This window comes from Ochotona curzoniae, unplaced genomic scaffold (assembly GCF_017591425.1).
Source record: "Ochotona curzoniae isolate NIBS_2020 unplaced genomic scaffold, NIBS_Ocur_1.0 contig_1014, whole genome shotgun sequence".
Lineage (NCBI taxonomy): Eukaryota > Metazoa > Chordata > Mammalia > Lagomorpha > Ochotonidae > Ochotona > Ochotona curzoniae.
In genome coordinates this window covers 50,855,450-51,138,977 of record NW_024464920.1, presented here as the reverse complement: position 1 = coordinate 51,138,977, position 283,528 = coordinate 50,855,450, and the positions used below count along the sequence as shown (strand labels likewise).

Genomic DNA, 283,528 nt, shown 5'->3' with positions numbered 1-283,528 from the left:
GCCCCGGCCTTGGGGTCTGCAGAGCACGAAGAGGAGGGATGCACATGAGATTAAGAGCCTCTTCTAGAACTGTGTGGCTGAACCTCACCCTGTCCCGGCCGGCAGGGGCCACGGCCCAACCACCCCACCTACCACAGGGGGCCGGGCTGCCAAGTGCACCTTGGGAGGGCTGGACAGGTGCACGGCCCTCAGCTCTGTGCAGCAGCCCACCAGGCCTGGGCTGCCGTGATCGGGAGGCCAGGGCTGGGACCGTGTGGCCTGTGCCCGACGCCTGGGTGTTCCCACATCGTGGGGGATTCAGGTGGCAGGGCCTACTCCTGCTGTGGTGACCAGAACTATACCATAGAAATCATGGCCACAAGGTCCCACTGAGGCCGTCCCAGCTGCATGTCCGGGCCAGGCGGCACCGTCCTGTCCCAGTGACATGGGAGGAGGGATCCTATAGCGCTCCTTAAAGCCCCAGCCTCTGAGGCTACCAGCCCCTGTTGGGCTTGAGGCCTTCCTGCCCACATCACATCACTCCACACCTGCCTGCCCATGTGTCCTCGGTTACGGTCTGTCTGGACAGACACCCACCTCCTTCCCACTGCCTGCAGAGCAGGCTCCCACACTCACACGACTTCAGAGGCAGAGGACTCAGGGCTGGGGTCTGCAGGGCTGTGGGGAGGGGCTGGGGTGTGAGGGGTCGAGCATGCACGTGTGGGCGGGCAGCCCACAGCAGCCAGGCCTGAGCCAGGAGCTCCAGACTGGTCTCCCACGGGGTGGCCCAGGCTGCGATTGTCATGTGGGACCCTGCTCAGCAGTGGCGGTTCACCCCACCGCACCACGATGGCCCTCCCTTCTACGAAGTTTCCTGCATTGTTCAACCATAATGGGGGGAGGGTAGAGTGGGGTGAGCAGGTTAGTCCACTTTATAGATGGGAAAGCTGAGGCCTCAGAAAGTTTCTCTGGAATCCAGACTGGGCAGGAGCGCTGGGCCCCTGGGCAGCTTTTCTTCTCTGGACAGGCCCCCGCCGCCCCAGCCCCGACCACATGGCCAACAGAGGCCCACTTGGGGCTGACCAGGGCAACAGTGGACTCACACTCAGGGCTCCTGTGTTCGGTGAAGGGAGCACAGGAGCTGGGGGGAGGGGTCAGGGTCCCAGCCCGCCACCCCCATTCCCCAGCCCACCTGGTGACCGGCTGGCCAGGGCAGTGCCACGATGCCTGCCCGGTCAGCCGAGCGCTGACCAGAGCCAGCTGGCGGCCAGGAGGGCCTTGGAAACCCTTCCCGCTCCCGCTCCCGCTCCCAGGGGCTCAGCCGCCCCTTTCCGGAATGGCTTCCCGATGAGGTAATGCAGCTTGCAGCGCGGGAGGAGGCCGCCGGGAAACGCTGCTGGCCGAGCCCCAGCTTGCAGAAGATGGCTGCCTGGAGCAGGCTCTGGAGCCCAAGCCAGACGCTTGGCAGCCTCCTGCGGGGACGGCCAGGAGGAGCCCTGCGCCAGGAGGAGACCCAGTGCTGCAGGGTTGCTGTCCACTCCGCATTTTTGGGACCCCCACCCCTTCCTGTCTTTGCCCGCTGCTCTTCAGGTGGGTGGGGCAGGCAGGGGTCCCCATGGACCCCACTTCCCTCTGGCCAGGCCCTGGGATGCAGCCCGACCCAGGACACGAGTCCTGGCAGGTGCCCTTGAACCACACTAGGCCGATGGCTAGGAAGGGGCTTTTAACTCAGAGCTAGGCCAAGCAGGAGACCCGGCCCGGGGTGGACCAGAGCAGCAGCAGCAGCGGCCCAAAGCAACTCCTCGCTGGCCCCGAGTGACCCCGCTGTGGCTCCCGTCTGCTGCCCCCTGGCGACTTCAGGGACACACAGCAGTCCGGGCGCCCGGCTGTGAGCGTGGTCACCCCCCAGGTGCACAGCTGGGGAACCTGGGCTTCAGGAGGGACCTGAGACTCTGTGTCCTGCACTGTCCCTCGGTGCCTGGAGGTGGCGATGGGGCTTCCCGCACCCCGGTCCGAGCTCCCTAACACGCAGGGAACACCTGCAAGAGTGCCAGGTGCCCCAGGGAACGCAAGGCTGGGCTGGCAAGGTGTCTCTCTCTGCACACTGTCCCCCAAATCCTTGTGCCTCTGTTCAGTCTCATGTGCTGGTGGCTCCCATGCCCTCTGTGATTTGCCAGTCTCATCCCAGCCTCCGCCACGTCCCCTGACCCCAGGCACAGGTCATCAGTGTAACTGCAAGCCAGCCCCGGGCCGAGATAAGGGGTCCAGACGTGCCCTCCCTGGAGCTGGGCATGGGGTAGAGGCTCCCGGGGACCCAGCAATAGGAGACAGGAAGCTGGGGTGGTGTCTGCCATTGACTCTGCCCGGGGAGGGGGCAGAACACGGCCCTGCTCTTGGCTTGAGTGGCCCCAGGCCCGTGGGGGAGCCAGGCTTTGGGTCCAGCCTCCCAGCCAGCTGCTGTTTGTATACAGCAACCCCGGGGCCTCTGGAGAGGGAACAGGCAGCTTTGTCCCCAAGCAAGCTCCCACACCACTTCCTTGCTGGAGTCGGAGCTGTGAGCCGTCCAGTGGCAGAGCGCTGTGCAGCAGCAGGACCAGGGCCGCGCAGCCTGAACGCCTGCACAGGGATCTTCCAGAAGGACAAGGCCACCACCAGGACTGTGGGACTAAGACCTGGAACCTTCTACCGCCAAGCTGACCCTGGGCTGTGCTGCTTTCTCCCCTCTCTGCCTTGGGCCCACGCTGTAAGCTCCCCTCCTTTCTTCACCCCGACTCCATGTCCTCTGGACAGCTGACCCCAATTACTCCTTTAGGCTCCTCTGTCCCTTCAGCCTTGTATGCATCCCCTCGAGAGAGCCCCCTGCAGTGCCCGGGACACCCTCAACCGGAGCCTGGACCCTGGACGAGGGACAGCGGTGTGGTGTGTGGCAGGCCTGGAGGGAGTGGCAGCTGTCACCTCTGGGCCACCCCTGCTCTGACTTGACAAGTGGGAGTGGACAGCTACGGGGGTCTGGGGCCAGGGCCTGGGAGCCATGGCGGACTGTGGGACCCCCACACCCAAAGCCTCATTGGTGACCTGCGGGGGGGACGGGGTACAGCCGGGGCAGAGGTGACCCTGGGAAGGACTGTGGAGACCATGAGCATGGCCACAGTGTGCGACAGGAAGACATCAGAGAAGATTCTAGAAACGGATCCTGGGCCCACAGCAGTCTACCCGGCAAGAGATGACAAGCCCGTGCCCTGGCGCAGGAAGGGCTTGGCACCACAGGCCGGCCGGGGCGGTGCCCAGGAGGCGGGGTAAGGGCAGGTCCAGGGGCCTGTCTCGCTAGGGGCCCTGACTCAGTTCACCCCACTGGGCAGGTTGACAGTGGACGTGTGTTTCCTGCACAACGCTTGGCTCCTTTCTCTCAAAGGTGTTCCTGCGGAAGTAGCAGCTCAAGGGTGTGGGGGCCCTCTGCCTCCTGGGGTGGGGCCAGAACCAGGGCCGGGGTCTAGGTCCCCCAGTGCCCCCAGAAAGACGCTTCCTCCTGACCCTGGGTTTCTCTGCCCAAGCCCGCGCAGGCAAGATGGCACAGTCTCGGGTCCCAGCAACATCAAGTGAGTGAGTCATGGCGGGGGGGTCCCCTACAACCGGGTCAGGGGGCCTGGCTGCCTCTGTGCCCCGCGGTGGCCCCTCCTGCCCGGGCAGCAGCTGCTTCCGGCCGGCTGGGCAGACAATGCGCTGGCGGGAGGGTGGCCCTGGGCCAGGAGCTTCCTCCCCTCGCTGCACAGGAAGACAGACGAACCCGGAAGAGCCGCGTGTCCCGAGGTGACCTCGCCGCCCAGCCGCTGTAATTTAGGGCTCTGGGCTCCCAGCGGAGGCGTGTCCAGTTTGTTGAACTGCTTCCTTTCTGCCTCAAAATGGCCACAGCCCTGGGCTCCCCCTGAGCGTCACGAGGCGTGACATGGGAACCCAGCAACCTTCTCTGTGTCCCTCAGGCTCAGTAAGAGACGCCACCTCCTCCAGGAAGCCCTCCCTGAGCCGCCTTTCATGGACCTTCCAGCACCTGTGCTGGGCCCTGAGAGTCAACCATTTCGTGCAAGTTCCTCAGATGAAGCCTAGCATGTGGTGGGCGCCGGTGGACAGCTGGCCGCCCCACAGGCTCCGCCCACCTCTGCAGCCCAGGGAGTTAATTCAGCCACGGAGAGCCATAAGCAGCCGTGGCCAGCCGGCCAGGGCGGCACCCGGGAGGTTCCTCCGAGGGTTAAGGCTAGAGCCCGCATGCAACCACACCTCCCAGACACACCCGGGGCATTGACTGCGCCCGTGTTTGGAGAAGCACACGGCACAAACCCCAGGAACTGGGGGTGCAGGTGTGGGGTGGCCTGTGGTCTTTCCGCTGTGTTCTCTGCCACTGTGGGGTCTCCTGAGGGTGAGCCAGCCCCTGCCGACTCCACAAAGCCCCACGGTCACCCAAGACAGAAATATGCACTGGATACGGGGACGGTGGGGCCCAAGTGCCACCTCTTCGGCTGGGTGCAGTGGGGGCACAGCCCTGCCCCTACAGGGCCCTCCTGGCATCAGGGAAGCATCCCCCAGCCCGGCCACCTGCGGCCAGCCCTGGAATCCCACAGCCCTGGCCGCGGTCACGGCCTTTCCGCTGCCTCGGAGCGCCCTCTCGTGGTGGGCGGGAGCTGGACCCGGTTGGGTGGTTTGGGAGGGTGGGTGGGAGCTGCCTGCCAGGGGCCAGTGGCTGAGGCCTGAGCCTGCAGCGGTCACGGTCACCAGGCCTCCCCACCAGCACTGCCCGTTCCGTCTCACACAGAGCTCAGTCCTTCCCCAGGGTACCCTGTGCACTTGCAGCCAGACCTGGCGCTACCTTGCTAAGCTGGGAGTGCAATGGAGCAGGCTCCTGTGCACAGACCCAAAGAGACTCCCCTCGCCTTCCCGTACCCCAGCAGCCTCAATACGGTCCCTCTACCATCGTCATCACCCTCAGTACCTCCGGCACCCTCCTACTGTGATGGCACTGCTGATGAGCCCACTGCAGCATGCTGGCTAGCCTGACAGTCTCTCAGCTTCCGTGGTTCCCTGAGTCTGCTCCCCCAGAAGTCCCCCCGGTCCAGGAATCCTCTCGCAGGTGGCCACTAGCCAGGCAGGTACCCTGTGGCTTCCATGTGGTGTTCCTGCCCCAGTCTGCCCTGGGGCTTCTCCTGAAGGCACAAAGACAGACAGTGCTGTGGCCCCCAGCTGCGGTGGGGGAGCCACAGGGGATAGCCAGGAGGGCTCCCTGGAGGAAGTGCCAGCTATCGCAGGCCTGTCTCTGGAATCTGTTGATGTAGAAGGATTGGGGGCCAGCGTCCTGGGCTCTGTGGTTGGAGCACAGCCCGAGGAGTCGCTGGCGGGTATGGGGGCTGCTCTGGCGGGGGGTGGGGGTGGCCAACAGTGCCCATGTTGCCTTAGCTTCCCAACCCTGGGTGCCCATCATCTGTTCAGGAGGGCAGAGCCAGCACTGTCGTCACCACAGCTGCGGGTCCCACGCTGCCGGAGTGCTGCCACCGGCCACAGTGGAGGGCAAGGCCCCTGAGCCTAGGCAGCTTTGCTCACACAGGGCAGTGCTGGGTTGCCTCTGTCCCAGCTGCCTCCACACCCAGAAGCCTGACCTGTGCCTCAAAGCCCGGGGGCAGCACAAGCCTTGGAGTTCCCTAAACTCTGAGCCCAATCCTATGGGCTCACAAACATTCAACCAGCCTTGGGGGCAGTGTGTGAAGCTGCCGCCTACAACACCGTCCGGTACTGGAGGGCAGTTCGAGTCCTGGCTGCTCCCCTTCTGACCCAGCTCCCTGCTAATGTGACTGCGAAAGCAGCAGAGATGGCCCGAGTCCCTGTGCCCACGTGAGACGTGGCAGAGCTCCTGGCTCCTGGCTTTGGAGCAGCGCAGCTCTAGCTGTTAGACCCATTTGGGGTGTGAGCCAGCAGATGGAAGACTTCTTTCTCTCTCTCTGATACTCCGACTTTCAAATAAAAAAGCAAGCATGATTTTTAAAAAAACTCGACATGAGCCAGCACCCCGGTGGCTGGATCCCAGAGTACGTGCTATAACCATCAAGGGTGGTGGGTCGAGCTTAGCCTACTGCTGGGCAGCTCCGTGGGCATCCTGCCAACTCCATGCCCTGCCAGCCTCACCTGAGGGCCCCGGGGCTTCTGAACATCCACCAGGTGGGAGGCTGCCAGCTTGGTCCCTGACCCGTGCTGGCCTGAGAGCCCGGAGTCCTCGGGGGTGGCCAGGAGGGCCCTCAGACCGCTGGGACGGGCTCCCGGTGGAGTCAGCCCGCCCCTTCCTGCCAGCCAGTCCCCCATGCCACATGGGTGCAGCTCTGCCCACTGCTGCCCCACCTTGGCCCAGGAACCCCTTGTCCTCACCAAATTAGTCAGCTCAGGTGTTGCTATGATGAGGAGTGCCCATCTCCCCCGCGAGGGCTGAAAGAGACCCCAGACTGATACAGGAGTGACATCAGCTGTGGGTGCGTTCAAGGTGGGGGCTGCAGCTCCTTGGAGCCTCACGGTGCTGGGGGGAAGGGGGCCCTGGCTGAGCCTGCCCCAGGCCTTGGTCTGCCCATCTCACTGCCCACTCCCACGGGCTGTGTTACCCACAAGGACCGGCAGTTCCTCTTCAGGGGCCTTGGCTGCCCCCGTGGGCAGGGGATGTGACCACCTGCTCCCTCGCCATAGGAAGCATCCCACCCCAGGTGAGGTTGTAGAACAGCAGCATGGGCACGCAGCGTGGGCACCTGACAGAGCCACAGAGCCTGGGGCCGTTCTGCTGTCCTCAGATTCTATCCATCCGTTCCCTGTGGTCTCAGGGTCAGCGCCACCGCTCCAGGAGGCCTCCAGCAGGGTGCCAGGTGCTGTGACCAACACCCACCTCCTTCAGTCTCCTGGCAGTCTGGCCAGGACTGTGCACCTGTGCCTGGAAGGCTGTGCGGGCTGGGGTCCCAGGCCGTGGGTCTGCTGCCCCCTGGTGGTCGGCCTTGCTGAAGGAGCCTTGGCTTGGTTCCCCAGCTCAGCACACTAGGTCCTGGCAGCCGCTCCCTTTCCGTAAAGCAAGAAGCCCTTCACGAGCCCTCAATGGTAAAGGAGAATTCAAATTCCCAGGTGCCTGTGAGGCACCCTGGCGCTGTGAGGCAACAAGAGGTAGGACAGGAGGCTGGGGGGGCCCAAGAAGGGCACGGGGATGGGGGCGACAGGGAGGAAAGGTAAGAGCAGGGGGCGCTGTCTCATATGGCCTGGGAGAAGTGGCTCATGTTGGGGGGCCCGTGGGAAGGTGAGAGTTTGGGGTAACAGTGCAGGCTTTGATGGAATCAGTGGAGGCAGTGGCTTCTCGGAATAGGACTGGGGTGTGAGGTGTCCTGGGGCTGTGCCCAGTGGACCAAGAACCCAGTGGGCATACACAGAACAGCCTGGGCACCCACAGGGCAGGGTGGGGCTAGGCTGCCAGGCGTCCTCTGAAATCCTTGTAGTGATGAGTGGGGCTGACTGGCTTCCCTTGCAGCTAGGAGCGGCCAGGCCTGAGCCAACAGCCGTGCTGAGACGCTGCTTAGCAGGCGTGTGCCAAGGGGGACGTCTTTCCTTCACACAGAGAGGCTCTCATGTGCACCTGTGACCCAGCACGAGCCTGACGGATCAGACCATGTCCTGCAGGTGTGCCCAGCCCCAAAGCAGATACAGCCGGAATCTGCCACGATTCACAAGCCCCATGTTTGGGTCCTAGGCCAGCAGCTCCCAGGCAGCTCCATTCAGCCTGACAGATCTGCGCAGTTCCTGGCGGTTTGTGGCTCCAGGCGTCCCCTCAGAGCCGGCGCTCTTGACCTCTGAAACTCAGTGGAAGGATCTCCTCCTTGTAGACTGCCCGGCATCCAGGGCTCTGTGACCACTCAGAGGACAGGCTGTCGGGGGCAGAGGTCACAGGTGTCGCCTGACGTGGACAAAGCAAGGATCAGAGGGCAGCCAAGGACACGTGTGGGGCTGAGTGCAGAGGTGGAAGCTGCGTGGGGCAGGGGCTCCCACTGGAAGTGGAGGAACAGGAACCAAAGGGATGAGGACTCGCACGGAACTGACCAGGCCGGGTGGCCATGAGTAAAGACTGATGGGGGATGTGGCTCCCCAACTGCCGGATAACTCCCGCAGGGAGCTGGCGCGAGTCGGCCCCACAAGACACTGCAGTGAGGGGCAGCTGGAGAACGCCAGAGCTGGAGCCACCCAGCCTGACAACTACAGCTCCACACAGGCCAGGCTGTGGCTACTGTGGGAGTCACGGCAGGGTGCTGCTCACAGCCGGTTGTGGGTAACCTTAGCTTCACACCCGACCTGAACTCCCACCCGCACACCTCAGCTCTCACACTCAGTTCCCACACCTCACACTCAGCTCCCACACCTTATACTAGCGTCCCATACCCCACACCTCGGATCCCAGTGCAAACCATTTGTCCCGTTTTCTGACTAGGAAAGGAGCCACCCAGCACATCTGCACCAGCTGGAATGCTGTTTGAAGGTCAGAGGTCTGCGGGCAGCCTGGCAATCGCTTGGTTTGCTCCCTGCCCTCCATCCCATGCACTGTCTCCACAGTGCACCCTGAAATCCTAGATTTGCCCTTTGGGGCTCCCACAGTCCCTGCACCACCCTCTGCTCTTGTCCAGCTCAGGGCTCCCTGGGGCTCTGTCTCCCAGGTCCTTTTCCCTGGGCTGGCATGGTGCCCTCTTCCCCCGGGGCTCGGGCAGCTGCACTGGCGGCCCCGGGACGGTGGTCTCAAAACTTCCCCCACTTGTCCACTTGTTCCCTGGTGTCACATTCTGAGATCCGTTTGTTTGCAGGACGACCTGGATGTTAATGTAATTGACAGAGGCCACACCCCTTCCCTGAGCAGGACTGGGAACACTGGCCTGCCCTCGGTGTGTCTCTCCCTTGAAACCTGCTGGGGACCCACAAAAAGCAAAGGCCCTGCTCCCCGGCCTGGCTGAGCTCTCTGGGTTTGGGTCCCAGTCGCTGTGGCTTCTCTGTCCTGGGCTCCAAGACTGGACAGTGTGGGCAGCGCTGGGCCAAGCCCAGGGCCTCTGCATGGCCAGCTGTTAGCAGCTCATGGCCAAGTTCCCAGGTGTGGTAGGCTCCTGGGGCCACGGCATTCCCATGCCAAGTGCCCATCTTGAGAGCTGCTGGCAATGAACCCCAGTGGCAGTTGCACTGGCTGCCTCAATGAACCCCCCCCCAGTTTCATTACCCACTTCCCTGTGCCCGGGGTGCCCAGAGCCTAGCACCTTCCTCTCGCCACACACAGTGCCCGCTCCCCTGCCCCTGGCCAGGGGGTTCCTGCTCTAATACCCCACCTTGAGGCATGGGGCCTAACCGCCCCAAGGTTGAGTTATGCCATGCCTAGAGCCCAAGCTCTGGGCCCACCCCCACCTAGAGGGCCCCCCACTCTCAGGGTAACCTGGGCAGTAGTGTCTGGGGCTCCCCAAATGCCTGACAGTCACCCCTGCTACAAACTGCAAGAAGACGATAGGGACAGACAGCAAAAGTGAGGTGTGGGCTCACTCACTGCAGGGAGGGTAGCGGGCTCAAACTCAGTCAAGGCCCCAACGCCCCCGTCTGCAGCGCCCGTCTCCAGCCCCCTTCTCCAGCCCCCATCTCCAGCCCCCGTCTCCAGCTCCCATCTCCAGCCCCATCTCCAGCGCCCGTCTCCAGCCCCTGTCTCCAGCGCCCATCTCCAGCCCCCATCTCCAGCCCCATCTCCAGCCCCCATCTCCAGCCCCGGTCTCCAGCCCCGGTCTCCAGCCCCCATCTCCAGCCCCCGTCTCCAGCCCCCATCTCCAGCCCCCGTCTCCAGCCCCGGTCTCCAGCCCCCATCTCCAGCCCCCGTCTCCAGCCCCCATCTCCAGCCCCCGTCTCCAGCGCCCATCTCCAGCCCCCGTCTCCAGCGCCCATCTCCAGCCCCCGTCTCCAGCCCCCGTCTCCAGCCCCAGTCTCCAGCCCCCGTCTCCAGCGCCCGTCTCCAGCCCCGGTCTCCAGCCCCCGTCTCCAGCGCCCATCTCCAGCCCCGGTCTCCAGCCCCGGTCTCCAGCCCCCGTCTCCAGCCCCCGTCTCCAGCGCCCATCTCCAGCCCTGGTCTCCAGCGCCCGTCTCCAGCCCCCGTCTCCAGCCCCCGGTCTCCAGCCCCCGGTCTCCAGCCCCCGTCTCCAGCGCCCATCTCCAGCCCCGGTCTCCAGCCCCGGTCTCCAGCCCCGGTCTCCAGCCCCCGTCTCCAGCCCCCGTCTCCAGCGCCCGTCTCCAGCCCCCGTCTCCAGCGCCCGTCTCCAGCCCCCGTCTCCAGCGCCCATCTCCAGCCCCCGTCTCCAGCCCCCGTCTCCAGCCCCCGTCTCCAGCGCCCATCTCCAGCCCCCGTCTCCAGCCCCCGTCTCCAGCCCCCGTCTCCAGCGCCCATCTCCAGCCCCCGTCTCCAGCCCCCATCTCCAGCCCCCATCTCCAGCCCCCGTCTCCAGCGCCCATCTCCAGCCCATCAGTCCATACATACACACTCTTCTTCACACACACTCCATCCTGCACACACACATTTATCCTACACACACTCCATCTGCACACATCTATCCATGCGCACACGTCTCCATCTTTCTCTGCATCCACCCTCCACTGTCACCAAGCTCTCCCTCAGTTCTGCTCTAAGACCTCGGGGACAAGAAGGCAAGTGACACAGGACACTGGCCTTGGGGATTTCCTGGCAGACCCTGGCCCAGGTCAATGTGGTGCCGAATTGGAGACCTCAGCCCGTTGTTCTCGGTACGACTCCTGTGGTCCTCAAGGCCATGCCCCAGATCCCCGGGAGGGCACACACAGCTGGGCTTCTCCTGCAGCCTCACAGAGCCACCCCTAAGGAATCATGCCCCATCCAGACCTCAGCGTCTCAAGGGTCACCTCCTCCAGGAAGACCTCCATCTTTAGAGAGACAGAACTGGAGAAGACAGCCCTGAGCTCCTGCGCCCAGAGAAGGGGAAGGTCAGCATGGGCTTGCTGTGAGCGGTGCAGCAGGCTTCGGCTGCCCCACTGGGCTCCGGCCCCCTTCCTCACTGGAGCTGGATGGTTTGGCGACAGCCCCTCCCCCATCCAATTAGAGACCCATCCCGCTTCTGGTCATGCCACTCTCAGCTCCCCTCACCCTCCTGGTCTCACAGTGGGGTGGGACCCTTGGCTGGGCCTGCTGGGCACCACACCCTAAGCTCAGCCCAGTCCAAGCCCACAGGATCAGAACTCAGCATGATCAGCATGGAGCGAGCGCCTCTGGGTGTTGGCACTCGCTGGGGTGCTGCCCAGCTGCCCTCCCAGGCTGAACAGAGTTGAGACCCAAAGAACACCCGAGATCCACTGGGGGCCTCCAGATGTCCAGCTCTGGAACTTGCTGTCCCCTGGGCATTGGCAGGTGATCACGTGGAGCAGGAACCGAGGGACCCCTCCTAGGCCATGCACGGCCACGTCCCCCTAACTCCATCACCGTGTCAGGCAGGGCAGGATCCTTGGCTCCAGCCACTGGCCATTATCTTTCAGGATGCTCATCGTGGGTGGCGGGGGAAAGGGGAGGGCCCTCAGCGACTTTCTGCGGTCTGGCACACCTCAAAGGCCTGGGAAGGCAAGCTGGGTGGGGGCATGTGACTTCTGCAGCCATTGTGCCTGGGTGTGTGCACGTGTGAGTGTGCGTAACCTTGGTGCCAGGCGAAGGCGTTCCAGGTAGCTCCTACCTGCAGGGCTGCACCCCAGCTCAGCCCAACACGGCCCCGGTCGGCAGAGGGCAGCACGACGCCGCAGTCCCGGGGTTTCACCCGGCGCGGCTCTGCCTGCCGCTCTCGGAGAGACGGAGAACGCGCCCTGGACTCGGCTGTCCTCGTTCTCCCTGCCCCACCACGCTCGGCCACTCGGAGCTGCAGACCCGGGTTCTCGGGCTGAGTGGGTCTGGGGTCAGGAACAGGAGCCAGGGTCCCCAAATCCCCGACAACTCCCGGGCAGGACGGGGGGTGGGACCTGGGACGCCAGCCTTGCCGCCCCAGGCCCGAGCTGACCCCGCCGCCAACGACCCAGTGTCCCGGTGTCCGTCGTGTCGCCGCCGGGTGGCAGCATCCGCCCGCCCTGCGCAGTCCATGATGGGGGTGACCTCCCGGGTGCGGAGCAGGGGAGGGGGCACGCCGCCGACATCCCCCTCCTTTCCTGGCCTCCGGGTCCCACCTGCGACCACCCCCAGGGCGTCCTTCAGACCCGTTGCGCGCAGCTGCACAGGCTCCAGGCGTCAGCGAAAGTTATAGGGACTGGGGGAGGGAGATGTGGGGAGGTGGATTCGGGGCTCGCACCGCTCACGTGTGGCCTCATGCTCGAGCTGGCCTCTCCTCCGAGGCTCCCGGTGCTGCTCCTGGAGCGCCGCGGAACAGGCGGTGACCCTGTCCCCCGGGACAGACTGGGTTAGGCATCCGCTGCTGCGGGGCTCGACCGTGCCACGACAGGTGTCGGTGTGCCGGGTGCGGGTTCCCGAAGCCGAACCCGCGCACATCACTTGACTCTGCGGAGGACTGAGCCTGAGACAGGACCGGGGTGCGGGGGAAGCAGGGGAGAGGCAGAAAGCGCTCCCAAAACGAAGCCACGTAGCCCCCCACACTCCCGTGTTGTTTTGCAAGACAACGGCTTCTGCACTTGGCCCCGCTGGCCGTCTGCCTCATCCCTACGCTGGGTCAGCGCCGCTGGCCTCGAGGCTGGGAGCGCCTCCAGACAGGTCTGCAGGAGGGGAACCCGGGGGACCCCATGCCGATCCCCAAGGGGAAGTGCGCGCGGAATGGCGAGGGGCTGGATGCTCTTCTCCTCCATCAGAAATGGAAGCCAAGTGGCCAGCTCGCCTTGCGCCCCCTGCTCTGTCCTCACCGCTGCAGGCTCGGGGAAGCGCAGGTGCCCTATGCTAGCCGCGCCCTCCCTCGCGTTCTCACGCACCCCCTTGCCGCCCCAACCCATGTTGTCACAGCCCACCCCAGTCCAGTCCCAGGAGGGGGACCGCAAGAGCGCGGGCCTGGGGAGGGGTCCTGAAGGCACCCGGTTTGTGTGTCACCGGGTAGGGAGGGGAAGAGGGAGGGGAGAGACCAGGAGCGAGGGAGAGAGCGCGCGCGGCGCGAGGAGGGCGGGCGGGAGGCGGGTCCTCCTACCTGGGGCGCGCTCGCTCGTTCTCGGCTGGCTCGCCCGGGCCGCGAGTCACCTGGGGAGGCAAGTGCGGACACATTGGCCGCCGCTGCGCTCGGCGAGGCGCACACGGCCCCAGGCAGCTGCGCCCAGTGGAGGCAGCGCCCGCCCGCCCGCCGGCCGCGCCCGGCCCTGGGCCCCCGGCCGAATTCGCGCAGACCCACGGTAGCTCAGCGGGGATCCCAGGTCGCGGCCCCCCGGCCCGCGTCACTCCCCCGGGGCTCACCATGGTGGCAGCGCGTGTCGAGTGCTCGCGCGTCGCCGGCCACCCGAGCCGCAGCGCCGGCTGAACACGGTGCACTCGGCCCCTGCCCGGCCCCTGCCCGGCCCGCGCGTCCCCTCCGGCCGCCGCCGCAGTCTATGGCGCAGCCCCCCTCCCTGGATCATGCACAAAAACTTTCGCAAGTGGATTTTCTACGTGTTTCTCTGCTTTGGCGTCCTCTACGTGAAACTCGGGTGAGTATTCCTGCGAGCAGGGCCGAGGCCGGCGGGAGGTGCTGCCTCCAGGGAGGGTCCCCTCGCCTGGAAGTGAGGACCCGCACGGAGACGGGGGAGGGGGACAGGGCAGCTCTCGGGCTCCGGGGCCGGCCTGCGGGTCGGTCCCTTGCCCCAGTCCTGCAGAGGCACAAGCGGGCCCCCCGGAATCGGGGATACTCCTGAGGGGGCGCCGAGACCAGCGCGGGAGGGAGAGCGGGTAGCGGCGAGCGTGCCCGGCGCGTACTTTCACCTGTTTGGGCTCAGGCCCCGGGGGTGGGACGCGCCTTTCCTCCCCCGGGCTGCGCCGGGCGCCGAGCCCGGGCCCGAGTGCTCACGCCCGGAGGGCGCGCCGGGGCGGCGGGTGGGGGGCGTCGGACAGCCGCGAGAGGCCGGGCCGGCGCGGGGTGGGTGAATGGGGGGGGGGACGCCCCCAGCCGCCGTGCGCTCAGGCCGGGCACCCGCCGCGGCCCACGGTCTCTATCCATCACCCCGACGTGTTGAAATTACCTTGACAACTCGCCGGGCTGGCTCGGGATGGGCCGCCTCGCGCTCGGGCCCCGGGCCCGCGCCCCCGCCCGAGGCCCTGGGTCGGCCCCCTCTCCCCGCGCTCCCCCTCGCGCGCCCGACGGGCCGCGCTCGCCGCTCGCTGCGGTAGCTGCTCCGAGTCGTATTTCCACATTCCTGAACCCAGCCGAGTCCTTACCTGTTGAGCCGCGATCTCCTTTAGACAGACTCTGTCTCGGCCTCGCGCTGAATGGGGGTGGAGGGACGCTGGGACCTGGGGGAGGCGCGCCGTCCCTCCCCAGCGGGGCCGACTCGCGCCCCTCGCACCTGCCGAGACCCGCGCCGCGTGCGCCTACTACGCGCAGCCTCGAAATGGCTCGCGGGCAAGGCTGGGAAACAGGGACGCGGGAGAGGCGGGAGCCCAAGCGGAAAGCACCCACCACCTGAGGACCCTCTCGCGCGTCGCCCACCCCATCCAACCCTTTCCCCTCCGCCATGTTACACTGGGGGATAGCGCGTCCCGGAGGGGGCAGGTCCGGGGCTTCGTGCGCGCAGGGGCCCAGCAGGTCTGGACCGGCGGGTCTGTGGTGGCCGCCGATGGCTCCGTTTATTGTGGGGCTGCGGGCAGGCTGTGTGCCTGGCTGTTTGTTTATGGAGGTGGGGGGCCCCCGCTTGGAGCCCGATGGGGTGGGGGCGGGGCGGCGGGTTCCCGGTTGCTCAGCCTGGGGCAATGGCTCCCTTGCTCCCCAGAGTGATGGACAACCCTTAATGCTGCCGGGGCCTCAGCGCCAAGCCGGTCCTCTGCCCTCCAGCCCTAGAATTAGGAGCTGTAAGGATTAAGAAACCACGCCGGAGCCAAGCCATGTCCGTAGGAATAAGTGGTTGGGGTGAAAAGAGGGGACGTGGGGTGGGGGGTGAAGGGCTGGCACCAGCCTGGTCACCGAGCACTGCTGTGGCCTCTATTTCACGCACAGCAGAGGAGCTGCTTTGGGGCCTTCTCAGGCCTGCTGTCCCCTCTTCCCCGGGGAGGAGGCAGCTCTGGCTATCCTAAATGGCAGCGAAGGGGCGAGCTCCCAGCACCCGCACTGGCTTGGCGGGGGAAGTGGTCAGAGAGCCAGGCACGAGGTGGCCCAAGGGGCCCTTTGGGTGATCGGCTTTGTCCTCCAGCCCCACCCAAGGAACCCCAAAATGAGGAACTCCTCTCTGTGGTATGTCCCCTAAAACACACACTCCCCCACTTCAGGGTTTCCAAAAGTCCCCAAGCACCCTGCGGGGTTACTGGGAGGAAGCCAGAGGCCCACTCTGCTGCATGCTCAGAGGAAAGGGGCGCCTACCTGACCCTGCCCTCTTTACACAAGCTGAGCAGGAGGCCAGACTGCAGGGGTTAAATGATCTGGGTTCCCGGTGAGCAGCTGTCCAGACCAGTGCCTTAAGGCTCCTAGCCTGTGTCTTCGGGTGAGTTCTTGAATTTCTTAACCTCTCTGATCTGATAAAAAAAAAAAAAAAAGCAGAGGGGGATGGTAGCCCTCCGTCACGGGAAGCGGGGGAGGGTATGTCCCTGGCTTTGCATGGGGAAAGGACTGGGTCCCCGTTGCCCCTCTCTGTGCAAATGCCCTGGGCTCCTCCCAGTAGCACACCCCAGGAGCTCAGATTGTGGGTTACCCAGAGTCAGTGTGAGTGTGTGGAGGGGAGAGGTGATGGCGGGTCCACCCACGGTGCCCTTCAGCCCCGGGGAGGCTGAGGTGGGCTCACCTACCAGCCCTTACACCCCCTTGGACAGGGTGGCTCCCCAAAGCCAGATGCAGCCTGGAGTGTGAGCACAGCGTGCTTAGGCAGACGGGACCCCTCACTCGGGGTCCCCTCTAGGCTGAGTACCTTTCTCCTCCCAATCTTGGAGGAGGAGAAGGAGAGAGGGCCACGCCCTGCCCCCTCCCCGAAAGCACCTGAAACCCCCGAGGGTTGAAACGGGGGAGGCCAGGCCTTCCGCCTGGATGCTGAAGCTGTCTCCGTCGCGGTGCGAGTCTGGGAGATTGAGCCGCTGGGGGTGACTGCCTAGTCCCCGCCATGCCTGCTTTCTGCCGACACCCCAGCCTGCCCTGGCAGACCCTAGCATGGAGAACCTTAAATCTATTTTTCGAGCTGAAAACTAAAACTTACTGGAAGAAGAGACTGTAGAGGAAACAGTCCTCAAAGGGACAGCAGCGGCAGGGGAAGCCAGAAGGGGCTTCTGCGCAGGGAGGGCAGCAGGTTCCCACTGCATCCCGAGGTGCGCCGCACGCTCCGGCTCGCGGCACCGGCCTGGCCGGCCTGGCTGTCTGCAGCGGGAGGGTGCGTGGGGCCGTCAGTCAGCAGTGCCCCGGGGGGCACACGCAGGCGGGGACGCAGCACACGCGGCGCATCTGTGCACGCACACCTGCGCCCTCGGCCCGCCCACGCACCCGCGGGCACACGCAGCAACAAGCGGGCACACGCAGCCCAGAAGCAGCAGGGACTTCCCCGCGGGTACCTCGCGGTGTCCACACCCAGGTGCACCCTTCAGAGCCAGGGCAGAGCCCTGTGGCTCGGGAAGATTGGGGTGGGGGTGTTAGGCCAAGAGCCTATTCGGGCGAGCCCTGGGGGCGGCTCCCGCCGCGCGCTCGGGTCAGCCTCCCCTTTAAAAAAACCCGCCCGCGGAGGAGGCGGATGTAGGGGCGGCCCGTCCAATGGCAGCTGCCCGCCTCGGGAGACTTGGAGACGTGAGCCGAGCGAGCTACAGAGCCGGTTCACACCGACTGACGGACAGAGGGCCAGAAGACCGCCAAGACGGGCGCGCTGACCCCGGCCGGGTCCCCGCCTTGCACTCCAGTCCCAGCGCCCGCCGCTGCCCCAGACCCAGCGCGATGCGCGGCCCTGGCGGCGGGACACGGGCGACCTCTGGGCCTGGGCCAGCGAATCCCGGCCCCTAGCCCCCGCGCCGCTGCCCAGCTACCGGGAGGGCTGTGAGGACCCCGGCCTCAGTGGACCCAGACACCCACCCCGCGGGGTCTGTGCAGCCCGGCCGGGCGTCCCTGCTCACCATGCTCCTGCTGTCGCCACGCTGCGCGCTCCTTTCCGTCTATTGCCCTCAAATCTTTCTCCTCCTGTCCAGCGGCAGCTACCTGTGAGTGCCGCGGGCGGCGCGCGGGTGGGCGGGTGGGGTTCCCGGGGCCTCCAGCGCTGGAGCGGGGCGGCGGGCTGGGAGGGGCTCTGGCCTGCCTCCCCGGCCTTCGCTGGCCAGGTAGGAGCACCTGGGAGACAGCCGGGTGGCGGGAAGTCCTGGCTTTGGGGTCGGAGGACAGTGTCGGGAGAGCGGCGGGATAGCAGGCGCGGACCCGGCTGTGCGTACCTGTGCGCTTTGGCTGCGTCTGGGACCATCGAGGGAACCCCTGCGCAGATTAACCCGCGCGGTGCGCACGACCGTGCTACACTTTGGTGATACGCACGCTCGCACCCGTTGTGCAGCACACACTGGGCACAGTTGTGCATGCTGCGCCCCACCAGGCAGCGCCCCGGAGCTGGACCCCGAAGTCGCTGCGACCTCTCGCCCTTGATCCATGTCCTGGGAGACTTCATACCTGGGGGCGAGGAGGGTGTGCCTAGCGCGCGGGCGGCTGCGGTGCGCCCAGGTGTCCAGGCCGAGGGAGCAGGCAGAGCGTGGGCGCGCGCGCGTCGGATAGGGCAGTACCCATCAGGTTCCGGGAAGCTCTAGGCCGGGCCCAGGGAGCTGAGGGGGCACGTCCGCGTAGCGGTGGCTTCCCCGGATTCCTAATGGGACGCATATGCTCTGGCCTCTGATTTAAAAAGAAGTCTGATTTATGGGACCGCCGTTTGGGGGAATTTAAGCTGGATGCTACTGATTAAACTTCAGAGCCAGCTCGCCCTCCCTTCCCCTCCTCTCTCCCCTCCCCCGCCCCCTCCTTTACACGCGGGCCACGTCCGGGGTCGCCTCACGCGGCCTCCCGGCTCCCCGCGCCGCCCCTCCCCCGCGCGGCCGCAGTCCTAATAGATCGCCGCTCCCCACCCCCTTTTAATAACGACGCCGCCAATTTCTCCTCCAACTCCTAGGAAATTACTATCCTACCAGTTTTCCTTCTATAAATAGTCGCGCATCTTGAAACAAAAGTTCGCAACCACAGCCAGATGCTGCGCGGCCCGCGGTTTCCCGGGCTGAGGGGCATAATTACAAGGTCCGGGCGCAGAGAGCGCTCCAGACCCGGCGGGCAGCCCCGGCTGCTGCGGAGGCATCGCCTGCGGGGCGGGAGGGGGAGCGGGCGCGCGGCCACGGGAGAGGAGGCTGAGACCCTGGAGGGCCGGAGGGTCCCCTCCCAGGCACCGGATCGGTTGGGAGGCCTTGGCCTCGAATCCTCTGCTGCCTCTTGGCGCCCGGCTTCCCTTTAGCGGGCCGGCAGCTCCCGGGCTGGGAAGGAGCTGTCTCCATGGCCCCGGTGCTCACAGGGACGACTCGGAGGTGGAACCAGGTGCTTTGCAGCAAGGTGTGCAGGGTGGGGTGCTGAGGGAGGGGGACTCTGCCCCTCTGGAGACCCGGAATTTTCCTTTGGAATAGCTCCCCATCCCTGTCTTTCCTTGCAGAGGCTTGCTCTAGGCTGCGCTCTTAAGAGCGGGGGTTTGCCACAGGCTCCTGGGCAGGTTCTGGGGTCCAGGGTGGGTGGGGGCCCCTGAGGCATACGTGGGGGGCCGCCTTACCCTCTGTGTCTGCTTCAAGCACCAGTCCTGCCTGCTGGGCTTTGTAAGGGGCAGGGTGGGCACTCGGAGACTGAGAGGCAAGGCTCCAGGAGTGAGAAAGAGGCAACCCAGAGGGGGGCTTCCCCTGACCTGCCTGAGGCTCAGAGGCCCCAGGTGGGTGAGGAGCCACAGGTGGGAGTGGCCAGGTCGTTCCAGTCTGGAACCCTGCTTCAGGTATGTCGGTTCCCAGGTTCCCACGGCAGGGAGACCACCGGGGGCTGGGAGCTGCTGGAGGTAGGATCCACGTGAGCCCACCCTCCGTCCAGCCTGTGGAATCTGAGGGCACCAGGGTGAGGAGGGGGCCCTGGGTGGAGGCATTTTTCTGCTCCAGGGAACTTTCTAGAAGGCATCCCTTTGCTGGGATCACAGACCCTGGCGAACAGTTGATCGGGCCCCTTTCATCTGGGCTGCTCTCCCAGCTCTCACTGCCCGGCTGTGGTCCACACGCGGCCAGTCCCAGACGCACGCCTGGGCGCCTTGCTGATGGGGTTGGACGGGTGTGCTGGCCTGGAAGGCATACTGAGCTGCACCGGGCAGCACTGGCTACCCTCACTGGAGCTCCGGGGCCTCAGGAGGTCAGTGAAGGTTCAAGGCAGGGCAGGTGGGGGCCACAGGCTGGGGCGGGGGTGGAGGAGGGGCTATGGTGCTGGGGTGGGAGGCAGGGAGGCCTGGCCTGGGGCTGGAGCCAGGACTTAGGCTCTGGGCCACTGTCCCAGGCAGGCCCTTCCAGTCTTGGCCTCTGTCTCCCAGATGTGGGGGTTGATGTGATGAGCCCCCCCCCCAGGTCTTCCGGTATAGCTCCTCATGGTGACCGCCCGCTCTTGGCGCCAAGTGACTCATGGTGACGGCCTGGTTACTCACCGACCACCTGGCTGGGGGGTAGGGGTGCTGGCGCTCACCACTGCCTTGCCGAGCCTTTTCTAAGCTGCTGCTGTGGCTTTGTTGGTGATGCCAGCGCACTCCCAGAAGCCCTTGTGGGCATGACCCCTGTGAAGGGGGCAGGAGGGTACATAGGTCAGTCTCAGGGAGGGTGTTTGTCTGTCCAGGGATGGGAGGGGCTCGGGAGGGCCATGTGCCTGCCTCCAGGACTCGGGACCCCCAAGCGCCCTCTGGTTAGACGCCCACCAAGGTAAAGCTCCGTAGACACATCCAGGGCGTGGACTGGCACCCTCAGGTGCAGGGGCCATGGGGCATCCTGGAGTGGGTCCTGACCCCTTCTGCTGAGACAGTGAGAGGGGGCCCACGCCTCCCTCCCCCCACGTGTGTCTGACTCATGCACAACCCTTTAGACCAGTCTCCCTGGAGTGCACAGAGGCCCAAGCACAGGCGGGTGAGCGTGTCTGAGCTCCCGACCTGGCTCCACCTCCCGCTGCCAGGTCCCCTGCTCACAGGTGGCAGCTCCACCTGTGAGAGAGCGCAGAAGGGCCGGGAGGGGCTCATTTTTCATCCTCAGGTGCTGGCCACACAGAGGGAGGAGGAGTGAACTCCCTACTCAGGAGGGCTTCCTGGAGGAGATGACCTTCCCACGGGGTTTTGAAGTGTGGGTAGGAGCTGACTCCTGGGAGACTCCTGCAGGGGCTTTTTCCTGCAGAGGTCAGCAGATGTGGGAGGGGCCTGGAGAGGAGGCAGCCCTGAGGCGTGGAGTCCAGGTTGCATTTCCCTGCATGAGCTGCCCGGTGGTGTCTGGGAGGTCTGGTGGCCATGCTGCTGGCTCGGATGCACTCCATCCCTTGCATTGGACACAGGTCCCTCTGCCCCTCACCCTGTGACTGCCTGTGGGGAACCCTGTGCGCTCTGTCCCTGGCTGGCTTGGGCACCATCAGATGGGAGGTGTCTGCTGGAGGGTCCAACGGCTAGTGCAGCCTGGGAGCTGTCCACTCCTCAGCGGGCTCCCCACCACCATCCCTGCCGACGCCGCCATTTTGCATGGCTCAGGTCCGGCTCCTCCAGGGGGGACAGGCGGCTGGGCGCCCTCCCTTGTCAGATGAAACCCGGGCCCAGGGCTCTCTCGGGCTGATGAAAGGGTCATTGTGTGGCTCGGGCCGACCGCTGGCCCAAGACAAAACCTCCGTTTGTCCTCCGTCTCCAGCACGGGGCTGGGGGCCTCCCCTCGGGCTGGGCCCAGCGGCGCGGTGGGGGTGGGGACAGGTGCGCCCTCCTTCCATCCCCTCCTTTCTTCCTGCTCAGCGGCAGGGCCCCTCCTCGCGCCCCCCACCTAAGGCGGCCTTGCCCCTGACAGTGGCATGCTTGGGGCAGACCCAGTGCCATGGGAGGGGCTCTATGGGGCTGGGCAAGCACGTGCCTAGGGGAGGGGGCTGCTGGGGGCCTGCATGAGACCCGGACTCCTGTCCCGTGCCTCCTGGTGTCCAGGAGAATGGGAGACACCCAAAATGCAGTCCCCCATGCACTGGGCAGCCCAGGGCACTGGCCATGCTTGAGGGGTACCCAAGTGAGCATCCGGTGTAAGTGCACCCCATTGCTGCCCTGGAGGAACAGGCCCTGAAGGCTGCAGGCCCAGGGAGCAGCTTCCCTGCAGGGAGCTAGGACGTGTCCTGTCGTGGGGGTCCCTTTCTGCTGAGGCGCCAGGTCTCGGAACCTCTGAACTCGGAAAGAAGACAAGCACCACCTGACTGAGGGCTCTGCTGGTCTGTGTGTGTGCGCGCATGGGCGCGTAGGGTGGGGCACGGCCGGTGATGGGTCTGTGTGTGTGCGCATGGGCGCGTAGGGTGGGGCACAGCCGGTGATGGGTCTGTGTGTGTGCGCATGGGCGCGTAGGGTGGGGCACGGCCGGTGATGGGTCTGTGTGTGTGCGCATGGGCGCGTAGGGTGGGGCACGGCCGGTGATGGGTCTGTGTGTGTGCATGGGCGCGTAGGGTGGGGCACGGCCGGTGATGGGTCTGTGTGTGTGCATGGGCGCGTAGGGTGGGGCACGGCCGGTGATGGGTCTGTGTGTGTGTGTGCGTGCATGGGCGCGTAGGGTGGGGCACGGCCGGTGATGGGTCTGTGTGTGTGCGCGCATGGGCGCGTAGGGTGGGTCACAGCCGGTGATGGGTCTGTGTGTGCGCATGGGCGCGTAGGGTGGGGCACGGCCGGTGATGGGTCTGTGTGTGTGCGCATGGGCACGTAGGGTGGGTCACAGCCAGTGATGGGTCTGTGTGTGTGCGCATGGGCGCGTAGGGTGGGGCACGGCCGGTGATGGGTCTGTGTGTGTGCGCGCATGGGCGCGTAGGGTGGGGCACGGCCGGTGATGGGTCTGTGTGTGCGCATGGGCGCGTAGGGTGGGGCACGGCCGGTGATGGGTCTGTGTGTGTGCGCATGGGCGCGTAGGGTGGGGCACGGCCGGTGATGGGTCTGTGACACCCTTGGAAGCGTCTTTTCCTTCCCTGGCCTTGGTGTCTTGCCTGGGTGGGGGTCCAAAGTGCTCCCTCAGACCCCTCCTGTCCCCTCTGCCATTCCCACTGCCTCGAACTCGCTCCTCACCAGGAACAACGGAGAAAGAGACCTGCCCCGGTGGTACCCTCAGCAGGAGCCCCCAGCCTTGGGCAGGGTGTGGTCCCTCAGGACTCTGAAGAAGGTGCTAGGGGAGGGAATTCCTGGGTGAAGACTTGGGGACCTGAAAAGGGCCAGGGGCCCTGGGCACAGCTTACCCCAGCCCAACGCCTCTCCAAGTATCCTGGCTGGAGCTGCTGTTTGTCAGTGGTGGCAAGTGTCTTTCTTGCTGGCTCCAGGCTGACCAGACAGGCTACCATGCAGGTGGCAGCTGTGGGGACACCCTGAACCCCTCTTTTCATGTCCCAGTGTCCTCTCCAGCATCTTTAGGCACAAGGCAGGCCATGTACCAAGACGTGCCCTTCTGTAGGGAAGTCCTCCTTGTGGTCTAGCCTGATCCAAGAGCCGAGTTTGAGGTCAGCGCTGCTCAGAGCCCAGAGCGACCCTGGCTTCTCCTCAAGACCATGTATGGTGGAGATTCCTGCCAGTGGGATGGAGGTGGGCACCACAGCTGGGGATGGCATGGGGCGCCAGCACAGGCAGAACTCAGAGTTGGGACTAGGGGAGGCCGAGTGACTAGCTGGCAAAGCGTTGGAGCCTTTGGCCTTGACACTGCCCTTCTCAGAGCTGAGCAGGTGGGGACCAGGGGCCCGGCACCCCAGACACCTCCATCACTTCCTGAAATTGGTGTTTGTATGACTCCAGCCGGAGGCTGCGTCCGGAGTTCACCCTGCCCTGCAGCCTGTGGGGAGATAGCCACTGGCTGCCCGCTACCCACGGGGCTTGGCTTCTAACCCGGCTGCTCACTGTCCAAGGCTGCCAGGAAGGCCAAGGAGCTGGCCCCAGCCTGGCTAAATGCCAGCGGCGCCTGCCAGCTCCCTCCCACCTGTTCCACCTGCTGTCCGCCCATCCACCTGTTCTGAGAGCTCAGGTCGGCATCCTGGTCAGCCAGGCCTGCATGGCACCCCCGCAGCCGATGGAGCTAAGGGCTTCGGCTGGCTGTATGGGCTGGGGGTATCATCACTGTCCCTATCTATGAAAGACGAGCGACAGGCCTAGGAAAGGGTGTTGCTGGTCCCCGCCCCCCCCCCCCGAGTCTGGTGCAGAAAGGACCATGCTGGGAGGTAAGGAAGAGGGGAGGACTGAAGAGAGACCTAGGAAGGCTTCCCAGAGGAGGAGGCAGCACCAAGCTGGGTCTGGAATCCAGCTTGGCTGCTGGAAGAAACAGGCAAGGTGCCCTGGAGGGGAAGATCCAGTCCAGCATGGCCAGAACCTGCCCCTGCTGTGATGGACCCTAACAGCCAGGGGAGGTCAGAGGTCGGTGTCCTGAGGCTGTGGGGTCACGAGGTTCTGAGGTCAGTGTCCTGAGGCTGAGAACACCCCAGGAGTGGCTCACCCACCTGCACGGCACCCTCAGCCCTGCCCGCCACCTGCTTTCTCTCCAGGGTGGGGTCCCAGGACGCCAGGCCAGGAATGCCAGCTATGTGTGAAGGGTGGGAGGGCAGCCGCAGAGGACGCTCCACTCTCCTCCCAGGGAACACGGCGGGCGGCTAGCGGAGCGAAGCAGTGGCCTGGAAAGCTCACGGCGGGCTGAACCCATGGAAGAGCAGCCCGCCCACGGGTGAGGACTGCCCCCACCACAGACAGGCATACTGAGGCTGCACACGGCCACGCAGAACTGAAGCACAGGACCCCGCCCCCTGGAGCACCCTTTAGGATGTAGCATCAGGTACCTGGACCAGGACTTGCCCTTTGCTCTGCAGGTGGACAGGGCCTGGCTGTCTGCCGCCTGCTCTCCCAGCCCCCTCCTGCCCCCAGCTCTCCTGGGGTGTGGGGGGAGGCGTTTGCTCAGCCTCAATGATCTTACCTGTAAGGTTCAGCCTGAGGGTGCCCCCTCCCCGCCCACCGTAGGGATGGGTGCGGCTGGGTGGGGGCAGGTGGAATGAGCACCTACTCCTCTCCCCCCAGGCTCACAGCCCCCTTCAGGCCACAGGTCCTGATCCTCTGTTCTGGGACAAGAAAACGGAGGCAGCCTCAGGGTGGGCTCATGCTCCCCGCCTGGCCCCCAGTCCCAGCAGAGGGGAGGTGGGTTGGAATGGCCTCAGCCCTGTGCACCTGCTGACACAACTCTGCCGAGTCCTCCCTCTTCTGTGCTGCTCCACTCCGGCCCTGGAAGAGTCGGGGGACCCTGGCCAGGGCAGTGGCTGCTGGTGGCCAGTGGCCAGTTGAACCTCAGGGGCCTCTAGTTCTGCATGCTTCTCTTCCCCATGTGGCCTTTGGAATCTTTCAGGCCACTCCCGGCCCCAGGACCCTACTCTGTGCCCCAATGCTGACCTGGGCTCCTGACCCAGAGAAGGGCTTCCTAGGGCCCACCTGCAGGGGAGGCTGGTACAAGCAGCCCTGGGTGGGCGTTGGGAGCCAGCGCCACCCTCCAGGGATTTGCGAGGTACTTCCTGGACGAATGGACCCGGCGCGCCTCCCTGGCTGATCACAGATAATTAGAACATTCTTCAAATATTTCGGCAGAAGATGCCCAAGAGGGAAGAATTGCAAAGTGCCCCGGGCCAGAAGTGTGGGCTGCAGGAGCTCAGGTGGCTGGGAGCCTGGCCGGGGCCGCAGCTAGGGGCCAGAGGGCCAGGGGTCTGGCTCTGGGTTTGGCCATCTGGTCCCCACCCTCCAGAGAGCTGGGGGAGGGGGTCCTGTGCTCACTCACCCGGTGTAAGGTCGGGGCAAAGGTGCTCATTTCCAAGGTCAGCATAGCACCTGGCCAGCGGCTGGACGTTGAGGGTCCTGACCCTGAGGAATCGCTACTCAGAATGGCCTGCACTGGGGGGCGTGGGTGGAGAGGCCAAGGAGACCTCCCCAGGGAGGGGTCTGTGCGGTGGCGGGATCCATTGCAGGGAGGAGGAGGAGTGGGGCTGGGATCATGGGACTTGGGGGGTGCACAAAGTGATGAAGGGTGTGCACTGGGCCCCTTGTGGCTAACTTTTGTGTCCCTGGCTGGAATGGTCACTAAGGATCAGCCAGAGCCGGGGCTGGACAGTGGCCCGGCCTGGCAAGGGATGGGGAGGGTGGGCTGGGAAGTGAATGTGCTGTCTGGGGGTCCCCGGTCTGGCTCCTCTGGCTAAGGGAATAGGAGTACAAGGACCCACCCAGGTACTCCGGGAAGGGGTAGGGGATCCCAGGCCTTCCATGTTCCAGAGTCCCAGCTACTGAGGCCAGCCTCCAGAAGGTGCCAGGATCCCATACCTGCCCGAAGGTGTGCTGGCCTGGACCTTGCATTGGGGACATCAGGAGTATTGGGGTTCCCAGGCAGGGTAGGCTGCTCCAACCTGAAACCCAGGGTTAAAGGCAGGCTGAAGCAGAAGCCTCAGGACCGTGTTGGGAACGGGTAGGTATTCAGTGCCAGGAGAAGGGGGTGGGACCAGCCCTGGGCTGACGCACCTGTGTCCAGGCTGCGGTCTATGTGGTTTTTGCTGGGGATTCTGGGACCCTCGAGTGGAGGCTCCAGGCCCCCGGGGCATCCTCAGGACGTGGCAGAAGCTCCCTGTGGCCAGTCGAGGCTGTCCCATCACGAGTACCGCTGGGCCTGGACTGTTCATGCCAGTTTTCCCTTCTCCACTTTTCCTTTCTTTGGGAGACAAAGCTTTTCCACCATCTCTTTACTTCCTTAGTAATGGCTTTCAAGGCTGGGACTGCACCAAGCTGACGACGCAGGGCCCGGAACTCAATCTGGATCCGTGCATGGGTGGTAGGGCCCCATGTGATCAGCCACCCTAGGGATTAAAAGGAGCAGTAGCTGGACAGACTGCGAGCGGACCCATGTGCAACCAGGGCACCCCCCATGGCATCTCAGCCCCTTTGCCCAATGCCTGCTCCCTCTCTGACTGCTTAGATAGGAAAACACATCCTGTCTTGTGGCCAGCTGAGAGCCGGGACAGTCACGAAGGGTGCTTGAGGCGGCCTCAGTGGCCTCCCATGGGGCGGCTGGCCAGGACGGGGCATTGCTCTCCATGGCCCCAGGGCACAGCCCAAGTGACACCTGGCGCCCCTTTGCCAGCCTGGCCTGTGTGCCTGGCTGCTGAGGCTGGCCAAACGTTCCACGCCAAGATCGCTGTCCCGGTGTGTGTGTCTGGGCCACCTTCGTGTGCCCATTGGACTGTTGTAGGTTCCACGTTGATACCTGAAGGTCTGTTCCAGGCACAGTACACAGTGGGGGTCAGGCTGGGATCCAGCAGAAGCCTGGGCCTGTTTGGTACAGCTGTGTGACTAACCCTCATCCCCTGAGACACCTCGCAGCTCCTTCTATGCCCGTGTAGGGCCCACCTCAAACACGGCTGCGCCCCGGTGCAGGCTCCTGGTACAAGGACACAAGTGACCAACCCCTACCCCAGGCGCCAGGGACAGAAGGAACTGGGTGACTGGTGTGTCACCAGGAAGTGTTGGTGACAAGGCCCTGCTGGCCCTGTCCTCTCCCTGCCTCTGCAGCTCCTGTGCTGGGGAAATATGCTGTCCTCACCACGCTGTCCCTGGTTGCCCCTAACTTGGGAGCAACGAAGGGCCCTGGAGCCCAGGCCAGCGTCCTGCGCGTGCTCACAGTGCCAGGGTGGCCAAGTACCGCCAACACGGGGAAGTGACCCGGTCTGGCAGCCTGGGCAGCCTTCCTACCCGAAGCATGGTGGGTGTGTCCCAGCGGGGGATCGCTAACCCAGGCTCCAGGTGGACTCTGCTGCCCCCAACCTCAGGGTCCCCGGCCTGGCTCCTCTGGCTAAGGGTACAGGAGCACAAGGTCCCGCCAGGTACCCCGGGAATGGGTAGGGGATCCCAGGCTCTCCATGTCCCAGCAGCTGGCTTGCTGCCTTCCAGGCAGAGGGCCCAGGAGGGCCGGGCTGTGTGATGGGCAGCCCCTGTCTCCCTGAGCACCTGTTCTTTGCCCCAGGCAGGCACAGATGTACCACCTGGGAGTGACTGTTGGCTGGCTTGCTGTGTCTTGTAGGGAAGCCTGGCAGCACCTCAGTTGCTGTACGGTCACCTAGTGCTGTGTGTCTGTGCACTGACACACATGTGCATCTGAGCACTGACCACGTGGCTCAGGAGCTGAGAACACTGCCCTGCCCCTGCCCTAGGTTCCCTCTCTCCCAAGGAGAAGTGCTTGTCCCAGACCTGCTAGGCTGACACCTGCCTGCCCTTCCTGTGCCTGCAAGTGTGTGCTTTTGTTATTGTTTCATTGTTGTGCTTCATTGTCCATTCTGTTGCTGACTGTTGGTCGCCAGGGACTGTCAGCCCCCAGTTGTGCAAAATCCTTTGGGGCCATCTGCACCTGTCCCACCTGGGTGCAGTCCCCAGGTGAAGTCGCAGGCAGGAAAGGGGCCTGCAGAGTCGAGACAGTCAGTATTGGCCACAGCAGCTGGTTTCGGAATGGTTAGTGTGGGCAGAGGCACCTGGCCTCCCTGTGTCCCATGGTGGCAGTCAGCAGTGGCACCACTCATACATGCCTCATGGTGCAGGGACACATGGGTGGCATCACCCTAGCCCGCTACCTGCTCCTCATCGTGGCCTGTGACTCCTGGCTGAGGCACAGTAAGAAAGGCACGCAGGAAGAGTGGGCTCTGGGTCCTGGCCGGCCACCTCTGGCCCAACCTGCTCCTCCAGGACTCCAGTGGCGCCGGCTAACGCTGCTTCCAAGGCCTCTCCTTGCCACTGCTGGGTGGCACGGCAGCGGTGTCTTCCCCAAGGCATCCGCGCTACAGGCACGTGTTCTTGGGGGGCCGCCCTGCCCTGCCCTGCCTGATCTGGGGTGGCCTTGGCTCAGGTGCTTGGCGCTGCCCAGCAAGTGTCCTTTCCAGTCCCTGCTTACCTCTGGCTTGAACACAGCGCCAAGGGGCAGACAGAGAAGCGGGTGTGACTGTGGGGTCAGACCCCTCTTCTCTTTTCTGAGACCCTCCAGGGGCCGGCCTGGGGCCATGGGCAAGGAAAGTTTCCAGTCGCACAACCTGGCCCACCCTCTGGCATGTCGCCCACGTCCAGAGGGCCCTGCGCAGTGGATGAGCCCCAGCAGAATTTTCCATGGAAAACATCAGACGGCTGAGTTGCAGACGACCCCAAGCTTGCTTCTCTGGCTGTCCTGGGGCACCTGCCATCTGCCCTCTAGGCTGGCTGGGCAGTGTGGCCATGGCTTGGTAGGGTCAGGCTCGACCAGGGTGTGCCCTGGGAGAACTTCCTGAGGGAGGCAGACTGCAGTGGCTGCTACAGTCGCTGTTCCCGTGAGTGAGTGGCAGGGAGGGTCTGACACAAGCTGTGTTCTGTGGGCAGACGGTGCACAATAAGCATATGAGTTCTCTGATGCCCAGAGCAGAGCTGGAATTGTGCTGGCCGGCCTCAGCAGGTGGCATGTGCCTTGGGGCTCTGCTCTGCACACCAACAGAGGCGCAGCGCCACACCCTACTTCCCTCTGCGTGCGTGGTGAGGATGGGGCGAGACCCAGCAGAGGCCCAGTGGACTCGGGGCTATCACTGGAAAGCCCCCACATTTAAAGGGAGGCAACTTTAGAAATTGTTTCTAAATTAGCCATTGTGTCTGAATGTCAGGCCCTCCGAGCAGGGCCCCTGACACCTGAGTGTTGCCTAAACCCTTACACTGGCTGCCCGGGTAGTTATTGGAAGTCTGGCCCCTCACCCCATCAGCCACACACCTCAAGGACAACAGAGCCAGGCCCTTGTCCCGTTCCACTGGCCTCTCCCCTACATCTGGCCCAACCTTGGTGTGTAGACCGGATCTTCGAAAATTGTGGCACCTGCCACTTGAACCCTGGTGACACAGGCACTCCAGGGCACGTGGCGTCCCCACAGATGAGTTCCTCAGCTGTTCCTGTGGCCGCTCTGGACCCACTCTGCTGTCCCTCTACCCCGGGCCCTGGCGGTCACCATTCTGCTCTCTGTCGTAAGGGTTTGCATTGGCTCCACGACATCTCATGAACCAAACCTTGGACCATTTTCACAGCCACACGTGATCCTGCCGTGGGATGGGTCACATCTGCTTGTCCATTTGCCACTGGTCGTTGCTTCTAGAGCATTCCACTGCCCCACCAAGCCTGACGTGCCCCGTCTCTGGTGCTTCTAGGTGTAGCCGGAGGTGCCGCTGCTGGACGCCTCTCTCCCTTCCCATGTGCACGGCTGCATCCTGTCGCGTTCTCCTCAGTGCACGGGGGTGCCTGGCTGTTATCGTAGCAAAGCCACCCCATGGGGTGCCCTGGCTTCCCTTTGCCTTTCCCAAAGTCTCAGTGAAATGTGACTCCACCCCTGTGCCCGTGGCCAGTGCGTGCATCTTCATGAGAAACTTGGCATTTTTCTGTTGAGTTGTACTTCTTTCAGATGCAATTCTTTTTTTTTTTTGAACAGTTTTTTTTTAAAAAAGATTTATTTATTTTTATTGCAAAGTCAGATATACAGAGAGGAGGATAGACAGAGAGGAAGATCTTCCATCCAATGATTCACTCCCCAAGTGGTCGCAACGGTCGGTGCTACGCTGATCCAAAGCCAGGAGCCAGGAGCTTCTTCCAGGTCTCCCACACGGGTGCAGGGTCCCAAGGCTTTGGGCCGTCCTCTGGTGCTTTCCCAGGCCACAAGCAGGGAGCTGGATGGGAAGTGGAGCTGCCGGGATTGGAACTGGCGCCCATATGGGATCCTGGTGCGTTCAGGGTGAGGCCTTTAGCCGCTAGGCCACGCCGCCAGGCCCTCAGATGCAATTCTCTCTTACTTATTTTAAAGTTGGAGTTACAAAGAGAAAAGATGAGACAGAGAGATTCTCTGATTTGCTCCCCAAATGGCTGTAAGAGCCAGAGTTGGGCCAGGCCAAAACCAGAAGCCAGGAGTTCCGTATGGGTCTCCCATGTGGGTGCAGGTGCCCAAGCACTCGGGCCATCCTCTGCTGCTTTCCCAGACACATTAGCAGGGAACTGAGTCAGAAATGGAACAGCCGGAACACAAACTGGTGCCCATATGGAATACTGGCACCCTTGACCACAGCTTAATCCGCTGCACCACAGCGCTGGCCCCAGATGGAATTCTTGAATCTGATTTATTCCGACACAGGGGGATGCCAGGATGCAGCCCTGTCCAGAAGTTGCCCCTGCCCGTTGCTCCCTCCCAGTTGTAGGCAGAGGAACTTGTAGGGTCTCCAGGGCAGGGAGAGCTATGGGTGGTCCTGAGCAGGGGCTATACGGTCAGACTGGGTACTGGTGGGGTGGGTGGGTGGGACAAGCTAGCCCGTAATCTGCTCCTGGCCTGGGCTCTGTCTTGAGCCCTGCTTCCAGCAGGGGCAGCGGGGGACTTGGTGGGCAGGGCCTGCAGCAGGCATCTGGGGTAGGCAGTGTGGTGGCATGGTGGCCAGCGGAGGCCGCCCGTCCCCCCAGTTCCCAGGCTCGGTTTCCAGGAGCTACAATTACTCGGTTCTGAATTCCCCAGATTCCAGCCCAGTCCCGGCCCCACCCTCACACACGGGCTTCCTTCACCCCAGCCCAGGGCTTTTCTGCCCATTGTGCCCGTGGGAGACCCAGGGGGGTCCCAGCCAGATTAGCGGGTGGGGCGGTGGGCGGGCTGGGGATTGAGTGTCGGGCAGGCGCCCTGGCTGCAGCACGTGCTGCGGGCTTGGCCGCGTGGGGACTTTCCAGCTGGCTTTGGGTGCTCAGCTGCCCTGGAAAAACACTGACCAGTTTCTCCCAAGTTGGGTTGGCAGGCTGAGAGCAAAGGAGGCAGAAGGGGAAGTGGGGGTGCCCGGAGCCAGGGTTCCCTGGTGGTCTCCCCACACTGAGTGTTATTTGGGAGTGGATGCAGGTCCCCAGGTGGGTGGGAGCCTGGCCACATCCTCCCTCCGGTTTGCTGCCCTCCCTGCATGCTCGCCAGCCACCGTGGGAAACAGATGGCCAGTGCCCAGAGAACCCAGAAGATTCCCATTGGACTTGGCAATTCCGTTCCTAGGTGTGTGCCTGAGATGGAAAACGGGAACTGAAGCAAAACGTGTCCCTGCATGTTCAGGTTGCACAAGAGCCAACAGGTGCACAGCATCCGGGTGTCTGCCAGCAGCGAGGAGATAAGCAAAGCCAGACATAGGCAGGTGCTGGGCTGTTGTCCAGCCTGAACCAGGATGGGGACCAACTCGGGACGCAAGACTGAAGCCACCTTCTGAGGGGTACTAGCCGCGAGTGGGGCAGGAAGCAGGGCTGGGGTGGGGACAGAAGTAGGGAAGCGGTGGGCTGCCTGTTGGTGTGTGGCTTCGTCTGTGGGCCTGCACGTGGGCCTGAACTCACAGGACTTGGCTGATGTTTGTGGGCAAATTTCAAACTTGACTGAAAAAGCAAAGCTGAAATCCTGGCCAGAGTGAATGTGACAGGTGCGGCCGCCTGCCGGGGGCTGGGGGTGTTACACGGGAGCACCTGCTGTCCAGCACCCGGCAGGGCAACCTGCTGCTGCCCAAGAGGCCCCTGGGGGACAGGAACCAAAAGCATTGTCCCCGTCAGCTGGCATGGTGACTTAACACACCAATCCTTTGTCTATAAGTGCCGGTATCCCATTTGGGCACTGGTTCGTGTCCTGGCTCTCCCACTTCCAGTCCAGCTCCCTGCTTGTGGCCTGGGAAAGCAGTAAAGGACGGCCCAGAGCCTTGGGACCCTGCACCCATGTGGGAGACCTAGAGGAAGCTTCTGGCTCCTGGTTTCTGATTGGATCAGCTCTAGCCATTGCATCCACGTGGGGAGTGAACCAGGGGATGGAAGATCGTCTGTTTCTCCTTCTCTCCATAAACCCAATCTGCCTTTCAAACAAAAATGAATCTTAAAAAAGAAAAGGAAGAAGGAGGGACTGACTCCAGCAGTGGCCGCTGTGGGCAGTCTTTCTCGTGGTGCTTGTCGGTGCCATGCAGTGGTGCTGGGGGGCAAGGCAGGTGCTTCCTGCATTCACTTCATGGAGAAGCGGAATACAGCCCGTGGGCCTGGCTCCCCACAGGCAGCTTGCTCCTGGGGCATCGGGGGGCCGTGGGAGGGGGCAGGCAGGAGGAGCCCTAGCCGCCCGGGACTCCTGGTCCCAAAGCTCTGTGTGTCTGCTTCCAAGGTCCCGGACAGGCAGGCATGGCTTCCCCAGCGGTTTGCTTGGTCCCTGAGAGGCTGGGGAGGGGTGCCCGCTGCCCGCTTGGCCTCATGCCACTGTCTCTGTCTCGCTTTGCAGAGCGCTGTCATCCGTGGTGGCCTTGGGAGCCAACATCATCTGCAACAAGATTCCTGGCTTGGCCCCGCGGCAGCGTGCCATCTGCCAGAGCAGGCCGGACGCCATCATCGTCATCGGGGAGGGGGCACAGATGGGCATCAACGAGTGCCAGTACCAGTTCCGCTTTGGGCGCTGGAACTGCTCGGCCCTGGGCGAGAAGACTGTCTTTGGGCAGGAGCTCCGAGTAGGTAAGGGTGCCTCCAGACCAGCGTGGCCTCCCGGCTGGCATGACCTCTGGACCAGCGTGGCCTCTCAGTCGACGTGGCCTCTACTAGGCTGGCATGGCCTCCCAGCTGATGTGGCTTCTGGGCTAGCATGGCCTGGCATCAGGGCGGGGGGCCTAGGGCCCAGGTCATCCACTGGTTGCCTGTGGTCATGCCTCATTGCTGAGCGGAGGCAGCCTGGGCTTTGGGGACATGAGGCCGCAGGCTGGCAGCCTGGCAGGTGGGTGTTCTGGTGGTCAGGGAGAGAGTGGGAGAGAGTCACTCAAGGCATGGGGACCTTGCTGGCTATGCTGTCCCAGGGACCCCTCCTCACTGCCCAGCTGAGGAGACTGAGGCCGTGTTGGGGGTCTGCTCTGGATTTGAGCCCTGCCAGACCACTGTGGGGTCAGGTCTCATCCCTGGCTGAGAGCAGGTCCCCATGATGTGTGAATGTGGTGTTGGGGCTCCTGAGCCTCTCCTGGTACGTCAGATAGTAGGTTCCCTATGAACATGCCTGGGGGCGCACAGTGGGCTTCCAGCCCTGCACCCCATTGTGAGGGACAGTGTGGGGCAGTGGTGCCCAGCAGCAAGCCTGCAGGATGTCCAGCCCCAGGCACGGCGTGTTCTCATCCCGGAGTACATATGAGCCTGGCCTGCTGAACAGCCCCACTGCTGGGGCCCAGGCTGGCCCAGGCTCTGCAGGGCCTGGAATGCTGGCATGGGGCTGGGGGTGGCACTGGGGAAGCCCTAGGGGCCGCTTTGCGGTAAGCAGCCGTGGGTGGCACCTGGCGCAGCCAGGAGGGTGGCACCGCCCTCTCCCTGAGGCCCTGCCACCCAAGTGCAGCTGCCACGATCCAGGTGCCCGTCGGGCAGGGCGGTGCGGACACTCCCGCCCGCCGCGGTGTGGGGTATGTCATCCCAGGTGCCCACCTGCCTACTTGGCCCCCAGCCCCGAGGCGTCAGGCTCTGAGGCAGCTGGGAGCTCCCCTCTCCGAGAGCCCAGGGCTAGTGCTGGAAGGTGGGGGGTGCAGAGGGTGACAGCCTGCTCGCAGACGGTTGAGTGCTGGAGACCACACGACACGTGGGGCAAGGGTCCCCGTGGCCACCCAGCATCTCCCTGCGGCCAGGCCCCAGGTGGAGGGAGCCCCATGGCCACCTGCCCACAATGGTCATTCTGTATTCTTCCTTAGTGTCTTTGCTGGGCTGCAGTGGGTGGGTCTGTGGTTCCACTCACAGGGGAGGGAGGACCGGGTGCGGGGGGGGGGGCGGGGGGAGGTGACTTTTTTCCTGGAGGATTAAGCCACAGCCAGGGCCCCTGGGGTCCAGTTTCTTCCCTGCCCCTCTGCCCTTTCTCTAGTCTGAGACCCCGCCTGCAGGAAGCCCACCTGGATAGCTCAACCCATTGGGATGAGCAGGCCGGAGGCAGAGGCTTGGGTCCAGCTGTCCACACTTGCTGGCTGCATCTCCTGGCTTTCCTCCCATCTGCCACTTCTTGTCCTCCCAGGAATGACTGCCCCTCCTCCGTTTGTGCTTCCAGGCCCTGTACATGTCCTTGGCCCCGCCTCCTCCATGGCATCACAGCTGCGGGGGTGGGGAGTTGTCCCGCACCGCTGCAGCTCGGTACTCTCTAGCTGCTTAATTCGGCTGTGCCTGCACCTCTCTCCCGGACCATGGTCAGGGCAGGAGCGTGGGATCCGTTCCCACCCTGTGGCCACCGCTAGGCCTGCTTCTCTGGTCCTTGCCTTCAGCCACGTCTCCTCCAGTGCCCTTTACTGACACGTCAGTCCCTCCCTCCCGAACCTGCAGTAGCTCCCTACTCCCCCAGTGTGGACACCTTCGCCTGGCTGCCCCCTCTCGCGTTCCCCTTCATTCTGCTAGAAAGCAGAGCTCTTGCCACACGTGGCCCCTCTGTGCCTCCAGCCTTGGCTCCTGGGAGCCCCTCCCTCCTGCAGCTCCTCTCCTGGGGCCATCTCTCTCTCTCTTCTCCCCCCAGCTACCCACACCCCAGCAGAGTGGGTCTCCTCCAGGCTCTCCCTGTACGCCATGCTGGCCTGGGGTGGTGGATCTGGCTGCCCCGACAAGGCCCAGCACCAGATTGGTACAGCTGGCTGCAGGCCTGGCAGGCTGAGCTCAGCTGGCAGTGTATGCGTCACAAGCGGTCTGTGTAGGCTCTTGGCTCTGCCCAGGGGTGGCTGCAGCAGGAAGTGGGACTGCGACCTAGGGGTCCCGCACACAGGACAGAAGCTGGGAGCAGCCATGAAAGCCGTGGCAGAGGCCAAGGGGCCCAAGAGGGGACTGCTCTGGGTGGTCCCTGCCAGCAACCTTGGCTACGTCTCAGGGTGTACTCTGAGGACACCCCTACCCTTGCCCCATGCCCAGCTCCTGCAGTACCCACTGTATTTGTTGCGTGCTCCCAGGCCTAGGCCACCCAATACCCCCTGTTGGGTAGTTGATCCATGCTGGCCTCGCCCCAGGGCCCGATGGGTGCCAGCTGCTCAGCTCCGTCTGAGGGGTGGGTCGGTGCCAGCTCTGGCCTCCCTCCTCCACTGCCGTGGCCTCCCTCCCCTCCCTGTGCCTGGCAGCCTCTGGAGTCCCCACCCAGCCCTGTTTCTGCAGCAATGGGGCAGGGCTAGTGGCCCAGGCCCCTCCTTTCTTCTGGTGACTGGCAGCAGGCTTGAGTGGGAGTGGGACCCCCAGGAGGGCTTGGGGGCTGGGGGAGGCAGCAGAGCCAGAGTAGGGGCCCCTGGTATCCAGGACAGTCTGTTGGAGACTTGGGCCCTGGGGAGCAAAACGGGGAGTGTGTCACCAGATTGGTGACCTGGGAGAGCCACGGCGACCCAGGCCAGCCTGCAGGTGCGGCCACAGCAGGCAGGCACCAGGCCCCGGGAGCTGGAAGCCACAGGGGTTTTTTAGGAGCGGGCTGAGGGGAGGGGGCAGAGATGGGGCCCTCCCCATGCACCCCCAGCCACTGTGCCCTGCCCCTGAGCCGAATCCTGTGTGCATGGGGGCCTCCCCGCCCCCATGCTTCCCTGCTAACACCCCCCAGCTGCCAGAGGACGCTGTGCCCCACCCATCATGTGCCAACCTCAGACATGACCAGGCATAAGGGCCTCCCCTAATCTGCTCATGTGAGTTGCCTGGGGGACAGTGGCGCCGAGCGTGGTTGTGAGCTTGGCACGGGGCTGGGTTTGTGGGAGCCCCTTGTCACATGCAGGGGGGCCATAGCAGATGCCACATGAGGCGCTGTGGTCTAAGGGGTGTGGGGAGGCAAGAGAGGGTGGCCCAGGTACTGCGGGTTGTCCACCCCACCCAGCTGGTAGAGCAAGCCCAGCTGAGGGCCGAGGGCCGTGAGGCCCACGCTGGTGGCCACAGGTGAGCTCTGGGCATGGAGCTGCCCATGCAAGGGGAGTGTGGTGCCCTGAGAGCCTGCTGCAGGCTGTGGAAAGCATGCAGACACGCTCACCCTGCCGAATCACCTTTCTTCCTGGCCTTCTGGAAACGTTGGCCGACCCCTATATTTACCAGGGCTCCTGGGTGCTGCAGCTCTCACAGGGGCTGGCAGGTGCACCACATGGCTGGGTCAGGGCAGAGGGCACCTCTGGACCCAGCTTCTCCTGTGTGGCATAGGGCAATCACCGATCCTCTGACCGAAGACAGACGTTACGTGTCAGCCCCTGTGGCCCTTTAAGCTGCCTGCGTTGAGCGCCCGCTGTATGCCAGGCCTGGGGCCCGGAACATATCGACTGGAGCCAAACTGGGAAACACCGCTTGTTGGGGGCTCCAGCCTCGTGCCAGCCGCACCCCTGGGGTCTGTCTGGTGTGATCACCTACCCCACCACTGTACATGCGCGTCCCAGGCTCCAGCAGCCAGGGCCCTAGGACAAGTACAGCCTTGAGGGCCAGAATCAGAAAGGCCTTCCACTCCAGGGTGGTCTGGGACTTGTCCGGAATGCTGATGGAAAAAGGACCTGTGTGTGGGGGAGGCCAGTGGCCCAGTTCCTGCTGTGTGACCCTGTGTATAGCCTCGTGTCCTTGGTGGCTCAGTGTACCCACCTGCACCAGAACTGGGGGGCAGGAGGGCCTCCCCTTAGGCCGTACCTAGCTGCCCACTCCAGCAAAGGGCACAGAGCACTAGGTAGGCGAGACCCAGGCTCCGGGGGCCAGGCCCAGTGCCAGGAAGGAGCCTGCTCGGGTTCCGAGGCCCACACCCCGGGAGGCCAGCCTGCCGAGAATGGTTGTTCCAACCCCCTCCGCACCCAAGGGGGCGCAGAGGCTCAGAGGCCCAGGGATGAGGCAGCTTGGCCACCACACACAGGCTGCAGTCCTGGTGCAAGAGTCCAGGAGGGAGGCCGTGGCTCAGGGCAGTAGCGGTGGCTCTGAAAGGACCTGGCACTGTTGCTGCCCAGTGGGGGCACGACCCCTGGGAGGGCCGCCCTGGGTGGGAACAAAGGCCTGGTTGCGCGGGCGGCTGGCGTGTTGGGACCTGGTGTGGCTGCTCCCCGTGTTCTGTTTACGACAACAGCAGGAGGAGCTTGGTGGGGAGACACTGACTCAGCCGGCAGGCGGGGCCGGGCGCTGCCAAGGGACCTGGGCACCAGGGCACCCAGGGAAGCCAGGAAGGCTGGGCAGATGCATGCCAGGCAGAGGGCAAGATGCATACACTGCACACCCACACGCACCCATAGTGCTCAGCTGCACCTTCACACAGACCTAAATCTCACACACTCAGACACACAGACTTGTAGCCGCACATACACACACACACCCCTACAACCTCACAGACACACCTACTTCACACACACACACCTACAACCTCACACACACACCTACAGCCGCACACACACCTACAGCCACACACACACACACCCCTACAACCTCACAGACACAGACCTACAACCTCACACACACACCTACAGCCTCACACACACACACCTACAGCCATACACACACACAACTACAGCCTCACACACACACACCTATAGCCTCACACACACACACACCTACAGCCTCACACACACACACACCTACAGCCTCACACACACACCCCTACAGCCACACACACACACCCCTACAACCTCACAGACACAGACCTACAACCTCACACACACACCTACAGCCTCACACACACACAACTACAGCCTCACACACACACCTACTTCACACACACACCTACTTCACACACACACACCTACAGCCACACACACACCTACAGCCACACACACCCCTATAGCCTCACACACACACACACCCCTACAGCCTCACACACACCTACAGCCACACACACATACAGCCTCACACACACACACCTACAGCCACACACACACAACTACAGCCACACACACACAACTACAGCCACACACACACCCCTACAGCCTCACACACACACACCTACAGCCACACACACACACCTACAGCCTCACACACACACACACACACCCCTACAGCCTCTCACACATGAGCCAGACCCAGGCTGGGGGGCTGAGTCCCAGATTCCTCGTGCCTGTCCTTGTCCATCTGGGCTCCTGCAGGTGCCTCAGTGAGCCACGTGGCACATGGCAGCAGAGTGCAGACCCCGGAGCTGGCAGGGTGCCCCCCAAAGCTGGGGCCAGTGCTTCCTGGTGCAGTGCAAGGTATAGGCCTCCAGAGGGGAGACTGGGCAAGGCCTGGCACTGCTGGGTGTTCGAAGGGGGCAGTTCTGAGCTGCCTCAGACCCTGGGATGTCCTATGCCTCCTCACCACTTCCCCAAGACAACTGCTGCCCCTCCTGTGACAACAGAGAGCTCCCCACAGCTCCTGGGCGCCCAAGGTGGGTGGCCTCAGCTGGTCCCTACCTGGGTGGGGCAGTGTTAGCTAAGAGGGACCCTGCTCTCACCTGCTCTTGTGCCCAGCACAGGGCTGCCCATGCGGTTGGTGCCCAGTGGCTGCCCCTGGGATAGGCCTGACTTGAACCTGTGTGTTATCCTCAGCCTCCAGCGGAGTGGACAGCAGCTGGGACCTCTGGCCAGGATGCGTGCTCGTTCTGCCAGGCTCCTGCTCCTCTGGGCAGTGTTGGCTGGCAATGCCCAGGGCCTGCACACTGTCAGGTGCCAGGGACATGGGGACAGCACAGGCCCAGCCATGGGCAAGCTGGGAGGCAGCCAAGAGGTAGGCATTAGGGTAGGGATGCACGTGGCTTCAGGAGATCCTGGCTTAAGGTGGACTGTGCAATGAGCTGGGATGGAGGCAGATGGATCAACTGGGTCCTCTCCTGGCTAGGAATCTGGGAAGGCTGCCTGGAGGAGGAGGCACTGGAGCCAAATTTTGTACAGTCTTTAGGACTGGGGCCAACCCCAAAGACCAGCAAGTCCACAGGGATGTGGGCTGCATCCAGAAGGCCCAAGTTTCAGTTCCGGGGCAGGAGAGGAGAGACAGGGCCGAGACTTGCTCTCCCAACTCCGTTCCGGGAGCCAGTGAGGGCGCAGGGTGGAGAGTGTGGCCTGGCTGGTGGCTCGGCGAAGGAAGTCTGGTGCCTGCATCCCGGGCAGTTCAGGGGTCCTGAGCCAGGCTGGGGCATCAGGGGAAGAGACAGGGCCTGGCAACCTGGAATGAGGGTCAGGGAGGTGGCCACCAGGGGCCTGGGTGAACTTGTGAGCTCCTCCCAGCACCCCGTACCTGCCTGGGCCCCTGTTCCCTCTGTAAGGCCGGCAGAGGGGAGGGAGACGTGGTGTGGACCCCTCCCCCGGCCTCTCCCAGCACCCAGCTCTCCTCCAGCTGAGGCTCTTGGGAACAAGGTGATGAGCCGGGTAGCTGCTGGTGGGAGGCTCACTGCGTACACCTGCCATGGGGCAGCCCTGCCAGGCGGGCTCCATCTGTGGGAAGCTCGGAGCTGCTGGGGCCCTCACTGCGCTCCCCTGCTCTCCCCGCAGGGAGTCGCGAGGCCGCCTTCACCTATGCCATCACAGCGGCTGGCGTGGCCCACGCCGTCACGGCCGCCTGCAGCCAGGGCAACCTGAGTAACTGCGGCTGCGACCGAGAGAAGCAGGGTTACTACAAGCAAGCCGAGGGCTGGAAGTGGGGCGGCTGCTCGGCCGACGTGCGCTATGGCATCGACTTCTCCCGGCGCTTCGTGGACGCCCGCGAGATCAAGAAGAACGCACGGCGCCTCATGAACCTACACAACAACGAGGCGGGCCGGAAGGTGAGGGGGCTCCGGGAGGTGTGTGCTACTGCCCCATTGCGGAGACGTGAGCCCTGAGGCTCTGGAGGGTGCAATGTCCGGGCTGGGCCAGGCCAGGCTGGGAACCCCTGTAGCAGGCAGCCTCGGTTCAGGGCCCCTGGAGGAACCCAGGGACGAGGCTGTCCTAGCAGGCAGAAACTGGGAGCCAGGGCCCCCTAGGAGTAGCTATCTTCACGCTTGAGTGGGGGAGAGGGGGTGGGCCAGGCAGGGCCACACTGGGGAAGAAGTCACAGCCAGCCCAGCCACCAGCCCCGTGGGGAGATAAGGCCTACATACTGGCTGCGAGGAGCCAGGCGGCAAGATGGCGTGAGATAGGGCGGCCGGTGGAGTGGAACGCCTCGCGGGCCTACCTCCCTGGCCCCTGGTGGCTGCAGCCAGGGCCTCAGGGGAAGAGGAGTTGAAGAAGAACCTCTGTTCCACAGGCCTTGGCAGAGTCCGGCTGCCCTTTCCTTGTGCCAGGTGCCAGGCTGGCCACAGGGCAGGAGTCGGCAGACAACATGGGCCCGGCGGGTGGCGCCTGCGTGAGGTCTTCGGGGCTGCCCACGGGGCAGTGGGAGCCTGGGGGCCACAGGAGGGAGCCCTGAAGGACGTACTGGAGCTAGGAAGAGCAGGGGCGAGTGGGAGCCAGCCTGAGAGGACCCCGGGGCAGCTGTCTCCAGGCCCCGGACTGTGTCTGAAAGGGGCCTGGTGCAGTGGGCAGGCCCATGCACCCAAGGACATCCAGATGGCTCCCTGGATCAGGAGGTGAGGCTGAGCCTCCCAGGAGGTGAGTTCTGAGCAGGCACCTTCGCACACCTCCCCTCAGCCTCAGTGGAAGGACCTGCTTCACCCATCGTACGGATGAGGAAAGCTGAGGCCTAGGGGGATGGCAGAGCTGCTCAGACAGCCCCGAGCTGCAGTCACCGCTCCAAGGAGGATGCCTAATGGTGGCCTGGTGTGGACGGACCATCCAGGCAGGAACCAGGCTAGGTTCCTGGTGCGCAGGGCAGTGAGGCAGCCAGGCTGAGCGGGCAGCATGGAAAAGCCCTAATGGCCAGGCTGACTTCAGGCTTCCAGGCCACAGTGACACTGACCCCTCTGCCTTGCCTCTGGGCTCCCACGTGCGCACAGTGGGGCTCCCACGTGCGCACAGTGGGGCTCCCACGGCGTTCTCCCCGCTGCCCGCAAGGCCCAGCCCCTCCCACCCCTGCAGGGCCTTGGGCTCCCCATCTGCACCTCTGGCGTCACCCCACATTCTCCAGCCTGCTTTGGGAGAGACCCCAGCCTGGTGGTGGTGGTGGTGGTCTTCCCTCAGCAGCACCAGGTCCTCACAGGGTCGGGGACTGAGTGGTTGTTGTGGCCAGGACGGTGCCCCATCCCTGAGGACCAAGCTGTCTGGTGAGGCGAGTCTGCCAGGGAGAACGCTGCTATTGCCGGGCAGTCCGCCCTGTGAGGGGTTTGGGGTACACCTGCTGGAGCCTCCTCCTTTGCCGGGCGCTGGCTGGGGGAGGGCCGGCAGTTCTGGCCTCTGCGGCTCCCAGGCTCTGGCCTGGCTCAGCCCGAGTCCTCCCACGGCCCCTTTCCCTGGTCTCTGCTGATGTCACTTGTGACCACAGATGTCTGACTATAAGCAGGTGCATGGAGCCTGTTCCTGATGTGGTTCCCGCTGGTGGGTGGACACAGCCATGGCCGTTTGGCTACCCTGGGACCTGCTCAGCTGCTGCCCCTATGCTTATGTCCCCCAGTGCACACACTCAGGCCTGCGCTCACACAGCGTCCGCTGAGGTAATGCAGGTGCAAGTGACCTGCTAGGGCCAGTGGCCACTCTGCTGTCCCATGGGGTGGGGAGGGAGGCGACGCCTGGCCAGATGGACAGGAGACAGTGGCTTGACCCTGCTGGGGGTATGGGGCAGCGGTGGGACCAGCCCTGCAGCAGTAGCTGTCTGGAGGAGCTCGGGAGAGAGGGGGCAGCAAGGCCAGGAGCTCGACGTTTGCTAGGATCTGGCATAACCTTGACCTGACTCCCCAGGGGCACTTGGTGCCCAGAGCATGGACCGGCATGGGCCCAGCCAGTTCTCAGGGGGACGGCACTGCCCCCTGTATACACAGGCGGAGCCCTCCCTCAGCCCCGATGGGTGATTTCAGGGTGGGCAGGGCTGGTCTTGTTGCCCTGAGGTTCTGCCTGGCGCCACAGGTACAGAGGTGGCCCCAGTGCAGAGTGCTGCACGCCCCGCACAGGCGCTGGCTCAGGGACCCAGCCAAGCGAGGATGTGGCCCCTCGTTCTGCCCCGGCTTGGCTGCGTGGGGTCGGCCAGGCCTTGATGCTGACGGAGAGATAGGGGCCAGCGGAGGCAGGCGCTCAGGAGGGCGTAGCAGAGCTGCGAGGAGGTGCCTGTGGCAGGGACGCCCCAGCCCGATTAGCAGTCTGGAGGGCAGGAGGTGAGCACTCGGTTGGGGACTCTACAGTGCCCGGGACAGTGCCCGGTAAGACAGGGCATTGGGCAGGCAGTGTGACCAATACAGAACTTCCAAGCTAGAAGGAGACAGCCTCTGGGGCCAGCAGGGCCACGCAAAGATGACCGTGTGCGGGGCGGAGAGGAGGTCCGTGGGAGCCTTTTCCTGGGGGCCACCCTGGCCCAGCCCCGCCCCCCCAGCCGGATGCCCCTCAGCCCAGACGCCCAGTCCTGCAATGCCTGCTGGGAATCCTCCTCTAGCCCGTTCCCGGGGTGGGGGTGGCACCGGCCTCCCCCTGCGCCCCTAGCTCCAGCCCAGCCAGCCCCACCTTGGGCCGACTTCCTGTCCTCCCGTGTGGCCCAGCTCCAGTGCCTGGCTCACACTCGGGCTCCCGTCATCTAGCCACGCCCAACACAGGCCCCACCTGCTCCAGGAAGTCCCCTGCAGGTGCCCCCAGCACCACCTTCTCCCTGCTTCCCTACTGGCCCGTGAGGCCAGGGCTCCCCTCTGAGACCCAGGGACTCCCGTGCCCATGGCAGGCACCAGGGCACCGGCTGTTTCCTCTTGTTCTTCCACACCTTCCCTCGCTCATTTGTTTGTGCATTTGCTGGGGGAGTTCTTGTCTGGGACAGAGCTGGGGCCCACAGCAGGTGCCCCACGGCCTGCCCACCCTCTGGGGGGCAGAGGGTGGCTCAGTCGCCCTAAGGCGAGGCTGGCGGCGCCCCGACAGCTGACAAATGGCCCCTGCTGGTGCCGTGGGGCCACAGCTAATGATTTCCTATCTTTAATCAGACCCGGCTGGCAGGCGCTTTCGATCCGGGTAAATGAGTACCTGGGGTCAGGGCTGGCTCTGGGAATCAGCCTTCCGGGGCTGCGGAGGGAGGCCCAAGGACAGCACACAGCTGCACCCATGGAGGGCCTCGGTGGAGCCTCCTAGGGGCGTCCCCGCCAGGCCTTGCTGAGCCATGTGTGCCCTCGCCCCCATCCCCGCCAAGCACCTGGCTCTAGTGCCCCAGCTGTCTGTGAGTCTCCCACTGCTTGCCGGGGCCCATGCCAGGCGGGGCAGCAGGAGCAGTGGGGGATGCAAGGCCTCCCTTCCTGCCCTGCCCGGGCCTCCGTGTCCCGCTGTGTGCACCTGCTGCGGAGGGCAAGGCAGACCCCCTCGACAAGCTCCGCTGAGTCCTGAGGACTGCAGGAGACACCCGTTCCAGCAGTCTGTGTCTTATTTCATGAACTGGTTTGAAAAGCAGGTGATGGAGACAGACTCACAGAAAGATTCCCCCACATCTCTCCGCCCAGTGCCAGGCCAGAGCCACCTCTGGATGGCCATGACCTGAGCCCGCATCGGTTGCCTCCTAGGGTGCCCACCAGCAGGCAGCTGGAGTAAGGAGCAGGGCTGGACCTCCACCCCTGCCTGACATGGGGGATGGGCACCCGGGGGGAGGGGCATGGGAGTTGCAATGCACCTGCCTCCTGTTGAGTGACCCTGGAACCTGGGGCTCAGAGTGGGGACAGAGGGCAAGGCCTGTGTGGCTAGGCCAGACGCAGAGGCCCTGCCCGCCGTGACCCGCTCAGGGCAGCTCTGTTGTTGCCCACAGGTGCTAGAAGACCGCATGAAGCTGGAGTGTAAGTGCCACGGTGTGTCGGGCTCATGCACCACCAAGACGTGCTGGACCACGCTGCCCAAGTTCCGCGAGGTGGGCCACCTGCTGAAGGAGAAGTACAACGCGGCCGTGCAGGTGGAGGTGGTGCGTGCCAGCCGCCTGCGGCAGCCCACCTTCCTGCGTGTGAAGCAGCTGCGCAGCTACCAGAAGCCCATGGAGACGGACCTGGTGTACATCGAGAAGTCTCCCAACTACTGCGAGGAGGATGTGGCCACTGGTAGCGTCGGCACGCAGGGCCGCCTGTGCAACCGTACCTCGCCTGGCGCCGACGGCTGTGACACCATGTGCTGCGGCCGCGGCTACAACACTCACCAGTACACCAGGGTCTGGCAGTGCAACTGCAAGTTCCACTGGTGCTGCTTCGTCAAGTGCAACACCTGCAGTGAGCGCACCGAGGTGTTCACCTGCAAGTGAGGGCGGCCACGAGGGTCTGGGGTAGACTGCGGGACGGGGGCAGCGGGGCCCCGGCCCGCGCCCACAGCCTCTTCCCCAACCTACTGGCACCCCTCTACCCCTTCCACCTCCTCTCCTGGGCACACATGAAGCCCAAGCAGGTTCCTTCCTGTGTCTTGGGGAGTGCGACCCTCATAGTTGCCCAAGGGTTCCCGAGAGTAGAATGAGAGGCAAGACTGTGAGGCCCCCTCACCCGCTGGACCCTGGCCACGCCGGCCCCTGGCCACACCGGCCCCTGGCCACACCAGGCTCTGGCCTCGCTGGCCCCTGGCCACGCTAGCCCCTGGCCACACCAGGCCCTGACCACGCCGGCCCCTGGCCACACCAGGCCCTGACCACGCTAGCCCCTGGCCACACCAGGCCTTGGCCACACCAGGCCCTGACCACGCCGGCCCCTGGCCACACCAGGCTCTGGCCACGCCGGCCCCTGGCCACGCCAGCCCTTGGACACACCAGGCCCTGGCCACACCGGGCCAAATCTGCAGTGTGGACAGATGACAGTGAGTTATTTATGTTTTCCGAGCATCCAAGCAGGATACGCAGCCTGGACCGGTGCTCCACAGCCCCACCCTGGGGGCCCTGCAAGTGAGCTGGGCAGGGGTCTGCATGGAAGCTGACCCCAGAGTCCCTTCCTTGGAAAGTCACATCTTATATGTCAAAATGGCCCCTGGTGAGGGTCCCAGCATGCTTCACCCCCTCCCTGACCCTGTCACACCACATTCCCCGCCTCCACTTCACCTGACTACCAGCAGGGGCTGGGGACAGTGGCCAGGGAGGGACCTGCATCCTGCTCCACGCCAGGACCTGGGCCCTTGGCGACCCCTGCACCTGCAGACACGACTCCAGAGCGCCCTGCCCCGCTGACTGGACAGGACTCCCAGGGCTAGGAAGCAGCCCAACAGCCCAGCCCTGCCCCACAGCCCTTCTCTGTGTCCCTGAGGCAACTCCCGGCCTGACTCTGCTTCCTCACCCAGAACCCCAAAGTTGAGAGGGCTTGGCTGCAGGGTGGAGCCTGGCCTGCTCCCCTGGCACTGCCTTCCTTGCCTTCCCTCCAAATCTCCAGACAGGGGTTCTAGGAGGGGTCTGCTAGCGGGGGGGCGGGGGGGAGACCTGGAAGCCTGGACTTAAGGCCCAGCGTGGCCCTCCCACCCCCTTCTCTCCCTGGAGGTGGGGCTGCTGCTCCCTGTCCCTCTGTGGGCACTCTCTCAGCAGAAGCCCCTGGAGACCTGCTGGAGGAGCGCCTCACAGCCTGGCTTCCGCCGACAGCCTTCCCCATGTGCCCACACGAGGCCAGGCTGGTGCTCCACCCCTGCCCAGGTCCCCTCACCTGGCCCTCCATGTCCAGGGACAGTCCTGGTGCACAGGCCCGGCAACCTGTGTCAGGGAGCTGGTTAACTTATATTGTTATATAGTGTCGAATGTCTATAGTCTTAAGTTATTGTGAGCTACACTGGGAACTGGAGGGGGCTGGGCTGCGGCCGACGGTTCTGACCCGGGCTCCTCCTCTGCTTCAAACGGACATAAGCACTGTCCCCGGGCCCCCAGGCACCTGCCGAGCCCACCGCCCCTCCCTCGGAACGGTCAGGCCACAGTAGGCTTGGCCCTGGATGGAGGGGAAGGGGAGAGGAATGTGTCCACCTTGCGATGGGGTGTCCTCGGAGCGCCCGTTTCTGACAGGCTGTGTTGCCGGCCTTCCCTGCAGGGGGGTGTTCGGCCCCAATAAACGCTGGAATTGAGAAATGTGTGTGAGTCCCCACGCTGTGCACCCCAACCCCACCCAGTCCTTGTCCTGGTGGTGGGAACGCCCCCTGTTGCCTCAAGCTCAAGCTGACAGGCAGGGCCTCTGCCTAGACACCGGGGTGGCCCCTGCCCACAGTGGACACAGACCCTGAAGCCTCTGGACAGCAGGGGCCTGGTACCCAGAGTTGCGCCTTGGGCAGGACAGGCGCAGCCCGAAGCTGGGGCACAAAGTCCCTGTGCCATGTCCATCCCCTTCTGAGCCTAGCTGAGCCAGGGTCTGACCGCAGGGCCTTCTGGCTCTCTGGCTGTATCTGGGGGGGTTGGGTCCCAGTGCCCCCGGGGGCTCTTCTTCTCAGAGGCCCGCCCCAGGGCTGCAGTAACCACACACAGGACGCAGGTGGCATTCCTACCGAGGGCCGGAAGGCATGCAGCGGGGCCGGTTTGGCCACTGCCCGCTGCCCGGCAGCCTGGCATAGGGCGGAACCACCGATCAAACAGCCCAGTCCTCCTCCTGGTGCCCCTTGCTGCACCCAGCCGAGCACCCATGGAGCCAGCCTCCAGGTGGGCTCTCCCAGGGCACAGCAGGGCTGTGTGCTGGGCTTGATGAGTCCGCTTTGCCCCTGTCCTGACAGCCCCAAGGGTGACCCTGCCACGGGGACCCCTGTGAGAGCAAGAGGTGGTCAGCAGGGCCCAGGCCGGGGTTGGGCCACTTGGCAGGAGGCCCCGGTTCCCCACGCGACGGTGAGACGAAGGGGCAGCAACGGCTGTGGAGGAACACCGGGCTCCGGCTACTCCCACGGGGCCAGGAATGAGGAAAGAGCTTGGAGGATGCCCGGCCCCCAGCGCCCAGACTGTACTCGCCTCTTGGCCGCGGTTCAACCCCCAGGCCTCCCAGCACTGCACTGCACATCCACCTCGGGGCCCCGCCTAGGCCCCCAGCCAGGGGCTGCTCATCCCCCACCTCTGGGCTCGTCTGCCTCCAGTGTGTCCTCGAGGGACCCTTCCCCCCAGACACCAACAAGTCGCAAGGCCTTACTGGGGATCCCACCCCGACCTTCCACCTGCCTCATTGAGCCCTGTCCCCAGGAGTGCCAGGCCCTTGGCTGGCTCTTCCCACCTCCCCCGCCCCCAAGTACTGGGCAGCCCCTGGGTGTGCACCTGCTGCCTGGAAAGCAGCACCAGCCCACATTCCCCATGGGGCTCACTCCGCCCATCCCTCCCATCGGCCCATGGCCCCTCTGGGCATGTTGTCTTACGGTATCTTCCAGAACCCTGCTGACCTTGCACCTCACCTCCCACGGCCCCCAGCCCTGTCCTTGGCTGCCCTACCCTCCTACCTGAAACTCCCTTCCCTCCTCTGGACTCTTCCTTCTCCCATGATGCCTGCCGTCTGCTGGGCGCTGGCCAGGGGTTGGGGGGTTCCCCAGCCCCACTCTGAGCACACCCCCAGGCTGGACCACCGGCACTGTGCCCTTCCCAGAACACGGGCCCTCACTGGCTCCGCTTGACAGATGGGAGAGTCTGAGACAGTTCGCTGAGATGACTGGTGCCCTTGTGGTAAGCAAGGGTGCCAGGAGAAAGGCTGGGTGCAGAAGCAGCAGGCAAGCTGTGGGGGAGACCTCGGGGAGAGGCGGTGAGGGTCGGAGGAAACCGTGTCAGTGGACTGCCTTCAGACAACGGAGGGTCAGGGGGTGTCCTGGGCCAGGACAGCCAGGTGGGGCAGGGCTGTGGCCTGGGAGGCCCAAAAGCCGGGAGGGAGGAACAAGAAGTGGCTTAGGTGACAGGAAGGGCCGAGTCCCCATCACTGCCCACCGGGAGCCAGCCTCCACTTTGCTGGGTCCCTTTCTGGCGTCCTGCCCCAGGAGAGACCCTGGGGTGGGCAGGTGGTTAACCAAAGGCACCAGGGAGGGGGCTCCAGCTCCAGAGCCACACTGCGGCCCACCCTGGGGCCACAGTCACTGAATGTCTCTAGCTGGTTCTCACTCAAGTTCCCCATCTGGGGTCCCCGGGACCCTGGGAAGCTGTGCCCCAGGAGGTTGGAATGTCTCTCCTCATGCGACCGGGCCCTGCTGCTCAGGTGGGTCTCTCCAAGGGGGAGAGCAGGCTGCAGGCCACACATCCCCCTACTTCACCATGGCTGGCAGGGCAAGCCTGGGGTGCCCTCCAGAAGCCAGACAGAGGGGTCTCTCCTGACGCCCCACTGGGGATCTCATCCGACCCCAAGGCGTAGCCTTGCCCTGCCAGGACCACCTGCAGGCTCTGCCCAGGGCCTTACCCAGCCCCACGGAAGGGAGAATAGGGAAGACAAAGGAACCAAAGGGAGGTGGGAGGCGGGGGTAGGGAGAACATCCAGGACCTGAGGGATTGTGGTTTGGGGTGAATGGAGCTGCCTAAATTAACAGGGTTCCAGAAGGTTCCAGAAAGTTCTTGCTCTTGAGCTGTATGATGGCTGACTTTGGGCAGGAGTTCTCACCACCTCCTGGCCAACATATTCCCAGCCAGCTTCCCTGTACCCAGCCTGCCCGCCAAGACCCTCAAGAGCCAACGGGGTGTGAGAAGAGATGGAGGAGCAAGGGCTGGCATGGGGGTCCTTCCCAATCTGATTCCTGCTAGTCCTCTGCCAGGATGGGGGGTGACTACCTGTGCTGGACGACCAGGCTGAACCAAGGGCCATTGCTGGCTCCAGGGCCAGGCCGGTGGGGGTACCAGGTAGGCTGTCCCCACAGCCCTCTGGGCTGTCAAGGCCGATGCCATGGCTTTGAGGGGCCTGGCAGGCAGGGAGCTCCTGCCTGGCCAGCTTCGCGATGGGCCCTGGCACGGACAAGATGACTAAGGCCGCCTCCTCCCGGGTTCCCAGGCCGCAGGGACCGATTACATCTCAACAGCAAACATACAGGGTTGGGGGAAGGCCGCCTGTGGGGACAGCAGTGAGTCAGAGGACTTGCTAGGGGCTCCCTGATGCAGGAAGGGGTACTGCGTGGTCTCCAGGGGTCACCTGGCGGCCCGTCAAAGGGAGTCCCTGCCACTTGATTGCCACGCAGGGGGCACGTGTGCAAAGCGCTCAGCCCTCACGGCTGTGTTCCCCATAGGGGCGCCAGGAGCCTCGTTTGAAGGTGGAAGGGCTTCTGGGGAGGCCCAGCTCCCCCAGGCTTTCACTGTCTTCTCCCAACCCTGGAGGTTCCCAGAGGTTCCGGCTTCACTCCTGCCTGCCCCACGGAGGGGCCTGAGGGCCAAGTTCTAGGCCAGGAGGGAGCCTGGCAGAGGACCAGGGTCGGGAGATGCCTGAGCCAACCCCAGGAGATGTCCCCCAGCACAGGTGGGACAGGACGCGGAGAGAGAAAGCTGTGAGCGCCACAGGGGTGGAGGAGAATGTCAGGGTCAAGGCTGGGCAGCACAGGTTCCGGCTCCTGGGAAGCCCCAGGCTGCTCACCTAAGGCTGCGGGTGGAGTGGGGTGGGGACCAGGAACAGTCCTGGGAGGACTTAGGGCTTGGGGCCAAGTCAGGAGATGGCTGGGAGTCCACTGTGGCAGCCCAGGTGGGGTGCACGCCCAGAATAAGCAATGGAATTTGGGGTGCACTTCCCCAGCCCTGGTTCGGTGGGAAGGCCAAGGCAGAGAAGCATGCCTGGTTCAGGCCAGGTACCCCGGGGGAGCCGGTGACTGCCAGGACACACAGCGGATGTCCTGAGGGCACTCAGTGTAAGTCACCCTTCACGGCCTCTGAGAGCAGCACCTGGATCAGGCTTGGGGCCCAGAAGCCCTGCATCCCAGGCTGTTCTTATTCTCGGGGACCCCTCAGCTGCTGTCCCTGCTCCCTCCCCAGGTGCCTCTCACCCTTTGCTGGCCGCTGGCTGAGCCCAAGGTCTGATCATCCCACACTATAACAGCCATCGAGATCATGACCTTGACCCCAGGCCTCTGTCTCCTTGGCCGGTGTGGCCAGCGACCTTCTGGATCCCCCAACATTCATGAGTGTACCCCATATCACTAGGCCAACTGTCTCCCCAACTGCCCTTCTCCTGTGGCCTCCCACCCTAAACCCTCATAGACCACCCCCACCAGGACTCCAGGTTCTCACTGAGCTGCAGGTCCTGTGTCCTGTCCCAGGGCAGGCAGCATGGGCATGGCCTGAAGTGGCCAGCATCATTCCCTGTGCCCACCTACTCGCCCCTCCTCCCCTCTCCAGCTGCTGGTTCTCCCCCCCCACCCCCCAGTCCCTGTCCTGAAACTGCCCCTATCGGCCTCTGCTGGCCCCTCCGGCTCAGCCAGCGCCCCTGAGGCCCCAACTGGGGGCTGCTTCCTCTGGGACAGCCCGGTCCTGGGCGCCTCTGGGACAGTCCGTGTCACAGTCACATTCTGGCAGCTTCCCTGCTCCTGTGCGGCTGCTGAATCAGAACAGAGGGCCAGACCAGGGCCTGAGACGTGTCTACTTTCAGTGCCCCAGTGGGGCACACGCTGTCAGGGGCTGGGACAGCTTAGCTCGTCACCATGTTGCCCCACCACCTCCTCTCTCCTTGTCGGCCCCTACCAACACCCAGCAGAGAAAATCCCAGAGTGGGTGAGTGAGTGAAGGAGGGAGGGCGCAGACTAGTGAGTGAGAGAGTAGCTGTGTGGTCACCCAAAAGAACTATGGGGGAATGAGAGTGCATCAATGGGCGAGTGAATGAGTGAGGCAGTGAGTAAATGAATGAATGAATCAATGAACAAATGAGTGAATGACTCAGCAAGCCAGTAGCTGCATTCTCAGAGGAGCAGACACGGCCACTCCCTCACCCACACCCCAGGGCCACCCTGGGGCACAGGCAGGGTCAACCCTGCCTGGCCTCTGGCCTCCACCCTGGCTACCGGGAGCCATAGAACCGCCAGGTGCCCTGAGGACAGGCCCTGCCCAAACCCACAGGAGTGCCGCCCTGGCAGAGCAGGTCCCTGCTGGGCCCTGGGCTCGTGGTCTCTCGCCCAAAGTGGCCCCAGTCTCCTGTACAAACTCACTCAGCTGAGCGTGGAGGAGTCAGGGCCGGGTGGCCTAAGAGACGCACTGGGCCTGCGAGAGCCTGTCGGGCGCCAGCTTTGTAGCGGTCCACGGAGGAGTTTGTACCCCTGAAGGCCCAGTGGGACGTCACACAGGGTGGGACTGGCATGGGGGACAGGATGCGACCCCCATGTTCCTCCAGGTCCATGTCCCCGGGGGGCTGCAGAGACTCTGACAGTGAAACCCTGCATGGATGTAGGGACCGAGCTGGTTCTGCCAGCTGTGACTGCTGACAGAAGGCTACTGCCTCCTCCTTGGGCAGGGGCAGCCCGGCAGGCAGGCGGGGGCTGGTGCCCATGCCGGGCAGGAGTGACCCTGGCTGAACCAGGCACTGTGTGCCGGGCGGCAGGGGCGGTGGATACTGGGGACCCTAGCTGCTGGAGCTAGTGTCTCAGTTTGATCTCTTGTAGGGTTTTGTGTCTTCTGCCTCAGAAATAGTGAGCCATCTCCTACCCTCCTGAGTCCTGGGTGCTGCTGGGCAACGGTGGGCACGGTGGGGAAGGGGCAGCGGGATGGTGGGAGCAGTTGGCAGGCTGGCTCAGGTCCTTGAGCCCCACATCACTTACTGAAATCTGCAGAGCCTGTCCACCACCAAGGGACCACAGGGCAAGAAGCACCTGCTGGCAGGGACCCCAGCAGATGGCGTGGTCCCTGGGCATCCGAGTGGCCAGATCTGGGGACCTCCCATCTGCTGTCAGGCCTTGGAGTGGACAACGTCCGAGCGCAGTGGGTGCCTCTGGTCGGGTGGAGAGGGAGACTCCTGTGTGAGTGGCAGTGGCGGGTGGGAGTGGCTGGGCTTCCCTGGCCTGCCCCCTCCCCCTTGCGCAAGGGAGACCCAGGCTTCCTTTTAATTGAAGTCCTGCCCAGCGCCCAGGAAAGCACAAGTGGGGATGCTGAGTAATTAGCCCGACAAAAGGCAGATCCCCTTGCTGGCTCCCGGGCTCAGCTGCAGGTTAATTGGCTGACACGCCGGCTTTCCCGCGCCTCCCACTGCTCGCTGACCCCGGGGCCACACCTGCCCGCTGTCTGGCGTGGGAACCCAGCAGGGCGCCTGTGAGCCAGCCCTCTCTGCTCAGTCCCCGGCTCCTCCCTCGTTTGCCTCCATAAGCATCCGTGCGGCCCTGTGTGCCAGCCTCCCAGCGTGGAAGACCTAGGGATGGGGGAGGGGGTGGCCTGGGTCATGAGTTTCCCTCCCACCCCCGGCCCTGGAGGCCACTTCCATCTAGGCCAAAATCAGCTGGATGCTTCTGCTCTCCTGCCCTGCTACAGGAGGGCCCGGGCACTGCCACGGTCACCATGCCTCCGTCATCCACAGCCACCAACGGGGCACGAGGCACAGGGGCAGACCGCTGAGGCCTCTGGGGCCGGGAGTGGTCAGGGCCTGGCGGGAGGTCACACAGTAGCCAGCGGAGCCTGGACTGGGTCTCCCCAGACCCTGGTGTGGTTCTCAGAGGTCACCACAGGGCTCACGGGGCAGTTCCTGCCCGATCGAGGAGTCAGCCCCCGGCCAGCCTGAGCTGCGGCTGTGGCCGCTTCCAGGCTCTCAGAGCCGGCCGGAGCAGCTGTTTATTTTTCTTGCAGTAAAGACCGGGTGGTGGGTGGAGAGGGGTAGCCAGGACCGAAGAGCTGACCTTCGTGGTTCTCACACTGGCCCAGCCTCCCTTGGAGCCCCTGGAGGGAAAGGGGGGCCTCTGGGCCCAGCTGTTTCTGTGAGAGGATGAGGGGTGATGGGCCCGGGGCCTCCCTGCCACACTCCCGGGGCACCCAGCCAAGGCAATGCGGCAGGCCAGTTCCTGGAGCGGGATGTTGGGGTTTCCGAGGTCGGGAAAGAACTGGCAAAGCTCGGTTCATGATGTCACCAGCCTGGTCTGGCCTGGCCCAGGCCCCGGCCCTGCCACCACGGAGTTGTGGGACAGGGCCTCAGGAAGGACTCAGGTGTCCATCCCGGCCTGGGGGGTGAGGGACGGACGGAGAGTTCCCGGCTGCCAGACAGAACCCTGGCCCCTAGTGTCCCACACGGGTGGGGGGGAGCAGGCCTCTCCCAGAGCCCCTCCCCCGGCCTGGATCCTTGTCACGGCCAGCTCTGCTCTCCACGGCCCTCGGTGGGGACGGGCACCCCAGCCCAGCCAGGCCCCGGGGTGTGGGGGCAGGTGCCAGCAACACCCTTCTCTGCAGTGGGCGTGCACATCTGGAAACACCGCCCGAGGGGTGGGCTCAGCAGAGTGGGGCAGCCTGAGAGGGTATCCAACCCCTGGAGCAGTTCTTAGGTACCCACGGGGTCCTGACCGGCTGCTGTGTTAGCCTGGCCTTACCCTGTCAGTCAAGGCCGCAGAAGGGAATGGCCCCTGCACCGGCTGCGGAATCCCAGCTGCGGCTCCCGTCTGCCGGCCTCTGCCTGGCCCCAGGTCGGCCTCTGCAGCCATCTGGGGAGTGAATCTGCACACAGATGCTCTCTCTCCTTCCTCCCATAGTTCTGACTTTCAAATAAATAATTTTGACTTTCAAAGTGTTTGTTCATTGATTTGAAAGGCAGTTACAGAGAGGGGAGAGACAGAGATCTCCCACCCGCTGGCTCACTCCCCAGATGGCCCTGGGGCAGGGCTGGGCCGCATGGACACCTGGAAGCCGTAGCTCATCCAGGTTTCCCACGTGGGCGCACAGAAGCACTGACTGTCATGGCTCCCTCCCCAGCACGTCAGCAGGGAGCTGGACTGAAAGTGGAGCAGCCAAGACTTGAACCGGAGCTTCCATTTTAAATTTGCAGCTTGTTCCACTGCTGCTACAGCACCAGGCCCTGGACAGACTTCATGTTTTAGAACAAATTCTGTTTCCAGAGCAACTCAAGGACCAGTGCAGAGCGTCCCTGCACCACAGCTTCCTTAGTCACCATCTCATGGGGGCGGGGACGCTCCCTAAGGTGAGTGGAAGGCACGACGGGAAGATGAGTTTACCGAGGAGCACACACGCAGGTCTTCCTACACATGTGCTTGCCGTGAGTGTGGTACAGCGCCCTCACCTGGCTGGATTTCCAAAAAAACTAACACCGGTGTTACAAGTTCACGCTCCTGGAGGCAGGGGACCCTGCTGGTGTGTCCCCACAGTGACACATGCCCACGTCCTCTGTCCCACCTGGTTCCAAGCGGGCTGAACGGCCATCTGCTGTCCGCACACAGCACCTCTGGGGGCCGGCGTCACTTCCCAAGGACTCAGAACTCTCCGAAAAATCAGAGAAGCGGCCAGTGCCAGCGTTGACACACAGGTTGGCACGGCTCTGCCCACATGGCTACTGCATGCCAGCGGCTCTCGTGCTTGCCACGTGGGTCTCAAAGCACCTGCTGAATCCCCGGTAGGCCTCCACTTGGTGGGCAGGGAGAGGGCAGGGACACGCAGCTCCTGGCCTGCGCCCTGTTCAAGTCCCAGCTCTGCCTCAAAGTCCAGGCTCCTGCTAACGTGCACCCTGACGGGGCGGCAGAGGACACCTCAACAAACTCCCCCAGTCCCACAGGGGTGGTATCAGTTAACCTTCTGTGGCCCGCAGCAAGCCCTGTTTCATGCCTCGGTTTTCCTGTCTGCAAAACAGAGCCAGCAAGAACTAGCTCCACCCAGACCCCAGTGCCCCCTGCCCTGGCCAAACAGCCCTGCCTGTGGTCCCAGAAAGACTTTCTAGAAAGGTGACAAGGAACAGAGGGGAGCTAGGGCATGGGGGTGGCTGGAGGAGGAGGCTCACAGTGTCACCTCATCTGGGCAGGACCTCAGCATTGCATGGGCCAGGGCCAGGTGTGGCTGGGGCAAGTGTGGCCAGGTGTGGCCAGGGTAGGTGTGGCTGGGGCAGGTGTGGCCAGGGAGGGTGTGGCCAGGGTGGGTGTGGCCAGGTGTGGCCAGGGTGGATGTGGCTGGGGCAGGTGTGGCCAGGGTGGGTGTGGCCAGGTGTGGCCAGGGAGGGTGTGGCCAGGGCAGGTGGCAGTGACTCCAGCCACAGGGAATGAAGAAGCAGTGAGCCGAGGATGAGTCCCCTGGCCCTTGGGCAGTGATTGTGGCACTGACACCCCATGGCCTGGGTACTGGCGAGCCAGGCCGGGGGCAGCCGGGAAGGCGAGATGGGCGCCTGGCACTGCTTCTGGCTTCATTTTCCCCTCCTCACTCAGATTCCAAATTGCAGAGAGGCCCGTGCTGCCTGGGCAGGAGGGGTGCTGGGGAGGGGTGGGGGTGAGGCAGAGGCCCCAGGGTGGGGATGCAGGCGGGATGGGGGTCCAGGCCTCAGAAGGAGCTCCCCAGCGGGCTGAGCCAGGGCAGGGCAGAGGAGCCGGGGGGAGGGACTGCTGGCCAGCAGGTGGGCCGGCACCTGGGCAGGCTGTGCCCCTCACGCAACATCTTAGGAGAACAAGGCAATCCAGAAGGTAGAGCCCAAAGAAAATTGAAGTCATAGATGTAACGTATTTATTGAGCAATAAATGTTTTATCAGTTTGGATGGATCTACCAAATGGTTTTACTCAAAACCTCTTGACAAAAACCCTCTTACTTCTGCAATAATTTAAATAAACAATGCAGCTCTCTGCTGCCTGCAAAAGCAACAGAGAATGGCCAAGTGCGTGGGTCCCTACCAGCCGCACGGGAGACCCGGATGAAGCTCCCAACTTTAGCCCAGACCTACACACATGTTGCAGTCACTTGGGGAGCGACCCGGAATAGATTCATCTCTCTCTTCCCGCCCGCTGCTGCGGCTGCACGGTCAGGCCCTGTGGCTGCCTGCCCTGTGGGCCACCCTCCTGCACCTCAGAGCCCTTCGAGTGACGTGGCTCAGCCCTGGGGTGCACCTGTGGCCACAAAGCTCGGTTTGGGAATCCTGGAGCACACAGGGCAGGGGACTGCGGCCTCCTCATGTGGCTGCTTGTTTCCTGGCTCGAACAATTAGGGGTCCCATGGGGTCCCCCTCCTTGTGCCTGCTGTCACTTGGCGGCTGCACGGCAACCGAGAAAGGTGACTGATCCGAGCTGGGTAGGCCGGAGGGAGAGAGGCCTGGGCCCGGCCTCCCCCAGCGCAGGGGGCACGTGACCTGGGGCTGGGCCGGCTCCCCGGGGCCAGGCCCTTGCGCCCCCACGCATAGGGACATTTTCTCTCCTGGAAAGCCCTGAGGGGCCCACGGCGGGGGCGGCCTGCCTGGCGCTTTCTGCGGCAGGATTATCCAAACAGCGTGCCCAGGCGGCCGCGGAGAGGCCGGCTTTGTCAGCCCCGAGAGCCGCAGCGGCCAGGCCCAGACAAAGCGGACGCTGAGGTGGCCGTTTCCAGGCTGGGCAGGCGGGGGGCCCACGTTAGTCACGGCTGCCCGCCTACCCCGAGGCCCCAGTCCCATGGGAACGGCTCGCAGCTGCACCCTGGCCCCCGTGCCGCCACCTGGCTTGCGTGTCAGCCACCACATACCTGGACGGCTGTGAGGGTGCCAGGTTGGCTGCTGTCACTGGGACCCCACCCCCGACAAGTGCAGCGGGGCAGCTGAACCTGGCTTTGAGGGACAGCAGTGGGCAGGGACACGAGCTGTCCCCAGGGGCTGCAGCCCGCAGGTTGAGGGTGTCAGGCGCCCGGGGCTGGGGAGCCCCTGACCTTGCCATGCTGATCCCAGGGGTGCTGCCTCCTGGGGCTGGCTGCTGGAGTGGCCACAGGTGCCCCCCAGGGCCCTGCCTGGCTTTGTCCTGGCCCGCTGAGCAGCCCCTGCAGTGGGACCATCAGGGGAAGGGCTCAGGGCGGGCTGTCCGAGGACCAGGCCTGTGCCTCCTGGCAGGAGGGGGCAGAAGGAGCCCTAGCCACATGGGGAGCCTGGACATGATGGAGCTGGAAGGCAGTCCCCTCAGTGCCCAGCTTGGTGCCAGCCCACGGGCCAGGACAACTGGCTCACTTCCGTGGTAGCAGCAGCCAAATGGGGGTGCCTGGGTCCTAACTAGGATGGACCCCCAGGGCCACTGCTGGATGGGGTCAGCCGTGGAAACCGAGACACAAGGACCTAGACCCCGGCTGTCCCCAGGACACTGGGAGCGTCCCGAGGGAAGCTCGCTGTCTCTGTCTCCAGGGAGGAGCACGTGGGGTGACGGCACGCCTTGGACGCTGGACCTGTCCCTGGGGAGGCTCCTGGCCTTCAGCCAGGGCTGGCTTCATCCCCTGCCAGGCAGAACGGGGCCCCCACAAACCAGAGGTGGAGCCCCCAGCCTCACCCAGCCCTCCACCCTGCAAGGCTGCCCCAGTTCCCATCTGGGACCCATCAGCTCTGCCCTTGGCCAAGAGTGTGTGGCATCCATGGCGCAGGAACAGCTGCCGCAGGCCTGGCCACTGCCCAGCGGGGAGGGGGTTCCGACGCAGAAGCAGCTCAGCCCAGCAGCCCGTCAGGTGGTGCACGGGGAGGCCTTCAGGAAGGCTCCAGCCGTGTTCTTCCGCCAGGATGTGACTAAGGGCCCAGCAAGGCTGCGGGCTGCGCAAGGGCCGGGAGTGTGTGGGTGTGTGTGGACATGTGGACCTACCGAGCAGTCGGGGACCAGGGGGCCTCCTCACAGGGCAATGCAGCTTCCTGGGAGCAGAACCACTAGGGACCTGCCTGCTGCTTCACAGGGACACACAGATGCCCTTCTGGGCTCCCCTAGTGCTTCCCCAGGTTCTGCAGAGGACCTTGGGGCCAGCTGGGGCCAGCTGGGGCCACAGACCACAAAGTGACCTGGGCCTGAAGTCCAACCCATCTCCATGCTCTGTCTTGCTGGACTGGGTACAGTCAGGGAGGGCTTCATGGGGGAGGAAGTTGAGCAAATTGTGGGGAAGGAACTCAGGTGAACCCAGCTTACAGCAAGGGAAGAGCCAGCGGGCGCAGGGCCAGAATGTGCAAAGGCCTGGAGTGGGGAGGTGTCCGGCCAGGAGCTGGCAGGGAGGCAAATGAGGGTGTGGCAGGCATGGCCGGGGACACACCTGGGCAGGTTCCAGGTCACCCAGACAGGTCCCTCTGTGTCCTCCCCCCCTGTAACTCCCGACATTGAAAGTGTGGGCGGCCCAAGGTCCCCAGGTCCCTGCCAGACGCACACGGCAGAGCCAGGATCCCAGTGCTGGGGACGTGCCTGGATCTTGAACCAGACCAGTGGGTATCCGAGCTGGACTGAAGTGTAGGGTGTGGTGTGCAAGGGGAAACGAAGGCCGCTTCGCGGCAGCCATCCCCACTCAGAGGACACGCCTCTGGATGAGCCGGCCAGGACAGGAGGATCTATCTATCCTGCCTACCACTCCCCTGCCCTGCTCACCCTGGGCTCCTATGGGCAGGGACAGGAACGGTCACTCCCTTGCGGCCTCTTAGGGAAAGACTTGTGCTGGGGACAGCTGGCCCGGGTTTCAGCCCCTCGCTCTGGCATCCACACCCCCCTGGCCCGCTGGCTGTTGTGCCCTCGCTGGCTTATGAGGGTTGAGCGCCAGCAGTACAGCGACCAGCGAGGCCACCAAAGGCCCCTGGCTGGCCTCCAGCCCTCTAGGTCCTCGTGGGCTCTTGTCCGAGGCGAAGGTTTGGATGGCCTTGTGTGTTGTAGAGAGGCATGTAGACAGCTTCCACTCCTCCTGGGGCACCTGCCCGGGGCCCTGCATTCCTGGGCCCAGGGGGCACGGTCCCCACAGCCCCACCAGTGCTGCTCCGAGCCTCCACGTGGCCGCCCGGGCTGTGTCTAGAGGCCTGAGGGCCTGCTCTGCCCGTGTGCAGTGCCTGTCCTGTGCCCTGCTCTCAGGCACATGGCAAGCTCAGCTCTTGGGGACAGTTAGGCACGGGGCCAGCTGGGCGTCCGTCTCAGGCGTCCGCTTGCGACTGGACATAGTGGCTGCTCTACCCAGGGCTTGGGGATGGACAAGGCCGGCGGTCAGGATGCCTCCAAGCTTGGAATTATGGTTCCCAAATATGTACTTAGTTGGGGTTGCCCTCGAAGAGGTTAGGATTTGAGTCTTGCCCGATAACATGCCCAGCTACACGTGAAATTACAGAGCAGCCTGTCCTGGGGTCTGGCCCATGCCCATGGCTCCGTAGGGAAATGTCCGGCGGGGCTGGGCCACTCTGGGCACTTGTCATGCCATCCCTGTCACTCATGGAGATGATGCCCTAGGCTCGGGGGCAGCCTCCTTGGCCTGGTCTTTCACTTGTTCTGTGGGGCTGGGGCTGTCACGGGGAGTGAAGAAAATAGGCACAGAGACCCACCCTCCTCTTGGGGCCCCTGGCAGCAGGTGCCACAAGGAGCTTTGGGGATGAGGAAGGCAGAAGTGGGGCAGACCGAGGCCGTGGGCATCTCTGCACAGGGACCGGTACATGACCTGGGGCTGGCAAGGGGCACAAAGGCCGGTATTAACATCATCATCATCACTATCACCAGGGAGTTTCCAGGGGGACTGGACTGGGGTGCTCCACCATATACCCAACTGGGGCTGCAGCTCCTCCATGCAACACTGTCAGGTGACTGAGCCCTGGCCAGCCTGCAGCTCAAGACACAGAGTTCACTGGTCTCTGGGCCTGGGTGAGTTTGGCATTCCGGGAACTGCAGCAGGCCCAGGGTGGGGCAGGTCTGTCTGCTGGGCTGTGTCTGCCACCTTGGCCGGCACTGCAGGCCAGATCTTCCACAGGCTCTGGCATGTGGGGTTTGACAGACGCCCACGAGAGCTGGCTCGGAAGTGGCAGGTGCAGAAGGGGGCTGTCCCACCCCATGAGGCCCCAGTCTGGGGTAGGCAGTGGCCGCCAGGCATGTGGGGCTGTGCGGGTGCCGGGCTTTCGCAGCCTCCTGCCCTCACCTGCCAGAGGGATGTGGGAAGAGCAGCCACTGAGGCCCGGGAGCCAGGCACATGGCCATCGCACGGGGCACTCAGGCTGGGTGGCCTGCTGGTGGCTGGGGAGCCCTCCAGCCTGCTGCAAGCTCTCTTGGGACGGACTGACCACGGCTGCTGGCAGCCACCAGGCGGTCAAGTTCAACCCCAGGCCTGTCTTGCTTCACTGACTTCGGCGTGAAAAACCCAAATCTGAACAAAGCACAGCAGCGTCCGCCCCCAGCGCCTTTGTGTGCTCGCACTTGGGGACGTTCATGGCCGCCCACTGCGGGAAGAAGGGCAAGCTCTGAATGGGATTCATGCCTAGCTTGCATTCGCTGGGGGTCCAGGGCCTGGGCGGGGAGGGGGGAAGAGGGGGAAGCAGGCGCTTCCTTCAGGCCCCACTGCCAGGAGTTGGTGGTCCTGGTGGTCCACAGCATTGTGGCCCCGGGGTGGTCCCCCGCCTGTCCCCCCTGGCTGCTGTCCAGAGGGCCTGGGGCATTGTCGTGGGGACAACTACCCTCCACAAGGTCACAGCCATTCTGGTGCATTCTCTGGGGACCAATAGGCATCCCCTCCACGCATCTGCACCCCCCACCCCCCAAACTGCATGGGAGGGGCCGGCCAGAGGCAAACAGTATTTTTTCTGTTCTCTCCTGCACAGATGAAGTTTGGTTAGGAAAAAGAAAACAAGAGCCCTTTCAGAAATTCCTGCTGGGGAGCAGCATCCCCCCCATGTCCTGCTGGGACAGGAGTGTCTTCCTCCCTCAGGCCCAAGCATATGAGGGCAACGGGTCGGCCTCCCCTGCACGGCCGGCTTCCCCTGCACGGCCGGCCTCTCCTGCACGGCCGGCCTCTCCTGCACCGCTGGCTTCTCCTGCACCGCTGGCTTCTCCTGCACGGCCGGCCTCCCCTGCACGGCCGGCCTCCCCTGCACGGCCGGCCTCCCCTGCACGGCCGGCCTCTCCTGCACGGCCGGCCTCTCCTGCACCGCTGGCTTCTCCTGCACGGCCGGCCTCCCCTGCACGGCCGGCCTCCCCTGCACGGCCGGCCTCCCCTGCACGGCCGGCAGGCTGAGCCAGGACTGGAAGGGCTGGGTAAGCAGAGGGGCTTCATCCTCCCAGTCCCATTCACACACACACACACACACACACACGCACACACGCACACACACACACACACACACACACACACACACACACGGGCTGGGAAAGCTGACCACCACAGAGCAGGCACAGACGGGCCCCGGTTAAGCGGTGATGCTGGGTGTCCCTGCCTCCACCTCCTTTGTGCCTCCCCAGCAGAGCTGCCAGGGCAAGGCGGTCATCACAGGTGGCTGGCTCAGGGCTGGGGGCAGCAAGGGACTGGCCGCCCCCATGGCCTCTGTCCCCAGCTCCCTCCAGAGAAGCTGTCACTGCAAAGCCATCTCTGAGGCGTCAGGCAAGAGGAGGAGCAGGGGGAGGAGGGGGGGAAGAGGAGGGGGAGGAGGCAGTGGCTGATCCCCATTGGGCTCCTCGGTGCTGCACGTGCGGCCTCCCAGCCGTGGCCCCAGCCCGGGGAAGTGACCCAGAGCCGGTCAGCCCAGCCTGCTCTTCCCTTTGTCACTGGGGTTGACAATTTGTCAAAACGTCCCGGCTCAGGGCAGAGAGCCATCTTGTCTGCAGGGACACAAGCATTCTACCTGCAGCTGGCTGCCTCAGGGAGCACCGCAGGGAGGGCAGGGGAGCTGGGCACGAGAGAGAGAGAGAGAGAGAGAGAGAGAGAGAGAGCGAGAGAGAGAGAGCAGAGAGAGGAAGCACAGCAGTGCATGGGGGGCAGAGAGCTTTGTGGCCTGAGCTGTAGGACACACAGCAAGGCTCCAGGCACCTGCTGGCTCCTGGGGATTCAGGCCAAGCTGAGGCTGAGGGTCCCCTCCAAGAAATGGGCTGGGTGGGCTGAGAACAGAGGCTGGCTCTAAAGAGTCTATTTGCCCGAGGCAGGCAGGGAGAGGAGCAAGGGGAGGAAGGCGGGTGTTAGCTGAGTGTGCTGGTCTTTGGCTGTGGTACCTGTGCCAGGGGGAGGCTGTGCAAGGCAGGGTGCAGCCGGCAGCCAGCGCCCTGGGCCAGAGCTGGTGGTGGCGGCTGGCAGGAGTGCCCTTGTCCCCGTGTGGGCCTTCTGTGTCCCGTGCAGCCCCTTTGATGTTGGGAGCATCTTGGCAGCAAGCGACTCCTCTCACTAATTGGTGCTAATTATAATCTGAGGCAATCTGTCCTGGAGGGGAGGGGAAGTAGCTTGGGGGTGGGGCACCAGGGCTGTGGGACCCCATCAACAGAGGAACAGGCATGGCTCTGCGGGCAGTGGCGGGACTTCAGCAGGAGGCCCCTGGGTTGCCAAGGGAACACCTGGCAGGGGGACATGACTTTCTAAGGGTGTGAAGGACAGAAGGTGGCACCCTGGTTCCTCCCGCCCTCCCCCTGCCCCACTTCCCATCCAGCTCCCTGCTTACGGCCTGGGAAAGCAGCAGAGGACGGCTCAAGGCCTTGGGACCCTGCGCCCGGACAGGAAACCCATCGGAAGCTCTTGGCTCCTGATCAGCTTTGCTCCAGCAGCTGTGGCCATTTGGGGCTAATGTCCAGCCTTCTGTCCAAGGAAAGTGAATGCATCACTTATGGTGCAGGCTCTTTAACTTTGTTCTTTTTCAATGTTTATTCATTCATTGAAAAAATTATATAAAAGGCAGGATGAGGGGGATGGGATAGAGAACGAGAGAAAGAGAGAATTTTCTCCTGCTGGTTCACCCTCAGCATGCCTGTGACAGGGCTGGGCCAGGCTGAAGCCAGGAGTCCAGAACTCCATCTGGGTCTCTGGCAGTGCAGCAACAGCCCAAGTACTTGAGCTGTCCCTGCGGCCTCCCAGGTCTCACATGAGGGTGGCAGGGACTCAAGTCCCACCTGGCCTGTGTCCTTCCCCCACTCTGTGTCTGCTCTGCCTCCTAGGGCTCTGTCTCACCCATCTGCTGTGCTGTTTGGCTCATTGGCTTCGACCTTCCCAGGGGTCATGTCGCTGCCCGCCGGAGCCCAGCCTCAGGGCACGGGCTGCAGGGCACACTGGTGAGGCCGAGGAGCTCTGGCCCTGGGGAATGTGAGAGAGTGTGCGTTCATGTGCAGTGACGGGCATGAGTGTGCATTTGTGCAAGCTTGTGTAGGCATGCATGGGGCACACGTGTGCACACATGCAGATGAGATGTGGGGACATGCGTGAGAATGCATTACACACACGTGTTTCTATGTGTGAGTGTGTGCACTCTGTGTGTGCCTATGGTGGAGGGCAGGGCCTCCAGGAGGGGCCTGGGCCACACCACTCTGCAGCCCCACACGGTCACTGAATATGGCAGCCGGGGTTAAGCTGGCGAGCTAATCCAGCTTTGATGCTGACCCCTGGCTGTCCAGGGCGTGGGGTCAGGACCACCTGCCTGGGCCTGGCTGAAGCCCCGGGCTGAGGCTGCAGCAGGTGGGCCCAACCAGCTCCCCCCATGCTGGCTGAGCCCCGGGCAAGGCCTGGCAGAAGGCAGATGGGGCTTGACTTGGGTTTAAACACGATGGTGGGCAGGAGTACTGCGGTGGCCTCACCAGAGGCAGGAGGATGGGACTGGGTGAGTAGGTCCCTTGGGTTTAGCCGAGGAGGGGCTGGGGCCAGCTAGGCTGAAGGATGTGGACCTGTGAGTGACTCAGGGTGCAATGCGAGCTGTGAGAATTGGAGCCGACGCTCATATGTTTGGCACCCTGTGGAGGGCACTGGGCACTGAGGTCCTGCTGTGGCCAGCCCAGGAAGCATCCTGAGCCCGTTGATGTGGAACACTGGGAACTTGGACAGAGTCCCAAGGAATGTATGCACACGCAAAAGACAGAAGACTGCTGGCCCGCTCCTGGGGCCCTGGAGCTTGGGGGCGTCCAGGGAGGGGAGCCCAGCAGCAGCCATTCCAAACCCTGCCTGGGGGAGGAGCTGCCGGGCTCCAGGGAGCTGGGGGAAGAGACAGGCAACGCTAGAGTGGTTCTCTGCAAACCCAGCTGAGGAATGAGATGGAGGGGAGGGGTGTTCATCTTTACTTAAAGGGCAGACAGAGCAAGAGAAAGAATCTTCCACCTGCTGGTTCACTCCCCAAATGCCGGTAACAGCCAGGGCTGGGCCTGGCAGAAGCCAGGAGCCTGGAGCACCATCTAGGTCACCCATGTGGACATGGGGACCCAAGCCCTCTGGCCATCATTCACTACCGCCTCCCAAGATGCAGCAAGAAGTAGGGTAGGCAGCGGAATACTGGGATTCAAACCAGATGCAGGAGACTCAAGTGGTGACTTGGTTTGCAATGCCAGGACACCTGCGCTGACAATGGGGAGGTTTAAGAAGGGAGAAGTGACAGCTCCGTGGGTGCAGGGAGGGGCTGGGGCCGATCAGGGGAAGGAGTGGGGGCAGGGAAGGGCTTGGCTGGCAGCCAGCTTGGCACAGCTGGAAAGGGGCCTCTGGGTGCTGTTGAGAAGGGAGGCCCTGGGCCAAGGGGCAGGGTAGGGAAGGGGCCAAGTCACCAGAGGTTGGGACTGTGCCAGGCCAGGATTGCTAGAGAAGATAGGCTGGGGGTTGGGGCGTGTGTGTATGTGTGGAAAGGCAAAGAGGTATGGGCAGAGGTGAGCAGACGAGGCCGCATTCAGGCCCCGGGGGTTGCTGGAGTCTCCCCTAACCCCACACGCACCTTGTACATTCACGGCCTCGGCCTCGTCTGTGCCATGGGAGCCATCGTGGCCTGAGCCGCCTCGTCCTGCCCCACCAAGGTTAACTGTGTGGTGCAGACAGGGGCTGGGCAGGGGCAGGGGCTGCACGCTCCTCCCTTGGCCAAGCCACCCCCCAGAAGGCACCACGAGTGGGAGCCCGTGGTGGCATGTGGAGGCCTGGCCCGGGGGGGCCCGCTGGGAGCCCTCATACATTGTACCTTGCAACCAAGGCCACCAGCCTGAGAGCACTGGCCCCGAAGCTGCCTGCTCATGGCCAGGGACCTCCACAGGACTTACAGGGATCCATGGGCTCTTCATCTGCTGGGGGAGGGGGGGCTCCCGGCTTCCTTGGGTTCTGCCCTTGCTGCCCAGCCCATGGTCACCTGTGGCAGACCCCCACACTCTGTGACTCCAGGTGGGACCCTGGGCCAGGCCTCCACATGCCCCCAGGACCCACCCTTGTGCTAGGCAGAGCCCAGTGCCCAACGCCTGCCGTCCTCAGCAGGGCCCTGGCCCATGGAGGAAAGACGGGGGGCGGGCAGGGTCCGAGGGTACCCTGCCTCTTAAGTAGCCTGGCTGGGAAGGGAACCCCACCTGTGTGCGTGTGCAAGTCCCTCCCGAGGCACGGGCACCCCAGCTGAGCGGTGGGACTGGAACGCCTGGTGCTGGTGGCACTCCAGCCCTCCCCAGCGAGCATGACTCATCACAGCAGCACCACACGCAGGGTACCCGAGTCACCCCAATTACAGCATTACCCATCCTCGCATTGCCCCGGGACCCAACCCAGTGAAACTGGGACCAAAGCCAGCTGGGTCGGGCCCCGAGCAGTCCAGCTCGTGGAGAGGGTGGCCTGCCTGGCCGAGCTCCCCCAGCCCCACTGCGGCCCCTGCCAAACCACAGGCCTGTGTAGTTGGGGTGCCTGGAGGTGTCGGCCCCGCCACAGGGACTAAGGCTCCCCTGCAGCTTGGGTCCACTGCCGGAAACCCACAGGGCAGCCACTGGAAAGGAGAGCCAGGGCTGAGGGGCTCGGTGGGCTGCACGCCATCACCTGCCCCTGGACTGTCCTGGGGAGGACCCACCCGACAAATGAAGGCATCTTCTCTTTAGAGGAACTCACCCCTGGCTCAAGGCAAAGCCCGCTGCTGTCCTGTCTCCTCGTGGTGGCCGGCTGCCCTCGATCCCCCTTCCCTGCCATGCACGTGCACCGGGCCCCTCAGCCAAGTCCGCCTGGGGCAGGGCGGGGCAGGAGCCGGCTGCAGCTGGCCCACCCACGAGCCGGTAGTGCTCCCTGAGTTTAATCAGTAAGATATGTTTCTGGAATAGAAACCGCATCAGCATTTTTATTTTCAAGTTCAGACAAGGTTTTTTTCTCCCCCTCTTCCAATTTTCCCTGTACTCGGGCGAGGCTAATCGTCCCGCCCTGATTGACGGCTGCTCACACTCAGAGCTGCCTCCTGCGCCCTCCCCCGGGCTGCGCGTGGGGCACAGAAAAGGGCCCCTAATTACCAGGGCTGCACAGCATGCGTGTCCTGGCACACCTGATGCCCACGGTGCTGCAGACTGCCCTTGCTCCCGTCCCGCACACGCCTCACCTTCCTTCTGGGGGGCCATGGGAGGGGCAGATGCCGGGGTCTGAGTGACCAAGGGTTACCAGGAGTGGGGTGGGGGTGGGAGCGGTGGGCAGCAGGGGGCAGGCAGGTGGGCAGTGGACAGTGGACAGCCGCTGCATGCCTGCCTGTCCAGGTGCGAGCTGGCAGCTCCAGAGGTGAGCAGGAAAGAGAGCCTGTCTCCGGAGCAGTGGAGGCTTCGTCATGGTTACACAGTAAATATTAGAGTTCCCTCCCCTCGCCCGTCTGTCTCAGGGTGCGTTCAAATTAAAAGTCTCTGCTCCTGACACTGAACTTGACTTGTGTGCCTTGACAGGTGGGGGCCGAGGGGCAGGGGAGGCTAACCCAGGGCTGTGGTCTGCTGGGCGTCGGCTGGGATGTTTTCACCAGCAGCGTCCGGGCAGAGGCAGGCGGAGGCTGACAAGGCGACAGCACCACAGCCCCCATCTTGCCAGGGACAAGACCCCGGGGAGTCTGCGTGTGCTGAGCAGGGTCTGCTGCAGGCAGGGTGCTGTGCTTGACCCCAGCCAGCAGCCCACTGGGTCTCAGGGACACCCCCCATCCTGACAGCTCCTGCTCCCACGCGTCCCCATGTGCCCCCTGGTGGGGGCAGGGAGTACTGCTGCTGGGGAACCTCCTGGGCAGGTAACGAGGTGTGCCAGCCTCACCCTGGGAGGGCAGGGAGGGAGGAGAGAGGGGCAGGAGGGCGGCTGGGCGGCTGGTCCTCGGGTCCTACTTTCCTTCAGGCATGCTCTTCTGTCTCTTCTCCACTTGCGCCTGAACTGACACCTTCGCTTCATTGCTTCATGCGGGGAGGGCCCTTTACTGGTTTCGCATCTCTCCTCACAGGGCATCGGAAAGCTCCAGCTTCTTCCCCAAGTACTGTTGCCACCTGTGACCTCGGCGCCCCACATCAGAGCGCTGGCTAGAGCCCTGGCCGTTCCACTTCCGAGCCAGCTCCCTGCTAATGTCCCTGGGAAAGCAGCAGATGGCCCAAGGGCCTGGGCCCCTCACCCATGTGGGAGACCCAGATGGCGCTGCCACTGCTGGTTTTGGCCTCAGTCGCAGCTGGCCGCTGCCATCACCTCCAGTGGATGGAGGATGTCCCCCATTAAACTCCTGTCACTTTGCCTTTCAAATAAAATTTTTACATGAAGAATTGAACTCTGTGAGACCATATGGATTCTTTATCATGGTTTCAATCCTAAGAACACGACACACAGGGTTGAGGCCGGCTGGCAAGACAACATGGGTAGGGAAGTGCCCCAGTTTCTACAGAGGCCCTGGCTTAAGGACAGCAGGGGACTTACTTCAGGAAAACTGGAGTGGAGTAGCCTTGTGGTCCAAGATGACCCTGGCCATCCTGGGCAGGCCCAGAAGGCATGCCTCCCGGCTGACTGGCAGACAGATATCTGGTGGGGGGGGGGGACCGACGGTCCTTTTAGCCTGCAGAGGCCAGACCTTGTCCCAGTGGGTATTGGGGTCAGTGACGGGAAACCTGAGCACAGGGGACACGGGGGCTGGGAGGCGGCAGGAAGTGTGGCCGCAGGAAGGGGGTCAGTGTTGGGCACACGGTCCTGCAATGCTGGCTGGCTGGCCATGGCGCTGAGGGCACCAGCCCTGAACGGCCTAAGCTGCACCGGGCCCACAGCAGTCACTGCCCAAGCCCCTCACCTGAGCCGGTGGGAGTGGGAGCTGCCTGCACGGAGCCGTGCGCTGGGCTGCTGCTGGGTTCAGGTCGGACTCCAGGAAACCCGACGTCTCTGTGGCCCCCGCGGGGAAGCGGCTCAGGGGCTTGGCCATGTCCTTGTGGAGGGGTGCACACGTGGACACAGCTCAGGCGTGGCTCCCTGAGGGTTGGTGGTTTCAGGACTTGGGGCTTCCACTTAATGACACACACCTCCTGTGCTGTTACCCAGCAGGCAGCTGTTACCCAGTGTGGGTAAGCACGAGGACAAGGACAGTCTGCCCAGAGCCCAGCAGTCCCCAGGCCAGCTCTCCCAGGCCCAGACACAGCTCATTCCGCAGGGTCGGAGGGTGCTTGCCAGGGCGCTGCTCTGGTACGCAGATGATCCCTGGCCAGGTGGACTGGTGAGCAGGTGCAGCGGCCATTCTGCCCTTCCCAAGTGATGGTCCTGTACGAGAGGGGAGGAAACTGCATGCCTGACACTCTGGGGCTTCGAGAGCCCAGGGATGTGGGGCAGGGCGCGGTCACGTCCCCAGGGAGGGGCAGGCCATCACGGACAGGCAGCCGTCACTGGTGTTGGAGACTTGGGCCCACGGGATCCTGTGCTGTAGGATGATTGTGCTCTCACTGGGCCACGGGATCCTGGGGGCCGACGAGCCTGAGGAGGCTGTTGCTGGCTGTGGCAGCCCAGGCCCTCAGAGCTCTGCCCTGCCACCCTCCACAGAAGTTTCCCCTCAAGACCTGCCTGGCTGCCCAGTTACCCCAAGCTGCCTCCATGAGGTCAGGACGCATGGCAGCAGCTCATCACGTGGGGGTGGCACAAGTGTGTGACGTGACTCAAGTTGACCCCAAGGGCACAAAGGACATGAAGAGCTGACTCAAAGGCCCATGGTGGGTCCCGGCATGATAGCCTAGTGGTTAACTCCTTGCCTTGTATGCACCAGGATCCCCTATGTGTCCTGCTTTGGGTCCCAGCTGCTCCACTTCCCATCCAGCTCCCTGCTTGTGGCCTGGGAAAGCAGTCGAGGACAGCCCAAAGCCTTGGGATCTTGCACCCATGTGAAACTTGGAAGAAGCTCCTGGCTCCAGATCGGCTCTGATCTGATTGGCTACTTTGGGAGTGAACCATTGGATGGAAGATCTTTCTCTCCCTCTTTCCTTCTCTCTGTAAATCTGATTTTCCAATGAAAATAAACAAACCAATGGGCCCATGATGCCCATTCTTGTTGCCTGACCTCCCTTTGCCCACATCTATGACTCCTGGACACTATGGAAGTATCACCCCCAAACCAACAGCTGGGGTACCACAGCTGCTTCCTGGGAGAGCCCTTGCACTAGGAAGGGAAGGGGTACCAGCTGCTCACTTGGCAGCAGAAATGGCCAGAAGAGCAGGCATGTGGCAGTTCAGAGGTGTGGCCACTCAAGACTCAGGAGGATGTATCCCAGCTGGGGACAAGGAAACGTGGTGAGGTGACTCGTGGCTCTCTGAGCCGGTGTCTGACAAGGACCCATTCTGTGGAATGGCCAAACTCTCTGAGCCCAGGCTGCTACGGAAGGGCACACCAACAAAGTGGCCATGGTGGTCAGCAGCTTGGCAATGCCAATGGCCGCTCACCAAGGCTGACTGCCAACACTGCACCCCCAGAAAAGTTCTAGCCTTGGGGTCATCAGTCGGCCTCTGGGGGCATGCCACCGCACACCTGCTTCTGCTGTGGTCCAGCCCCAGCCATCGCAGCCGTCTGGGGCAGGAGCTACGGGATGGAGCCTTTCTTTAGCACTCTGCCACCCGGGCACTGCGGCACGTGGAGCCTTTCTAACTTGTTTCTGTTACCAGTGTCTTTGATTTCCACACCAGCTTGCCTTGCTGCCTCCTAGTAGTCGCGACTACTAACCAGGTTGGCTTTCTTGAGTGGGTTGACACTGCGAAGTAGCTGGGACAGCCCTACTCCAGGACACTGAGGTCATTGGCTTCAGGGAGGTGGCCCGCAGTCCACCCCTGGGAGTGGCCAGGACTTGACAGTGACCCCAGTTTCCAGGAGGGACTCTGGCTTGCTTCTCCTCATGTGGCCCTTTGGGTCCCAGACGGAGGGCTGAAGGCTTACTGCTGTAGCCCCCAGGCCCTCGGCTGCTCAGGGCTGTGCCAAGGCAGCCCAGCAGGCACGTTGCTGGGCCTGTCTGCCCTGAGGCCTGGCCTGCCAACCCCTCCTTGCATCGTTGGCTTCCCTGTTCCTTCTGAGATCCCCCGGAGCGTGGTTGAGACGACCCCATCAAGCAGTGCAGGCTTCTGAGGGGCCCTTTGCAAGGCCCTTCTCCTGTCCCCTGAGCCCACGGAGTTAACAAGCTCAAGCCTCAGCTTTACACGCTCCAAGTTAATGGCAGCGAGCTGAGGGAACGGTGAGGGCTGTTACGGCACATTTGAGAAAGTTACTTTATTTGAAAGGCAGAGAGAGAATGAGAATATGAATGAATGAGTCTCCTATCTGCTGCTGGCTCCCATGCTGGGCCAGGTCACAAAGCAGACAGCCACGAACCCCACGTGTGTCTGCTCTCCGCAGGGGCCCACTAGCGGAAGCTGGAATGCCCGGATGTCCAGGCTGTCTGCACGTCTTGTTGTGGCGACCAACAGCTCATCCCGCTGCTCACCTGTCCTGGATTTATTCTGCAGGTGCAGTCCCTCTGAAACCATCTCCATGTGGATGAGTCAAAAACGACTGTCCCCTGTCCCGTCTTCCTCGTACTCATCATGCCGACCAATTTGGGGGTTATTTCTTGATCAGCTACCCCTAAGCTGAGCAGCTGAATCCGCCGGAGAACCCCACGATTTGGCCTCTGGCACGCACAGCAAATTCCAATCTTTCTCTCCATGGCCGCTGCACTTGTCGAAATCACCATCAACAATCCCACCAATTATCTTTCTCCTTGCATCCTGTCTCTCCGATTTTCTATACAAGCGCAAGTTGCCATTTGCAACCGTACATGCCGTCTGTCCATTCCCTACTGCAGACAGTCCCACAGCTTCCCCGCAGGCCTCGGGGAAGACCGACCTGCCCCACGGCCTTTGGGCCTGACCTCGTGGCACAGTGCCTGGGTTCCAGTGCCGCGGCCTGTCCCCAGCTCCTGACCAGGCGTGGCCTGTGCCCTTTCCCCAGATGTGGCTATCTCAGGAAGGACAACCGTTACCAGCCACTCAGCTACAAAATGCAACACGCTTAGGTGTTTGTCTCGTGGACTTTTTGAAGTTAAAAAAAGAGAGATTTCTTTCTTTGAAAGACAGAGAGGCAGAAGGAGAGGGAGGGCTCACTGCCCGTCGCCGGCTCACCCTCAGCTGGGGCTAAGCCTGGTCTCCATCGTGGGCCATCCTCCACTGCTTCCCCTGAGTGCATAAGCAAAGAGCTGGACTGGAAACGGAGAAGCCTCAAACCGGTATGGGATATTGGTGTCAACAGCGGTGACTTGAACAGCTACACCAAGAGGCCAGGCACTGTCCCCTGAACCCGCCACCATTAGCACCAGAAGGAAGGGGCCACTCCTGTCTGGCATCTGGGGCAGTGCTGTGGTGCAGTTACAGCATGCCTCGGCACCCTGTTCGGGGCTCGCATCTGGCCACAGGTTCCTCCTGGCTCTAACCCCACAGCCATATGCTTGTGGGAAAAGCAGCCCTTCTTTCCTCACGGTCATTTCTTTGATTAACTATACAAATTAATCATTAGGCATTCACCACTGTGTGACCTTGGACATGCCCGCTGGGGCTTGCCTTCCTCTCCTACATGGCAGCACGGGCCATCTCCCCTACAGCACTCTCCTGAGGCAGGTGGTAGGACAAGGCTGCTGTCCAGGCACACTGGGGGTCCGAGGGCAGACAGTGGAGCCCACGACCCGGGCTGCAGTGTGCATGCTCCAGGCCACGAACCGTCAGAGTACGGGCAGTTCCATCCACTTCACACAACACAAGGGCAATGCCGCTGCTCTCCGAACGTGTGAAAAACATATCCAATCTTAGAGATAAAAGAAAACAATCTTTTAACTAAAGGTAAGACAAACAATCATCAGAAACCACACGGAAATGTGTGGCTACGAGCGAGTTTCCTGTGATCACTGTGTCTGGAGAAATAGCTAAGTTTTAAAAACCATTCATTCGCCTTATGGATGGCAATCAGTTTCATGTTGTGAAATATCATGTAATACTCGGCCCCTCTACTCCTAACACTCAAAGACACAAAAACTGTGCAGGCAGGGAAGAGGGGAACAGACCCTGTGTCAGCGAGGAGAGGTTGAACCCACTTCCAGACAGGGCCATGAGCTGGGGCGATCAGAACCCTGGACAGCGCCCAGGCCCAGGGCTGGCGGGCCCGCGGCTCAGGCTCCAGGCCTCTGCCTCAGCCCGGAAAGCCTCCCCTTTCTGAGCAGAATTTCCTGCTCATGGCATTAGTCCCCTGCAGACGGGCCCCTCTGTCCCAGCAGCCCCACTCTCCCAAGAGCACAGAAGCCAGGAGCCGGCATGAAGGGCACGAGCCTCACTCACCCCAGGCCGTTTCATGACTAACGACCGGTGATCAGACCCGGTGATCAGACTGGGCCATCGTGACGCAGCAATGGGCACCTCGACATCAGCTCTAAACACAGCAGATGGATTCATCTGAACCAACCCTTACGGCACGAAAACAGGGAAAATACTTTGGAAATGTTAACATCCATTGCTAAGGCTTTTTTTTTTTTTTAATAGGCTTCTACATTTCAAAGGAGGCAGGCTGCAGGGTTCTGCCGGTTGGCTCTGAAAGTGTTAACATGGTCTCCAGCCTGGCTCTGGCCATTCTGTCACTGGGGCAGCGACTTCATCCACTGCAGTGTGTCAAACAAGGGTCTCAGGCTCCGAGCGTCGGGGAAGGGACAGGGACGCCGTTGTGCTCAAGTGGGAGGCTGCTGAGGCCATCCCGGCAGGGCGGGGCAGTGGGCCACGCTTCCTCCTGCGACAATAGCCGGCCACCACCCCCCCTGTGTTCTCCCAGGCTCCCCTTTATTGATCTGCCTTTGTTATGACTCGGCCCCTCCGCCTCTTGTGTGATGCCACGGGTGTGCACACAGCCATTGAGACAGGAAGAAAGGGGCCGGCCGCCCACTGCTGCTTCCCCGGGCCTCCAGCTTGGACCTTAACCCTTCAGGGCCCACAGGGAACACCTTCTCGGTCTCTGCAATCTCCCCAGAGCTTCTTTTCCTGCCGGACACCTTTGCCTGGAAGATGAAGCTGCTGCCAAACCTTCTGGGAACGCGTCTCACAGCACACAGGGGAGGGTGGGCACGCTTCCTGCCTGCCGGCTTTCCCAAGATGCATCACAAAGCAATTCTGCGGAGCTGCAGGGTGTCCCAGCCACACTTCCCTCTGCAGCAGTAACTGCATTTCTTCACAACGTGGGCTGGGTGTTTGCTGATTTGCAGTTACAACGTGATTTGTACTGCTTGCCCAGGCGGCTGAGTGGCTCTATGCTCAGTGTATCCACACTGAGTCAGAGGGAGATATGACAGGTGACACATATAGACGGACGGGTAGACAGGTGCTGGGCCACCAGTCCGTCACCCCTGAGCCATCCCTGCAGTTCCTGGGCACCTCAGCTATGTCAGCTTTGCTGGGTTGGTACTTTTTATCCTGAAGGAGGCCCGGGTGGTGCCTGGATCTGCAGCCTGGTAATGCCCGCCCCAGCAAGCAGCCCCCTCCTAGGCTGGCCTGGAACAGGAAGAGTTAAGTGCCCACATTTCCTCTCCCTTCTCATTCTCTGCCGCATTCCACAGGGACAGGGCCTGGGGACAACACAGCCCAGGACCTAAGGCGAAGAGAGAGTTCTCAAATTAATTAGCTGGAAACGAGTGTTGTCAATGTTTGGGAAAGGCAGAAGGGGTGAAAGGAAATGGCTAGAATTAATCACAGTGAGAAAGTGCTTCCACGCCCGCCAGTGCCCTGCGCGCCCAGCGAGAGGAGGGGGCTGGGGCTCAGCCGCCATGTAAAAAGCACACCGACGGCCACGGGAGGGGTCTGCCCTCCAGGAGGGACGGTTTTATTCACTGCCAGAGCTGCCAGCACTATGTAGGAAACGCACATTCCACGCTGGACAAAGGCAAAGCACAGCGACACAGAAAACGCGAGAAGGAGAGGCGCTGGTCCACACCCAGCTTGCTGGCTCTCGGTGCTACGTCTGCCTCCAGAGCCTGCACTTACAGAAAGCTTCAAACACTTGCCATGTCACAAATTGCAGAAGATGAAAAATCCATGAAAACAGCTTCTGGAAACCCAGGCACTTGGCCATTCATTCACTAAGAGGAAAAAAAGAGGAAGAGGGCAGTTAGAGTCCACCCGTGTCCACGATGCACCAGCAGGGCAGCAAGCGAGAGCTCGGGTCAAGGGCACCAAGTCCGAGAGAAACCTCACACGACCCCGGGGACACGCCGGGCACTTCCGGCTCCTCTGACCACAGTCACCATTAGTTACCTTTAAGAACAACCTAACTCCCACCAGAAACCTAACTGCATAAATTATGACATGACTCTGCCCCAGAACAGGTTTAAATTTTAACTCTTCAGAAAACGGCAATAATGAAGCTAGCACACAAACCGTCAGCAGCAGCATACAAGGGGGCACAGCGTGGCTGTGTGTGCACACTCCACTCCACAGCACACAGGGACACACCATGGCTGTACCCACACTCCACAGCACACAGGGACATGGCGTGGCCGTGTGTGCACACTCCAGCCCACAGCACACAAGGGCATGGCATGGCTGTGCCCACACTCCAGCTCACAGCAGACCAAGGACATTCTCAGACAAACCTGTGTCCGAACAACATGGACAGCTTCTCTGTATCACCACCTTAGGCTGCCAGTGGGGACGACGTTCAGACGGTGCTGCCACAGCAGTAGGCTGTGCACAGTCAGGGGCGGGTCAGACTCAAGGAGGACCGTGTGGGTGCCCTGAACACGTGACAGCAGCTCAGGAAGGGTTGGAGTGCCTGCCACCTGCACAGCAGCTGAGGGACAATGGGGAACCTCTCCAGTGGGCAGAATTGTCCTCAGGTGAGAGAAGGCCAAGGGCAGGAGGGCAGGGGGACTGGTAGAGACTACATACCTCTGGGGTGCGTCATTGACCGGCTTCAGAATCAGCTTGTCGCCCCTCTTTTCAACTTCAAACCCCATTTTTTTGAGCAGGGAGGCATCTGCTAGCCCCTGGTCTTCCATTTTTGCAATCAAATCTTGGTTCTGGATATTGTCTTCGGTAAGATTTCGGATGGCATACACCACCCACTGGGTCAGAACTGGAGTCAGAGTGAAGGGACTGCCAACATGTAGTTTTGTTACCAGCACCTGAGCAGTACAGGAAGAAGAGCAGGGCCGAGGAGGACCCGGAAACACGAAGAGCCAGTGTCAGTACTGGTTCCTTGAGGACATAACCAAGAAATATGCAAAGTGGGAAAAATTGGGAAAAAGAAAAAAAAAAGTGTGCACTGGGCCAAGGTCTGCAAGTCAGATCTTTTGGAGGGAGGAAGCAAAGCTTCAGTAGTTCAGTAGCCAGAGCTGCAGTTCACACACACACACACACACACACACACACCCTCCCACGTCCAGGCACACTCACTGGACAGCCCTGCGGCCACCGGGAAGCAGCCCGAGCACTGAGAACATCTCACACACAGGTGAGGGCGGTGTAGGGCAGCACACGGGCCAAAGGTCCCCAGGGGCACTGGGGAGGCACAGACCCACGGACATCAATCGTTAAAACAGCAGGGACTGCTGGGGCCCGGCAGATGGCCTGTGTGGCACGCTGTCTGCCCCGCTGGGAGACGGCCTCATGGTCAGGTGCCTGTCACCCTCTCGAAAGTACAGTGCTTTTGATTCTCATTTTTAATTTATATAAAGTGGGCAATCTTCCATTTTTCATGATTCAGATTTAGAAGGCTAGGGTTTCCCCTCCCAAGCCCCTCCTCTATTATTTTTCCCCCAAATTACTACAAAGCCTACCTACTCACTCCACAATAACAAGCTTAACATTTCAATATTTAAGGGTGCCATGAGAGTAGAGTAAGTAGAGTAAGGAGAAAGAAAAAAAAAAGAATACATATAATAAAAGTAAACTAAAATGAAAATCCACTGCTCAACAATATAGACTCTAGCCAAGCACAGCACCTCCGTGAACACGCAGAACCCTTGTCCACACCTCGGCCCCACACACCACGCGGGAGATCGGCTGCCTAGCCACCTGCAGCTTCACCCCAATTCCATCTGCATCACACAGCTCCACTTTCTCAGTTCAGCTGGAAAAGGGGGAGGTGGTGTCCACGAGGGGAGCTCGATGGTGGAACCAATTCAGACCAGAAAGCATCCTCCTGGGGTGAAGAGAACACCTCATTTCTGAAACTGCCCAAACACCAAGCTCCTCAGACCCCGCCACACTGGCGCCATCACTGTCATGGCCAGCAACAGGCACAGGCCGTGGCTCCAGGTTCCCAACAGGGCCCCACGCGAGAGCCTGGGTGCTGCCGCTGGCTTCCTACAGGAAACACTGCCTGCAGGGTCAGCCAGGACTGCCTTTTCCGCGAAGTCTCCCGCCATGCCCATCTACACCAGCCCCTCAGTTTGCTTGTGTCCGCTGCCCTGCACCCACCTGGCTCTCCATCCCCTCCAGGGCAGGAGCCATGTGTGCCTTCTCTCATGGCTGTCCTGTGGATCTCCAGTGAGGGTCCCTGCAGCTCAGTGAAATACGCCGCCCCTCCCCCAAGCTCCCTGTAGCAAGACCCAGACCTTGCTGTTTCTCCTTACTGGGCATGGGTGTGCCACCTCCCACTCGCTCATGTGCGAAGAGGCCTCGGCAGGTGCCACTGGTCCCTCTTGTCCTCAGTGAGGGCCCCTGACCTGGGGCTTTCGGGGCTGAGGAACAAAAGCAGACTGCCGTGAGTGCAACGTAGGCAGGGGCCATGCTACACTGATGTAAAGTCCGTGGTGGCCAAGCGTCAGGTGGCCAGGTGCCCTCAGCCCTGCCCACTGCAGGAGGCACAGGCACAACTTCTTAAGAGCAATTCATCCTTGAGTGTTCGGCACCTGATTTCTACAGGACAGTAGAGAGGTGCCCGGGGTGCCTCCTTGCGGCAGGTGCATCGTTTGCCCCGCCCTGCTCTCAGGAGCAAACCTCACCAACAACCTAATCAGCACCAAAGCCCAAAGCAGAAAAGGCATTTTTTAGTTTTTTTTAAAAAATATTTGAAAGGCAGAGCTAGAGAAAAAAGCAAGGAGGTAGAGAGGGCAGGAGGGAGGGAGTCGGGACGAAAGAGGCCCTTCATTTGCTGGTTCACTCTCCAAACGCCGGCAGTGGCCAGTTGGGCCAGCTCAGAGCCAAGGGCCAGGGTGTCACCTTCACAGAGGGCTGCAGTGTGGCTGTAGGCCTGTCCTAGCTGCCTCCCCAACACACCAGCAGGGAGCTGGATCGGAAGTGGAGCAGCCGGGACCTGAACCAGGGGCCACACACATTGCCGGTGTCACAGGCCTCCTGTGTTACCAGCTATGACACGGTGCTGGTACACGCATGGAGACGCAGCAGGATGGTGGAGCCACATGGGGTGCGCACTGTGTGAGCGGACACCTGCCGTGGGAAGCCAGGAGGGGTGCTGCCCTCTGCAGGCTTCACAGGCAGGCGCACGTGCGTCCACTCCACCTGAGCCTTGCGTTCTGGCGTCGGGCTTCCCCAGCCAGGAATCAAACGCCACACAAAGCACTCTAATTGGTCCTTTTTCCAATGGGAAGATTTCTGCTGCACTGCTTAAGGTTTCAGACTGAGTAACGACAAATCAATGTTTAAGAGTTGTTCTTCTCTCAGAGAACGTGAGCTGAAAGGAGAAATGCTGTGAAACACACCGTAAGAACCGTGCCTAATCCACCAGCAGGGCCATGAATATGGATGCTGCCCCGTCGGTGTGCTGTGAAAGGCAGTCCTGGGCAGCCGCACGGCCCTAGACAGTCCTCATGGCACGGGGAGATGAAAGCAGGACCCAGTTAATGCTCACACTGCCCTCTTGTTCCTGCTTTAAAGAGACAGAGAGCAGGAAGAGTGGGGGAGAAAATTAAACATCTTCCAGAGTCCCTAATCCTCCCCACACTTGAGGCTTTAGAAAGGGAGCTGCTAGCGTTTCCATGGTGACTACAAATAGCAGGCGGGAGCCTGTTTGTTGCAAAACTGCCTTGAAAGACCCATACAATCAGCACTGGAGGGAGGACTCGGTGAGGCTGCCCGCCCCTTCGGCGGGCATCCTGGGGTCTTGACCCAGGCCACAAAGACTAGAGGGGCAAGGAGCATCGTGCCGAGTGGGCAGCTGGGACACCCACAGGCAGGCAACAAAAGGCTCCACACGAGCAGGGTCCAGCCTCGAGCCCCGTGTCCCGGGCCCAGTTAGGGCAAGAGAGAGCAGGCTGGTCAAGAAGACATACAGCAACACAGAAGAGCCCAGGCAAGCACACCCAGCCAGCATAGCTGTGTGCCAACAACCAGGAGGACCTCACCTCACCGAGGGGACTCTCCTCCTTCCAGCAGGCAAAGGATAGCCCAGGGACACCGGAGGGCCGTGGTCCTGGCCACTGCCGTGTGTTTAGGAAACAACTGAGGATAAGCCTGTGGTTTTGTAGGACTGCTTTGACATATTTAAATGGCTGGGAAAAAAAAATCAGAATAACAATATTAGTGTGTGACACATGAAAACTGCAATCCCCACTCTGGTGTGGGTAAGCAGAGTTGCACCAGCCCACAGCCATTGACATGCTGTTGGCGGCGGCTGCCGCCGGGGTGGGGCAGAGCAGGGCAGCAGTGACGAGGCGGTGTGATTTGCGGAGCCAAAAATAGCTGCCATGTGGCCCTTTACCGACAAGGCTTGCCCACTTCTGGCCCAGATCATGGGAAATACCAATAAATATTTGTTGAACAAACACACAAACCAACAGTGACGCAGCGAATAAAGCCACTTCTGGTGACACCAGCATCCCATGTGGGCACCGGTTCATGTCCCAGCTGCTCCGCTTCCACCCAGCTCCCTGCTGATGGCCTGGGAGGGCAGCAGAGAAGGACCCAAGCCTGGGCCCCTGAACCCACATGGGAGACCCGTGCGCGGCTCCTGAAGTCAACCTGGCCCAGCTCTGCTTGTTGCCACCATGTGGGAAGTGAACCAACCAATGGAAGATCTCTCTCTGCTTCCACTTCCCTAGAAGTACTGGAACTTAAAAGAGAGAGAGAGAGAGAAAAGAAACTTACAATATTTTAATTAAGACAATTCAAATGCATGAAAAGGTTTTTGCTGATTCTCAGCAAACACACGCTGAAGTGGTTTATGTAACAGACATTGACACCGTCATAGTATCTGCTGATGTTGGCTTCCAGGAGGTGCCTGGACACTTTCTAAATGGCAGGGGCCCCACAGCACGGGTTGTGGGGGGCGCCTGACTTGCTTGGCCACAGGCCTGGCGCACCCCGAGCACGTCACTGGGCTCTCACAGGCCAAGCGGCTAGCTGCCACGCCGTGGAAAGTTCCTGCAATACAAGGGTAAGTGCTCCTGCGAGGGCCAAGCAAGTATCTTCTCAGACTACAGCAAAATTACAGACCGTCTACAGCGCAAACCAGTTCTGTTTACAACCATCCTGAAACGTTTTATATTGCTGAAACCCAAACTGCTTCTACAAGCGCCGGCTGCTGTCACTCACATAGGAAAAACAGCTAGGGTGGGAGGCGAATGGAAGCGGCCTCCCCACAGCCCTGCAGCCCACTGGCCCACACCTGGGGAGGGGGTGGTCCTCACTCGCCCCTTCCCCATGGCGGCCCAGGGACCAAGGCACTTTCTGAGGCGTGTCAGAAGAGGGGGAGCACAGAGGTCCTGGGGGCAGAAAGCATCTGGGAGCACTGCTGTGACTTGCAGGCGTCCCACAATCAGTCCCCTCACTTCCGCCTGCGTCTACAGTAATTGCCTTTTGTTCTCAATTCTTGCTTCCATCACTGGCTCAACACGCGCGGCCCCCCAAACCCCGGACGTCCAGGGGAGGTGTTGGCGGTGCAGGCCCGAGGCTGGGCTGCGGGCCTGGCGCGCTGGACGCAGCGTGTGCGCGCCCCACCGCAAACCACCCGTCCTGGCTCCCTCTTCCTTCTCCAAATTGTCGGTCTATCTGGTATCCAATTTCCCTCTGCATCCTGTATTTTAATATGAGGGCACATCTGTGCTTCCAGTATTTTCGTCCAGGGCCGCCTCATCTGTTGTCTTGATAGCATTTAAAAATCCAAGTTAAATCAGGGGCACATGCATCTTCTAATTAACAGCTGATGGCTAATTGCTAACAATGCAAACAGCAGCCGGCTAACTGGAGGGTGGGCCAGCCAGAAACCTCCAGGTTGTGGCACGGATCCCTGCCGCTCACACAAGTTTAGGAGGCAGGAAGCAATAGGGCCAGTTTACCTGGGGGAGTCTCCTAGAAACGCCACCGTGCTGCCCAAGACGCACAGATGACAGCTGGCGGCACGTGGCCCTGGACACCAGCACCCCACTGCCATGGGAGACGCTGTGGCTGGTGCTGCACCCCAGGAGCACATGTCACATGGGCTCGAGTTCTTTCCCACACCATGGCCTTGTGCATTGCTGGGCCTCAGCAAGGCTCGGGTGGGCAGTGGACCTCACCCGGGCCACACCTGCTGGGAGCTGGCAGGCCAGCAGTGGTCACGGCAAAATGACAGGCCTGTCCCCACCAGATGATCAGCAGTGCATGCTCTCCCCACTCCAAAAGCCCCTGCGGCCGAGCGGAGGCGTGCTCGCAGGTACCCCACGTTCGTGGGCTTTGGTGGCGAGGGATCCCATGGCACTGAAACTAATTTTGTACGTGACGTGGGTTCTGGAAGCATTTCCCTCACCACTTCAAAGCTGTGCCTGGTGCGAGGCTGTCACAGCCTGGCATCCCTATCTAGCACAGCAGGTTTGAGATCAAGAGCAACCAATACCACTTCTAACTTCACCACACCACAGGCTTCGGGCAATGGAGAGCTTCCACTAGTATTTGGGGCAGCAATGTCACTTTGGGACTCCAGGGAGCCACTTCATGTGCTTCATTTGGCAGAGCTGGCACCGGTGTGGCACGCAATGGACCCGGCCCGTGCTGCACTAACACCCCCTTGAGTTCAGCTGTGCCACACTGCTCAACAGGGCTGGTTCCCGACGGTCAGCTCTAGGCTGAGATGGTACTAAATAAACACACGCAGATACCCAACCCTTTTGGGGGGCGGCCTTCAAAGTGCAGGGGAGAGTTTTGGGGAGGGACATTTGGGGGACAAGAAGCTTCCGGAGACACAGGGACACTGTTGGCAGCGAGCTGCTTGACCACTGCCAGGTGGGCAGGAGAGGCCCTGAGCATGCCAGAGGTCTTTATGGGGGACCTACACTGGCTGGGGTAAAACGTCCTTGTTGGCATTCCCATGAATGACTGCCCATGGAGCAGAGCTGTGGAGAGAGCCTACAGACGGGGTGGCCGAGTTTACCTGCAATGTTAGGGGAGGAGAAACCCAAACAACTGAACGTGGTACAGCCTGGTGCCAGCGTGACCCTCCCACACCACTGCAACACGTGGCTGCTAGCCCAGGTCACTGACCACGGTCACCAGGATGGCAAGTGTCCACACAGTGAGGAAGGAGAGGCCTGAGAGCCCACCAAAAAACCCCAACGCAACAACAAACGAGCAGACAGCAGCTGAGCAGCTCTACAGCACACCTCGGGAGCCAGCCGATGAGCTCACATCCTATCAGATGAAGACTAGCACAGGCCGACACGGTGCCTCAGGAGCAACAACTGACAGCCAAGGGCCCAGACAGCTCTCAACAGTCAAGGAGTAAATCAAAGAGACAGACAAGATATGGCAGGCATCGTCAGGAACCCCCAGGTCCAACGCCTACTCAGAAATAGGTAGCTGCGAGTCAGTGTCACGGGGACACTGAGCTCGGTGACACCACAGCCTTGCCAGCTTACTGCCCCAGCAGTCCCCAGGAAGCCAGGAGGGGCGCAGACAGGTGCACTGCCCTGACAGCTCTCGGGCTGCTGTAGAACAGCATGTGACACCACAGCCCCCATGCACTGGTTCAAGTCCCGGCTGCTCCATTTATGACCCAGCTCTGCTAACATGCCTGGGAAAGCAGAGAAGGATGGCCCAAGCCATCCACGTAAGAGACCTGGAAGAGGCCTGGGCTCCTGGCTTCAGCATGGCCCAGGCCTGGCCACATGGCCAGTTAGGGAATGAACCAGCAGATGGAAGATCTCTCTAACTCTGCCTTTCAAACACATTTTAAAAGAATAATTCCATGCATTCTGACTGACTTCTCTCCACAGGAAGAACATGGTTCTAGTTTGTTCCCATCAAAGAAGAGTACTACCACATCCATGCTAGCACAGCCTTCAGGAGAAATTTCCAATGTGAAAATAACTCTAACATTTCCACTACAGAAATGCCAGCTTGGTTCTGGGAGACATTAGATTATAAAATGCTTTCTAGACACATTTATATTTAAAATATTTTTTAAAAATCTTGGGTATTTTACTTTCAGTATAAAATTCATTCAGTTGCAGAAGTTAATACTGTCTTATAAAGATTTTTTTTTTTTAAATTGGAAAGTCAGATTTACAGAGAAGAGACAGAGAGAAGGATTTTACATTTTCTGGTTCGCGTCCCAAGTGGCCTCAGTGGCTGGAGCTGAAGCCAGGAGCCGGGAGCTTCTTCCAGCTCTCCCACGCGGGTGCAGAGTCCCAAGGCTTTGGGCCGTCCTCGACTGTTTTCCCAGGCCACAAGCAGGGAGAGCATCCAGGACATGAACTGGCATCCACATGGAATCCTGGCACATGCAAGGCGAGGACTTTAGTCACTAGGTTGGGCCCAGAAATACTTTGGACATGGTTTTCTTCACAGACTCCTCAGCAGTCTATGACTCCTAATTGTTGTAGTGGAATCAGAATAAGACGTGGATACAATCCAAAGCTTGCATTGTTAATCACACATCTGAATGAGTCTATAACTTAGTGATGAAGGTCTTACGCGCAATGCTGGGAGGTGGGCTAATTCAGAGGACCAGCTGTGGCCCTGGCCCTTGTGCCATGTTCATCCCAGCACAGAAGCCCTAACCACAAGCAATACCGGGGTACTGTGAGACGGGCCATTAGAGGCAAGCACCTCTGGGGGTGAGCACTGGAGCGAAGCCCCAGAGGATGCAGAGTGGTAAGCTGGGCAGCGACAGTTTAGCCTTGCCATGAAGGTGCCCAAGCTCTCCGTCAGAGCACCCGGGTTTCATTCCCGGGTCTGGCTCCTGCATCAGGCTTCTTATTGCACAGACCCTGGCAGGAATGGTCTGCTCAGGCAGCTAGGTCGCTGCCACCTAGGGTATCCTGGATTACACTCTCAGTTCTTGGCTGGATATTCCCATCAGCTCTGGCTGCCGGGGAGGGCTGTCCACACCCCGAGTGTGAGTAAAAAGGGGAGCAGGCTGTGCCTGAAGAAGAGACATGTGGCTTGGGGCGAGGCCATGGTGAGCGGAGGTCAGCTGAGAGTTTCCGGGCCACAGGAAGAAGACTGGATTCTAATACAAGGAGAGTCCAGACCGTTCCTGGGGGCAGCTGTATGGAAGGGGACCCAGAGCCAGAGGTAACCAGTGCAGAGTCCACAGAGGTGAGAGGAAGACTCTAGAATCACAGTGACTCCGGGCAATGCACACAAGCTCACCAAGGCCGGTTCCCTCCTTGGAAATGTGGGCAGGTTACACACAGGGAGAGCAGGGCCGGTGGGGCACGTTCAGGAATGTGTGTATTTGCCGCACCAGCCGGTCCCCTCCAAGGTTAACGCTTAAGTTTCGTATCCTTTTAGGTGTTATTATAAAAGGAATTCTTACTTTCAATACGGTTGCTGATTCTCGACACAGACTGACTCATGTTGGCTGTCCACCTGGTTCCCCTCCTGACTTTGCTAGCTTTAACAGGTTTCTGGTGTAAGTCACAGGGTCTCCTACAGGCATCATCACCTCCTCTGCAGACTGGGGTGCTGCCTGATGAAGGAGTTGAGCGCTGCTGCGCAGCAAGCAAAGGGAGAGCACCCTGGGGCAGGGTCTGGCACCCGCACCCAATGGCTGAGGCAGCCCATCGCAGTAGGTTCTGGTTCTCCCCCGCTGGCCTCGTGTCTGGCCCGGGACATGAATGTGACAGCTGTCTGGGGTTGGAGCGTCTCAGCAGGCAGGACACTCCATCTCCAAAAGGCTCCTCAGTGAGACTGTGATGTGGGGCGGGGGGAACCTTCCTAACTCGGTGGCTGCAGGGCTTGGCTCATGGCAGGCTCACCTATGGCCAGCAGGCATCAACAAGTGCCTGCTCTGAAGTCCCATGAACCTTTCCTCACAGAAGCCCTTAGGAGCCAAAAGCAAGTCCCATAGAGTTTTTTTTTTTTTTTCTTCAAATGTGCTGGTCTTAGACTATAGTACTTCTTGCTAAGAATGACAATCTCAAAATAAAGCAGCCAAGAAGTGACTGTTCACCAGGTCTGAGTCGCTATGGCACACCAATGTTTTGATGAGATCTTGTTGTCACCGCTAAATCTGACTGAGGTCACTTTAGGCAAAAGTCCTCACCATAGTCAGGGTCACCTGAAACATGCTGTGCTGTGTCAAACCTCAGACACTCACTCTTTCAAGCTCCTGGCAAAATATATATTCTGTGTGGCAACTGCATTTAAATACAGCAATAAAAGTTATTTATTAGCTTCGTAAACATAGCCACAGCTTTTTATAACACTGAAAAGAAAGACTGGCTAATGAGAAAAAAAAAACATATATCCGAAGAACAGCGGCCAAAGCCCAAGACAGGAGTGCCAGCTGGCCCTGGGCGAAGGCAGGACTGTCCCGGGAACGCTGTGATGATGACCACCCAGTGACACGTCAATGACACAGCCTGAAGACACTGGGGAGAAACAAATACCAACCCCTAAACCGACTTCCTTGTGAAAAGGAAACTCGGAGCTCAGTGTGATTGAGACAGACTGACTTTCCACCTGCTGGGTCACTCCCCAGATGGCGGTCATGGCTAGAGCTGGACGAGGCCAACGCCAACAGTCAGGAGCTTCTTCCAGGTCTCCTAGTTGGATGACAGGGGCCCCAACACGTGGGGCATCCTGTGCTGCCTTCTGCAGGCAATGAGCAGGGATCTGGAATAGCCAGGACACGAACTAGCACCCACTGCAGGTGGTAGCTTAACCCACAATGCCAGCCTCACACTCAGTATGACTTAAAAAGGAATCTGAAGGGGCCAGAGTCACACATCAGCTTGTGATGCCAGCATGCCATCTTGGAGTGCTGGTCTGACTCCCGGCTTTCTGCTAAGTGCGTCCGAGAAGGCAGCAAATGATGGTCCAAGTCCCTGGGCCCCTGGCACCCACCCACGCAGGAGACCAGGATGAAGTTCCAGGCTTCCAGCTTTGGCTGAAATACTCTCTGGAATCAGACCACTCCCCAACATGTGGCACTTTTCAGAACCCAGTGAACACGGTTAGGGTGACAGTCAAGGAATGTTACCTCATGGCCTGACCTCACGGATCACACACGACATTTGTGAAGTGCAAAGTGAAGTGTTCCACTTCCCCGTGTACACAGTGAGAAACAGGTGCAGGATGACTAGCCTGTAGGCCTCATGCAAGACGAGGCTCAAGTGACTCAGACTTCTATTCCATTTTCTGCTGAAATCCAGGCTGCGTGAAGGAGGGCATGTCACCCAGCCACAGGAGCAGACCCTCAGGAGAGAAATCAAACAGAAGCAACACCCACTTCTGCTGAGTTTTCAAGTGAAGGTAATTTCCCTCAGCTATTACCTAGGAAGATAGCACAGCAAAGCAAAACACAGAAACCGTACTGTGGGACCCCGCTTGGTCAGGACGAGGGGGGAAGACATTCAGGTGTAGGAGCAAGATCGCTCAGAGCCCGCCAGGAGCCAGGGTCACCTGTCCGGTGCTCTGTGCTCAGGACAGGACAGAGGGCAATGCAAACCAGTGGGACACGGAGGCACTCCGGCCAGCTGGGAGATCTCCGAAGTCGTACGTCTCAAGTCTCACAGGAGGAAAGGGCCGGGGTTAGGGGAGCTGTGTCTTTCCCAAGGAGGCTACGGTCTTGGTGATCACCCTTGATCACAGGATGAAGAGCGCAGCGGCTGTGTTAGACACAGCCAGTGGGGTTAATCCAACAGATGGCACGGAACACAGCTGTATCACCTACTCCTCTCCCAAAGTGCCGTTGACAGAGCTCTAAGAAGTGCATATGCAAGCCTGGACATTCAGATTAGAACAAAACCACAGGCCTGGAGTTGACTATACAAGCTGGGGGAGCACGGGACAGTCACTGCAACTGTGAGCTTTAGTTTCCTAATGTGCAAAATGGAAACATTTATTTCTAACAGAGGGAACTGCTGGGAAAACTGTGCAGGAATAAGACACGGGTCTAAGACAGGATGTGGGAAGTGTGCTGTCTGCCAGGTCACCCGAGTGCAGCCCGTCCCAGCACTCTACAGCATGCAGTCTTTCCTGGCATTTGAGAAAGGCCTACCTCACACACTCCTTTGGAATCTGCCTCCTTTTGTTCCATCTCATGCTGGCAACATCTCCGTGTGCAACCGGAAGAGCACCTGCTTCTGCACTGCCGCATGGCATTCCTGGCACACACACACTGCCAGCTATCAACTTCCTCCAGCACGAAGCAGCACCAAGAAGCAGGGCTGCCAGGGCTGACCTGGCACTTCCTGCCTCAAGGACTTAGTTCTTCCGGGGGCACACCTGGGGCACAAGTGCTGTCTGTGGGGTAGGCATTATAGGTTAGCTTCAGCAGGCACTGCCAAAAAACTTCCCTGCCCCTCCAGCAAGGTATTAAAGTTTAAGGTGCTGTCAGTAAGGCATTCTGAGCGAGCCAAGCAGGTTCTAATTATGAATTTACTTAGTAATTAACTAGTGACAGTTAATTATAAGAACTAATGATATTTAGTTCTATATGTTTATGAACTATTTGGATTTCCTCTTTTGTTAAATGGCATGCAAGTCTCATATCCACCTTAAAAGCCAAGCTGTTTATTTTTCCTGCTGTGTAGGAATCCTGAGTCCTCTGGCAGCTGTGTGCAGTGCAATGCTTTTGCTTTTCGTTGTTCGCTCTCTTCCTGTCTCAACTGAGAAGCTTTGCCCACCTGAACAGAACACCAGGTTCCGTCGGGTCCCTCCAGCAGCCGTTTCCTCGCCCTGTGAGTCACCCTGACTGCCCATTTCTGCACAAGGTCACGTACAAGCTACAGGTGAGTGTCCCTCCATTACAGACACTGTGATGATGAAGGAAGCAGAGAAGGAAACACACAAAAGAACTCCAAAGAACCCAATTTGGAATTCGGATCTCTCTCTGTCCCACCCATCTCCCCCAATAAAAACAATATGAAAAAGGAGCCCACATCAAGGGCAACCCATGAAAACATGGATCAAAAAAGAATGAAAGAAAAACACTTCAAATAAAGTTCAGCTGTTTCTATTTGGAAACAACAACAAAAACCCCCACTTGCCACAATAAACTGACAAATAAGAAATTGACTCTGTGGTAGTGGAACTGGAATTTTCCAACGGCATGGGCTGCTATGTCATTACTGTGGGTGACCCAAAAGTGAGCAGGGTGAACGAACAGCTGGGCTCACATCCCGGAAGCAGCAGCAGCTGGGAGAGACCTTCAGACTCGAGTTTCTCAAGCACTGGGAATCCCAAACGACCTCCAAAACCTACATCCTAACAGCCAGCAGGCACCTTCCAGCCCATGAAACCTACCGTCTAACAGCCCCATCCCACAGAAGGCTCTTTTAGCTGTGGTGGGCTCCAACAGCCCAGCCTGGAGGTCGCAACCCCAGGATAGCAGAGAAAGGTCCAAGTCTCACCCAGTGCTGCCTGCAGACTCTGCTTACCAGGCCTGGTCAGAGGGCTCCTGGCACCTGTTGTCCAAGGGGCATGCTCTGTGCCCAGGACTGAAGCTTACCTGTAGACACCAGAAAGCGGTGGTGTGGTCATCAAGTGAAATTCAATGTCTGCGCTCATATCTAAAATGTCCAATGTTAGTGAACACAAAAGCCCAGCCCATTACAGTTGTACTGCCATTAATAAAACAGCAGGTTAAACCAAACAAATGGGAAATAATACCACTGCTAAACCACAAATATTTAACTCACACACACACACAAAATCAAGGACTCCATGAGATCAATTTTTTTTGAATGCAGAGCCTTCCTTCCCCCAAATAACTAAATGCAGACACATATGTGCGCACCAGCTGGTCTCCGCACAGGCACCTGTTCTTGCCTTTGATTCATCACCACATTAATGGAGCACTTCCAGGGAACCACCATGCGCAAGACAGTGGACTCTACGGAGGAGAAAACAAGGGTCCTTGCCTTCGGAGAACTTAGCTAGAGAGCAGGCTGCGGGGAACCTTTGTTGTTATTTTTATTGCAAAGTCAGATTTAGAGAGGAGAGACAGAAAGCAAGATCTTTCATCTGCTGGTTCACTCCCCAAGTGGCCATAATGGCCAGAGCTGATCTGATCCAAAGCCAGGAACCAGGAATTTTTCCAGGTCTTCCAGGTGGGTGCAGGGTCCCAAGGCTTTGGGCCATCCTCAACTGCTTTCCCAGGTCACAAGCAGGGAGCTGGATGGGAAGTGGAGCAACCAGGACACAAAGCAGCACCCAAATGGAATTTCAGAGCATACAAACTGAGGATTTAGCCACTGGGCTATGGTGCTAGGCCCTGTAGGAACCTTTTTCCTGGACCATGTGGGTATCTGCAATATCATCTGTGGGCCAAACAAAATTACCACCTCGGTAAGTTGTGAATCTTGCTGTGGCTGCCTCGGCAGGGCCAGACCAAACGGGTTAAGGGCCTTCTACCAGCCCAGAGAGGAGACATTTCCCGTCTGGACAGGGTCATCAGAAGGCTTTCAGAGGTAGACAGTTATACTCAAATGGTGACAGGGCCACTTCCCAGGACCTTGGGAGCACCTTAGCCTTCATACAGAAGGCAGTGCTGTGGCACAGGAGGCTGGGCTGCTGCTGGTGACACTGGCATCCCACCCTGGAGTGCCCACTGAAGTTACATTGCTCCCAATGCAGCTTCCTGCTGAGCGCCTGGAAAGGCCATGGGACACAGACCAATGCCTGACCCTGTCATCCAAGTGAGAGACCTGGAGGAATTGCCGGGTTCCTAGCTGCAGCCATGTGGGAGTGACCCAGCAGATGGAAATCTCTCTACCACTCCCTCCAATGTTCTCTTTTTCAAGTGAATAAATCTAAAAAAAAAAAAAAAAGTCCATAGGACTGAAAAGGGAAGTGGGCAAGCCTGTAAGTGACACATCACACAGTCATAGGCGTCCACACACTCCCAAGGTTCCAGCACCAGCTCAGCCCATGACCCAATGTGTGCATATGCTCCACTGCGCCACTTCCGGAGGGCGCCATGCTCTTAGAAGGCTCCTCGTTGTCTGGAAATTCGTTTCTAAATAATTGATGGGTCAAAAAAAAAAAACTATCATAGAAACTATGAAACACAAAATAACGCGGCAGAATCCAGCAATGGAGCTAAACCAGCCCACAGGGAGGAAGGGAGGGAAACTGACCAACTACCTGTACACTGAGAGCCGCAGACACCTGGGGCTGCGTAACAGCTCTCCACAGCATCACTCTAGTCAACCAACTTCTGGACCACCCGGTAGCGGGAGCTTCAAACTGCCCTTTTGCGTGATTTCCTCCATGTGTATGACAGCATGTAGGGGCAAGCACATGAGTGTGAATAATAATAATAGCACTCTTACAGAGAGATACATTGGGAAAACTTTCTTGATTAGATCAACACATGTTGGGGGGAAGTCTGGCGCTGTGGCGTACACGTAAAGCCATGTGCAACAGCTGCATCCCACATAGGCCGTTGTCCTTCCAACCCAGCTCCCTACTAACGGCCCGGGAAAAGACGACGGCTCAAGGGCTTGGGCCCCTGTATCCACATAGGAGACACATAAGTGTCTGGCTTAGGTCTGGCCTAAACCGGCTATTGAGGTCGTCTGAGGAGCGAACCAGGAGACGGAAAAACGGAAGAATCTCTCTTTCCTTTTCTCCCTTCTCCCCTCCCCACTTTATAACTCTCAAATAAGTAAATAAGCATTTAAAAAAGTTTGGGGCCTGGCACAGTAGCATAGTGGCTAAAATTCTCACCTTGCATGTGGTGGGATTCCATATGGGTACCGGTTCGTGTCCCGGCAGCTCCACTTCCCATCCAGCTCCCTGCTTGTGGCCTGGGAAAGCAGTCGAGGACGGCCCAAAGCCTTGGGACCCGCGTGGGAGACCCAGAGGAGCCTGAGGCTCCTGGCTCCTGGCTTTGGACTGGCTCAGCTCTGGCCGTTGCGGCCGGTTGGAATCAACGGACGGAAGAACTTTCTCTGTGTCTCTCTTCCTCTCTGTATATCATCTGACTTTCAACAGAAATAAAATAAATCTTTTTTTAAAAAAAAGACAGTTTGGAAAGCTATTGCAATTAAGACAGGTATGGGCACAGGGATAATAAACTAGTGGGAAGAAGAATCGTGTTAAGTATCCAAACTTACACAGGCGCTTTATGATAGAAGTGTACTAGAGGACAAAGGTGTATTTCTTCCAGTGATCAAGGCTCTGTACGCGTGTTGACATGGAAAGACCGGAAGTGGATCCCTAACTCTGTCCGTAGCCGCAAACAGACCAGTTACAAGCATATGTAGAATAGGTAAACTCTCAAAATCACGTCCGCATTATTGTCACAACACGGGGAAACAGCTCGCAAAGACACACACACAAAAGAATGCTAACTGCACAAAGTACTAAGAATTACTGTTACTCCACAGTAAGCAAGAAGAACAATTCACAGAACTGGAAAAAAGAAACTGTGAGGAACACCAGGAGCTAGCAAAGAACTGTCTAGAACATACAGACAGGTATTACAAAACATGAAACAAGAGTACAGCGCTCCTCCAAGCACATCTCCGCGTGCATGTGCACACACACAAATTCAAATTGCAAATGGACAGTTTACAAGCTGCTCTGCCTCACTGGAAGGAGCGTGGGCAGCAGGAAGTGGCCGGGCAGCTCTCAGCACAGTGAAGCAGAAAGGCACAGATGAGGTGGTGGCATGGGTGTCCAAAGAAAGAGCAGCCAAGACATCGGACACACACAGCACCTACTGAGAGCAGAGACAAGACACAGCAAGGGAATGAATTGAAACAGGTAGAAAGTGGAGCCAGAAGTAATATTTTCCCATTAAGTACTATTAACTAGGGCCCAGTATGGTAGCCTAGCAGCTAAAGTCACTGCCTTGTATGCCCAGGATCCCATATGGGCGCTGATTCATATCCTCTAGCTTACATATTCTGTCATTTCTGAACAATCCTCAATTCGCCTTTTTGCTTTGACAATTCAGTAAGTATGCAATCCATATACGCATTTAAAATAAACGTGTTCATAAATAAAATGCTAAGAAACTGGTGAACAGCCAACACTAGGCACAACTCTAATACTTCATCATGTCTTAAGGATTCTGCAACATTCCATTACTGTGACTTGAATGTAGATTTGGGACTTGGCAATTATCTTTCAGTCTATGAATACGCTACAACAATTTCTCCTATGTGTTGTGTGCCTGCCCAGAACCCAGAAAGGGGCATCCGAGACAACAGCTAGACACTGGGCACCCACAAGTTCACATTCTGGCTCTGGTTTGAGGCCAATCACTACACTCAGTGAAACTGCTCATGTAGGAAATGCTGATGACAAATGAACTGATTCAGATATTGGGTAGAAATACAGAATAAGATTGAAAAGCTCGTTGATAAAACAGAACATGCAAATGAATGAACTAAGTGAGCAAGTGAATTCTACCTATCGGGACAGACAGTAAGGAAGGTATCATACAGATCACCTGGAACACATCCACAGATATAAGACCACAGTGGACCTGTGCCCATCACCCACACCCACACTGCACCTGTGCCCATCACCTGCACTGCACCTGTGCCCGTCACCCACACCCACACTGCACCTGTGCCCATCACCTACACTGCACCTGTGCCCGTCACCCACACCCACACTGCACCTGTGTCCATCACCCACACTGCACCTGTGCCCGTCACCCACACCCACACTGCACCTGTGTCCATCACCCACACCCACACTGCACCTGTGTCCATCACCCACACCAACACTGCACCTGTGCCCGTCACCCACACCAACACTGCACCTGTGCCCGTCACCCACACTCACACTGCACCTGTGTCCATCACCCACACCCACACTGCACCTGTGTCCATCACCCACACCCACACTGCACCTGTGTCCATCACCCACACCCACACTGCACCTGTGCCCGTCACCCACACCCACACTGCACCTGTGCCCATCACCCACACCCACGCTGCACCTGTGTCCATCACCCACACCCACACTGCACCTGTGCCCATCACCCACACCCACGCTGCACCTGTGTCCATCACCCACACCCACACTGCACCTGTGCCCATCACCCACACCCACACTGCACCTGTGCCCATCACCCACACCCACACTACACCTGTGTCCATCACCCACACCCACGCTGCACCTGTGCCCGTCACCCACACCAACACTGCACCTGTGCCCGTCACCCACACCCACACTGCACCTGTGCCCATCACCCACACCCACACTACACCTGTGTCCATCACCCACACCCACACTGCACCTGTGTCCATCACCCACACTGCACCTGTGCCCATCACCCACACCCACACTACACCTGTGTCCATCACCCACACCCACGCTGCACCTGTGCCCGTCACCCACACCAACACTGCACCTGTGCCCGTCACCCACACCAACACTGCACCTGTGTCCATCACCCACACCCACACTGCACCTGTGTCCGTCACCCACACTGCACCTGTGTCCATCACCCACACCCACACTGCACCTGTGCCCGTCACCCACACCCACACTACACCTGTGTCCATCACCCACACCCACACTGCACCTGTGCCCGTCACCCACACCCACACTGCACCTGTGCCCGTCACCCACACCAACACTGCACCTGTGTCCATCACCCACACCCACACTGCACCTGTGTCCATCACCCACACCCACACTGCACCTGTGCCCATCACCTACACCCACACTGCACCTGTGTCCATCACCCACACCCACACTGCACCTGTGCCCGTCACCCACACCAACACTGCACCTGTGTCCATCACCCACACCCACACTGCACCTGTGTCCATCACCCACACCCACACTGCACCTGTGTCCATCACCCACACTGCACCTGTGTCCATCACCCACACCCACACTGCACCTGTGCCCGTCACCCACACCCACACTACATCTGTGTCCATCACCCACACCCACACTGCACCTGTGCCCGTCACCCACACCCACACTGCACCTGTGCCCGTCACCCACACCAACACTGCACCTGTGTCCATCACCCACACCCACACTGCACCTGTGTCCATCACCCACACCCACACTGCACCTGTGCCCGTCACCCACACCCACACTGCACCTGTGCCCGTCACCCACACCCACACTACACCTGTGTCCATCACCCACACCCACACTGCACCTGTGCCCGTCACCCACACCCACACTACACCTGTGTCCATCACCCACACCCACACTGCACCTGTGCCCGTCACCCACACCCACACTACACCTGTGTCCATCACCCACACCCACACTGCACCTGTGTCCATCACCCACACCCACACTGCACCTGTGCCCGTCACCCACACCCACGCTGCACCTGTGCCCGTCACCCACACCCACACTGCACCTGTGTCCATCACCCACACCCACACTGCACCTGTGCCCGTCACCCACACCCACACTACACCTGTGTCCATCACCCACACCCACACTGCACCTGTGTCCATCACCCACACCCACACTGCACCTGTGTCCATCACCCACACTGCACCTGTGTCCATCACCTACACCAACACTGCACCTGTGCCCGTCACCCACACCCACACTACACCTGTGTCCATCACCTACACCAACACTGCACCTGTGTCCATCACCCACACCCACACTGCACCTGTGCCCATCACCCACACCCACACTACACCTGTGTCCATCACCCACACCCACGCTGCACCTGTGCCCGTCACCCACACCAACACTGCACCTGTGCCCATCACCCACACCCACACTGCACCTGTGTCCATCACCCACACCCACACTGCACCTGTGTCCATCACCCACACTGCACCTGTGTCCATCACCCACACCCACACTGCACCTGTGCCCGTCACCCACACCCACACTACACCTGTGTCCATCACCCACACCCACGCTGCACCTGTGCCCGTCACCCACACCAACACTGCACCTGTGCCCGTCACCCACACCAACACTGCACCTGTGTCCATCACCCACACCCACACTGCACCTGTGTCCATCACCCACACCCACACTGCACCTGTGTCCATCACCTACACCAACACTGCACCTGTGCCCGTCACCCACACCCACACTGCACCTGTGTCCATCACCCACACCCACACTGCACCTGTGCCCGTCACCCACACCCACACTACACCTGTGTCCATCACCCACACCCACACTGCACCTGTGCCCGTCACCCACACTACACCTGTGTCCATCACCCACACCCACACTGCACCTGTGTCCATCACCCACACCCACACTGCACCTGTGCCCGTCACCCACACCCACGCTGCACCTGTGCCCGTCACCCACACCCACACTGCACCTGTGTCCATCACCCACACCCACACTGCACCTGTGCCCGTCACCCACACCCACACTACACCTGTGTCCATCACCCACACCCACACTGCACCTGTGTCCATCACCCACACTGCACCTGTGTCCATCACCTACACCAACACTGCACCTGTGCCCGTCACCCACACCCACACTACACCTGTGTCCATCACCCACACCCACACTGCACCTGTGTCCATCACCCACACCCACACTGCACCTGTGCCCGTCACCCACACCCACACTGCACCTGTGTCCATCACCCACACCCACACTGCACCTGTGTCCATCACCTACACCAACACTGCACCTGTGTCCATCACCCACACCCACACTGCACCTGTGTCCATCACCCACACCCACACTGCACCTGTGTCCATCACCCACACTGCACCTGTGTCCATCACCCACACCCACACTGCACCTGTGTCCATCACCTACACCAACACTGCACCTGTGCCCGTCACCCACACCCACACTGCACCTGTGTCCATCACCCACACCCACACTGCACCTGTGTCCATCACCTACACCAACACTGCACCTGTGCCCATCACCCACACTGCACCTGTGTCCATCACCCACACCCACGCTGCACCTGTGTCCATCACCCACACCCACACTGCACCTGTGTCCATCACCCACACTGCACCTGTGTCCATCACCCACACCCACACTGCACCTGTGTCCATCACCCACACCCACACTGCACCTGTGCCCATCACCCACACCCACACTGCACCTGTGTCCATCACCTACACCAACACTGCACCTGTGCCCGTCACCCACACTGCACCTGTGCCCATCACCCACACCCACACTGCACCTGTGTCCATCACCCACACCCACACTGCACCTGTGTCCATCACCTACACCAACACTGCACCTGTGTCCATCACCCACACCCACACTGCACCTGTGCCCGTCACCCACACCCACACTGCACCTGTGCCCATCACCCACACCCACACTGCACCTGTGTCCATCACCTACACCAACACTGCACCTGTGTCCATCACCCACACTGCACCTGTGTCCATCACCCACACCCACGCTGCACCTGTGTCCATCACCCACACCCACACTGCACCTGTGTCCATCACCCACACTGCACCTGTGTCCATCACCCACACCCACACTGCACCTGTGTCCATCACCCACACCCACACTGCACCTGTGCCCATCACCCACACCCACACTGCACCTGTGTCCATCACCTACACCAACACTGCACCTGTGCCCGTCACCCACACTGCACCTGTGCCCATCACCCACACCCACACTGCACCTGTGTCCATCACCCACACCCACACTGCACCTGTGTCCATCACCTACACCAACACTGCACCTGTGTCCATCACCCACACCCACACTGCACCTGTGCCCGTCACCCACACCCACACTGCACCTGTGCCCATCACCCACACCCACACTGCACCTGTGCCCATCACCCACACCCACACTGCACCTGTGTCCATCACCCACACCCACACTGCACCTGTGTCCATCACCTACACCAACACTGCACCTGTGTCCATCACCCACACCCACACTGCACCTGTGCCCGTCACCCACACCCACACTGCACCTGTGCCCATCACCCACACCCACACTGCACCTGTGCCCATCACCCACACCCACACTGCACCTGTGTCCATCACCTACACCAACACTGCACCTGTGCCCATCACCTACAGATTTCCCATGCATTTGCACCAATGAGTCTTTTAATATTTGTCTGTATTCTTATTAAGAGATGGTTTCAGAGAACACACAAAGTCAATCGGGATGGTTCTGCTTTACAGTAATTTTGTTTTCATCTACAGCTGTACCTGAACATTCTTGCATGGCTTTCCTTTTGTTCAGAGGTTAACATCTGTCCAAACTCTATGAACACCAGCTGTGGTGCCTGGACAATGCTGTGCACTGGGCCTTGTCTGTCCTCTTGCAGACAGGCTGTTGGCCCCATCTGCCTTATGCTACCTGGTCTGTGAACTACAACGCCTTACCGGATCCCACTTCCTATTGCTACTCAGACTGATGTAAACATGTTTGGGAGAAACAGGTGTGTTTCAGCGTATTACTCTCAAACACACGCTTCCCATCAGTTACTGCTCTCTGCAACAGAGGCCACTGTGAGGAGGCTGTTGTATGAATCCCTCTCCCTTTGGTGCACGCTCCTCACGACCTCCCAGGTCCACCTTCCCAAGCCTCACAGGCAAGTAGCACCAGGCCATGCAGTGATCTAAGACAGTGCTCACCTCAAGTGTCAGCAGGCCTCGGGGGACCCTGGGGAGCCCTGCAGACCTGGGGAGGGGAGGACCCTGCAGACCTGGGGGGCGGTCTGCAGATCTGGGGGGAATGCAGACCTGGGGGGGAGGGCCCTGCAGGCCTGGGGGGGGACCTGCAGGCCTGGAGGGGAGAGGGCCCTGAAGGCCTGGCCGAGGACACCTGCAGGCCAGGGGGACCTGCAGGCTGGGGGTGGGGGAGACCTGCAGACCCCAGGGAGCCCTGCAGACCTAGGGGGGAGGGCCCTGCAGGCCTGGGGGCCCTGCAGACCTGAGGCGGGCTCTGCAGACTCCAGGTGAGCATCACGCATACAAGTATTTAGGAGAGGAAGACAGTCCCTGCTGAACCCCTCCCAGCATGGGCAAAAGCATGAGTCCCCAGCTTCTGGACGGTGGGCTGCAGGACAGGACCCTAAAATAAACTGTCCCTGTTGCCAGGGAGCCAAAATGTCCTTCATATTTCCACACTGTTAAACCAGCTCTTACGAGGGAGCAGATTGCACTTCCCCACAGCCAACAGCAGCGCCTTTCTCGGATCCGCTCTCCCAGCACGGCAGCCACAGCCCAGAGCCCCGACGACCTGCACCTCTGAGCACTTGCTGGCTGAGGATGCCCACAACTGCAGGGCACGCACAGGAAGGATACAGGGGTTATCGTTATCAATCCTGCAGCTGTCCAGGATCAACGGGATGCCGTCCAGCTCGTTCACCTGCAGGGAAAGGACACAGAGCACACCGTGAGGACAGCCTGGCTGTGCCAGAGACCCCACTTACCTGTCGGTTGTCTTCACATCTCTCAATGTTGCAGCACGGCTCAAACCGCTGTCTGAAACATCTGCAGCCAGGAATAGTTCAAGACTGACATATAAAGCGATACTTCATTTTCTTTTCACTGTCTCAAAAAATGTTGGAGTAACTAGGTAGGAAGCCTTACAAAAAAGAATGTGACTTCCTGACACTGCTCACCAGGATAAAAGTCACATGATTCTGAGGCTTCCATTTGGAAGGTGAAAAAATACTACAAGAAAACTGGAGTTCTTTTTCTAAGCTGGAGACAGGAAAAGGTTTTCCAATTACAATTTATAGTCAAAATAATAGGGGAAATGCTTCAAAACTGACTTTTTTCTTTCAAACAAAGACTGGGCAAGTTGGCTTGTAAGGGCATTTCCCAGGAGACTGGGCAAGTTGGCTTGTAAGGGCATTTCCCAGGAGACTGGGCAAGTTGGCACGTATGGGGCATTTCCCAGAAGAGGCCTTCAGGGTGCAGAGCAGCACCATGTTCCAGGGGTCAGCTCACATGACCGCATGTGCTGGAACTTCCGCTTTGTTCAGGCTCATCGCAGAGAGCACATCTCACGCCTCCACTCACCCACGCACGATGCACGTTGTTGTGTGAACTGCCTCCATCCTGTGTGTGTGCATTCTCAGTGTCCTTGCCCATGTGCCCAGGAGCAATGCTGGACAGCTGAGGAAGTGCCAACCTTCCTTCCTATGTGACCGCAGCATTTTACATCCCCACCAGGGAGACCAGTGCTCAGGTTTGCTAGAACAGCCGCGGTCTGCCTGTGACTTAGCCATCCAGGGTGTGTGAAACGGAATGTCGCCTGATGCATTCCACAACATTCTGGCATTTCTCTGATGAATAATGAGGCTGAGTGTTGCACAGTTTACAAGCAACTCAAATGTCCAGGAACAGCTGAACAGCCTGAGGCACAACTACCACGGGCAGCTATTCTGCTGCAAAGAATGAACGGAGCTGGTTGTTGATGAAGTGCAGGAAGACTGAAGCGTGGCTGGGTGAGAAAGGAGGAGAAAGCGCTTCTTCAAATGTGATGGGGGGAGACAAAGGCGAGCCAGCACTGACAAGGGAAGAAACAAGAAGACAGACTGCTGACGGCTCTTGTATAATTCTAACTTTGGGGGACACTGTTCTGTATAATTTTTAAAATTCAAAGTTATAAAAACTTAAAGCCGACAAACTAATAGTATGTGAAATAAAGATCAATTATTTGAAAGCCCTGACAAATCTGTGACTTCCCATCCCCTGGGAGACGCATCCTAAGATCACAGCGGGTGACAAGGGAGCCGTACTGCCACATCAGCCCCTTGAGTAGGCGGGCAGCCTGGGTACTCTCACACCCAGCCACCGCTGACAGCGTGAATGCACCACTCACTTCATTGCCAGCCAAGATTCTCAGCTTAAAAGAAGCATCAAAGAGGTGAATTTTACATTTAAATTAGAAACATTAGCAAGGACTCATGATAAATTTTTCTGTCCCCCAAAGCTATAATTTCTAGCTTTGTTTTCTGTGCAGAAGGCCAACAGTGTGAGAGGGTCTTCTCTGCATCCCACCCTGCAGGCAGCCAGGGCAGCAAGTGGCTGGCACAGAACAGCACCGGCCTCTGCCATCCCCAACATGCCTTGGGGTCACTTGAGCTGACAGGTGAATGAATCAGGTGAGAACCATTTGATTTGATAAAAGACTTACTCACTTATTTATCTGAAAAGCAAGGTAACAGGCCGAGGGTGGGAGGAGAGAGCGCCTTTGGTCTGTAGGCTCACTCCCACAATGATGCCATCCCGGTCCCCCGAGCGCGAGGCCTGAGCCCATGTATGCGGGCCGTCTTCATTTCCCTCTCCAGGGAGTTCGACTGGGAGTCCAGAAGCCGGAACGGGCACCCACACTCTGACAGGGGTGCCAGTGCGGCCAGTCGTGGTTTAAATTCCAGGGCAACAGCAGCAGCCTTCAGCCACCACCTGCTCTGTTTACTGTGTTCTCTGCACTGGAGGTGAGTTGGGAATAGGACTTAGCCATGCAGCACACACCACAGAAAGCTCACCCCATGCTCCCTGTTATAAGCCATCAGTCAGGACCATCTCAGTAAAGAGAAAGATCTTCCTTCACCTCTGGGGGTTGAGCTGCAGCAGCTTGGAGGACTAGGCTACCAGGAAGGGTTGGTCCTTGAAAGGACCGTAGAGTCGAGAAGCAGAAGGAAGGTCCATGCCAAGCTAGTCAGAGATCCACGTGGGAATGTACCCAACCTTACCAATGTAGCCCTCACTGTGCTGCTTTCGCTAAGAGCCACCCCACCTCTGTCAGCACACCAGGATGCAGGTGAGCCTGTCTCCCAACCAGCAAGGGCAGCAGCTGTCTGGGCACAGGCCTTGCTGATTACTCGCTCTGTGTGAATGTGGGATCCTAAGCCTGGGGCACAGGTGGGCATCTCCATGCCAGGCTGAGGCCCATGTCTGAGGGCACGCTTGCTTGGGTCAGCCAGAGCAGCACACAGCACAGGCTCACTGGGAACAGCAATCAGAAGAAATGGGATGTAGTCAAGATGAAAGAATGACCAGGAACTAAGGAAAACAAACACTGCCTGAGGTTTGGGGCAGGGAAGAGGGCAAACAGGGGAGGCGAGGAGCAGCACGGACTGCACACGGACCTGGATCCGGCACAGGGCGGCGAGGAGCAGCACGGACTGCACACGGACTGCACACGGACCTGGATCCAGCACAGGAATGGACAGTCGGTCCATCGGTCAGTCTGACTTGGACCAGGCAAAGAGACCTACTTTTGTCAGTCTCTTTCTCTGTAACAGTAGGGTGGATGGGCCTACTTCAATGATCACACGAGGCTACTGCCTGGCTTCCTGAGCGCTCAGCAGAGAGCAGGGCGCAGGACGGCCCGCAGCTGGCGACGGCCACGCTGTCACCCCAGCAGGCTCAAGGGCTGCGGCACAGCCTCAGGGTGGCTCCCGAAGGCGCAAGGGAACTGGAAGATGGCTCCAAAGGGCCGGATTTACGCTTCCCTCTGCATCAGGCCAGCCATTCAGGATTCACTACTCAGTGCAAAACAGACAAAATTCACTGCCTTGAAATAAAATAAAGTACAATTCTGAATATGCTGAGTGAAGAAGATGATCTTCGAAGGAAAACGAGTCATACGCTAAAAACTGAATTTTCGACATGGTGAGTGTACTGGAGTTGTGGGTGAGCTGGAGGTATGTGTCCTCAGGCATTTATTTTCTCACTTAAGTGCTACATTATGAAAGCAGACAGGAGAACTTTTCACAGAAGTTTATTAAATTACGTCTTTAGACAAGGATGAAAAAGCCAAGTATACGTGTGACAATGAACCCAGGTGACGTCAGCGGGAAAAGCAGAGCCCAATGTGGCAACTCCACAACTTGACTGCCAGCCGTGTGCTTATCAAGGCTCAAGGTCACTGCCGCAGCTGCCCACGTGGGCCTTGTGTTCAGAGCATGGAAGAACAATCAGAAAATTAGTAAGTTTCCTTCTGTTAGCACTTCATAAAACAAGAAAGTTGTTTTGTTTCTTTACCCAACATGTTGGGAACTGATCCTAGAGCCCTAATAAATGAGTCACAAGTTGTAGTTGATACTGTCAGCGGGCACCCTGAGGTACTGCACCTCGGCAAGACAGGAAGCCCAGCTTAAACAAACTACCACTTGGCCCCTGGAAACCAGCTGTAAACAGGACAGCTAATTGACTTGCTGACTGTTCTCCACAGCCAACAGTCACGTGAGGAAACACCGACAGGCCCAGAACCGACGGCCTCTAAGCCCCGTGGGGGAAACAGCTCAGGCCCAGACAACAGTGTCAGCCCAGCAGCTCTCACAGAAGCACGCGCACGGCACCAAGCCACATCTCCTGCTTAAAGACACTCTGGACCAAGTCTCCGGCACAAAGGGGCTCTGGACACAGCCCCTCAGAGTGACATGGCCAGTGAGGATGTGGCAATGCCCAGCTGAGGTGTCCCTCTGGGAAGGTCAGCCCTCCACAGGGGTTGTGGAGTGGGGGCCGCAGAGCAGAAACACCAGCTTCCAGGGGAGCCTCTCTCTACCTTCCCCCTTCTCTCCAGCACGCCCCCGCCAACGTGTGCCCACGCGTGAGGCTTAGCCTTCCAGCCAGGTGTCCAGGGAGGCTCCTCACCTCCCTCAGCTGGAACGAGAGTCACACACATCCAGAGCAACAGCGTGGACTACGCAAGCTGATCACAGAGGCCACGTGACGGGCAGCTCCTGTCCCGTGGCTCCGAGGCAGCCCAGGCTGCCCTTGTCATTCCTACGTGAAGACAGTCAGCAGCGTTCTAGCACAAGGATCGCAACGGGCACAAGTTCCTGCTGCCACCATGCTGCTGACCGTCACACTTTCCATCTGTACTGCTCCGCGGCCTTTGGCCAATGCAGCGATTCCAAGGCCACAGACATGCAGTTCCATCCCGCCTTGTGCTGCGCTTGCTTTGCTGACGCTTTGTGCAGCTCAGCAGTGGGCAGCTCATGACCAAGCTGCTGGTCGCCCCTGGAGGCACAGCAAAGGGGAAGCCAATGGCATTCTCTGCAGACACGCCTTCCCTGGGGGTGGAACTCAGCGCCCTAGGCCTGATGTGTTAACCCTGGCTGCAGATAACAGTTGATTCTATGGGTTTCATAAAGTATCTACATGTGGTCCCAACTCCAGAACAGTTTTATCAGTCATAAACATGCTTTCTTGGGACCCACAGCTGGGTTGAGAGCACCAGATCTCCTCAAGCCCAAGACATGGTGGGACCGACTGCTGTCCCAGAAGAAGAAACTTATCCACCTAACACAGCACTCACTACACTCGTCTGCTGGTACCATACTAAATGCACCCAGGATTCACAGTCAGCTGGACCCACGTCTGTGGAGCTACAAGCACATTAAAACACGGACTATCTCTTCTACCCTGTGTGGGCCTGACACGCACGGTGCTGGCCTGTGTGGGCCCAACACGTACGGTACTGGCCTATGTGGCACCAACGGTATTCTTGTCTTATTTCTGGTATCAGGAGGAAAATACTCAGAGTGTAATGAACTCAACTCTTGTTTTGTTCTCTCTGCCCCCTATAACTCTTAAAAAAAATAACTTTAAAAGGAAATGAAATCAGCTGTTGAATTTTTAAAATAAATGTGCTTCATAGGGCACAGAAATTCCCTAAAACATTTTTGTATTTTAGTATATTTGCTGCTGAAGAAAGCACAAACTTCTGTATTTCACTACGACCGGTTTTAAATGCATTATGGCCAGGGAACACACTGGAGGACCCCTTTCAGTGTGTCCCAACTGGCTCTAAGTGCTCCCTCGGGGGCTCACGTGTTTTCTTCTGCTTGGTGGGTGCTGGGTTCTTCAAGCTTCAATCCATCAAGGTGACTCATGAGCGTGAAGTTTTCTACATTCTTTTTGTTCTAGAATGTGCTAATTTTTTAAAATGTTTAAAATCCCTATGAACTTACATCTTCTGCCTTTCAGTGCCCTAAGTTTTACACTGCAGATGAACCGATGGCTTTATTCATCTTGCAGTACTTCCCTTTCAACACGGACGGTATTTTACTGCAGGCCTCCCCTAAGAGCTGCAGGGTAAACCCTTCTCTCACTGGCTGCTACTTCCTTTGTCTCCATCATACAACTGAATCTAACAGTCTCCGCTTCTCTAATTGTGTATTTAAGTCATTTATATTTAATGTATTTATCAACATGACTGGGTTTATCATCTTACCATCTATATTCAATTTGTCCTAGCTATTCTTTATTCCCACTTTCATATTTTCCAAACTCCTTGTAGCTATTTTTAAAAATATTCTTTTTTTCCTTTAGTATTGGCTTACTAGCTATCTTTCTCTTTAGGAAGTGTTTGCTCTAGGGTTCAGAGTATACAACCTTAATATGTTGCAACTTTGTACAAATACTGTCACACTACTTCACATACACCATAAGACTCTTACACCTGAGTACTCCACTTAAAGTCACAGGCCTCCATGGGAGAACACAGACCCTGCACAGGACGTTACAGGAGAGCACAGACCCTGCACAGGCCTCCATGGGAGAGCACAGACCCTGCACAGGCCTCCATGGGAGAGCACAGACCCTGCACAGGCCTCCATGGGAGAGCACAGACCCTGCACAGGCCTCCATGGGAGAACACAGACCCTGCACAGGACGTTACAGGAGAGCACAGACCCTGCACAGGACGTTACAGGAGAGCACAGACCCTGCACAGGCCTCCATGGGAGAGCACAGACCCTACACAGGCCTCCATGGGAGAGCACAGACCCTGCACAGGCCTCCATGGGAGAACACAGACCCTACACAGGACGTTACAGGAGAGCACAGACCCTGCACAGGCCTCCATGGGAGAGCACAGACCCTACACAGGACGTTACAGGAGAGCACAGACCCTGCACAGGCCTCCATGGGAGAGCACAGACCCTGCACAGGCCTCCATGGGAGAGCACAGACCCTGCACAGGCAGCAAGGGCCCCTCCAGCAGCAATGAGCAAAGTAACTGGGAGGAGTAGATTTTAAATTTCAATTGCTTTGTATTTTAACATACACTGGCAAGAGAATTTAACTTTAATGCCTTTGGACATTAATTTAAAATGAAATGTAATCTTAGAATTCTAATATATACCTCACTGGGAACTTGATAATGAGATAAAATTAATAGTCAAATATGGGAGCGTCTCCTATGGGCACTTTATTATTACAATGAATTAAGGCTTTTCACTAGTCTCTGAATATGGAATGAATTTGCTGCCCTAAGGGCAAAGTGACTTTGCAGTTAATTAGATCTGTGTCTTGTCCTGACCCACTTAAACACCTAGCCGGGCAAAACCGGCACTACCACCTGCGACCCAGGAGAAAAAAAAGAATGGGCAAAGCGGCCAGCAGTGCCGGCCGAGCTGAGCTTCTCTGAAGGAGACTCCCATGTGCCTGGTTACCCACAAACAAACCCCACCCGTCAGCCACAGCATCACACAGGGCGCAGGAGGGCTTCCCCGACGCTGGGCTCCCCGGGGCTCCTTCCCACGGTGGGCACAGGCAGACTGGCGGTCTACTGGCTGTGCCAGGCTGTAGGACACCTGGCAGCTATTCACTCGTCTGACTCTCACTGGAATGTGGACCATGTGTGACATATTCATTCTGTATCCCATGCCTTGATCTTAGAAGACCAATAGCCACTTGTTGCATATGAAGAAGGAACCGCATACCTGATGACTGAGTCTACCATGCCAGTTCCAACTAAGCAGCTACCCAGCAGTAGTGACTTCATGGGCTGGAAGGCAAGTGAACACTCGACAAAATACACACAAGACTGTAAGGCTCCCCACTGAAGGCATGCAGGGCCTGATACCGGAGAGGAGCGGGAGGTTCTTTCCTAAAGAACATGGCGCTTGTACCTGAACAATAGGATGGCTGTATGCTTCAGGCTGCAGGGCCGCTCAACCCAAAGGAAAGGGGAGAACCAGACTCTGGCTGGGAAGGGCCAGGTATGCCCGAAAGAGAAGTCTCAGCCCATTTCTGCATGCAGGCCCCAAGTGCAAAGGCAGTGCTGAGGCCGCAGCAGGAGGAAAGAACCAAGTCCTGCAGGGCCCTCTGGGACCAGTTCTCCCCAGGGAGTTCAGGGCTCCCATCCAGGCTCACCGCGAGGCACTCTGGGGTATTCAACCAGGCATTCGGACAACCAAGATGCAAGCTAATTCCCAGGAGTCAGTGAGACAGGCTGGTGGTCATCAGTCTTGACTGTAAATCTACAGCCCCTAGGAGCTGCATGAGTAGCAGTGACCCCATCAGCTGTCCACTTGATCTGAACCACGGGAGCCACAGTCCTGGCACGCCACGGACACTCCTCCATTTACAAGAGGACACCCCTACACACCCACTGAGAGCTCAGAGATGGACGCAGCCCATCTAACCTACCAAACACTGCAGGCAGGCAGCACCAGCCAGAGAGCCCACACTTCCAAATGCAGCTTCCACTCTGCTACTGTGAGCCGGCCCGAGCTGAGGACCACCTGCTCACTCACACTGAAAACCCCCTGGTGACTCACAGGAAGGTGACAGACGATTTAGGGAAAGAAGGCTTTGGGCCGTCCTCGACTGCTTTCTCAGGCCTCAAGCAGGGAGCTGGATGGCAAGTGGAACAGCTGGGACACGAACTGGTACCCATATAGGGGGATCCAGTACTTGCATGGTGAAGATTTAGCAACTGAACCATTGCACCGGGCCAACAAATAAAGTATGGAAGATCAGGAAATGACTTACATTTTATCCCCAAGGACCAATGTAGATGGATGAAATAATTCAATCTAGCCTCTAAAAAAGATACTATGCGGCTCAGTGCAGTGGCCTAGAGGCTAAAGTCCTTGCCTTAAACTTGCTGGGCTCCCATATGGGTGCTGGCTCTAATCCCGGACTAGAGGAAAGGGGGTGAGACATTGTTTACACATTCCTTTATTCCTTCCTGTATCTGGGGGAAGGGGAGAGACAAAGTGAGAAGCCACACCCAGCCTCCCAAACATCCCGAGGTCCTGCTCAAGCGGTTTTGATAGTCAATAGTTCTTATTGCTGTCAATCCCGCTACTCCAATCACAATGAAATCTCTCCAGAACCCACTGGCTGACATAGTCCAACTTAGACTCTGTTTGCCCTGGTATTCACTGCCAGAGGTTGGCTAAAGTAACTGATCGATCTGTTCTGTTCTCCATCCTCTGTTATGGTACCAGGTGTCCTCTGCCAGCTTCAATATACTGCCATATCCTCCATGTGCATCTGAATTTGCTGTCCACTGCTCTAAGCCATTGAAGAGGCTCAACTCCGTCACATGCACTCCATGGTCAGACCATGGAACCTGAAGTTCTCTCCATAGTTGGAGTTCTGAGTCTAGTGGTTTGTGGGGGGGAGGGGAGGGCGCGGGGATTGCCAAAGAAATCTCATTTGAGGTGATCCCAGACCTGATTCTTGTGTGTGTTCGCTAATACAAGGGCTGGCACGGTCGTCACCCAAATCAGCCTATGCATACTCTGCTAGCTGCAATAGCTGGGTCAGTTCTGTCTCCAGCCCTGTCTTCTATGCAGACCAATGGGTGTTGGAGCCCAGCGCATCCTGCCCACCACATATTCAGCCTTCACACAAAGCACAGAGAGCTGCAGCACAGTCAGGGCGACCTACAATAACCCAACACAATGAAAAAAACATCTACAATTTCTAACCTCATCATGGATTATTTCCTTTGTAGAAATTTCTAAAATTAGTAGCACTGGATCAAGAATACACAGGTCTGTAAGGTCTCTGGCACACACTTCTTCCTGCCCTCCAGTCGATGCCACCCCCAGAGTGCTCGTGTCCATCCTTCCACAGGACAGCCTGGCGTCAGCTGCTTCTCTGGTGGGGGCGTTCCTAGGCCCTTTCGGCATTCCTGCGGGAAAGCTGAGCTCTTTGCACCAGGCTCTGTGCTACACAGAGGTGTTCCTTTGCAGCGGTTCTGGTGCCAGCCATGGCGGTACCCACACAGTGGGTATGGAACCAAGTGGGGAGAGGCAGTTGTCCTTCCAGGAAGGCTCCCACAGGCAGGCAGGGGCAAGGTCATTGTGCCCAGCTTCTCACATGCCAGCTCTGTGGCAGAACAGAGCATGCAGCCCACAAACTGCCCTCACTTTCAGCGCACCTGTGAGGGCAGAGTTCCTGACACCAAAGCACAGAGAAAGGAAGTGTGCAGTAACAGACATGTGGCAGCGGCCACAGAAGGGACAGGATGTCCCAAGCGGGGGCCAGGTGTCATAGGCAGACTCAACAGGGGAGCAGTAACTCTGAAGATGGCAGCTCCAGAGCAGTCACAGCCAGGGTTCTACCTCACCAAGAAGCAACACAACCAACCAGCCACCTGGTAACAGCTTCTGGATGAGAAGGAAACGCTTGACTGGGCCCGGCACCATGGCCTAGTGGCTAAAGTCCTCACCTTGAAGGCGCTGGGATTCATATGGGCGCCAGTTCTAATCCTGGCAGCTCCACTTCCCAACCAGCTCCCTGCTTGTGGCCTGGGAAAGCAGTCAAGGATGGTCCAATGCTTTGAGATCCTGCACCTGTGGGAGACCTGGAGGAAGTTCCTGGCTCCTGGCTTCGGACTGGCACGGCACCAGCCATTGTGTTCACTTAGGACAGAAGATTTTCCTCTCTATCTCTCCTCCTCTCAGTATATCTGACTTTGCAATAAAAATAAAATAAATCTTAAAAAAAAAAAGGAAACGCTTCACACCTGGTAGAACCACAATACATATTTGGGGAATGAATGTTCAATCAGCGCCGAGCTAGAGAATGTGTCTTCTTCCACAATGACTGACTACAAAGCGGCCAGACATCTTGGGGCTGGATGTCAGAAGGGCGTTTCCAGCTGACCCAGAACGCAAACTACCTTCCCGTGTTTGGTCAAGAAGGCCGTGTCTCAGACACTTCCTCTGATCCCTACTAGCCTGGCGCAGGCAGGGGAGCCAGCCCTGCGCTGGGCACTGAGGGAGGACTGGCGCAGGCAGGGGAGCCAGCCCTGCGCTGGGCACTGAGGGAGGACTGGCACAGGCAGGGGAGCCAACCCTGGGCTGGGCACTGAGGCAGGCCGGGTACAGGCAGGGGAGCCAGCCCTGCGCTGGGCACTGAGGGAGGCCGGGTACAGGTAGGGGAGCCAGCCCTGGGCTGGGCACTGAGGGAAGACTGGCGCAGGCAGGGGAGCCAGCCCTGGGCTGGGCACTGAGGGAGGCCAGGTAAAGGTAGGGGAGCCAGCCCAGCACTGGGGCACAGGGGCAAGCCTGGTGGTACCACCTGTAGCGTCCTACAAACACAGGTGAGTCATGAGAGCCACACAGGAAAATCAGGCACACACAAAGAAGTTCCACTGCAAGCAGAGGGTGTCTCTTCAGTCAACGGTGAGAAAACACAGTCTCTCACAATACCCAGCTTCAAGAACTGCTCAATCAAATGGGGTATTAATATAATCTTTTTTACTTATCCTTCCACTTAGGGCATTTTCATTGCATTCTTTGTAAAGAAGTTTAACCGGGCTGAATCGTAAGAAAAAAGTGCAAGTGCAGTTGTTCATTTTCCATGACTGTTATTTCTTTAAGACAGTTTAAGCAAAACATCAAAAGCTGACCAGTCAAGTATTTAAAAGCTAGATGAAAGACCTGTTTTTAAGCAGAAGCAAGAGAAAGTATGAATCAAGAAGGGGATTTCTCTCTAATGTAGCTGAGTGCCTATCACTTAAAACTCCACTGTATTTTGCAGCCTTCTTAACGCACTCCAAGAGCTGGCCTGAGGAAGCTGTAATGCCAGAAGGGTCAGTAAGGCACGGCCGGGCAGAGAAAACAAAGCTGTTCTGGCACTTCTGTGCTAGCACGCACAGCTACATGGACAACAAAAATAACTCACAGAGCAAGTATTTAAAAAAAGACGCATTCCACCTCTGCCACTCAGGTGCAGTTCTCACCCACTATGCGTCACCCACGATGTCACACTTGAGAGCCTGAACAAACACAATTCTGTCCCAAACACACCAGTCTTTAATTTTTAACCCGTGGACAGACTCTCAAGAGCTCACCGTATTATGATGAGCTCCTTGCCATTAAGAAAGTCCTGGAAACTGAAGATAAATTTGCCAAAGGGAATTTTTTTTCACACAGTCTTGCTGGACGCTCCTGTCTCTAGTCCACACTGGAAACCCACCACACCAGCCCCAATAGCCACAGTACCCACTGGGCCCTGCTCTAACCCATTTGTCCTCTGGATACGGGGAGGGACGAAGACTGTCAGGTGACCTGCAGGACGTGGGCAGCATCAACCTCCGGCCCTCACTCCTCTGCCTGCCACTGGCTCAGGTGCCCCAGGAGGGCAGAGTGGAGGTCCCACTGCCCCTGCGGGGGATACTCAGGGTGTGGCTCTGCAGACCAAGCACACACACCCTAAGAACCTATCAGGGGAAAGGGAAAGGAAACACGCCAAACATGTTCAGAACTCACAATGGTTTGGTGAACCAGGAGATGGTGTTCTTACATGACATAAACAAAATAAACTTTATAAGTCAGCTCACTTAGTGAAAGGCAAAATTTATACATTAGAACAAATCACACAAATTGCAGAATATTTCTGGTCTTTCAAGAAGATAGAATGACTAAATAACGATAAACATGCTGGAAAAGCCCCAAGTACACACTGGGAACAACCAGGGTCTCCTGAGCAGACCGAGCGTGCCCGCCTGCTGGAGGGCAGGCACCGGCTGGAACAGAGGCCGGCCGCTTCTCCGAGAGCCGTCAGGACCAGGCAACGCGCGACAGAGTGGCCTGAGGTCCTTTTGTCAAGGCACCCTGCGCTCTGAGAACCACAACCTCCTGGCCGCTGTGTACCCACTGGCAAACACTGTTCTCTCACTGGGACGCACACAGCCATCATGGCTCAACAATGTGTTTAGCAAGACTGTACTTTTACTCAGAGTGCTAGCAGAAGTGATCTGGACTAAAACATGGCAAGCAAGTCTTAGCCTTTAATGCAAGACTGGTCCTGGAGTGGTGGCATGGCTGGCAGAGCGGCTGCCTGGGATGCAAACATCACACCTGGGCACCAGTTTGAGTCCCAGCTGCTCAACTTCCGATCCAACTCACATCTAGTGGCCTGGACAAAGCAACAGAAGATGGTCCATACTTGGGCCCCTGCCACCCGTGTGGGAGACCTAGAAGAAGCTCCTGGTTCCCAGCTTCAGTCTGGCCCAACCCCAGCAGTTGCAGCCATCTGGAGAGCAAACCAACCAACAAGGCCTCTCTCTCCCCACTCGTGTGTCTCTTCAAGTCTCTCAAACAGCACAGGACTGACAGCAGACTCCTGTTTTTAAAGGACAGTCGACGGGATCATAGAGATTTTCAGAAAGCTGAGTCAGTAGCAAGCGATACCAAAGAATCTGACCCAATCTTCAAACTTTGGAATCTGTACATTTATGTTTTGAAAGGGGAGATGATCCTGTGACCTCTTTATAACCCACCCTCTTCTCTCCGAGGACAAAGACAGGAGGCCAGGCCTCAGCAGTCCCCGGGCCACGAGGCTTGGACGACAAGGACAGGAGGCCAGGCCCCAGCAGTCCCTGACCCCAAGGCTTGGACGACAAGGACAGGAGGCCAGGCCTCAGCAGTCCCCGGGCCCCCAGGCTTAGACAACAAGGACTGATTCACTCCCTAAGCAGCCACAACGGCCTGAGCTGCACTGAACCGAAGCCAGGAGCCTGGAGTTTCTTCTAGGTCTCCCACGTGGGTGCAGGGTTGGGTCGTCCTCGACTGCTTTCCCAGGCCACAAGCAGGGAGCTGGATGGGAAGTGGGGCTGCCGGGATTAGAACGAGTGTCCATATGGGATCCTGGCGTGTACAACGTGAGGACTTTCAGCCACTAGGCCACCACGCCAGGCCCTCTTTAATAATTTAAATGTTCATTTAAAAATGTTCCACAGATGAGCAGACTGCAGATGCACCCAGGTCTCTGTGTAGGATGAGAAGGGATGCTGGAGAGGGGAGGTAAGGGACAACCCCGCCCTCCTGCCACCACCGGGGGGAGGGGAGGGACTCTGGGGGAGCATGCCCTGAGGGTGCGACTGCGCCAGGTGCGACACTGGCCAGCTGTTTGTTCCCGTAAGTCCACAGCCTCAGACACTTGGAGAATCTGGCTGTCTCTGCTGAACCAGAGAGGCTGGCTGTCTGCCTCTGGCGTGCTTCCTTACAGGGCCAGGCCTTCTGTCAGAGGAAGGCACAAACGCACCAAGAAAGGGCCAAGGCTCAGGGCGCAGGCGCTCTGCACAAGACAGCAGTTCACCCCAACGCTCCCCGTTTAAGGTGTCCAACAATTAGCACCAAGAATTCCCTGATACATAACGCTCCTCTTGCTTCTTAGAGCATCAGCAATACTGCATAGAACAGCAACTCAAGTAGATCCATAGAATTCTGGGTTCATCCTAAACTTTAAAATGTAATCAGTATAAAAATCCCAGGTGCTTACTCCATAAATAAACATTAACAATTTGGAGGCACTGGATTTTACTACTTTTGTTTTTTGTTTTTTGTTTTTGTTTTCAGGGGTACGATTTATTTATTTTATTGAAAAGGCAGATTGACAGAGAGGAGAGACAGAAAGATCTTCTGTCTGCTGGTTCACTACCCAAATAGCTGCGATGGCCACAGCCGAGCAGATCTGAAGCCGGAGCCAGGAGCCTCATCTGGATCTCCCACGTGGGTACAGCGTCCCAAGGCAGTGGCTCGTCCTCTACTCCTTTCCCAGGCCATACGCAGGGAGCCAGAGAGGCAGGGCAGCAGCTGGGACACTAGCTGGTGTCCATACGGAATCCCGGCTTCCAAGGGAAGGATTAGCCATCTCAGCCATTGTACCGGCCCAGCTTTTACTGCTTTTCTAGACCTTTTCTTCCTCCCTTCAACCACTCTGCATCATAATTCCCAACAGAACATCACTCGTACCCGGGCCCTATACCAACTTCACACGGAGCTAGCTACACCAGGCAGTATAAACTGCAGAGGCAGTGCACCTGGAGGACAGGTATGTCACACACTGGCCACCCACGACTCTGCATAGCCTGCCAGTGACAGCACTGAGCACGGCTTCTGCCTCCAGCACCCTGTGCCCTGCCCAGGGAAGACCCAGGCGGGCCCGTCCTCCTTCCGGAGGGCCAGCAGGACTACCAACCATCCTGCACAAGTTCCTGGAGGGCAGCCACAGGTGTCTGCCCTGTTCACTGCTTGATTTCTCAGCTTTGGTCAGTGCATGATACATGTTAAGCACAGATTTTTGGAATACACAAACGGCACTGACAGAGAAAAATGTGGAACACAAAGATGTTATGTAACATGATCACAATCAGGCAGTCATTGCACGATGGCCAGAATTCAACAGGCTTTTTCTTCATCTTTTTGTTGTTGTTGTTGTTCTAATGAGAGCAGAAAATATCTAATTCAGATTTTACAAACTGTAAAGTTGTTGTCTAAACTATTCCAGTTGTACTGTTGCAGAGCAATCATAAGAAAAAACAAAGGAGCAGACCCAGCCCTGCCCCAGCAGGATGGTTTACGTAAACGGACCAGAGGCCGGCTGTCCATGTGCTGCATCTTTACTGCAGCTCTTTCAGAGGCTCGTCGAGGAAGGGCTGCCCACCTACTGTGTGCTGCGAGTCTGTCCTTTGTGCTTCTGCTCTAGGGCAGACTCACTTCTTTTACATCCTGAAACCAGTACCTTGACCTCAGCAGGCTCCAGAACTGGAAGCGCCCAGGCAGGTGTGCGGGGTGTGTGCAAGCGCACAGACAGAGTTAATCCAAAATCTGTTTTCACAAGAAAATCTGACCTTCCATTAAGCACCGTGATCTGGAAACAATGCAAAGACTCCACCTGGAAGACAGGCAGGGCACAGGACTGGCCGTTTCTGTGCTCCCAAGGAAAACAGCCTAACCAAAACCAAACACTGCCATGGTTAAGCGTGAGGCTGAACATAGCTGAAGGCATTAATCATCAGACCGGGTAATAAAGGAAATTCGCACGCTCTCTCCCAACTGTTTACCACTTATATTTTTCTTGGAACAGAAATGCATTTTATATATTATATGAACCTGTAAAAAAACACATACTTGCTAAAATATTTGAGCACATACCCTGTATCAAGAGTATTAAAACATGAAATATTCCATCATCACAAAAGAATGTTGAGTTCACAAAGGTTTAAACACCCACCCGACTCCAGCTATGGTAACAACTACATAACACAGCTAAACAGCCCTTCGCGCTCCCCGGGTTATCTCAGACTGTCCAGGGCTAACAGAGCAGAAGGCAGGTCCACCTCCCAAAGTGTCGCTCGGAAGTACTGGGCAAAGCTTGAGTAGGGAAACCCCAATCAACTATTGTTTCAAAATAAAGGAACAACTTTCCGGTCACTTTTAAATTACCACTCAGACATATTAAACCCATTCAAACTCAGTAATTTCCTGTTCAAATGATAAGGATATTATTTGACTCAAGAAGTTCATTCAACTCAGTACATCTACTACAAGATAACGTTTATGATACGTGGAAATAGAAAGCTGAGAAAGACACAGTTGCCGTAACAGAAAAATCCTAACAACCCCAATGCGTTTCAGAATACTGGTAAAACCCTGACTCGATGAGACCACGGAGAGCGGCCGAACGAGCATTCCAACTGACTTCATGTGTAAGCATCGCTTTGGAAGATGAAGGGTCCCTCAGAACATGAAAATCAATGCATGGATTTCAAAGTATTTTGCATCAAAATAAACATTCTAATTCCACTTTCCATAGACTTTTTGAAACACCCTTGCAACAGCTTTAATGAGCTCAGGAACTCTGCCAGGCACAATGTACACACTATTTTTCTCTGAGAAAATTGGGCTTAATTAATTCTTTTCGAAAATGACTGATCTGGGCCTGGCACAGTGGCTCGTGGCTAAAGTCCTTGCCTTGAATGCGCCAGGATCCCATATGGGCGCCAGTTCTAATCCCGGCAGCTCCACTTCCCATCCAGCTCCCTGTTTGTGGCCCTGGAAAGCAGTGGAGGACGGCCCAAAGCCTTGGGACCCTGCACCCATGTGGGAGACCTGGAGGAGGTTCCTGGCTCCTGGTTTCAGATCGGCGCAGCACCGGCCGTTGCGCTCACTTGGGGAGTGAGTCATCAGACGGAAGATCTTCCTCTCTGTATCCTTTTCTCTGCACATCTGACTTGGCAATAAAAATTAATAAATCTTAAAAAAAAAAGTTCATAGCCCTCTGCAAATTGCATAAAGAGCTTTGCACAACTGAGGGCCTGTGACATTTCCTGAGAGGGGACACTATGAAAAGGGAAAGGACAAACCTGCATGAGACCAGCCAGACACACTCACTGCTTCAGACGCTTCTTCAGTGATGGGCACGTCCAAGTGCACTGTCAATCCAAGCAGCACCAGAGAGCTTGCACTAGCAACAGTGCCAACGTCGGGGTGGTTTAGGACACAGGAAAAACAGGGCTGGTGTGCTGTTTCACCAGGAACATGGAAATGTTCGTGCCGCACCCTTTCCACCACGGGCAGTGCTGCCTCTGTGTGACGGCCTCACGGAGGAGCACGCTCTCGGCTCCAGGCTCTCTGGCCCAGGGTGGTGGCCCCACTCCATCCCACCAGCTCCAGGTTTCTCATCAACACAGAGGGCATCACTCCATCACTCTCTCCTCACAGGCTGAGGGTCTGGATGAGAGAAGAGATGTGGGCTGCCCGAGCAGTTTCTGCTACGTGTCACTACAGTGTTACACGAACTGACGATCCAGGTCACGCATGATGTAATAGAAAAGTACAGACAATTCCCAAATGCTCTGTTTCGCAGAAGCAAAATACTTCATATTCTATATTTATTATTAACAGACACTCTAAGGGGAGAAAAAGTGTTATTGCACAGACTAAAACTACCCAAAATCATTTTGGGCAATCATCAAATTCTAACCATATTTTCTAACATTAACTATATTTTAATAAAACTGAAACACTATAGCAAACTTTGGAATGAGTCAATAAGTAAGTCAATATTTGCACAGAATTAAGACAGTTAAATGTGGATTAAATATAAACTTTCAGCAAATGCACACCCCTTCTATAAACCCTCTCAATATTTGTGTTTTCCAACTTTAGTTTTAATTCCTCACAAAACCTCCAAAGCGTTTAACAGAGCAGCAAACAGGCCCCGAGAGGCCAGGCTGCGGGCCCAGGGGCAGCAGCACAGCCCTGTATTCAGGAGCGGGGGCCCCAGAGGCCTCTGGTAGCAGCAGCACCAGTGTCTCCCATTTGCCCGAGCACACCTTGTCTCCTCTCCCTGACAACGGCAGATTCCTCCCCTCTGAAGGGGGTCAGCCACCTGCAGGACCATCAGCTACCGTGAAACACACATCTTAACACCCTGGGGTGCAGTTGCAGGAGACACGGCAGTGTGGTGCTTTCCCACACAGCCTCCATCTTTCCTTCTTACTGAACTGCACACGCATCAGCCTAGTGGGGCCGGGACGTCGGGAAACCTGAACTTCACAGCACTGACCCACCCTCCAACTAAGCTGCAGGTCTCTGCTTCTCCGAGGCAGCTCCGGTTTTCACAGAGAAGGGCAGGAGTTGGAGAGCTCTCCCACTGGACCAGGATTCTACAATCCCTTGCTGGAAACCCACATGCTCTGAGCTGACAGGCAGCCACCATGTCACTACTTGCTTTCCTTCCTGGGTCTGCACCAACAGCCGTGACAAATGGTCAGGGTAGGGCAGTCAAGGCTTTCTCCGAAGGCAGTTCTGAGGAGGCAAGTGACCCAGGCTGGGTGCCAGGGTGATGCCCTCAGCCTGCTGGTACCTGTGATATGGGCCCTTAGCTGCTGGCAAGCCAAAGGACGCCACAGGGGTAGCGGTTGTAGCTCAGGATCAGAGGCTCTTCTCTAAGACCCAGAGAGGCTCGGTTGCCAGGGTTTTGCACGGCCTTACCCTCCGATTCTGCTGACCATTCTCAACCCAGACATCTCGGGTAGAGCTCTCTGTGGTTCCTACCTGAGAACAGAAAATCTTCACATAGAATCCTGGCTAACTATTTGCCCTCTTGGTCTCCCACTGGTTAAATCTACCCCACTCCCCCGACACGAACAATGCAAGTTAGGTCTTTTCATTATTTTTCTTCTGGTGATTTTTTCCCCTTTTGCTTGTCCCTCACCCCCACGCCCCACAGAGAAAGGGGCAGAGACAGACAGCACCGCCTAATGCAACCAGGCTGAACAGACCACAAGACAAGAACCCACCAGGCATACAGTGTGGCCGGAGGCGGCACTGGAGCCACTGCACCTCAACTCGGAGTGTCGCGACAGTGGACCCAGTGAGCCGAGCAGGGCCACAGGACAGTGACCCCATCAAAAAGCAAAAGCAGCACCATGTACAGGTAAGGAACAACTAGGAACTAAGTTTTTTTCTCAAACTATCATTTGCAGTAGCTCCCCATTTCCAAGTTCAAAACAAAACAAGACAAAAAAACCAACCCACCAATCTCTAACTCTAACAAAGCACGTGCAGGCTTCGCTCTGCAAACCACAAAACCTGGCAAGGGCAGCAAAGGAGATGGGCAGGACAAGCCGCCTGCGCCACCAGCATGCCAGCTGGGCGCCATCCGGGCTGCTCCACGTTTCCATCCAAATCCCTGCTAATGGGCCTGGTCAGCAGCAGGAGATGAAGCAGTACGTGGGTCCCTGCCCCTGACAAGGCTGACTGACCGGCAGTCCTGGGCTCTGGCCACTGCAGCCATCAAGGGAGCAAACCAGCACATGAACGACAGATCTCTGCAACTATACTTTTACATAAATGAGTCAGTCCTCAAAAGAATATTTTACAAATTCTGGCTGTTACTGCCCATTTATTGATCACAGAAGTTCAGAATGAATTTATCTGGTCCTCCTCCTAAACCTGGGCCATATTACTGCTATCACATTCGCTTTATAAGCCAACATGAGGAGATGTGCTGGAACCACAGCGGCCTTCCAGCACGGCGCACGCAGGGCGTGCCTCCCCTTGGAGGCTGTGTTGCAGGAGCAGCTGATACTCTGAATGGCAACAGATAAAGTCTGCACTGTGCTGGGGGAATGTTTGGGGAGTGAGCCTGGAGAGGTTTGCAGAGCCAGCGCAGGAAGATGTGCAAAACCAACAGGAGAGGTGATGCCAGCGGGCACGTAGAGGGGGCAGATCCACCACCCCAGCCAGCTCCAGGGTGAGCCTCGCAGCTCCGTCTTGCAGTTAGGACTGACCTACTTCAGCGATGTAAAAATGCTGCCCAAGTCTTAGGAGATAAGCATGCATGGTGAGTCATGCCTCTCTGCTTGAAGACTGACAAACCGTGGATTTACTAAAGCCCAAGTGCCAGCTCCCCAGAATCCTGTCTCCCGTGTATCGGGCAGAAGCCGGGCCAGCCCCTGCTCAGGATGGATGTGACCCCAGCCCCGGGAGTGCGTGCAGCAGCTGAGGCTGAGAGGCTGACCTCTCTGGATCTCATGGTGCTTCTGCGGGGGCGTGCTGCCCACCACGTTCCCACCAGTGTATTTCTTCATAAACATGTTGCCCTAGAATTCCTGGAAGGGATCTTTCACATTTACCAAACAGGTTTATCACGCAGGACTGCTGGCAATGCACTGAGTACTCGCTCAATGCTGACTAGCACATACTAAAGCCGTGAGGCTGCTGCCAAGGAACACTAACAGGTAATTGGGCCGAGAACGTCCGTGGCCACCCAGACACTGGCAGGTGGCACTGACACTTCGGCCGTCTGCACAGAGCTTGTGCAGCACAAGGGCCTGCCAATTTCCAACTACTGCACAGCCTGATACGTGTAGTTTATAATTTTGATCTGTATTCCATCCAGTCTCATTTTAATGGAATTGTGAATAAACTTTTTTTAAAGATTTATTTATTTTTATTGGAAAGGCGGATATACAGAGGAGAGGAGAGACAGAGAGGAAGCTCTTCAGTCCGATGGCTCACTCCCCAAGAGGCCGTAATGGCCAGAGCTGAACTGTTCGGAAGCCAGGAGCCTGGAGCTTCCTCCAGGTCTCCCACATGGGTGCAGGGTCCCAAGGCTTTGGGCCGTCCTTGACTGCTTTCCCAGGCCACAAGCAGGGAGCTGGATGGGAAGTGGGGCTGCTGGGATTAGAACCAGTTCCCATTTGGGATCCTGGTGTACCCAAGGCGAAGACTTTAACTGCTACACTATCACGCCAGGCCCCTTGAATAAACTCTTAAGTTGCTTGAAGCCTGCTGGGCTCCACTTTAACTAAATCATGCAATTGGTTAATATCCAGAAAGAGAAAAACGGTATTTTAGCTTAACTCTGTCCACAAAGGATGATGGGGGAGTCAACACTGCACTGGGGAAGAAGCCGAGGGGGCGCTGACGTGAGTGACAGGCAGGGTCCCACCTCCTTGCAGGGTCCCGCCTCCTTGCAGGGTCCCACCTCCTTGCAGGGTCCCACCTCCTGGCAGCCTCCCTCTCAGGCGCCTCTGGGGCTGCTCCTTCCTCCAGACACACCAGTCCCAACCTCGTCTCCACAGGCTCCAGCTGGCAGGTGCTTTCCACCACCATCCCACCGTCCGGCATGTTTGATGCTGCCAGGTGAACCCAGTGAGCTGCCAAGGGTGAGGAAGGAGGGAGCGATGGCCAGAGGCAAGGCCATTTTTCAGGCTTCCTCCCACTCCACCCACAACCTCTCACACCTGGAAAAATGGACCCTGCTGCTTTCTGAGTCCTTCGTTCCTTCCTCTCTCTCTAACTTATTTTTATTTTTTTTTAAAGATTTATTTATTTTTATTTGCTCAGCTCTGAGCCGCTGCTGCCATGTGGAGAGGGAACCAGTGGATAGAAGATCTCTCTCTTTCTAAATCTGTGTTTCAATAAATAAATACATCTTTAAAAGAAAAAATTCACACTCAGGTGCAGCTGGACAGAAGAGCCTTGATAAGACCACGAGTGAGTCTGCAGCCCAGGGAGGCTTGGCAAGGCCACACGCAGTGGTCAATGCAAAGCCAAGAGCTCCCAACGCCCCAAGAGCCGCGCGGTGTGCTTCTCCCAACGCCCCAAGAGCCGCGCGGTGTGCTTCTCCCAACGCCCCAAGAGCCGCGCGGTGTGCTTCTGAGATAATCTGCTTTATCTCTTACCTATCATAGCAAAGGTAAATTATCAGTCACTGCTTCCCTTAGCAGGAAAAAGCACCGGGCGCCTGCTCTGGGTCAGGCCCTGTGCTGGACAACACACAAACAACCTAAGGTGCCTGCCTCTAGGGAGGAAGACACACAAAGGGGAAATCGTTACAAAACTGGCGTCAAAATGTCACAACAAAAGCCAGGGAGAGAGAAGAGAGATATGCCTTCTCTCTGCAACTTGAAGCTTTGCAGCTTTTCTCTAATTACTGGGAGTACTAACTGGTATTCCATGATTGATTGTTGTTGTTCAGTTCACTTAGACTGTGAAGTGAAGACATAGCAACTACAACAGGAAAGTTTTCCAAACTCAGCCCAGGAGGAGGTGAGAAGAGCACAGCGTGCCCGGTCTTCCCGCGCTCCCGGAGAGCCCACACAGCGTGCCCAGTCTTCCCGCGCTCCCGGAGAGCCCACACAGCGTGCCCAGTCTCCCGCGCTCCCGGAGAGCCCACACCTGTGGTTTTCTAAACGGGCAAGCGATGCTTTCACCCACTTCAGTACAGACAGCTGCAGACCTACTACTCTGAAGCCAGCCCCTCCTGCTTTAGCCAGCATTTTGAAAATATCTATCACCACAGCCTAATTTTTTTTCAACCTTAATTAAAGGTCATTTAGACTAGCAACTAACTTTTGCTATTCCCTGGGGTGCAGCTTAAAACAGGTTTTTATGTAATTACTAATAATGACCATGCAAAAGTTGGGAAGAGGTGTGTGATTAAAAAAAATTAAAGAGCAAAGACTTGTATAAAATGTTCTCACTGGAGTCAGAAGGGCCTCCCCTCCAAAAACAGCCAGATAAATATTTTCCAGCACAAACTGTGTAATGATGCTAAATTAACCTGGTCTTTGCCTACCATGCTGTGTAACGATTCATTTAACCTGTTGTCATTGCTGTCCCCAGTCTATCAGTCAAGAGTAAAGCAAAATGAAACACAAGTGAACGCACCAGGCCTAAGGACTAACACATCAGTCAGGGCCCGGCACAGAGGCCGAGTGGCTGAAGTCTTTGCCTTGCATACACCAGGATCCCATATGGGTTCCAGTCCACATCCTGGCTGCTCCCTGCCTGTGGCCTGGGAAGGCTGAGAGGACGGCCCATAGCCTTGTGACCCTGCACCTGTGTGGGAGACCCAGAGAAAGTTTTCGGCTCCTGGCTTTGGACTAGCTCAGCTCTGGCCATTGCGTCCACTTGGGGAGTGAACCAATGAATGGAAAATCTTCCTATCTCTCCCTCTCTAATTCTGACTTTCTAATTTAAAAAGAAGAAAAAGCATCAGCGCAACAAAAGAAGTATGAACACACCTAAGAATATTGACTTTCCATTCTAAAAGCAGACAGAGCACTGCTTATGGCCAGCCGCCAAGGGACAAGAGTGAGCAAACACATCTGGAGCTTCCAGGCCAGGCTGGTGCCATTTCCACGGTCACATGGCCTTCATTCAGAGTCACTTCGTGGCTGTAGCTGTGGGGTAGGTAGCACGTGAGCTGCCACCTGCAGCACCCACGTCCCACATGTACCACTTCCCATCCAGCGTCCTGCGAAGGTGCCCGAGAAGGCAGAGGATGGCCTGGCTCCTTGGGCTCCTGCACCCATGTGGGACACCTGGAGGTAGCTCCCGGCTCCTCGTTTCAGATCAGCTCAGTTCTGGCTGATGCAGCCATTTAGGGAGTGAACCTGTGGGAGGGAGATCTTTCCTCTCTCTGAAAACTGCCTTTCAAACAAATGTATCTTTAATAAAACAAGAAAAAGAAGCCATAAGGCCTCTTGGTCAGAACTGTGACGTGCAGATGGAGCAGACCTGTGGGTACGGAAGTTTTCTGAACCATGAACACAGCACTCCCAGGCCCATGGGGGCAGCCGCCCGGGAAATTCTTCACTCTTTATCCTGGGACAGGGCCACCCCTTCCCTGCAGCAGGCTGCACTGACTGTGCCAAGGTTTCTGAGGGCACGAAATGCTGCCCATCTGCTGGGCGAGTTACTCAGGCATGAACCTGACCTGCACATCCCACTGTAATCAGAAAGAGGAAAGGAAGCACCCACAGACCTAGGAACTGCCACATGCCACAGTTCCCAATTCCCAGGAGAACCCTATGAAGAGAAGGAGGATGTGAGAGAGGGAAGAATTCAGCTTCAGCTGGGTGAGCTTGGCCTCTGGCTGCAGCCTCACTGCTGTGGAGTGGGATTCCGGCACAGCCACAGAGCCTACACCTCTGCCATCTTACACCCGTCTGCCCCCTCCACCGCTCCCCAGCAGCTCACACCTCTGCCATCTTACACCGCCCCCCCCGTCTGCTCTCCTCTCCTCCCCAGCAGCTCACACCTCTGCCATCTTACACCCCCGTCTGTCCCTCCTCTCCTCCTCAGCAGCCCACACGGCACTTGACACACTCTTTATAAATGCTTATATTTCTCTCTCCAACGATACGTTTTTAAAGTTACCTGTAAAAGTTTGTCATAGTCTGCCTTTAGAAAAAACATTACTTCCAAGTAGGAATAATGTCTAAATTATACTAGATCTTGGACACTGTAAAAATTTAAGTCCCTTCTTTTTTGGGACTGCATGAATCCTACTGCATGATTTATAGGTTCATAAAAGCCATATACTTCCTGGGCAGAACAGACAGTAAGCCTGGAATGCCTGCCGCAGCACCAGCATCTGGCTGTAAAGATCACGGATGCCTCAGGCTTTCACGGACGACATGTCACACGGAGCTGTACTTCAGCAATTGCCCTAAAGACACAAACATGTCACAGTGCTCTACAATTACAGCTCAGGCACCCTGCTGCATGCGCGAGTGCCGATGTGCTTGTCAGAACACCTGGCAACCCAGCACCTCTCAGGACGCTGCACCAAGCACAGCTCCAGGCGCACATAAGCACACCGCCACCTTATGAAGCAGCGGCTTTGCGGGCCACTGATTGAAGCCACCACCTACCAACACGGCCACCCCTTAGTGGAGCGCTGTATGAAACCTTGTCCGCCCCACTTCCAACCAAGCTTCCTGTTAATGTGCTTGGAGCAAGAGTGTGCCAAGGGCTTCACCCCTGGATGGAATGACTGGGCCTGGTCTCTGCCTGGCACAGCCTCTACCCTCGCCCCACCCAGTCACCTTTAGTACAGTGAACCAGAGAGATGCCCCTCTCTCTCTCCCCCTCCCTCCCTCTCAGTCACTCTAAAGTAAAGAGAGAGAGGGAGAGAGAGAGAAGTGAATCATACTAGCTCAGATGCAGTCTACAGTAAAGAGGAAGCCATCTTACCGTCAGGTACCAACATTTTTTAGGAAGCTTCAGTTTCATTGGTCAGTAATGTGAATCCAAGGTTTCAAGTCGACAATAATTTAGTATTTTGTTGCTGAGCACAGCACTACAGTGGACCTATCAAGCCACGAATATGCAAAGTCCTGCAGGGCAGAGGGTCTCTCGTGGCCTTGAAGCAGCAGCAGGGACTAGGCGGAGCTCCTGTGGCACAGGCTACTGCCCTAGGCTCTGGGCCTGAGCTTCCCGTATGGAGCTGCAACCCAACCTCGTTAGCACAGCCCCACTTGGGAACCTGCGGGTCTGCTCCCAGGTGAGCAGGCAGGACAGCTGACAATGGCAGCGCTGTGACCCAGGGCTGATGGCAGAGATGCCCTGTGCCCCCGACCACTGATGCCCCTGCTCGAGCTAGCCATGGCTGGCAGTCTGCCGTGCAAACGTCGGAGCACCAGCTTTGTGTATTTTATCACAAGGCTAGGTTTTGTCCTCCTCTCTTACACAGATTTTAATAAATAAACATGTATACAGGAGTCAAGTAAATGTCTGTTTAATAAATGTACTCTAATATCATAGCTTGTTTTTCCAATAAACCCAAGTGGCCTCACATATGGAAAACTACTAACTAGTGATTTTAATCCTTAAGTGAGAATTCTCAAATCACAACTTTGATCTAGTAACAAAAACTTCAAAACAATCTGATTGACCAAGCTTGACTGGGGGAGGCCAGCAGCACTGAGCAGCAGGTGAAGCATCCGCCTGCAACACTGGGTGCCAGCTCGTGTCCTGGCTAACCTAACCCACTCTAATCCAGTTCCCCATTAATGGGGTGGCAAAGACCTTGGGGTCCTGCACCCACAGGAGAAACCAGGAATCAGCTCCTGGCTCTTGACTTCGGACTGGCCCAGCCCTGGCTGCTGCAGCCATCTAGAGTGAACCAGCAGACAGAGGCACACACAGAAATCTTCCAGCAGCTGGCTCTTTTCCCAGGGAGCGCGGCAGTCGGGCCCGAGGCCAGGGCCACGGCAGGAGCCTGAATCCCCAGTCATGGCGTGGCACTGTGAGCGGCCTCCCGGCGCCATGAGCAAGACATGCGTGTGGACACTCCAACAGCGATGCAGCTACCGCAAGTGGTGTTAACTGCTGTATCACACCCCTGCCCCTCATTAGCTGCTTCTTTTTTTAAATCAAGATTTATTTATTTTTATTGGAAAGGCAGATCTACAGAAAGGAGGAGAGACAGAGAGAGAACAATCTTCCATCTGCTGATTCACTCCCCAAGTGGCCCCAAGGGCTGGAGCTAAGCTGATCAGAAGCCAGGAGCCTCTTCCAGGTCTCCCACATGGGTGCAGGGTCCCAAGGCCTTAACACATCTTCTGGTGCTTTCCCAGGCCACAAGCAAGGAGCTGGATGGGAAGTGGAGCAACAGGACATGAATCAGAGCCATATGGGATCTTGATGCTTGAAGGTGGAAGATTAGCCAATCAAGCCATTGCGCTGGGCCCCTCTGTCTTCATTTTTTAGATCAGCTGGCACTGCCCTTCTCCGCCTTAAATCTCTGAGGCATTTTTCTTTTGTTTTGTTTGAGGCTGTGGGAAGGAGGAGGGTGCAGCTCAAAGTTGCCTGGGTTGAAATTCCAAGAGGCCAGGGCCACGCCCTTCCCCTCCTAGCTCCTGTCAACACTTCACCCCCCTCCCAGACTTGCTGCCCTCCCCCTCCACGCCCCAGCCTTCAGGCTGTCTGCCGGGAGCTGCAGGTGCAGAGCCAGGGCTGGCCTCAAAAGGTGGCAGCCAAGCTCTGCTTCAGAGTATCTGGACCGGTCTCTCCTGCGGGCTGCACCCTGCGTCGGCTCCTGGGCCCTCAGTTCTCGTGCACTGGCCCATGTGAGACCGAGATGAAATCAACTGCGAGCACCCCCTTTGCCCCGACTGTGTCATGGAAGTGACTTAATTTAAAAGTTTCCACTGGTATTTTTCCAGTGGATAAATTCAACACTGTCACTAAAACATATCAAGTAAAGTAAATAGCAATGAATCATACCCAGAAATTAGTCTCATGTTAAACCAATTATTCAAATGTCCAAAAGTACAAGCAGTTAAGTGCAGCTTGTGGAAGGATTTGTAACACGAGATGTGCAACAATGCGGACAACACAAACAGGGCGGACTGAAAAGGACAGCGTCACCCCTGCTCCCCACCCCCACTCGGAGCACCTGGGCCAGCGGGGTGGGGCTCCCCAAAGCCTCAGCAGGACAGAAGACACCACCTGAGGGTCTCCTAACAACACACAGGAAACTTTCAGGTAATGCAGCTGTCTTCTTTGAGCGCAATGCTTCGCTTTTCCTTAAATGACTAAAGAACACACGTCTTTCGGCTCTTTTGAATATATTTTAGCACCATGCTCATAAAACATTAACACCACCCAACCTTTCGGCAATTTAGTCTTTCAAGGCTTACCAAAACAGTAATTATTTTAAGACAATCTAAATAACAAAAGCCACCTTATTTGAAAAACCGTGGATGATCTGTACGGATTGAAGCTGGGGTTGTAACAAAGAACTGGAAGCGATGTGGCTCTGGCTGACAGTCGGCCTATGGAAGCACAGACCAGAGCAGGGACCTGCAGGCAGCCCCGAGGGTCACGTGGTTCTGTGGGCAGTCACGTGTGGCCCTGGCAGACACCAGACAGTGATGCACCCATGTCCATGGCGCTCGATGGCCTGTAGGACACGCAGTTGGCCCTGCCCGATGCTCACTTTGATACTGTGATGATTGTTAACATTCTTCATTATGGAAGTAACTTGATGTCAAACAGTCTTTAACAAGGCTTAATTTTTATTTCTTCCAATCTGCACAGCCAAGTTAACAAATAACACTCCCCCCCCCCCCCCCCCCGCAAACATACTCCAAATACAGACAAACCGTTGCTGATAATAGCATAAAGTGCTGGATGACACCAGGGTTGAGGTCCTGCCGAGAGGCTCAGGGCAGCAGAGCCTGGGCCAGCCAGAGGGCACATGTGGCAGGGAAGCCCAGCCCCGCTTCTTTTTATTTCTTGACGTTCTTCAATATTTATTCAGATTTATTTGAAAGGCACAAAGAGGGCCGGGCATGTAAGCTGGGGATGTAAGCCTGGCCGCTAAAATCCTCGCCTTGCATGTACTAGGATCCCATTTGGGTGCCAGTTCATGTCCTGGCGGTCCTGCTTCCCATCAGCTCCAGGCTTGCGGCCTGGGAAAGCAGTAGAGGATGGCCCAACACACTGGGGCCCTCCACCCGCATGTGAGACCTGGAGGAGGCTCCTGGCTTCAGACTGGCTCAGCTCTGGTCATAGCAGCCGCTTGGGGAGTGAACCAATGAAAGCTCTTCCTTGCTGTCTCTTCTCCTCTCTGTACATCTGCCTTTCAATAAAAATAAACCTTTTTTAAAAAGGCACAAAGAAAGATATGATCCAGCATTTTTTCTCTCCAAATGCTTGGGATGAAGCCAAGGCCCAGGAACTGCTTCCAGTTCTCTCCCATTGGTGGTAGCCGGCCATGAGCCTCACCTGCTGCCTGCCAAGGTACAGGAAGCCACACCTGAAGTGAAACCAGGCCTTGAAGGCAGACAATCTTATATGGGCTACAGATGGCCAAGCAGTGTTTTAATCATTACACCGAATGCCCGCTCGGACCTTTTTTAGAAAACAGATTGTTACCAAAGCTAAAGGAGCATGCTTTTTGTTTTTAAGCTCTAATTTATTTTATCTGAAATACAGGCAGATCTTCCGTGCACTGGTTCATTTCCCAAATGCATGTGGATGGCAGTGCTGGGCAAGCCGAGCGAGGAGCCTGCAATTCCATCCAGGTCTTCCATGTCCACAGCAGGCACCGTAAATGTAAACCATCACTCGCTGCCTTCCAGGTACACACTAGCAGGAAGCTGCAACTGGGAGCAGAGCCAGGATGGAAACTCAGCTCACCTCCTCCAGAATGCCAGCACTGCAAGGGGCGACTGAAGCACCGTGCCTGCCTCCTGCCTCCTTCTCCCCAACTCCTCTGCCGTCCTGGTTTCTCCTAAACCTAATTAACTGACACAAGTAGGCAGAATGTGCCCCTCCGACCCAAACCCGAGCTAGTGCAAGCGCAGCGGCAAGGACTGCAGTTTTACCATGTCAACACTGCGTGGTGGAGACCTCAGGGCCCACAGGCCCCAAGCAGGACCTGCAGGGCTGGAGATCTGCTCTGGAGTCCAGACACTACCTGGGAAGGGCCGCAAGAAGGTTTCTGCCAAAACATCAGGACGCAGGCTCGCAAGGCAGCCAGCAGGACCTTTGCTTGGCAGGAGGCAGAGCTAACTGGGCAGCTCCCAAGCGAGAAGGATCCAGCAGGGATCACAGCCTGTGCTGCCTCTTTTTTTCCCTAAGATTCATTTATTTTTATTGTAAAGGCAGATTTACAGAAAAGACAGAAAGATCTTCATCTGCTGGTTCACTCCCCAAGCAGCTGCAGTGGCTGGAGCTGAGCCAATCTGAAGCCAGCAGTTGGGAGCTTTCTCCGGTCTCCCACACGGGTGCAGGGTCCCAAGGCTCTGGGCCATCCTCCATTGCTTTCCCAGGCCACAAGCAGAGAGCTGGAAGGGAAATGAAGTAGCTGGGACATGAACCTGCACACATATGTGATCCCAGCACATGCAAGCGAGGACTTGGCCACTGAGCCACCCTGTGCACACTCCTGGCACCCCCAGGGGCACTGCTCAATGCTTGCTCACAGCACCACTGTGCAAGCACCTCCGCCCAGGCACGCGGCCGGCCTCTCCTGCCCACTCGGCTGGCAGGACACAGCAGAACACGGTGGTTGTTAGTGTTATTATCAATGACTTTCAACATACGAAGGTTGAGAAATGACTTCCAGTTCGCAGATGAAGAGTCAGACTCAGAAGGCAAAGTACGAGGGGTTGCCTAGAAGTACGCAGAAACATCTGCAATTTAAATTGACTTTTTCCTTTAAAAAAAAAGAGAAAAAGGAGAGGTAGAGGTAGAGAGGGAGAAGGGAGGAAAGGAGGAAGGGAGAAAGGAAAGAAGGAAGGAAGGAAAAGGAAAAAGGAAAGAAAAGAAGAAAAAAAAAGAATTCCCTATGCAGCACATGGCAGAAGGCAGGCAAGGGGCTACCATGCCAGATGGCTGGGGGGGCTCCCCTTGCTTAGGGCCCCCGGCAGCTCCAGCTGGGGCCTTGGGAGTCATCCCCACCAGCAATGAGAAGCCGGAGGGGCAGGAGGCTGGGGTTTTCACAGACCTGCAGCAACACCAACAAGGCAGGAGCAGGCAGCTCTGGCCCACGAAGGACAGTGAGTGACAGGGAACAGCCTCCAGCTGCAGACAGAGCCTCCACAGACTGCCACTCCATAGCGACTACCACCAGACACTGAGGTAAGACCAGGAAAGACCCTTCCCATGAACTGGTTCCAACTTACACTGTCAGTGTGGTGGCAGAACCTTTGGCATAAGCCCTGTGAGAGCGGCTGGGACCCTGTGGATGGAAACAAGACTCAAACCCTGGGGTGGAAACAGCTCCACAGGCCGGGGCCACAGGACCTCCATGGGCAAAAGCCATTCCACAAAAGATGAGGTCAAATTAAAAACATAATTTCTGGGAAAAAGAACAGCAAGAGGAAAGGGAGACGAGGTAGCAAGGTCAGAGAGGGTAAGAGGAACCGATGCGAAGGACTCGAGGCCCAGGAAGCCTCCAAGAAGAGTTTGTCTTCACCCATTGAAGACACAGAGCGCAGAGTGAGCCACTGCCTGTGAAACAGCCCGACAGGACTTTCCAAACTCAGTTAAGTGCTAAGTGTGCGAAGGCGGCCTGGCCTCTGGCAGGGTGTGCACAGCCACTTCCCAGCCACTCTCCTGCAGGCACCCATCTTCGGCCCCAGTCCCACACCTGCTCTCAGGAGTTGCACAGCCTGCAGGGTGGACTTTTCTCCTTCCCCTGCCTCACTCCTCACCCTTCCAGGCCCGATCCCCGGGGCCCAGATCCCCTTTTGTACCAAGCACCTGGAGCACTCACTCCAACTACCAGGTCTGGACACCTCTCACACTCCACTGACCCTCAAAGAGCACATTTGCATGCCTGTCTCCTTTATCACACTGCGAACCCCTCGAGAGAGCATTGGGCCAGATCCATTGGTGCACTCCCCAGGTCTAGAAAACCAGCTCATATGCCATTTGGCAAACACATACCAGCTGAAGTGAACTAGGCACTCTCGCCCCCTGCCAACGTAGCACATTTGCTGCTTTTTATCACTCTTGTTCTATTGGAGTATGATGTGTTCAAAATTAATTCTACTAGAACAAGACAGTAAACAGTTTAAAAGAAAGGGCGGAGGAGCAATTAGACAACAGCTTCAAATGCTAAGGAAAAAGTCTACAAGAACATAACTTTCTTCCATGTAACTTCAGCTGCTGCCAGGAAAAAAAAATACGCTAAAGATCAAAAGTGTTTGATGTGTGACAGATAGTCCCACCTTTTCTAATAAAAGGAGAGTACTACTTTCCAACACTTGAAATCACAGCATTTTCTTATTTAACCAAAGACATGAGGCCTGGGGAGACAGAGATCTCACAGTGTCAGAAGCTCTTGACTGCCATCAGCCATGGGAGCGGCAGGGATCTCAGGCCCTCGGCAAGAGGGTGTCCGGCAGCCCTGGCCTCTGCGGGGAAGGCACGCTGGCGGCCCTGGCCTCTGCGGGGAAGGCACGCTGGCAGCCCTCAAAGCAGAATCTTCACGTGTTCTATTGCTCTCTCTCTCACACACACACACACACACACACACACAGAGTCGTCCCAGAGACTGTATGATTTTAGTTTGTAAACCTCTGCACATCACCACTATAACTGAAGGGATGGCTGCAAAGGCTCACCAATGCTGGCCTGGGACAGGGCTGGGATGGTGCAGAGACTCTGAAATTGTAGTAAAAAAATCACTTTAGTCACCAACAAACAGAATATTCTCAAAGAGAAAAACAGGAATTCTAGACCATTTTCCTTTTGCAAACATATTTTGTTAAAACAACTCTCTCAATTATTGTGTTTATTCTCGTGGTCCCTGCCGTGAAACTGCAATTGGCTAAGTAATAAAATGATGAACATCTTCACTAGACCCCATGTTCGCATCCAGGATCAGAGTCACTCTGCTTGTGAAGTGGCCATCCCTTCCTGAGTCTTCGATCAGGTGCTGCTACCTGGACATGGTCCATCAGGCCCCACACGGCAGCCTGACAGCTGGAAGGGGGCTCCACCAGGTGCCACGGTCAGGTCCCCACACAGCAGCCTGACAGCTGGAAGGGGGCTCCACCAGGTGCCACGGTCAGGTCCCGCACAGCAGCCTGACAGCTGGAAGGGGGCTCCACCAAGCAGTAGGCTCCTCCCCAGCATCTTCCTCTCTGTACCTACAGTGTGGGGCAAATGACGCTTTTACAAGTGTGTGTCCCTGGCATGTGGCCTTCCCCACCAACACCAAAGAAACCTTATTAGCTCCTCTGCGGCTACAATGAGGAATGCTGGGCAGGAACTGAGAGCTGGATCTGCATCTCCCAGGACTGATCAAGTTGGGAAGACACTCAGCAGAGTCACATGGAGCTGGTCCAAGATCCCAAGGGACCTGTGGCAGGGATGTGGAGTAAGAATGGGAAGAACCAGACCTCCCCCTGCTGCCATCCATGCAAGCCACTGAAAGCAGACATGGTTCCACTATGGCCCATGCCAGGTGTACCCGACAGGGTGAAAGCAGACATGGTCTGGCTGCCTCCAAGGAGCTTGCAGCTTGTGGAGGAGGAACACACAGGGTGGGAACTCCACCAGGCAGGCGGAGTCAAGGGCCTGGCACCTAGCTAGCATGCAATAAACAGACAAAGGTACATCACTACAATGTATTTATGTGATTAGCATAGTTCTTGCTTTGTGTTTCCTGCAAAGAATAGGCTGATACAACAAGACACAGAAAAAAAAGGTTTTGGAGTCAAATGATAGAACATCTTTTACGTCTTTAAAACAAAAATTTACAGCTGAAACAAACTAAACCATGATAGGTGTCCTCTAGACAGGAATTTAGTTTCATTTACTGTAACAGGAACTGTAAGTTCAGGAAACTAATGGTGACAGCTTGATTTATGAATTTTGACATATTTCTTGAACTGGGATTACATTACAAAGAAGTGGAATTCTAAGCAAGCCAGATCTTGCCTGAACATTCAATCTTGAAATCAATAAGCCAGGATTCCGTGAGACTTGCTTCTGTTAGAGGGAAAAAAACACACACGATCCAACCAAGACAAGATATATGTCTGCAATTTAAAAGTTACTGAACCAACTCTCAGAACTGAGGTAGAAAAGATTTTAGAATCCACACAGAAAACACTTAAGCTCTTTATACTGTAAAATAACCAAAGAGATACTGAACTCAAAACCATTTGTGGTCAAAATGACAAGAAAAAAACCCTGAAGTTCTGATACTTGCTTGAACTTCACTTCCTGCAAAAACCTGCCTCAGCTCCTCAGCACCTCAACTGCACTCAGCCTTCTCACACACTGGGTGTCCAGCAAGAGTCCTTCACAATAAATTCTAACTCAAAAACATATCAAAAGCCTATGCTGCGCCAGGTAGCATTCAGATGCCAGGAACAATGCAATGTGTAAAACAGATGTAAGAGTCTGTCTCTCGAAGTGATAATTCTGAATTGGGGGGATTTTATCTTACATACACTACCGACATTTTAAAAATGCTGTCTGGGGTGCACAAAAACTTTCCATGTTCACACAAGCGACACATGGGCTGATCATGCTGATGTGGGGCACTGGGACTTGCGTCTATCAGGACAACAGAGAGGAAGTGGACAGAACCAGGGCGCTGCCACAGAAGGTGGGCAGACCCATGACTGCACGGTGCATTGCCCTTGGCAGTCACACAACGCTTGGTGGGAAACAAGGCAGATAAACCACACACCATGTGCCCAATCCGACAGGCGCAGCCACAGTGGAAGCCAGCATGGAGAACACGCACCTACCGCAGGACCCAACTGCGCGTGGCTTTATGAAACAAAAGTCCTGACTGGCTCTGCTTATAACAGAGCGTTCACTTCAAGAAGTTACGACAACAGTGAAGTAAAGAAGAATGGGGAATAAAGCAAACCATACACATTCCTTATCTTGAAAGAGACGCGGTCAAAGAATGCTTTACTACACGAATATCCATGTACATCCCACAACAGAAACCAAAGCAGAATGCGCAGTGAGGCCCGCAGCTTTAAAATCAACTAATCACGACAGCCCCGCCAAGGAAATACTATGCAAGCTGAGCACAAACAACAAGGTAGAAAAGAAGTCAGCAAGGGTTTACCAGCACCCCGCGCCCCAGTAAGGAGATGGCAGCGCCTCACAAGGTGTAAGAGCACACTCCACCAGGCACTCAGGCCTCCTGGGAGCACACGCTAGCATGTATTTCCAAGCAGATTTTCAGTCTGAAGGCAGCACGTTGACCCTCAAGGCTGTCTAGAGACACAAATCTTAAAGAACGACAATCACTGCCACAGTTAACTCCGGACTCCTGTGTGCAGCAGGGGTACTTTGACACCTTCAGCCAGAATCCCATCGCCCACGTCCCTGACCATAGGCCTCCCCATGGGACTGTCCTTCCCAGAGCACGCAGCAAGCCCTGAGTCCCAACTGCAGCCATTGATGAGGGTCCTTCCCACCTTCCCGCCCTTTCCCTCAAAGGTCATAAGGCTCTAACAGACTAACACAGATTGGAAAACCACTCTGTGATGGGAAGGCCCACATCCCCCAGGCGGGCACCACACTAACTGCCCAGGATGGGCACAGAGACTCATGGGCTCACAAAACTTCTGTCTGGGGTTAGAGCTGGGCAGAGTGAGGAAGCTTGCGATGCCCAGTCCACTGCAGAGGGCATGCGAAAGCCTGGCAGCTCAAGCCTGCACCGCTGTCACCTAGGTGAGACCAGGATGGAGGTCCCGAGTCCTGGCTCCAGCCAGTCCAGTCCTGCTTTCTGCAGCTACCAGAGAGTGAACCAGCAGATGGGAGATTTCCCTATTTGTCTATAACTCTGCCTTTCAGATAAATAAATAAACAAACATTTTTAACTGCACTTAAGAGGAACTGCACAGCACACAAAGGTTCTAGAAACGTTTGTGTGGGAACCAGTTTTAGAATTCTGGCTCAAAAGGCTAGGGCTAGTATGGTGCACACGCGCTCCCGTAGATGCCTCACAGGAAGGACCACCTCACCAGTCAACGCCGAAGGCTCAGCACGTGCCAGCTCCCACCCAACAAGCTGGCGAATGGAAGTAGAGAGGAGAGGAACGCCAGAGCTCCAGGCTCCAATAAAGGAGTCTCACATGCTGGCTAACCAGGCGCCCTGGACCCAGGACCCACAGTCCTGAAGTCTTCTGGGGAGGTCTACTTTAAGGCTTTGCTTCCATTCTTGGAAAGTCCTCCAAGTAGAGGAGCTCTGGCACAGAATGAGGCCTGGGAATGCACAGGCAAACAAACCCACACTCCATGCCGGGCGCTGCCGCTCACTCCCTGCGAGGCCTCTCGTGAAAATGTGGTTAGCAGAACCTGCTTTGCAAGCCTGACACACAGATTAAAGTGGATAATACCTGTAACTCTCTAAGGAACACAGAGACACGAAGCCGATCAATCATCACTTCCATTCCTTTGGGTGAAGGATGAACCCAAATTAGCCTAGATTTTACAAATACTAAAGTCCTGACTCGGATCTTCAGTCTTGGAGCAAAGACACAACCAAATTTCCCACTAGGTCCTAATTTGGGTGTCAGTGGGACAATCCACCCAGACAACATGGTGAGGAATAACGATTCCCTGATAAAGATCTGCTGCCTGTCGACTTCCCCCTTTCCCTAAACCCTGAGTGTTAGGATGAACTCCAGCCCGGAGGCAGCAATGACCTAAGCAAATATTCATAGCATCCAGATGAATTTAGGAGTTGGCTACAAGAAAAAAGAAGCTTCTAGCACACTCAAAGTCAAATTTTACTGTTGTCTCAGAGTCTTTGGAACAGGTTGGGGGGCGGGGAGCCAGAGGTCATGCTTTTAGGTTTGGGTCTTATGTTGGCACAAGTAAGAAAATGGGGGAAACAGAGGAATTCTCATAATCAAAGAATGAGCTCGTTAATAAGCACCTGAAGTGTTTGCTCAGAAATCAGTGGGGCTCTGAGTGACCGTCCGAGCAGACCCAGCATGGGCCTCCCGGGAGCCCACTGGGCTCCCCACACCGGCACTTGGGCACCCTCCGTATTTACCTACGGTGCAATCGGATCCCCACTTCAGTGAACCATTTCATAAGCCTTTTAAGGGTTACTGCATTTTTTTCCCATAAGAAGGCAATCCAAATTAGCAACAATAGAATAGTTAAACACAAGAAAAACCACCTCTTCTGTGCTCCTCAAGAAATGCAAGCTTTGTCATTATCAAGGTGCGAGTGCTTCATTTTCTGTCATCTTTTACAAAAATCAGTCCAGTGGTTTTCCAAGGGGAATTAGCAGTCTTATCTTTATATCTACATATAACAATGAAAGAACACATTTTCCAGCCTCCACAAGAACTATTCCAGTCACCTCAGGAGTTCTGCCCACGTCTGCCCCACGCCCTGCCCAGCTCCTCTGTCCTTCCAGCAGACACATCAAACCACAGCCAGGCGAGCCTGGGGATCTGCTGCTCGCAGATGCTGGCGACTAACAAGCAGTCAGAAGCAGAAGCTCCCGCCTGGCTGAGGGCTGCACAGGGAGTGAGCCAGGATCACCCCTGCCCTGGATAATGTCTGTGGCAGTCCCAGGCCCTGCCTCCTTCCAGGACACAGAGTGCAGGATGCCGACCCTGGATATGGGAGAAGTGTCGTTCAAATGAAAACAATGTGACATAACAAGTATTTTTGCAGTCACCACGGAAAATATAATCTGCCAAAGATATATTTAATGAAATAAAATGTGGCCCAAAGTAAACTTCCAAGGAGACAAGAGTGCCTGTCCCATGAGTATTTTATTGCTGTCTTTGACAGTCTCTCACATGACCAAGGTAATTGCTGCTAAGTTGTTCAAGAGGGTTCTAGATGCACACTCCTGAGTTCCTACAGCTCATACTCAAACATTCTGTCCATTTTGAAACGCCTAGGACACAGCAGATGGTGCTGTCACCCAGGGTACAGACGTAACCTACTTCACTCTGCCTTTCTTTCTTGTAGCGCTGGTGGCTGTGAAATGCCTCTTACATTCTCTGATCTGCTTTTATCGACAGTCATCTCCATGACCTAAGACAGCTGAAACGCTCAAGCTTAGGCAGAAAATCAACACTCCACAAGAAAGGAGGCTGGTTCAGACACACTGAGGGAAAACAGGCATCGCGGAGCACAAGTGACAAACCCGGAGAGCAGCAGGCATGAGGCGCTTACCTGAGGGAAAAACAGGTGACACGAGTTTATGTCCTATGTTTACGTATGTGTCATGTTGATGGTACATTAAATACATGTTATCTCTCTCAACCCACTTCCTAAGACCTCAGCTCTCACTCCAAAAACCTGAATATACTAAATACTGCAAGCACTATGTGCTAAACAAAGTCATGCATGTGTGGCACACATTACCCACCACCTACCTTGTCTTGGTTCTCTTTGTTTTTGTAACACAGATTCCCAATGAGACGTATGAGGTGAGACTTGAACCCATCAGCCATACTGGAGACGTCGCCTGCGTCTACACTGCCAGAGGTACTGAAGAGGTCTCCGGTGTCTTTCCCAGCTACATGAACCAGTCGTAAAAGATCTATAACAAAAACAGAAACTTGTTTTCCATGGAAAAATGTTTAGCATTTTGTGCTAACTTTCCAAAACAAATCTCACTTATTTTAATGGTCTAAAATTCAATTTATTTATTCAACAGACAAAGGTAGAATCCCCATGTGCTTGGCTCATTCTCCACAGGCCTGCGATGACCAGGACTGGGCTGAGGCTCAAGCCAGCAGTAAGGAATTCCATCCAGGGCCCCCCTGGGGTGGCAGCACCCAACCCAGGGAGCCACCATCACTGCCTCAGGCACTGGCAAGCCACCAATGTCGGGCTGGAACTGGGACGCAAACCCAGGACTCCAACGGGGGACACGGACATTCGAATGCTCTCCTAAACATGACACCAAATGCCGGCCCTCAGAAACAAGCAGAAGGCCCTTCCACTTTTTCTTCAAATTTTCTGCCTCAGATTTGCAAAATGAGTCACAAATACCCTTATATGGATTTTCTACTTTTAAAAAAAAAAAAATGAGGTAACAGTTCTCAGGCATCTTTTTCTTTTTTCTTTAAAGATCTATTTTCTTTTTTTATTGGAGAGTCAGATATACAGAAAGGAAGAACTTCTGGCCATTGGTGCACTCCCCAAGCGGCCGCAATGGCTGCAGCTGAGCCAATCTGAAGCCAGGAGTCAGGAGCCTCTTCTGGGTATCCCACAGGGGTGCAGGGTTCCAAGGCTTTGGGCCGTCCTCGACTGCTTTCCCAGGCCACAAGCAGGGAGCTGGATGGGAGGTGGGCCTCCAGGGTTAGAACCAGCGCCCATATGGGACGCATACAAGGTAAGGACTCCAGCTGCTAGGCCACCACACCTCCAGCATCTTCTCCATGGAAAGGTTTCAGTACTCCTTCTTCACGAAAGACAGCTAAGTTGAACACACTTGAACACAGGCCCCATCTTGCTTTTCATTCCCTTCACTGGGCAAACACGTCAGATGCCAGAGTGTGTCCTCCAGACACGTTTTAGCTGCACTCAGAAAACACACTGTCGAGCTTAGAGACCCCTCCAGGCGGCCTGGGGAAGCATACCGTCTCCCCAGGAATGCATCTAAGGATGTCTACATAATTTAACTTCAGCAAGCATGCTGAACTGTACGCTGAGACAACTGGCTCACAGAACCAGGTATCTTGGTAACTGCCCCACCCTGTCCTCCTGCAGCCCTCCACAGTGGCTAACAGCTTGCATTTCAATTTTAACTAAATGTGTCACATTCAAAACAGAACTGACTGCATCCCCAGGAGCCCCCCGAGCTCACTATGAGCTGGTATACAGCCCCTCCCGTCACATCCAGGCCTCGAGACAAAGTCCTTGCGGAGAGCACCCACAGTCAGCAGTGAGGAGCGCGCTCAGGCATGGCTCACGACAGGGACGCTGTCCTGGATTATTTTGCGAAAAGCTTTTCAGCAAAGATGGAATATGGCAACCAATGACTTAAAGTTTTCTTCCAAGAGTCAGATGTGTGAAGCCCTGGTCTAGGTGCTCAATGCATACACCTGCAGAAAACTTACTGACCGATATATCACCATCGAGACCTGTCCTGCCCCCCTCATGGCGACAGCTTCTGCAAAGGAACACACCTCCCTGCGTGTCCTGCAGAGCAAGCCTGCTGAGCCCCACCTGCCTGCCAAGGGCCCCGGGTCCAACAGAAGGAAAGTGCAGGGACAGCCACAGCCTCTCCCAGCCTGTGGCTCTCTGCCTGAGCTGCCCCGGAACACCACCAAGTCCTCTCGGAGGGTGCAGGACACACGGCAATTTAAGGACTCGTGCTGGAATTTGCACTACAACATGTCAAATCCAAAATCCAAGACTTCTTACCAAGTACCTGCATGCCATGTTTGACTCACCAATCACTTTTTCCAGCAAGCCAGGGTAAACCTGCAGGTAGCCAACCAGCTCAGTGTTAGCAGTCATTTCACATAGGACATCCAGGAGTCTAACTGTCGCCAGGACCTCCTAAAAAGAAGAGAAAACAGAACGTCTCAGTACATCTGAAGCCAGTGATCTCCGTGGTATGCATAACTTCAGAGAAATATCACAACAAATACTTTAAAACATTAGTGCTTGAAGCACAACTTGAGAGGACACCAAATTTCAGAGACTGAAATGTTAACTACGGCACAAATAATCATTTTGACAAACCAAAGACATCTGCCACCAAGGACGTAAAATTATGTGTCCTCATGTCTTCGTGGAATAAACAGTAAGGAAAGTCATCATCCCAACAAAAATGCCTCCTACCAGCGACGTGAATATTCCAAACCACTAGCTCGTAACATCACATTTATGCAAATATTTTCTTTTGAAGACATTCCAGCAGATGCATTCTACTTCAAAGATGCAAGTATCCCCTGAATTATATTAATTTCTTATCCACAGGAATCCTGTAAAACACCATAGTTGAAATAACCATGGCTTACTGGGAGGAGACCTGCTGGAGGAGCCTGAGGAAGTCCTCCATCCAGACACAGTCCCTGCAGGTGAGCGCAGGCATCGAAGCTAGGAGCAGCCCAGACCAGGCCAGGTTATAGTTCCCGCTCGCGTGCATCTGGGTCAGGTCTGGTGGCAGGGCAGGCTGGGCCAGTCCGTAGCACCCACCAGCAGATCAGAGAGGACAAGAACAGGGTATACGAAACCCAGGTTGGGCCTCAACACCAGCCAGTTCATACTGGGGCTGGGACTGGGGGCTGGCAGGGCTGGGGTAGGCTGCAGCATCCACCAGCAACAACTGGAACGGGGGGTAGGCCAGGCTACAACGCCTACTGGCAAGGTGACGCAGGCCATGCCAGACTGGGCTGCAATGCCCATCAGTACATCCGAGACCCAGTGGGGGATGGGGGGGCGGAAAGGGGAATGTGAGCCCAGAAGGGAAGTTGGGGGGACTCCCCCCTGGACCACTGCTCCCACTGGTAAGCATGTGAGCTGGTATGGGGCAGACCAGCCCAGGCAAGGCTACAACAATTGTTGCCCTGCATGTAAGGTGGGTTAAGGGGAAGGGTCAGGCTGGGCTAACCAACTGCACCAACTGGTGCACACATAAGCCAGAGTGGATATAGGCCGGTTGTACTTTGCCATAGCATCAGCTGGCAAGTACAGGAAATGGGGGCAAATCCTGTCAAGCTAGATTGCAGAACCACCTGGAGAGTGCAAGATCTAAGACCAGGAATGGGCCCAGTAGGAAAACTGTGGGTACCTCTCTAACGGGCTGCAACTCTCACTGGTGGGCATGAGAACCAGGACTAGCAGGCCTGGCTAAACAGGCAACGATACCTGCCAGCACAAGTGTGGGCTGCACACGGAATCAGTTGGGTTGCGTTAGACTTCAACGCCCATTGACATGTATGAGAGCTGAATGGGATCTGGGACAAATTGGACCAGTCTACTGCACATACTGGCAAGCACAGGAACCAAGGCTGGGGGTGGGCCGAGCGGGAGTTACTGGGGGTCCCTCTGACTAGGCTGCAGCTCCTGCTGGTACATAATGATCGAGTGTGTGGTGGGCAGGGTTAGGTGGGCTGTAGCACCCATCAGTTTGTGTAGGAGACGGGGCTGGTCAGAAAGCATTGACCCAGCAATTGTAACTACCGGTATGTGTAGGATGATGTGATAGACGAACAGAGCCAGGCCCTATAATGGCAAGCACACACAATAATCAAGTCTGGGATCACCATAGATAAGGTTTCCATAGGGATCCCCTCCAACTAAACCACTGGACTCAAAACTCCAACCATGGGGAGAAGTGCAGGATCTTTGGTCTGACCTTGGACTGCATGTGTCAGAGCTGGGCCTCCTCAGTGACACAGACGAAACAGTGGACAGCATACCTAGACACACATGAGGACATGGCAGTCCACTGGGGCCTGCAGAGGAGACCTGGTACCACGGCAGAGGATGGAGGGCAGAACAAATCGGTCGACAACTCCAGCCAAGCACTGGCATCAAATCTCTGGACGGATGCACTCTAAGGTGGACTATATCAGCCAACGGACCTTGGAAAGATTTCCTTATCCTTGGACTGGCGAGATCAACAGCATTTCAGAACTATAGAAATTACATAAGCAGAACCCTCAGAGCAAGCTCCACACAAGGGACTCTGGGGTGACATCAGGTGGCTGTCCCCCACCTCCTGAGGCGGTTGGGTGCAACCTATCATTTCTTCAGGGTCTCCCATGCTGGTGCAGGGTGCCAAGGCTTTGGGCCATCCTCAAATGCCTTCGCAGGCCACAAGCAGGGGGCTAGATGAGAAGTGGGGCCGCTAGGATTATAATCGGTGCTCATGTGGCATCCTGGCACATGCAAGGCGAGGATTTTAGCCACTAGGCTACTACACTGGGCCCGCAGCTTAATTTTATGTGGCTAGATTTGCAAGTAATCATTGCTTTATGCCTACAGCATTTTTACATGTATTGGTACATTCATTTAAGCATTCCTTTACTGCACATAAATGCATAGGTCTTTGATTCTTTAGTTTTTAATACCTCAACTGGTCCCCCTGGGAAAGCTCACAACACAGAAACGGATCCATCTATTTAAATATGTCTGTGTGATTGCATATATATGTGTATGTATATGGTATACACATGTGTATATGTGTGTGTGTATATACATATATATGAACCTAACAAATGATACAGACAATTCTTGATACCACAATTGTCAACATTTAAGGATAAGTAGCTATGTAACACTCACTATACAAGGCTTACACTTAAATACAATCCATTTTACAGGTAAAGAAACTGGACATGAGAGAGCACAGATAACTCTTCCAGGGTTACAGACTACTAAATAAAAAAGGCAAGTTTAAAACTCAGTTTTTCAGCAAAGATGCTACAGTTTATGCTCTTTTAACAAAATCTGAAGGTTCTAAAAACAAAATTAATTAAGTCTGGAGCCAGCACTGCAGTGTAGGAGGAAAAGCTGACAACTCTAATGCCAGCATTCCTTTCGGGTGTTGGTTCAAGTCCTGGCTGTTGCACTTCCAGTGCAGTTCCTGATAACAGCCTGGGAACGCAGTAGAAGTAAGACCAAGTGTCAGGCCCTGTCACCAGCACGGAAGACCTGCATGAAGCTCCTGGCTCCCACTCAGCCTAGCACCGGCCATTCCAGCCATATGGGGACTCAACTAGTGAATGGAAAAATACCTCTGTGTAACTTTAAAAAATTACATCTAAACAATTAAAAACAAAAGGCTTCTAAAGTTCTAGGCATATAAGAAACATATTCAAATAAAAAATCAGGGCCAGCACATTGGCTCAATCATTTAACCCTCCAACTCCAAGCACTGGATCCCATATGGGTGCCAGTTCTGTGCCCTATCTGCCCCACTTCCCATCCAGCTCCCTGCTTGGGCCCTGGGAAAGCAGTTGAGGATGGCCCAAAGCCCTGGGACTCTGCACCCATGCAGGATATCCAGGGGAGGCTCCTGGCTCTTGGTGAGTTCAGTTCCAGCTGTTACAGTCATTTGGGCAATAAACCAGAGGATGGCGGAGGGCATATTACATATAGCTATCTATCCTTCTCTCATTTTCTGTCACTCTGCCTGGCAAATACATAGATAACTTGTTCTTTTTTTATGATTACTTCAGGGAGAAATGGTAATTAAATCCAATTTGTGGAGAATTACACCAAATACAGTCTTACACTGTACTGGGTGCTATTTACACATCTCTTTAAATATTTTAAATACATACTTTCTGTCACAGCAATTCAACTTCTGAAAATTGACAATCCCATTTTACCTGTCTAAAATTGCAAAGGTAGTATATAATTTGTATCAGGATGCTTACTGTAAAATTATTTGTAAAGATTTTTTAAAAAACCTCAAAGCAAATAAACTGTTTGTAGGGAACAAATGAAAAAGTATTAACGTACTGATAGAGTGAAATGCCAAAAAACTATGAAAATGTTCAATACATCATTTAAATGTAAAAGTTATAATCCAAGTAAATGAAAAAGGTTGAACACGATAGGCAGCGTGGCTAAGAAGGCAGACAAAGTAATGTCCGTCGTGGACACAGAGATGAAAGAACAGGAGCAGTGTACGCAGACGCAGGAAACAGCTGGAGGGAGAACAGAAGCAGTGTACGCAGACAGAGGCAGGAAACAGCTGGAGGAAGAACAGAAGCAGTGTACGCAGACAGACGCAGGAAACAGCTGGAGGGAGAACAGAAGCAGTGTACACAGACAGACGCAGGAAACAGCTGGAGGGAGAACAGAAGCAGTGTACGCAGACAGAGGCAGGAAACAGCTGGAGGAAGAACAGAAGCAGTGTACACAGACAGACACAGGAAACAGCTGGAGGGAGAACAGAAGCAGTGTACACAGACAGACGCAGGAAACAGCTGGAGGAAGAACAGAAGCAGTGTACGCAGACAGACGCAGGAAACAGCTGGAGGGAGAACAGAAGCAGTGTACGCAGACAGAGGCAGGAAACAGCTGGAGGAAGAACAGAAGCAGTGTACACAGACAGACACAGGAAACAGCTGGAGGGAGAACAGAAGCAGTGTACACAGACAGACGCAGGAAACAGCTGGAGGGAGAACAGAAGCAGTGTACGCAGACAGACGCAGGAAACAGCTGGAGGGAGAACAGAAGCAGTGTACGCAGACAGAGGCAGGAAACAGCTGGAGGGAGAACAGAAGCAGTGTACACAGACAGACACAGGAAACAGCTGGAGGGAGAATAGAAGCAGTGTACACAGACAGACGCAGGAAACAGCTGGAGGAAGAACAGAAGCAGTGTACGCAGACACAGGAAACAGCTGGAGGGAGAACAGAAGCAGTGTACACAGACAGACGCAGGAAACAGCTGGAGGGAGAACAGAAGCAGTGTACGCAGACAGACACAGGAAACAGCTGGAGGAAGAACAGAAGCAGTGTACGCAGACAGAGGTGCAGGAAACAGCTGGAGGGAGAACAGAAGCAGTGTACACAGACAGACACAGGAAACAGCTGGAGGAAGAACAGAAGCAGTGTACGCAGACAGACGCAGGAAACAGCTGGAGGAAGAACAGAAGCAGTGTACGCAGACAGACGCAGGAAACAGCTGGAGGGAGAACAGAAGCAGTGTACACAGACAGACGCAGGAAACAGCTGGAGGGAGAACAGAAGCAGTGTACGCAGACAGACACAGGAAACAGCTGGAGGCAGGACAGAAGCAGTGTACGCAGACAGACACAGGAAACAGCTGGAGGGAGAACAGAAGCAGTGTACGCAGACAGACACAGGAAACAGCTGGAGGGAGAACAGAAGCAGTGTACGCAGACAGACGCAGGAAACAGCTGGAGGGAGAACAGAAGCAGTGTACACAGACAGACACAGGAAACAGCTGGAGGGAGAACAGAAGCAGTGTACACAGACAGACGCAGGAAACAGCTGGAGGGAGAACAGAAGCAGTGTACGCAGACAGAGGTGCAGGAAACAGCTGGAGGGAGAACAGAAGCAGTGTACACAGACAGAGGTGCAGGAAACAGCTGGAGGAAGAACAGAAGCAGTGTACACAGACAGAGGGAGGAAACAGCTGGAGGGAGAACAGAAGCAGTGTACGCAGACAGAGGTGCAGGAAACAGCTGGAGGAAGAACAGAAGCAGTGTACGCAGACAGACACAGGAAACAGCTGGAGGAAGAACAGAAGCAGTGTACACAGACAGACGCAGGAAACAGCTGGAGGAAGAACAGAAGCAGTGTACGCAGACAGAGGTGCAGGAAACAGCTGGAGGAAGAACAGAAGCAGTGTACACAGACAGACGCAGGAAACAGCTGGAGGGAGAACAGAAGCAGTGTACGCAGACAGACACAGGAAACAGCTGGAGGAAGAACAGAAGCAGTGTACGCAGACAGACGCAGGAAACAGCTGGAGGAAGAACAGAAGCAGTGTACGCAGACAGACACAGGAAACAGCTGGAGGAAGAACAGAAGCAGTGTACGCAGACAGACACAGGAAACAGCTGGAGGAAGAACAGAAGCAGTGTACGCAGACAGACGCAGGAAACAGCTGGAGGAAGAACAGAAGCAGTGTACGCAGACAGACACAGGAAACAGCTGGAGGAAGAACAGAAGCAGTGTACGCAGACAGACACAGGAAACAGCTGGAGGAAGAACAGAAGCAGTGTACGCAGACAGACGCAGGAAACAGCTGGAGGAAGAACAGAAGCAGTGTACGCACACAGAGGTGCAGGAAACAGCTGGAGGAAGAACAGAAGCAGTGTACACAGACAGACGCAGGAAACAGCTGGAGGAAGAACAGAAGCAGTGTACGCAGACAGACACAGGAAACAGCTGGAGGAAGAACAGAAGCAGTGTACGCAGACAGACACAGGAAACAGCTGGAGGGAGAAAGATTTTGTATCAGGATGTACAGAAAGATTTTGCATCAGCAGTGTAGAAGCAGGCACAGGAAACAGCTCGAGGCATGGCTGCAAAAGAGCACCTGCTTACTCTTCATTCCCTGAACTGAGCAAGAATGCTTTATTTACAACATGACTTCCACAATACAAAAATATAAGTCTGTGCCAGTATGCAGAATGAAAGAATCCCATTTTCGTGTACTCCACATAGTATTCCATATATTAAACCATCTATGGTATAACAGATGTTATAATGAGTATCAGAAAATATAAGGCAAAAAGTAATAGTTTACACTTTCAGAGTAAAGGTCACATTCACAAAATGAAAAAAATTCAGAAACGGAATTTCAGGCATGCCAGATCTAAGAAAAACACATCAAAAACGGAAAACAAGTAGTAGGGAAAAATACATATCAAAGACAGAAAACTGCATTAATATAAGAATCCAAAACTATCTGTATAAATAACTTATGAAAAAAAAGCCCACAGACATCAAAGCTAACAACTACAGAAGCTGCACAGCAGGTGCGGCTCTTGTCGCTTCCGCCTTTCAGTCATGGCGTACGTCACAAGACCGCTCCAGCATACAACTGGGTCCACGGATCATTTAAACACTGACTTCACAGGTTTCTTAAAAACTACCCTGGCTTTTAAAATAACTTTTAATGTTTTTACTAACTTTTAAAAAAAGGATGTATTTTTACTGAAAAGGCAGGATTACAGAGAGACAGAAAGACCTTCAATACACTGATTTCTTCCCAAACATCTGCAACAGCCAGAACTGAGCCACTCCAAAGCCAAGAAGCCAGGAGCCTCTTCCAGCGCTGCCACACAGGTACAGGGGTCAAGAACGTGGGCCCTCTTCTGCTGCTTTTCCAGGCTATGAGCAGGGAGCTGGAAGGGAAGTGGAGCAACCAGAGCTAGAACAGGCTCCCACATGTGATCCTGGTAACACACAAGGAAGATTAGCCTGATAAGCCGCAGCACTGGCGGCTCTTACTGACTTCTAAGACGTGCACAAGCCGTGAGTGCAGGTGATAAATTTCCAAATGTGAAATCTTCTGGTTTCCCTAAGGAATCCACCTACTAGCCTCTATCCTGCTAGTCCATAACAGTGCTTTCCATTTCAGAGGAAACTATCTCAAGGAAAAGTACAAGCTTTCCAAAGTACTGCCTCCCAGGGTCTGCACGGGCAGAAGGCTGGAGTCAGAGGCAGAGCTGGAGCCGAGCTCAGGCACTCCAACGCAGGGGGACCGCCTCTGCCATCCCGGTAGTCAGGACTGGACCAACCCCCAGGTAAAGGCTCCATGCCCTCACTAGTCTGGAGCTGAGATTTCCCAAGTACAGCATCTTCCCGCCCTCTCTGTCTCTGCTGGAAGCCAAGCATCTGAGCGTGGCTTTCCCTCCTGGCCTGACAGAAGCACACTCCTGGGGATCAGCCACCCTCAAAACCTGCCTCTCGGCAGCAGGGAATTCCGCCAGCCATGTGGACCTGTCCAGATGTGGACCTGTCCAGATGTGGACCTGTCCAGCAGAGAGCAGCCATCACCCTGACTCCCGCGCCTCCCCCTGGGCAGGCCCTGTGGAGTGCCAGCCTCCCACCCACCTCCCCATTAGCTGACTGTGACGCTGCCATCAGGCACTCCCTCTCTGCTTGTTTGTTCCTATCAGCACAACCACCTCTTTTGTTATTACTTAAAATGTGTGTGAATCAGTATTACCGAGGCGTAACTGACATGCTCTAGTGCACGACTCACAGGTAAGCTTAACATTTTCATTACCCAGAAAGCTCCCTGCTGAGCCTCTGCAGCCCAGCCACGCCTCCCGCCACGCCCACAGGAAATCTGTCCCGAGGGATGGGGCTGGCAGCCCAGAACCCCACAGACAGGCAGTCACACACACTGTGCTGTCCAGTTGTCCCGGCTCCTCTCCCTCATCCACCGTGAGAGCCCTCCCCCATGTTATATCAGCAGGCATTCCTTTTCACCGCCTCGTTGTATTCCAGAGGAACAACAATGCTAACCTGAAGACAGAGGGACGAAAAGGGAAGAGAAGATCCAAAGGAAAGCCAGGGGACAGGACGGACACAGAACACTCGCTGCAAGCTGGCTTCTAAGCCTTCAGTGAGGAACAGGAGTCAGGGCCCAGCACTGTGGTGCAACTGGCTAAGCCTCCAGCTGCTTGTCTTCCCATCCAGCTCTCTACTAATGCACCTGGGAGAGCAGCAGAGATGGCCCTGCACGTGGGGGACGTGGGAGAGCAGCAGAGATGGCCCTGCACGTGGGGGACGTGGGAGAGCAGCAGAGATGGCCCTGCACACGGGGAACGTGGGAGAGCAGCAGAGATGGCCCTGCACGTGGGGGACGTGGGAGAGCAGCAGAGATGGCCCTGCACGTGGGGGACGTGGGAGAGCAGCGGAGATGGCCCTGCACGTGGGGGACGTGGGAGAGCAGCGGAGATGGCCCTGCACGTGGGGGACGTGGGAGAGCAGCGGAGATGGCCCTGCACGTGGGGGACGTGGGAGAGCAGTGGAGATGGCCCTGCACGTGGGGGACGTGGGAGAGCAGCGGAGATGGCCCTGCACGTGGGGACGTGGGAGAGAAGTGGAGCTGCCCTGCACGTGGGGGATGTGGGAGAGCAGCAGAGATGGCCCTGCACGTGGGGGACGTGGGAGAGCAGCAGAGATGGCCCTGCACGTGGGGGATGTGGGAGAGCAACGGAAACCTTAAAAATGTATACACCCTATGACCGAGTACAATTATGCATCTGTCAAAAATAAAGCATGTGTTTGCAACCATTATACATACAGCATCATAAATGTAACAGTCCATGTGGGCACTGATTCATGTCTTAGCAGCTCCACTTCCCACCCAGTTCCCAGCTCGTGGCCAGCGAAAGCAGCAGAGGGCGGCCAAAGTCCTAGGGACTCTGCACCTGCATAGGAGACTCCGAAGAGGCTCTGGGTTCCTGGCTTCAGACAGGTGCAGTTTCAGGTGTTGCAGCCACTTGGGGAATGAATCATCAGACAGAAGATCTTTTTCTCTGTATATCTGACTTTCCAATAAAAATAAATCTTGTAAAAAATAAATAAATAAAAAGGTAACAGCCCCAATGCATGCCTGCATGAACTCACATCGGAGAGGAAATGAGAATCCAGAGTGGCCAGTGCTGCTCAAGGCCACGCTCGGGGCTCCTGTGTGCACATGTCCAGGGGCACAGGCCATGTCCCACACTGACCACTGGAGAAGGACATCCAGAATTCCAGTACACACTTTGGATGGCAGGAATATGGCACTGCTGACCCTGACTGTATATTTTAAGAATGTATTACTTACTTCCTTTTTTAAAATCTCTTACACAAGAATTCTCACGGGAGCCTGAATACGAAGCTCTCCCTGTCCCCGGTGGAAGGATGTGCGTACCTCATCCTCGGTGTCCGACTCAGACATCAGCTTCAGCACGGTCCTGCACTGGTCCACGAAGGAGCCAGCCAGCAACTCGGCATGGCGCAGAAACGCAGTGACCTCGTCCGGGGCCAGAAGCTCCTCAGCCATCAGCTTGGCCAAGACCACGTCTAAGAATGTGACCCTGCAGAACACAGACTCTGTGTGAACGCATGCAGCCTAAATGGTCCAAGGTAGAGACACTTCCGGGGCCTGCTTTACGGAGACAGCTTCACCTCACAGTGCTCACCATCACGTACTTACCTGCGAAGGGCACTGTATGGATAAATATTGCCATCATCAATTATTTCATAAGCCCTGATTTATCTGATGTGACTTGATTACAAAACAGGATTCTTTCTATCCATTACTTGGAAAACTGAAATAATTCCACATTTCATAATGTTCCCTAAATACATGCCCAGTACTCCAGTATTCGCTACTTGCTGCTGTAGGAAGCATCTGGACACACACCTCCTTACTGGTCAGCGCCGCCCTTGGAGGCTTACCATGAAGCCAGCTCAGCACAGAATCATGAGGCTGCTAACGGCCCAGTGTCCCGTGGCCAGGGAGAGTCCAGTCAGGGCTCCAGCTCCACGCCAGGGGCTAAAACCACTCGAGTTATTACCTTCCCTTTCTGACATCCTTTAATTATTTGTATTTACAGAAACACAAATAGACCAGCTTATGTGATCTTTCAAATATTTATATTTTATATTTTCAAATATATATATACATATATATATATATATAATTAAGACTTATTTCTTTCTATTGGAAAGGCAGATTTGAGAGAGAGAAGGAGAGACAGAGAAAGCTCTTCCATCTGTTGGTTCACTCTCCAAGTGACTGCAATGGCCGGAACTGAGCCAACCACAGGCAGGAGCCAGGAGCTTCTTCCAGGTCTCCCACTCAGGTGCAGGGCCCCAAGGCTTTAGGCTGTCCTCGACTGCTTTCCCAGGCCCCAAGCGGGGAGCTGGATGGGAAGTGGAGCAGTCAGGACATGAACCACGCCCACATTGGCTGCGATGCTTAGAGTGGAGGATTAGCTAGTTGAGCCAACATGCTAGCCCTCATGTAGTTTTTAATACCAAAATGTTTAACTTAATGAATAAATGTCTCAAGACCAGTGATGTCAGGAAAAGCCACCACCTATAGCATCAGAGTTCAATTTGGGTACAGGTTTGAGTCATGGCTACTTCACCTGCAAGCCTGCTAATGTTCCTGGAAAGGCAGCGGAGGATGGACAAACGCTTAGCCTCTGCACCCCATGGGGGCCCCGAAAGAAGCTCCTGGACTTCAGACTGAACCATCTGCGGAGAGATGATCTCTCAGCACACAGAAGATCTGTCTCTCTGTAATTCTGCCTTTCAAACAAACAAATCTTAAACAAATGTCTCTGCAACAATCCCCTTCCTTCTCCCCTAGGAAAATAGGTGAAACAGAGAAATTTACCTCACTGTTAATCAGAGCAGACATTTGCTCTAAAGCACATTTTAATGCAAAGGTACAACTCACTCCACTCCAGAAGGCTTCCGTTTGTGAGATGCTCAGCAAATGAAAAAACATCTTTAAGCCGCACACAGCATTTCTTAGGAAAACAAAGACATTCTCTGTCCTGCCTGCCCGGGGCACTCTGTGACAGCCTTAGGATGAACAAAAGTTGGGTCGGGGGAGAGGGGCCAACACTGTGGCCCCACAGGCCCCATGATCCCACTGAGTCCAGCTGTCCCACTGCAGATTGAGCTCCTGCTGCTGTGGGCAATTGCTCCTGATGAGCACAGCCTAGAGCTTACCTGCCTGTGACCTGAGGCACAGCTTCCCTACCTACAGTGGAACATGACCCCAGACATGACCAGAAGGTCAAGGGAAACAGATGTGTCATCTAGCCAATTCAGTGTCTTAGTGGGTGGGGGACCCGCTGGAAGATGCCCTCCTGCCCTCCCCTTCTGTAACCTCTAAAACCCTGGGATTTGTGTTAAACACACATTCCTCCCTAGCTTCTCTCTGGTGGTTCTTAGGGCTAAAGAACACCACTGCCTCACCCTGGTGACCTCGGGGCCTGCTGGCAGGCTTAAACCCTTAGACTAACGCACCTGGGAAAGCGGAAGACAGTCCAAGTCCCTTGGTTCCTGCCACCCACACGGGAGAACAAGATGGAGTTCCAGGCTCCTACTTTCAGCCTGGCCCAGCCGCAGTCATGGCACTGCACTCCATTTGGGCAGCAAAACCCCAACGGATGAAGCATCTCTTCCACTACATCTCTATTTCAATTAAATCACAGATAAACCTTAAAATAGTAAGACCGAAGGGCAAGAGTGAGGACAGAGAAAACACGAACTAGTTCCTGCTTTAAGCAAGCAATGAAGCTCCAGCTGCGGAATGGGAAATCCTGTCCAACCGCATCCAGGAAGATCTCAGGGCGCTCAGTCATGCTGACAAGCCAACCACGAATACCCTCATCTGAGGAATCCATTTCCATCCCCTTATATGTACTCCTTAGCAAAGAATGCAGTCCTGTGCAGCCCAAAGGCAGGCCTTTCACGTCCCCTAGGGAAGAAGCCACAGTGTGTCCCCAGGTCTGTGCAAGCTGTACTCCAAACTGTATCGGATAATGCGGCGCCTGTGCCAGGAGTCGGTCATGCCCCAGACTTCAGGGAATTTAGCACCAGCTGGCCATTACTCAGGCCATGTAACAGAAAGGGATCATTTCACCACATTAAACCACAGGTAGCCACAGACAGCACTGTGAAGGAAGGGACAAAAGGCTGTAATTAGTCAAGCACCTGGAAGCATCTGCAGGTGAGGTGGGCAGAAGCCAAAGACCACAGGGGGAGGGGAGCAAAGCTGTCCTGCGGCCTAAGTCAGTGAGCCGCATCTGAAGGATGCAAACACCTTACAGACGACAGGCTCTGCCTTCTCGACAAGCTCCCACAGAGGCCAGCTTCTGTCAGCCGCCTCCTGGGCTCCTTACCCGCACAGCCCTGTGCTGCACAAGAGCTGCGAAGCATGAGACACGACAAGAGGTGGGCAGGGAGCGACAGCAAAGGGAAAACACGGAGGAAAAAACTGAAAAATGCACGTGACGCTTGGTGTCATCTGAGGATACAGGACAGCTCAGTGACTTGGCTCCACCAGTCACCCGTCAACAGCTCCCACTGCCAAGAGCTGGTCTAAACACTCCTAGGTCTGGTTTTGGGACAACCCTGCCCATCTCTCCAACTCCTTAGACCTCTCGCCATCATCTATCCCTTAAATTAAACCAGTCACCCAGAGGACAACCTATCTAGTCATAACTCAAGTAAGAAATTTTGTTATGGGTGGCCCAGTGCCACGGCTCAATGGCTAAATTCTCCCCTATCAAGTGCCGGGGTCTCATATGGGTACTGGTATGTGTCCAGCTGCTCCACTTCCCTTCCAGCTCCCTGCTTGTGGCCTAGGAAAGCAGCAAAGGACAGCCCAAAGCCTTGGGACCTGCATCCACGTGGGAGACCCAAAGGAGACTCCTGGCTCCTGGCTTTGAATTGGCTCAGCTCTGGCCATTGGAGCAATTTGGTGAGCCAACCAGAGGATGGAAGATCTTTCTCTCTTTCTTTCCTCTCCATAAATCCTATGTCTTTTCACTAAAAATAAAAACAAATCTTTTATTTAAAAAATCATTTATAGGGCCAGTGTCATGGCACTGCAGATCTAAGTTGCCTCTTGCAATACCAGCATCCCACAGAGGTGCCAACTCAAGTCCTGGTTGTTCCACTTGCATTACAGCTTCCTGCTAATGAACCCAGGAAAGCACAGGGTGGCCCAAGTGCTGGGGTCCCTGCACCAATGTGGGAGCCGGCCCAAGTGCTGGGGTCCCTGCACCAATGTGGGAGCTGGCCCAAGTGCTGGGGACCCTGCACCATGTGGGAGACAGCCCAAGTGCTGGGGACCCTGCACCATGTGGGAGACAGCTCACGTGCTGGGGACCCTGCACCAATGTGGGAGACCTAAAAGATGCTTCTCCTGACCTTGCAGCCATCTGCAAAGTGAACCAGCAGATGAAAGATCTAACTCTAAAATAAAATGAATTTATTATTTAAAAAAGAAAGCTCTAACTCTGCCTTTCAAATACATCTTTAATAAGTAAATAATGATAATTTTATAGTCCTCTTTTGTCTCCACTCCCACATCAAAAAAACGTGTACTAAATATACTGCACAGTTAGGGAAAATGAGATGGATTGTGGAGTATTCATTTCTTTCAGCTGAGAAAGGACCACCTGGAATAGTTCTTAGAAAGTATGACAAATAGTAGCATTCTACCTCTTGTGCACTTCTGATGAAATAGAATTCTGCTTCAAAATTAGGGTATATTTTATTTTAAAAATTGCATGTGAAGTAATTTGAGGGGAAAAAAAATATATATATATTAAAGGAAAGTCAGATATACAAAGAGGAGAGATAGGAAGATCTTCCCTCCGTTGATTCACTCTCCAAGTGGCTGCAACAGCTGGAGCTGAGCCGATCTGAAGCCAGGAGTTGGAACCTCTTCCGGGTCTCCCACATGGGTGCAGGGTCCCAAGGTTTTGGGCCGTCCTCGACTGCTTTCCCAGGTCACAGCAGGGAGCTGGATGGGAAGTGGGGCCACTAAGATTAGAACTGGCACTCAGGTCAGAGCCAAACACATGCAAGGAATTTAGATGCTAGGCTACCGTGCCAGGCCCTCAAACAATTTCTGATCCTACATTTGAACTACTTCATATGCACTACTGTCAAACGGCATGCCCCATATGAACTGACCAAGACCCAATCAGCTGCTGCAGAATCCATCTTAGTAGCTGTCTAGCAAAGGACGGGTACGGCAGGCTCGCATGCAGCCAAGAAAGCTCTGTAGGCAGGGTCAAACACCAGTTGAGTCTCAGAGTGACAGCCAGTGCCAGAGCGGGGACGGGTGAGAAGCAGGGTGCTGCCTTCTTCACTAACAGGATGTTCTTTGGAAAACAAAGCTAGGGCCATGAGACCAGCAAGAACTTCAGTAAGGACAGCAATCACCAGCAAGCATGGGAGGGGACTAAGTCACAGTGGCAGCTACACACCAGGCAGGCACCGAACCCACAGGAGGGGTCTGGAGCCTGTGATGTGCTAGGAAGACCACCAGGCTCATGGGTGAGGCAGCAGACAGTTACAACCATCAGTAAAACAAGGCCTCTGGGGGCTGGCACTGTGTACGCCGGGCCCCATTTTCTTTCATCCTAAATGGTCAAATACATATTCAAAAAAGATGGTGCTATAATTAAATTGCTACTGTGTGTATCTGTAATGAAGAAGGAACATTAGGGGCCCGGCACGGTGGCACAGTGGTTAAAGTCCTCGCCTTGCACGCCTGGGATCCCATATGGGCGCCGGTTCTATCCCAGCAGCCCCACTTCCCTTCCAGCTCCCTGCTTGTGGCCTGGGAAAGCAGTCGAGGACAGCCCAAAGCTTTGGGACCCTGCACCCGCGTGGGAGACCCGGAAGAGGCTCCTGGCTTCGGATCGGCATAGCATCGGCCGTTGCGCTCATTTGGGGAGTGAATCATCGGACGGAAGATCTTCCTCTCTGTCTCTCCTCTCTGTATATCCGCCTTTCCAATAAAAAAATAATAAAAATAAATCTTTAAAAAAAATAAAAAAAGAAGGAACATTAACAAAACAAAACAAAAACTGCAAAAAACCTATCTCCATTAAAATTTATCTTCTAATAAAACTGAGGGATTGTCATTCAGTTCTTCAGTTATTCATTAAGCATTTATCAAACAATCCTGACATCAATGGAAGGAAACACACAGCAGCAGCCCAGGCCATGGGCAGCAGCAGGACCATGGGCAGTGGGCTGGGCCACGGGCAGCAAGAGGACACCGGGCAGTGGGCTGGGCCACAGGCAGCAGCAGGACCATGAGCAGCAGGCTGGGCCACAGGCAGCAGCAGGACCATGGGCAGTGGGCTGGGCCACGGGCAGCAGGCTGGGCCACGGGCAGCAGGCCGGGTCACGGGCAGCAGGGCCACGGGCAGCGGGCCGGGTCACAGGCAGCAGCAGGACCACGGGCAGCGGGCCAGGTCACGGGCAGCAGCAGGACCACGGGCAACAGGCCGGGCCATGGGCAGCAGCAGGGACACGGGCAGCGGGCCGGGCCATGAGCAGCAGGCCGGGCCATGGGCAGCAGCAGGGACACGGGCAGCAGGCCGGGCCATGGGCAGCAGCAGGGACATGGGCAGCAGGCTGGGCCACGGGCAGCAGCAGGCCGGGCCACGGGCAGCGGGCCGGGTCACAGGCAGCAGCAGCAGGACCATCCGGGTCCCGGGCAGCAGCAGTCATACAAAGCAGCGCAGCAGGCCAGGTCACAGGCAGCAGCAGGGACACGGGCAGCAGGCCGGGCCATGGGCAGCAGCAGGGTCACGGGCAGCAGCCCAGGCCACGGGCAGCAGGCAGGACCACGGGCAGCAGCAGCCATACAAAGCAGCGCAGACACCACAGCCTCATGCAGAGCACTGCCAGCACTCCCTTATCACAAGGCACTTCAAATTATGTAAAGAAAAGACTTTTAATGTCTTCACTGATAACACAGAAAAAGAAACTAACACCCACAGCACAAAAGGTGGAAGTGGCTCTTTAGCAGTTTAGATTTATACTGTGGTAAGCTGAGTGTGTTAGTGTCCTGACTTACAGGCACAGTCCTGGAAGGCCTGATCCGCAGCGTCTCACACAGCGGGCAGACGCTTCCGCCCCCCCATCAGGCAGACTGCCCTCAGACTAGCGGGAAGTGCAAGGACACTGCCCCACAGGCTCAGCTGACCACCACATCCAAACGACACACCCGTACCCAAGGGACAAACGGGTACTACTAAAAGCAGGATCTCTTTCTCCAGGGCTGGTGTGCTAGGCCACCTTGGGGTCCTCAGCATCCAGTGCGAGAAATCCAACAGATCAAGTTTAATTTGAAAAGAACGGCAGAGAACAAACAATAGGCTTGGTACTCTCAAAGATCTTTAAATCAACAAAAAAATCTACATCACACAACACCAGTGTTTGTAACTTATAGGTAATCTACTGCTATTGTCAAAGTAGGTATAAAACATGAACAGAGCTTAACTGCTTGCTGTTTTCTAATAACAAAAGCCAGCGCATGTCCTTCCAGCTGTTTGTCACACCGACAGGCTTAGCCTGCATTCTCCACTCGAGACTCCGACTCTAGCGGACGATTACACAGAAATGTCTGTCACCAACAGGGCAGCGCAGCAGGAACTCAGCAAAGTGGCTAAGGGACTCCACTGCCCTCCCCTGCCTGGGACACCCACACCCCCACGTTCCCCGAGCCGAGCGGGGGCTCTTCTCCAGTGTGCTGCAGGAAGCAGGGTGAGGCTGGGCAAGCGGAGGGCAGCAGAGGGCAGCAGGAGTGAGGGCAGGCAAGCTGACGCAGCAGGAGTGAGGCTGGGCAAGCGGAGGGCAGCAGGGGTGAGGCTGGGCAAGCGGAGGGCAGCAGCTGCAGAACTTCAGCTTCTGATCTCAGCACTCAGCAAAGCTGTAGGCACTGAGCAGAGGGTAACAGGCCAGAGACAGGCCCCAGCAGACCAACGGATCTAAGGCAAGAAAGCGCAGAAACCAGCTCTGCCACACAGATGCCAAGACCACTCAATGGGAAAGGGACTAGCCTTTTGATGCACAGAGGAGAGAAACTTGGTTTGACATTAAAACTCGAGATTGTACACCACACACATGAACATAACATTGATGAAAGACCAAGCTGTGAGACCTAAAGCAATGAAACTCAGAACACAGAGGTTGCCCGTGAAGGGTCCTGGACATGCTTCCACCTCCCCTGCGTTTGCCTGCCTCTCTCTCTCACTCTCTCTTCTCTCTCTCTCTCTCTCTCTCACCAACCCTAATCGGAGCCCTGCAGAGATGTACCGAGACCCCTGAGGGCTGCTGGGTAAAATGAAGCCAGGGCAGCCCTCAGCTGGGTGTAGGTTCAGGAACTCTGGCTGCCAGCCCACCCTGCCCTGCCAGCGCCCCACCACCGCCTCCTCACCCTGACGCCCTGCATCTCACTTTGTCTTGGCACCAATTGTTTTGTGTCATTTGTATAACTCTTACTGCCCATGATAGTTAGCATCAAACTGGAAAGAACAAAACAAATACTACGATTCTGCAAAAGCTAAAATAAAAAGAATACAGAAGCTTCCTAACAACAGATTTGGTCCTGATTCCTTGGATATGGCGTCAAAGGCATATACAACAAAATAAAAATAAGTTTGACTACATACAAAATTTTAAATTTTGTGCAGTGAAAGGAAATATCAATCAAGTTCAGAGGAAACCCATGGAATGGAAGAACATTCTGCAAATATATCTGATATCATTAACATCCAGGAGGTACAAAGAACACCTCACACACAACAACCAAAGAAAAGCCCAACTCAAAAAGGCACAGGGCTTGAGTACACACATCTCCAAAGCAGATAAACACATGACCAGCACACTCACACGGTGACCCTCAGGAGCACTGCACTGAATGGATAGCGCGGGATTAACCGCCTTTAGGTGAGGCACCTAATGGCCACTGCGGAGACAGAGTAGAAAGAGACAGTTAACAGTCTCAGGGGAGGGGGAAAGAATTTCAGATTTGCAAGAAAAAGGAGTTCTGACAGGCCACACACACTGAATACTACTAACTACATGCTTAACAAGTCCATCAGCATGATAGCACAGTGGCTTAAGTCCTCACCGTGCACACACTGGGATCCCATATTGACGCTGGTTCATATCCTGGCTACTCCACTTCCCACCCAGCTTCCTGCTTGTGGCCTGGGAAAGCAATAGAAGACAGCCCAAGGCCTTGGGACCCTGCACCCATGTGGGAGGACCTGGAAGAAGCTCCTGGCTCCTGGCTTCAGGTCAGCTCACCTCCAGCCATTGTGGCTACTTGTGGAGTAAATCAGCGAACAGACAATCTTCCTCTCTGTGTATCTGACTTTCCAATAAAAAAGTAAACAAATCTTTTTTTAAAAGGGTAATCACAGGTAAATTTTAGATCATGTGTGCATCCCCATAATTTTTTATAAAGACTGTAGTATCAAAGCCATGTTAAAGATGACATGAGAGCAAGTAATCTTGTGACTAGTGATGGAAAAGCGTGAGAAGCTGAGACGGCGATGGTGACAAGACTAGTTGAGAGCAATCGACCACCGGGGAGCTGAGCAGGAGCAGCGGGAGACTCAGTGCCCGCCATCACTCTCCAAGAAGCTCCACTGGAAGACAGACATCCACTCCCTCCTTCATGCTTTCTGAGTGGATGTTCAGTGCTGCCTCAAGTGTGGCCACATCAGAAAAGGATCAAATCCTTGCCCTGTGGCACCAACTGAACAGCTCCGAGTGACAACAATAAGCAGGTGTGACAAGTGTGATGCCAGCACTTGCACTTTGGAAAGCAAACACACGTGGAGGAGGACACCTGGGAGAAGAACCATGCATAAAGAAGGGACCATTCATCACAATACCTTCATAAATGAAAATGGAAACTTTCAGCCTATCCTTTTCATTTACTTGTGTAATAGATCATTTGGTAGAAATACAAAAAACAACGACTGATCTTGTACCCACAGGCTAATCACCCACCTGCAAAGGGGCAACCACAGTGCTAGTCCACTACGCCCTCAGCACTGGGGCACGTGTCAGCCACACAGGAGGCCTGGGCAGAGCTCCTGGCTCTGGCATCAGCGTGGCCCGCCCCGGCTGGTGTGGCCATTCTGGAAGTGAGCCAGCAGATGACAAATCATCTTCGCTTTCTCCTTCCCCTTCCGGCAGACAGAAGATTCTCTCTCCCCAGACTCTCCACCTGTGTGTGTGTGTGTGTGTGTGTGTGTGTGGAGCACTTTCAGAGAAATAGATCTTACAAAATACAAACTTGAACAATGAAATTGAACAATGAAATACAACTAAACTATGCATTCTCTTAGTATTCAGGTGTTCTGTACAACAAAGCAATTATTACATCGTAGCACTGTACATCATGCTATTTATTTGATGTTTAAAAATCATTTACTCCTCACAGTGAGAGTAAGCATATACTTGGGAAACTGGATTTTTAAACAAATCTTAAAATCACAAATTTTCCTTTTTGGTCGAATAACTAAATGAAAACGTCCTCTAAACAGAAGCCTACATACATGCAGCTTAGCTGCTGGAAAGCAGACCCACGAGAGCAGCTGCAAAGACCACTGTCATCTAAACACCAGTGCCTACAGCCAGAATGCAAGCACATTTAAGACTCCAACTATTACATCTGTGATTTCTGAATAATTCTGTTCTAAGGCAACATCTCTGAAAAGGCTGAAAAGAACACACACCATGGCAATGACAGGCATTCTCCAGATCATTTTACTCAAGTCAAAAACCTCCAAGCAGGTGGGAGCACGGGCTGGTCACGTGAGGGAGGCGGGGCACACCGTCACCGTGCTCCCCTTGGCTTGCTCCTCTTCACACTCAGCAGTGTGAGACCACGGACAGACGTCTCAACGACCGATCGGAAACAACAAGCCTAGCAGCGTGCATCCCAAATCATTACACAGTGCTAAGAACAAATGCAAGTACACAACTACAACGTCAGTGTCATGCACAAGCATACATTTTGTTCTTAACGTTTAAAAAAAATATGTCTTTTACTGAATCATGGCACCAACCTGGATCCTGCAATTGTACGTCCATCGCTGCCTGCTGTGGTTAAGATGTAATGTTAGCCAACCAATCTAGAACCATTACTGACACAGAAGCATGTCCTGAGGGAGCTGTGCCAAGCAGGAAACCACACAGCTTCTCAGGCACGTGCACAAGATACTCTGCATGGGACACTAAATACTCAAAACCACACTGGTTTGGGGTTACCTTTCTTGATTGCTCAGCTTGGAGTACATGGCTTGTACCAATTCCGGACTTTTCAGAAAGTGGTCTGTAATAATCAAGAACCTAAGGAGAAAGGGAGAAAACAGCTTGGTTACAGGAACACAGTGACACCGACACCTCCCTGGCAACCTTGCACACAGCAAGCAGCACTGCACCCACCGAGCTTTTGAGTGCTGGCATCCTAAACATCCTGAGTGTCAAGTACCACTTTTCAAAACACTAAAAGGGAGAAAACTCAGGACATTTTTCTCCTCTTTACTTCCAACCATCTATTGACTCAACTAAGAGGAAGGACCTACTATAATTTTTATCTAAGAACTAAAACACCTTTTGTAGATTAATGTAAAATGAAATTCAATTTTGAGTTCACATATACACAAGACAGAAGCTTAGTACTCCAATTAATCCGAAGAAATGAAAATGCCAGGCCTTTTTTTACAAATGCCAGCAGGGCAGTGATGGATCCTGGCTTGATGATCCACTCTTCGAGTTCTAAAGTTACCAAGAAAACATCCTCCTTGTCAAGCGTGCTCACCTGAACTTAAGACATCAACTAGGAAAGCCCCAAGGCAGAGATTACAGGCACATTTCTTCAAAGTACCACCGTGACAGTTAAAAAGACAGAATAGTATTAATTAATTCTGAATCCTATTTACCAGAGGCCATATGAGAAAAAAACTTTAAGAACTTAAAATATACTATTTATACCCTAAGATAAAGTTACAGTAACAGAGTTGACTCCAGAATGCTGAGTCTCCTGACAACTGGCTCATCACTTACACATTTCCAATGTAACGGAAGGTCTTCCAGTATAATCAAAACACGCAAAACATACTCATTTCATACGGAAGACAAATTCAACATACGTTCTATTTCTTCTACAATCTTTAAAACAGCTGATGAACACTTTGATGTAAAATGTTTCTAATAGTAAGAGTTGATAAGAATTTCAAGCAATTTCCCATTAGTCTAGATAGTTCATCAAGCTGCAACATATATCCGTATATGCCAATGGGCACAAACTCAGCCTCCTGTGGCCCCCACGGAGCCTCACTCAAAACCCCAGGCCTCAGGGCTCCATCCGGACCCAGATGACACCCAGAGCACCTGCCTCTTCAGAGGATGTGCTGAGTGCAACAGAGTCAACCCCTACCCCTGGAAGACAGGAACAACGGGGCGCCTGGCTCCCCAAGGAGCAGTGATGCTGAACTCCAGGAACACTGTGGCAGCTCCCTGGGGGCAAAATTCCATACCCTCTCCAACATAACCTGGGAAAAACTCTGGGTCTCTTCTCAAACTACATGAAAACATGAATTAACTTCCTCCTTATCTCTCCGTCACTCTGCCTTTAATAAGCAATCTCTAAAAAGCAGTAAACCCCAGCTGTAGGCAACAGCTTAGGTTGTCTTGTGCCTAGGCAAGTGTTACACAGCTGGGAGAAAAGCTGCCACAGGCTGGTGGGCAGTCAGCCTGGTGAATGCCAACTCTGTGTTGATTACACCACTGTGCTAACAGAGTCACCTACTGCATTTTTTCTGTTCTTCTTTAAAAAGATCTGGGGGCAAAGGGGCATAGTATCCACCATGCCATCATGGGCACATGCCAGATGGAGCCACCACACCACCATAAGTGTTGGGGAACTGGAGACAAGTTGGAATGGGGGTTACTAAAGGCTTTTTTTTTTTAAGAATTATTTATTTTTATTACAAAGTCAGATATACAGAGACGAGGACAGAGAAGAAGTTCTTCCATCCGATGATTCACTCCCCAAGTGAGCACAACGGCTGGTACTGCGCCAATCCGAGGCCGGGAACCAGGAACCTCTTCCAGGTCTCCCACACGAGTTCAGGGTCCCAAGGCCTTGGACCGTCCTCGACTGCTTTCCCAGGCCACAAGCAGGAAGCTGGATGGGAAGCGGGGCTGCCGGGGGACCAGAACCTGCGCCCATATGGGATCCCAGCGCGTTCAAGGTGAGGACTTTAGCCGCTAGGCCACGCCGCAGGCCCTAAAGGCTTCTTTGACATATGATTTCTGGGGGTTTCCATGGACTGGGCCATTGCACCTGCAGGAAACCCAGAGAGCTGAAACTGGGTGCATTAGAGGGGAAATCCAGAGGGCCTCCCTGGGTCAGGCCAAAGCACCCATCTGCACACACAACAGCCAGGGGCTGCAGCAGCTGCCAGAGCTTGTGAGGGCACTGCTTGGGGGAAGGTCGAGTAGGGGCTCTTCGGGATGGACATGACTAGACCACAGCACCCAGCAGTACAAAAGCAGGTCTAGGGCCCGGCGCGGTGGCGCAAGTGGTTAAGGTCCTCGCCTAGCACGCCCGGGATCCCATATGGACGCCGGTTCTAATCCCGGCAGCCCCGCTTCCCTTCCAGCTCCCTGCCTGTGGCCTGGGAAAGCAGTCGAGGACGGCCCAAAGCTTTGGGACCCTGCACTCGCGTGGGAGACCCGGAAGAGGCTCCTGGCTTCGGATCGGCATAGTATCGGCCCGTTGCGCTCACTTGGGGAGTGAATCATCGGATGGAAGATCTTCCTCTCTGTCTCTCCTCTCTGTATATCCGCCTTTCCAATGAGAAAATAATAAAAATAAATCTTTAAAAAAAAAAAAAAAAAAAAAAAAAAAAGGGCCCGGCGCGGTGGCGCAAGTGGTTAAGTCCTCGCCTTGCACGCCCGGGATCCCATATGGGCGCCGGTTCTAATCCCGGCAGCCCGGCTTCCCTTCCAGCTCCCTGCCTGTGGCCTGGGAAAGCAGTCGAGGACGGCCCAAAGCTTTGGGACCCTGCACCCGCGTGAGAGACCCAGAAGAGGCTCCTGGCTTCGGATCGGCATAGTATCGACCCGTTGCGGCTCACTTGGGGAGTGAATCATCGGATGGAAGATCTTCCTCTCTGTATCTCCTCTCTGTATATCCGCCTTTCCAATAAAAAATAATAAAAATAAATCTTTAAAAAAAAAAATAAAATAAAAAAAAAAAAAAAAAAAAAAAAAGCAGGTCTATGGGTGGGCCAAGCCAGGCCATAGCAGCTACCAGTGCACAGACGAGTGGGGGCTGGGGTCGGGTCAGCTGGATTGGGGCTGAGGTAGGCCTGAAAGGGGTCCTCAGGGGTCTCCCCAACTAGATCACAGCACCTGCAAACACAAAAAGAGCTGGGTCTGGGGACGGCGAGGGCTGGCTGCAGTACCTACTGGTGCACTAGAGAGCCAGGTCTTGGGTCAGATCAAGCCAGGCCAAAATACCCACCAGTGCATGCAGGAAATGAGGCTGGGCTGGCCAGGCCAGGCTGGGCTACATCACCAGCTGGCGTGTATGAGGGCCAGATCTGGGCAAAGGCTAATTGGGTTTCTGGGGGTCTCCCTGACCATGCTGTAGCATCTGCCATTGCACACAAGCCAGAAACAGGGACAGGGAGGGCCAGGCTAGGCTGCACTACCCACCAGTGCGCACAAGCCGGGGACAGGGCAGGCTAGATTAGACCAGTGTGCAGGAACTGGAGCTGAGGGTGAGCCTGGCAGCCATCCTCAGGATTCTCCCACCTTGGCCTCAGCATGTTTAGCTTTGGAGCAGCCCAGATCTGGCCTCGTGGTCATTTTGGACACTAAACCATAAGATGAATGACCGCTTGATCTTTCTTTTTCTCTCTCCTTCCTCTGTAATTCTGCTTTTCAAATAAAAAATAAATAACCCTATAAAAAATGCGAAACCAGGTATTTTACACAGCAGTTAGAGACTACTACGGCCATATACCCTGCTGGAGTGCCTGGGTTCCAAGCCTCCCTCAGCTTCCGACTCCTGCCTCCTGCCGATGCACACCCACCCCCGGAGGAGCAAGACCAAGGCTCTGGGTCCCCCACCAACACGGGAGCCTTGAGTGATACACAGATTCAGGGTTTGAGGCCAGGGCTGCTGCAGCCATCCGGGGACTGAACCAGCCGTGTTCCATGTTCATGTTCTTACTCCCTGCCTGTCTCTCAAAGCTTTGTTTATTTATTTCAAAGGCAGAGTTACAGAGAAAGAGTTCTTCCATCCACTGGTTCACTCCGCAAATGGCTGCAATAAAACCGGGGCTGCCACATGGGCATGCATCCCTTTCAACCACATAAACAATATTAAAAATAAAATTAAAAAAAAGAAATAAATAACCAGGGCTGGGACAGGCCAAAAACAGAACCCAGGAGTTCCTTCCTGGTCTCTCATGGGGGTCATTTTTCACTGCTTTCCCAGGCACATTAACAGGGAGCTAGGACTTCAGTCAGTGCCCACATGGCATGCTGGCATTGCGACCTGTGGCTTAACTCACTGCATGGCAGCACCAACCCACACATTATATTTTAAAATAAGAAAATAAGCTTTATCCGTGCCTCTTTCTCTGAAAAAAGAGTCATAAATCTGAAAATACATATATTGTAGGCAATCTCACAAATACTAATATGCAAAAAATCACTGAATACACATTTTATTTTTAAGATCTATCCTATTTTTTTTAAAAAGATTCCACTTATTTTTATTTCAAACGCAGATTTCCAGAGACAGAAGGAGAGACACAGAGATCTTCCACTGACTGGCTCACTCCCCAAATGACTATCACAGCTGGAACTCAGTCATTCTGAAGCCAGGAATCAAGAGCTACTTCTAGGTCTCTGGGCAATAAGATTTATTTTATTTTTATTTGAAAAGAAGAGAGGAAAGACAGAGAGAGAGAGAAATCTTCCACCTGCTGGCCAACTTGCCAAACGGTCTCAACAGCCTGAACCAGGCCGATGAAAAGCCAAGAGCTTCTTCTGGGTCTCCCATGTGGGTGCACAGCCCCAGGAACTCAAACTATCATCTGGCACATTAGCAGGCAGCTGGATCAGGATCAGAGGTTGAGCAGCTGGGATACAAACCAACGCCCACATGGGATGTTGGCAAACAGATAACACCGAGCTTACTATGCCATGGTGCCAGCTCTGCATGCACACATTTTAGCCACCCATTAAAATTATATATTTGTTTATTTTATATGTGAAAGACAGAGCCACTGAGAGAAGGAGAGCAAGAGAGGAGAGAAAGAGTGCACGCTCCTCCGCTCACTGGTTCCTCCCCAAATGCCTGCAATGGCCACAGCTGAACTGATCCAAAGCTGAAGCCAGGAGCCTCTTCTAGGTCTCCCACTTGGGTGTGGGCCATCCTCCACTCTTTTCCAGGTCATAGCAGAGAGCTGGGAAGTGCAGCAGCTGAGACATGAACCGGTGCCCATATGGGATCCCGGCACATTCAGGGTGAGCATTTAGCCACTGAGCCATGGTGCCCAGCGTAGAATTACTAGTGTTCTCTGAGTTCCTGCCAAGTCTGACTCCTTTCGTCCCATGGATAGCTTTTTCCTTCTTTGGATAACAGAATCCTGTTTCTTTCAAGAACACACCTAAACCTTCACTTGAGAACCTTGGTTCCACAGTTTTTGCTGCCACCCCTGCTGGAAGCAGCATGTGCCTCCCTGGAAGCAGGACTGGGGCAGGCAAGGATGACAGTGTGAGCGCAGAGGGCCGTCAGCACTGCCTGCCAGCACCCAGCTGGGTAATACACCTGTGCTTCAGCTTACAACCTTCCCGGCACATGCTCACACAAGAAATGCTTCTACTGATGCTGCAAAGTATTCCACGTGTCTCAAAAAGATGTGTAGACACACAAACACACACATCTCCGCTGCACTTCCACCCTACCATATTTACTGGGCTACCAACTTCAGAGGAACGCAAACTAAAATGCTTGAATTCATGTAGGGTTCTCCCAATAATTCAGACTAAGGTGTGCCTAACTTTTCATCCATACATGCCTTAGTTTAGCCAGAGACTCACGCTCACTGGAGTCGTGTTTGTCCCTTCCTAAAACAAAAAAAGAAAGAAAAAATAGAAGCCCCCAGGGGTTGGCACTGTGGGACTGTGACTCAAGCCACCACCTGAGCGACCGTGACCTCAAGCCGGAGCAGCAAGTCCCAGGGCTCCACTTTTATTCCACCTCCTGCTCACGCGTCCAGGACAGCAACGCAAGGGCAGACTGAGCTCCCGGCTCCAGGCTCCAGGCTCCAGGCTCCAGGCTCCAGGCTCCAGGCTCCAGGCTCCAGCCTGGCCAGGCCTGACCTTGGCCATGGCAGCGGGTGAAGGTATCCCTCACCATCCCCCACCACTCCGGCTTTCGAGTCAATAAAATGAATGAATCTGTATTTTAAAAATGTGGATTCTAAGAGGTTAGAATTTGGTACCATCTATCTTATAATCCTGGGACAGAAAGCGGGCTTACCAGATTTGCAGAGATAAGTTCATATTTAACAGTGAAAAATAACAATCTGTCAGAAGCCTTTGGGTGTTCTGTAATCTCAGCGCTTGGTTGCCAAAGTACAAGGTGACTTTTCAAAGGCCAAAGAGAAAGGTGGGCGCTACAGCAAGCTAAGTCACCTCACATGGGCCCGGGTTTGAATTCCAGCTGCTCCACTTGCAATTAGCTCCCTACTAACGTGCCTAGGAAAGCAGTGGAGGACAGTCCAAGCACCTGGGCCTTCGCCAAGTCACGGAAGAACCAGACCCAGTCTGCTGCTGGCTTCGGCGTGGCTCAGGCCTGGCTATTGCAGCCATCTGGGGACTAAACCAGCAGATGGAAGATCTCCTCCTGCCTCTCTTTTCAAATAGAAAAATAAACAAATAACAAGGAAGCAAACAAATTTTTTAGCCATGGAAAAATGAGATTAAGATATAAAGTTTATTTCGGTACTAAAAATATTTATAATTTTTAAAAATATACAAAAATACTTATTAAAAATTTGAAGTTCAAGGTGTTTTTCTTAATATGGCTTTTCCTTGAGCCTTTCTGGAGAAGCACTGTGCTCAGCCCCTGGACAGACAGGGCACCACTCAACACTATCACTTTATGGATTTCTTCTTTTTTTTTTATTATTTCCAACTAATGATCTAGCTAGCCTAAGATAACTTTTAAATGTTCCCTTTTATTCCATGCTGCCAAAATACAGACTCAAGTACTACGGATACAACTCAGCTGCCATAAATGTCTCTGAGTGAGCTGACTGGCTGCTGACTCAGGCTGCCCTTACACGGAAACAAGGACAGAAGAAGGAGCAGCAAAGACAGTTAACAACTCGTTTCAGATACTGAAGATCAAGAAGGAAAGCCGACGACTTGAAGACACACTCAGGACGACAGAGCAGCCTTCCCTAGGCCGCTACAACGGGCCTCAACGCTGCCAAAGGCACACCACAGTGCATTCTAATCACTGGGTAAAAATGGAAATCAATAATGAAAGGACACTTATGAAATGGAGAGACATGAACAAAATGGAGAGACATAAACAACAAACTCCTAAATAACCAAGAGAAAAATCACACTGGAAATCAAAACACAATTTGAGATGAAAATGCAAGCACAATATGCCCAAATTTATGAGACAGCACCTCGCAGGAGACACGCTGCTTCCCGTCAGTCCCCGTGAACACGGCGGGAACGCAATGAAGACACCCTGCCATCAAAACACAAGACCCGGCAGAGCTCCAGGCTCCTGCTCGGCCTGGCCCAGCCCCAGCCACTAGAACCATTTGAGGAGTCAACTGGTGACAGAAGATCAGGCCTAGCACCTCCAAGCCCTGATGGCAGACTTACGTCTCCTGCTCAGTGTTGTCAGGATACACTGGGCGCGGCCCCCAGGCTGCCCGGGCACTCACAGGCCCAAGCTTCACCAGGGGCTCATCTGACAGCGGGAACAGGGGGAGGGCAGAGGGTGGCTTCTGAACCCCCTTCTGTCACCTGTCCCTCGGGCAGGCCATCCAGGCCATGCAGTGAGCTTCCTGCCCCATCCCCCAGAATACTGGACAGCTGGACAGGAATACTGGCTACTGGACAGGCTGCCAGGAAGCGGCTCTGAGCCACAGAGCACCTCACATTCAACTGCAATCACCCAGGCCCTTCTGGTGTGTGCAAAGGGCCACTGGGGCCAGCACTTAGAGGAAAGCTGTCCAACCCTAGAAGGATGTCGTTTTCTGCAGCTTTCCTGGTCACCCTTGGCCTATGTGTGTGCTTGACACGGCAACTCAGGAGAAAGCAAAATACACAAACAAAACCTGCAGCTTGGCCAAAGGCTGTGAGGTCGGAGAATCTGACAGTGCCAGCCAAGCCACCACACAGGGAACTTCTCACGAGCCTGCTGCCGGGGCAGGGAGCAAGGAGAACCACGTACCTTGCCCCCACGGGCCAACCTGCCAACTGCACCAGCTGTCACTGATGCTAACACTTGGGGGCCAGGCACTCCATACATTGTTTACACACTAAGAAAACCCTTTCTCTTCAGGACTACCTTGACAAGTTCTTACCCTTCGAAGCCCAGTGCAAGCTTGACTTCACATCTCTTGACAAGTTCTACAGGTTCTGCTTCAAGACTCTGCTAACCAGGTCAACATGTTAAGCTGTAATGTAGCTGCCACAGCCACGACTCAAATTTTGACTGAAACATCCACAAGTGCCAAGGTGTCCCTCGGCAGCTGCGTTTCTAACCAGATACTTACGGCCATTCTGACTCGGGCTGCTTCTGGTGAGCTTCTATGACGTTGATGGCAATGTTGAGGTTTTCTTCCAGATCGCCGATCCTTCCAGGATTAAGGGAGGTGAACAAGATCATGGAGGAGTAGGCGACAATCTTCCTGTCTGGATGGTTTAAACAAGAGCTTCCAGAGAAACGAGAGTGTGATCAGCTTAACAGTGTGATAAAGTCTGATCATAACATGGCAATCAGCAAAACCAGTGCACCATGTTTTTAAAAATCTGATGAAATGGAACAAGTATATTATTTCATTATTCCATATATTAAACAAGCACAATACTTCACTATTCTGTGTTCTAAACAAGAACATTACTCCTACACTCATAAGTTGACACAGGACTCAGAAGAAGCTCCCGACTCCCGGCTCCCGGCTCCCGGCTCCCGGCTTCGGCCCCAGCCCTGGCTCTTGCAGCCACTTGGGGAGTGTGCCAGCAGATGTGACGGAAGCCCTTCCCTCTTCCAAGGGTCTTAGTGAGGAAGCAGCAGCACGAGGTGCAGAGCAATGAGCCAGCGGACTCCTCAGACCCTCCGCTGCAGGCCACCCTGCTCCCCTCCACACTCCTGCTCCCCTCCACACGCCTGCTCCCCTCCACACTCCTGCTCCCCTCCACACGCCTGCTCCCCTCCACACTCCTGCTCCCCTCCACACGCCTGCTCCCCTCCACACGCCTGCTCCCCTCCACACGCCTGCTCCCCTCCACACTCCTGCTCCCCTCCACACGCCTGCTCCCCTCCACACTCCTGCTCCCCTCCACACGCCTGCTCCCCTCCACACTCCTGCTCCCCTCCACACGCCTGCTCCCCTCCACACGCCTGCTCCCCTCCACACTCCTGCTCACCTCCACCACCAGGGGCTGCTCTGCTGCTCTGTCCCACTCACCAAGCTCAGAATCTCTGTGAGTGATCAATGCAGCTGTGCCACTGCTGCCACCAACCCTCTAGCTCACAACCTGGCACACAGAAGAGGCTGGGTGCCCAAAATGTTTCAAAGGAATAAATTCTCAAAAATAAACATCTACTCCTGCAGTTGCAATCTAATTCCCTTTCTTCATCAAAGCACAATTCCTGGCAAGTGCAAGCCTAACAGACAGCACACACCTTCAACTCGACGTACAGAAGCAGAAGACAGGCTCAGGGGGCTAGGTGTGAACCACAGCTCAGCTTTGTGTTCCTAATGTCACAGCTGAACTCAAACCACCCACAAAAACAAAGCAGACGGCATTTGGTCCCAGGAAGCAGCACTGGGCTCACAGTCTAGCTGTGAAATTTCCTGACCATAAGCTTCAGGTCCCTATCTGTCCAAATGGGGATTGCAGCAATCACTGTTTGAGTAACAGCAGAGGTAACACAGGAACTGCCCCACGAGGGGCATCTACACAGCCAGCTGCCCCTCTGCTCCTCACTGCCACAGGAACCAGCGCGGACTCAGTTACGGGCACCAGAGCCGGGGTCCATGGGGGCTTCTCTCAGTGTACCCCCCTCTGCCTGGCACACCTTTAATTCCTGCTCACCTTTCCCCTTGATGCTCAACTCTTTTTAAAACCTATTAAGATTTAAACTCATTATCTAAACTGTACAATGAACTTTAACAAAATAAAGAGACGGCATGTACAGAGGACACACCCAAACAGTAACTCAAGCATTAACCGACTGCCCATATGTTGATGCTTTGTATTTTGTTTTCTTAGAAATTTCTGTGTCCACAAGATTATTTGCCTTAACCAGGGTTTTTGTTTTGCCCAAAGTAAACTGAAGACTCAAATTTTCCACATGGCTCAAGAAATGCTTAGATTTGTACAAACGTGTGCACCCCCCAGCCAGCTCGATCGAGCCTGGGACCCTTTCCGCACTGCCGCCCACTCCTCCCGGCCAGTCCCACCCAGCACACCAGCCAAGGACTCCTCTCCCGGACGCTGCCCTTGACCCTCGCAGCACAGGGCACAGCACACTCACATGAAGAGCTCCGGGAAGGCGTGCATCCAGACAACAGCCTGCGAATCTTCGTTTCTCGAGGCTATGTTGCCTAAGAACTGTAGGCCACAGCGGAAAGCTGGGCACAGAAAAGTAAAAGACACCATTAAACACAGCAAACATATTTCTCAAGAAAAACTCTCTGTATTATTAAATAGGAAGCTCCTTTTTCTGCTTTTTGTTCTTTTTAAATAGGCAAGAGAGAGACAGGCAGAAATGGATGTCTCACATGTTGGCTCACTCCCCACACAGCTGTAATGGACAGGGCTGGGCCCATCACCAGCCGGGCGCTCCCTCCAGCTCTGCCAGGTCAGAGCAGGAGCCCGAGCACTCGAGCCGTCTTCTACAGCTTTCCAAGACGTCCTAACTGGGAGCAAGACCAGGAGTGAAGCAGTCAGGACTTGAACCCGTGCCCAGATGAGACGTCAATGCTACAGGTGGCACCTCAACCCTCCAGACCACAATGCCAGCTCATTAATTTATTTTAAATATAAAACTTGAGCATGACATGAATATGACTTACCAAAACAAAATGCTCTATACAAAATTAACTTCTTAAGAATTTTAAGTGCAAACACAAACATGCCTGCAATTACATTAATTATCCATGGAATATGTGCCCAACCAAGTTATAATTAGACTGAATTTCTCAAACTTTAGCTACATACTATTTAAAACAGTTAAGCAAAAACATATGGTTACAGAATGCCAGAAATACAGAAACAGAGACTTATTGGGCTGAGGCCAGCCTCGTTATGTAGCAGATTAATTAAGCCCCTGTGTGAGGCACCAGCATCCCATTCGGGTGCCAGTTCAAATCCCAGCTGCTCCACTTCCAATCCAGCTCCCTGTTAATGGCCTGGGAAAGTAGAGGAGGATGGCACGAGGGCTTGGGCAGCAACACCCATGTGCAAGGCCCAGAAGCAGCTCCTGCCCTGCATTTCAGATCAGCCTGGCTCTGACTGCTGCAGCCGCTTGGGCAGTAAGCCGGCAGAGGAAACAGATCTCTTTCTCTCTGCTTCTTGCTATCTAATTGCCTTTGAAACTTAAATTTAAAAATCAAGCAAATGCTAGCCCAAAAAAAGAAAGTTAGATCCCTTAAAATCAAATGTAATAAACTTTAACACAAAGAAGCATTAGTAGAAACTTCTTTTTAAAAGTCACTATGAAATGACTTTAACCAACCAGAAAGGCATAGCAATTTAGTATGGCCTCCAACACACGGATACAAAACCAACAAGATGTAAGACTGAAGCACGCAAGCAGTTCACAATTAAATTGGGCGACTGCAATGTCATTTGCAGGCGGCTAAGCCCCAGGTTAAGATATCTACGTCCCCTAGCAGACAGCCTGAGCTCCACACTCAGCTCCCGCTCCTCACCAGAGCTGTCTGAGCTTGCAGACCCCCTTGGGGGCAGCAATCATGCCGCAAACAGCCGGGGTCCCGCCACCCCAGGGAGAGTCCACAGCATTCCAGGCTCCAGCCTCGGGCCGGCCCACACGGGGCTGCTGCATTCTGGGAGTCAATCAGCAGATGGGAGACTAAGGTCTCTCTCCCTGTCTCTATCTTCTGTCTGATAATTTTTTAAAACATGTATTTATTTGTATTGGGAAGGCAGATCAGATTTATGGAGAGAAGGGAAGACAGAGAGAAAGATCTTCCACCCACTGATTCACTCCCCCAGGGATGCAACAGTGGGAGCTGAGCTGCTCCAAAGCCAGGAGCTTCTACGGGGGTTTCACGTGGTGCAGGGTCCCAGGGCCTTGAGCCGTCCTCAACTGCTTTCCCAGGCCACAGGCAGGGAGCTGGAAGGGAAGTGGAGCAGCTGGGACAAGAACTGGAACTCATGGGATGCCAGGTGAGGTTTTAGTCTCTAATAAATACATTTTTTATAAACATTAGCACTTTACAAAAAATCAACCATGGATAAGATAGTTAAATAACTTTTCCAAGATCACAGAGCCTCTACGTGGTAAAACAGGATTGGCAAAAACAAGAGATAACTTCTCCCAGGACAGAAATCAGAGCTGATCGGGGCAGGTAAAAAGCAACAGAAGAATTGAGCTAAAAATTCCAGGTTTTGCCTCATGTGAAGCAGCAGAAAGACAGACTTGGGGGAGGCTGTCCAGCCGGGCTCTCAGATGAGGGGGCACAGACAGCAAGGGCCAGCTCCTGCCTCTGCACCTGCTGCCCCAGGACCTCTGCCCTGCCCTGCCAGCTCCCCCGCTGGACGGCCTGCTCCAAGCCTCAAGGACAGACCGCTCCTGAGGAGGGCAGAGGACGGGGCCCGGGGCAGGGCTGCCGCGCTCACAGATCACTGCAGCTGAGCACTGCAAGTCCAGAAGGCAGAGACGTGGAGACAAACACTCCACCGGACCCCAACTGCAAGCACCCGCATGCTGGCCACACTGTAAACGCGTACACACTGTAAACACTGGCCACAAACACATCCAGCTTTGTGTCTCCGGCAGCCTGCACAGCGGTGATGCCCACCTTTGCTCTTTCTAGCTTTTTTGTATTGCTTGTTTAATTCTTATTGGAAAGTCAGGTCTACACAGATAAGGAGAGAGAAAAATCTCCTTCCACTGGTTCACTCCCCAAGTGACCACAACGGCCAGAGCTGAGCAAATCTGAACCGAGGAGCCCGGAGCTTCTTCCGGGTCTCCCATGCGGGTGCAGGGCCCAAGGCCATGGGCCGTCCTCCACTGCTCTCCCAGGTCACCAGCAGAGGGCTGGGTGGGAAGTGGAGCAGCCGGGACATGAACCAAGAACACAGGGAATCGCATTGAGTCGCTAGACAATCCTGCCGAGCTCTCTCTACTTTGACAAGCCTTCTTTTTTAACAGTCAATGATGAACTTAGAAGTTCATAACAAAAGAATGCTAACTTTTTTCAGCTGAGTAAGAACTTTTAAAGACTGAAATCTGGGGGCCAACATGGCGGCACAGTAGATTAAGCCAACTTGCGCTGTGCCAGCACCACATTTGGCCAGCAGTACAATCCCAGCTGTTCCACTTCTGACTCAGCTCCATGCAGACACGCCTTTGAAAGTACAAGATGGCCCATGTCACTGGGGCCCCTCGCGGCCACACTGGAGACCTGGAGGAAACTGCTGGTTCCGGGGGGCAGCCTCGCTTTGGCCCTTGCAGCCATTTTCATGATGAACCAATAGAATAATTGGAAGATTCTTGGTCTTTCTCCCTCTCCCTTTAACTCTGCCTTTCAGATACAAAAATAAATCTTTTCTTTTTATTGGAAAGTCAGATATTCAGAGAAAAGGAGAGATACAAACATCTTTCAACCACTGGTTCACTCCCCAAGTGGCTGTAATGGCCGGAGCTGAGCTGCTCTGAAGCCAGGAGGCAGGAGCTTCCTCCGGGTCTCCCCTGCAGGTGCAGGGTCCCAAGGCTTTGGGCCATCCTCAGCTGCTTCCCAGGCTATAAGCAGGGACTGGATGGAAAGTAGGACCATCAAGATTAGAACCAGAGCCCATGGGATCCCAGCGCATGCAAGGAGAGGACTTTAGCTGCTAGGCTAACGTGCCAGGCCCAAAATAAATCTTTTTTTTTTTTAAGTTTATTTATTTTTATTGGAAAGGCAGATATACAGAAAGGAAGATCTTCCATCCAATGGTTCACTCCCCAAGCAGCCACAACAGCTGCAGCTGAGCCAATCCGAAGCCCAGAGCCAGGAGCTCTTCCAGGTCTCCCTGCAGGTGCAGGGTCCCAAGGCTTTGGGCCGTCCTCCACTGCTTTCCCAGGCCACAGGCAGGGAGCTGGACGGGAAGCAGGACCATCAGGATTAGAACTGGCACCCATATGGGATCCCAGCACATGCGAGGCAAGGACTTTAACCACTACGCTATTGTGCCAGGCCCCAAAATAAATCTTAAAAAAAAAAAAAGCCAACACACTCAGCAATTCATCGGGAACTAAAATCTAGCACAATTCTGCAAGGGAAAAGGTTTAATGATATCATAGAAGAAAAAACTCCAGATCAGCACAAAAGACAGTTTACTTTACCCGACAGCTTATCAGCTGATCTCTGAGTAAATACTGCAAGCACTACAAGGTTCCTCAAAATCTCACTATTATTTTTACAGATTAGGAAAGAACAAAAGCCAAAAACAACAGCAATAACTCCATTAAAATAACTCATGCTCGTGTTTACATAAAATGTGATGAGCTTAATATATTCATCATACTACCGTAATTATTCCTTGAAAAGAATACTCTAAATAGTATTTTGACAATGTAATTACAGTTCTTAGCTGAAGAATGGTTAAAAAAAAAAAACTAGCTGGCACAACACCCTGCCAAAGCCTTCCTAAGAGCCCAGTTCTCAGCAAGCACGTCGAGTGGGCACAGCTGGCTTATCGGGAAGAGCAGCCTTGCGCCTGCCAGCTGTGGGCTGCTCCAGAGCTCGTCAAAGCGCCAGTCTCCCTGCTGAACTCGCTTCCATGTCAAAGAAAACTGAGGCATTTCACCAGCTGTCTTTTTCAAGAAGGTGGCAAAAAATCACTTAATCTCCATTTTCCACCTCATCACCAAACATGAGTCATCTACGAAAAGTAACAGAACTGAAAACTGAGTCAGACCCAACAGAACAGACTGCCCACATGCACGGACTAGAAGACCTGACTGTCAAGATGCCAAGTCTCTAGATCATTCCACAGATCGAACAGACTCTCTCACATCTACAATATCCAAGTAACTCCACCATGTCACCAACAGTCCAATTAAAAGCTAGGCAAAGGGGCCCGGTGGCATAGCATAGCAGCTAAAGTCCTTGCCTTAAACGCGCCAAGATCCCATAATCCCGGCAGCCCTGCTTCCATCCAGCTCCTTGCTTATGGCCTGGGAAAGCAGTGGAGGACGGCCCAAAGCCTTTTGGGACCCTGCATCCACGTGGGAGACCTGGAAGAGGCTCCTGGCCCCTGGCTGCAGATCGGCTCAGCTCTGGCCATTGCACTCACTTGGGGAGTGAATCATCAAACGAAAGATCTTCCTTTCTGTTTTTCTTACTCTGTGTACATCTGCCTTTCCAATAAAAATAAATCTTAAAAAAAGAAAAACTAGGCAAATGATTCAAATCTTCTGAAAGAAGATTCACAAATGGTCTGTGAACATACAAACCAACAGTCAACATCAACAGTCATTTGGAAATGCAAGTCAAAACCAGCCCAGGGTGCCAGCCCAGGGTGCCAGCCCGGGGTGCCAGCCCAGGGTGCCAGCAGCCCTGCACGCCCATGTACAACCAGGGGACTGTGATCAGAAGAGCGAAGCAGGCATCGGCCAGCAGAGAAGGGGAGGAAACGCTGAAAAGTCACCTGACCGGGCTCCCACTCTATCTAGGTGTACGGCCTACTACAAACAGGGACCATCCAACATATGTGCTGCCATGCATGGAGCAGCACAACTCACACCAGCCACATGTGGAAACCAGCCAGCACCCAGCAAGAGACAAATGGACAAGCCAACTCTGAAGTGTCCCTGCATCAAAGGACCAGCCCACACAACACCGCACCAGACCTCCCTGACAGCACGCTATGGGAAAGACATCAGACATGAGCGGCCACCCGAACCTACAATCCAGCAAGAGGACAGGACCAACAGGTCAGTTCAGAGAGGGAATGCAGAGAGGCGGCTTCTCAGGGGCCACTGTGGGGCACAGGAGCAGCAGCCGGATAGATGTAGGCTTCCCCTCAGGAGACAAGCACTCTCCACTAGGGAGAGGCAGCAGTTGCCCGAAATTGTGAATGCACTAAATGCCCCAAAGTAGTCACTTTAAAATGGTTAATGTTACATTATATGACCCTGAACATTAACTTAAAATTTAATTAAACTGACACAAGAGCAACTACAAAAACTGGATAGCTCTTCACGTACTTGGCACAAAACAGGCTGTAGGGGCAGGTCATGGCACTCGGGTGAAGACCTGCTCCGTGCTTGAGGCTGCGTACCCTGGGAGGCCAGTGTGACCACAAGGCCTGGGCACCCATGCACCCACAGCAAAGACCCAGGGGCGACTCCAGGCTGCTGCTGAGGGCCTGGACCAGCTCCAGATGTCGCAGGCAACTGGCGAGGAAGCCAGGGGACGTATGTAAGTGTGTGTGTATGCATGGGTCTGCCTTTCAAACAAATTTTAAATTTTAAAAATACACACACCAAAACAAAGTACGCCAACTGGTGGATATCAGTGATGGTTGAGCAACAGTTACTCCCCCAGCTGGCTCCTCTCAAGGATTCCAGACTCTGCTCTTGGGAGTGACCATTAGGCCATCTAACTGCCTCACTAAATCTGTGGGGGGAAGAAATGAGACAATCCTCTAGAAAAAAAAAAAACGGTTCCTGGGACTGGAGGGGACACACAGCCAAGAAGAGATTTTCTGGCAAAGAAAAGTAGGTGAGCATTCCGACGCTGCTGGACTGTGCTGTGACACAGCGGGTTAAGCCGCCACCTGCAACACTTGCATCCCACCTCATCCTAGCCTGGAGCAGCGGTTCCGATCCAGCTTCCTGCTAACACACCAGGGATGGCAGATGAGGGCTCCCGTGCTCAGGTCCTGCCAATCTCGTGCGAGACCCAGAGCAAGCTCCTGGCTCATGGCTGCCGCCTGGCTTCGTCACCACTACTAAAGGAATCTAGAGAATGAACTGGTGGATGGAAGCTCGCTCGGTCTCAGAGCTGTTGCCATTCCCTTCAAATTCAATGAAGATAAAATTCAGAAAGAAGCACTTTTAAAGCTGCAGCTGAGACCCACACCCAAGAACACAAAGCTCCACCAGCAGACGTCGGTGGGCATGAGGAGTCGGTGGGCACAAGTACAAGCTGGCTCCCTGTCACTCGGGTCACACTGCGTGTCGACTGCATGCCCACGGAGCTGCTTCATTTAGGAACACATCTTTAAGAAAGAAGCCTATTTCTGCCCACCACTGCATGTCAGATCTGCAATGACAGCAGTACTCGCTAGTGTTTTTCATGGCACACTTCGGAGTTTCTTACTGAATAGCCGAAATCTGCACCGCGTGTGCCGACATGGGGGGCTTTAGAGGCGGTAAGGCCTTGGCCAGGCACCTTACAAAGGTTCCTTTGTCCCTTTGTCCTTCTGCCACGTGAGGACCAACAGAAGGAGCCAGCTCTCAGCAGACACCAGGTCCATGGGTGCCCAGGCCTGGACTTCCCGGGCCCCAGGACTCCAGGCAACCAACTTCTACTGCTGCCCCGTCACGGCCATCCTGTCAGCGCCCACACAGACTAAGACAGACCTCAACATGCAGGTGGGCAGGTGGGCATCAGCAAGTCAGCCAACAGATGGGCAAGGAAGTGGCTCTAACTTTCTTTCCTGAGAATTCGTTAATATCTCACTGTTGATGCTTTTCCGACTCATGCAGTTCACAGCATCCCCTTCAGTGAGTGACACGCAATTTAAGGTATCCATTTTACAGTTTTTCCAAAATCACAAGCAATCCACGAATTACACTGCAGGTTACCTGTCAGAAGGGCCTCCTGTTCCACTCGCAGTTCTCGAAACAGAAGAACCAAATCAACAGCGACACGGATGGTATCCAAGTTTCTGCATCAAGTTGTTAAAAAAAAGGCAAATTAGATGGATGCTCCCGACAGTGCATTTCAACAGATGCTCAGAACACCAGTCAACAGATCCTGCTGCAGGCAAAGAAAGTACGCCCCAGATCCAAATGCGGCATGCCCACCATGCATGGCAAAGGGCACTGTGCGAATGAGTCTTACTCATTGGAAAAACAGGAAGGTTTGCCTGGACGACGAGGGTCCAATGCAGTAACAGAGAAAACCAAGCAGGCTAGAGTGTGGGGACGGGCCCCAGGCCGCTGAACACGCATGACTCCCCTGAGAGCGTGGGGAAGGAGTGTGGCCCTAGCCCCCCACGGAGCCTTCTAAGTCCCAGAACTGTAGGACAACCCGAGCTTGCTGCTTAAACCACTACGTTGGTGGCAATCTGTAACCCAGTCCTGGAAGATCCATTCAAAGCAGGGTAGCAGAAGCAGAGTTCTCTTCTGGCTGGCTACTCCTTGCTAACAAACCAGCAACAGGAAGGAAACAAGCAAACCGAGCCTGAGGGGATCCACAGACCCCCGAAACTGTGGACACACAAGAAACCAGTGGTCTGGACACCTCACTCCCAGCCGCTGTTGGAAGAGGGGGCAGTCTCACTGAGCCTCGCCAGGCCTGAGGCCACCAGCTACAGGCAGTGCCAGAAGGGGGCCGAGTTCTCAAGAGACACAGCTGGTGTTGAAAGCCAGAATTCACCAATATCAGCAAACACAGACTTTTGAAATGATGTTAAAATGAGTGATTTCCAGCCAGGAAGGTCACTGTGGGTTCTGTGAGGAGAACTGATGTGGTCATGAGTGTCTGTGAGGGACGCAGGGGTCACAGCCAGCAAGCGGGAAAGGCGGGTGCTGGTGCAGGCAGCCGCTGGGGCCTCGGACAGACACGCAAATGGATTTCCTCGACGGCAACCAGAAGCCAGTCCTGCAGACTTCCGATTCAGGCCAGTAACACTAACAGCAGGGCAAACTTAAACTTTCTGTTGCCTTACAGCCCTAAAGTTGTTGAGTTCCTAGAGGAACAACAGAAAGCGGACACAGCTGCCTGGATTCTTCACTTCAACTCAACATGAACCAGAAATAAGGAAAGACACTCCCATCTAAAGACAGGAACCCTAAGGGGAGTGAGTAAAACTCCCAGAACCCTGTGGGCAGCCCAACTCTAAAGAAAGAGCTTTCAGAACAGGATCAGTGTGTCCACAGCCGAGGGGACTCACCCTTACACACACTCCCTCTTCACAAAAAAAGAGTGGGGAAGGCGGCTCAGCACCCACTCCCAGGAAAGGTGCTGCCCGCTCCCACCCTGCCCGCCTCTGCACAACCCCCCGGGGCCAGCAGGCCTGCTGCCCGCCTCCCACCCTGCCCGCTCCCACCCTGCCCGCCTCTGCACAACCCCCCGGGGCCAGCAGGCCTGCTGCCTGCCTCCCACCCTGCCCGCCTCTGCACAACCCCCCGGGGCCAGCAGGCCTGCTGCCCGCCTCCCACCCTGCCAGCCTCTGCACGGGCCACCCGGGCCAACAGGCCTGCTGCCTCTCCTCTCTCCAGTCAATAAAGCAAGAATGGCTTTTGCTTCAAGAAATTTTTTTTAAAAAAATTCAAAGAATATAACTGTATATGTGAAAATTTTTATTTTCATTTACTCAGGGTCCATAAATGAAGTGTCCGTAGAATACAGGAATCTCACTAACATTTTCTCTCAAGTCAGTTTTGCTCTTTAAGTGGTCTCAAAAAATCTATGGAAAATTTATGTCACAGAATTTCATATAGAATTTTAAAAATGTGCATCAAAACAAACTTGTCTTGGAGTTCCACTTTTCTATGGTAGTTTTTCAGTACCCTTGCACATGGAGGAGCTGAGGCGTCTAACAGGATCCCGAAGCGGCCACAGCAGCGAGGGCTCCACCCCTCCACTCGGAGGGCAGGGCGCCTGGGAGTTTCCTGGGACTTGGACTACGCTTTGCTGAACTGCACTGCGCACATTCCTCGGCAAAATACAGTCTTCTGGCAGGAAAGTACAACGTTTAGACAAAAGATGTGACAAGATCTAAGCCCTAATAATATCATACCTTTTAACACTATAGTAGATTATATAATTTGCAACTAGATGGTCCCAACTAGAGTGAAATAAGTCAATCCCAAAAAGACAAATACTGTATGTTCTCTCTAATACAAGGAAACCATCATGCAAACTGGATTCTACCATATTCAGATGTGAAGACACAATGCAACAGGCACCCCTACTTCCAAATCAAAGATGGACTCCCAGTGAAAGTGTTGGACATGTCTAGACAATGGGATGCTGGACTGTCTGACACTGTCTATGCCAGCAATGTCGGGGCACACTTAAATAACAGACTGATGGAATGATAACTCCTTATGAAGGACCATACTGCTGTAATGATACGGGGAAAACCAGCTGTGGGTGGGAAAGTGGTGTGGGATAATCTCCGACTCTACAGAATTATACCATAAAATTCAAAATTTTAAATAAAAATTTTTTAAAAAGAAGAGAAAAAAACACTTTAGTAGCTTAAAATTTAGTAGCTTTAAAAAACATTTTAGGGCCCGGCGCGGTGGCGCAAGTGGTTAAAGGTCCTCGCCTTGCACGCCCGCGATCCCATATGGGCGCCGGTTCTAATCCTGGCAGCCCCGCTTCCCTTCCAGCTCCCTGCCTGTGGCCTTGGGAACCTGCACCCGCGTGGGAGACCCGGAAGAGGCTCCTGGCTTCGGATCGGCATAGTATCGGCCCGTTGCGCTCACTTGGGGAGTGAATCATCGGACGGAAGATCTTCCTCTCTGTCTCTCCTCTCTGTATATCTGCCTTTCAAATGAAAAAATAATAAAAATAAATCTTTAAAAAAAAAAAAAACATTTTAAAATAGTAGCCAGAAAAACATGAAGTTTGCGATCTGAGTCTTGGTTGCCTCACACATGTCAGCTTTAATTAAGGTTGGCCACAAAGTCCATTCTAGAATTTTTGTTGTATTTCTGACTACATCCCAAAACCATCCGAATTTCCCTTTGAAAATCAACAGTGAATAATGGAAGTAAAATGAGAGCAGCAGCACCCTCAGCTATCCATTTGCATCTCGGGCCAAGCCAGGCCGCACCACCAGCACACAGCCCTGCCAGGACAGCCCCGCCCCAAGTCCACAGGCTCATGCGCTTCGTGCCTGGGCCTGTGACAGAGGCAGGGCCACCAACACTCACTGGGCAGACCACGTGTGTGGACTTCGGCAGGGGCACGTGCGTAGCCACTTCATTTAAACCTCGCCACCATCCAGGCCATCTCTCAAAGATGACATCCCGGAGCCAGGCTGACGGGGCACACAGGGTCTGGAGCAGGCGACCAAAGGCATGCGTGGACAGTCGCACCGGGCCGCTCTGCCTGAAGCCTGCGTTTAGAATGAGATGCCTGGAGTTGGATTGTCCCTGGCTCCCCAGTGCAGTGAAGGATTAGTCATTTAACCTAAGTCACAGTTTCATCTTTCGCAAAAGCGGATCTTCAGTTACCACTTCTCCACTTTGTTCTAACAGTTGAACAACACATTCCTAGTAAGCCACATGGGACAGACCCTGGTGCTAAGGGCAGCTAAAGGCACAAAGGGCTCCCTTCCTCAGCCACAGAGCTCCTCGAGGTTTCCAGGGGCAGAAGGGTATGCCACCCACAGCCCTCTCCTTGCCCTGCTGACCCCCCAGGGCTCTCCAGCTGGGCCAGGACACAGGAACGAGCCAGGGCCAGATGCGCCTAGGACATGGCGGGCTGTGGGCAGGACTATCAGCAAGAACACTACTGCTTCCATTCACCGTCCTGCAAGCAGCCGGCAGGTTTGGTTTAGCACCCAAGTTAAACAACTTCAGCTTTTATCCCTCTCTCCTTTGATCTTGAAAACTTCATTAATCATCTCAAAGCTCAGGTGGGAGATTGTCTGGACAGGGAGGGAGTCCCTCCAGGGGCCCCCGGACCACCCCCCTTCACCTGGGGCTCCGTCTACAGACAACCAAGGAGGGGAAAGGATGTGCCCTTAGTGGCCTCAGACCTCATTTCAACACAGTTTCGAATAAAAGCAGTTTCCAAAAAATCAGAAAAGTCCAGCAGGAGGAGTTAACAGGCCAAGCGCAGCGCAGCACTGGGTAATTCTGCTTTTTAGAACGTCTCCTCAGATGGTCACTTCAAAACATTCAAGGGAAAGTGAACTGGAAGATGTTTCTTTTGGTGCAAAAAAAAAACTTGAAAATACATGCTAATATGAATTTTCCACAAACTTTCTGAAGACCCTTCAGACAATAACCTTAAAGAAAGACAGGTTGTCTTGGAAACTTACAAAACATTCAAAAGAATTAAAAATCAACAACCAAGAAAAGTGAGTTCAAGAATCGCACATGAACTTAAGCAGATATAATCTAGAAACCAAGAATCAAATTCAAGGTTCAAATGACTGCGCTATGCACAGAGCCAAGTATTTTGAAACACGAAAACATGCAAGCAATAAAAACCATCCTGAAGGGAAATGTCCCATCACCGGCTGTACAGTACACACCGGCCCAATGAGACCCTCGGGCAGGCCCTCGCAGGACTTCCCACGGACACAGAGGGCAACCTGGTACTAAGAGAGGGCGGGCCAGCACGCACACGGCACAGCATCACTACCTGATGGAGTTCTGGTTCAAGGAGCACTCGATGCAGGCGTTGCGCAGGCAGCGGAAGCACTCGGTGATGAGCTGCAGGCTGGAGGCCAGGTGCTCCACTTGGGCCGGGTCCCTGCAGGCCAGCTCCACGGCCTGAGACGACTTCTTCAGGATATCCAGAACTCGCTGGAAGATGGTCCTGGGCGCTGTCTCCCTGCGAGAGGACAGAGCGTTACCAAAGGGGGAGGGCAACGTCTAAATGGAGCGCTGGGAAGCTGCGCTTGCTGCCTGTGTTGCTGCTCCAGCTCCTTAGTTTAACACAAAAGAGCCACTGTGCACCAAGCCCTGACAGTGTCAGCCGCCACTCCTGTCCTTTCCCATCTCCGATCCCATGTAACCTCTGCAGTGACATCAGCAGCCCAGCACTCAGTTCTCCCTTCAGATAAAGCAGCTGAGGTAGAGATCAGGCAAAGTAACGTGGGTCAGCCAGTAACTGGCAGTCACAATCCCAACTGGAACACTCTGACCATCACTTCCACAGTCTGAGAATACAAATCCCCATCGTGACACAGGTGTAGCTCAGTCCTGAGGACAGACATGCTGTCCACTCAACACAGGGACACTGCAGCAAGTGCCACGCCTCCACGGATTCCACCGCAGGTATGTGGGCGAGACAGGAGGGTGAAGGCAGAGGGAGAAGGACACACAGCATTCCAGCACTCCCACGAGAACACGTGCCCAGGCAAAGGGCAGGCCCGTGGCTGCCCGCTGTGCTCACAGGTGGCACCTGCCGTTCCCGTGGGGAGGCCCGCCTCCACGGGCTGTCACTCCAGAGCGGCAGGGCACCTAGAAGCAGGCCAGCCACCTCATCCCACAAACCCTGGCAGAAACAGGCGTGTGCTCAGCACAAGACGAGAAACCGCAGGGCCGGGCCATCTAGAAGATTCTTATAGACGACTCTGAGTATGGCTGCTGTCCCTAGGCCCTCCTGGCCGAATCCCAGCACCCACACTTCATCCTAAGTGAAGCCAGCCTCAGAGGAGCTGCAAACCCCTGACACCAAGTTGCCCCAGCGTCTTATGGCTGAGGAGGTTCCAGGGGACACAGCAAACCACTCCCTCCTGTCCCCTGGTGCTGTGGTCTCATCTCAGAAAACACAACTCATATCACAGCAGCTGGGCTCTTCTCTGCATCCTCTAAGGCTGGACGTGCGGGTCAGGGAAGGCCACACCCCCTCCAGCGTGCCAAGTTCAACCCCAGCTCCAGCTCCCTGCTGATGCAGTCCCTGGCAGGCAGCTGTGATGGCTGAGTAGTCCTGGTCCTACCACCCACCTAGGAGACACAAAGTGAGTTCCTTGCTCTGGCCATTTCAGGCATCTGGATAAGGTCTCCTGCTCACTCTGCACCTACCCACCCCACTCCACACCCTCTCACATTTTTTTAGTTAAATAGGAAAAACAGAGAAGGCATCTCACTCAGCGGCTAAGACATCAGCACTCCACAGTGCGACACTGGGTTCAACGGGCACTGCCCTACAACGGGCACCCGGGGAGGCAGCGGCTGAGGGCGCAGGCACTTGGGCCCCACCCCACATGGCAAACCCAGATGGAGTTCTGAGCTCATAACTCTGGCTTCAGCCTTGACCGGCCGTTGGCAAACATGACCAACAGATCCGAGCCTTATCTCTGCCTCATTCTCCACACACACACACACACACACACACACACACACCTCTGAGGCAGCACTGAACTCTCAGCACTCAGTAACATTCGCTCTGAGTGGGTAGCAGGCCTGCCATGAGCAGTGAAATTGGGCCAAGTGCTGCAGCACAGGGTCTGGGTAACAACATTCCCTATTAGAGGACCCGGGTTCAAGTCCTGCCTTCAGTTCAACAGTTTCCCGTTAATACACACCGTGGCAGGCAGCACGGATGGCTAGAGCACTCACAGCTCTGCCAGTCGTCGGGACACTGGGCCAGCCACGGGCTTTTGGCTTTGCCTGTACAGGCATTCGGGGAGAGAGAACCAGTGGATAAAAAACTTTCCTTCTCTGTCACTCTTTCAGATAAATAAAACTTAAAGCAACAGAAAGAACTGGAAGAAAGCAATGAAGCATCAGCTCAAAACCCTTCCCACCAGTAAATCCTCAAACCCAAAGCGGGCACAGCCCTTCGAGGCAGAGCGCAGGAGCCTCAGGGCTGCTGCCAACAAGAGGCCAATTCCTTCCCCATTAGAAGATACAGGGGGTCAGCTTGCAGGGGGCAGAGGAGTGTTGTCACCAGTGAGCTATTGTAACCTCCCCGAGAGCAGGACATGTCCCAGCTGTCTCCCGCCTTCTGCGAGACAGCAGCAAGTCAGTTCCTCGTTGCAGTCTCTGCCCATCACACGGACGGTTTCACAGGAGCTTTTATTCACTGACAGCGAATGCTATGAAAGTGCCTCTCTGCCTGCTACCTGCCAGTGCAGCTCCCAAGGGCTCCTATGCACGCCAGCTGCAGAAGCCACACTCGGTGTCAAGGCAAGGCAGAAGTGTGTGCAGTGCTTAATGACGATGAGACAGCAAGTCGGGATCAATCACTCCCACGTCACAAGCGTGATTAATAACTGCTGTCATTTCTGCTTTAGCCAAACTGACAAAAAACATTCACAATGACTTTAAAAAGCTTAGCTGCTTCATTCAGACGCACAAAGTACTTACAAGGACAATTAAAATTCAACCGTTCGACATTCCTATTAGAGAGGAATGCATACCCTGAAGACAATGTGTAAGAGAAATGTTACATTACAGAACAAAGAGAAATGCTTCGAATTACACAAAAGGTAGAATTTCATTTCCTTCAAGTTTGAACACATCTGTAGGTTTAATTTTGGCAAGCCCTGTTTGAGTAAAATTAAAGAAAACCACCTGTGATTATATGTAACAGGTCAGGCCCAACACGCTTCATGCACACATACCTTCCGGCTAATTCATCAGCAGGACCTGCTACTGAACAGGGCACATGCTCGGACCAAGCCCCCACACTCGTTAAAAGATTTACACTAATACCTTCCATTTCATTAGAACCTGGCATGTGTGGGTTACAGGAGCTGAACCACTGTGGCTGAAAAGCACCATTAAAACGCACACAAGTTCAGTGTCGCTTACATTTAACACCACAACCTTGGTTACTGATTTGACGGAGCTAGACTGAACAACAACCCCCCTCCACTAAATAAATAAATAAATAAATAAAAACTATCTCCGGCCACAAACCACTTAGGGCAAACTTCCGGAAATTCACCTCTGCAGAGTTCTGGCCTCTCCGTTCACACACTTCTCCGGATTCCAGCATGTCCCGGCGAGGACTCCAGGCTGCCAGCAGCCTGGCCCAGCACAACCAGCTCAAGTCCTCTTTATAAAGAGCCTTTAATGGGGACCAGGGCAGTGGCACATCAGGTAAGGCCTCCACTCACGCCATGAGCAACCCATGTATGCCAGTTCGTGTCCCAGCTGTTCCACTTCTCGCCCAAATCCCTGGTAATAACATAGGAAAAGCAAAATGGCCTGAGTGCGGCCCTGGCACCCACACAGAGACATGTAATACCGCTGGCTCCGGCCTGGCACAGCCCCGGCCACGGCAGCCCTCGGCAAGTGAAATTATCAGACTCGGGAGGTGAAATCAGACGCAAGGCCTCTGCCTCTCCCTAATTCTTTCAAATAAACCAGTAAGTCTTTTTTTTTTTTTAAATCTTTGTCACAACTTCTTAACCTGCTCTGGTAGCATCAAGCAGCCAGAGGCAATACCTAAACAGAATACAGCAGGGGCTGATTCAGGGTCACAAAACTTCAAATTCACATACTTTTCACATGCCATAGAATTTAATTTTTCCCTCAACTACTTAAAAAGTGTAAAAATCATCTTAACTCACAGAACATGAAAACCACAGGTGGCAGGCCAGGTTAGGAACCCTGGAGCCTGCAGATCCCATCTTAAAGGGTGCCAGACACACACGCCCCACCCACCTGCAAAAACCACATCTCCCATGCTTCTCAACCAATTAAAAATCACCGCTCATAAGAACAGACAGAATCTAAAAGGCATTAATGCTGACAGCAGCTAAAAACGTGTGTCAAAGAGAGCGAGTGAGAAAGAGATCTGCAGAGCCAAAAAGAAGCTTCTGGAAAAGAATGAGCACCTGGGAACAGCACCGCTGGCACACACAGGAGTGCTGGCATTACAAATCTACAGGGGAACGGGCACTCTACCACAGGTGTGCCAACTATCTATGGTTATCTGCAAGGAAAACGATGGACTCGGATCCTCCAGCCCTCAAGTTCCATGAGGTATTCCACAAGAATTCAGGAAGCAAAAAGAAAACAACAGAACTCCGTGAGAAAATAGACTTGGGCCTGCCTCAGTGGCTCAACTGGCTAATTCTCCCGCTGCACGCTGCCCAGAATCCCATATGGACACTGGTTCATGTCTTGGCTGCTCCACTTCCATCCAGCTCCTTGCTTGTGGCCTGGGAAAGCAGTAAAGGATGGCACAAAGCCTTGGGACCCTGCACCCACGTAGGAGACCCAGAAAGAAGCTCCTGGCTCCTGGATTTGGATTGGCTCAGTTCTGGCCATTGCGGCTACATGGGGAGTGAATCAACAGATGGAAGATCTGTCTCTCCTCTCTGTAGATCTGCCTTTCCAATAAAAGTAAAAAAATAAATCTAGAAAATAAAGAGATTATCTTTCTGCTATTAAATGGAGAGGTTCTATTTTTAAGATTTGTTTATGTATTTGAAAGTTAGAGAGACTCAGAGACTGCATCCACTGATTCGCTGCCCAGATGGCAGCAGCGGCCAGGGAAGGGCCAGCCGCACAGGAGATCTGAGGCCTCCTACAACCCAACAGCATCTCACCAATCACAGCTCCTTTAGTGGCTCTGCACAACTCTGTGACATCCTCAAGGAGCAACAGGCCTGCTCACCAACACAGCGGCAGTGAGCCCCAGACCGCAGGTGCCAGACACTGCTCTTAGCATTGCACGTATGAGCTCTCTGTGGCCATGGCAGTACAAATCATGTTTTGAACTAAAATGTCACCTTCTCCGGGCTTCAGCAATATCTCGAGGCTCCACCTAGGACCTGTCCCAGGGTTCCTCTGCCCACACAATCTGCTGACCACACCTTTGGTCCAGTGAACATTACACAACCCTGAGAGAATGGAACCATTGAGAAACCACCCTGAGGGTACCTGTGGTCAAGCGTCTAGCCTCATTTATCTGGATGCGCTGCCTCAAAAGCTTTCCTGTCTGGTCGGTGTGCTCAAGATAATTGAATGGGGGGATGGCTCCCACAGACCACTCCTGTTTTCAAGTTGAGTCAGAACACCTTTCCAAACAGTCCCATGTGGTATTCCAACTCATGGCATAGGTAAAAAGAAAACTGCCACCACACTCTAAAAAGAACTTAATTGATGTTCTCGCTCAACACAGCTGCTGAATCATTGTTGAGTCAAAATGCCACATGGCATCCTCATGTGGCTTTCCTGTTTTGGGGTTTTGGTGGGGTTTTTTGGGTTTCTGCTTTGTTCTGGGGCGGACACTTGAAGCCAAAGGCTCAGTACTGTCTGCGAAAAACCCACGCGTGAGTGCAGATCCAGATGAAGATTATTTTTTGCCCCTGCAGTGCACTGACCTCTGCTTCAGCTAGCTCTAGGAGGGTCTGTCAACACACGTGCGGCACAGAGCACTCCCACAGTCATCCATTAGCTGACGTCTCTCTTCACTCAACAAGTCTTATTTTTTTTTAAGTTTTTTTTTTTTTAATTTGAAAGGCAGATCTACAGAGGGAAGGAGAGACACACAGATCTTCTATCCACTGGTTCACTCCCTAAATGACCACAACAACCAGAGCTGATGTGACCCAAATCCAGACCCTGTGCTAACACGTGGGTACAGGGTTCCCAAGGACGTGGCCGTCCTCTCCTGAGGGCACCCTCCCCTGTAGACCACCCTCCACTGCGAGCCACCCTCCCCTGAGGACCACCCTCCACCCCAGGCCGTCCTCCATTGTGGACCATCATCCACTGCAGGCCACCCTCCACCTCGGGCCACCCTCCACTGCTTTCGCAGTCCATAGCAAGAAGCTGGGTTGGAGTGAACAACTAAGATGAGGACAAGCATCTAGGATGCCAGTGCTTGGCTCAACAGGTCTTCCATGCTCTCCCTTTTCTTCCTAATTGGTCAAGAACATTACAAAAGAGTGAAAACACAATCAAGTGTTGAAAATGGCTGAAATGCACAGTGCGCACAAGGACGAGAGGCACCTGGCCTAGGGCTGCCGACACTCTAGCAGGACTGCTGGGTAAATGTGACTAGAATGTACCTGTGTGAAGACAATTTAAGGCAGAGGCTGCAAAAGGTGTCTACCAGAACGTAACTGAGTCTTCAGGGAAAATTAAGGGTATATGAGAAAAGCAATGAGATAAAAGGTACATATTTATAAATTCGGCCTTACAGCATGTGAGTTATGTGTATCCAAATTAGCAGTAAATGCAGTTCGCTTTACTCTGTCAACTACAGCTATAACATCGAGCACAGCGCTTGGCAAATACCACATGTCCAGGTGCTGAATGAATGAATGCATGAACAAAACTGAATGAAAAACATGGTAAGCCAACAGGTTTTTGGTGATTTGAGTGGTCACCATGCAGTAACTGTCAGCACACAAGCTCACTGACCCATCACTGTCCTACTCAGGTCAGTGTCCATGGACCACTCAAAACAGGCCAGACCGTCCTCTGGGAGATACTGGAAAGACAACCGTGTGTGTGTGTGTGTGTGTGTGTGTGTGTGTGTGTGTGTGACAGCAGCCTTTCAAGCAAATTTATTTTAAACAAAGAAACCTCTGCCTTCAAAAATACAGCAGTAATGATAAGCCCAAGAGCTGTGAAGAGCTATTGCTATTCCTATCTTCAGTTTTATTGATTTATTTTAAAGGCAGATTTACAAAGAGGGACAGAAACTGAGACCTCCCACCCACTGGCTCACTTCCCAAATGTCAACAGGCAGGACTGCTCGAGGCCAAAGCCAGGAGCCAGGAACTTCATTCAGGTGTCTCATTTGGGTGGCAAGCGCTCAGGTATAAGGACCCCCTTCTGCTGCCTTCCCACGAGCACTCACAAGGAGCTAGGTCAGCAGTGGAGCAGCCACAACCCGAAAGGTAGTCCTACAGGGGACACTGGCCTCAAAAGTTGTAACTTAACCCACTGTGCAAAAATGCTGGCCCAGAAAAGTCCCACTGTCAACACCCCCTCCATTCCAGAGACCGGAATCTGAATGGAAATGCTCAGCTATACCCAGACCTGAAACTGAAGAATCCAGGATGTTCAGAAGGGTCCAAGGGAGTCTGCAACTCAACTCTGGCCAGCAGACAGCAAGCAAAGTGCCCTGCACCTGGTGGTGACCAAGGACATGATGTGAAACTCCCGGTCAGGACAGGGCGCCCAGCGTGTGCGTCAATGAGCTGCATCAAAGCCGCAAGGACAGGTTGTTCAGGAGGCGGTGCATCCAACGCAGGGAGAACGTGTCTGTTAGGACCCTGTCCAGGACACTGGCCAGCTGGGTGACCAGACTCACAGTGGCACCAATGTTACCACAAGAAGAAAAACACCAATAAATGATCTGATTTAAGATCAGGGTTACTGGAAAACACGCAAAGCCTTTACCCAGGGAGGAGTGAAGCCAGAGAGGGAAGATAACACAGCTGTCACTCACAGAGAGGCCGCAACACAACAGCAGAAGAGGAAAGCCTAACACTGAGAGCCTGGCCTGTGTCCTCACCACCCCCCGCAGGTCGGGTCCCAACCCTGCAACTCTAAGCTGTGGCCAGCTACGGCCCAAGGCCCAGACCCCCCCGGGAGCAATGGGACTGGAGGAGAAAAGGAACACGAGGGTGCTCCCAGGCTATGCCCTGGCTGAGGGCTCAGACGGCCCCTCAGATGGCAGCACAGACTGAGCAGAAAGGCAACGTGCAGCTGGGAGTCCTCGGCAGCAGAGCCCGGCTAAGCCGCTGAGGACAGGGAAGATGGGACCAAGATGGCCCTCAGCACCTACAGGCTCGGGCTCAGTGGCAGCCACGGGGCTGTGGCTTCTTTGAGGTGCCAACTGTTACCTGGAGGAGTCACTGACCCGGCACAGTCGCAGGCCAAGGAGATCTCACCAGAGCAGACCAGCGTCACGTCCCATCCCGAGCCCCATCTATAACTGACTCAGCCAACAGGATAACGGGTGTTACAGCCACACGCGCTTCAGGGCTGACTCAGAGCTGCACCCACTCAGGCCCACAGGGCTCTCCAGTGGGGCCACGCCTGACAGCCTATGAGGCAGCACCTTACCAAGGCATCCTTCCCTGGGCCGGCTCCTGCTCTAACCTACCCAATCCCACGCTCCCCATGCTGAGGTCCACCTCCAGGCAAATCACTTGTACCTGGATTCCTCAGGGGGAAGGGAGAGACCTGAAAGCTCATATGCTCTCTGTGAATTACCAAAAACCCAAGTCACTCCAAATATCCATGATAAGAAACAAGGCCAATCGATTGTTAGATATTGGTATGATCACATACTTTACACAACATTTAATGTTGACCAGCTAGTTCTCTAATGTCCTGGAACACAGGATGCATACATGCAACCCACCGCGCTGACGAGCAGAGCACCACAGCAGGTAGGACACACCACTGCCAAGGGCATCCCTTGGGACTCCAGCTACCATGAGAGTACACTCGACACATTACACCAAGCTGGTGACCAGGTCGTGAATACAGCAAGGGGTCCAGGCACCAAGTCACCCGCAAACTTTGCAAGCTGATCGTTTAGCCCAAGCAGGCTGGAAACATACAGACCTGGCCAACAACGTGAAGGTAATTTCATGGACATCACTGGGCCAGAACCACCCAGAAAAGCTGCTCCCAGATTCCCAACCGCAAACACGATGTGAGAAAGCATGCCTGTGGTTCACTGGCTTGTGAGGCGATTTGCTCCAATAGAGGCCATTTGGTACTTGGAGGACAGGACAGACTCTTAAAACTATTGATTTCTGGGCACTGTGCAATAGCTCAGTGGCTCAATCCTCACCTTGCACATTTCAGGACCCATATGGGGGCCTGTTCAAATCCCAGATGTTCCACTTCCCATCCAGCTCCAGCTTCTGGCTTGGGAAAACAGCAGAGGACAGTCCAAAGCCTTGGGACCCTGCACCTGTTGTGGGAGATGTGGAAGAGGCTCCTGGCTTCAGACTGGCTCAGCTCCAGCCATTACAGCCACTTGGGGAGTGAACCAGCAGATGAAGATCTTTCTGTCTCTCCTTCTCTCTGTAAATCTGACCTTCCAATAAAAATATATAAATCTTTAAAAAAAAGGTGTTGGTCTCATGAGAACACATCCATATTTGTTAGACCATCTGTAACATCAGCTTCATAAAGGCACTATATATGACATTTTCAACTTTTAACTTTTCAAGATGCTTTAAAAATACTAAAATGAAAGCTAGTGAAAATCTTCTATTTGCTTTCTCCTTAGAGAATACAAGCAGGTATTTTTTAAAAAACACAGTTCCTGGGGCTGGCACTATGGTGTAAAACTACCCCCTACAGAACTGGCATCCCATATAGGTCGCCAGTTCAAGTCTTGGCTGCTCCACTGCCAATCCAGGTCCCTGCTAATGTACCTAGCAAAGCAGCAGAAAATGGGCCAAGGACTGGGGCCCCTGCAACCACACGGGAGACCTAGAGGAAGCTCCTGGCTCCTGGCTCCTGGCTTCGGAGTTGCTCCAGATACTCAAGGAGTGAGGCAGAGGACAAATGACCCCTGTCTCTCGGTCTCTAACTCTGCCTTTAAATAAATACATATTCTTAAAAGCAATAATAAATTAAAATACAGTTCCCAGGGTCTGGCCTAATAGCAGAACACCTGGATGTGAGTCCTCGGTGTGCTCTGACTCCAGCTCCCTGTCCCAGTGCACCCTGGGAGGCAGCGGCTGATGGCTCAGGTGGCCGGGTGTCTGCCATCCAGAAAGCAGTGCCAGCAGGAGGCCCCTCCCAGCAGCAGGAGGCCCCGCCCAGCAGCAGGAGGCCGCCCCCCCCGCATAATCAGGCACAATTCAGCAGATGGCAGTACTAATCTGTCTCTCCTCTCTCAAATAAATCAGTTTAATTCACAATCATTACATAGAAAATCATCTAAGTTCTAAGTTACAGCATTAAGCTACTTTAAAGGAATTCTTACAGCTTCACATTCATGCTGCAGGAATTCCTTTCTACCAAGGACTTTAAATTTTGGCAAGAAAGTGTTGCCTGTAACTCTAGGATGTGAAAGACCACTTCCTTGCACCAAGCTACTTACTGTACACTTCCTTGTGTGACATTCCAAGGGCGTTGAAGACTTTACAAGCACATTTGTTGAAAATTCATTCCTTATTTGTTTGAAAGGCAAAGCTCCAATGAGAGAGGATGGGAGCAGAGAGAACGAGCTCTCCCACGCAGTGGCTCACTCTAAAGCTCCTGCCCCAGCCAGGCCGGGAGCCCCACTCCTGACCTGCACACCGGTGCCAAGGACCAAGCCCTGGCTCACTCTCTCCTGCCTTCCAGGAACTGAACGCAGGGCGGCTAGACCTTGAACCAGTGCTCCCAGATGGAACAAGGGGAGCAAGCGGAAGCTTAAGCCCGTGTCCCACAACACCAGCCGCACCAGTGCTGTTTTCAGAGTCAAGTCCTCAAGAAGTACCCACCAACACAAGCCTGCCATCACAGCATCATCAGCGTTTCCTGGGCACTAACCTTTAGTGGGCACCATCTGGACTCTTTACAACCTGCAAGGTGGGCATCATTATAATACCATTTTATCAAATACTGAAGCTCAAGGAAATCACGACACTGCCAGTTCACATAGCTGAGGTTTGAAAGTAAGTCTGTCTAGGCCTCGCAAAACCCTTTTTTACTCTGAAACCCAGTGCGTGAATCCAGCAAGGGACTCACAGTCCAGGGCCTGCATCTCACGGAAAGACCAGAGGAGAGGAAGAAACTCCACCAACACAATGTGTCTCTGGACGAGCAGCGCAGCTGCTCTGCAGGAGACTCCAGGGACCCACACAACTCTCTGACACCAAGTGTCCCGCCGAATAAGGCCACCTCAGGCCCTGACCTTCAGCCCGACACCTGGCCAGCCAGTGCCACCCAGCCACAGTGAGATGTGCTGGGCCACGTCATCCACCTGCTCCCAACTCAACCTCTCAAGTACATCAAAACTAAGTCTTCAAAACAAACACTGCTACTCAACCAACAGCTGCCTGAGAGCAGAAAAGCCCCCACGGTATTTCCTCCAAGACCTTCAACCTGCTCAGATGAGTCCCTATTCAGAGGTGGCATGAGGAGGGCTAACAGCTTAGAGTGTGGACTGTGACACAGATACACCCCAAGCACGTCATATCCCAACTGAGTGCATCACATGCTCCTGACCCCCCCAAAATTCCCTCACCTCCCTTTCCAACCAATCCATCCTCCTCTGACAACCACTGCTGGGATGTCACCACTGACTAGCTTGTCCCCGGGCAGAATTCCATGAGCACATGCTGTGTCTCCATCAGCAGTCTGAGATTCATCCATGCTGTGTGCGCTGGTGGCTCGCCCCGCTAAGCAGCCATCCTGATGACACCTCAGTCACGTCCGACGTCCGGCTATTATGAATTACGTTGATATGAGCATTTTCCCACAAGTCTTTAGGGCACACACACTCTGTTTCTAAATCCTAAGACCAGATATTTGTCCAACTTTATTTCTTAAATGTTAAATTGCCCAAATATTTCTTAGAATGCTTGTGCTGTTGACGCTCCCTCCCACCTACCAACCTTGAGAGTTGTGCTTGCTCCTCGGCCTCGCCAGCGTTTGCTGTCAGGTCCATTTCAGCCATTCTGACAGGTGGCCAGCAGTATCTTACTACACTTCCTCACAGCACACAACTCACCCATGAAGCACTCAATTCAAAGGGTTTAGTATATTTATGTTCACTCTTTAATTGTGGTAAAGTACATATACGTACATGAAATACAGAGCGCACAAAATCCCTGCCGTTCTAACCACTCCTGCCAAGGCAAGGGCTTCCCAGCACATTCCGTGCGAACACTGCTCTGTGCTCAAAGCTGTTAAACACTCATAGAGAAACCTGGTAGCCACAAAACACTAACCGGCCCTTCCCTTCTCCCTAGACCCTGGTCATCTCATCCTATTAACCTGCCTCCTGGGGCCCACACCACCCCGATGCAGCTCCCTGCTGGTGCCTCTGGGGAAGCAGTGCAAGACAGGCTGGGTCACTGCACCCAAGGGGGAGGCCTGCATGAAGCTCGACTTTGGCCTTGGTCACTGTGGCCACCTGGGGAACCATTCAGCAGATGGAAGATGTCTCCCTCACCCTCTCTCTAACTCCTTCAAGTAAATAAATACAGCTTTTTAGAAAACATCTATTCTAGGATCTTCATGAAAAAAACACAAATCATCCGACACTTGTCCTGCTCTACGTGCTCTGGGCCCTCACCCAGGAGTGAATGCCTTTCTCACATCCCCTGCCTGGCGTTTGGAAGCACTGCTGCTGTCCACAGTGCCAGGATCGTCAGACTCCCACAAGCCACTCAAGGTTCCAATCTCTCCACATCCTGTCTACACGGGTTTGTTTTTCCCCTTTTGGATACTCATCATCTTCAAAGGAGTGAAATGCTACCTCACGGGGAGTCTAGCTGCACTTCCCCGGTGACTAAGGATGCTGAGGACTCGGCAAGTCCTCTGCCTTCCCTCTTCTGACACAGCACAGAGGTTCTTTTCACTAACATTTTCACTGAGTTGTAGCAGCACTTTCTTTACACATCTTTAGAAGAGTATTTATCAGATGCTGGCATTATAAATACTTTCAGTCAGTCACTGGATCCATTTGTTTTATAAGATTTTATTTATTTGAAAGGCAGAGTTAGACACACACACACCCCTTCCATGACTGCCCAAATGGCCACAATGGTCGGGCTGGGCCACACTGATGAAAGCCAGGAGCTGTACCACCACCCAGGTCTCTCACATGCGTGTAGGGGCTCATGCTCTTGAACCATCTTCCACCAAAGCTTTCCCAGGCACTGCAGGAAGGGCTGAATGCATGTGGAACATAAGGGACTCCCGCTGCCCCAGGGATGCATCGCAGGCTAACCTGCTGCACCTCCACACCAGCTCTTTTTTGCTATCTAGATGCCTTTGGACAGGAATTTTAATTTTGACGACAGCCCAGGAGCTTGGGATCCTGCACCTACATGGGCAACCCAGAAAAAGACCCTGGCTCCTGGCCTCAGATCAGCTCAGCTCTGACCACTGCCATTTAGGGAGTGCACTAAAAGAAGGAAGACCTTTCTCTCTGTATCTCCTTCTCTCTATAAATCTGTCTTTCCAATAAAAATAGTTAAATCTTAAAAAAGAAAGAAAGAAAAAGAAAAAGAAAAAGAAAGACTGCTGGCATCCCATATGGGCATTGGCTCAAGACCAGCTGCTCCATTTCTGATTCCGCTCTCTGCTGATGATCTGGAAGAGCAGTGGATGATGGACCCCGCACCATGTGGGAGACGCAGATGAAGCTCGTGGCTCCGGGCTGCGAGCCGGCCGAGCCCCCGCCACTGCGGTCTTCTGGGGAGTGAACCAACAGAGGGAAGATCTTTTTTTTTATTGTTTCCTTAATATATCTGATGTAAAAGGGGATTTTAAGGGAGAAGCCCCACCCAGACTCCCACCCACTCCAAGTCCCCGATGTGGGGCATGCTCTGAGGGTCTTGCTCAAGTGGTTTTGATAGTTCAACAGTTCTGAATTGCTGCCACTTTTACCACTCCAAGCACGATGAGGTCGTTGAAGAATCCACTGACTGACATAGTCCATCATAGCGTCTCCGTTTGCCCAGTTCTTCACTGCCAACATATAGCTGAGGTGGTTGATTGACTTGTTCTGTCCTCTGTCTTTTCATGGTTAGGGTTCTGAGTCCAGAAGCTCGATTGGGGAGATCCCCAAAGAAACTTTGTCTGAGGTGTTCCCAGACCAGACTCTTGTATGTACTAGCAATCACAGGGCCCGGCACAGTCCATTGCCCGGATCAGCTGTTGATTGCAATTGCTGGGTTGGTTCTGTTACCATCCCTGTCTTCCACTGGAACCAATGGGTGTTGCAGTCCAGCCTGGTTCTGCCCAGCACATACAAAGTCCTCATACAAACCAATGTGGGCTGCAACCTAGTCTGAGGGACCCACAATAAGCCCCACCAGGCCCGCCCCCTGCCCTGGTTTGCCAGTATGTGTGCCAGACTAGTCCAGTCTGTCCCACAGCCCATCTGCTCTCATACATGTCAATGGGTATTAAAACCTTGTTCCATCTAACCAGCTCAACTATCCAGCCTTCACGGATATTGTTGGGTGTCTCTCCAACCGCCCCAGCCCCTGCCCTAGTTTTCGTGCGCTTCCGTGCCCTTTCAAGAGGGAGGAGTCCACTATTTCCTTCCCAGGCCACTCCCACTCAGAGGGAAGCTCTTTCTGTCTCTGCCTGCCGACCCCCCACAGCTAGGATTCACACAGCCCTGAGCGCCAGGCCTGCCTGGGCCTGAGAGCATCTACTTTCAAGCCACTCTTCACGGCTGGGCTTTTACCACATGGATCCCCAGCCACAGGCACTCAAGTGTCCTCACCAAGGGACAGCGGCTTGATCAGAAAGCAATCCAATAGAGAAAAGGAGCGAAAGACAGCGCAAAGAGGCTGCGATGTCCAACACAGCCTCATCTGAGAAGTCACCGAGTAACTCGCCTCATGCAGAAGCGAGTCTCTAAATTCAAGGGGGGAAAGCGGAAGCCTAACTGGAAGGATTCAACATCCCACACTGTGCTGACATAGTTACGACCACTGAGGACCAACACTGTGGCACAGCTAGTTAAGCAGCCACCTGCAGCACGGCCACCTCACAGCAGGTGGGATTCCCTAACCCCCACTTCCCGCTAATGTACCTAAAACACAGCAGAATTCGCCCAAACACTGGGCTCCCTCAACCCATGGGACAGGCTGGCATTCCTGCCTTCCAGCCTCAGCCTGGCCCAGCCTTGGCCCTTGTAGCCATGTGGGAAGTGTACCAGCAGGTGGAAGATTTCTCTGTCCCTCCTTCAAATCAATCAATAAATCAAACATCAATGGAAAGGCAAAAACGAAAAAGTGGAAACATTTCTCTCACTTATGGGCTGCTACAACTACAATGAGAACCTAGGATCTTACTCAAAATTAGAATAAATTACTATCTTCCTGAAAAAAAACAAGGCCGGGCTCCCAGTCACTTGCTGCTCAGTTCATTTTTAATAGTGGGTCCTAGGGCCCGGCGGCGTGGCCTAGTGGCTAAACTCCTGGCCTTGAACGCACCAGGATCCCATATGGGCGCCAGTTCTAATCCGGGCAGTTCTACTTCCCGTCCAGCTCCCTGCTTGTGGCCTGGGAAAGCAGTCGAGGACGGCCCAAAGCCTTGGGACCCTGCACCCGTGTGGGATACCCAGAAGAAGTTCCTGGATCCTGGCTTCGGATCGGCATAGATTCGGCCATTGCGCTCACTTGGGGAGTGAATCCTCTCTGTCTCTCCTCCTCTCTGTATATCTGACTTTGTAATAAAAATAAATAAATCTTAAAAAAAAAAACAGGGGATCCTAAACAAATGGCATCTATTCTGCATCAAGCATACGTCATCCCAGATCCTCCCAACAACCCTGCCAAGTGGCTATCACCACCCACTTTCAAAATGAGAACCCAAAACTTACTGAACCCACAGGACACCCCCTGCCCGCCACTGCTCTGCACAGTGCTTGCCACACCGCGCAGGTGCCTCTCCGGGGCACCAAGGAGTCCCAGGGGACCATAACACACCAGTCCTAACACACTTCTTGCATCTTAGAACTCCCCTCCTACACTCTACCGGCTATTGGCCGCTCTGCCCCTCGCCACCAGGCGCCCCTGACCACCAGGTCCCACTGCAGTGCTGCTCACGCAGGACAACAGCACCAGGCCTTCGCCAAGGGCAGTGTCCTCCTCCAGCCTCACTCCTCTCTCACTGGGCAGCTAGGTCCCTGCCTCCGATGACACGAGGCCTTCCCCAAGGACAATGTCCCCCTACACCTCACTCCTCTCTCACTGGGCAGCTAGGTCCCTGCCTCCGATGACACGAGGCCTTCCTCAAGGACAATGTCCCCCTGCACCTCACTCCTCTCACTGGGCAGCTAGGTCCCTGCATCCAGCTTTACTATCTTACCCTCGTCTTCCAGCGTCAGGCAGAGACTGTTCCACCACACAGATCTTACCGTGCCACTCCTCTAAAAGCCTACAGTGAAGAGCAAGGAACACAGCCATGCCCACACCACAGAGCACGCTTCCAAGCCAGCTTCCAGGGAGCGTACCCTGGGAGGCAAGGCAGCCCATGCGGGACCGAAATCTGGGTCCTGGCCACTCCGTGGGACACCCAGAGGGTGTCCATCTGGCCCACCCCTGGATATTGTGGGAATTTAGGCGATAAACCAACCATTGGAAGATCTTTGTCTGTCCCCCCCTCTGCCCTCCAAGTAGGACAAAAATAGTTTTAAAGCGAGCAAGCACTGCACATGAGATGAAGCCACCCCCGGGACCCCCACCCCCAGGGTTCCTGGCATTGAGGCCCACCCATCGGCCCACCCACTTGGCTCCCAGTCCAACTCCTGCCGGCCTTCCCTTTCTCTGAGGTTCTTTTAAATAAACCTTTTTTTTTGAGATTTTTTTTTATTTTTATTGATTAATTTTTATTTATTATGTAGAGAAAAGGAGAGATACAGAGAAAGATCTTTCATCCACTGGTTCACTCCTCAAATGGCCACAACGACCAGAGCTGAGCCGATCTGATGCCACGAGCTTCCTCCCGGTCTCCCACACAGATGCAGGGTCCCAAGGCTTTGGGCCGTCCTCGGCTGCTTTCCCAGGCCACAGGCAGGGAGCTGGATGGGAAGTGGAGCTGCCAGGATTAGAACCGGCGTCCATATGGGATCCTGGTGTGTTGAAGGTGAGGAGTTTAGCCGCTAGGCCATGGCACTGGACTGTGAGTGGCTAAATCTTGACTCTACAAGCACCGGGATCCCACATGGGCACCAGTTCATATTCTGACAGCTCCACTTCCCATCCAGCATCCTGCTTGTGGCCTGGGAAAGCAATCAAGGATGGTCCAATGCTTTGGGATCCTGTACCCACGTGGGAGACCTGGAGGAAGTTCCTGGCTCCTGGATCCAGATCAGCACAGCACTGGCTATTGCGCTCACTTGGAGAGTGAATCATTGGACAGAAAATATTCATCTTTATCTCTCTTCTTCTCTGTATATCTGACTTTGTAATAAAAATAAATAAATCTTAAAAAAAAAATCTAGCCACTGAGCCTTGGCACCGGGCCCTCAAATGAATCTTTTTTTTTTTTAATATCTTCAAGGACGGCACTGTGGTGCGAGGAGCTAAGCCCCACTTGCAACAGACCCATCTCCTGTCTCTATGAGTGCTGATTTGAGTCCCAGTTGGGACGTCTCTAAGTCAGCTCCCTCCTCCTGCGCCTGGGGAAGCAGCAGCATAGTTTGGGCGTGGGGCCCCACATCCACGTGGGAGACCCCAAGGGAGCCCCTGGCTTCAGCCTGGCCGGGCTAGCTACTGCGGCCATTTGGAGAAGCCAAAAGATGGACAATAATTAACTCTTTCTCTGTCACTGCGCCTTTTGAGTACATAAGTCTTGTAATAAAATGTTTTTAAACCTTCAGTCGTCCCCTGCAGCTCCCTTCATTACAGACCAAGCCAAGAAAGGCCCTGTAACCTGGCTCCAGACCTTGGTTATAAACAGTTCCAAGGACTGTCTCCCCTGGGCCAGACACTAACATCTCAACAGGCCCAGAGACGCAGTGCAGGGACCCGGGGCAGGCACGAAGCCATGGCGGACGTGGTGGGAACCCTCTCCTAGCCAAGGCACGCAACTGAGGCAATCCTGACACACTCCCCCTGGCATCCGCACCTCTCCCGGGGTCCACGTGCATGGCAATGCCACCCCACAGCAACACGCGACAGTGAAGGGGACCGAGCAGCCTTTCTCACTCTCGGCCACCGGCCAGGAGCCACCATTGCACTCACGCTCGACAGATGCTTCAAGTCTGAGTTAGTGAGCAAAGGGAGGCTCTGACACGGTACCAAGCCGACTCTGCACCCGAAGGGTTTATTGAGCGCCCCACGGTAGGTATGCCCTAAGGACCCGACACGCCTTCTCTATCGCAGCTAATCCCCGAACAACCGCAGCAGGAAGGCACTGCTCAGCTTCACTGCCACGAGACACAGCAGGCCCGGGGCAGACGACCCTAAACCCATCGCGTGCGAGTCAGGCACCCCTCCGCGCCACCAGGCAAGGGGGCTGCGCCTGCCGCTCCCGCCGGTTTGCACGCAGGCCTCGGGGTGCCGGGGTCCGGGCAGGGAGGACTGCCTGTCCCCGTCCAGCCCTCGGCGGCCCCGCTCCGCGCCGGGGGTCCGCCCACTTCGCAGCCCGCGGGGTCCCGGGCCGGGGGCGCCCTCCCCGCCCGGGGCAGCCCCCCGGCCCGGCCCGTTACCGGTTGCGCGGCTCTTTGAAGAGCGCCGTGAGCGCGCGCAGGGCCTCCAGGTCCTGGATGGGCGCCGGCACCATGATCCCCGACAGCCGGGCAGGCGGCGGCCTGGGCGCCGCCATCTTGCCGCTCGCAGCTCGGCAGAGCGCAGAGAGGAGGAGGAGGCGGCGGCCGCGGAAGGCGGGGAGGGAGGCGTAGGGAGCCGGACGCGTCCCGCACAGCTCCGCGGCCGGATCCCGCAGCGACCCCCGGGGCTGCCCGCGGCCGAGTCCGCAGCGCCCGAAGCAGCCCTGCTCGCCTCAGGCGGGAGGAGGGGACGCCGCGGCGGGGGAGGGGGCGCGGCGGAAGTCCCGCCTGAGGGGAGGGGGCGCGGGCGGAAGCTGCGCGTCGGCGAGCGGTGGGGGTGCCAGGGGCTCCCCAAAGGAGTCGAGGTGGGGTCCTACACGGAGGCTCCCCTTCGGGGAAGGGGCTGGGACGGGCTCCCCCCGAGGAGAGGGGGCCCCGACCTCGGAAGGAGGTGTGGGAGACGGAGGGGCGCGAGGACCGAGGCCGCCCTGCCCCTGCCCGCTCAGGGGGAGAGGGTCCCGGCCTGAGGTGTCTCCTTGGGAGAGAGTTGGGGGCCGTGGCTGCCCGCCCACCCCGGGGAGACGGGGACCCCTGCAGAGGGGCCACAGTCAGCCTCACCCCGCAAAGGCAAAGGAGGGGTGCTCGCTGAGAGGTCCTGAGGGAGGGGCGTGGGGCCGAGGCGCCCCCCAGCACAGCCGATGTACCCCCCCACGCGACCCCCTGGAAGTTGGAGCCGTGTCATACCAGCTTGTCCATCCAGCCCCCAAAACTGCTGGTCAGTTGCTGCTCAACATCAGGTCTCTTAGCAGGCCTGATTGAGAATACGACGGACAAGGCAGACGCCAGGGAGCGGATGCGTGGGTAATTCGTGTTTTCTTAACAGTAACTGCCATGCATTCTGTCCAGTACACTTTCCTTGCACAAGCGCGGCGGCCAGGCCCAGTGCTGCGTGCTGAAGAGAGATGGTCGCCATCCTAAAGGGACCCGCATTCCACTGAGAAAGGCCCAGAGTTGACTGAACCTGACAGACTGTCCCGGGGCCGCTGTCCCCTCTGCATTCCAACGGAACCGTAAGAAGTCTGGCTGCAATGTGGCAGTTATGACATTTACCAAACAGAAAGGAAAGATGTGATAAGGCCACCAGAGTGCAAGAGAAATGAAAGCTGCACGAGCAAGTGTCTTAAAGACAGGTGAATGGAAAAATCTGGAATCCACAGTATCAGAGAATCCAAAACTGTATCAAAGTGACACCTCAGTGGGAGGAGCCACGCCATGAGACCTGATGTCCTTCACTGAAAGATAGTAAGTTACCTTCAAGTCATGTGAATAAGGTCTATTTGATATGAATTAATTTCAACTGTAGACCTTATATGTATCAAGTGCATAGAAAACATAAATGAATTTCACATTTGTGCTTGGGTCCAAGATAACCCATTATGACATATGCAAATATTCCAATTTTTTAAAATTCCAAATGTTTTTTAAAAATCCTGAAATCCTGATTTTTTTTTCAGGTAAGGGGTTGTCAACCTGTGGTGCCTTCAGTGTCATCATGTAATTGACTCTGTCTTCATGCTTTGCACTGATACCACTGTGTGCCAGCCATGCGCCAGTGCCCAATGTGTTCAACATTCCCTGTGCCCGCCCCCGTGTTCTCCCTGAGGGCAAGGGGCAGAAAACTGCCTTCATCCTGCATCCGGGTCTTGAGCCTTAGTCTTTCTGCCATGAATGCTCAGTCTTCCAGAACACGTTCCCCATAATGTTTAGACTTCTCGCCTGGAACATTGCAATATGCTGCTCATTGATTTCCTCCCTACGTACCAGACGCTTTAAAAACATACATCAAAAATGAGAAAAACATAAGGCCATTTTAATCCCGCTCCTAATAGAGTTCTGTGTCTGAGTTTTTCGGCCGCAAAGGCCTCTGCTAGCTCTGCTTTGCTTCTCCACCCGACTCCGCCTGCCTCTGCCCTCTCCGTCCTCCTTCCCGGGGTGCTCCCACTGCTTGGCCCCTGGGCGCCCCTGGAGGCTCGCCTCTGCCTGCTCACATCTCGCAGACACCTGCAGCCTGCTGCCTTCCTTGCTAAGTCCTCGATCAAGCTATTTAAATTTATCCCAAAGCTCTTGGTGTTTTCTGTGTCATCCAGTCTGCTCACGTACCTTGTGTATCACTAAGCTAGAAGCCTTAGGGCGAGGAGTTGGCAGAGTCCTTGATTTGCAGTTGTGAATGCCTCACATGTCAGAATGCCCGGGCGGGAGCCTGCAGACCCCAGCCTCATGCGCACGCCACCCACGTTGGAGACGCCGCCGAATTCCTGGCTCTCAGCTCCAAGCTGGCCCAGCGCTGGTCGGGAGCGTCTGAGAAGTGAGTCGGCAAAGGGCGGCTCTGTCTTTGTTTGGAACGCATGAAGTAAATAAGAAAAGGAAAATGCAACAATCCAAATTGGCAGGAAAGATGGGAAAGAGAGACAAACCTTATAAGGGAGAATGTCTACAAAGTGAGAGAGAAACAGAATCAAACAGAACAAAACGGGTAAGAGAAGCCCAAGGAAGCAGGTTAGGCCAACGCTGGGTGTGGGCAGCTGCCCGAGGACTTGGAGCTTGGCGGAACCTCGTTGCTCTGTGTCAGAGCCGCACCTGTGCCTTAGCCAGGGAGACGTCACCAGCCCACTCCATAAGAATTGAATCAACAGAAGCTCAATAATCAAGAAAGAAGTAGATGCATCAATTAAAAAGAAAGAAAGGCGAGGGAGATTCGGTGAGGGTGGACAAAGTGGCACGTGGCCCCCGTGTCTGGACCTAAATGCGGTGGTTTCCCGCAAGAAGAGAGGAGTGGCCCCTCGACGAGGTATGGCAGCGGCCAGAGTTCCGGCATTCTGGCTCCTCCGTCTAAAGCTTTCTCCTTGGTTCCTGCTAGGAAACGTGGGGCACACAACGCCCGCTCCACCAGATCGGCAGGAGCAGCTCTTGGAGAAGCGTGTCTCTCCTTTGTCGTTGACTTTCCCCAGAGCTGGAGAGCTTTTCCTGGACGCCCAACCTCCATACCTAATGGCTTCATGTCTTCTTCATCCTGTTCTTGTGCCAGGAAGTGGTGCAATAAAAAAAAAAAAAATATATATATATATATATATATATATGTATATCTGTTGAAAAGAAAACCCTAAGGGTTGGGGCAAAGGAAGGGGGTGGGGAAAGGCAGCCGTTCTGAGCAGGGCTGAGTCACCTCTTTCCCCTTCCGTTTTGCCGCCACCATTTGTTTACATATCGCCTCTGGCTACTTTGCCCTCCTTGGTGGAGTGGAGGGGTCCGGGAGCGGGGCTGTGCTCCCACGGGGGTCCAGGAGCCAGGCTGTGCTCCCACAGCCTGCAGGCTGAGCAACTTGGTCCTCTGTACAAAGTTCATCTTTGAAGCTTGGGCGTTAGTCAGACCCAGATCACGGGGCCCTGCTTGTATCTTTTTGAAGATTCTAAAAGACCTAGGACACGTGACCCAGTCTTTAAGCCTCTGCTTGTTTGCATCGTGAAGAGGAAGAGCAGTGTATTCTAACTACTTCACTGGGCTGTTGGGAGGGTCCAGATAGTGCCGTCCGGTGACTGCCCATATCAGCTTGGACGATGACCGTTAATACTGATGAGGCTAGTGCAGTGCAAGCTGAGCCTCTGCCCGTGGTGTCACATCCCACAGGGGCACTGATTCTAATCCCAGCAGCTCCACTGCATCCATATGGGAGACCCAGAAGAAGCTCCTGGCTCCTGGCTTCAGAGCAGCCCAGCTCTGGCCATTGTGGCCACTTGGAGAGTGAACCAGCAGACGTAAGATATCTGTTTCAGAAAGCTAGCTCGCTTAGATGTGTGGCAGGAGCAATGAGAAGCTAGTCTTGGAGGTCAGTGTTGTGGGGCCACCTGCGCCACCCACATCCCTGCTTGCGCTCATTCCTGGGAGCAGCAGATGGCCCAAGCGCCTGCGTCCTTGTCATCCACATGGGAGACCCACCCAGAGTTCTGAACTCCTGACTTTGGGCTTGTCAAGTCCCGGACATTGCAGCGTCTGGGGAGTGTACCGGTGACTAGGAGACCGAATTTCTCCAACTCTGCCTTGTCTAAAATAAATCCTTTATTTTTTTAAAGATTTATTTATTTTATTGGAAAGTCGGATATACAGAGAGGAGGAGAGACAGAGAGGAAGATCTTCTGTCCGATGATTCACTCCCAAGTGAGCACAACGGCCGATGCTATGCCGATCCGAAGCCAGGATCCAGGAACTTCTTCCGGATATCCCACACGGGTGCAGGGTCCCAAGGCTTTGGGCCGTCCTCAACTGCTTTCCCGGGCCACAAGCAGGGAGCTGGATGGAAAGTGGGGCTGCCAGGATTAGAACTGGCGCCTATATGGGATCCTGGCACATGCAAGGTGAGAATTTTAGCTGCTAGGCTACTGCACCAGGTCCAAATAAATACATCTTTAGGAAAATATAAAGAGGGGAAAATGTTGTGGCGTAACAAGTTAAGCTGTCATCTGCAAGATCGGCATCTCATGCGAGTGCTGGTTCAAGTCCCAACAGCTCCACTTCCAACACGGCTCCGTACTGATGACCTGGGAGAGCGCTTGGGCCCCTGCAGCTACACACAAGATCTGGAAAAAGCCCTGGCTGTCGCAGCCACTTGGGGAGTGAGCCAGCAGATGGAAGACCCCTGTGTCTCTAACAATGATTTTCAAATAAATTTTTAAAAATCTACAAGAAACTGCAAGAAAGAAGGAAGGAAGCCAGATTGTGTTTCCACGATGCCCCCCCAAAAAAGGCAGAAGCTACGAAACCGGAAAGTGGGTCAATACTGGCCTGGGTACGGGTGACAATAGGGCTGGGCTTGGAGGGGAAGCGAGAGACCACTGGAAGTACCAGACTGTGGTGAGCCCTCCAATCAGGAGATTGTGATGGTTTCTCAAACTTCACACTCCTACCACAAGTTGTCAAATGTTTAAAATTCTGCTTGGAAAGGCAGAAAGAGAGAGACGGTCCTCTGGTTCACACCCCCAAAGCCCACAGCAGCTGGGGCTGAGCCAGGCTGCCACCAGGAGCCCAAGCCTCAATGAGGACTCTCCTGTGGGTGGGAGGGCTCAGGTGTCTGAGCTGTGGTCACCTGCTGCTTCCCAGGGTACAAGCAGGGGCAGAGCTGGACCTGTCCTCCGGCACTCCTCCGCAGGCCTCCGGCACCGTGAGCTGGACCACTCCTCCGCAGGCCTCCGGCACCGTGAGCTGGACCACTCCTGCGCAGGCCTCCGGCACCCGAGACCTGCTGCTGTCCAGGGCAGCTCCTGGGCCCTAGCGGTTACAGAACTCCTGGCCATGACACAAAGCACGTGGCCAGGATTGTCCGTGGGGAGCTGAATCCCATCAGGTGCCCCAGCACCAGCAAGCATCCTCTGCCTCCCTCAGTTGCGCTGGCACACACCCCCAGCTTCTTGCCACCTAGGGCCACACAGGTAGGAGTCGCTCTGGTCACAGCGCAGCGAGCCTGCGCCTGAGGCTGCCGTAACAAGCCTCAGTAAAAGCGGTGTCCTCCTGCGGGGCCTCACTGCCTCCCTCTCTCCCTTGTGAGGACCTTGGCCCCACTTCTACACATCAAGACGAGCTGATGAACAACCTAAACTCCTTGATACGCAGCCAAACACCTTCCTGGGGCACGGGTTGGAACACAAGGAGCTTTGGGGATCACACAGCACTGCATGCCACCACCAACAGCAACGCCCAGGGAGACCTGGGCCGTTACCTTGGGACAGGTGCTGTGCCCAGGCCGTGGGCACGCACACACCCAGCAGCACAGGCTCGCGACCACGGAGTCCTGGGGTCGCCCTGTGGCTGCACTTCAAGCTGACATCCCACATGAGCACCGGTTGGCGTCCCTGCAGCTCCACTTCCAGTCCAGCTCCCTGCCAAGGTGCCTGGGGAAACGGCAAGGACGGCCCTGGGGCCTGGGCCTCTGCACCCACATGGGGGACACGGATGAGGCTCCCGGCTTCAGCCTGGCCACACGCAGGCAGTTGGGGCCTCTTGGAGGAATAAGAATCTTGTCTTTCCTGTCACTCTGTTTTTCAAATAAATAAAGTTTAAGTTTACTTATTTGAGAACAGTCGTAGTTTACTCACTCCCCACAGCTTCCTGAGAGCACTTCTCTCCCGCCACTTCCCAGGAATCTCAGCTGGGGTGAGATGTCCCCCAAATTGTCCCCTGGCCTCTTGTCGAGTGCACCCCCTCGGCGCTGACCCAGCCACCTTTGTGCCTGCAGGGAGAGGCTGACGGCTGAGGTACCTGTCCCACGCAGTGAGGTGGCAGGTCTCTTCTCCAGGGGCCCGTTTGTTCCCTGGACAATGGGCTGACCCCAGAAACAGCCCCTCAACCTCTCCACAGCGGGGGCCTCTCTCACTCAGCCCCATAAGCTCATCTGAGCACGGGTGAGTGCGTGGGTGGAGGTGACCCGTCCAGGACATGTGTCTCCTTACGGGCAGGGTCCACCGGCATACCTGCCTTGGCTCAGCCAGCCGTCCTGTGCCGGTGTTCACGCACGCTCTGATTACTGCACAGCCTGTCACTTCTCTCTTTATTGTCTGTCTGTCTGTCTGTCTAAAACCACAGAGGCCAGGAGACTGTCCAGCAGCCTCACAGCTGGTGGCAGCCTTGGCCGGAAGCACCCTGCCCAGCTCTGACTCAAGCACACGGAAGGGTCTGGAGTCTCACAGCCCACAGTCACCACTCAGGGGCTGTCAGGGCTTTGGCCACTGTGCCGCTCTGGGTCCGCAGCTCCCTAGCTGGCAGCGCACGAGCTGGCACAGCAGCAGAGCGCTGTGTGCACACACAGGACAACGTGCAGGCAGCCTGCCTTCCCGGCCCCCTTTCCTTGGTCCACTGGGAAAGAGGTTAGGCACTTGCAACAGACAGGAGGAGGCGGAGCTGACCTTGGGCGCCCTGGCTTGTGGGCCCCAGTGTCCTTGGTGTGGGCTATCCACCCTGGGAGTGTGGGGGTGGGGGGACAGGTGCCACAGAGCCCCGGGCTCGGGTTGTGCCGGATGAGGGGGGCAGACAGAGGTCCGGCAGCTGAGGGCACTGGCCACTGAGCTGGGCTGGGCTGCAGCCCAGGTGGTCAGGAGGGTTGGCAGCCCCAGCCAGGGGCCGTGGGGGTGGGGCCGGCCGGAAGCTGTGGTCCGGGAGTGGGAGATCGGGGCGCAGTGAGACCAGGCACTAGGTGTGGGCAGCCACAGGGCAGGATCGCTGGGCCCCGGAGGTGTGGGCAGGGGCTGGCAGACTGGGCCACTCCCCAGGAAGCCTCTGAGTACAGCTCCTGGGTCCCACCGCTCCTGACCTCACCTGCCCTGGCCTCTGCCCCTCAGCCTTCCTCACACCGAGCTCCTTGGTGGCCCTTCCACCTCATCATTGTACTTCCCAGCCCCTCGTTTCTATGTTATTCACTTGCTGTTCCTCCCACAGGCCGGCCTGGAGCTCCCCACCCACCCGGGGCCTCAATGGTTCATGTCCATCTTGGAGCTCCAATCCTGCCCCGCGCCAGGGTCTTTGCAGGTCCAGGGAGTGACCTGCAAGGGAAGTGGCATGGGCCGCATGGCACAGCTGGGTATTCAGGCACATGGGCATGGAGGCCTGGCCCTGCTCCACCTTGGCAAGGGACCACAGCCCAAATGCACATGTCAACCCCATAGAAGGGTAATGCCCTGCAAGGGAGCCTGTCCCCAGTGGGTGGGGTCGCTGGCAGACCCTGCCTCCTGGGGTGCCTCCAAGACCCCAGGTGGAATGGGCTGTCCCCTCGTCCCCTCCTAGCCCTGTGACAAGGTTCACTTTACAAATGATTCACTTAGAGTGGCGATGACAGCACACTCGAGTAAAACCGTCATGAACGCTGTCCGCCTCCCACAATGCCATGCTGTGCTGCCTCGACCTTCTGGAACGGGTGCCAGGGAGGCTGCAGCAACAGCAGGCTGCCCAGGGGCCGGCAGGCCCTGCACACTGTTAGATGCTGCAGCAACAGCAGGCATTGCTGGGGCGGGACTTTACACACGCACTCCAGAACACACGGCTTTGTTTCTGGGATTTTCCACGTATACCTTCGAACCCTTCAGTTAAAGGAAACCCGAGAGAGTAAAGGCCATGCCCCCATGCGACCACACCTGTGGCAGGCCCACACCTTCCCGTCCACATCTGTACTCCCAGGGGGCCTGGGCCTCGCACCTGTTCAAGGGTACCCGTGGGCGGCCCTCCCCGCCGCAGGCTTTGACCAACCGCTGCTCTACTGTCATGCCACAAAGACCCCCTTCCACTGTGTAGGTGCAGCTGCAGACGGGGTGTCCCTCTGCACCTGCCCCTCAGCCTGCCTGGGCTCCTGGGAGCAGACCTGAGGGAGAACAGGCTGAGGAGTGCCCAGGGATCCCTGGCTGCCCACCCCAACGCCATCCTCCCCACAGGCGTCTCTCACACCTGCCCCCCACGGCCCCCAAGGCTGGGGCACCTCCCCCAGGGGCCTGAAAGTGCGCAGCGGTCCAGGGTGGCAGTGGCTGGGCGTTTTCAGTTCGTTCATGCCCCCCTGGGTGTAGACGCTCACGTTTCCCCCGCATTTGGCCACCTTCGGCGGGAACACGCAGGTGAAGACGCGGCAGCCTTAAAGAGTGAGACAGAGGAGGGGCGAGGACACAGGGACAGCTGGGTGCCACGTGGTGGTGTGCAGCACTCCCTGGGCTCTGGGGCACGTCCAGCGAGGGCCACACAGTGGGATGTGGCCACCCGGGAGCACACAGAGCGGAAGGAAGCGCGTGCTGGCAGGGGTCGGAAACAAAGGGGCCAGCCATTCAGCAGGAAGTGCTGCAGCCCACGGGAGAGCAGTGTTCCAGGGAAGGAGGTAGGTGCCAGGTTGGAAGGGGCTCCCTGTGCAGGACACCCCAGCCGTCATTCGAGACGGCCGAGTGCCACCTGGTGGACATCGGTGGAAGTGCCTCCTGCCGGCCCGGATGCCAGTGGACCAGTGGACAGTCTCAGGTGGCAAAGGTCCCAGAGCCAGCCACTCTCCTCTGCCCCCGGCCTGGAAAACCCACCGTGTGGTGACTGCGTCTCCATCCAGCCTCAGACACCAGCTACAGGACCATTTTGCTTTCTGCCTCCCCGTCTGTGACTTTTCCCCAGCACCTGCCTTCCACCTCCACTCCCAATGGGAGACAACATTCAGGGAGGCTGTTTATCATCTCAGGCTTTGGTGCTGGTGGGTAAGTATCTCCAGGGAGTGGGGGCTGAGCAGCTCTTCCGGAAAGATCTCCCTGCCCCTTGGTTCAGACTGGCTTCCTGGGGCGAGCATCTGGAGCAGTGGGGGTGCCTGCCTACAATGCTTGCGTCCACATGGGAGCGTCCAGCGTGTCCGGTGTGACACAGCAGGTGGCAGCTGCAGCAGGCGGGGCCTTGTCACTCACTTGTGGTCATGCATTGAGTTCCCAGCTTTGACTTCCGCCCGGCCTGGGTCTGGCTATCGTGGGAAGTGAACTGGCTGATAGCAAATGTCCCCGTCTTCCTTCCTTACAACTACATGAAACAAATGCAGCTGCACACGTGTCATCTCTGCCCTTGTGCCTCCCTCGCACGTCCTTGTCCAGCTTTCCTGTGCCTGCCAGGCCTTTGTCTTCCTGTAAATGACGGCGTTTCAGGTTGAGTGTGTGTAGTTCTGGTCACCTGGGGAGCAGAGGATCTCCCCAAAGGGTGTCCTTAGCATTGTCTGAGCTAAGGGGCGGCCACACCTGGCGAGGGAGGCTGCAGCTGCCCAGCATCCACAGGCCGCTTCACAGCCCAGTGAGAAATGTGGATGTGCCTCCATGTTCGTTTGCTTTAAAATATGTGTGTAGTTTTTAATTGGAAAGGCAGAATTACAGAAATGGAATGGGAGACAACAGCTGGAGCTGAGGTGATCCGAAGCCAGGAGCCAGGGGCTCCTTCCAGGTCTCCCATGCAGGTACAGTCTCAAAGCATCGGGCCATCCTCTGCTGCCTTCTCAGGCCATAAACAGGAAGCTAGTTTGGAAGTGGGGTATCCAGGACATGAACCTGTGCCCATATGGGATGTAGTGCTTGGAGGAGGAGGAATAGCCAGTTGGGTATTGCGCGGGCCCGTGGATGTTCCTCCTCCACGGCTCATGGGGAGCAGCTGCAGCCAGCCCTCGTCCATGTGGGCATCTTCTTGAAGCTTGTGCCAGCACCGAGCAACCCCTGCTAACGGCTTGGGGAAGTAACAGAAGATGGCTCAAGTCCTTGGGGCTCTGCACCCACAAGGGAGACCCAGAGGAGGCTCCTGGCTCCTGGCTTTGGATAGGTTCAGCCCTGCCCATTGCTGGGGAATGAACCAGTAGACAGAAGATCTTCTTCTCAGTCTCTCGTCCTCTCTGTCTATCTGACTTCTAATGAAAATAAATAAACCTAAAAAAACCACAAACGAACAAACCAACAGTGACAGTTACACCCAAGCAGAAGAGAATATAAGATCTTCCCTCCATCGATTCACCTCCCGAATTGCATCAATAGCCTGGCCGATGCCGAGGAGCCTGGAACTCTATCTTGGTCTCCGGCACGGGTGCAGAGGCCCAGGCCCCTGGACCAGCCGGGACTTGAGCCAGAGCTCTGCCGTGGTCTGCCAGGGTTGTGGCCACTGGCTTCACCTGCTGTGCCTCCATTCAGCTCCTAGAACAGAAACTTGTAAACTGAATGTGGATTGCACTGAGCCTGAACACGGCAGGGGTGAGAGCGGGGAGTCCCATTGGATGGATGGAGCAGGGAAGGCTGGGCGGCCTGCTGGCGGAGCACGCATGTCTGCAGGCTGGGATCCCAAGCGGTCCCCCCATTTCTGAGCCGTCTTCATGGCCGGGAGCAGGAGTGTCTGGCAAGGACGGAGACGTTATAAATCAGCGCTTAGTGCGAATGACAGAGCCTGCGAACCCGCGCCGGAGGGAACCTGTCCAATTTGTCAGTTAGAATTCAGCCTTCTGATAGAAAACGAGCCTCATCACGTCGGCCGAGGCCCAAGTCCCTGTGGGAGGAATCCGGGAGTTGTCAGCGTGGCGGGGAACAGCTGCAGCCGGTGGGCCCCCGCTGCCTGGCAGCCCTGTGGCGCTGCCTCACTCGCCCGGTCACGCAGCCACTGCTCGGGCCTCTGAAAACGCAGGGTTTGCGGGCAGGAGAGTGAGAGCCCAGCCTGGACCGTGAGAGCAGCCAGTCGCAAACGGGAAATGTGCTTCCTCCAGGGCAGAGGGTCAAGCTTAAGGTAGACTCACTCCCTCCTCCCCCTTTGGGGTTCAGAACACCCTTCCTGGGCCAGAAGAAAGCTGTGGATTTCACTTGTTTAAATTTTTTTTTTCAGAATTTTATTTTCATTTTTATTGGAAAGAGTTTCAGAGAGAGAGAGAGAGAAAGATCTTTCATCCACTGGTTCACCCCCCAAATAGCCACAACCAGAGCTAAGCTGATCCAGAGCCAGAAGCCAGGAGCCTCTTCCGGGTCTCCCATGTGGATGCAGGGCCTAAGGCTCCGGGCCATCCTTCTGCTTTCCCAGGCCACAGGCAGGAAGCTGGATGGGAAGTGGAACAGCCAGGACACAAACTGGATGGGATGCCACTGCTGTAGCTGGAGGCTGTATGCGCCAAGCCCTGGCACTGGTCCTTGGCTGGCCTCCAAAGAAACAGATCCAGAAAGACGAGGAGAGTTCTGAAGTGCCTGAAGTTGCGCAGTGACCAGGGCCACAGCCAGGCCTCCCACGTGGCAGGGAAGGACCCGAGCACTCAGGCCGTCCCCACTGCCTCCAGGCTCTGCATCAGGAGCCACAGCCAGGACTCAGCGCAAATGTGAGCCCTGGGGGAAGGATCCGGTCAGAACTGGGGATTTGAGGTTCTGAAAGAGCTATGGGCGTGAGGACGGGCCTGTGTCCATAGGCAGGTCCGCCCCGGTGCCCGGTGGGCAACTGATGAGTGTGGCCTCTGCCGGTAAGTCAAGCAGGTGAGGCCTCCAGGCCGGCAGCTCCCAACACAGTGTGGCCTTGGTGCTGAGGGACCCCGTGTCTTGCTCCGCACCCCCACCCTGCCCCCGGGAAGGCATTTTTGGAACCACCATTTAGGCCTGCTTGGTCAAAGTGTAGGGGCTCCCTGCAGGCTTCAGGAGGGTGCCAGGACCTGGAGCAGGTGCTGGGAAGCGACCCAATGCTCCCTGTGGTCCATCCGGCCCTGCCTCTCTCACCAGTGGGATGCTGGTGGTGCCTACAGAGCCACCGTCGGGGCTCTGGCTGTCCTGCTGAAGGGTGGAGGGCCCTGGGGAGCCTGAGGCCTGGCCCATCCCCCAGCAAGGCAGGTCCGCTCTGGGCAGCTCACCGACACGGCACAGGCAGACCCAGCCAGGGGTCAGGTGAGGTGGGCTCGCCCCGACTCAGACCTGTGCTCCAGCCGCACTTCTCTGCACGGGTTTTCCAGCCTCTACAAAACCTACAGCCCCCGGGCAGCAGAAGGGAGAGCAGCAGAATGCTCTTCTCCCATCCGCTCCTGACGCCTTTGATCCCGTGCGTCCCGGAGTGAGCCCCACTTCATCTCTAGAGTGTGGGGACCGGGAAAGCTCCCAAGTGGTCCCCGAGTGTTTGCTTGGTGATGAAAGAACACTTTCAAGAACTTGGCTGAAGGAGGCATATGCGCGTCTTCCTGCTGCTATTATCAGCAATAACATTAATGAATTAATGATTGACTCGAGTCTCCTCTGCTTGTTTGCTTTGCTCCTCGTGGGCCCGGTGCGTTTCCTTGGTAACCTTGACATCGGCCCTAGCCTCCTGTCTCCGGGCACTGAAGAGCACTTTGGGGAAGGCCCACGCCGTCTCCCCAGCTCCTCGTGTTTACCGAGGCAGATGACGGATGAATATCTTCTAAAGGGGGCCTTTCCCTCCATCACCATCAAGATCTGACATCTGAAACACCTGCTGGACCAGCCCCGACGCCGGCCGACTTCCTACCCAACAATGCCTCCAGCGCTGACCAGACAGCACGGCCTTCACCCGTGTATGTCGTTGCCCTGCGTGTGTGCTCATGACTGGACGTGGCCATGACCCCGACGTTGCAAGGACAAGCAAACGCTGCTTGAGCGTCTGGCTTGGCTCCGGGCACTTCACGACTCCCTGCTCGCGGGAGCCGCAGGTGCCAGCAGAGGTGGGCGAGCACGGAAAGCGTTGGATTGGTCAAGTTGAAAAGCCCATTTAGCCACAGCAGCTGCAACGGCAGCAAATCAAACCTGCCTGGTGACAAAACCTGGTCAGCCAGCCGGCCGGCCAGACCTCAGCAGCCGGGAGAGGCTGGTCCAGTTCAGATTCACCCCTGAGCAAGGGCATTCTTCTTTTAAAAGATCGATTGGTTGAACTGAAAGTCAGTGCGACATGAGAAATGGTGAACAATTTTCCATTTGCTAGTTCACTCCGCAGATGGCTGCTAAAACCAGGGCTGACGTTTCTCCAGGGTCTCCCATGTGGGCACAGGGGCCCGGGTGCTTGGGCCATCCTTCACTGCTCTCCCAGGAGCATTGGCAGGGGGCTGGATTGGAGGTAGAGCAGCCAGGACTTGAATCAGCACCCATATGGGTGGCTGGCACTTGTAGGCAGAGGATTAGCCAATTGAGGCATCATGGCAGCCCCAAAAAGACATGTTTCTGGAAGCCCAGTGAGGAGTGAGTGGCTGTGAGCCTGCGGTGTCTCTGCAGGCCCAGCAGCCACAGCTCCAGGACGCAGCATCCCTGTGCTCCAAGAGCACATGGCTCGGAGATGCCAGCCAGTCGCAATGAGCTGGCACCATTCCCTGTGAGCCGTGTACCTGCCAGCAGTCCCAGTGTGCCGGTGGTGGCAGGCCTCAGGCCTGTGAGAGGGCGCCTGGGCCGGGATGCTCACCTCAGGCATTCAGGGTGCGAGCATCAGGACCCCCTCGGGGACACGGAACACCCCAGAAGTGGGGACGGGGACTCGAGCATCACCTCGGGTCTGTGACCGGACATGACTTCTGGCTTAGAACTTGGAGCTCCAAAAGGGTCCCGGACGAGGCAGTGCTGGCCCAAGTCTCGGTGCGTCCCAAGGCTCCACTACATGGAGTTGATAACTATATCTTCAATCACCCAGCCCACGCCCACCTCGCTGTGCCCACACGCAAACAACCTGGGTCACATGATTCCACAGGGATCCAAGATGATCTTTTTTAACCTCAGAGACACGAGGTCAGGCACAGGCAGCCACCAGTCTCCCGGAGCCCTGCTGCCCTTGGGGGTTATCTGCCTGGCCCAGCCCTGCCCGGCGGCCTCCGCGGGGCCCTGCTGGCGGTCCGCGCAGTCCCAGCAGCTCCCAAGGCGATTAGCCGGCTCCTTCCTGGCTCCGAGGCCCTGATCCCGTCTCCGATTCCAGGGTCTACCCGGACCACCCCGTTATCTTCTTAGGCCAAACAATGGTGGAAGTGCATTCCTGCCGTGCTGGCCAGGGCGGGGAGGGGGCGGGGGGCTTCACCCTGGGCTAGCTATCAGTCGGGAAAACAGACAGTGCCCACCCGCCCGAGGCACCCACAGCACAAGGCCCACCTACTCCGGGGGACAGGTGAAGAAGACCGTCTCGTCCCTTATCCCACGGAGAAGAGGGTGGCGTGGGCTTCCCACCGGGTGGCCTGTGAGCTGCTGCTGCCAAGTCAGCCACAGACTCACCAGGAACGTCCCCAAAGACCCGCTGGCCGGCCATGCCAGCAAACCGGGCTCCTGCCGCTTCCACGTCCTGGCCTTCCTGCTGTGCTCCTGCTGTGCTCATTTCCTGCCTTTTTTTTTTTTTTAACAGCAATACCAGGGTACTTCCAAACGCTGGTGGGAAATCGACCCTTAAGTCCTTTTGGTGCCAACACCTTTGGCATCCACGCAGTTCTTCCTGGAACTACTGAAGACGCTGTGCGCCCGTATCCCTGCATGTCTCGTGTTGCTCACTCCAGACCTGTTCGACTGTTTGCCAGCCTAGGAGTTCTGCTTTGGGGATTTTTGTGGGTGTTGTTTTTGAAGTTCTCGAACATTCTATTAATTCTCTATAATTTCAGGGATACCGTTTTTAAAAATTCAGATGTATTTACTTATTGGAAAGACAGAGTGGACAGAAGGGAAGGAGGGAGGAAGAGAGAAAACGTGAGCCAGATGCACCTGCTGGTTCACGCAGGTTCCCAGGGCCGAGCCCCTGAGCCATCGTGTCCCAGGTCCCAGGGGAGCTAGATGTGAGTGCTGCTGGCATTGTGGGTGGCTGGCTTATCCCGAGGTGCCACGTTCCGACCCCACAAGGAGTCCTTTGATCTTGCAGTCGGTGACTTTCTCCTGCCCAGGGGTGCCCAGTTGTCTCACGCTTTGTGGGGATTCCCAGGGGCAGCGCTGCAGGGCCTGGGGGAGGTGTCTGAGTCGGGAGCCGCTGAGTGGGGGTGGGGAGCAACTCCAGGTCATTAGAACACAAGGGGTTTAGGGCAGGCATAGTGGCACAGCTAGCTGAGCTGCTGCTCAGAATGCTACAGCCCGGTTCAAGTCCCAGCTTCTCCACTAGCTTCCCGATGCTGGCCCAGGGCCGCAGCTTGGGCACGTGTCACTCATGTGGGAGAGCCGGGTGGACCTCCTGGCTCCTGGCTTCGGCCTGGTCCAGTCCCGGATGTTTGCTCGGGGAGTAAACCAGAGATGGACGATCGCTTTTTACACTTCTCTCTATCACTCTGCCTTTCAAACAAATAAGTAAATACATCTCTTTAAAAAGATACAGGAGGTTCGTCTTTGGGGGAAATCTGCACTGGGCTGTGGGGACCAGGGCCTGGCAGCTGCTGGGGCCTCATGCTCAGAGCCACCCTGCCATGTCCAACAATGCGGGCGTCACCTCCAATAAGTCTCCCTCAGTGCCGTCCAGTTGCTGCGGTCGACCCTGCTCCCTCTGGATAGCCACAGGCCTCAAAGGGGCCCGGGATCCCTCTGGCCACCACCAAAGTTCCAGCCGGGGTGCAGGCTCCTCTAGGGTCTGCAGGGCCTGGAGCCTCCCACGCAGAAGTCTCCCAAGAACACCCCCAAGCTCAGCCACTTCCCTTGCACGAGGCTCTGGAGTCCCCTGCTGGATGAGGGCTGTGCTGCCATGGCGACTGAAGGCCAGGTTGCTGCCTGGCTGTCAGGGAGAACCTGGTATGCCTGGGCCCCGGGTCTCCAGGCTCTTGAACCCTGCCACTCCCCCCACCTCCGAAATCGGCCTGCAGGTCCCCCCGCTTGTCCTGTCTCTCCCAGGCTGTTGGTGGCCTCATTCTCCACCTGCTGCCGGTTCTCCTGGCCGGAGTCCTGCTCCCTTTGGCTGCCTCCCTGTGTATGTGTAACCCCCCAGAGGGTCCCTCAGCCTTCAGTGCGGCACAGCTAGGGGCTCAGCCGTGTCCCTGCTGTCCCCGCCTTGCCTGCTGCTCCAGCTTGGGGGCTCAGCACCAGCCAAGTGTGCCTGTGTGCCCTTGTACGTGGGCTCTGGCACTGATTGCAGCACTCTTTAAGCCCCTTGGGAAGCAGGAGTCTTAGGTGTGGTGATGGCAACGATGACATTGCCAACTAAAGAAAGATTTGAGGACCCAGTGCACCCTGCGGGGCGGCCTGTGGCTGGGTCTGTGTGTCACGGTGTGGCCCAGGAACACTTGAGGGGGAGAGTTGAACAAAGCAGGGAGGAGGGAAGGAAGGGCATGGAGGGAGGGGGAGGGGAGAGGACTGAGGGCCCGCGCCCCCCTCCCTTCCTGTCAACTATGAATCAGCTCTGGGGTCTCCATGAAGTCACTCACTGACCCCCGGCCGCCTCCAGCATCTGACTTGCTCACTTCTTGCCCAGAATCCAGGAGGCTCTCAGCAGGACTTCCGGGGCCGAGCCTCACCCACGGTCAGCCACGGGGGCCTCCTGACATTGCAGTCTCCGAGGGACTGCACCCAGCACCAGCCACCCTGCCATGCCTGACTGTCCCACAAAGCCTCTGATTCAGACTGGCCACAGCAGGTATCAATCTTTCCACTTGACCCCCCAGGACACAGCCCGGGAGGCCCAAGTGACTCATCTCCACCCACACGATACACAACCCGGGAGGCCTCACCCCAGCATCTGCTTCCAACCCCGGGGGTGGTGTGCTCAGAACTGCTTTGACGGACGCCCCTCCCATCTCCCCAAAAGAGCTGCTTTAGGGTTTTGTGGGGCTTGGGGGCCGGTGGCGAATGTGCTGGCTCGGGACACCCACTGTCTGTCCCTCCACTTCTTCTTGCAGCCCCCTAGAGGCCACAAGTGGCAGTTCAGATAGTTGGGCCCCTGCTGCCCACGTGGGAGACCCCTATGGCACTGGGCGCCCGGCTTAGGCCTGGCGAGGTGGCTGGGTTTGTTCCTGCTAACTGGGCACAAAGTTTGGTGAGGTAGCTTGCAGCAGCTGCCACCAGCACCACACATGTGTGCCCCGAAGTGGCTGGAACCTCAGAGCCACTCACGAGGGTCAAGGCTAGTTCTGGCCAAGGCTGGAGCCGTCCACCATTCCGTGGGTCACAGGCTGCCTGGCTTCCTGCGTGGCTCGTCTCATCCACCTCGTTGGAGGTTTGGGGCTTGGTCTGCCTGCTACAGCTCTGGGAACGGAATTCCAGGCTGCAGTGCGGCCAGGGCAAGCCAGACGTCCAGGGCAGCTCCTTGTGATAAAATGAACGCGGAAAACCTTGGCCGTGATCTTACCCTGCCAGCAACTGGGAGTGCCAGGAAGGCTCTGGAATCTTCTGAGAAGGAAAGGTTGTTTAGCCATTTTGTTTCTCCCCTGACTGCTGGGAGGGCCTAGGGGTGTCCCGGGCCAGCTTCACCCAGGACTCACAGGGCTCGCGTGGGAGCCCCAGAGGACGCACAGCACGGGGAGTGGAATCCTCGCTCTGAAGGGGAGACACCCATTGGGAACTCAGGTCTGGACGCAGTGCGGCAATGCGTGCCAGCAGGGGCTCTGCTGGAAGCTTCTAGAAAACGTGTGGGCACAGAAAGTGTCCAACCACGCCCTCCGCCCCTGCCCCGGGCACGCCTCAACCACAGGTTCCACCCTGGAGCCTGGTCACCTTTGCCAAGGATGAGTCAGGCAAACCCGTTATCACACCGGGCCACAGGCTGCCCCGCCACGATTCGACCGGTTCAGTCACGCTGGCCTCACCTGTGTGGGCCCGAAAAGTCTGGCTTTTTCCCACCGGGATCCAGAAGAAAGAGTAGGGGGCAATAGGAATCGGACGCAGGGGAAGAGGAGAGGGCCATGGGCACAAGCAGACGCTAACAGGACAGGTGGCCAGCTGGCCGGAAGAGGGGCCGGAAGTACAACAGACGGGCCCAGGCCTGTGAGGACACCACGCCCAGGACACAGATGGCAACCCTCATTGTGTTTTCATGACGGCCATGGGTAAGGGAGTAACCCAAAGGGGTATGCTAAGAGAAGGAGGCATACAGTGGACAGCTTCATGTATTTTTTTGAAAAGGTTTATTATTTGAAAGGCAGGATTAGCAAAAGGGGGATCTTTCATCCTCTGGTTCACTCCCCAAATGGCTGTAATGGCCGGGGCTGGGCCGGGCTGAAGCCAGGAGCCTGGAACTCCATTTGGGTTTACTCTGTGGGTACAGAGGCCCAAGCACTTGGACCATCTTCTGCTTTTTCCAGCAGGAAGCTGGACCAGAGGTGGAGCAGCCAGGACTTGAATCAGTGCTTACATGGGATGGCAGCGTCGCAGCTGGCAGCTTAACTGACTGTGCCACAATGCTGGCCCTGCGAAGCAGACACCTTTCAAAGGAACTTTTGAACCAAGTCCTGCCACAGGGAGCGTTGGCCAGGTTAAGAGGGAAAGGACTAAGGGAAAAGAATATAGAAGGACACAAAGGATCTGGAATGTTCTAGAAGCTAGCAGAAACCCAGGCACTTGAAATAGTGGGCTCAGGGGTGGCCTGATACTGTTAGTGTGTCCACATAAGTGACAGAGGTTTCAGGCATCAACGTATCAGTTACCCTTGGTTAACCATGCTCCAAAAAAATAGTAAATGGAAGGTTCCAGAAATAAGCAGTACATACATTTCCAATTGCACATCGTTCCAGACAGCCTATTAGTCACGCCGTAGTCAACTGATGACACTGCTTGCGGGACCCTTAGGAGAATGACCTCAGCGCGCAAGGACAGAAGCAGGCATTGTGGCACAGTGGCCAAAGCTGATGCCCGTGACTCTGGCATCCCATATGGCATCAGTTGGAATCCTGGCTGCTCCACTTCCAATCCAGCTTCCTGCTAATGTGGCAGAAAGGGCAGCGGAGGACAGCCCAAGGCTTGGGACTCTGCACCCGCTGGCCGACCCCGCTGCAGCTCCTGGCTTTGGCCTGGCTCAGATCTGGCCATTGTGGCCTCTCAGAAGTGAACTAACAAATGGACGATCTCTCTTCCACAAGAGCAATGACGTTGACAGTTTGGACAAGCCAGCAAGAATCTGCCAAGTGCCTCCTGTAAGTGAAAAGGTAAAACTTCTCCATTTAGGAAGGAAACAAACAAATCAATGAAATGCTGAGGTGACCGGCTGTACGCACGCTACAGCACTGCGTGGGGGAGACAGACTCACAGGGCTGTCGTTGCGACCCGTTCTGGTCATTGCTGTGCTTGGTTCTCACTGTTGCTAATCTCCTGTTCACTAATGGCTAAGTTAACCGTGTCATAGGTTCCTGCATAGCATGCACGTGGGTGTTCACGGTCCTCACACGAATGCCTCAGGCTCCAGGCAACAGGGGTTAACGTAAAAATCCGGCCCTGCTCCCCAAAGCCTTAGCGTTAGAATTCTGATCTGGATGCAGCAAGTGTGGTGAGAAGGGTGTCTTGATGCCCGATGTGCCAGGTGGAGTTGGGAGACCCGGAGCTCCATGTGTGCCGAGAGGCTGTGAGCTACGCCAGGGTGGCGTCCAGCCCGGGCGGGCTCCTTCAAAGGGCTCCCTCACTGCTGATCCTCACCCCACTGGGACCCCGTGCCAGGAGGAGCCAGGGATTGTGCTCAGTGGCTGCTCCGGCTGTTGCGGGGTGCAGTTCCTTTAGGGCCCCTGGAACCTGACACCAAGGAGCCTGGCTTGGGGCAGGGGCGTGGGAAGGAGAGATGTGTCCCCACACAGCCAGAGCTGGGCTGAGCACCTGTCAGAAGCGCAGTCCCAAGCAGGACCTGCTCAGGATGACATACATGGCTCACACGTCCAGGGCCCAGGATGGGAGAGCAGTCATTCAAGAACTGAGAGGAGAAACAAAACAAAACAAAAGTAAAGGCAAAACAACCGTGTGGCCAAACGAAACTCAAAAAATTTATAGCTGGGCGGAGCAGGGGGAGTGGTCCACTCGGGAGACCTCGGCTAGGGGTCTGTGCACTCCCAGACCCCAGAGCAAGTTTCTGGGGGCTGCAGGAAGGGACTCCGCAGCTGCAGGAGGAATGCAGGGCACAGGGAAGGAGCTAATGAGCAGAGGCCCCGTGACACTCGTCCTTGATTAGAGCAATCACACATCCCAGAGAAAGTGACCCTCACACGCCAAGGGCAGGCGAAGGATCCGGGGGACTGGGGAACATCGGCCCAAATCACCCTCGTGCTGCGCCCCAGAGCAAGTCGCAGCAGATTTCAAAGGGCTGGCATCTCACAGGAGTGAGTTCTTTGACCACAGTGTAATTAGACCCAGGCTGACTAACACAGGGACCATGGGAGAACCCCAAGTGTTTGGAAATGAGCAACGCGCTTCGGAACAACCCAGGGGTCAGAGAGGACATGGCAATGGAAATGGCCGTGAACGGTCATGAAAACAAATGGATTGAGCTTGCAGCCAGCACACGACGAAGAGGCAATTGCACGGCAGCCGTGAGCTCCCAAGGCAGAAAACGAGGCGAGCGCCTGCTCAGGAGAGCTCGGGCACAGACTCACACAGCAAGAAAGAGGAGGCGAGGCTGTGGCTGCAGGAGAACGCAAGAAGTGAGTCCCAGAACGACGACCCGAGAAGACACACGGCTGAGCCAGGCTTTACAGAGGGGGTAAAACTGACACGCATCAACACGCATCAACACGCATCAGGGGCGGGAGAAAACGAACGACGGACGACGCAAATGTACAGAAACCACATGCTGGAGACGCTGGAGACACGTCCGTGTAACAAGAGAACGTTCTAGATAACTCGGTCCAGAGACGGGACAACCTTGTGCAGTGAGTGTGTTCTTGGAATGGCCCCTTCACCCAATGTGTGTGCCACACTGGGTGAAAGCGAGGTAGTGTGTCCTGCAGGTGTCTCCCAGAAACAGAGATGTCCACAAGTTATTGACAAGAAATGATACCGGCCTCACACCAGCTGCTAGAGAGAACAAAGAAAGAACGCCACCCAACCCCTCCAACCCCACGCTTACACGTTGACGAGGACACTACTAAAGCAGAATTCTGCAGGCCTCTGAATGTTAGATACACAGATGGAAAATCCTAAACAGAATGCTGGTGGCAGAGGAAGAGAGAGCGTGAGTGCACTGCTTCCCTCTGCTGCTTCGCTCATCAGAGGCCCACACGGGGCTGGATGGGTGCAGCTAGGAGCCTGGGACCCAACTAGTCTCCCATTATGTGTGCGGGCCAAGGGCTTGAGCCATCACCTCCTGCCTCCCAGGGTGCTGGATGGGGAGTCGAGCTAGAACCAGGCCCTCCAACACGAGACACGGGCTCCGAGCTGTGCCCAACACCCCCACGAACACTTAGTGTGAGCTGTGACGCGTGGCCACATCTGTCCCTTGTGGACAACACCCCCCATTTCCGTCAGACACGTACTCAGAAGCTGAATTCCAGGTGCTGGGAAATCTGCAGGTGATGGCGGCAGTGGCTGAGTTCATCTGAAGAACTAAAATAAACAAGGCTGGTGTTCTGGGTCATGGCTGAGGGCTCCCCAGTGCGGGGCTGAGGAGCTAAGCCTGGGGCTCAGGGAACCAGCGGGCTGTGGGCATGGGGTGGGTACAGGGAGAAAGCCCAACCCTGGCTTTCCAGAACTTTCAGGAACTCAAAAGAAGGCATGGCCAGAGTCCCTGGGGCAGGCCATGACTCAGTCCAGACCCTTGCTCCTACCCTGCTCCAGCAACAGCCAGTAGAACAAGCAGGCAATGGCTAAGGCCACTGAGCATCTGGGTACAGCTGCTGCTGGGCCAGCCGTGTGCGCCCAGGGCCCCACGGGGGCAGATTTGCCAGCTGGCAGGCTCACCCACACCAGAACCTGGCAGTCCCCCAGGGGAGTGGGAGTCAGCTCCCCACTCCCCATAACAACCTTCTCCGGATGAATTACCTGCCCTGCAATTAATTATGCAATTATCCAGGTTGGCTCGTGAGGAGCGGCGATCAGATTGTGGCGATGGGCCACAGGATAAAAGTGTTTCCACTCGGCAGGGTGGAAAACATCTCCAGGTGGGAGCCGCGGTGGCAGGCGCCACAGTCCCTGGCATGTGGCCTTCCTTTCCCAAGCCCAAACTGCCGTTGGGGAGGCATCTGCCCAGTGACACCAGCATGGACATGACCAGGGCCTGTGAGGGCTGCTTCGCTGGAATGTGGCGGCCTGGGCGCCAGCAAGAGGGCAGGGACTCCTGGATGGGAACTGGGCGCCAGGCAGGCACAAGAGCTGAGGCTGGGTCTCGCGCTGTTGGGTCTCGGGATTTCCAAGGGGGCTCTTTCCTGGTGAGACTCAGCATTCCCAGTGGGAAGAGGAAGGGAGCCAAGTAGGGGTAGATGTGGGCTGATCTCAGCAAGAACTTCCGAGAACAATGGCCACCAAGACCCAGGACATCTGGACTCTGGGGTGATCAAGAAACCTCAGGGAACCTCCTCAGCTCTGCTGCCCACGCCAGGGATCCCCACGTGGGCCCCGTGACATGGCCACCAGGCCACAGGAGGGTTTGACGTCCTGGAGGTGCTGTGCTCTTTGCCGCCTCCTCGTGGCCCGTCCAGGACACTAGTCTGTGCATGACATTGGGTGAGATGGCAGGAGAGAAGGCCCTGCCCTGCAGATGGGTGCTGGGAATGGACACTGGTACCACCAGTGACGCTGGCATCCCACATGGACGCTGGTGCGAGTCCTAACTGCTCCACTTCCCATCCAGCTCCCTACTTAGGGCCTGGGAGAGCAGTGGAGGAGGGCTCAAGGTTTGGGGCCCCGCCACGTGTGTAAGAGACTCCTGGCTCCCGGCTTCAGGCCAGGCTCAGCTCTGGCCATCATGGCCACCTAGAAGGTGAGCCAGCAAATAGAAGAATTGTCTCTACATAATTTTCAAAATAATTAAACACATCTTCTTTTTGAAGTTAGTGTTCTTAGCAATGCTAATTACAAGGTCAGCAATATTAGTAGTGTTAATCAATACTACTCACAGTATTAGTGATAAGAATAATGTTAATAATACTATTTTTCAAAGATTTGTTTGTATTTGAAAGGTAGATGTTTACAGAGAAAAGGAGAGACAGATCTTCCACCTGCTGGTTCACCCTCCAAAAGGCCACAACAGCCTGAGCTGAGCTAGTCCGAAGCCAGGAGCTTCCTCTGGGTCTCCCAGGCGGGCGCAGGGTCCCAAGGCTTTGGGCCGTCCTCGACTGCTTCCCCAGGCCACAGGCAGGCGCTGGATGGGAAGTGGAGTAGGCTACATGTCCTTGGCATCATGAAGGTTGTATGTCTGGCAGTCATGCGGCAGGCATGCAGTTGGTTGAACCGAGTTGGCAGTTGGTAAAGGACTCAACTCAGCTGGTAAAAGCTGTGCCAAATCTGGAGCTGGCATGGTGGCTCAGTTAGGTAGCCTTCCACCTCCAAGCACTCGGGTCCGCATGTGTGCTGGCGTGTGTCCTAACTGCTCCACTTCCCATCCAGCTCCCTACTGGTGGCCTGGGAAGGCAGTCAGGGATGGCCCATGTCCTTGGGTCCCTACGCCCATGTGGGAGACCCGGAAGAAGTTTCTGGCTCCTGGCTTCGGATTGACTCAGCTCCAGCCACATGGTCATTTAGTGAACCAGAAGGAAGATCTTTGTCTCTCTTTCTCTCTGTTAAATCTGCCTTTCCAGAAAAAATGAATTTAAGAAAAAAAAAAAGATGTACCAAAGCTGACAAAAGAACTCCAGGAGACCGCATGGCAACAGCGCTAGACTCGCTGTGACGGGATTCATCGTCGTCCTCATATAACTGATCCATATTCCTATTAGTGACATCATTTGGGTGCTGATACTTGCTTAAAGTCTTTATCTTGGAGATTGAAGGCTTGAGAAGCTCATGGAGGAAGTCTTCTGCGTGTCTGTTTTTTTTTTTTTCATTTCAAGACTGTTTTTAAATAATAAAAATTGAGCAACCGGAACATGAACTGACAATCACAGGATCACAGGATGCTGGCACCACAGGGTGGAGGATTGGCCTACTGTGCCACAGTGCCAGACCCTAATTATCACATTCATTGATAACTTCAGTAATGGAAATCACTTCACCAGTTAGTACTTCTAGAACATTAATCATAACATCAGGAGTGTTAATTAGTAGCGTTAACCATATTAGTATTATTAGTAATGTGAATTATACTATTAGCAACGCTCATCCCAGCACTAGGCAGTCATGTTATTCACACGAGTTAACCATTTGTCACGCGGTCTCAGCAGCCTTCTCTGTTTTTCCTCTTGGGAGCAGAGGCAGGCACGGCTTGTCTGTTGGGGGCATGCTGTCCTCCAGGTCCACGCGTGCACAGTCTGCCCTCGTTGGGCTGAGCAACATTCCATGGCAGGTGTCGGCCACGCCACATTCGCCCACCCCTCTGGGCATGCGTGCTGCGCCTGCTCTGGCTTCAGCAGTGGGTAGCACTGCTGTGTTGGTGGCTGTGTTCCTTTTTTTAAAAAAAGATTTACTTACTCTTATTGGAAAGGCAGAGTTAAAAAGAGAAGGGGCAACAGAGAGATTGAGCTTCTATCCGCTGATTCACTCCCCAAATGGCCGCAAAGGCCAGAAACTTCCTCCTCGCCCACGTAGGTGCGTGCAAGGGACAAGCCCTTTCCCAGGAGCACCCACTCCGGTCCACCCAGCCCCGGCCAGGAGGAGCTGCCCAACCTGCTGGCCTGCACCTGGCTCAGAACTGCCTGGTTCTGGCAGGCTTGTCCCCAGGCTGCACGAGGATGTCCAGCTTCTTGCTGTTCACCCGAGGCTTCCCTGACGCCGGGTCCCTGGGGTCCAAGCGGTCCCGGGGGGCCGGGGCGCTCCTGGCTCCCTGACAGCTGTGGGGAGTAATGCCGGCTCGCTCTATATCCAGTGTGTCTGCATCAGCTTTGTCACAGGGATGCAGGCAGGAGGGGTCGCCTGAACTGAATTTGAGTCCCCCTCATCTGTCTAAACAGTGGTGAGTGTTGGACAAGCCCAGTTCACGGCCTGTGGGTGACGCATAGCCACACCCAGCTGCCAGAGTTGCCAGGCGGAATCTGCTAAGTCGTGAGGGCCCAGAGCTCCACCCAGACCATGTCCAGCAGGGGCCCGGTGGACGGCTGTCCTTCCTGCCTGCCCAAGAGTCACTGTTTCCTAGGGCGGGTCAGGTGCCTACGGGGGACACCACCATGGACACGCCACGACTTTTCATAGCGTCCCCAACCTCAATGCTTGGTCACAGCCCCAGAAACCAGGCAAAGACCTCACACGCCAGGAGCCTTGCGTGGGCAGGGAGCTTTCTCCGTGGACGAGCCAGGCCTCACCTGGGCGGATGGGGGTGGAGGAGGTACCTCCAGCTGGCCTTACTGGGAGATTCGGTCCCTTTCCTGGGGGAAGACTCAGAGTTGCCAAGGAGCCCCCTCCTTGAACGGCTCCCACCCCAACTCCACAAGGGTCACAGCCATTGGTTGGGAAACTGGGTGCAGAATGGGGTGGGGCCTGGCTGGGGTGAGTGCAGCCCGGGATCCTCACGACCTTTCCTCACCAAGGGGCTTATCTTCCAAGTGCCCCCTCGCCGGGGGGTAGGTTGCCATTCTGTTTCTGGAAGTATTGGCGATCCATTTCCGTGCTTGTACGCGGCTCGGCGTCCTGAGTGCTTACACAATCTGACCAGAAAGGGTGAAGTTCACACAAGCAGGAGAACAACTGACCCCTTCTCGTCACAGGTCCCCGGACTCTTTGCTTTCACGTTCTTGATCCAGGCAGAGAAAACAAACAAACAAAAACAAGGCCTTCCACCAGTTGAGCAACTGAACTTATTATTTATTTAAACATCAAAATACATCAGATGGGCTTGGTCATCTGGCTCAGCTTAATACAAGTGGCCTAACGCTACAAACCGATACATAACACTAAGACAGTTCTTGGAGGTGCAGAACAGACTTGGTGGTGGCAGTGAGTCGGCCTGGAGGCATGCCCTTGGCCGCACCGCAGACAGCCCCTCAGAACCAGTACTCAGAAACGAAGATGTGGACGTTGACCACGTTCCGGTGGGAGACCACACCCCCGACCACGTAGTTCATCTCCAGCTTCAGGACGGCGTGAAACGGGCCCACGATGGGGCGCACTTGGCGCACGACACCTGGAGAGAGAGCGGAAGGAGTGCTGCAGGTGAACTTGGCCACACCCACGTGGGAAGCTGGGGAACGGCTTCCTGCGGGGAATCCTGCGGCTAGGAGGGGCCTGGGGCATCGCAGGGTCTCACGGGAGCCAGAGAGGCCACCCCGCCACATGGTCACTGCTTCCATCTCTGACGACCAATGATAGCTATTCACTCCTTCTGCAGACAGCATCTCTGAGACAGGGGCAAGGCTGTGAGTGTGGGGTCTGGGGCCAGTGCCAGCCTCTAGCCCCCAAGGAGTCTGGGACTCCTGTCCTTCTCTCACCTACCTGACAGGACCAGGAAGAGCCGGCAAAAAGGCCTGGCATGGAGCAGACGGTCTTCTCCCTCTCACCCACTGTGCCCAGTGTGGGCTGCGGGAGGAACGAAGCAGGTGCCCGTTCTTTCCTGGGATGCCTGTCCTGGAGCCCCCTCCCACCCATGGCAATCCCATGGGACACACCCTCTCCACTCTCACCCCAGGCTTTTTGCACATCACTCGGTTGCCCCAGAGAAGCTGCCAGGATTGAAAGCAGCAAAGTGCCCTGAGCTGGCCTGGGTCTGTGTGTTGCCTCACAGACTTGAGAGAGAAGGAATAGGAGCCTGGGGGCCAGAACTGCCTTCCTGGAGGAGGTGTGCTTCTCAAGCCAGCACAGAACTTCCAACTTGCCACTGACACACAAGGAGTGGCCTCTGCTGTGTCTAGCCACAGCATAATCACAGACCTAGGAAACACGCAGGGGATCCAGGCGTCAGGCCCTGGTGCCCGGCACACGGCAAAGGCTCAGCAACAATGGATGGGCAGGGAAGGCCTTCCTTTCCGCACCAGTGGCTGCAGCTTCCGGGTCAGGGAGGGTGTGGGCGTGACGCGCTTTCTGTGCTTTCAAAAAGCAAAATGCTCGCATGGGGGTGGAATTCCAGACCATGCGCTAAGCAAACAGGCTCCACGGGCTGTCAGCTTTCTTTCTCCACTCGCCTGCTCTCTGGCGGGGTCACGGCAGCTCTGTCTTATCCACCATGGCAGGACACAGGCTTGTCACCAGCCCAGGGCTGCCCAAGGGCCCTGGTGGCCGGAACAGGGGCCCCTGCACTGGCCCCTCCCTGGGCTGGGTCTGCTGACTAGGGTCGAGAGAGCTCACGGTGCCAAATCCAGTTGCACACCCATGGTCCCCTGGGGCCTCCCTCATGTCCTTTGCCCCCTCTGCGCCTGGGAGTGACAGTGGTGCCCACAGGTCACAGGGGCCCAGGCTGTCCGCTGGGTACAGGGCAAGGCTGCTGAGGTTGAAGGAGACAAGGCTGAGTGTGGCAGGGGGGAAGTGTTGGAGCGACAGACAGGCAGTGGCTGGTGGAGGTCACTTCCCCAGACAGGACAGACATGGCTCTGTGTCTACTGCTAGCGTTTCTTAGAGGTCCCAGCTTAGCCTATTATGCCAGAATGATGGTCCCTATGAAACTTACTTATAAAATATCTTATTTATAGATCATACATGACTATTCACTATAGAATCCATATACCTAGAAGCTGGTACTGCAGCACAACAGGTACAGCCACTGTTTGCAGTGCTGGCATGCCATTGGAGGGCCAGTTCTGGTCTCAGCTGTGCCACTTCCCACGGGAAAGCAGCAGAGGATGGCCCAACCATCCCTCTGTGTGGAGTGTGGACTTGGGCCTCTGCACCCATGTGGGAGGCCTGGAAGGGACTCCTGGCTTCTGATCGGCTCAGTTGCAACTGTTGTGGCCACATGAGGAGTGAACCAGTGGCAGAGGGTCTTTGTCTCTCCTTCTCTCTCTACATCTGTCTTTCCAAAAAAAGTAAATGATTCTTTAAAAAAAGGAAAAGAAAAGGAAAGGAAAGAAAAGAAAAGAAAAGGAAAGAAAAGAAGGAGGCAGTGGCTGTGTTGCCCTGACAGTCCCCAGCCCCGGCTCTGGCAGGTGTCACCAGCTGCTATCCGGTGTGATCCGAGTCTGCAGTCGTAAGCCTGGGGTCGTCACCGAGTCATGCAGTCACACAGATGCGTGCTGGCAGCATAGAAGGTACTTGTTCCCAATCGCCCTCTTCCTCGGCCCCTGGAGGGCCGCCCGCTCTGCCTTGTCTCGCCCCGACAGCAATGGGAGCACCCACTATCTCAGACACAAGGACTGGCCCAGCAGCCTCACGAAGGGGGAGCGGCCTGAGTGTCCCTCGAGGGGCAGGTGGGAATGAAGCCGGTTTCTAGCCAGGGTGGGCCCTGCCCCTCCTCCCTAAACTCATCCACTTGGTGATGTATGGCTGGACGACACATGGGGAACCAGCCCAACTTGGTGAGGTTCCTGGAGGCCCGGCAGAAGGGAGGAGGTCCCTGGTGGCCGCTGGCCTAGCTGCCTGAGTGAGCAGGTGCGCAGGGCCTGGTGGGTGACGCCCGAGTGGGTGCTGGCTTGCATGCAGCATTTGACACGCACTCTGGATCGCAGGAGCAGAATGGGGATCTTTGCACAGAAAGGGCCAGAGCAGGGTGGAGATGCCACAGCCGGGGGTGGGCCTCTGTTGGCCCCCTCTGGGTGTCACCAAGTCCCAGCTCCAGCTCAGTGCCCTAGCAGCTCCCTGCCCCTTTCCACGCTGCCCGCGGCCAGCAGCGTCTCATCTCGCTCATTGCCACGAGGCTACAGAGAACCAGCACATGTGCTACCTCTTCCAAGCAGCCCTCCATGACTGCGCCACCACAGCAGCCTCACACATTTGCCCTGCGGGGACCCACAGTTCCCATTCCCAGCCCCTCTCCCCCAAACACCTTCCCCTGCCTCATCTTAGCCTCGGGGAGGTTTGAACAGAAGGCCTGGCAAGGCTGAGCCTCATCATAAACAGATGAAAGAAGAGAGTTAAAAAGCAGTGGCGAGCAGGCAGGGCGGAGGGGGCCCGAGGCTCAGATCCCAGCTACTCCCTGGCAGCGCATGGAGCCTGGGGGGCGCCAGGGACGGGGGCGGGGGCGGGCATCCGTCCCGTCCGCAGGCCGGTAACATACGACCAGTGCCCCCTCCCCGCCTGCCATCAGTCATCGCTCAGGAGTTACTACCTGGAAGAGGCCTTGTCGGAGCAGCCCTGCAGCCAGTGGGGCTAAGAATGCACTCCGAGCTGCACACGGCAGGCTCCAGCAGCGGGGGGCCCCGGGCGCTCAGCGAGCGCGAGAGGAATGCGGAGGGATTTGCGGAGACAGCGGCCCAGCCCCTGCGCAGACTCTCGCTGATCCCCACTAAGAACCAGTCTTTAAAGCCACATTAGAGGGAGGCCTTCCCCTCCCTTTTCTCGACTCCCAGGGCTCAATCCCTGAGGCCGGCGGTGGGGGCCTTGCATCACCCCACTTGGCACGGGCGGCGCCAGCCTGGGGCAGCCCGGTGTCTAGGGGGAGCTGGCTCCAGGCCCGCCCTGCACTGGCCTCCCCCGGCCCTGCACCCTCCGCTGGGTGACCCATCACCAACCCCTGGCATGTCACAGACTCCCTAACTGTGGTTGCTTCGCAGCCTTGAGGTCCCAGCTCAGCCCTGCCCCTCTGAGGACACCTTCCTGATCCGGATGTCCATCCAGGGCACAGCCTGCCCTGGGCAGGTGCTCAGCACACAGGCCGAGCTTGCACACATCCCTTGCTGTCAGTGTCCTGCAGACACTGGTTCCCGTCCTCTGACAGGAAGGACTTGCACCTAGAACATCTCCTGCAGGAAGAACTACGTGGCTAAAAACCAGCCAGGAGCCATCCCTGGCTCTGCAGCCTTCGGTTGGTCACTTCCCGTCTCTCATCTGCCCCAGGAGGCATCACATCCCAGCACTGGCAGGTGCACTAGCGAGTGAGAGGATGGGCGGGGAGGGAAGTGGGAGGCACTGAGTGCCCTGGGCAGTGGGGCAACCTCCTGTTTTTAGGAAGTGAGCCCAGTACAGGGCAAACCCTTCCAGGTGTGCCAGGCCCAGAACCACGTGCCAGAGTGGCTGCCAGGATGGGGAGTCCAGGGAGTGAAACCCAGCAGAGTGAGGGGCAGCAGGCAGCGGCTGTGGGGCCAACGGCACCAGGACAAGCACGGTTCCCGTCTCACACCTGGGAGATGACGTGGGCACCATGTGCTCGTCAGGTGCCCCGGCAGCTGGGTCAGCCTGGCCAGGGGAAGGGCTAAGCCTGGCAGGAAGGCTGGGATCCAGGCAGGATGAATTCCTGACCACCCTCTCCGTGGATGCCAGCCCAGAGTTCCAAGGACCACAGAATCCTGTGGTCCTCGAGGTCCTAGTGCAGTTTCCATTGCCCGGGAAGTCGCTGTAGGGGACCACGTCCATGGGCCCTCTCATACCTGGGGTCTGCTCTGTGGTCCTCTGCACCCCAGGGCCCTGATGGGGGAGCCAGCACGCCCTCACCCTGCTGGGAGCTGAAGGTGCAGATGCAGCAGAGAGCTGAACTTGAGCCAGCCCTGCCTGTTCACGGTGGCTCCCGCCCTCCCCTTACTTGTCATGTCCTGATGGAACACAGTTCTTGGGGGCTGCCATCTCTCCCCCTGCAGGCCCATCCTGAAAAAAAGCAGGGCCCAGGAAGGGCTCAGACCTGAACGAGCAAATGAGTTAGGGTCCAAGATTCCAGACTCCAGGAGCTCCCAGTCCTGGAGTTACCCCATAGCCAGGGACCAGGGCAGGCCCATGGTGGGCTTGTGTGGAGCAGGGTCAGACGCTAACCTCATGCCTACCTATTGAGGCCGGACAACTCCTGGACCCCTGCCCCCTCGTCCCATCCGCCCTCGCCCACACAGGAGACCACAAAGGATCTCTTCATCGAAACTTGCGTTTTACAGTGGGCAAGACCAAGGCTGAGTACCGCAACAAGGGTAAGTGTGTCCTCCCCTTTGGGGTCCCCGCGAGGGTGAGTGCGCCATTAATTGTAATTAACTCATTATTCCTGTTGCCAGCTAGCGGAGGAGGAGGCCGGGGGCGTGGAGTCCCCCGTGACTCAGTGATGTTTACAACACGCACACCCATTTAAGAGCTTGTAAAGCTGCTATAAATGGCGCTTTGGCAACTGGCGCCTAACGATTCCCCAGCCGCAGCAGCCACTGAGCAACCAACCGTCAGCCCGGACGGCAGACTGGCTTCCAAGAGCCAACAGTGCCACCTGGAGGCCGCGCCGCCACCTAGATCTGGCCACTCCGGAGCCCAGGGCAGGACACCGTCCAGCAAATGACAGAGGGGCCGAGGCTCCTCAAGATCACTCTAGCACAAAGCCCACCCCGCCGGCGGTATCGGTCATACTGGTGCCCGGGGCTCTGGGGCCCAAAGTCGCCCCCCACCCCGGGAGCTGGCCAGGCTGGAGACCCGGGCTCTGGGCACAGAGGGGTTCCCCGGGAGCTGGCCAGGCTGGAGACCCGGGCTCTGGGCACAGAGGGGTTCCCCGGGAGCTGACGGGGACACTCACCCACAGTCATGCCGTCCATGTAGCGCTTGATGATGTCGAAGGAGTCCCGCAGGTTCCCCTCGGTGATGTCAAAGATTATATCTGCCTGGTTGGCAGGGTGGAGCGGTGTAATGGCCCGCAGGAAGACGATCTCTGAGGTAAGAGGGCACAGCGTTGGGGGAGGGCAGAGGGGCCATGGGGACCTAAAGGGTGCGGCCCTTCAGGAGGTGGCATCCCAGGAGCCACAGACCCACACGGCCTCGCTTGGTCGGGGCACACCAAGGCCCGGGGAAATTCCAAGAGCTGCTGCTGCCATTCCTTCCCCTGGCAGCCCACCAGAGCGGGCCAGGCTCCTGTGGGGGCAGCAGGAGGGGTCGTGCAGGTCAACGGTGGAGGCGCAGTGGGCACTGCAGCTGGTTTCAGGCTGTGGTGACTGACGCTGCAGCTGTGAATGGTGTGTGTGTTCACGTGCTGTCCTCACCTCCTTCATCTGAGGTTCTAGATTGTGGGGCTCATCTGCAGCTAAGGAGGGAGGGGGCTGCAGGGTTCAACACGTGGCCAGTGCTGGGAAGGGATTTGTGATCAGCCAGGAGTGTCCCGGTGCTTGTAGGAAGAGCCTGGGCAGAAGGGGCACAGGGGAAGGGGCTGGCTCCTGGGGTGGGCTGGGCTGGTGTGGGGGTGGGGGAGGGCGGGTCCCTGGTCCAGATCACCTCAGGTGGGCAGCAGAGCCAGCTCACTGGGGAGCTCTGGCAGCTGGCCGTGCCCACTCAGCTCCTAGAGCTGGGCCCACGATGCTCCTTGCAGGGGACCGAGCCACAGAGCAGTCGTGGGCATGTGGGAGGAGTGGTGTGTGCCTTGACAAAAGCCCATCCTGTACCCAAAGCAGACACCTGCGAGAGACTCCTCCCACAGGAGTGAGCATCCAGCCTCAGGGAGCTCAGCAGCGGGGGGAGGGAGAGGACCAGGGGCTCCCCTCCTGCCCTTCCTGCTGCCACCACCCTGTGCCCAAGCAGGTAGCCCGGCCAGCATCTGCTGAGCCTTCGAAGGCTCCTCCGAAGGCGGGCTGATGAGACTTCACCAGAGGGTGGTTGGGGAACCCTGCCACCTGGGCATCTGGGCTGTGCTCCCTGGACAGAGTCCGCACCCTGGCTGTGACGGCCCCGTCTACATGGCATGCCAGGCAGCTGAACTGGGGTGGGAAGCGCCTCCCATGTTGCTCATGGCCAACCCAGATCAAGCTGTCCCTCCTTGGTCCTTCTTGTGCTCCCTCCGGACCCCTTGGCCCAGCCTGGCCAGCCCCTCACTCGGGCTCCAGTGAGGCCGTCACTTCCTCATGGGCCTCCCTGCCCCCAGACTCCCCAACGCATGGCACAGACTGAATGTCCGAGGCTGCTGGCATGACAGCCATGCCCTGGGTGAGCCCCAGGCTGAAGGCCAGTGGGGGTGTCTGGCTCCGGCACATTCGGCGGCAGCAGGCAGGACGCCCCACCATCTGCACTCACCTTCAGGTTGGGTGAACTCACGGAAGGTGGGCAGCGAGATGACAGTGTGGGATATGGTGTGCACCGGGTCCAGCACACAGGCCACGTGGTTGGGGCGGCAGGATTTGATGCATCGCACGGTGTCCGTCTTCTCCTGGCGGGGCCTGCGGGCAGCCACAGCACATGGCACCGATGGGCACTAAGCAGCAGCAGATGACCAGCCCTGCCCCCGGGGGTAGGGGACCCGTCTGTGGCTTCCTGTGTGTGCCGGGTGCCGGGATGCCCCGTTGGCATTCACAGGCAGGCTCAAGTGCCAGCACAAAGCCAGAGCCACATCCCCGTGCCACAGTGGGGCAACAAGAAGCTAAAGTTTAGCACAGGTGTGTGCTGTGGGTACCACACTGCATGGGGTTTTAGATCGTCTGCATTGTAAAACATAGGAGAAAGCTACCCAGCTTCACACTCCTAGCTATAGCTGCCCACATCCCAGCAGGGCACAACATGGAAGACTGCAGAATAAACAGCTCACACCTTGTGTGACTTCCCAACCTTGTGAACTGTGCACCAACCCGTCTGGGCTGCCCTGTGTCCAGGGTATCCACGCTATGGACACGGTCAGTCCACTCATGACCATGTCACAGCTTCAGCCATCCGACTGCCACAGACGGAATTGCAGGCCCAGCGTGCAAGGTGTGTGTCACTATGACACTCCTGATGTATTTGTCAGGGGGACCTGCTTTTGTAATCACCACCCAGAACCCCGGAAGAGAACTCTGCCAGCGGCTCACAGCTGCCCCACACGCACCAGAAGGTGGTCACTCCCTTCTGCATCCCCTGAGTGACCCCACGCCCCAGACCCTCAGCAATCCACAGCCCGGGGCTCTTCAGATGTACCTCGACCAGTCACTGGGACTTGCCCAAGGAGAAGCTGTTTGGGGGCCAGCATGGTGACTCAGCGAGTTAAACCTCTGCGAACGACACCTGCATTCCAGGTGAATGCTGGTTCGAGTCCTGGCTGCTCCTTTCCCATCCAGCTCCCTGCTGACGTGCCTGGGAAAGCAGCAGAGGATGGGCCAAGTGCTTGGGCACCTGCACCCACATGGGAGACAGGGAAGAAGCCCCTGGCTCTTGGATCTGGCCTGAATGGTTGCAGCCATTCATGTTCCATGGCACAAGTCTCCCAGCAGGTGCCTGGGCTGTGTGCTTGGCTCCACCCTGGCTGCTGCGGCTGCTGCCCAGCCCTTACCCATGGACGGCAAGGTACTAGCAGAATGACTATAACGCTCACTTCCAGTTCTGAGCCGGCAGAATTCCATCAAAAACCGCTTCTCTCCCGGCACTGTTGCCGCCTGATTCCTGGGAAATTGGCTCCCACGAGAGACACAAGATCGACACGTGCCCATTCCGTGGCATCTGCCAGGGTTTAGAATGAACCAGCTCTGTCTCTCCACAGGAATTCTTAATTATTTATCTGAGAGGGAGAGAGAGAGTGCTCCTACCTCCTGATCACCCCCCACATGGCCACAGCAGCTCCGGCTGGGCCAGGCTAACGCTGAGAGCCTGAGAGGCAGCGACCCCAGCACTCGAGTCGCCACCCACCACTCTGCATCCTTGCGCTACGAAAGTTGAAATGTTTCAGGAAGTTATGGCAAGCTTCCCTGGGCCAGCATTTATAGACTTTTCTCCAGGCTTTGCGTTTCAAGATTCGTCTTCTCTGGATGTGGGATCGTCCTGCATATCTGAAATACTTGTCATTTTTGCTGCAAGTCCTACACTGTCTTTTTTCTCCCCCACAAAGCCCAGGTACTGACATTGTACCCAGGTCTCCCCTGTGGGCGGCAGGAACTGAAGCACATGAACTGCCTTCTGTGGCCCTTCCTAAGTCGCTAGAAGGATGCTGAGAGCAGGGGTGGACGCAGTGCCATCGTGGGCAAAGCTGCTGCCTGCTGTGCCCACGTCCTACATGGGTGCAGGCTCCGGCCCCATGTGCCCCATTTCCAATCCTGCTCCCTGCTGAGGTACCTGAGAAGGCAGTGCAGGATGGCCCAGTGCCTGGACCTCGGCTCCTCTCTTTGGACCAGCTCCATTCCGGCCATTGTGGCCATTTGGAGCATGAATGAATAGATGAAAGATCTCATTCTGTGTAACTCTGCCTTTCAAAATAATAATAATAATGATAATGATAATGATAAGCAGCAGCAGCAGCAGCAGCAGCAGCAGCAGCAGCAGCCAGGGCTGAAACTGACACTTGCCCCGGTATTCAGGAAGCCAGCGTCCCAAGCAGTGGCCGACGCTGCGCAGGGCATCCTGGGTACCCGTGTGCTCTTGGGTGGGTCTGAGCCGGCTGTATGCAGGTGTGCCTGCCGCCTTGCCGTGTCATAGCTGTTTCCCACAGGCCTTTTCTTCCCCTTTCTGTTGCTCTGTGTGTTTTCCAGTTGGGGTCCAGCGAGCTTGGAGAACTCGATGGTAGCCACCCCAGGGCCCTGGCTCTGCCGACTGCTCTCCCAGCTTCCTGCCCATCACAGCACCTCCCCCCATGTCATCCCCTCCTTCAGCCATGACGCCTGCTGTCCCTAGAAAGGCCAGCCTCCAGGGTTCTGTGAGAAGGTCTAGAACCTAATCCCAGGAACAGCTAATGCAGCAGAGGGCAGGGGTGCAGGCAGACCCCGGACCAGGCTGCCTGGGTTTGAACGCTGGCCCCACCAGGTGCTGCTTGTGGGACTTCAACTGAGTGACCCAACCTCTCTGTGCTACCATGATCTCCTTGTGGTCCAGGGCTGTTCCCAGTACTTGCCTGCCTCCCAGTAAGCGCCCCAAAAGGAAACACGCATGTGTGTTATCTTCAAAAAGCTCATAAAAAAAAAAAAACTTATGGGGAAAAAAAACTACTTGTGGATTCTCATTGTTTTGCACCAAAATAAACCTAGCAGCACATGCACTTGGTGCGCACAGGGCAGCTCGGGTTCAAGTCCCAGTGCCACTGGACACCGGCTTCCTGATAATTCACTTCCTAGGAGCCGACAGAAGGTGACAGACAGCTCAAGTCATTGGGTCCCTAGCACCCACATGGACACCCAGATGGAGTCTGGGACTCCTGGGTTTGGTTTGGCTCAGTTTCATCTCTTGCAGTGACACGAAAGGCAGACAGCTGGGATCAGAAGTGAGGGTGGCTCCATGCATCAGAGACCCTTGGCTAAAGTACGTGTGTCATTTAAGCCAAGGGATACCCAGCTACCTTCCCACAACCAAAGCCCCCCAGGCTCACACTCACAGCCGCCTCCCTCTCCCCCACTGCCAGGTGCCAGGCACTCCTTGAAGTCATCTGGGTGACGGGTCGAGAGGCTCTGAGGGGTGCACCAGTCAGGTGCGCCAAGGGCCCCAAGAGTCGCGGGCACCTGCCTGTCTGGTTCCTCTGCACAGCAGCTCCCCGTGGCGTAGTCTGACATGGCACTGACCGCCCAGAGAGGCGGACACTCAGGCTGCTCAGGCGAGACACTCAGAGAGGCTGCTCAGGCGCTACCCTCCCCACACTCAGCACAGCCCCCAGCCGGGCCAGGAGTGCCACAGACAAGGCGGCTGCTGTTCCCGCTGGACGGCCTCCAGGGCCTGGCTCAGCTCTCCCAGTGCACAAAGGCCAGACTGCTCCCCGTATGACTTGGGCAATGACAAACAGTAACGAAATAGGACAGAATCCTTGCTGTACTCTGCTGCTCTCAGAGGAGATGTTTAAAGTGAGCCTTGAGAACACTGCCCTTCCTTCCACCCAGGCACACAACGATCCTTCCCATCATCACCCACTCCCCATCTATCTATCATCCATTCACCCTTCCATCCACCTACTCAGCCTTCATCTAGTCCTGCTCTCCCTCCATCCTCCATCCACCCACCCACCCATCTATCCATCTACCCACCCACCCATCCATCCTTCCACCCACCCATCCATCTATCCTTCCATCCATCCACCCATCCACATACCTACCCACCCATCCACCCACTGTCCACCCATTTATCCATTTATCCACCCATCCATCCACCATCTGTGGCAACCACATGAAGCATCTTGCCTGCGGATTGCAGGCCAGAGCCGTTGGCATCTCTGTCCAATGCCTGGCTCTGACTTCTCTGGCCTGGCCACCCACCACGTGCCGCGCCCCGCCCACCAAGGCTGTGCCCCGCCCACCACAGGCGGTGCCCCGCCCACCACAGGCTACGCCCTGCCCACCACAGGCTGCGCCCTGCCCACTACAGGCTGTGCCCCGCCCACCACATGCCGCGCCCCGCCCACTACAGGCTGTGCCCCGCCCACCACAGGCTGTGCCCCGCCCACCAAGGCTGCGCCCCGCCCCTTCTCTGGGTCCCAGCTTCCACCTTTGTAAAAAGAGGGTGACTGAGCTCAGTGCAGTCTCAGGGGCCTCCTGGGCCAACACCTCTGTCCTTCGACGAAGACAGCACGTGTAGGCAATGCCCAGCCCTCACCTGCCTCACCAGCTGCTCACCCAGGAGCCCTGGGACACACACCCCCTGCCCCGGGTCCCCAGCTCGTCCCGATCACAGCCACACCAAAGAAAACCAGGGCACGCAGGGCGGGTGGGGTGGCTGCGGAGACTTTATTCACATTCCCAAGGAGCGTTAGAAAAGCAACCAGAGGGAGCCCCACCCACCCGCCCCCGCCCCCGGCTGAAGCAAGCGCTCAGAGCTCTGCTGATACAAAGATGAAAAGCTTGGCCACAAAGGAGCTGACGGCGCCGTGGCGATAGAGATCCATCTTGACCGTGAGGAGCAAGTCCCGGGGCTCGGGCACCGGCTTGGTGAGGGCCACCACCCCGCTGTGGTGGCTCACCTTGCGGGTGGTGAAAAAGCCCTCCTCGTTGCCGCCGGTGATGGCCAGCTGCATGCTGTCCCCGGGCACGGCGCTGGAGGGGCCCATGCGGAAAACCACCGCGGGCACTTGGATGTTGGTGGGGAAAGAGAGGTGGTAGTAGGTTATGCGCAGAGGCAGCTGGACGCACTCCTGGTTCTCATGGCAAGGCAAGCGCTCGCAGCGGCTGCAAGAAAAGTGGACAGAGAGACAAGGACAGGGTTAGCGGATGCAGAAGCGGGGCCGCCACAGCACGGGGCCTGCTCGGCCAGCGTCAAGAGCGCCCTGACTCACCTAGGGGAGGTGCCTGGGACCTCCAGGCGCAGCACCCTCAGAGGCGCTGGGGGCTGGCTGGGGGAGGGAGGGACGAGGGGAGGGTGTGCCCTATCTCACAGCAGCGTCCACCCCAGACACACTGAGCAGGCACGCCTGGCCCTCGGCGTGTGCTCCAGGGACCCTTTGCCCAGATGGCGCCAGGGGTGCATGGGGCTCCTGGGAGGTCCCTGGAAGCGACCCCTGGAGTTATAGGCTGCTGTCGCTTCTGTTCCCTGCCACACACCATCCACTGGGGTCACAACAGCCCTCTTTGGACGGGAGCTACAGTGGCATTTTGCAGCTGGGGAGCCCAAGGTGTGGACACGGGGCTGTGCGGGAGCCAGGTTCCAGCCAGACCCTAGTCCCCACCCCTCGGTCCCGGCTCCAGACCCATGTCCCTCTTGGCAGCCACAAGGGCAGGCTCAGGGCTCAGAATAGATAGGGCGACAGACTCCAACTTCCTGGGACCAGCAGAGGAAATAGTCTGCCTTCCTAAGATGGGGGTAGAGATGCAATTTCAGGTCCTGTGACAGAACAGGGGCACATTCCACTGCCCTCGAGGGAGGGAGGGACAGGTGCTAAATGGGGACAAGGACGAATGTCCTGTGACAGCTCCAGGTTCTAACTGCCCGTGGCAGGACAGGGCAAAGTTCCAACTTCCTATGACAAGATGGAGACAGACTGGGATTGGTGTGATAGCTCAATTGGCTAATCCTCTCCCCCACAAGCGCCGGGATACCATGTGGTTATCGGTTCCTGTCCCAGCTGCTCCACTTCCCATCCAGCTCCCTGCTTGTGACCCGAGGAGTCAGTAGAAGACGGCCCAAAGGATTTGAACCCTGCACCTGTGTGGGAAACCCAAAAGAAGCTCCTGGCTCCTGACTTTGGATCAGCTCAGTTTTGGCAATTGCGGCCTTTTGAGGAGTGGACCAGCAGATGGAAAATCTTGCTCTCTGTAAATGTGCCTTTCCAGTAAAAATGGATCTTTTAAAAGAAGAAGATGGAGACGGGCTCTAACTGCTGGTGACAGGGTGGCGCCAGGGACCATCTCTCGCCCCCTTGACCCCCAGCCCGTCCCCTCAGAAGCACAGCTCTGGAGAGCTTGGCACATCACAGTCCACTCTGCCACCTTGCCTGAGCTCGGATTTCCTAATCTGAGACGCCCCAGGCCCCGCTCTCCTGTTGCGTTCCCCTTTCAGCAATTACACATCCTTATCCCATGTCACAGAGTCTGCCTCACCTCTGGCACCTGCCGGCAGTGGGGTCACCCATTTACAGGGTGCTGGTCAGGACTGAGAGAACAGGAGCCCTCCACGCTGCCAACTGTCCACCCCTCCGAGGGCTTACAAAGTGCAGCCTGGACAATGAACCCCTGGCATGAGAGGGGTGGGAGGAGCCGAGAAGGGAGTCAGGCCAGAAAGGAGGTGTGGGACAGGCCACGAGAGAGAGACAGCCCTGACCCCTGAGAGATTGGCACTGAGGAGGGCCACGGGGAGGCAGGGTCACTAGTGGGGCGGCCTGGGTGTGCGCGGGGGCTTTCCTCTCGCTCGCTCTCCACGGGAAGACACAGGCCCCAGGCTGACCCACCCCATGGCCTGGGTGTAGAGTCTGCTGTCTCACTTCCAAGCCCTTCCACACACAAACGTACATGAGCAGACACACAGAGAAATGCATGCAGGCATGCTCGCCTCAGCAGCTACAGAAATGGCCTGGCCAGCAGGGGGCGCTGGGGTCTCTCTCATGCAGAAAATGTGCTGGCGTGGCTCCCGCCACCATTGCACATGGACAGCCGGACGATTCCTGCTCCCTGGTGACTTCACCCCCACACCCCAGTCACCCACCAGGGGTCCCAGGACCCTTCTTAATGCAAGGTGTTTCTGGGCTGTGCTAGCCAGTGCCTTTGCGACTCAGGGCCTTCTCTTAACACCGAACACGTGCTCACTAAAGGATCACTGACCCTGGACCTCAGAGACCCGACTGCCCTGCTGTACACGCACCCAATGGCCAGGAAATCCTAACTGCCCATCACATGGGACCAGCCGGCCAGTGTGGCTGGACCTGAGCTTGGCTGCTGCTATCAACCCTAGCACAGAGCCCTCACCCTGCCAGGCGCCAGCACCACAGACGCGTCCCCCACAGAATGCCGCACGTCCTAGGCCAAGCCACAGGTGGGACAACAGTGCAGCCCAATGCTGAGTTCATGCGTGACCGTGATACCCACGTCCTGACATCACACCAGAGACGCACGGTGCCAGGGCGCAGCTGTCCTGCTTGGCACGCCTGGTGTTTTGCACATGCTCAGCCTTCGGAAGACAAGCCCAGGAACCTGCCACGGCCAGGCAGCCTTGGAGGAGGGTCCTGCGCCTCGGACCCCACCCCGGCTTCACCCAAGGACACCCAGCCACGCTCTGGGTTGAGACGGCGCATCATCAGAGGTCAGTCCCATTGGAGGGAGCAGAGGACATTCCAAGTCCTGCCAAAGGCCTGCTGTGGGGAGGGGCCGGGGGGCACGGTGGCCATGCTCCGGTTACCCCCTCAGCCACCCGAGACCATACCCGGAAGGAAGCCAGGTGGGGAGAGGGCGAAGGCAGAGACCCCGAGAGAGAGTGGACCAGCCATCCAAGGAAGGCGCAGAAGGGACGGTTGGCCCTCAGCGGGGTGCAAGTCGCCTCCCAAGGTCAGACAGCGAGTCTTTTGGGGGTTCCCGGTCGTCAGCAGGCTGAGAAGGTGAACCCTCCTGGCCTGCGTCCCACCCACACCAATTCTTGACTCGGCACAAAACGGATCCGCTCGCGAGTGACTTGTCACCACAGCTCTCTCTGGTTCCAGAGCAACCTCCAATTCCCCCACTTGACTGGGATGGAGCAGTCAGACCCGGCCCCCTACTTCCACAGTGGGCTCTGGCTGGTCTAGACGCCCCAACACAAGCCAATCTCGTGCATGGACAGTGACGGCCCAGAACCTCGCTCCTGCTCCGAGCCCAGTCCTCCCCCGAGAGGTAGGCAACACGGGCTGCAGCTCGGGGCTTCTCCCTCTGCATGTCCCGGGGCAGACACACAGGCTGGCCGAGGACTGCTCCCACTGCTGGCCCGGGCTGGGATCCCCAACACGGTAAGGACACAAGCAGACCATCCGAGGCCACCGGCGCCCAGAAGGGCCCAGGACAGGCTCACACATCCAAGTTCAGTGCTCATCCTCCTGTTTCTCCACTGCCTCGCTCAGATCCCCCAAAGCTCACCTTCCCTCCAGCTGAACAATACTGGCACGGATGTTTGTGCCCCACCAGGTCTGAACCCTGGCTTTATGGAAAACGAGGCCATGCCTGCCTACAACATTGGAAGCCTCAAGTATCCACAGAGAACAGGGAAACCCTTGAGATGCACAGGCCCTACCCAAGGCTGGGAGTGCACAGCTGCCCTACAAGCAATGCCCTTCTCCAGCACTGGCAGGGGGTCCCCAGCAGGTGCCAACCGGAGGGAGGGGGCAGGGCTTGCCTGATATGAGCCACCCTAGAAACCCAAGACCAACGGCCCCTCCCACCCAGCTCAGGCTTAGGAAGCATCAAGCCCTTTGCAGACACACCGGTTAGAAGTCTGGCCCACAGGCCCCTGGGACCCTCACGCCCAAAGGCCTGGCAGCGAGGGACTCGGAGTGATACATGCCTGCACTGCCCCAAATGAGGGCACAGAGAGAAGCAGGTGCTTCTGCCATGGATGAGCTGGTCCTCTGCTTCCCCCAGCCCTGCACCAGGGCCCCTGCTGTCACAACCCGGGACCCAGCCAGGCCCCCAGGCAGGCCAGCACCCGCAGACGACAGAGATGACGGCGCAGTGCAAGAGGCGCGGGCGAGGACTCACGTGTCTGCGGAGCGCCGGTAGTTCTCAGGGCACTCGAAGGCCAGGCAGCGGAAGCCGCCCTGGATGTTGAAGCAAGTCTCGTTGACGGAGCAGTTATGGATGCCGGTCACACACTCGTCAATGTCTGTGAGAGGACAGAGGGCTGAGGTCAAGGCTGCACAGGCCCAGCACCTCGCCAGCCCCCACGGCCCGGCTCTGCGAGGCCACCGCCAGCCCCTCTGCTTACGGGATACCTACGCTTTAAACATTTTATTTGGCAGAGCAAGGGAGAGACAGCAAGCTCTCCCATCTGCTTGTTCATTCCAAGTGCCTGAGACAGCCCAGGCTGGGCCAGGCACGAGAAGCAGGAGCCAAGAGCTCCATCTGGGTCTCCCACCCCAAAGCAGCAGGCACCCAACGCCCTGAGAGTCATGGCTGCTGGCTCCCCGGGTGTGTTAGCAGGAGGCCAGACTGGAAGCAGACAACCAGCTCTGCAGCCACATGCTGTGCTACAGAGTGCAAGCGTCCCACACGGCCCCTTGGCCCCGCGTCCCACACGGCCCTTGGCCCTGGGCTGGCATCCCACATGGCCCTTGGCCCTGGACCAGCGTCCCACACGGCCCCTTGGCCCCGCATCTCACACGGCCCTTGGCCCTGGGCTGGCGTCCCGCATGGCCCTTGACCCCTCTGCCCCCTGGGCCTGTTCCCAGTTCCACTCCGTTCTACAGGACCCCTGGGCTGAGCAGGGCCAGGGTGAGGCCAGCATGCCAGGATGGGCCCCAGGAGCAGTTAGGTGGGATAGCCCTGAGTGCCCCCCTCCACTAAAGGGGGCCAAGGGTGCTCCGGGGTCACAGGCTGGGCAAGTGGCAAAGCTGAGCTTTGAGCCCAGCGTCAGGCTCCACTCAACACTGCCCTGCAGCTCTGGGCCCTGCTTACCCCATGGGACCCCTGACATGCTGGGAGCAGGCAGGCAGAGGCTCCTAACCCACCCCTGCATGTTACAGACAAGGAGGCCAGTCTTAACGGGACACCACACCTCACCCTGAGACCAGAGGCTGTCCAAGCCCTAGCAGAACCAGGCTGGGGACTCCTGCCGAGGGGCCCAGGGAAGCCCCAGGCCACAGGGACGAAAGTCACCTGCTATGGCAGACATGGGACATTGAGGCACTTCCAACAAGGGCCTGCAGAGGGGCTGGACGGACCCCTCCCACCAGGGCCTGCAGAGGGGCTGGGCGGACCCCTCCCAGGGAAGGGAGCAGCTCCTGAGGAAGGGGCTGCACAGAGCTGGGGCAGTTCCAGGCGGGAGCCAGCATGTTCACCCCGACATCATCATCCACTCAAACCCACCAAGCACGCCTCACTGGCACAGGGACCCCAAGGGTCTTGGAAATGCAGGCAGAGGCCATCTGGGGTGTGACAGCCCCTCCCCACAGCATCCAACCCATGCTGGGGCAGCTCCAGCCCCAGTGGACTCTCAGTCACACTGACCCCACATGGAGGCCCATGGGACACAGGAAAGCTCTCGATGGGATAGTGACCGGCACCCAGGGACAGAGGCCTCGGCCACATGCTCACTGCCCCCAGAGAAGGCTGGACGGCTGAACCAGCAAGCATTAGGCTAAAGGACACAGTCATTCTGATACTGTGCCCCCGGGTACCTTCCTAGAAGCTGGCATCCCTATTCCAGTCTCTGAGTTAGGGCTACTGAGGGCAAACAGGAGGGCCTGAACGACCCTCAAGGATGGGTGGACATGCCTTGGATGGCGTGGACACACCCTAACCCAAGCAAATCCCACATGTGATATGTGGGGCATGTGACGGCCGGGTCGGGCAGCCCCAGCGCCTAGCCCACCTGGCCACAGCCCATATTGCGAGGCCAGGGTGCTCACGTACCTTGGCAGTTGCGGCCGTTGGGGGCCAGCCTGTAGCCGGTGGAGGGGCAGCTGCACTGGAAGCTTCCAGGGGTGTTGATGCAGCGGTAAGAGCAGATGTGGCCCCCGGTGGGCAGGGCGCATTCATCAATGTCTGCGAGGACAAAGCCACCTCAGCCTCCGCAGCAGCCAGCAGGGACACGGGGGCCCAGAGCTGACCCCCGGCAAAGAATGACGGGGAGGTGACGTAAAATACCTAGGCGGCAACGTCAGCAGCCGCACCCACACAGGGAGAGCCTGGCGTCAGGGTGCGGAGAGCCCTGGAGCTCTCCTCGCTTCCCAATCCCATGCCAGTCTAGAGGCTCCAACTGCCAGTCCACTCAATGGCCATCGCACTCACAGGTGCAGGAGAGAATCGCAGGGGTTCAAGGCCTACTCCCCAACAACCTCACTTTCTATCATGGTTGAAGCGGATAAGCAAACCTTGGCTGCCGGGCAAGCCCGCACGGCCGCCAGCCTCACTTAGGGCAGATGGCAGGCTGGCCGGGTGGACCCCGCAGCGTACAGCCCGCCCACCTGCCAGGGGATGGCAAGGCAGGCAGCCCCACCTTCACAGGTGACGCCGTCCACGTCGCTGAGCTGGTAGCCCCGGCGGCAGTAGCACTGGTAGGAGCCGTAGACGTTGGCACACTCCTGGCTGCAGGGGCTGCTGCTGCATTCATTTACATCTGAGAGGGGAAGGAAGGGAGGCAGAGCCACGTCACACAGTGCCGCTCACATGGGGTGCTGGCAGAGGCAGCCACCCTCCACCTCCACCTCCCTCAAGCTCATCCACACAGGTGGGACCCCAACTCCACCCACCCCTTGTGGCTGATGGACCCGGGGTCTCTGTTCCTGCCCCTATGAGCTTCAGGCTGCCATCCCTGTGTTGGGTACCAGTCAGTCCTATCCCATCTTCCCCTGCGGGTGACAGGTGGCACAGGGACCCGGCACGGGGGAGGACGCTCTGGGTGCTCCAGTACTGGGAGCTCACAAGAACCTACAGCAGCTCGGAGCTGTGGTTCAGCTGTGCCCTTGTCTGCAGCAGAAGCCAGCAACCTACAGCTGCCCGCTGGACCTGGCTCGCCATTGGAGCAAGGCCGTGCTTACTCTCATCCCCAGGTGCCTGGTTGCTTTAGCGCTGTGGCAGCAGAATGGAGGAGGTGCGACAGAGGGGGCCACCCAGTGGCTCAGCAGCGCTCAGAGGGAGTCGGCCAAGCCCTGGCCTGGTGTGCCTTCCCACATTACGTATCTACTGCTGGTTCTTAGCAGGCAACCGCAGGCATCCACTAGCCTCTTGCCCTGTGCATCACCTGCTTGCCATCGCCCAGTACAGCGTCTCCCCATGTCCCAGACCTACCTCCTGACACATGGACTGAGATCTTGTCCCACAAGCCAGGCAGGTGCCTGGTAAGGTGGCAAAGCTAGCCAGGCCCTGGTTCTGTGTCCACAACGCTGCCCACTAACAAGTGTTTTAGTAATTTATTCCCATTTCATTTGACAGACATACAGAGAGATCTTCCATCTGTTGGTTCAGCCCCTCAAATGCTCACAGCAGCTGGGACTGAGCCAGGCTGACGCCAGGAGCCCAGAACTCCAGGAGCCCAGGCTCTGGGCCATGGTCTTCCTCCTCTGAGGCCGCAGCTCCACAGGAAGTTACAATCAGGGCTGAGAACGAACCAAGGGACTCCAATATGGGGCGCCTGTCTGCCCTGGAACAAACTGGCCACAGCAACCCTGTCACCAACCACGCTCCCTGTGACCTGTCTATCCATCACTCCCTCCATGGACTTTGGACAGACGGAGAGCAGAGTCCCCAGAGCCACGGATGATGGGGTCAGACAGCTTCAAGTCACAGGCTCCCAGCCGTCTTCCCAAGCCCCTCACTCCCAGGGTGAGCAGCTGTGCTCCTACAAAACCCCCCACCTGCTGAGACCGTGGCGGACAGGGCCCCTCACCTTCGCACGAGCGGCCATCCACAGAGAGCCGGAAGCCCGCAGAGCAGCTGCAGAGGTAGGAGCCCGGCGTGTTCTCACACTTGTGACCACACAGGCGCCCAGGGTAGCGCTGGCACTCATTGATATCTGCAGGGGGAACAGGCAGCTCAGGGACAGGTGACCCCTGGTGACGCCACATCCGCCCGCCTCCCTGCCTCCTGCAGCCTCAGCCTGAGTCATTGCCGGCATGCCTGTCCACCGTTCCAGCGTCTGGGGAGTGTTACGAGAAGGGTCCACCGAGATGTGGCAAACGGGCAGTGTGGGGTGGGGAAGCAGGTGCTGCCTGCCCAAGCATCCTCTGAACATCAGCATCCAAGCCCATTCCCAGCCAGCCTGGGTCACAACATGTCCTGACCCTTTGTCTCCACAGGCCACTGCGAATCCTGGGGAAATGGCTCCCACTTCTGGTGTTTGCAGACCTGGTCCAGGTCTCATGAACGTGGGAGGCCCTGGGACATGCACAACTGCTCCACCAGGGGCTGTGGGGCTTGGCAGCTAGGGCAGGGGTCTCTAATTTGGGTCTTCTCTCTGGGAGCCCACACCAGGGACTCAGACAAGCATCAGACCAGGTCACTCCGGTGGCTTGGAGCCACTCAGCTGGATCCCAGAGGACCACCACCACACACCCACACAGCCGGATCCCGGGGACCACCATCACATACCCACGCGGCCGGATCCCGGGGACCACCACCACACACCCACACAGCTGGATCCCGGGGACCACCACCACATACCCACACACGTCCTGCTGATGCCGTCAAAGTAGTAGCCGGGCTTGCACTCGCAGCGGAAGCTGCCGGGGGAGTTGATGCAGCGGTGCCCCTGGCCGCAGGGCTCCGAGGGTGGTGAGCACTCGTCCACATCTTGCCGAGGGAGAGAGGTTGAAGAGCATCAGGGTAGGGCTGGCAAAGCAGCCCCCCTCCTCCTGCTGCTCAGAGCACCTGCTAAGGGCTAGGTCCACCCAGGGACACCACCCAGCTGTAGCCCCACCCTCAGGGACACCTGCTGTGGCCAGGGCAGCTCCTTTTTCAGGCAGCTTAAGGTGATGCCGACAGCCATGGAGATGGGCTCATGGGATCATGGTGGGGTGGAGCATAGGAGGAAGCAGCTGATGGGGTGGGTTGCTGCTGCACTGGTCCAGCCAGGCAGGGAAGGCCTGTGGCCGGGTACTGGCAATGGGCTGGAGGGACACGAGGGGACAGCTTCACTGTGGGACCAGATCTCCTCCTCCGGAGGGCTGCATGTATGCATATGAAAGTGCGTGTGTTCATGTGTGCATACATGTATGTGATCATCCACATGTTTGCCGTGTGTGCACACACGCTTACACTCTGCATCTGCGTGTGCACACATCACAAATGTGTCTTCATGCATGTATGTGCCTGTACTAAGAGCAGAAGAGTCGCTCTCAGATTGTTCTCTGGCGGAATACCAACCGATACATCGCGTGCCCTCCTCGTTGAGGTGGTAGCCGCGGCCACAGTTGGGCACGTTCTTCTGGCACGTGTAGGAACCCTCGGTGTTGATGCACGTCTGCCCCACGGGGCACGGGGCGCTGATACTTAAGCACTCATTGATATCTACAGCGGGAAGACAGAGACAGCACTGTGAGGCTGTGGGGAAAACCTCCCGGCCCGCTCCTCCCGGGCCAGGCGGACACTGCGGCCCTCCCACAGGCCAGCGCAGCCTGGAGAGCGGCTGCCGCACCCAGCACACTCTGCCTGTACGTCACCTGCCTCTTCTTGCTCCGTCAACCCCCCCGCCTCCATCCCTCACACACCAAATCCACACGTGTTGCCCGCTCATGCGTGTCCTCCACCCAGGCCTGTCTCCCGGCCAGGGCGCTAAGGGTGTCCCCTCGGTGCAGCCCCTGGCTGGCTACTCAAGGACACGCCTCTGAAGCCACTCATCCCCCTCGCCCATCTGAGCACTACCTCCTTGGCGATGCCCTTCAGCCGTCACCCCAAAAAGGGTGAGGTCACCGCACAGTGGTCTCCTGTCTCGCCTGGACACTGTCCTGCGTGGGGTCCACAGGACACTGTGACCGAGGGATGAGCCTGCTGCTGCATCTCACATACACACCAGCCTCGAATCACAGAAGGGATGCCACTGGTAGCTGTTTCCTGAAAAGGCCCCAGGCCACCCACCTGCCCACTGCCCATGGCCCATCATTGTAAATAAAGCTTTATTAGCACAAGGCAGGCCCACTGTGCCATGTGCAGCCTGGGGCCCAGACAGTCCCAGGTGCTGGGGTCCTGTGCTGCCTCCACAGGGCACAGCCTCCGCTGGCCCTGGACCCCTGATCTTCTCCACACACAGCACACACGAGGGAGCCTTTCTCTGACCAATGCCACCTCCCTCCTGACCAGGGAGTGCGAGGGATGCAGGGAGGAAGAACCTGAGGAAGGGCCTCAATGTTCTGGGAGGTTCTGGAAAATTCCAGGGAAAAGGCATCTACTTTGCAAACCCCAGCCAGTAGGCAGGGCTGGCTGCCGCATAGCTGAAGGAGGGACAGGCAGGCTCTGGGTGCCTGGCGATGGTTCTAGAAAGTGAGAAGCTGGGATTGGGCTACACGCAGGGTCAGCGCTCCCCAGCATGGAGCGAGGGTGTGGTCAGCAGGCACGCAGGGAGACACCCAGGAGGCCTGCCAAGACTGAAGTCCCCTCCTGGACAGAGCTATTTGCCGACACAGTCATTTCTTGGCAGATGACATGAGAGTGCTGACCTAAGGTCTCTAAACATGCTGTCAAATGGGTAAAAAAAAACCAGCCGGGAACAGTCTGGTCTCGTTTTCATAAAATACCAAAGAGACTCAGGGAGCGGAGCACGGAGCACGGCAGGGTGCTTAGGGACTGCCCAGCCGGGGGGCAGATGGGGCCAGGCAGGCAGGGTGCTTAGGGACTGCCCAGCCGGGGGGCAGATGGGGCCAGGCAGGCAGGGTGCTTAGGGACTGCCCAGCCGGGGGGCAGATGGGGCCAGGCAGGCAGGGTGCTTAGGGACTGCCCAGCCGGGGGGCAGATGGGGCCAGGCAGGCAGGGTGCTTGGGGACTGCCCAGCCGCGGGGCAGATCGCACCGAGACTGAGTCCTGCCTGCTCGCAAGCCGGAAATAGCAGTGCCCTTCCCAGAGGGCACAGCCAAGTGGAGTGTCAAGACAAGCTTCTCCCGGTGCCCAAGATGCCACCCAGCTCTTCCATAGCACGCGTTTTCCAGGGACTACCTGAGGAGCCCTCACATAGAAATTCCGGAAGAAAAGGAGACACTCTTGCCACAAAGGTGCCCCCTTCTCGCCCTGCACCCACACAGCCGCAGGGCTGAGTCAGGAGCTCACAGTGGGGACCCACAGGGGCACCCCCAGAGCTGTGCTGCCAGGTCAGCCTAGCGGGGGACACAGCTGCCGAGCCGTGCCCCTCACACATGGGGACGGGGGGCCAAGGCACCCCGCGGAGGGGACGATTAGCCGAGACTTGCCAAGGGCTGTTCTCTGGGCTGATTTGGCCCTGATTCAGGTTTTCCAGCCCCACCAGCTGTCGCCTCTTCCCAGAGCCCTCCTTGCTGCCGCCTGCAAGTCTGAACAGGACCCTCCCTGCTCAGGGCCCCCCATGCCGCTCGCGGGAGGCTGGCACAGGGCCAGCTGGCAGCCCAGCGAGGCCCCCATGGCTCAGTCCCCCCACAGTGTGGGATGGAAGAGCTGGCTGCGAGGCCAGGGGGCCCGGATGGGGTTTAGAATTTAAATACAGTAGGGGAGAAGCAGGGAGCGGGGAAGAGCATTGGTACGAATTCATCTGAACTGAGCTGTGGGAACTTTGCAGACCCTTGCTCGTGCAGCCTGCAGAGGGGAGGGTGCTGCAGCCAGCCAGGTGGGGAGGGCTGTGATGGGCGGTGCTTAGGGCTCAGGGCAGGCAGGGACAAAGGCCCTAGGACCCCCGAAGAAGGACCCAGAAGACCCAGCAGCCAACGGCCAACAGCGACCGAGTTGGTGGCTCGCCTGCAGCCTCCATTCTGGCGCAGGCAGCTGACCACTAATACTATTCTCCCTTCGGCCAGGCCTCCCTCCTTGGCCACTGGCCCTTCTCTCAGGCCGACATGGTCCTTTTTAAAGAAAATCATGATTGTGGCATAAGGCCTGCTGCCCTCTGAGTGTATGGTCCCGGGTACCCAGGACATCCTCCCTGCTGGGCCTCCATCACCACCATGCACTGTCAGGACGCCTTATACAAACAGCCTCTGTCCCCAAATGCTGCGGACTCCCCAGTCCCACCTGCACTGGCACCTGCTGTTCTATGCTGCCTCTTCACCAATACAGTGGGCCAAGGAACTGCAGTGGGCACTTCCACAGCACCTGCTCACCCCTGGCTCCCAACCCACAGCCCGGGGTCACGACTGTGTGGAGCAGGAAGTGAGTCAATTTCCTAAAGCCGGTCAGCTGAAAGCCAGGTATCCCTGATTCCAGCAGCCAAGTTCTTTTTGTCTAAATCACGGCTCCCAGAGCTGAACCCAGATGTCATCCGTTTGCTCCCATTTGTCTGCCGAGTGTCTGGGGGAGCTTGCCCTTCACAGTGGATGGACAATGCACACATGACACTGACCACAGAGCCCACCGCGAGGTGGCTGACCAGCGGGATCGGCTGCGTTCACTCCCCGCAGCCCGCAGCTGAAGGGCGTGCATGTGTACACGGCCTGCCTGGCAGAGCCCGGGCACCTGGATGGCAGCGTGTCTTACCAATACAGCTGCCTAGAGCATCTTGTATAAAGCCACTCTTGCACTGTAGCTTGGGTCTGCAGCGGAAGGATCCCAGAGTATTCTGACAGATAAAATCGGGGAGGCAGTTATGAATACCACTCTCACACTCGTCAATATCTGGTATATCATAAAAAAAGGAGATGGTTAGCGAGGGTCCCGCCGGGCAGCCGATAGCACTTCAACATCACAACAGTCTCTTTCTCTTATTAAATGCCCATCACTTAGACTACAGTCCCCAAACGTCCCAACAGCGAGGTCACGCCTCAGCAGGGCCAGAAGCTGCCAAATGGCGCTCTCGTTGCTAAACGCTTCCTCTCCCCACCTGTCACTCTGACAAGGCCAACCTGCTGTGACAAAGTAAACAACCCAGGCATTTTCCTGGCACATATACCTACGACTATTTATTCAGGCCAAGAGCGTGCTTACTTGCGATCTGAAAACCATTATCTTAATGGCCATAAACAGTCTCTCTACAATCATGCCCAAGCCCGAAGCTCTTACCAACCCCAACACGAGCAACGGTCATGTGTCCGCAAGACCTTCTGGAAGTTCATGGCCATCAGCTGCTCAAGCATGTGTGTACACTCAGCTGGCCGGGTGCCCTGGGCAGCTCAGGGCTGGACTGCCCAACCTGGGTGCGGGGCAGAGGGTGCCACCCTGGTCCCAAAGCGCACAGGTGAGCGGAGGCGGTGCCTTGCTTCTGAGGCCCCCTCCAAGTCCACCGGTGGTCATGTCCCCCTCCAGGAAACCATGCCCGCAACCTGCCCAACAGCACCTCCAGCCAGGCTGGGCGACAGCAGCAGCCAGAGCAGGGCATTCTGAACTTCAAGGAAGCCTGGTGTCAGACGGAGCCGCTGCTGTGTAAGACTCTCTCTCCCTCTCTCTGCCTCTCTCTGCCTCTCTCTGCCTCTCTCTCCCTCTCTCTGCCTCTCTCTCCCTCTCTCTGCCTCTCTCTCCCTCTCTCTGCTCTCTCTCCCTCTCTCTCCCTGCCTCTCTCTCCCTCTCTCTGCCTCTCTCTGCCTCCCTCTGCCTCTCTCTTCCTCTCTCCTTCTCTCTCCCTCTCTCTGCCTTTCTCTCCTTCTCTCTCCCTCTCTCTGCCTTTCTCTCCTTCTCTCTCTCCCTCTCTCTGCCTCTCTCTCCCTCTCTCTGCCTCTCTCTCCCTCTCTCTGCCTCTCTCTCCTTCTCTCTGCTCTCTCTCCCTCTCTCTCCCTCTCTCTCCCTCTCTCTCTCTCTCCCTCTCTCTCCCTCTCTCTCCCTGCCTCTCTCTCCCTCTCTCTGCCTCTCTCTCCCTCTCTCTCCCTCTCTCTGCCTCCCTCCCTCTCTCTGCCTCTCTCTCCCTCTCTCTCCCTGCCTCTCTCTCCCTCTCTCTCCCTCTCTCTGCCTCCCTCCCTCTCTCTGCCTCCCTCCCTCTCTTTCTCACTCTTTACAGATGGCACATGCAGTAGCATGCGACATTCGAATCTGCCAGGGCAAAGGTGAACCTCCACTAACCCCAGAACTAGCAGGGTCGTGCACACCTGCCCACCTCACTGCCAGCCCTGTGACGTCTCATCGCCCTGCCCCCTGCCCACCCCGGCCCCGGGCACACTTGGCGAGGTCTCACCTTTGCAGTTGTTGTCCTCCGTGAGCTCATAGCCCGTGCCGCAGCTGCTGTCCCGCTGGCAGCGGAAGGAGCCCACCGTGTTGATGCAAGACTCGCCCAGGCGGCAGTTGTGGCTGCTGGTGATGCACTCATTGACATCTGCAAGAAACCAGAGTGACCGTGGGAGTGACACAAGGACAGCAGAAGGCGTGGACCAGGCCTTCATGGTGCCTGGGCGTGGGGTCCCCTACAGGCAGCTTCCCTCTGCGGCTCTCTGGTCTCCCCACCCTGAGGCGTAGGTCTCACGGCCAGCTCCAGGGGGCACCAGAGAGCCCAAGAGCCTGCTCAGAGCCCACTGACCGCGGCCAGCACCCCTACCTTCGCAGGAGACGCCGTCCGGCAGCAGCTGGTATCCCACAAAGCAGGAGCAGACCACCTCCTCCCCCGTGTCACGGCATTGCTGCTTGCAGGGCCCGCCGCCTGTGGGCAAGAGTGGACGTGAGTTAGGTGCTGGCCTTGGCTGGAAACCACTGGGCCTTGCAGTGCTGTGCAGACCGGGTCCTGGCAGAGGGCGCGCTCCTGGGAAGGGCTCCCAGCTTGCGGCCTCACACAGCTCTTGCCCCTACGAGAGAGTCCAGCTCTGGGCAGCAGCAGACCAGGAGGTTTTGGCAGGGGTGGGGGTCTGAGTCACTCCCCTCCTTCCCCTCCTGGGCCTCAGCGCTGTCACCTTGCCCCCTGATTACCCTTCCAGCTGCAGCCTGAGGCGCAGCCCTGCTGGCCCAGACTTGTCATGTGAAAGGAGCAAAGTCTCATTTCAGAGAAACCTGCCAGCCACCCACCCCCAACCGCAGCCCACTAGCTTAAGGTCCATGACCCACAGCTACAGCACCAGGCACACAGCCAAGCTCCACTCCGCCAGGAACTCCCCCAAAGCAAGCAGCCCCACTTTGGCTCAAGGCCTGTGAACCTGGTGAGCTTCAGGCCACACTGCCATGGGAGAACCTCCCCAGACAGCCCCTCGGCATGGCCCCTCCACACCCTCTCCCTCACCACGGCAGAAGCGGCTCCCGGCCAACAACCGGCCATGCCAGTGCTGACTGGCCTTTGGGCTCAGGAGCCCCCGAACAGCCAGCGGGGGACCCCGGCTCACCTCGGCAGCGGTCATTCAGGTAGGGGTCCTCTTGCTCCTCGTCCTCGGAGAGCTTAGCTAAGGGAGGAGGAAGGCAAGATGGACATCTGTGACCTGGCGGGGCACCGAGCTGGCCCTTCTAGAAACAGCCACTCACCCAGGTGGGTTCTTGGCATGCCCATGAGCCAACCAAGTGACTTCTACATTGAGTGCCATGAGCTGTCACTCTGTCCTACAGCCGCGCCCATGGCAAAGGCTGGTAAAGGCTGGCAGAGGCGACAGGTTGGACGGCGTCCACCAGCTGACCCTGACACGGCCACACTGGGCCTGAACAACTCACCCTTTATTCCTGGACTTCCTTTGTCATGGGCCAGGGCTGGTGTGTGGACACTCTGGGTGGCCCCCGGCAGGCCCACGGCAAGGTCAGTGGAAATTAAGAAGGCCCATCTGTGACGGTGATGTGGCTCCTTGGGGAGGAGGGAGCCTGGAAGGGGGCCCCTCAAGAGAGAGGCTCGGAGCCCAGGACACAACCAGCCCCCAACTGGGCACATAGTGGGGATTGGGAGGGTGAACTTGCTATGAAGATGTCACCTCTGACCCCAGAAGCTAGGGGAAGAAGCATACTGTGGTCCTGATCTCCAAGTCCAAAGCATCAAAAACCAAAGCAACAGGTGCATTTGGCGTAAGAGGCCCAAGTCTCAAGGGCTACAGTGCCACCGAATAGCTGGCGTTGACTGGCAGCTCTAACTCCTCCCTTTTGATCCCTTGCTGCTCAACTTTTTAGAATTTATTGATCAGACGGAGCCAGAGTTTCCATCCGGCTACGCACTCCCCCAGTGCCAGCAACAGCCGGGGTTGGGGGCTCATGGTCTCCTTTGTTCTTTAAACAGCGGACGATGATGTCCAAAGCCGCCCAGCAAGTGTGGGCAGGAAGACCTCTGCATTTCTCCAGGGAAAATTTCACAAGGCGCGGGAAATCAGAGCCTGAGCCTGCCCCCTGGCCCATGTCACTCAGCTCCAGGCTGACCCGGCTCGGACACTGTGGGGGAGGGGCAGAGAGGCAGGACAGGCAGGTGCATGGCTGGGGGTGCCCAGCAAGCCGCTCTCGGGCGCCCATGCCCTCCAGCTTAAGCAGGCAGCCATTAGCAGAAAGTAGGGCCTCTTCATAACCAGTGGCGCCCCCCAACCTCTCACCTATGAGACAGGCATTAGCCAGGACAAGGGGAGGCCAGTGTCCTCTCCCCACCCACTTGCCACGTGCCCTCGAGCACCAGGTCCTCACTGCAGAGACCAGCCATCTGTGCTGGCCAGGGTTGTTGGGGAGTGGGAGGGAAGGTGAAGACACGCAGCCACCCAGGACCCCATCTCCACCCCTCCCAGTCACTGACACATTGGGGCTGCGGTGACGTAGGAACGGACCCCCAGGACGAGGACTCAGTGACGCTGAACCCCAAGCCCGTGGCTCTCAGGTGAGGCCATGAACAGGAAACGGGTCCAACGCTGGACCCAGCTGTGTTGGGCTAAGGCAGCAGGAACAGTAGACGCTCATGCCGGCTGCTGCCGAATGTCAAGTGTCCCCTCGGCCGGGCCACGGACACTGCTGGGACACGGTGTCCCCTCGGCCGGGCCACGGACACTGCTGGGACACGGTGTCCCCTCACTGGGCCACGGACACTGCTGGGACACGGTGTCCCCTCAGCTGGGCCATGGACACTGCTGGGACACGGTGTCCCCTTGGCCGGGCCACGGACACTGCTGGGACACAGCGTCCCCTCACTGGGCCACGGACACTGCTGGGACACGGTGTCCCCTCAGCTGGGCCATGGACACTGCTGGGACACGGTGTCCCCTCAGCTGGGCCATGGACACTGCTGGGACACAGCGTCCCCTCACTGGGCCACGGACACTGCTGGGACACAACGTCCCCTCACTGGGCCACGGACACTGCTGGGACACAGCGTCCCCTCACTGGGCCACGGACACTGCTGGGACACAACGTCCCCTCACTGGGCCACGGACACTGCTGGGACACGGTGTGGACGTGGCTGGGAAGGCATTTCTTCTATTTGTTTTTTGTTTTGTTTTTAAAAATGTGTTTATTTGGCTCTTTTTGAAGTATCTTGTAGTGCTTTGGAAGAAGGCATTTTTTTAAACATGTATTTATTTGTTGGGCAGAGTGGCAGAGAGGGCCAGAGATCTTCCAGCTGTTGATTCACTCCCTGTGACGCCCCCCAAGCAGGGCCAGGCCGAGGCAAAAACAGGAGCCCGGAATTCCACCCGGGTCTCCCATGCAGATGGCAGAGGCCCAAGCACTAGGACCATCTGCTGCTGCTTTCCCACGTGCGTTAGTGAGGAGCTGGATCGTGAGTGGAGCAGCCGGGACTCAAACTGACCCTCAAGTATGGGACGCCAGCCTGCGGGCAGTGGTTTAACATGCTGCGCCACCACACTGGCCTCTGGGAAAGCTTTGTGTTTAATGAGATCGATCTGCAAGCCAAGCAGATGACCGTCCACCGCGTGGAAGACTCCGTCCCATCAGTCAAAGCCCTGACCGGAAGGCAGCGTGACCTCCCCCGGGCGGAGAGAAGCAGGGTGCCAGACTCAGGCCTTGGGGCTGCCGTGCAGCACTTGAACTTGCCGGCTGCTCAACATGGGGTCCTTCAGCATCCTTGGGGGACTCCCCATGAGTACCCACATGCCTGCCTTGTGGACCATCATCCGTGCAGCAGCCATTGCTAGAGTTTAGAGCTAAGGGGTCAGCAACTACAGCACACTGCCGAGGGTGGGTGCTTGGCCCGACAGCTAACAGCTAACACCCATGGGTGTCAGTCCCTGCTCTGCTCTCACTCCCAGCTCCCTGCAAATGCAGATCCTGGGAGACAGCGGGCACTGGCTCACACTTAGGTCCCAGCCACCCACTGAGGAGACCCGGGCAGCGTTCCTGGCAGCCCTGGCTGTTGCAGGCCTCTGGGTGCCAGTCAGAGACGGATGGCTGTCTTCCTGCCTTGCAAACCAACAGATGTTGAGACATCTAACCGCTCTGTGATTGCAGCCTCTTCTTTGCTCCTTTCGATCTGTGGTCGTGGCGCCCGCGGATGAGGGCTTGGGGGAGGGCTGTCCTCACCCGTGCGGGGAGCCCCAGCACAGGGCCTGGGAGCGAAGAGGAGGGAGCTTACCTGTTTGTTTCAGGTCCCCGACGTTGCCAGGCACCAGCTCCGCCGTCTCCTGGCCCTTCACGCAGCACGCCCGGAAGACCTGGCCGCACTGGTAGCCGACCATGAGGTTGTACTCGCAGCTCTGGCCCTGGGCTTGGGCCGCCCGCCCCAGCAGGCAGCAGTGACAGCATCTCTAGGGACACAGGGCCAGTGCCTGAGCATGTGCACACGGGGCAGTGGCCACCCACACCTGGCCTAGGTCCGCCCAACCTCAGCCATCAACGCCAAGACAGGCCCTCTCCCAGCCCTGACACAGAACTGGCCCCTCAGCACACCCCTCGTGGAGCTTTCCAGAAGCTGCCAGCTGTGGCTCCTGTGGGGTTCACGCCCTCCTCCCCGCCCCTCTGCCACGAGGCATGGGGAGCACTCATGGCTCACCTGCCTTTGGGGCCAGAGTGACCCTTCCCGAACACCAGTGCTTCCTTGGCCAAGGCTGCCGATCCCACTCCCCCGGACTGTCTCTGCTTTCCTACCTGTCAGACTCCCACCGTAAGCAGATGGATGCCAGGGTCCTGGCTCCCTGGCTCCCAGACACCCCTTGACCTGGACCCCTTCTCCTACACAGGCCAAGCAGGCCAGGGGCTGGGACCCCCAATTCTGGCAAATCTGCATACAGAGGGCGGCTCACGACTGCCCACCCAGAGCCCCACAGTTCGTGCAAACACTTGCTCCTGCGGGACTAGCTGTTCCAGGGTGTTCACTGACCAGCCAGTGGCCTGGTAGACACCACCAGCCTAGAAGCTTGGACTGGGCTCAGTGCCTCCCCTGCAGGTGGCCTGGACGGCCTGTTGCTGTGGGCCCTGACCGCCACCCCAGGGACACGCAGGCTGAGGGGCCTAGCTTGGCCGGCCCTGGCGGGGCTGCTCAGAGAGGAGACTTCATGGCCCTCGACCTTGGCACGAAGACCTCTCTGACACCCATTGCGACCACGCTGGCAGCCTCATGGTAGCCACCCTGAGCTCTCGGCCCTGCAGAGAAGCCTGGAGCCCTCCGGGCAGGTGGCGTGGCTCCCCATCCCACACCCCCCTACTTCTCCAGCACTGGGCGGGGAGAGTGGGGGACACGTGAATGTTCTCTGCTCCCCGTCATGAGCAGAGAGCCCGTGGCTGCTGCTGACCGGCATGGGGCGTGGGACAGCCCCCGTGTGGGTGGGAGAGGACCCGGGTCCTCACCTTCACGAACATGGCCTCAAGGCCGGCACTGTCCTCGCGGGGCGCCGCGCAGCTCTCCTGCTCGCTGGCCAGGTTGATGCCCGTGGTGCAGTACAGCTCCTCCAGCTGGCTGTGGCAGCATTGCTCGTGGACCATCCTGCGGGCAGGGCCGGGGGTTGGTTAGCACACAGGCCCTGGCAGTGGGGACGCACACCCCCACAGGCAGAGACAACACGACAGCTGTCCTCAGGGAGGCTCTTCGGGTATACTCAGTGGGAGAGTCGGTTGCAGACAGGTGATTGGTGTGAACTGGAGACCCACAGCTGTGGCTAGAGCGGGGCCTGGCCCGGAGGCTCTGACACCTGTTGCTCACGGGGGCTAGGTTCACAGGAAACGGCTCCAGGCAATTGTGTGCCACATGGCTTGCTCAGGCCCAGGAGGGCAGAGCAGCAGCGGTGCCAGCGCAGGCCGTGGCCCCGCCCAGGCTCCCAGGAAGTCATCCGCAGCAGCCAAGATCTGAGGCAGGGAGGAGGACTGTGACTGCCAGGACCTCTCTCCGACACAGCCACATGGCAGTGTGAGCTCGGGCCCGGTGTAGGGGGTCTGAATGTCACAGGTGGCTCCCTCCCAGACCCAAAATAACCCCAGCGTCAGCCAAGGCCAGCAGGGCCAGCTACCTGCCCTGCTCCAGCTCAGAGAGGGTGGGGTCCAGCTGGGCTGCCTGCCTCTGTCTGCTGCGGTGCTGGGGGTCTGCTGTGGCTCTCCGGAGCCAGGTTGGGACTTTAGGATGACTTTGCTCACGTGTGCAACAGCACACATCATGCTTTCCACAAATTTGCAAAGGACAGGAATTCCACTGGTTCACAACATTGTTTGATAATCCACTTAGCTGGGACATACTGGCTAGACATGTATATGATAACCAGATCACCCAGACACACCAGCTGGACACATGTGTAATAACTGCTCACCCCAGACACGCCAGCTGGACACATGTATAATAACACGTTCACCCCACACATGCCAGCCACCGGGAGCCAGCAAGGCTACGAGCAGCCCTATGCCCTGCTAGCAGCAACAGCAGCTGCCCGCACGCCCATGACTGACTCAACCAGGGCAAGCAGGGCTGGGTGAAGCATTTGCACGCTCCCTTCACAATCACCAGGAGGAGGTGAAAACAACCCAGCAGCCTGTCAGTGCAGCAAGGGGACTCCAGCATTCTGTATCCCAACAGAGCACCAGGCAGTCCCAGCTCAGCGACTTGTGCCCCGGCTCCCCGCGGTGTCCTTGGGAGAGAGCAGCCGACGGCTCCCAGTGATGGAGAGTGGGAGGGCGCTTGCCAGGGCTACTGGGGAGACGAAAGATGAGGCACACTGACTTCCAGTTCCACTAGATGGAAAGTTCTGGAGAGGGAGGGCGGTAACAGCTGCACAGAGTGGCAATGCAGAGATGAAGGGGGCAGGAGACCATTAGTCAAAACGTGGCTCAGGGGTGAAGGTACCCACAGCCCACACTGGAGGGCCTGGGTTCGAGTCCCAACTGCAGCACCTGACAGTGCAGACCCGGCAGGCAGGCTCAAGTTGCTGGGTTCTTGAGGGAGGGGGCCTGGACTGAGCAGCCCTGCCAGTAAGAGTAGCACTGGGGTTGTCAGGCAGCGGATGCTAGCTGTGTGTGTGTTGGTCTTTCTATTTCTCAAATCTCCTGCAAAAAACATGGTCAAAATAGTCAATTTTATGATGTGGGCTTTTTGCTGTAATTCTAGAAATTCTGCATGGGTTCCAGGGACAATCTGGGCTCTGGCCTCTTCAAGGAGACCAGCTGACTCCTCGGGTGCTAATGTCTGCCCCGGGATGCACGATGCCATGCCAGGGTCCCCAGGGCCGCGGGCAGAGCCGGCAGTCTGCTGCTGTCCAGCTGACTGGCACCGTCCCTGTGGGCTTGCTGTCGCACCTGTGGGGCTGGGCATGGCGACAGCGCCCCCCAGGGGTCGCACCACAGCCCACAGCAGCCATGGAATAGCAGTGCCTCCGCAGTCACCAAGTCCCACCAACATCGGGGACAGATTCCCCAGCAGCATTTACAGGTCCACAAGGGCCAGGCCTTACAAAAGAGGAGCATTGCTCTGCCCGCACGCTCTCTGCCTAGCCCAGCAGGAGACTGCATGATTGGTGGTTTTCAAATATAGACCAGGCTCCAGGAAGGCCAGTGTGCACTGTGAAGGCCCAGCCAGTGTCCATGAGCCCTTGGGGCAGGAGGGAGGGACTCCTGGAGCTGGGCACGCACGTCCTGGCTGGCCCCACTCAGGCTCTCCCTGGCCAGCAGCTCCCGGAGTTTTGGAATGTGCTCAATACAAGGCACGCACAGCAAGGCCCCTAGCCCTCCCCGTCCACAGCCAGAGTTCTTTCATGCCTGTCCACAGCAGCCCTCTTCTCACTACGGCTCCACCAGGACTTGACCAGACACCCAGCTCCCAGTAACACGCTGCCACCTTGACACTCCTGGCACCAAGCTTGACACCCAAAGGTGCAACTTGCTCTCACCAGACACTCCCCCAATCTCGACCACGTGGCCCTTAAAGTTCCCTGTTTGGGATGCCACTGACCTCCCGTGGAGATGGACACTGCCTATCGTGAATGGCAGGCGGCACCCTGCCCCCGCCCCCCCGGTGTCAGTACAAGCGCCAGCATGCTGGAGGGGGTGGCCACCACGTCCCTACAAGTCCTTTCCTTGTTAGCCTCCTGCCAGCTGACCCGCAGGGTCCAGGTGGGAGTGAAGGCAGAGGAATTCCACGGGAATGATTGCAGAGCCCCGGCAGCCTGGGGCACACCCTGACATCATCGCCAAACGGCTGTGTGCGTGGGGAGGCCCATCTCCTTGTCCACAGGATGGAGCTGCTAATCACAGCTAAATGAAAAGACGCAGGGTTGGCATGGTGGGGCACCACGCTAGGTACCCATCTGCAGCAGACATCCTATGCGGGCACTGGTTCGAGTCCTGGCTGCTCCACTTCTAACTCAGCTCCCTGCTAATGCGGCTGGGAAAGCAGCAGAGGATGACCCGAGCGCTCGAGACTTTGTACCCGCATGGGAGACCTGGAAGAAGCTCCTGGCTTCCATCTCGCACCTGCCTGGCTGCGGCAGCCATCTGGGAGTGAACCAGCAGACGGAAGAGTCTCTCTCTCTGTCTGTATAGATCATACAGACATATCACTCTGCCTTTCAAACAAATAAACCGTTGAGAAGACATGTGTGAGACTCACAGCGCATAAAACTGTTTCAAGATGGTGGTTCTGAGCTTTGTGCCAAAACGCTGAGGTGACAGGAGGGGCAGGGGAAGAGCAGCACGCCAGCCAGCAGTCCAGCCCGACGCTGGCTGCCACGTACGGGGCTCGCCCGTTGTGAGACATCTCAGTTCAGGCCTGGCTCACCCCCACCCTGGCGGGGGTCACAGGTGGGCCCCATTTCTGTCCCCACAGTGCCAGTGGATCCCCTCTCAACCTCCCCGCCCCATTCTTTGGGAGGAAACCGCTTGCCCATGGCTGCTTCAAACCCGTGTCCTTGTACCCCATTCACCACTGAGAGCACAGGAGGGGTGCCTGAGCGCTGGGCGAGGGCCAAGGGCAAACACAGGAGAGCGTGAAGAGAGCCAGGAAGGCAGGGGCGGACCGCCGTCCTGACAAACACACCATCCCTCCCTCCCCTCGCCCTGCTCCAGGCAGTGGCCGCCAGCAGACACACCTGCACTCCTTGGAATCGGCAGAGTAGGACAGGGAGCAGTCCCGGTGCTGGGTGGCCATGCGCTGTCCGTCGGCGCAGCAGGCCTCCATGGAGACGTCCGTGGCCCCTACACAGGAGAGAGAGGGCAGCTGGTGATTCGTCACCTGCCCACGCTGGGGGCCCATGCCCAAGCTACCCCCCAGGCACCCACAGCCTGAGTCCCAGCCACAGCCACAGCCACAGGTCCAGCCTGGAAGGGACAAGCAGCAAACTAGTACCAAAAGCCAGACTCTCCAGCTTGCACCTGCTGAACCCAACCCTGATGGCAGTGCCCAGCTCAGCATGAACAGCCTGTGGGCACACAGCCGCATCTCTGCTTCTGTCAGGTCCCTGCCCTTACGGCCTGCCAGGCAAAACCGACAGGTGGCCAAGTACTGTGGGGCCCAGCTTCTGGGGGAGGTGGGAGGAGGGGACCCAAGGCTCCACCGGAACACAGCATGATCATGGGGGTCTCAAATGCAGGAATCCATGTTTCTTGAGCAGCTTCTGGGACCCACAGAAGCATTTTATCTCTGAGTATGGAATGGCCAGCCTGTGGACCATATGTGCCTGTGAAATCACTTGATCTAGCCCCACCCAGATAACTGCAGGCATACTCAATACACTTCTACAGACTTTTAACTTGACAAGTCTGCACAGCCCCCCAAATGACGTGCCCAACATTCAGTGTAACCAATATCCAATGTGATCAATATTCAACCAGCCTCTGCCAAGGAAGTCTCCCTGCCCTGGACGCAGCAACTAAGGCCTCTGCTGCTCTCTGCCCTCCCTGCCCACAAGACGGCTCAGGGCTCGTGGGCCCCAAAGCAAGGGCGGTGTGGCCCCTAGGCCTCTCACAGGAAGTTCCCTGAGCCTTGCGGTGAATCCAGGTAGGGGGTGCTATTTCCTGCTCCCCAACTGAGCCCTCAGGGTGACCCCCAGACAGAAGCTAGCCCCGGGGTGAAGCCCAGTCGGCTTAAACCCCAGGCTGAGACCAGCCACACTGACCATAGTGTTGATCCATCGAAGGCATACTACTTCTGGGTGCCAAGAACCCCACGTGGAGGGGGGGAAGAAAACAGAAGCCCCCAGGGCAGGGTGCAGTCAGGGCATGGCAGAACTGAAGCCACGAAGAGGGGCCACCCCCCAGGACATCTCCAGGGCTTCCTCCCTGCTTCCTAACATCCCGCCTACTGGCCTCACTCCCTTAACCACAGGTGCACTGGTGCCCACAGCTGCAACCTAAGCCTCTCTCAGACTCAGGCAGGTGCACGTGAGGTGGGGGTCGGTGCCCCTGTCGTGGGCATGTTGTACCTCGTTCTCTGCAGGACGCGGATGCCCGGGAAGGACAGTCCCGGAGCTGGAACTTCCTAAAGCGGGGCTGTCTGGCGGCTGCTTCGGGGGGTTCAGTGCACAGCCTGGTGCCTGGGGTTCCCCATCAGTGCAGGGCAAGTGTCCACAGAGCCCCAGTCAGGGGTCCCTGCTCCCACGTGGTGCCCACTCCCAGCTCTGCCTGGCACTCGCCGACACCTCAGCTCCTCCCCTTCCTCCAGGGCCAGGGACAGCCTCCCCATCTTCTTGGTGACCCCACAGCACCAACCCGTGCTCAGCACAAGCATCACGGCTCGCTGAGCGACAACAAGGAACCGGAAGGACCACCCCGAAGGTTGCTTGGACAGGACAGGACACCTGGCCTGGCAAACAGCAAGGCGGGAGGCCAGTGCCAGGCTGGAGAGAACCATGGCAAAGGCCAGGGTTGGCCATCATTCCAGTCAGAGCTGGGACATGTCCTTGGGATGGGTCTGACACTGTGGAACTAAGTCAGGTCCAATAGAACGAGTCAGTCATTGGGAGAGAAAAGAACGGTGGAATGAGGTGAGGCAGGAATAGAAGCCGGTGTGCACTGAGGGACAGTTTCCGTGGGGGCCAGGAGGTACTCTGCATGTGGAAGTGGTAAGGAGTGCACTGAAGCGAACATCTCCAACGTCACTGAATGGGGCGTTGAGGGTGGCTAATGCAAGCAGAGACATGCTCACCCCACGTCACTGAAGCTGGGCTCCACTCCCGGTGCAGGCTCCGGTTAATGCCGGGGTCAGCAGGAGACAGCTCATGTAACTGGACTCCTGCCACTCGGGACCCAGGTTGAGCTTCTGGCCCCTGGCACTGGCCCCAGCCCAACCTCAGCTTCTGTGGGCATTTGAAGAATGAACCAGCAGCACCTGCTCTCATTCTCTTTCTACTTCTCAAATAAATGGATGCTTATGGCTGGCACAGTAGCTCAGCAAGCTAATCCCGCACATGCGGTATCAGCATCCCACTTAGGCACCACTTCAATCCAGTGCCAGCTAATCCACTGCCCTTTCACCTCTCTGCTTACGGCCTGGGAAAGCAGCAGAGGATGGCCCAAGTCCTTGGGACGCTGCACCTGTGTGGGAGACCCAGAGGAAGCTCCTGGCTATGGATCTGCTGAGTTTCAGCTGTTGCACCCATCTGGGGGAGCAAACCAGCAGATGGAAGATCTTACTTTCTGTCTGTCTTCTCTCTACAAATCTGCCTTTCAAATAAACAAATAAATCTTGTTTTTAAAAAAAATCCACCATATCTCATCAAGAAAAGAGTGGGATGTTTTGCTCACACACTCCCTTAACTTTTCCAACCACCACTGCTTTCCACACTAACGTGAATGCCCTAAGCAAGTGGCAATTGCCTAACTACATCTAGAATGTTCTTGAATAGCAGTGGGACAGTGCATGCAATGGCAAGACTTCAAACGGGAGGAGTTCAAACACTTGGTAACAAATTGTACCTTGGTCCATCAAAATTAAGAGGACTTTAAAAGTTTTTACAAACAAAAACAAGAACACACCCCTGGGAGTGCGGGGAGGCGGCCAGCAGAGGGGCTGGCAGTCACCCAAAGGCCACCGCACCTGCACCCCGCTGCAGGGCTGCTCGCTGCTCGACACGGGGTCTGGGACACAGTGCTCAGAGCTCTCCTGCCGAGTCACTAAAGCGGGGGCCTTTGAGGCCGCAGAGGCGTCCCCGCCTCCAAGCCCTCATCCTTGCCTGACTCCTTTGTGCCTCCCAGGACAGGAGAACCGGATGTGAGAGACCGCCCACCACCACGCCATGTCCCAGGGAACTGCGTGCTGGCAAGTGGCTGCCAGCATCCAGAGGTCACTTCACAAAACACAGAGAGGCCTGTGTCAGGGGGAGGCCGCCGGCACCCCTCATTCGGGCCCTGAGGTCCGGCTCCAGAGCCACCTGTGGGTCTTCATATCCCAACCTCAGTGTCTCATCCATCAGTGAGGGGAAGCGTGGGGGCTCCTGGCCACAGAGCCAGCCCAGTTCCACACTGCAGAGGCGCCCAGGCAGACCACAGGGCATGAAGACGGGCTACGCACGCACGCGCTGGTGAGGACAGCACGCAGTGGCTGGCCAGATTCTTGAATATCCTTAACTGACCGGAGTGGGCAAAGGGCGGGCGTCAGGGCGCAGGGACGCCCATATCAGGGTGCTGGGTTGAGTCCAAGCTGCTTCCCTTCACAGACACTCTCTTTGGTCCCAGAACTCCCCACAAAGAATTAGCTGTGCAGTTAGCACACCTGCTCTGCCTCCTGTGCTTTGCCCAGGCCTGCCCTGAGCTGTCACGGAATCACTGTGAGCCACTGAGCAGCCGGGAACATGGCTCCTGGCAAGGGGGTGAAGAGAACTTGTACAAGTGGCACGATGTCCCCAAACCAGAGGCACTTTCAGATCCAACTCTGGCTCACACCCCCCGACACACACACACACACACACACACACACACACACACACACACACCTTACTCGCTGCTGCCCAACCGGGAAACCCTGGCTTCCCCCAGTTGGACTTTAAGTCAAGGGACCCACCCAGCTCAGCTCCGCTGTTGCAACCGTTTGGGCAGTAGACTAGCAGGTGGAGGACCTCCCTAGCTCTCCTTCTCTTTCAGTAAATCTGTCTCTCAAATAAAAATAAGAATGCCCCGAACAGAAGCGGTGACCTGTTTAGGAGTCTGTAGTTACAGGTAAGCCAGCAGGTTTGAATTTTGGTGCAGGGTCTACGGCCATTCCACCCTGAACGCGCCCGATCTCGTCTGAATGTTGGTGCAGGCACTTGGCAGCCGGGCACATGTAAGGACAGGGCCCCCCTCAAGGTTGGAGCGAGGGCGCAGGGAGGCAGACGGGTGCCCTGCACAGGGCTTCCACTTCCGTCCTCTGATGCCCAGGAGCAGCCCCAAGGGCGTCCCAGGAGAAGCTGCAGGTCAGACCTGAGACTGGCCATAAGGCTCCCATCCGGCAGGGACGCGGACTCAAGAGGAAAAACAGGTTCAGGAGAAGTCCGAGGGGTGGGTGGGGGATTCACATGAAACATTCCAGTCGGGAGAACTGCCCAGAGCAGCGGCGCCCTTACGTCATAGCACACATTACAGGAATCTCGTCTCTGCAGAGCTGGCCCCAGCGCAGCCTCCCCACCCCCATGATGCGGGACCCCCAGCAGGCCAGGCACCTGGAGCAGCGGGAAACCCACCCTCTTCTGGCCCAGTCTGAGTCGGAACAAAGAATGAAGGGGTGGGGGACGGGGAGGAGGGGCAGCCCTGCTCTGGCCCTGCTCTGGCCGCGCCTGGCTGGCTGACCTGGGACGGACGGCCCAGCCAGCCCCCCAGCTCCCAACAGCCTGGAAGTCTCTAACCCCACGTAGTTGACCTAACAGGCGCCTGTCTGCCTTTTTTTTTTTTTTTCCTGTGACCCCACATCTACAGTTACTACCGAGAACCTGGAACTGTGCAGCGGTGCCTGCAAAAGCCCGTATTAATCAAATTGTTGTGACTTGACATTTTGCAAAACCAAAGTCTTTTATTGTATAAAATACACTGGCAAAAGCCCTAGGCATCTCGTGGGAGCTGACTTCATAGAACTTGTAACGCTGCCCACACTACTGCACCACCAGTTGGGGACATCCCAGGCAGGCAGGGGAGCTGGGGTCTCCCCTGGCTGGGGGAGGGGTTACCTCTCCTGGAGTCTGCTGCCCTCTGGGTCGCTGCCCGCACCACCGGGCCCTGTGCCAGCAACACCCTCCCACCGTCCCCCCAGCCCACGCCCCTCCTCCCCCAGCTCTGGTCTTTCCTAGCCCTGCAAGGAGGGCGTCTATATTCCCTAACCCGTGCAGGGTCCCCCAGACCCAGGGTACAGTGGATGAATGACTGAATGTTGCCCAAAGACGCAACTGGCCAAGGCCTGTGCCAACCCAGGGTTGGCGCTCAGAGGCTGCCGGTTCCAGGGCCTCCATCCCAGCTCCTGGCTAGGGAAATGGGGCATGAGAAAATTTTCAGGTGACTCTGGGAAAACAGCGGTGGGTGTCCTGGGCCTGGGAAAGGGTTAGCATATGGCCCCAAGGGTTTCCACCACACCCACCCCCAACACCCGTCCAGCAGGGTCACTTTGTTGGGGGAGGGACAAGAGGGGGATGTGAGCCCTGGACCCGGTGAGGGGAGGCCCCACAGCTGTCCCCCACCCCGTAAGTCTGGTCTTCATGCTTTCAGAGCCCTGGGCCCCACCTCCCAACTGGGAAGCTTCCAGAAGGGCAGCAGCCCAGGCCACATGTTTTTACGCCAAGTCCTCTCGGCTTTGTTCTTTCTCCCAGCGCGACTCCCTTTTAATCAGTCCAAACCAGCAAGTTTTGGAGAAAACACATTTGGCCATCCCGAACCTCCCCCTTCTCCCACCCCAACCTTCGGTAAAAGCTCCAGCAGGGATGCAGTGGCCCTCGGCAAAGGGCCACCAGTGCCCTTGGACCCCAGCAACCCAGGCTGCGAGCCATTTCCATCTGACTGCGAAAGCAGGGGGTAGGTCACCCATGACCGTGTGTGGGGCTGCAGGGACTGTGGTGCAGCCGTACAGAAAGTACCCAGGGTTACCCAGACCTCGCCACGCTCTGACAAAATGGAGAGGGGGTGTATGCCCTTCGGGGCGTGGCTTCGCCCAGGGTGCTCCTGGAAGCCAAAATTACTTAGGACATTAGGCACAAAAGGATGTGGGGGAGACGGCCTGGGGAGGATCCCTGGGGGGCAGAGGTGAACCCAGCCTTCTCACCCTAGACGCCCCCTTGCCGGCTGTGAGCCCCCGCTCTGGGTCTCTCTCCTACCCCAGTTCCCCACTGGCCACCTGCCTCCCCAGCTCTTGCCCAGGAAGCCCTGTGTCCGCCTCCCCCTCACTCCAGAAGTGACCCAGCACAGGGCCAGAAGTCCACGGAGGTCCAGCCCCGACCCGCTCCTCCAGCCTCCACTGGAATCCTGCCCCACCCCACCCCCACCGGGACAAGTGACCTTTTGACCAAGGAGATGGTGACCACCAGTAGGGTGTCCAAAACAAAATAAACCAGGGGAAAAGACACCGAAGTCCCAGGGGGGTCTGGAAACAAAAGACTCCAGCAGGGCTAGGCCGGCTAATGGCCCAGAAGAGCCAGGGGGTCAGCCAAGAGGGCCGGGGTCAGGGCTCTGCTGCCCTCAGAGCTTGATCCAAGAGACTGGCAGCCACCCCTCCTCCCAGGAGAGCCAGAAGCTCTCGGCCTGGGTGGCCCGTGCTGCCCGCCTCCGCTCTGGCTGGCCAGGACCTGCCAGGGGAGACGCGAGACGCCATCCCCAGTCTCTCCGGGTGGGGAGGTTTGGAAGAAACGGCCTAGCTCAGCTGGAGCCTGGCAGAATCGCTGGCTGGGGCCCTGTCCAATCCAGGAAGGCAGCCAAGTATGCAGCCCCCTCCCCTCCATCTGCACCCCTACTTTCTGATCTGTCCCAGCTGCGCCCGACTCTCCCATCTCCTTTCCCCAGCAGCAAGCTGGCAAAACCGCTCCCACCTGGCCAGGGGTGGGGGCAGCAAAAGGTATACGCAGCACACTCCTGGGCCAAAGCCTGGGGGCTCGGTGACCCGCAGCTAGCGCTCCTCATGCCAGCCCGAGACCATCCGACTCCCAGGGCTGGGTGGGTGCGCACGAGAGGGTCTCATGGGTAAGGATAGCCAGAGAGGGCAGCGTTGGGGCTGCCAGGAGTCAGGGGAGGGAAGGAGACGTCGCCCCGGCTGGGGGCCGCACCGCAACGACCCCGGGGGCGCAGGCGGGGCGGCGCACGGGCTTCGGCTCCACGACCCCCAAGCGCGGCGGAGCCGGGGCGGGGACGCCCTACCTCGGGCCGCCAGCAGCGAAAGGCCGCCGAGCAGCAGCAGCGGCAGCGGGACCCGGCGCGACGGCGAGGCGCGCTCCATGGGGCTGGCGGGGACAAAGGCGCGGGCGGCTCCTGGCTCGGCGGGCGCGGCGGGCAGCGCGCTCCACGCTCGGCCCCAGGATCCGCGGCCGTCGCCGGGCCCGGGCGCGCCTTTCAATTATCCCGCCCGGAGGAGGGCGCGGCGGAGGCGGGGCCGCCGGGACCCTCCCTCCCCTGCTCCGGGCCTCGCCGGGGGTGGGGAGTGGGGACCTGGGCTTCCCTGGAGAGGCAGAGACGGGGGGCGGGGAGGCGCCCTAGGGCCGGATCCGCCTGCTTCTACCCCCATCTGCCCCTCTCCCAGCGCGCGTGAAACCCGATCCCCCTAAGCTCCGGCGAGCCCGACTCTGGAGCCGGATCAGAGGTTAGCTCCGCCCGACCTGCAGAACCTACCCGGGCCTCCAAAGTCTGCCCCCGTTACGGAGGATTCCTGCGGACAGGCTCGCCGGCAAGCCCCGCACCCCACCCCGTCTGCCCCAGGAGGTCTCTGGCACTAACCAGCCCCAGAGAGGTGACAGATTGAAGCGGGCACATGAACCCCAGGGAAGGCAGCCTGGACTGGGCCTGCAGCACGCTAGTTCCTGCAAGAATTCCTGGCTGCGGACAGGCGGGGTGGCTGACGGTGGGCTGGGCTGTTGGCCCCAAGAGAAGAGGGGGATGGGGGGACCCAGTGTGGGTGAAGCTGGGAGCATAGGAATGAGGACCGACCCCCCCCCCCCAGGAGTTTTGTGGAGCAGGCAGAGGGTCCAGGAGCCAGCCCTTCAACTTCTAGGTTTCTGCCTAGCCAGAAGTATCCACTTGCTTTGCAGTCTGGCAGGCGTCCACCGACACCATCGCAACCAAACTGTCACTGGCGTCCTGCAGCCCCCTGAACCCCGGAGCATGCACACCTGCAGCTCATCCAGCAGACACGAGCTTGGGACAGCAAGAAGTCTGCTGGGAGCCCAGGAGGGCTCTGGCAAAAGGTGGGAAGGTTGTGGGGAATGGCTCCCTCCCCGGCTCTGCGCCCCCAGGCTACTCAGGCACTGAGAGGAAGCTCCTTGGAATTTTGGTTTTATTTGGTGTGAATGTTTAAGGGTGCCTTGGAGAGACTGTCACGGCTGGGGGGAGGGTGACTGAGGGGAGGGGGGAGGACCGACCAGGGAGAGACCTTGAGGCCTGTGAAAGGAGATAGGAGACCATGAGGGTCCTGTGGGGAGGTGGGCGTCTGGGCTGTGGCAGAGTTGGGGGGCAGGAAGTAGCAGCTGGGGTGACTCCCATGCGTTGATCCCTTCATTCCAGAGTGTGTGGGTGACTCAGTCACTCAGCTGGGCACCTGGTAACTAAAGGGACACCCCTGGCAGGGGTGGGGAGGTGAGAGAGGTGGGACCCCTCCTGACCGCTCACCTTTGAGATACTCTGCAGCCTGACCAGGTCTCCCTGCCCCAGTGCCAACTGACAGCCGGCTACAGGTGTTGGGCACAGCCTGGGGAGTGGGGGAACACTCAGCTTCCTGTCCTGCTGGGCCACTCCCTGCTCTGTGGCCTGTCATCAGCTTTCACAGGGGACCAGCAATGATCCCCGTGGCCGTGACAGCATCCATAACAGCCCAGTGCAATGTCCCCGCACAAGGACCCATGCAGCTGCCTGGTCACAAGGCCAGAGGGGATGTGTCCTCAGGGCCTGGACCCCACCCCCACGCTCTGCTGGGGCAGGCTCTGTGTGAGCTTCAGGGTCGCATGTGCAATGCCGTGGCTGCTTTCCGAGGCCTGCATCCCCCAGCTCTGAGCCACAGGAAGTGCAGAAGCCTGAGGCTCTCGCTTACCCGGTGAGCTCAGCCAGGGGTGGCCCATGCTTGGCCCTGGACGTCACTGCCTGCTCTGCCTGCTTAGGCCAAAGCCTTGGGGGCCGGGTGTCATGACGCATCGGGTTAAGCCTCTGATATCCCTGCTCTGCTCCGGATCCAGCTTCCTGCTGATGGCACCCAGGAAGGTAGTACGTGATGGCCCAAGTCCTTGGACCCCTGCCCCCTCCTGGGAGACCCAGACGGAATTCCTGGCAGCTGGCTCTGGCCTGGCTCAGCCCTGGCTGTTGCAGCCGTCTGTGGAATGAATCAGACATCTCTCTGTATCTCTCTGCCTTTCAAACAGTAAGTCAACAGATCTCTGGAAAAGGAATGAATGCCCTGGACCCGCCCCTGGTTGCCGTGTGGAGGGTTCCATTTTCCATTGCATGTTCCCAAGGGTTCCTAGTGGTGTCAGAAGTCTGGGCTGCACGCACAGAGCTGGGAGATGGAGACCTCGGAGAGCAGCCACGCTGTCGGCCTCTCAGCCGCTCTCCTTGGCCGGGGCAGCTGCTGAACTGTGAGCACTGCAGGCTCGCTCAGGTCCTTGGCCTCCTGGCCTCCACACCATAACGAGAACCTGTGTGTGGTTGGACTGTGGGTCATCCGCTGGCACAGCGACCCACAGTCCTCCCCTTCCAAGGTGTGTTCTCGATCTGCCCCCAAGTGGAGCCCCTCACTTATGCCTGCTAGCCTCCACTGCTGGGGGGCCTTCCACATACTTTATCCAGTTAATGTTGAATCATTTGGGACTGAAATGCAGCGGGGAAAGGCAGCATCCCGCAGCAGCGCACTTACTGGGTGCAAGATTGGATTCTGTTAAACTGCCAGTCCGTGACGTGATGGGGCCATTATGTCCCTGCTGGAAAGGCAGAGAACACGGGAGAACTACAGCCTCTGTAGAAACCGTGTTCATGGAACTGATGATTAAAAGGAAGCTGAGGGCCTGATTGGGACCCTCTACGGGCGCTGGTCGTGTCCTGGCTGCTCCACTTCCCTTCCAGCTCCCTGCTTGGGGCCTGGGAAAGCAGTCGGGCCAAAGCCTTGGGACCCTGCACCCATGTGGAAGACCCGCAAGAAACTCCTGGCTTCAGATTGGCTCAGCTTCAGCCATTGAGGCCGTTTGGGGAGTGAACCAGCAGATGGAAGATCTGTTCTCTCTGTCTCTCCTCTCTGTAAAGCTGCCTTTCCAATAAAAATAAACAAATCTCAAAACAACAAAGAGGAAGCTGGATGGAAGCAGGCGGTGTGCTCCACTGTCAGGCTGAAGGGACAAAGCCCCTACAGCAAACTGAACCTTGGCTTTCCTCGGCCACCAGACCCCCGATAAAGGACAGTCTTCTGACCCCTGTGCCCTCACAGCGCACTGTTGCTTCGGGACTGTGGTTTCTGGCTTACATTCTAACCATTTTCCCTCTGGGTATTTGTGCTCAGAAGTTTACTGAGCAGTGCTTGTAGTTAAAAAAAAAAAAAAGACAGGCCTTCTGGAGAAGTTCCATCTGCAGCATTAGGCCGCCACCCGCACCCCCACTCTTGCGGCTGGGGCCTCCTGGAATCCAAGCAGGAAGTCATTCATTGCGTCCTGCAGTGACAGCCCGGCTTGCTCCCATCTCCGCGCGGGCGGACGGCAGCTCCTGATAGCAAACAGAGCCGCGTTTGCGGGAGAGGTCATTGCTGGCACTCATGGGCTGTTTTCCCCAAGTTAGGAGACAGATGGCTTCAGGGTGGCCCACGCCTGGCGCCCGGCCCTGCTGCGGGGTTGGATGTGTGCGGGCAGGCTGGGAGCCACTGACTGGCAGCGGGCACGCAGCCTGCGGGTACCTTGGGGAAGCAGCCACGTCCCCAGAGATGCCAGGGGCGGCCGCCCAGACACCGCCCTCTGCCGGCGGCCGGCAGCCCTGAATTCCTCCTCTCCTGTCCCCCAGTGTGTGTGTGGCCTTGGTCTCCTGTCCACCTGCACCGCCAACCGCAAGCAGAGTGTGTGCCCTTCCCGCTGCAGAGTGAGGGATACGGGGCTGTCGAGGGGCCTGAGGGCAGAGCCCAGATGCAGCTTGTTGGTCCAGGCCCACATCTCCTCCACGCCACACCTCGCTGGGTCCCAGCAGTCTGCTAACGCTCAAGGATTCAGCCTTGTCCCCCGACACCAGGATGAAGTCCTGCGCCCAGGCCCCAGGGACATGGCTGTATTGGAGATGGTGTCAAGGGGTCATTATGGTGGGCCGTCAGCCAAGCAGAGTGAGGCCCATGTGCAAGGGATCGATGCAGTGGTATAGCAAGCTAATCCACTGCTGGTGGTGCGGGCAACCAGTTTGAGTCCAAGCTGCTCTACTTCCCATCTAGTTCCCTGTTGATGGCCTGGGAAAGCAGTAGAGAATGGCCCAATACCTTGGGATCCTGCACCCATGTGAGAGATCTGGGTGAGGTTCCTGGCTCCTGCCTGCGGATCTGCCCGGCTATGGCCGTTGTGGCTATATGGGGAGTGGACCAGCAGATGGAAGATCTCTCTCTGTAACTCTGACTTTCAAGTCAAATGAATGAATCTACAGATGCACGGGGAAGGATGGCCAGGTGAGGACACAGGGAGAGGACAGCACCTACGCACCCAGGACCGTGCTTGAAGCCGTGTTGTTTCTGACTTCCGGCCCCAGAACCCTGGGAGAATGGATATCTGGTGTTCCGGCTGTCAGATGTCAGCCCTGGGCGAGGGACCCCAGGCAGAGGCAGAGGGGCTAGGAGGAAATGCAGGGCCGTGTGACCTGGGAGCTGGAACCAGGAAGCAAGGATGGGGTGGAGGATGGGGCCACAGCATTCCAGGAGCCCAGGCCTCAGCCGAGTTCCTGAGTTCAAGTGAAACCACCATCTGGGATGGCTGTGGAGGCTGGTTCCTGAGCTCCTGTACTCGGCTTTGAAGATCAAAGCTCCCAGGCAGGGCACGTGGAGCCAGGCTCAGCCTGAGCCTGAAGCTGGCCGGGAGGGGCAGGGCTCTGGAGAAGTGGAACCTCACAAAGATGAAAGGGGACTGCTGGGAATCAGGACGAAAGCCTTGGCCTGCGTGCTGTGCTAAAAGGGAAAAAAGCAGAAAACAAAAAGCCACGGCAAGCCAGCCCCAACGGATGAGCTTCCAGAACAGCCCTGCCCGTGCCCGTGGCCTGGGCCTTGAGGTGCCGTTCACCCACCCACACCCACAAGTGCCCAGAGAAGGAGCGTGGACCCCACACTCACTCCCGTGAAAGCCCAGCCTGACGCAGACTGGGCACTGGGCCTGTCACTGGGACGCCTGCCCGGCCACGGGACGTGGAAACCGCACCACCTCGTCCCCATCACTCCTGTTTGGGGAGTGAATCAGAGGGTGCAAGAACTCTCTCTCCTCTCTATAAATCTGCCTTTCCAATAAAAACAGAAATCTTTTAATAAAGGAAAATGACAGCTTACATGATGGTGTGATTAAACATCTAGATCTATTCTGCAAGTAAATGGTCAAATCTGCCTTTTTCAAACCAAATTAAAGAGGAGATTGGAGGGTTACTGATGACCTCCAAATTCACGGCCAGGCTTTGTAAGGTGGTCTACCACAGTCAACCTTAAGGGAAGGACAGGTTCCCCTCACTTTTTTTTTTTTTTTTTAGGATTTTAACAGAAAGGCCTATACACAGAGAGACAGAAAGGAAGTTCTTCCATCTGATGGTCCACTCCCCAAGAGGCCACAACAGCCAGAACTGAGCCAATCTGAAACCAGGAGCCCGAAGCTTCTTCTGGGTTTCCCACACGGGTGCAGGGTCCCAAGGCTTTGGGCCGTCCTCCACTGCTTTCTAGTCCCGGCAGCCCCGCTTCCCTTCCAGCTCCCTGCCTGTGGCCTGGGAAAGCAGTCGAGGACAGCCCAAAGCTTTGGGACCCTGCACCCGCGTGGGAGACCCAGAAGAGGCTCCTGGCTTCGGATCGGCATAGTATCGGCCGTTGCGGTTGCGCTCACTTGGGGAGTGAATCATTGGACGGAAGATCTTCCTCTCTGTCTCTCCTCTCTGTATATCCGCCTTTCCAATAAAAAAATAATAAAAATAAATCTTTAAAAAAAAAAAGAATATACACACACGTGGACAAAACATTGGAAGATGATAGTTTCGTTAACCTAGTGGCTTCTGTGTATCTTTCTGCTAGGAACATTCTTCACCCCACCCATGTTATTTTCCACCCTGGAAAAACAAAATCCAACACGGGCCATAGCAGCAGTGCTGCAGAATTTGGTTTTCCTGAGTCAGGCGTGCTGGCCAGGCACTGGGAAAGCAGTTGTTGTTTGCTTTTGCTTTCAAAGATGCCCAGGATCTGGAGCCTGCACCGTGTTCCAGACAACTGGGAGAGTGGAGGCACTTACCCGGCGTCCCGCGCTCTGAGCTCGGCTACATGTGTTCAGCATTTTGCATGAGTAGTTCAGGTGGTTACTGTTGGGCCACAGGTGTGTGCCCCTCTCAGATGGCTTTACCCAGCTTTCTATCTCAAACACTCCGTGCTGTTCCACAGCCTGTCCCGGGAGTGCTTGGAAGCCCCCACGTTGGGCAGCCTCGTTGCTGGGAGTAGGAGCGAGTTCCAGTCCCTTGGCTGTCACAGGACATAAGCACAGGTCGCTGCTCTGCAGGAGTTTATCTCCAGGTTTCCCAGAAATCAGGCGCCTGGATTAAGGGGCACTCTAAGAGCGTCTCTCTCAGTTGGCCCGGCCACCTGCTGCCAGCTGGAAGGACAAATGGTTCCAATTAAAAGCCCCGTGTTTCCTGGGAGGTGCCAGCAGCAGCAGGTTTCGGGGAGCCCCTGGGGCCAGTGTAGCTGGAGCAAACCCGCTCACGGTCCATGTTGGCGGCTTCCATGATGCTGTTCACATTATCCTGACTGCCACAGACCCTCTAAAGGACTCACCTCGCTGAGCCAGGGGGCAGGTCTCCCGGGATCTCTTCCCTTGAACCCCGGCTTGGCAAGCACCCATCCTCTGGCCTCTGCACCACACAGCAGCTCAGAGCTGACAAAGCGGCTGCGTCTTCCTTTGCTTTGAGTTGCCCCATTCTGCAGACAGGAAGCCAGAGGCTCCAAGGGGCCAAAGCACTTGCAGCAAAGCCCTTAAGCCAAAGCACGCGATGTCTCTCAGAGTTGCATCATGTTCTGGGAGAGGCACAGTCTTTGGCGGCCACCCAGGACCCAAAGGTCAAGGTTCTCCATCCTTTGCTGAGCAACAGGAGGCCCACAAGCCTGTGTGTGAGAGCAGGTCTCCAGACTGTGCCCGCATCACCTCTCCACCTGCACTGGTCATGACGGAACCTCTGCCCAAGGCGCATACACTGCACCAGCCAAGCGGGACCTGCTTTCCTTTGCTGCTGGAGCCCTGCTTGAACCCTGCGGCCAACCGAAGTCACTTTGGTGAGGGTTTGGGTTCACATCTGCCAAGCAGTACTGGTGTCACTTTGGATGGGTGATACCTGGGGACCTAGCTGGGGGGCCGTTGGCAGTCTCCCACCTGCTCCGGCAGCGGCACCCACACTGGGGTTGGGAGGTATAAAGTGGGTGATGTGTAGCAAGCTTTGAGTCCCATGCTCAGTGCTTGGAATCTGCCCAGTGCATGCTTGCTCTGCAGGAGGAGGGGCGGGGTGGGTGGAGGGAGGAAGAGGAAGGGTAAGGAGAGGAAGAGGAGGGACCTGGTCCTGGAAGACTTCTCAGAGCTTTGAAGCTTGACCCAGGGAGTTCCCTAGGTGTTTGTGTCCTGTTTCCAACACGTGCAGGTGTTGGTGTCTGTGAAGCCCTGGGTGGGACTGGGCTCCGGGCTGCGTGTGGGCTCACAGTGGCCAGCTCTTTTGCTGCTCACCTCACCGTGTGGGCTGGGCAGTCACGGCCTCCTGCGGGAGGAGGCTCCAGGGCACTCCATGTGCTGGCCATCACACTGCCCGGTACCCAGGCACGCCATGCCCTGCCCGGTACCCAGGCACGCCATGCCCTGCCCGGTACCCAGGCACGCCATGCCCTGCCCGGTACCCAGGCACGCCATGCCCCTGCCCGGTACCCAGGCACACCATGCCCTACCCGGTACCCAGGCACGCCATGCCCTACCCGGTACCCAGGCACGCCATGCCCGCACAGCCTCAGTGGTCTCCTCTCGTCCTCTGGGCTCGTCTTCCTCAGTCTGGGCTCGCTTCTTGCCCACCTGCCGGCTCTCCGTTACTTCCTGCTTCCTCCGACCACACAGTCATCCAGGTGGGCATGGCCAGGAGCAGCCAGCAGGTACCAAGGGCTTCAGAACAGGACGCAAGGGCAAGCTTCCAGGCTGTGATAGAAGGCGTGGGACTGCCCAGGTCCGTCTGGCCTCCTGCCCTCGCTGCATGGTGCCTGGGATAGAGATTCTTGGTGCCTCATGGCTACAGGACTAGGCCCGAGATCTCAATTGGCAACAGATGAGCCCTGGGATGTGCTGTCCACTCTGCTGCCTTCACACTTGGCTGCTCCCCTCATTCGCTCACTCACCAAGGAGTTCACTGAGCACTTACCACATGCCGGGTGCTGCTCTGGCTGCAGAACTGAACCCAAGAGAGGCAAATCCTGCTTCCATGGGGCTGGCACTGTGTGTGGGGGCGGGGAAGGGTGCAAGTGCCCTGGGGACACTGCCCTCCCTCACCTGGGAGCCCCCAGCACACCCAGCATCAGCCCTCCCTCACCTGGCAGGCCCCAGCACACCCAGCATCAGCCCTCCCTCACCTGGCAGCCCCCAGCACACCCAGCATCATCCTTCTAAGGTGCATCAGGTGGTGGCGAGTCTCTCGGAGCAGCGGAGGGTCGGGGTCAGGTAGCCCAGCCCCCAGTCCTACCCCGTTCTTTTTGGCGGCAAACTGGAGCAGCGTGATCAGAGAGACGCACGCATACAGACAGCATGGTGGCCCCGCCCCGGAAGGGGCTCCTCCTCCATATCTGCTTTGGTCTCTTCTGAATGTGAAATCAACCATGTTGACTTCCGAACAGCGAGGAGCGAGCCTGGCGCATGGATTTCATTGCCGGCCACCCCACACCTCTGACTTCCGCTGTGTTTTCTGGGCCTGATGGTGTGACACGCGTGAAGCTGTGGGGAATAGGCCGCCTCTCCCCTCGGCCAGCTCTGGGTTCCCGCGGGTCCTTCCCCAGGTGTTAGCATGCATACCCCCCACCCCCCTGCCCCAGCTCTTCCTCTTTCCTTGGAGTCCACAGCTCGGGACTCAACCCGAGAGAGTGCATGCTTCATACCACCTGCAGGGTCCGGTGCGGGGCTGGGAGGGCCCGACTTGGGGCTGTACCACATGAGATTGTCCCAGGATGCCCTGGGCTGTGTGTGTGACCCTGGGCCTCTGCAGCCATTGTCCCTCGGGCCTAGGACTCTCCCCGGGGGGCCCCTTGGTGCGGGTGCCACGTACATTTTGTATCTTCCATCAAGTATGATTGATCTTATTTTTCAGATTTATTTATTTTGATTTCTAAGTCAGAGTTATGAAGAGAGAAAAGAAACAGAGATCTCCCATCTGCTGGTTCACGCTCCAGCTAGCTGCCACGGCCGAGCTGATCCAAAGCCAGGAGTTTCCCCTGGGTTTCCTGCAGGGACCCAAGTGCTTGAGCCATCCTCCACTGCTTCCCCAGATCATTAGCAAGGAGCTGGATGGGAAGTGAAGCAGCTGGGACCGGAGGAGCTGGAACTACAACCAGCACCCATCTGAGACTCTGGTGCCGCAGGCAGAGGCTGAGCCCCATGGCCCCGTGACTGCTCTTTAAAACAAATATGCGGATGAGCCATGTGGGAGACGTTCTTTGGCTACTTTGTAAATTGCTGCAGCACCGCAGGCCAGTGTTCCCACTGTGACATTAGAAAAAGCTGCACACATTACACAAATATTTTGGAAGACATCAATCAACGCTGCAAGCCATGAGGCTTGGCTTGGATCGGATTCCAGCGCTGGGAGACCCCAGCAGGAGCTGCCAGCCTCCGGCCTGAGGGCGAGGCCCGAGCCTCTCTGCCAGGGGAAAAGAAACAGGCGAATACTTGAGCAACCGCAGGGCCGAGTGTGCCCCAAACATCCTGCTCCCCTGGGTGGTATCCAGGAAGCTACAGAACTGGGGAGATGTCTTACAATGTGGAGAGCTGGGCGCTGGGTACAGAGGCCAGCCGGGAGGAGGGCTGCCTCCAGCGCACTGCCGGTGTGCCCGCAGTCAGGGGTCTTTGCCAGATTTCCCACTGCGGGGGCAGAAGTGGGAGAGCTGGGCTGGAGCCTGTGGAGGACAAGGCAGCTCACCTGGGCCCTGGAGACAGATCCCACCGGGTTCCCAGGAGGGTGCAAACTGGGAACAGGCACAGGCTGAGATGGGCTGAGGATAACCGGACTTGCAACTCACTCAATTTCCAATTGGATTGGGGTGAAGTCTCCAGCAGAGACAGCTTTGTGCTTGGCTTCTAGAACACCTTGATGCATGAATGCTCTCCGGAGGGGCGGAGGGGGCATCCCTGGAGGGATGACTTCACCCACAAGTCCCGTCTGTGTGTACATGATGCTCCGCATTCCATCAGCATTACCAGACAAGAGAGGGGCCGAGGAAACAGGAGGAGTGAATAGCGAAGGGATGAGGCAGGCTGACGCGGCAGAGCCGCAGGCGATGCAGGCAGCGAGAGTCACAAGCAAAACCTTAAAATCACGATGGGGAAAAGGTGGACCACATGCAAGGGGGATGCTGAATGCAAGTCGGGATACTAATGTTTCAGGATTAAGAGCCTAATTATTTCACACATTGAGGAAATGAGAGGAGAAGTCTGCTTTTCTCCTAATGGGACGAAGCTAAGGAGTGAGGGGACAAACATTTTCCTTTTAAGATTCTATCAGATTTACAGCAAGATCCCCCATCCACTGGTTCACTCCCCAAATGGCTGCATTGTGCACAACCTGCCTGCCTCCCAGCTCACGCCCGTGATGGGTGGCAAGAGGCTTTGGAACTAGGGCCGTGCACAACACCAGGAAAGTCTGGAGTTCCATTCTGTCTCATAGTCTCATGGCCGATCTCAAATGCCAGTTCTCTAGGTTCAAGTTTTGGCAAGTTGGAATCACAAGGTCGAATAAACCCAAACAGTAAGCCCAAACTAACAAAGGAAAAAATAACAGGGTGGGAGGATGGTTTTCAAGGTGATTGTTATCCAGCAAGGACTGAGCCCCCAAAGCCACACCGAGGCCTTCCCCCATGTTACAACCAGTGTGTCTGCTCCGTGCCTCATCTGTATGCGAAGGCCCCTGGGTGAGTGCCCACCACACTGCCCCCCCGCCTCTGTAGGCCCCTGGGTGAGTGCCCCCATATTGCCCCATAGGCCCCTGGGTGAGTGCCCCCCCCACTGCACCCCACACTGCCCCCATAGGCCCCTGGGTGGGTGCCCCCCATATTGCCCCGTAGGTCCCTGGGTTAGTGCCCCGCACACTGCCCCCGGACACAATGGCATCTGCAGACGAGTTTCATGCCTGCATTTTGATGTCAGGCAACGCCCAAAGATGATTTTTCAAACGACAATGAAAATGAAGCAGACCTCAGCCCTGGGAGTTCCACTGTGCAGAGGAGAAGGACTCTGTTGACAGTCACGCAGAATTCCTCGCTCCGGACCCACCCAATACTGGCTTCTCCACACAGGGGTTTGTGGCCTGTGCCCCCTCAGGTGTTCCATGTCCTGTGACGCCGCCACACCCCCTGACAGCCACTGCAGCCAAGTACTTGGTGGACGCCAGCACCCGGAGCAGCCACCTGCTTTGCCTGCTGCGCCGTGTGGGCAGAGGGCCGTGCCCGGAAGAGTGGCCTCGTCTGTCCACTTTGCTGAAGCTGGTTCCTTGTAGCAACAAGCCTTTGTTTTTCATTTAGTGATTTCACTTTTTTTTTTTTTTTTTAAGATTTACAGAGAGGAGGAGAGACAGAGAGGAAGATCTTCCATCCAATGATTCACTCCCCAAGTGACCGCAACAGCTGGTGCTGCGCCAATCTGAAGCCAGGAGCCAGGAACTTCCTCCAGGTCTCCCACACGGGTGCAGGGTCCCAAGGCTTTGGGCCGTCCTCGACTGCTTTCCCAGGCCACAGGCAGGGAGCTGGATGAGAAGCAGGGCTGCGGGATTAGAAACAGCACCCATATGGGATCCCGGTGCATTCAAGGTGAGGACTTTAGCTTCTCGGCCACCGTGCTGGGCAAGACGTTTTTCTTTTTTTTTAACGAATCTATTTATTTATTTGAAAGGAAGAGCTAGAGAGAGAGAGAAAGAGAGACAGATTTTGCATCTACTGGCTTCCTTCCCAAATGCCTGCCACAGCCAGGCGGGGCCAGGCTAAAGCCAGAGCCCAGAACTCCATCAGGGTCTCCCAGGTGGATGCGGAGGTCTGAGCCCAGTGCTCAGTTTCACTGCTTTCCCAGGCACGTCGGTAGGGAGCTGGGTTGGAAGTGAAGCAGCCAGGTCTTAAACTGACCCCCAGGTGAGCTGCTGGCACGGTAGGCGACAGCCCGGCTTGCTCCTGCACAACACCAGCCCCAGATTCTCAGTTTCTGAAAGCGGCTCGCCTGATGCCCCATGGTCTTCTCCCCGGTGGAGTTGCAGACAGAAAGGCTGCCGAGTTTTCGGAAGTTGGCCTCTTGCACACTTGGCCCTCCAGCTGGAGCCCACCACTGTCTGTTGTAAGATGCACCTGTTTGTGTCAGAGGCTCAGCTGGCCGGGGTTTGGGATCTGCGTGTTGATTCTGCACTGTTTATGGCCATACTACCCTGAACGCGCCCAATTTCGTCTGATGTCAGAAGCTAAGCAGGGTCGGGCCCGGTCAGTACTTGGATGGGAGACAAGATAGAGGTCACAACCAGCCTGAGGACAGCACTGTCCTCTTACTAGAGCCGCCCATGGGCACGGCGGGCAGTGGGGCAGCTGTGTGGTATTGCCGGGGACAGGCACGGAGAGGCACTGCCGAGTTGGCTCCGGTCGGCTCTGAGGATGGCAGCTCGTGGCCAAGGGGGAACGTGCGAGGAAATCCCAGCTGGGTTTAACATTGCTTCTGGCTCCGTCAGGCCTCACCTGCCCAGCCCTGCCCCCACCACAGCTGACACAGGTGTGATGCTCCAGAGCCTCTCTCGCCGGCCAGCTTGCCTGGTCTCTGCCCTGCGGTGAGAGGGCAGGCTCTTCCGGTCTACACTCCTGGGTCTATGCAGAAGGCAGCTTCTTCAGCTCCAAGGACCTTGGCACCAAGCCCAGGGGATGACCCCCGTGGTTCTGGGGGTCCCTAAGGCCCTGTCGGCTTCCTCCCCCTGTGTTCAAGATCATGGTGGAAGAGATTTGCAGACAGCGACCCGCCCATTCCTTCAGTGTGTACTGGACAGCAAGGGGCCTGGATCCCAGGCCAGCAGCCTGGAGGCAGAACCAGCTCAGGGCTCCCCTCGCCAGGAGAAGTTGGCGACAGCTGCGGCATATGCCGAGACGTGGAGTCACGCAGGCGGCTGAGCTGGACGCCAGTGAGTGTCGTAGACGATTGGGACACACTTTGAGAGGGAAGGCGGTGGCAGGGCCAGCCCGCGGGATCTCTAGTGCCCAGAAGTGAGGCCACAGTCTCAGTTGCTGTGACGGTTGGCACCTGACCCTGGCCTGCTGGCTCTGGGGGTCCTCGGTGGGGCCAGCTGGCCGGCAGGCTCCATGCTGGGCTCCACGCTGGAGGAGAAGGCAGCAGCATCTGGGAAGCGTCACTGGCCTGGGCCCATCGCGGGCCAAAGACCTGTCACTGTGAACCCAGGCTGGCTGGGAGTTCTTTTTCTGTTCCAGAAGCATCCATCCGGGGGGCCGTTTGCAGCCGAGACATGAGCCTCCCTCACTCAGAGGCAGCACCCTGCCTTGTCTCCTTCCAGACAGCACGTATGAAAGCCTGTAAACAGAATGGCACACCTGCTCAGGGGCAGTGAAGTTGTGCCCTGGATTGTTTGCTTCCCCCAGAAGACTTGAGTGACAGGCAGCAAAGAGGCTCCACCCACTGCAGAGGAGGCCACACCCTCCTCCTTGGGGCAGTCCTCTCCCTCCCGGGACTCCGCCCTCCTTCCCTGGGTCCTCCTGCCCGGTGGGCCACAGCGTCCACCTGCCTCTTCCATGTTGGGGGTCCTGGGCACTGGGCCCTTCTTCTCCCTCTGTTCGTGTTC

General features: G+C 56.8%; 3 protein-coding genes across 5 annotated transcripts; 1 reads left to right on the top strand and 2 right to left on the bottom strand.

Moving 5' to 3' along the window:
* Positions 1-13,597: 13,597 nt before the first annotated feature.
* Positions 13,598-44,631, top strand: WNT7B (Wnt family member 7B). 2 transcript variants are annotated; one of them, XM_040991598.1, is made up of 4 exons: positions 13,598-13,668; positions 32,661-32,887; positions 39,808-40,079; positions 44,150-44,631. In XM_040991598.1, exons 1-4 carry the CDS (start codon positions 13,598-13,600, stop codon positions 44,627-44,629), a joined length of 1,050 nt encoding a protein of 349 aa, XP_040847532.1. In that variant the 3' UTR covers positions 44,630-44,631. The 2 variants fall into 2 exon arrangements, with proteins under 2 accessions (XP_040847532.1, XP_040847524.1); XM_040991590.1 differs by lacking the exon at positions 13,598-13,668 and adding an exon at positions 16,788-17,332.
* A 29,651-nt stretch (positions 44,632-74,282) lies between these two features.
* On the bottom strand, positions 74,283-200,483 carry ATXN10 (ataxin 10). The gene is made up of 12 exons (XM_040987435.1): positions 200,227-200,483; positions 181,588-181,779; positions 176,841-176,923; positions 169,329-169,425; positions 167,341-167,499; positions 158,774-158,854; positions 147,858-148,023; positions 137,936-138,044; positions 135,908-136,074; positions 98,063-98,126; positions 75,381-75,567; positions 74,283-74,572 (listed from the first exon to the last, which is right to left on the bottom strand). The coding sequence occupies exons 1-12, from the start codon at positions 200,340-200,342 to the stop codon at positions 74,566-74,568; spliced, it is 1,428 nt and encodes a 475-aa protein (XP_040843369.1). The 5' UTR covers positions 200,343-200,483; the 3' UTR covers positions 74,283-74,565.
* Positions 200,484-226,533: 26,050 nt separating this feature from the next.
* On the bottom strand, positions 226,534-269,537 carry FBLN1 (fibulin 1). Of its 2 annotated transcripts, XM_040991571.1 has the most exons (17): positions 269,459-269,537; positions 262,246-262,351; positions 258,530-258,665; positions 257,319-257,490; positions 254,164-254,220; positions 253,392-253,493; positions 253,035-253,172; positions 251,411-251,548; positions 248,126-248,269; positions 247,424-247,552; positions 246,651-246,776; positions 245,262-245,381; positions 244,676-244,807; positions 242,804-242,927; positions 233,796-233,938; positions 232,315-232,446; positions 226,534-226,878 (listed from the first exon to the last, which is right to left on the bottom strand). In XM_040991571.1, exons 1-17 carry the CDS (start codon positions 269,535-269,537, stop codon positions 226,739-226,741), a joined length of 2,118 nt encoding a protein of 705 aa, XP_040847505.1. In that variant the 3' UTR covers positions 226,534-226,738. The 2 variants fall into 2 exon arrangements, with proteins under 2 accessions (XP_040847505.1, XP_040847512.1); XM_040991578.1 differs by lacking the exons at positions 226,534-226,878; positions 232,315-232,446; positions 233,796-233,938 and adding an exon at positions 238,465-238,819.
* Between the last annotated feature and the right edge of the window lie 13,991 nt (positions 269,538-283,528).

What these genes read in the sequence shown, in the direction of transcription:
- FBLN1 (XM_040991571.1), bottom strand. Translation starts at nt 269,537, where the DNA reads ATGGAGCGCGCCTCGCCGTCGCGCCGGGTCCCGCTGCCGCTGCTGCTG. An exon ending in CGGGGACCTGAAACAAACAG is followed by an intron (nt 254,221 to 257,318) that starts GTAAGCTCCCTC and finishes CTCCTCCCTTAG; the next exon opens with CTAAGCTCTCCGAGGACGAG. An exon ending in GGATGGCCGCTCGTGCGAAG is followed by an intron (nt 245,382 to 246,650) that starts GTGAGGGGCCCT and finishes TTCCCCTCTCAG; the next exon opens with ATGTAAATGAATGCAGCAGC.
- WNT7B (XM_040991590.1), top strand. Translation starts at nt 17,250, where the DNA reads ATGCTCCTGCTGTCGCCACGCTGCGCGCTCCTTTCCGTCTATTGCCCT. An exon ending in TGGGCAGGAGCTCCGAGTAG is followed by an intron (nt 32,888 to 39,807) that starts GTAAGGGTGCCT and finishes CTCTCCCCGCAG; the next exon opens with GGAGTCGCGAGGCCGCCTTC. An exon ending in ACAACGAGGCGGGCCGGAAG is followed by an intron (nt 40,080 to 44,149) that starts GTGAGGGGGCTC and finishes TGTTGCCCACAG; the next exon opens with GTGCTAGAAGACCGCATGAA.
- ATXN10 (XM_040987435.1), bottom strand. Translation starts at nt 200,342, where the DNA reads ATGGCGGCGCCCAGGCCGCCGCCTGCCCGGCTGTCGGGGATCATGGTG. An exon ending in CAGCCCGAGTCAGAATGGCC is followed by an intron (nt 158,855 to 167,340) that starts GTAAGTATCTGG and finishes CTTTCTCCTTAG; the next exon opens with GTTCTTGATTATTACAGACC. An exon ending in ACAAAGAGAACCAAGACAAG is followed by an intron (nt 98,127 to 135,907) that starts GTAGGTGGTGGG and finishes CTTTCCCTGCAG; the next exon opens with GTGAACGAGCTGGACGGCAT.